At 38.4% G+C, this 281,917-nt stretch overlaps 19 protein-coding genes and 2 long non-coding RNA genes across 40 annotated transcripts; 8 read left to right on the top strand and 13 right to left on the bottom strand.

The window, feature by feature from the left end:
• Nucleotides 1-5,365: 5,365 nt before the first annotated feature.
• Nucleotides 5,366-20,902, bottom strand: LOC104595612 (NAD(P)-binding Rossmann-fold superfamily protein). 5 transcript variants are annotated; one of them, XM_010256407.3, is made up of 9 exons: nt 20,329-20,902; nt 16,160-16,252; nt 15,183-15,261; nt 14,986-15,067; nt 12,658-12,697; nt 10,673-10,807; nt 8,559-8,696; nt 6,278-6,406; nt 6,037-6,176 (listed from the first exon to the last, which is right to left on the bottom strand). In XM_010256407.3, the coding sequence occupies exons 1-8, from the start codon at nt 20,562-20,564 to the stop codon at nt 6,322-6,324; spliced, it is 888 nt and encodes a 295-aa protein (XP_010254709.1). In that variant the 5' UTR covers nt 20,565-20,902; the 3' UTR covers nt 6,037-6,176; nt 6,278-6,321. The 5 variants fall into 5 exon arrangements, with proteins under 5 accessions (XP_010254708.1, XP_010254711.1, XP_088743497.1 ...); XM_010256406.3 differs by lacking the exon at nt 6,278-6,406 and having other exon boundaries at nt 5,366-6,176; nt 20,329-20,897; XM_010256409.2 differs by lacking the exon at nt 6,278-6,406 and having other exon boundaries at nt 5,366-6,176; nt 16,160-16,341; nt 20,329-20,469.
• Nucleotides 10,868-12,651, top strand: LOC148791271 (protein RGF1 INDUCIBLE TRANSCRIPTION FACTOR 1-like). Its single transcript, XM_088887485.1, has 3 exons — nt 10,868-10,892; nt 11,740-11,942; nt 12,075-12,651. The coding sequence occupies exons 1-3, from the start codon at nt 10,868-10,870 to the stop codon at nt 12,183-12,185; spliced, it is 339 nt and encodes a 112-aa protein (XP_088743611.1). The 3' UTR covers nt 12,186-12,651.
• A 1,298-nt stretch (nt 20,903-22,200) lies between the features above and the next one.
• LOC104595611 (peroxidase 5-like) lies at nt 22,201-23,655 on the bottom strand. The gene is made up of 4 exons (XM_010256404.2): nt 23,370-23,655; nt 23,105-23,296; nt 22,812-22,977; nt 22,201-22,730 (listed from the first exon to the last, which is right to left on the bottom strand). The coding sequence occupies exons 1-4, from the start codon at nt 23,640-23,642 to the stop codon at nt 22,324-22,326; spliced, it is 1,038 nt and encodes a 345-aa protein (XP_010254706.1). The 5' UTR covers nt 23,643-23,655; the 3' UTR covers nt 22,201-22,323.
• Nucleotides 23,656-26,762: 3,107 nt separating this feature from the next.
• LOC104595610 (26S proteasome regulatory subunit 10B homolog A-like) lies at nt 26,763-36,281 on the bottom strand. The gene is made up of 10 exons (XM_010256403.3): nt 35,964-36,281; nt 34,775-34,894; nt 34,298-34,434; nt 33,949-34,110; nt 33,721-33,807; nt 33,544-33,630; nt 33,215-33,352; nt 29,591-29,782; nt 29,387-29,485; nt 26,763-27,449 (listed from the first exon to the last, which is right to left on the bottom strand). The coding sequence occupies exons 1-10, from the start codon at nt 36,055-36,057 to the stop codon at nt 27,375-27,377; spliced, it is 1,191 nt and encodes a 396-aa protein (XP_010254705.1). The 5' UTR covers nt 36,058-36,281; the 3' UTR covers nt 26,763-27,374.
• Nucleotides 36,282-40,090: 3,809 nt separating this feature from the next.
• LOC104595609 (uncharacterized) lies at nt 40,091-62,918 on the bottom strand. Its single transcript, XM_010256402.3, has 7 exons — nt 62,259-62,918; nt 58,830-58,972; nt 53,985-54,256; nt 48,121-48,275; nt 47,474-47,736; nt 45,781-45,843; nt 40,091-40,588 (listed from the first exon to the last, which is right to left on the bottom strand). The coding sequence occupies exons 1-7, from the start codon at nt 62,503-62,505 to the stop codon at nt 40,337-40,339; spliced, it is 1,395 nt and encodes a 464-aa protein (XP_010254704.1). The 5' UTR covers nt 62,506-62,918; the 3' UTR covers nt 40,091-40,336.
• A 25,857-nt stretch (nt 62,919-88,775) lies between these two features.
• Nucleotides 88,776-91,134, top strand: LOC104595607 (peroxidase 72-like). The gene is made up of 4 exons (XM_010256401.3): nt 88,776-89,069; nt 89,313-89,504; nt 89,626-89,791; nt 90,401-91,134. The coding sequence occupies exons 1-4, from the start codon at nt 88,851-88,853 to the stop codon at nt 90,808-90,810; spliced, it is 987 nt and encodes a 328-aa protein (XP_010254703.1). The 5' UTR covers nt 88,776-88,850; the 3' UTR covers nt 90,811-91,134.
• A 4,903-nt stretch (nt 91,135-96,037) lies between these two features.
• LOC104595606 (uncharacterized) lies at nt 96,038-98,358 on the top strand. 2 transcript variants are annotated; one of them, XR_734914.3, is made up of 2 exons: nt 96,038-97,854; nt 97,945-98,358. It is a non-coding gene; the product is annotated as an uncharacterized LOC104595606 (long non-coding RNA). The 2 variants fall into 2 exon arrangements; XR_734913.3 differs by having other exon boundaries at nt 97,942-98,358.
• Nucleotides 98,359-101,849: 3,491 nt separating this feature from the next.
• Nucleotides 101,850-103,551, top strand: LOC104595924 (heavy metal-associated isoprenylated plant protein 19-like). Its single transcript, XM_010256880.2, has 3 exons — nt 101,850-102,022; nt 102,104-102,182; nt 102,255-103,551. Exons 1-3 carry the CDS (start codon nt 101,993-101,995, stop codon nt 102,533-102,535), a joined length of 390 nt encoding a protein of 129 aa, XP_010255182.1. The 5' UTR covers nt 101,850-101,992; the 3' UTR covers nt 102,536-103,551.
• A 124-nt stretch (nt 103,552-103,675) lies between these two features.
• On the bottom strand, nt 103,676-135,784 carry LOC104595605 (GTP-binding protein, HflX). Of its 2 annotated transcripts, XM_010256399.3 has the most exons (12): nt 135,319-135,783; nt 134,814-134,956; nt 123,488-123,604; nt 112,695-112,809; nt 112,346-112,483; nt 112,000-112,095; nt 111,790-111,903; nt 111,401-111,469; nt 111,047-111,211; nt 106,928-107,056; nt 106,717-106,806; nt 103,676-104,004 (listed from the first exon to the last, which is right to left on the bottom strand). In XM_010256399.3, the coding sequence occupies exons 1-12, from the start codon at nt 135,691-135,693 to the stop codon at nt 103,912-103,914; spliced, it is 1,644 nt and encodes a 547-aa protein (XP_010254701.1). In that variant the 5' UTR covers nt 135,694-135,783; the 3' UTR covers nt 103,676-103,911. The 2 variants fall into 2 exon arrangements, with proteins under 2 accessions (XP_010254701.1, XP_010254702.1); XM_010256400.3 differs by lacking the exons at nt 103,676-104,004; nt 106,717-106,806 and having other exon boundaries at nt 106,940-107,073; nt 135,319-135,784.
• Nucleotides 135,785-136,095: 311 nt separating this feature from the next.
• On the top strand, nt 136,096-149,130 carry LOC104595604 (Ribosomal protein L12 family protein). 4 transcript variants are annotated; one of them, XR_016075912.1, is made up of 3 exons: nt 136,096-136,988; nt 148,150-148,202; nt 148,913-149,130. XR_016075912.1 is itself a non-coding variant. In XM_010256398.3 (2 exons), exon 1 carries the CDS (start codon nt 136,299-136,301, stop codon nt 136,983-136,985), a length of 687 nt encoding a protein of 228 aa, XP_010254700.1. In that variant the 5' UTR covers nt 136,096-136,298; the 3' UTR covers nt 136,986-136,988; nt 148,913-149,130. The 4 variants fall into 4 exon arrangements, 3 of the variants coding, with proteins under 3 accessions (XP_010254700.1, XP_088743172.1, XP_088743171.1); XM_010256398.3 differs by lacking the exon at nt 148,150-148,202; XM_088887046.1 differs by lacking the exon at nt 148,150-148,202 and having other exon boundaries at nt 148,899-149,130.
• LOC148791270 (uncharacterized) lies at nt 136,121-148,142 on the bottom strand. Its single transcript, XR_016075913.1, has 2 exons — nt 137,748-148,142; nt 136,121-137,700 (listed from the first exon to the last, which is right to left on the bottom strand). It is a non-coding gene; the product is annotated as an uncharacterized LOC148791270 (long non-coding RNA).
• A 408-nt stretch (nt 149,131-149,538) lies between the features above and the next one.
• On the bottom strand, nt 149,539-153,168 carry LOC104595603 (BEL1-like homeodomain protein 11). The gene is made up of 4 exons (XM_010256397.3): nt 151,015-153,168; nt 150,538-150,917; nt 150,375-150,435; nt 149,539-150,256 (listed from the first exon to the last, which is right to left on the bottom strand). Exons 1-4 carry the CDS (start codon nt 151,747-151,749, stop codon nt 150,104-150,106), a joined length of 1,329 nt encoding a protein of 442 aa, XP_010254699.1. The 5' UTR covers nt 151,750-153,168; the 3' UTR covers nt 149,539-150,103.
• Nucleotides 153,169-153,878: 710 nt separating this feature from the next.
• LOC104595602 (BEL1-like homeodomain protein 7) lies at nt 153,879-162,872 on the bottom strand. Its single transcript, XM_010256396.3, has 5 exons — nt 162,236-162,872; nt 160,092-161,307; nt 155,311-155,690; nt 155,164-155,224; nt 153,879-154,920 (listed from the first exon to the last, which is right to left on the bottom strand). Exons 2-5 carry the CDS (start codon nt 161,199-161,201, stop codon nt 154,216-154,218), a joined length of 2,256 nt encoding a protein of 751 aa, XP_010254698.1. The 5' UTR covers nt 161,202-161,307; nt 162,236-162,872; the 3' UTR covers nt 153,879-154,215.
• A 7,226-nt stretch (nt 162,873-170,098) lies between these two features.
• On the top strand, nt 170,099-184,088 carry FOLT1 (folate transporter 1). 6 transcript variants are annotated; one of them, XM_010256394.3, is made up of 11 exons: nt 170,113-170,572; nt 170,714-170,790; nt 176,099-176,175; nt 176,867-176,960; nt 177,208-177,301; nt 178,289-178,362; nt 179,841-179,951; nt 182,570-182,641; nt 182,727-182,747; nt 182,981-183,048; nt 183,841-184,088. In XM_010256394.3, exons 1-11 carry the CDS (start codon nt 170,452-170,454, stop codon nt 183,971-183,973), a joined length of 942 nt encoding a protein of 313 aa, XP_010254696.1. In that variant the 5' UTR covers nt 170,113-170,451; the 3' UTR covers nt 183,974-184,088. The 6 variants fall into 6 exon arrangements, 4 of the variants coding, with proteins under 4 accessions (XP_088744081.1, XP_088744080.1, XP_010254696.1 ...); XM_010256393.3 differs by having other exon boundaries at nt 179,838-179,951; XR_016076322.1 differs by lacking the exons at nt 182,981-183,048; nt 183,841-184,088 and adding an exon at nt 182,301-182,453 and having other exon boundaries at nt 170,099-170,572; nt 179,841-179,947; nt 182,727-182,745.
• Nucleotides 184,089-186,468: 2,380 nt separating this feature from the next.
• LOC104595599 (Tetrapyrrole (Corrin/Porphyrin) Methylase) lies at nt 186,469-195,546 on the bottom strand. Of its 4 annotated transcripts, none has more exons than XM_088886984.1 (10): nt 195,221-195,546; nt 194,083-194,150; nt 191,998-192,094; nt 191,781-191,909; nt 191,478-191,586; nt 191,227-191,371; nt 190,045-190,087; nt 189,056-189,220; nt 187,589-187,717; nt 186,469-186,750 (listed from the first exon to the last, which is right to left on the bottom strand). In XM_088886984.1, the coding sequence occupies exons 1-9, from the start codon at nt 195,452-195,454 to the stop codon at nt 187,601-187,603; spliced, it is 1,107 nt and encodes a 368-aa protein (XP_088743110.1). In that variant the 5' UTR covers nt 195,455-195,546; the 3' UTR covers nt 186,469-186,750; nt 187,589-187,600. The 4 variants fall into 4 exon arrangements, with proteins under 4 accessions (XP_088743110.1, XP_010254692.1, XP_010254691.1 ...); XM_010256390.3 differs by having other exon boundaries at nt 186,469-186,827; nt 189,056-189,229; nt 195,221-195,530; XM_010256389.3 differs by having other exon boundaries at nt 189,056-189,229; nt 195,221-195,528.
• A 2,597-nt stretch (nt 195,547-198,143) lies between these two features.
• Nucleotides 198,144-200,893, bottom strand: LOC104595598 (epoxide hydrolase 1-like). The gene is made up of 4 exons (XM_010256388.3): nt 200,402-200,893; nt 200,131-200,313; nt 198,766-199,007; nt 198,144-198,645 (listed from the first exon to the last, which is right to left on the bottom strand). The coding sequence occupies exons 1-4, from the start codon at nt 200,708-200,710 to the stop codon at nt 198,396-198,398; spliced, it is 984 nt and encodes a 327-aa protein (XP_010254690.1). The 5' UTR covers nt 200,711-200,893; the 3' UTR covers nt 198,144-198,395.
• A 7,819-nt stretch (nt 200,894-208,712) lies between these two features.
• Nucleotides 208,713-211,128, bottom strand: LOC104595597 (epoxide hydrolase 1-like). Of its 2 annotated transcripts, XM_010256386.3 has the most exons (4): nt 210,666-211,121; nt 210,376-210,555; nt 209,894-210,135; nt 208,713-209,208 (listed from the first exon to the last, which is right to left on the bottom strand). In XM_010256386.3, exons 1-4 carry the CDS (start codon nt 210,945-210,947, stop codon nt 208,959-208,961), a joined length of 954 nt encoding a protein of 317 aa, XP_010254688.1. In that variant the 5' UTR covers nt 210,948-211,121; the 3' UTR covers nt 208,713-208,958. The 2 variants fall into 2 exon arrangements, with proteins under 2 accessions (XP_010254688.1, XP_010254689.1); XM_010256387.3 differs by lacking the exon at nt 210,376-210,555 and having other exon boundaries at nt 210,666-211,128.
• A 2,928-nt stretch (nt 211,129-214,056) lies between these two features.
• LOC104595596 (putative ubiquitin-conjugating enzyme E2 16) lies at nt 214,057-219,516 on the bottom strand. Its single transcript, XM_010256385.3, has 6 exons — nt 219,360-219,516; nt 219,107-219,210; nt 218,848-218,950; nt 218,698-218,761; nt 214,601-214,689; nt 214,057-214,510 (listed from the first exon to the last, which is right to left on the bottom strand). Exons 1-6 carry the CDS (start codon nt 219,387-219,389, stop codon nt 214,415-214,417), a joined length of 486 nt encoding a protein of 161 aa, XP_010254687.1. The 5' UTR covers nt 219,390-219,516; the 3' UTR covers nt 214,057-214,414.
• An 18,695-nt stretch (nt 219,517-238,211) lies between these two features.
• On the top strand, nt 238,212-248,961 carry LOC104595595 (Methylthiotransferase). The gene is made up of 3 exons (XM_010256384.3): nt 238,212-238,602; nt 246,122-247,179; nt 248,267-248,961. Exons 1-3 carry the CDS (start codon nt 238,307-238,309, stop codon nt 248,773-248,775), a joined length of 1,863 nt encoding a protein of 620 aa, XP_010254686.1. The 5' UTR covers nt 238,212-238,306; the 3' UTR covers nt 248,776-248,961.
• A 6,445-nt stretch (nt 248,962-255,406) lies between these two features.
• LOC104595594 (3-epi-6-deoxocathasterone 23-monooxygenase CYP90C1) lies at nt 255,407-261,243 on the top strand. Its single transcript, XM_010256383.3, has 9 exons — nt 255,407-256,185; nt 256,848-257,172; nt 257,267-257,416; nt 257,518-257,793; nt 258,874-258,963; nt 259,055-259,133; nt 259,233-259,339; nt 260,644-260,774; nt 260,896-261,243. Exons 1-9 carry the CDS (start codon nt 255,983-255,985, stop codon nt 260,984-260,986), a joined length of 1,452 nt encoding a protein of 483 aa, XP_010254685.1. The 5' UTR covers nt 255,407-255,982; the 3' UTR covers nt 260,987-261,243.
• Nucleotides 261,244-265,119: 3,876 nt separating this feature from the next.
• LOC104595593 (protein translocase subunit) lies at nt 265,120-273,965 on the bottom strand. Of its 2 annotated transcripts, none has more exons than XM_010256381.2 (3): nt 273,598-273,963; nt 273,361-273,482; nt 265,120-265,595 (listed from the first exon to the last, which is right to left on the bottom strand). In XM_010256381.2, the coding sequence occupies exons 1-3, from the start codon at nt 273,854-273,856 to the stop codon at nt 265,431-265,433; spliced, it is 546 nt and encodes a 181-aa protein (XP_010254683.1). In that variant the 5' UTR covers nt 273,857-273,963; the 3' UTR covers nt 265,120-265,430. The 2 variants fall into 2 exon arrangements, with proteins under 2 accessions (XP_010254683.1, XP_088744079.1); XM_088887953.1 differs by lacking the exon at nt 265,120-265,595 and adding an exon at nt 270,315-270,482 and having other exon boundaries at nt 273,598-273,965.
• Between the last annotated feature and the right edge of the window lie 7,952 nt (nt 273,966-281,917).

Raw genomic sequence — 281,917 nt, 5'->3', positions numbered from 1 at the left:
GTTCTTGGATTCCCGCTGTGATGGGATTTGTTTTCGTGTTAGGTGGGGATAAATCCACCAATCGGTAAGGTTGCTCATTTCCGCCTAAATCGGGGAGTGTGTGAGCTAATATAGCCGTTACAAGTCATAATCTCGTAAAATGTGGGGTACGGTGGTGAGATCTTTGGAATTATCACGCGGCGGTCGGTCTGATTGGGAAGTGAGCTGCCTGTGAAGTGGTGAACTGCCTGTAAGTGGCGAGCTGCTTGGAAGTGCTAGGTGTCATAATGTCATTGGAGGGCTGAATTCGCTCTTATCATTTGCCCCCCACTCCCGAGCTGAAAGTAACTCAACGAAGGGAGTAGATTTCTCCTTCTGGCTCGAAATTTGATGAGCTTGTAAGCGTTGATTCAGTTCCTTAGGCTTTGGGAGCTGCTTGTAAGGTGCTGAGGTTTCTGCCAGTTCGGTACTTTAGCCCTTAGGCTCTAAGAGCGACTTATAGTCCACTCTTGTTGATTTTGTCCATGTCGAAGAGGCGATTGTGTCTTAAGTGCCCATGCCAAGGAAGCGAGTAGGACTAGTTTGCCCATGTCGAAGAGGCGCCTTGGTCTTAAGTGCCCATGCCAAGGAGGCGACTGGGACTAGGTCAACCCATGCCGAAGAGGCGACGGGGTCTTAAGTGCCCATGCTAAGGAGGCGACGGGGTCTTAAGTGCCCATGCTAAGGAGGCGACTGGGACTAGTTCGCCTATGCCGAAGAGGCGATTGGGTCTTAAGTGCCCATGTCGAGGAGGCGATTGGGACTAGTTCACCCATGCCGAAGAGGCGATTGGGTTTTAAGTGCTTATGCCGAGGAGGTGACTAGGACTAGCTCGCCCGTGCCGAAGAGGCGACTGGGTCTTAAGTGTCGAGGAGGCGACTGGGACTAGCTCGCCCATGCCGAAGAGGTGACTAGGTCTTAAGTGCCCCTGCCGAGGAGGAGACTGGGACTAATTCGCCCATGCCAAAGAGGCGACTAGGTCTTAAGTGTCCATGCCGAGGAGGCGACTAGGACTAGTTCGCCCATGTTGAAGAGGCGACGAGGTTTTATGTGATGAAGAAGTCTTTTATCAGTTCGTTAGTTCGCGCCTAGGCCAGGCTGCCAAGTCGGCGCCTGCGCCAGGTCGACGCATGTGCCAGGCTACCAGGCCATGCGTAGGTCGCCAGGCTGCTCTAGGCCGTCGGGTGGGCGCCTTAGAGCTATGATTGCATTGCATCAGCCTCGTAATGCCAGTCACCCACTCCTACAAGAAGCTACTAGGGGCTCGACCTTCGGGGGCAACACTACTAACTTTAGGTCGCCAACTCACACAGGAGCCTTGGAAGGCTCGACCAGCAAGGGCGCCCATGTAGTCTGTTGGCCGCTAACTCCCGCAGAAGTCACGAAGAGCTCATTTTTGTAGAGGGGACCTCGCGAAGAGGACTGATGTGGTTTTATCTGAATTGAAAGTAAAATTGGTAGAGCTGCTTAGTCTGTTAGTTCCTTGCATAGTCTTTGAGTTCATAAAAAATGGGAACTATAAAGCGAGAGCTTCAGTTTCTAAAAAGTGATGACTTAGCTTTCTGGGAGAAGAGAACTTAGCTTTTTATAGGATGAGAACTTAGCTTTTTGTAGCGTAATTCCCACAGACGGCGCCAAATGATGTAATGCAATCCGGCTGCTCCCAGCTGGAGGTGATCTAGCTACCAGCAACGACGGAACTGAGGAACCTGCAAGAGATGAATGAGTAAACCCGGGGGGTTTACCCAGCGAAGTCACTCCGATGGCTAAGTCAGCACTTAGTTGTGAGCTGAAGATGATATTAGAGAATGGGAGAGCTAGAGGGCTGATATTACCTTCACCTTGCCCCTAGGGTTTGAGGCCTTTATATACTGGAGTCCTCGTGGGTTTGGTGGAGCAGTTTCTAGATTCCCGTTGTGATGGGATCTGTTTTCATGTTAGGTGGGGATAAAGCCACCAACCGGTAAGGTTGCCCATTTCCGCCTAAATCGGGGAGTGGGTGAGCTAATATAGCCGTTACAAGTCATAATCCCGTAAAATGCGGGGTACGGTGGTGAGATCTTTGGAATTATCACGCGGCGGTCGGTCTGACTGGGAAGCGAGCTGCCTGTAAGTGCCAGGTGTCATAATGTCATTGGAGGGCAAAATCCGCCCTCATTATTGTTTGTGATGGTCAAGTATGGTTTGTAATTGTTGAGTAAGGGTCGGTACTAGGTAAGTATCAGTTTGTAATGGATGAGAAGGGAATTGTGACAATTGAGTATTGTTTATGATGGTTTAGTTTATTGGTTTGTAACCATTTATATCAATTTTGTTTTGGTTGTAATAGTTGAATATAGATTAGTATGGTTTGTATCAATTGAGTGTTGGCTTGTAATGGTTGAGACGTTGAGTAATGTTTTTTAACAGTTAAGTATTTGTTTGTAATAGTTCGTAGCAGTTGACTATTGATTTGTAACAGTTGTATTGATACAAACCGATAGTCCTACCCTTTTTTCTACTCTCAGCATTTTAACAACTGAGAGAGAGAGGGATCAGAGGCATCTTCCCAAACTTTGAAAACCCCCAAACTCATCTTGATCGGTATATCTATGCATCTTAATTGACCCTGGATATGGACATGATACCCCCTATACGCACCCATACCATACGTATTGATATTTTGATCCTCGGGTATAATCAAAGGTTTAAAGTATCAATATGCTTGAGCATGTAAAAACCTTGACTCTCCCATCCAAGGTTCAAAATTTTGTTATGTATCAGCCTATATCGGCTGATACGTTTTGTATCTTTGAGGTTCCGGCATGGGGAATGGTACCAAATCCTTAGTACTGTTCCTTTTCATCATGTCGGAAGCGTATCATGGCCGTATCGATAATGTTTCAGTGAGTATCAGATTGTTTCAATGTTGTATCGGCCAATACAATGCACTTTTATTGTTGTGAAAAAAAAAAAACATTGGAAAGCCCTATTTTTTCCCCAAATCCTCTAGAAACCTTTATACCATTCTTAGAGATTGAAATCTAGCCAAAGTTCACCAAAACATCCACAAATTTATAAGATCCAATTAGTTTTTCAAAATTGTTAAAAAATGAGTGGAAATATGGTTTTTTTTTCAATTTTTTTACAATCTCAGCCAATGTTTTTGTGTTTTTTTTAGTTTGGATGCTTAGAAACATCTTTTTATGTTGATATGCTATTCTTGTGCAAATATATCACTTATTTTGCTCCTATATGTAGATCTTTGTGAATATTTATTTGAAGAAATTCCAGAATAGTAAAAAATCTGAAAGAAATGAAAATTTTAGGTTTTTGTTGTGATCTACCTCTAAAAATTGATTATGTTGCAGATTTATAGATGATCTACTATGTCCATAGATCAATTGGAATTTCTTCTAAATAAATTATTATTTTTTATTTTTTGGAATAATATATAATATATAGATAATTTCTTTAATTTTATGTGATCTAACTAGGTTGAGTATGTTGTAGATCTAAGATTGACATCAATATATTAAAATATCATGTGAAAATTTTAACTTATTTTTTTAATTTTAATTTTTATATTATAAATATTTATTTGTTTCTCTAATTTTTTGTTATGAATTAAATTATAATAATAAATATTTACAATAAATATATGGATGGTCTATTATGTCCATAAACCCATTCAATTTTTCTGTTACATATTTACTTTTTAAATTTAGTTTAATTTTTAGAATAAAACATGCAAAATAATTATTTGGATAAAAATAAATATTTGTTTAGTTTTTGGAATGAAACACGTCAAAATAAGTATTTCATCTATTATGTCCATAAATTCATTCAATTTTTCTGTTACATATTTACTTTTTTAATTTTTAGAATAAAACATACAATAATTATTTGAATAAAAATAAATAATTATTTAGTTTTTAAAATGAAACATGCATAATAATTATTAATTTTAGAATAAAAATAATAGATGTCCATGAAGCCATTTAAAAAAATATTTGTTTAATTTTTAGAATAAAACATGCAAAATAATTATTTGAATAAACATAATAATTATTTAAAAAATACTGAAATTGTTTGATTCAATAATTACAAATTTTACATAATTATTGATTCAACAATTGTTGATTGTTTAATTGGATTAGATAACACTTGGCAAAATGTTTAAAACAATTAAAAAGAATTTTTAGTAATATTTAAAAAATACAGAATAAAAGGCATTGATATATGTCACATGATAATCCATAATTTGAATGTAAATATAATTGTGGCCTCAAAAATATGAAAACAATTATTATTTATTTTATTTGATACTTGTATTAGATGACAATTGAAAAAATATATTTAAAATTTTTCATAATACAATTGAAAATTCTTTTACTAACACATTAACACTTAAAATTGGATAATTTATATAATAATTGAATTTTATGGGATTCATGTAAAGTTGTAAAAATCATATTGGGATTCAAATGTTGAATTTGTAAATTATATTAGATTTAAATTTGAAGTTGGATCTTGAAAGATTGGAACTAAATTAAATACTTTATTAAATAGTATGTTTTTGTTCCCGTTTGTTGATTATAATGTCTTTTCATAAAATCCATTAAAACACGTGATTTTTATGGTAAAATAGCTAGTTAAGTCTTATATTTAGTGATATTGATGTTTATTTATGACTTATTAAAGTATTTATAGTATTTCCATGTGTTTATATGTGTATCTTAATTTTTCATCCATATCCATGCATGTCCCAATACGTCTCTTAAATTTGCCTTTCCGATACACAGCATTTCCGATATTTTAAACCCTGTTCACATCTTTTAAATTTTTATGTGGGGCTATTTCTATCATACATACTTTGAATCCCAACTTCAGCAATCGGCATGATACCTTTTTCGTATCAGTAGTAAAAAAAAAACTCTTTGCATGATGATGCATTTGTGTGATTGTTTATATATTTAAGAGATGGTTCAAGCATGTAATGCCCAAAATCAATAATGAATTCCATGTGAAAGGTACCGCATCATCATTTGGTGTTTCGGACCTTTTGGTGTTGTGGCGCACTCAGGTGTCGTTCAATCTGCGTCACCATTATAGAAAACTTGATAATTTGTAGTATTTATAGGCTTAAACTTAATGGTTTTGAATACTGCCACGCCCTTAATGTATGTGGCTAGTTTTGGCCCAAACTGAACAAAAATGGAAAACCTGGTGGCCCATGGTCAGCCAACTCAAATGGCTTAAATAACAAGTCAGATGATGTCAGATAGTGTTGCAATGGATCGGAAATATGTGGATTGAAATTCGATTTGTTTATATTTGGACCTGAATTGAATCCTATCCATCATACTTAAATTGAATTCAAATCAAATTCATATTGTAATCAAATATTGAATAACACTAAGGTTGTGTTCGGCGGCACCATTCTTGTTTTTACCTGAAACATTTTGGCATCAAATATTAAATAACACTTGTGTACCATTGCTGTTTTTACTTAAAATAGCTTAAGCGATCCATTATCAATTTGTAATCGTTTCAGCCTTTCAGGTAAAAACATCAATGGCACCAAATACAACCCAAGTTATTAATAAACTAAAATGATCAAAATATTATACATAATAAACAAAAAAAATATATCTTATATGAAAATAAACAAACATAAACGGTTTAGAGATAACTTCAGCTGCAACTGGTCTGAGTCGAGCCTCTGGCATCCAATATAAAACATCAGCACGAGTTAACATCTCCACCCCACAATGCCCCACAGCACATACCCCCACAATGCTCCCAATACATGGCGGGGATGTGCTGTGGGGCGGAGATATGAATTGATAGAATGCATGGTTGATGGACAAAACTATGTAAAATTTGGAAATGAGTTCTCCTCCATGTAGTCCATAATACTCGGCAGCCCTGACCTATAACTTGGATAGAGAAGCCTTACTCCTAATTCATCCTTCAAACGAGCGTTGGATACTCTTTTTTCTCCCCCGATGGTTTTCTTCTCAGTTGTAACTTTCTTCTTAGCGGGTACGTTCTTCACCTCATGAGCTGGGCCTTGTTTCATCCATGTCGGACATCTTTTTTCAATCAAGGCCTGTGCAAATGCAAATACTTCCAAGCGTGGGGCTGGATCGTCATCAACAATATTATATATTCTCCTGAAAATGGTTACAAAATGATATTTGAAAATGCGAGCAAACTACCAAGAGCTCACATGCAAATCAACTAAGGATTGCAAACAGCTACTAGTTCAAAATACCGTGGACCGAGGTCTTGTACAAGGTGTCTGGCCTACTAACCATGTCATTTCCAGTTTCTTACTTTATAATGTAACGAAAATTCAGCGGTCATAAGGGAGACTCGTGTTCTCTTTTTGGTGCATGATACTCTGAGGAAAATAATAAACTTACAAAAGGTAAAAAAGAGAAATATGTTTCAACTTTCAACTTAACAAAGACTACGTTGACATAGAAAAGTGGCAATATATGATAGTATGATACCGGAAAGGCATTGATACAACAAAAGAAATACATAACTTCATCTCGAAGGCCCAACTGCCCAAGAATCAATGACGTCTTGGGCGTGGGGTCATCATAACTCTATACTTCTACAACATGATTAGACGATCAAAGTACTGATGGATGGGTCCAAGAAAAAACTGCCCAGACAAGAAATGAATACCACCACTGACCACTCTCCATGTGACTTTTCTATGCTATCAAATGTGTACGTAAAAGCAAAAGGATGCAAGCATGTTTAAGACACATTTGGTCCAACTAATCTCCACTGTGGAGTCATCCAATGGTGAGTCCAGATCCTTGGGCACTGCAAACAATTATGCCGCGGTAGACTGATGAGAGTTCTAATTGGCGCCCCGCAGGCATATCTCAGCATGCAATAGGAACATCTTCCCTACTTGTCATTGGGAGATGTTCCCATTTCCCAATACACAGTTGACAGGTGGGGTTAGCTGTGGCGCCGATGCGAATTCAATTAATAGTGGCTCAATTGGGAAGTTTTGGGATCAAATCCCATTGCCACCGGGGTTTGGGGGAGGGGGGGGGGGGGGGGGGGGGCGGGGGCTATGACCGCAAGCCTAAAAAAGACTGTTTTATACGTCCTGTTGTCCCGTCCCAAGCTTTTGCCAATTATGTTTCTAAGGTTTACGTGACAACGTCACCAGTCCCCTGGCAGATAGAAGCAGTAATTTAGGTTCTCATTTGGTGTACAGAACATAATTCTATCATTGGCCCAGGGGGCTATGACCGCAAGCTTAAAAAAGACTGTTTTACACGTCCTGTTGTCCCGTCCCAAGCTTTTGCCAATTATGTTTCTAAGGTTTACGTGACAACGTCACCAGTCCCCTGGCAGATAGAAGCAGTAATTTAGGTTCTCATTTGGTGTACAGAACATAATTCTATCATTGGCCCAGGGGGCTATGACCGCAAGCCTAAAAAAGACTGTTTTATACGTCCTGTTGTCCCGTCCCAAGCTTTTGCCAATTATGTTTCTAAGGTTTACGTGACAACGTCACCAGTCCCCTGGCAGATAGAAGCAGTAATTTAGGTTCTCATTTGGTGTACAGAACATAATTCTATCATTGGCCCAAATTAGCTGGAAATCCGAACAAAGCTCTCATGATGACAGCATTTGTCCTTCAAAACTTAAAACCTTCTAAATAATGCGGTATTTTCAATTCTACTCAGCTTTTAATAAGAATCTAAGATTCCCAGATACAGATGCCAAACTGCAGAACATAATTCTATCATTGGCCCAAATTAGCTGGAAATCCGAACAAAGCTCTCATGATGACAGCATTTGTCCTTCAAAACTTAAAACCTTCTAAATAATGCGGTATTTTCAATTCTACTCAGCTTTTAATAAGAATCTAAGATTCCCAGATACAGATGCCAAACTGCAGAACATAATTCTATCATTGGCCCAAATTAGCTGGAAATCCGAACAAAGCTCTCATGATGACAGCATTTGTCCTTCAAAACTTAAAACCTTCTAAATAATGCGGTATTTTCAATTCTACTCAGCTTTTAATAAGAATCTAAGATTCCCAGATACAGATGCCAATTCAAACACTGGTATATAGCTCGTTTCCAAAACCCAACAGACAGCCACAAATACAGACTATACAGTATCCTATCAAAGATGTTGACATATTCTTTTACTTGTTGGCTTATATTGGCTACAAAATCAATTTCAACACAACTTCTATACGTCATTTCTTAAGGTAAATTTTGTTAAACTAAAATACCTAATTGTTAAGAGTAGGGAGAAAACATTTAAAGATCTACTATAAAAGCAATCATGTAGTTTTCGTGTTAGTATTGATACCATATCATGTTGGCCTGAGTACACTAACCATGCTCAATTGTTTGGATATCATTGACAAGAATATCCACATTTACCATATCATGCTAGTTTCAGTGGTGACAAGTGTTGTGAATTCTTGAGATGAATTTCTTAGCAGGCACAGGATGCAATTCTGCAGAAACCAATCTTAGTTTCATGGGGAAAGTGAAACATACCCAAATGTTGGCATGTTAATACTAGCCTTCAGTGCTTGACAAATATCAGCAATGTGGACTCTGGACGTATATCTTCTAGCCTCCCTCATCTTCTGACCTTTTGACAAAGATTCTTGCCTGAGTATGGTGTCCAAAGCACTACAGGGAAACCATAATTAATGAATAGGTGTGCCAAATTATCAGTAGATCATAATTAGTTAGTATGGCCACTAATCAGCCGAAAAACAATTGGTGTGACAGTCTATTGAAGCAACCCATGATCTCTGAGGTGGAATGGTCAATACAAGTGAACTAGAAGACACTGACCAAATTTATCCAGTTTATTTTTGTTTTATTTTACTTTATTGAGGCCAGTGATAAATTGACTTCTCTTTTTTATTAAAGAAAAGAAGATTGGAGAAAAGGGAAAGACTTGTGTATGAAGTTCAATTGTAAGTCCAGATATACAAAGGCAGCCAGAATGAAAAAAGTATGTAGGCAAATCCACATCTTCCTCAATCCCAGCTTTTGCCAAGTTTCTCTTCAGCTTGTTTTCAACCTTGATTTCATAGAGAATGAAATGTTCAGTTCAACCTAGATGCAAAGTACCAAACCAATTTAAGCATGGAGAGAAATCTCCAAGGTCTGCCTTACAGCCCAAGAATTTAAAAAAAAAAGGAACACTTGAAATCACTACCAAAGTCCAACCATCGAATTCTTTTTTTTTTTTTTTTTTGAATGATCCAACCACCAAATTCTCAACACCAAGGTTTCTAAAACTTCACAAAGATGTGGAAGACTAAACCCCAGCCTGTCCAAATGAAATTTTTCTACGACTTACATATGGAAGAGGAGTTGCCTCTTTAGTTGAAAGTTTTCTACTCTCCCTTTTACAAAATAAATTAATAAACTACTATATATTCCAACTTTTACTGTATTACTCGGTTATCCCTCAATTTACATGTGCAATGCACGTGCACTGTGGCCACTGGCTAATTTATTTAAGTGTCCTGAAACAAGTCTTGCTTTTCTCTAATTTTGGGCAGTGTGCCAGGCATCAGTATTTTTATAATCTTCTATTACAGTTTGGGATCCAGACATAGGGTTTTATTTTTGTCCATCTAAGCTTCAAAAGTCATTCTTCTAAGTTTATAGTCTGTTTTATATACACTCTTTGAAGCCTTCAGTGATCACAGGAAATGGTCTTTTAATTTAACTCATAATGCAGCTCCCACTGTTTTACCTCTTATTTTAGTCTGTAAATTAACTTTGGAACTTCCTATTACTGGCCATAGCTGGTTGCATGGATTGCCAACTTAGAGAAATGATTCCTTGAACCTTTAGGGTGATTTTATCTATTTGATTTCCTCTTACTATTTTCTTTTCTTTAGCATTCTTGGCTGCTGTGATTGATTTAATTGTTTATCTTAAGCTGTTTATTGATTAAAGCTCTGGATTTTGGACTGAAATTTCAGGAAACAAGTAGCCTGTGGTTTCATGAACACATATATCCATAGAACTGTTCCACCCACAGAAACCCATATATTGATATGCTAGTAACAATCCCCTTCAGAAGTTGCTTAAAACTTCTAGAGAAATCCAACCCCTATCAGCAGCTCCCTTTGTTATCTTATCTCAAGTCCTTTTGCCCTGTTTAAGAAGATTTAGCCCATTCTCTTAGCATGATCAAATTTTCATTCGCTTCTTAAACCTGAACCTGTACTCCCAAATTTAATCCAGTTTTTTTGTATCTTCTAATCATCCTTTTTCCCTTTCAACTTGAACCTTAAATCCTTAAATTAGCCAAACCCAAATTCCCTCCCAAATATCCAATATCCCATGATCTTTTAACTCCTAAATGCTTACCGGTCCTACCCTCTCCTCTCCCTCCCCCCCCCCCCCCCCCCACACACACATACACACACACACACGAAAGAAAGAGAAGGTAAATGTAAAGATAAAAGCCATAATTAATTTCAGCAGATAGAACTAAAATTAATACATAGTGAGTGGTTTCTATAAGAACCCAATATCCACTGAATTTCCTTGCAAATGAGCAAAATTAAGGTACAGACAACAATTTCTAGGCAATAATAAAATAACACACGCTTTTAAAATAAATTTATAATGTAGACCTTCTTCCAGGGCCATATATACCCCCAAGCCGAAATACTTGTGCAGAAATACCAAGATCATGGCCCAACTTCAACCACCCCCTCTCAGCATCCACTCTTGCTTTGGCGGACTCACTAGTAGGGTTTGTGGGATAACTACATAAAACCATACACTATACATGAGATCTATGCACAGCAGCTCCTGTTACAATTAGCATGCAAGAACTTGTTAAAATAAAGGGTAAAATACAAAAACCTCCCTTGAAATTTCTGACAATCATAAAAACCTCCCCTATAGTTTCATTTTAGCAAAAAACTCCCCTCTATTTTTGACAAAATTAACAAATACCTCCTTTCCGTCAATCACCAAGACGGAAAACATTAAAGAGATGATCATTTTTTTCAAAATACCTATTTTACCCTTTCTCGAACACTATTCCTCTTCTTCCTCGTTCGAACCCAGAAGCAGAGGCGGCGGCGGCACCCCCTCTAAATCCGATCTCTTCCTCTTCTCTCTTCTTCTTCGGCTTCTTGTTCTTCCCCTTTTTCCCTTTCTCTGTCCCATTTCCATCACTGCAATTGCAGCGGCGGATTCAAACTCAACGTCAATCCGCCTTCTCCCACCATCTATCTCCCCCCGTTTGCGCTCCCTCTCTTTCTTCTCCATCTCTTTTCTTTCTTCTTGTTCCTCCTTCCCCTCCTTTCTTTTCCTTCCCCTGTCGGCGTCCATTTTCGAATTGCTTTCCATAACTGTTCTCTGATAATCACCATAGCCGCATCCATCGCATTTCCGTTTAGATTTCCGGCTATCTCTCACCGTTTTCGATTGCCCTTCTCATCCCCCATCATACATACCTCATCTTTTATCATCTCGGCTCCCCAGATCTATAACGCAAACTCTGCTTTGAACGCCGTTCGAACAAAGCCGGTCACTGCAAGTTTCATTCGAAGTCGTTGCTCTCTCTCAGCTTCAAGTGACATTCACATTGGAAAGATCTCCTTCTCTCGCCAATCTCCCATTTGTATCCTTTAAGAACCATTGCTATCCGAGATGGAAGTTAGCTCAAGCTCCCTATTGCAGAGTTAAGTTCCAGGCCAAAATCCCAGTCAAGGATCAAGGTTGGTGCCACCATGGCTGGAACCGTTGCTGTCGACGGCATTCTTCTCCATTTTCCAAACACACAGCAATGCACCTCGGAGCGAATGCAACATGTATTGCCTTGATTGTAGCTGTGATGCATTCTGCTTCTATTGCCGGGGGTCAGGGCACAAGGATCATCAAGTAATTCAGGTGGGTAGTAAACTCTTTTCCTTGTCTGTTTTCCTTTTGTTTCAAATTACCAAGCTCATTTCTTTAAGGATGGAGTCCTGAGGAGATGATTGATTAGGGAGGGGAGGGACTGAATTGGGATTTGGTTGAAAGATAAGGCGATCATCTTATCATGATGTGGTGAGGGTGGCCGAAATTCAGAATGTTCTTGATATCAGTGGAATTCAGACGTATGTGATCAATAGTGCCATTGATGAAGATTGAAGAATGGGGAGGAACAAAGTATCTGGTGTGGAAACCTCAGACAGAGAAAAGAAGAAGAAAGGGAGAGCAAGAGGAGACACAGAGATGCCATTGATGAAGATTGAAGAATGAGAGAGATGGGAATGATGAATAGTGCTATTTCGTGTTGGTGGGGAGAGAGGGAGAGAGAGAGAATTAGAGGGAAATTAAAGAAGAGGGAAGGTTGGAGGGGGGAGTGCACCGCCATTCTGCCGTTTTGCGCCGTGAGGAAGAAGACGAACAATGTTCTAGAAAGGGTAAAATAGGTATTTTGAAAAAATGATATCTCTTTAACGTTTTCCGTCTTGGTCATTGACGGAAGGGAGGTATTTGTTAATTTTGTCAAAAATAAAGGGGAGGTTTTTGCTAAAATAAAACTATAGGAGAGGTTTTTATGATTGTTAGAAACTTCAGGGGAGGTTTTTGTATTTTACCCTAAAATTAAAAAGCTTACTCTTCATCAACCCATGCGCCACCAGAATCTCCATATACACCTGCAAAAGAATATATACATGCCAAACAGCTTACTCATAAGCTTAATGCTAACTATCCTTTTAATCTATTTTTTCTAAATGTAAACACACATAGAGGTGTAGTATGAAGGTAATGAGCATTAGGAATATGTAGCATTAATAACTCCCTCTCCTTATGGGTCCTTTTCCTGTGCTTCTTTCTTCAAAGACCTAACCCTGCCCTCCTTGAACTCTTTGCAATCTTTTCTTGCCACAGAGGTATGGTGCAAGCCTATCCCTCCCAATGTTTTTAAAAACTGACCCAGAGGCTGAACTGTCTTTGCCTTTGGTTCACAGTTCACCAGTTTAACCGCCTAGGCTGAACAGGCGAGATTGTGACACACCAGCATATGTATGGATGTATGTACAGGTATAAACATGTATTATATAATAAAATAATGTATAATTATATTCTACATATAATATGTGTATATATGTATTAATTTATGTTTAAATAATATTTTTATTTCAGTTTTAATTTATTATTTGTAAAAAACATGTAAGAAATTGGGACTTGAGGCTAAACAAGGAGTTTTTAGCAAAAAAAGCAGGGCAAGGCACCTCTGGCGCCTTATGATGCATAGGTCTCAAAAAGTAACCCAAAATCGGAAAAAAAGGATCACCCCAATCAAACATCTAAGTGCAAAGTTATGGCTTCCAGAAGTTTGCATATACATTTAGTGTGCAACTCGTTACCCGGTCACCAGGTTGAATTGATCAATGGTTTAACCACCAGGGTCAGACATCTTATGACCAGGTCAACAATTTTGACCAAAATTTGGGTTTTAGGGAAACCGGACCCGGAATCATGGCTGGGTGATGGTTTGAATGGTCAACGACGGGTTGAAAACATGATCCCTCCTAGAATTGAATAAATACATATAACTGGCTCCAAAGAAAGAAGCAGAAATGGTGCTTATCCGGTTATCCCCTCATTGGTGTATCTTGTGTAAAGCCAACAGTGAGGCTTTCTATCACTTACTGATTTCCTATCCCTTTGTTGTTGGTATATGGGAGTGGTTGTTCTCCTTATTTGGGTGCAGGTGGATTCCTCCAAATGATGTCCCAATTCCTTTTGCTCCAACAACATTTGCATAGCCAAAAAAAGGGGGAAAGTTATGTGGAGATGTAAAGGGCAGCAATAAGCTGGACAATATGGAAGAAAGAAATTCAAGGATCTTTTTGGAAAAAGAAAGTCCCAAGGAAGCCATAATTGATATTATTTTAATTAGAGTGGCTCATTGGCTCAAAATCTCTAGAACCCTTTTCACATGTTTCTTTGGGTGATATGCTTAGAAAGTGGAAGTGGCAGGTTCAGCTCTCAGTAGAACTATAATCACTCTTGTAAGGTCTCCACCAGAAAGAGGATGCATTAAACTAAACTTCCATGGAAGTAGCTTGGGGAACCTGGGAATATCTTGAGTAGGAGTTTTCAAGGATGAGGAGGGTAAAGTAATCACATTATATTCAGACCCAGTTAGTGAGGGAGACTCTCTAAAAGCTGAAATTATGGCACTGATGGAAGGGGTGCAAAGGACAAAAAAAATGAACATTAGGAAGCTAATTGTTGAAGGTGAGTCCAAATTGGTAGTGGCATGGCTACTAATTGAATAGGCAAGCTTGTGGAAATACACCAATGAGGAAGAAATTCAAATGGATACCATTGGGATGCGCATGTGAGTTATGAGGAACGAAAGAGTCCAACATTGGAAAACCACAAGAAGTGCAAGGGACTTATATACAAGAGTGGCACATAACCCAATAGCTTAGGCTTTTGGGCCATAAGTGGTATCCATCTCTTGTGTGTACGTCCCACGTGCACATACATGTACGAAAGCTCCCCAGATTTTGGAAACTCCTCATGGTTTGTGACTCTTCTTGAGGCACTACAATTACAAAGGACATGGAAGTAAGAATACAAGGGGTCAAAAGGAGCACAAATTCCATGGCAGATGCTCTAGAAAACAAGGTGTGGGGAGAAATCAACTATTTTGAGCATAGTTGTAAGAATTAATGGTTTTCAAGGAGAGATAAGAGGGTTTATCTCTCTTTATATTCTTTTATTTGTACTCTTATTCACTCTTTAATATTAATGAAAGTTGCAGTTATTGATCCCAAATCACTTAAAATTTCCAACAGGACCCACCAAAGAGGTTGTGAATGGTGCATCAAGTGTAGTCAACCACAATGGTCAATAAACCAATTAAGAGTTAGGTCAAAAGCTACACAATATAAATGATAACAGAAACTTTTTAGAATTTAGACCATACTTGTTGATGACAAGTAGCACAGCCACTGAAGATTTCCATGGCTTAATCTACTTTGTAAAAGGTCCTTATGCTGATGGAGCACCTAAGTAACATATCAAAATGTAAGAGATAGATGTGCCTAGACAGAACTAAAGACATATATTAAATCTAAAAATTGTTTCAAACATCAAAAGCTAGTGTACCTTCGGTTAACTTACCGGATCACCTAAACCAGCAACAGAAGGAATGGAGATAAGGAGATGACTAGCAGATTCCATTGTATGCAGGCTTCTCAGTCTAGAGAATGGCAGGAAAAATAAAAAAGAAAAGAAAAACAAAAAACATGATAAGTGTCATCCAAAACAGAGAAAGAAGAACCATTTAAAAGTAGTAAAATAAACAAAATTTAAAATCTCAACAACTGAGCTCAAATCAACCATCTCACAACATATTATGGCATCATCTTTGTCAAATGATGTGGGATCTGCAAATCACATGAATTACTTGAAACTTGTGAGACTCTGAAATATGTGTGTCTGTATTTACATATATATGTATATGAATGTGTGTATTGGCAAACTCCCCCAGCACAACAGAAGAACCTACCATGGGACAATACAAGCCATATTGGCTTATACTAACCGTAGCTAAGAAGCCAAAAAAAGTCCTTTATCCCAAGAAGCTCCTACACAAGCACTACTGTTCCCTGATAGTTCAGGAGTTGTATAAAATCCTGGATTTAACAAAAATAAAAACTGTATAATTATACTGTCATATAGCATAATGTACATACATATATAGATATACACACATATACACGTATATAAAGAATTATAGTTTTTGCATTTCTTATTATGATAGAATATGCATCCTGAACAGTTGCAAGCTTAGAAATAAATATTCACTTCGCATGTAAATACAGGAGTGCAGAGTGGGTACCTGGTTTGAAGAATTTCTGGAGTACTGGACTTGGGCCTTTGGGCTGGGTCCCTTCAAATTCTCACAATTGCTCAAACCAGGCCTGCCCAAGTTGCACCCCTAGTAATCATGTATGGTATCACAGAAGTTCTAACTCATCAATAAGTATGAGAAAATGACAACATTTTCAATCCCAGTCTGACCCAACTCATTACACCACCCAATCACATATGGGAAAAAAACCATTGCAGGCAGTCGCATCATCAAATTCACTTACTCTGGGTCATTTGAGTCAAAAAGATGGACATCAAATCCCATTCCCTCAAGTTTCTTCATCTTAGCATCACTTGTGCATGTCCCTATGACCTCCCTACAGCTCAAGGTCCAAGATGTCAACTTCTTGCATTATATCTGTTCAGCAATATTTCTAGGAAACCACCCCTAATGCAGCACATGTCACTGAAAGCAACAACCTATACAATTTAATTAGAAGACAACCAATTGAATAAAGAACAACTGAAGATTAATTGACTAGAGAGGACTAATAATTTGAACCATCAAGATGCAACAGTCAATAGCAATAAATGCATATTACGGTCAATAGGGATTTCTATTAATTCTACAAAGCAAAAACCAAAAATGTTAGACTTGCCACTCATGACTTAGGCTCAGAAACTTGAATGCAGAACATGCATAAAGTCCGCATATCTGCTTTGTGCACTCTGAGTGGCATCCTGATTCACTAATACCACAAGAACACGCCACTTGCAGTGAGTATACCGGATTAACCACAACCACAAAACCTAAGTAAAAACATGAAAGTACCAAATGGATAGAACAGACAAGTTCAGGTCAACTTCAGTCCAACACAATGTTTTAAAACCTCAACCCTAATCCTAACCCAACCCTGTGTTCAACCAGAGGTTCTCAACCCTGACCCAAACCTGCCATAAGAGATCAGGTTGGTCACTTGGTTGGTTTGTTTTGGAATCTTATCTACTAAGTTTAGAAATCCATACACAAAGACACATTATCATACTTATGCAAGCATACACATGCAACTGTTACATAGACAACATATTTTAGTAAAATATTTTACAATAAAATACCTTTCATGATCATCTTCTCTCCTCCCCATCTCACATAAAGTATAAAATACTTATATATATAGGAATCAATACATATAATGTATATAAAATTATAACTTACAAGTGTAGTACATAGGGTTTGGGTTTGGTTGAGCTGCCCAAAGCATAAACCCAACCCAACTTTATATCGTCTTGGCATTTTCTAACCCTAACCCTAACCCTAACGTTTTCATTTCATTATAACTGTCCCCAGAATAATTGTGTGTATCTATATAAACCCAACCCAACGGTAATTTTCATTTTCATTATAACTGTCCTTGTCCACTGCACTTTAGCCAACTTATTACCATCTTTGAATCCCCCTCCACCACTAAGTTTCGGTAATTTAACACTCTTTCAACCTTGTCTTTACCCTAAAATTCTAGAATCTCTCAACAAATTTTAGTCAAGTTCACTCAAAAAGCCTAACATAGATCTACAACAATTCAAAACAATCAAAACAATCTTAATTACACACTACTACCATTGCCAACTAATATGGTGACTCACCTTATTATGCATTGTTACCAGAACACCTTGAAACTAAAGGATCTAGCTATGCCAAAACTTAGCACTTGGCATGACATTTCCATAACATCTCTAAGAAGCTCCTAGCTAAAGTTAGCATAGAACCTTGGCATTCAGCACTCACAAACAGGTATCAGTTATCATAATGTACACTCCAATAGCGACTCCACAATTTGAGTTTCTAATTTTTACTATACTTTTCATATATTAGTTATTGCCATGTCCCTGTACCTCTGAACACCTGAATCTTGACATCTGTGCCACATAAAAAGGTAACATTACTACCATGTTGTTGTACATAATTCAATATAGATAGTGAACCAATTATTCCTCCCCATTAAATGCCTGATCCCATATTTCCTTGTAACATAGACAGGCCTAGGGACGTTCAACTGGGCAGAGAAGACATGACTGACCCAACCTGACATATTCTGTAACAATTTCCATACCAATAAAGTAGAATAGTCTGGTCCTGGGCCAGGATCAACCCAAACACAACTAACCCTTTACTTCTGCTGGGCTTGGGCTTGGATTGTGGCCACAACTGAGGACAACCTGAAACAACATATAGACACATGTGATATTATAGTTGTGTATACAGTTATAAACAATTATGATGCATAAACATATTAAAGGTGGGGCATTGTGTTGTCTTTTTTGCACATATGGGCATTAAAAAATTTTGTTTGATGATTGTTTTAGGGTCTTTACTGACATGGCAAGTTCATGCAGCACAACAGTCACAAAACACGGTCATGCCAAACATCCTGTAGAAGTGCACGTCAGATTACATAATCAATATGACTAAAGGTACATCTATGATAAGAAAATCAATTAACAAACCAAAGAGGAATGCCAAATCATGGCTTGAGCACTATGGATCTTGTACTTCATGGAGGGCCACTGTCACATTGTTCAAGGAAATCATACTCAAACATGGAGTACTACTAAGTGCTAACCAGAAGTTGGCACCAATTTGCAACCAAGGTCAGCCAAGGTGGACTCGGGTGATTAGGTCTAAGGCCTATCCACTAATAAATTTGTGGACTAATCTGTTCCAGAAAGCTAATCCTTCTTCAATGTTCCTACAAAAGAATTAGGACAATGCAAACTTGCAAAGCGCACAATCTTTCCTTTATTTTTTTTTTGGTACCACATGTATTTTCTTGGCTAAGAGTCTATAAAGGATATTTTGTTTTCGTTGAAGGATTTTTTTTTTTTGAAGGATCAAGAAAAAATTTCATTAAATTGAAAAAAAAAAGGAATTACATCTCAAAACCATTGGTTGTCAAGTTGACACACCAAATAACACTAGAAGTCCAATTGAAAAGGATTGTTAGTGGGAGTTGCAATGGCTAGGCTCATTTCCTCGCGCAAAAAGAATCTTCAGAATCTGATGTCTTTTGCTTTAATTGTCCTGATTGGATCCACTATTTGGGGGATCTAGATTTGGCTGCTAATTCTTAGTTCTTAGCTTTGGCGCTTGCTGTTTTCTTTTTTTTTTATATATTGTTTGCTGTTTTCTTGTTAGTCTGTGTAGTTTTTTTTTTATTTGGTTTTAATTTAGGTTAAATAGGTGCCCTGTACTTTGGGGTAGTGACACTTAAGGACTTGAACTTCAAATGTGGCACTTCAGTACCCCCAAACTTTCAAAATATACAATTAAGTCTAACTGTTAGCATTCTGTCAGTTATCTTGTACTAAACATTTTAAAATCCCAAAAATGCCCTTCCTTTGCCATTTTCATTTAGATCTAAATAAACTATGCATTTAAGCAACAGCGGTCAGTGCATCAACCTTCATTTTCTTTCTCAGTGCTGAATGAACTGGGAATAATGGTTATGCGGCTATGCCCCCTTTTTCTAGCAACAAACAATGAAGTCTTGTCTCTCTCTTTCTATGTGTCTCTACTTCTATAAATGGTAGTAGTGATAAATGGGAGACTTGTTTGAAACTAACTTAAATTAGAAAGAAGCAAACAAATAATGAATGAAACTTCCACTCTAAAGTTCATAGTATTTAGAGACTATTAAATTTTATAACTGCCCTTTCAGTCACAGTACAACCATTAGGCCTTCCTAAATTGTCTCTCTAATTTAATTTATTTTTTCCAAAGCTGTGGCAGATCTTAAATAAATTAGTGGATAGTGGGCATTTTGGCCATTTACTCATTTTACCACTCACATTAAAGTTTGTTAACGGTGTTGGATGGTGCTGGACTTGAGTGTATATTTCAGAAAGTTAAGTATTCTAAGTATTGGCCCTCGGCCCCTGGCCCCTTACATGTCACTACCCCCAAAGTACAGGGTACTATCTGTAATTTACGGGCCCGGCCCAGTAAATACGAACCCAAAAGTAATGCAGAACCTAGGCCTGGTTGGCTAGCCCAATGCCCATTCCCAAGCCCCAGCCCCCAGGGATAGACCCTGGGATATGGATCTTAAAGCCCACTGGGGCAGATCACCTCTCCCGCCCAAATGGCATATGCAATGCCAGAGAGAGAGAGAGCACTCTTCCAAAGTTGGAGCATTGCTTGTTTTGCTTTCCATTTGATAGCTGACAATAACTCCTAAGCTCACTAAAATAAAAAATTAACTTGAACCAAACCCTAGTTGTGACTAAGAACCGATTAAATCACAATTCAAAAATGTTTCGGGAGCTCGACAAATAAATCGAACTAGATATGTAGTCTGAAATTTCGTCGGGGAGAGAGAATGAATATTTTAATCAAATCATAACAAAAAAAAACAGGGCAAATAAGAGGTGCCACAGAGATTAGGGACAAAACTACCAGCCGTCCTTTTTCAACTGATCGGCGAAGAACTGCCCGACGAAACCCATACCGAGTATAAACATCCGATTCCTGGCTTCGGATCTCTCTTCCTGGCTCCTAGCTTGTAAATTGCAGGAAAAATCTTGCAAAACTAGAGGCAATACTTGAGGACTCCGAAGAAAGAGCTTTGGAGGAAGAAGCCGAAACCGAAGGATAGGTGAAGAAGAGCGGCCCGACATGAAATAGGTTTCCATTGTGTTAATGTTAAATCTGCAGCTGGGATTGTATGGGGATTCAATTCAGAGAGGTGAACCGCCCGAGTCCGACCTCATGGAAGTGATGAGATAGTCTCTTCAACCTCAGAATCAAGACCAGGGTTTGCAGTCAAGAAAGAAGGCACATGGACACGAATCCTGTGTTTGGGGATTGCGGGAAAAACTAAACTCAATTTCGAAAAGGGTTCAACTATTATATGGAAAAGATATGATATCTAAACAAATTTTGAGCAATCGACTGATATCATAAGTGTGGTAGCCAATCAACTGATATCTTTCCCGCATCAAAGATTTTTTCATAAGCTTTCGCTCCTCATATAAAAAAGGGTTGGAGGAAACCGTCTTAATTCGCTCACGGTTTTATTTACCGAACCGGTATTATCGGTTTTTGAAAATTTCGAACCTAATCAACCGGTTGATCAATTAACTAATTTCGGTTTTTGGTTGATTCGATTTTTTATTTCGCAAATTTTTATATTTATAATATATATATTTTATAATCAGTATATAAATATAAATAAATTATTACAAATATAATACATTTACATATAATGCATATATAAATATATAATACATAAATAATATATGACATATATTAAAAATATATAATATGTATATAGACATATACCAGTTGGTTTGATTAACTTCCGTTTTTTTAGGTTAATTGAAAATCAAACTGGTTCTTAATTTTTTAAAAATACCAAATTAATTAATTTGATTAATAGGATTTTTTTATTTTTCAGTATTTATGAGCATCCATAGAAAACAACTTGTCGGTTATCACTTACCAGCATATCCCAAAGTCACTACAGATGTCAGCACTACTCTTAAACGTTAAAAGTTAAAACCATTATTGCAAGGCTCTGATCGGATCGGACCAAACGGTCAGACCGTAAAATCGGGAATCCATAATCATAAAGTTGTATTAGAAATTTCGGGACAATCAGGGACCTGGCCGCTCTGACCATCTACCCCATGGTTCAGCTAGTCCGTTCTTGAGAAGGGACAATCATCACCGTATGAAAGCCAAACTAACCCTGTTTGGATAGTCTTAAAAGTATGAAAAACACGATATAACATTTGTATTATATACTTTATGTTTTTTGTTTTCATATTTTTTGAAGTTTGAAAAACCTCGAAAGTTCGAAATTGGCTTTTTTTTATACTTCACTATTTTGGTAAAATAGTGCTTTTATTTTCATGTAAACATGACCACCTTTTGATAAATTTCTTGGCCCTACCTCTACTCACCATTGGTAGAGTTGAACCGTTCGTCGCTGGTCTTAGACTACGAAACCACCGGAAACCATCATTAAAAGTATAAATGGGCGTGTTTTTACCAAACAGATAATGGTACTTTAATACTTTGGTATTTTTAAAAATACAAAAGTAAAAGACTACCCAAACAGCGCCTTTTAACTCCTTCGGGCTTCAGGCGAGAGAGAAAAACTATTGTCAACAAACTTCAACACTCATCCAACCATTTTGCAATTCGCCATGCATTTGTGCCACAAAACCAATAAATTTGAAATCAATGAAGTTTTTTTTTCAAAACTGTGAAATACAAACCAATAATCGCTTATTCACTTTGAGAAACAGACAGCCCAATTAACAAACTTATTATCAACAAAACAAACATATTCTTGATATCTTGATGACTCATCACAAAAAAAAAAAAATTATTTATTTATTTCCCATTATTTTGGAACTCTTCTTCAATCCGCAGGAAACAACTAAGCTAGTTGACACGGCTGCACACCTTTCTAACCTCTCCTTGATTCCCTGTTAGAACCTCAATCTCTCCCATCTTAATCATTGAAGCAATAAACTTCTGCTCCCAAACACCTGGCTTATATGCATTCTCCATTACTTCATTCCTTGTAACTTCAATGGTGAGCAACGTTTGGTCGGATGTAAACAACCCTTTGTTTTGCAGTAAACCAACATAATATTTATTGTCTAGAACCAGTGGTGTGAATCTGTCCATCACAACTATATTATCAGACCCATTGTTACTCTGGCATTCAACCCTTAGTACGGAGGCCAGATGGGGGTCAAGGGTGGGATCAGGCTTTCCAGTATTGCTGAAGTTAGCTTGTCTCCCAACGATCGAAGAACAATGCGAAACTCCTACAGTATGAGCTCCTGCAACCAAAAACAGTTCAGACATGAACGAGTCTGTTATAATTAATTTCAAGCTTATAGTTAAATTGTGTAAGATTTAACCTGAGAGGGTGACCATATCCTGAACCGAGAGGCCTTTTGCAGCATAACCCTGTATAAGCGTGCTAACTTGTGCAAAAGGAGGTAAGAGGTTGGCAAGAGCATCCGTGTCCTTTGAGACTCTGCCATCTTTTCGACCTCCCCGAATCCTGTAACGATCGACACCGGCCTAACCATCACCAGATCAGAACAACCACATGAGATGAGAATAGTGCAAATAAGTTCATGAATCCTGATCATGAGTGTTTAATTAATCATTCATGGAAGATGGAAATATATAAAGCAAGCCTTCTTACCAGATAAACACTTTCTCTAGCTGCATATGCCAGGATATCTGCGCATGACACAACTCCAGGGCAGTTATTTTCCAGAACTGCTTTAAGTTTATCAATCACTTCAAAGCCTTGAAGACTAGGATTGTTTGGGGGTGCATCTTTCTCAGCTTTATTTCCTGGAGTAGAGTCTAGCAGAATTGATCCATCACAGCCCTACAGAATTAAACACAGTAAGTAAATCACGGTGTAGTAAATCATGGTGTACTATCATTAGTTTAGTACTTACCCTCACAAAGCAGTCATGGAAATGCATCCTTATCATCCTAGCAGGAACTCTTATGTCCTTGCTTACTATATCCTTCAGCGTTTCAGCAATAAGAGTCTCAGCTTGGGGACACGTACTGCTGTAGTAATCGAAGCTTAGACCCTGGTACTGCTGATGATAATCACCCTGATCTCCATGAGGAGACTCAGTCTCTTCACCATCCATATGATCAGCCGTGGCACCTAAGGTCCAAAACCCAAAGGCCAGAAGATACAGAAATACCAAAGCCTTCATTTTGAGACTTGGGTCAATTATCAAGATTGGTTTACTACTCAATCAACCGATTGATCTGTCTCTATGGAACAAAAGGGGAGGATTTCTTCTCCTTATATACTGCATGATCTCATTGACTTTACAGAGGAATTGTTAGTGGCACATTCAAAAATGTTTTATAAATGAGACATCTGAACTAATCACAATACCATATATGGTGCAGTCAGCATTCTGGGGAAGCTGATAAGGATGAGAACAGTTTTAAAACCCAGGGCTAAGCCAGTGGAGCAGATTGATTCAATCCCGTTGAACCAGTAGGCAGTGTCCCATGATCAAATTAAAGCATTTGGGATTGGAGTTCTAGTTAATTAAGCCAGTCCTAACACAAATCCTGTCCTGATTACAGAATGTTGACCTTTGACCTACAAAGAATTAGGTGATACATCATCTATCTGAAATACCACTTCCCCAGATTATTTTGAAGTTGTAACTGATCTGATTAGGGTTGACAAGTTATAGATTATAGAGACATGGAAAGTTCCGTCATCTTTTTCTTGCATTAATAGTAATAGACTAAGAAGGTGGTTTGGAACTGTTTGCAATACCATCAATATTTCCTAATTAAGTACAAGAGGCGAGGGATCATTTTAATTTGATAGCCCAACAGATCATAATGAGGAGCTAATTAACCAATCATAAATGTTTATGAAATTTCTGGTCAAACCTGCAAGAATATAACCATGTCAAATAAGCAGGAAAGGAATTCGCATTAGCGCCCCACAGAATATCCCAACGGTGTACGAGGAACATCTCCCCAGGACAATTATGGGACATGTTTTTAATGTATGTTGAGATGTGCGTGGGACGTGTGTGGAATGCCAATCTGTTCTGAAAATGGAACCGTTTTGACCATCATTTTTTAGATCATCAGTTCAACCATCTGGGTCAAGCAATTCTATATCCATGACGTCATGAATAAAATAAAAGAAAAAATATTTATGAATTCTAAAAATAAACCAAAAAATATATAAATAATGAAAAATATCATCGAAATTAAATAAATACAAAGTAATGAGGCATATCAGATCAAATATGGATTTTGAAAATCAGTTTGATGCCCCATACACCATAAAATATGACCCACGATGGTTTAGTGGTTTGACCATTCCCAGGTCGAACCGTCCAACTGTGTCCAATCCAGTCTTGTTTTCAAAACAGTGGTGAGAACTAATCTTTGTAAACTTTAATAAACACTTGGATTGATGTTTGAGCTGTTTAATTACATTGGTCTTGCTTTCTAATCTTGCATGATATCCGATACGAAACGTCTATATATATTATCTAGACCCTAGAGAGAGGTGGGTACATAGATTTGAATAGACAACCGACGCCAACCACTAACCAATTATATAATCTAAAAATTGTTCACTTTCTTGTTATAATGTCTGAATCTTATACAACTACAAGGGGTTTTTGACTTTATTAATTTGGGCAAGTATACTTACCGAAGAAATTAGAGAAAATATAAAATTGGGGCGGCAGAATATTTAGAGTTACCAAATAGTGGAGCCAGTATACCAAGTAAAAAGTTGACCCAATCCAATCCAATCCGAATAATAGGGTTAGGGTCTCATAATTAGCTATCTGAATTCAGTTGGGTTATGAGATCAATCCGCTGACCCAATTGTTAGGTTTAATGGGGACTATTTATGTATTCTTAAAAGCTTACTTTCTTTCATCTTTACTATTTAGTCTTTACTTTTTATCATTTACTCTTTGAATTGTTGAATATTCAAGTGTTTTTTATTTTATGTTTGGAATAAAGGTTAATTCCTTTAATTATGACATTTTTTCATGTATTTTTTTATTTTATATTATTTTTAGGAATGACCCAAATTGACCCGTGAGTCAACCCTAACATGAACTTTTAGGGTTAGGGTCTAGCACTTGCTGACCCAACCCAAAATTCAACCCGCAGTATCTTGACCCAACCCGAACCTAACGCACCCAACCCAATTGCTAGGTCTAGGACTCTAGGACTAGGAGCCAGTCAAATTGTTTAGAGAAAAGCCATAAAAGACCTAGAGATACTTGGGCAAAGTTGTGAAGTTGTCTGATCCCAAAAGTGCCCAACATTGGATTCACGGATGAACTTCAGCTAGGAAACCATGGCAATGGCAACGTGTCCACAAAATATGCCCCTTAGGCTGTGTTTGGTTGCAATGCAAATAAATTTGCACTGATGCAAAACCATGGCAGTGCAAATGATTTGAATGTAAATTCTGACATATTTTTGTTTCAAATTTTAGCTTATTTTGTTTGATTGCAGTACAAATGAAGAAAATTAAGACATGAAACAGAATAAAGTAATATCCAAAACAAAATTAAACAAGAATTTACATTTGCACTCCCATCCATTTATACTAATGCAAATAAATTTGCACTACAACCAAACACAACCTTAGGCTCAGTTTGGAAGGAATACAAATACAAATATGTAGAGTGCAAAATTTTGTATTTGTTTGAACAAAGCACAAATACATACAAAATAATATAAAATGCAATGTTTTACACTCTAGATATTGCATTTGTACTCCTTCCAAACTGAGCCTTAATATCGATTGGAACACATAAGTATAATTTGTATGGAGATGTCAAATAGTTTTACTAGTTAGGCCATTTGGTGGAGACTAACTGGTCGAGGACTTTTTTTCATGGTATTGGAGACCCAAAAGGGCCCAGATGTTTCTCTAGTTATCTTAGTTATTGGCGTCACCAAAACCCTTGTATGGGGACACGACATTTATTGAATATTTATGTTTTTTTCTTTGATAGATGACATTTATTGAGTTTAGGGCCAAGTTTGTTTGCAGTTCAGTTTCATTTGCACTGGTGTAAAAATAATCGCAAGGTTTTTTTTTTTTTATTGATAGGAGTGCAAATGTGTCCAGTGCAAAATTTTGGTTTGCTTTTGTTCTGTTTATTTTGCAATGCTTAAGAAGTAAAACAAGACCTGGAGCAAATAAATTCAAATAGGACACAACACCCTGAGAAACCAATTAACCAAATAAAATCAAACACCTTATTGCGTCATATTTTCAACTTCAAAAAACCTACCAATAGGGCAATAGTTACGAGTCATGACCGATAAGATCCATATATAGGTCTCCTTGGAATTTCGATAAATAACTTATCTGAGTAAATACATTTATCCGGTATAAAAAAAAAATGACATTATTGAAGGGATAATATTATCCCATTACATATTAGTGATTTTCGGCACACAAATAATTTACCCAACTTCTAAGAGAATATTACTTCACGGTTCACCAAATAAATGAACCGCTTGGGAATTGTTCTTTTTCATGGAATCTATTAATACCAAAAAATGAATGCAAATTTATTTCTTTTCCGTAAGACCTACCAACTTACCCTCCCCCACTTCCTGGAAAACAAACCTCTTCTCCGGCCACAACCAGGCAATGTGTCGTGACTCGTGAGGGGTAGTAGACTGGTACTTGTCCCAACTCCATTATCCACATCGGATATTAATTGGTACAGATTATAGAGAATGGAGCACTTCGCCCTGCTTCATCTTTGGCAAAAGATAACTCTTTGTTGGAGCTGCCGCCAAAGAACATGGTTACAAGATCAATACAATAGATTTTGAAATTCTTGTCGGATGAAAGAAATACATAACAAACTATGAATGCACTGCCCGGTTTGACGCAGAGTGTATCTTCCGATTCATCATCAATCCTTTCCAAAATCAGCATTGTAATGAGCACTTGATTCAAGTTTCTTGGCATCGTTCAGTTTGCGGACAGCCTGACAGCAGTAAACGGCAGAGCACTTTAGTGGGGAATAACCAAATGTTTAAAAAAGTGATACAAAGTGTAACAAACCAATGGTTCTATGAAACTGACCAAAAGAAACAAGAAAAGCATCAACTTCCACACAAACAAATCAGCCATAGCCCATAGGATGTGAGCATTGGTTTCTCTCTCTCTTTTCTTTGGGTAAATACATTGGTTTCTCAATTGACAATATAAAAGTGACATAAAGAGTATTGTTAATGTTAAATAAAAGAGTACGTACCCAAAAAAGTATGGTACATAACAAAGTAGTAACCGATTAACTGGCATTCCATTCAAATTCACTTGCGATTCTGATGCGAGCATTCTTAATATTAAATAAAAGGGTACTGCTATTGCACCGAAAAAAGTATGGTACACATAACAAAGTAGTAACCAATTAACCGGTATTCTATTCAAATTCACCTGTGATTCTGATTGGTTAAACTCTTTTAAGTACCGTAGAAATTATCTAAAAAATATAAAATGACCGAGATCCCATACAAGAGTCTAACTATGATACCAGAAAAGCACGATATCTGAAAAGCCAATCAACTGGTAAGAAATTATTTGGTATTCATCACACTTCACCGGGGGGATTGGTCCATACCATACCTTTACAGCATCATAGATTTACCCCATAGAAAAACAAAAAAAAAAAAAAGAATTGGCACAAATGCTTTTCCTAAAATTCATAGTAAACACCTTTCTGTTCAACATGCATAAAAATATCCTTCAAGTTGCAACCAACTTTACTTGGTGAATTAGCAAATGTATTCTATTTGTTATTAAGAGTGCATTTTGTTTCAATTATAAAAAAAAAGAGTGTATTTTGTTTCACCAGAATACTTTCTTTACACTGAAAAAGGAGTTAGGAAGTAACCAGAATATTTCAGATAAAAAAGATGCAATCTTTCAGCTCTTTCTATGTTAGAAACTGGTGGAACCAAAAGGAAATGAGGAGCAACATAATAACTATAAAGAAAAACTAGAAAAAAAGGATGATTTTAACTAGTATATAGAAAAACCAGTTGTGGTTGAGTGCTGAAAGAAATGAACCTTAGAAGCTAAATCAAAGGAAAAACACTGAAACTAGTCATAATAGTAGTAACTTTACATGAAAAATCAACAGACTCTTAACCATGGACAATTACTACAGATGACGCCAAGATGTCTCACATGCATAACCAGAGAAAAGATGGATTTAGTTCACTTTGGCTACAAAAGGCCATGTCACCCATCTTTGAAAGAAGATTTCACATTATTAGAGCATTTAGACATGAGCAACATGGCCAATTTTGATTAGTCAACTATAACATAGGCTATGACATGCTGTAGTCAAAGTGCACTTAGATACACTCATCTCCTTTAAGTGTTCAATATATTGCGTCTTTGATGGAGCCTGGCCCAACCAAGGATCATCCTTGGTGGTCAAACCTTTTAGAACAAAAGCTTGTTAAGAGAGTATTTTAACCTTGTTGAGAGTTAACTCTTTCATAATATTTAGTTATAATCATAGCAAAGTTGCATTATACCAAGTAATCAATGCAATACCATTATCAACTGTAATTCATGTTAGAATGGCTCTATCCTGACACTTAGGTTGTTAATAATGCTTTAAGTTTATTTTCACGATATCTGTCCATTTTCATCAGATTGAATAGTGACATCATACATTCTTATTAAATGACTATCTAAGTAAAACTGAAAATGCCAAATACAGTAGTAACAACCATACAACCATGATAACTAGTAAATTTCCCCATCGGAAAGGTTACACTCAGTTGGAATGAGAGATGCATCAAAGGGACTACAACAAATTCAAGCATCAATCTTTTAAAGAATATTGACATGGTTCATGCTTCACATGCACATGCCCTCATTCTTGGCAAAAAGGAGAAAAAGATTTACCTTCATAAAATCTTCATGGATGACATAATCACGTTCAGCACGGATTGCAGACATCCCTGCTTCAGTGCAAACATTTCGAAGATCGGCTCCATTAAATCCCTGCAATGGATGAAAGTCATAAGATACCTGACAATGTGTAACGTTTAAATTTAAATTAAAAAAAAAAAACTGAATCTATGTGCTTCTCAAAGACAAAGAATTCACCTCTGCAAGTTTTACCACTGCCTCATAGTCAATTTCTCCATGCTTTGCAATTCCAGCGGCATGAATTTTTAGGATCTCCATTCTTGATTGCTCATTAGGCAATGGGATCTCAATTTTTCTGTCTAGGCGACCTGGACGAAGAAGTGCAGGATCCAGGACATCAGGTCGATTTGTTGCCATAATCATTTTGACCTATTCCATTGCAACAACCAGATCTTGCATTCAATGGGTCATTTGTAAAATCAATAAAAGTATTGGCAATACTAATTCAAATCAAGTGATCAACCATCTAATGCTAATAGAAACCCCTAACACTGAAACAGCAGTTTTGGAGATCCCAAATACAATCGCATCCTTACAGTTTCAATGCATAAATATCTTTCTACAATAATTTGTTTTTTTTCCCTCCAATTGAATCTATTTTCTCTTCTTTACTTTCCCCTTTTTTGTGAGGGGGAAGATGTAAGCTATCTTTTTATTTAGGAGATTAATAGAAAAGTTTAGGGAGTAGAGGAGAATCTCCACCAGGTATTTGATGATTAAGAAACATATGATAGGCTTCCTAGAGAAGGCATCTAGTAGGTTTTGAATTGAGACGAAGAGGAAGGGTGGACATTGTATATGTAGGCAAGGCCTGCAAAACTGACTTGACAAGAATTGTTCTGCCTGCTTGTGACAGAAATTTTGCTTTCTAAGTGGCTACTTTAGAGTTTATCTTCTCCATTATCTCCTGATGGGACAAAACAGGTTTTCCTTGTAAATAGAGCTTCTCTCCTAGGTACCTTTTTTGAGCTTTTAATGATTTCATTTGTAGCACATGAAGTAATATTTTCTTTTTTTTCCTATGTAAACAGTTGCTAAACATGGCCCCTGATTTTGCTAGATTTATTTTCTTCCCCTGAAATTTCCTCAAACTTTTTCAGGATTTCCTTCACCTGAGCTGGTTCTGCATTGCACATTATTAGATAGCCATCAGCAAACAGGACTAATTGCTATACCTCCTCTGTAGATTTTGATACCCTATAACTCCTTATTCTGCTCCGCTCTTTCAAGAAGGCTGGAGAGAGCTTGCATGCGTATTATGAACATGTAAGGTGATAATGGATCACCTTGCCTGATCCCATTATTGAGTTGGAAGTGTTCCTTTTGGGTGCCATTGAATTTTATGGAGATTGTGGGGGTATTTATACAAGATTTTATTAATTGACACCACTTTTCTGTAAATCCCATTTCTTTCAACATCTCAACAATAAAATCCCTCCTCATGCTATCATAAGCATTGGACTATTTCTTTTCTTTGTTTTCTTAGCTTGTGGACTATTTCTTTTGCCACCAGAATATTATCCACTCCTTGTCTTCCTTTTATAAAAGTTGATTGATTGGGGGCAATTAATTTATCAAGGAGGGGTTACATCTTGAGGACCAAGCGTTTGGCTACTATTTTATACAACACATTGCAGACACTTATGGGTCTGTATTGTTGAATTTTTTCTATGTTTTTGACTTTTAGGATATATACAAGGTTAGTGGAATTTAGGTTTTGGGGTATTCAGCATGAATCAAAGAATTCTCTAACAAGTTTGCAAGTGTATGCTTTATTGTTCCCCAATATTTCTGGTAGAAGAAGGGTGTGAAGCTATCTGGTCCTGGTGCAAAGTGAGCTCTCATGGACTTGACTACTCCTTTGATTTCCACTTCTGATGGCAGTTTGACTAATTCTGTAGCCTCAGTTTCTAAAATCTTGTTTGGTATCAGGTTTCGGATTTCAAATTCTTCTTCTAGTTGGGGACCACTTGTAAGGATTGCATGTTGCTTGAAAGCTAGGGCTATTTCTTCCAATGTTTGGACATTACCCTCATCATTTTTCAAAAATTCTAGTGAATTTCTTTTTCTTTTAAATTTTGCTAGTTGGTGGACATACCTTGTATTTCCGCCCCCTTCCCTTAGCCAGAGTTCCCTATATTTTAACCTCCACAGTTGTTCTTCCCTTCTCAACCAGGTTTCATATTCTCTCATCAGATCCATTCTTTTTTTACTACCACTGGATTCCCTGGTTGTCTCCATCTTCAATATTTCTTCCTCCACTTCTTTCAGTTCTTTTTTCAATATGTCCAAATTTTTCCCTATTCCACTTTTTGAGTTCCTCTTTGCAATTCCTCAATTTTTGGCACACATCTCCTTGCTTATGCTCCTGGTTCCGTTATTCTTCAATAATGTTTTTTACACTTCTCTTCGGTCCACATGGGTAGAAAATGAAATTGTTTTGGACCTGATATTGTGTGAGTGTCTACTAGAAGTGTTGCATGGTCTGAGAAAATATTTCTGTAGGCTCGGATTTTTGCTTCTTGGACCTGACAGGTGTTGCTAATCCCTGTTTAATTTCTCTTTAACACACAAATTCCCTTTTTTGCCATTGGACCAAGTATATCTAACCCCTTTGGACTCAATTTCGAGGAGGGCATAGTCCTGTATTATTTTATTTAGATGTTTTGAAATTTTGTTAGATTGGAAGTTAAAGCCTCCAACACTTTGGGTTCAAGAAGAAGTCTTGTGGTGGTGGATGTTGTTCATTAATGATATAGCATTGATTGACAAGACTAAACAAGGGCTGAAGCCGCTGAACACAGCTAATGGACAGATGCTTTAGAATCAAAGCATTTCAAGATGACTTGGCCTAGGACAAAATACATGTATTACAAATTTTAGTATAAAAAACAGTAGTAGCAATGGTGGTGAGATCAAAATTGATGATCAGAAGATACCAAACCACCCACTCCCGCTACCTTGGTTAAATAAGACACTTATAAGACCAGCATTTGGTTTTATGCCAAGGAGATCAACCATGGAAGCCATCTTCTTATTAAGAGTATTGATAGAAAAGTTGAGATTTATAGATGATACCTTAGAAATATGATGTTTAAATTTTTCAGTAGGGCCAAAGCAGAATTTATGCAATTTAAAATCTGATGATAACAAGGTAATCATGGACAATTAGTATTGGAGACCAAGAGATATCTCAATGTGACCTATTTCGTGAGCTAGATTGAGAAGGATATTGCCCATATAATTAGAGTCAGATGGGCAAAATGGAAGGGTGCATCTAGAGCCCTATGTGATGAAAGGAAAATTTTATAAAATTGTCAACAATGTTGTATGGAGCAGTATTGGGCAATCAAGAAACAAGACCTCCAAAAAATGTGTAGCTTGAATAAAGACCAACCTACAAATTGCTATAAACCAGACTCTTCAGGAAAGACCTTTGAACCAGGATGGTAAAACAATCAAAGCATCAAGCTAATCTAGTTTCCACATAGATTGACTGGGTGAATATTGAATTCTCCCTTTTTCTTTTTAATCTTTTTACTGTACAATATGAATTTGTGGAATATTGTTGGAAATGTTTTCTCTGTATATGTCACTTTGGTATTTTAAATAGTTTTAATTATGACATGGTTCAAAAGATTGATGAATATCCTCACTTTCAAAATTGGATATGAACTCCCCACCCTCCACAATAAGGAAAGAAAGAAAGAGAACACCAGCCAACATTGATAACACACTCTCTCCTACTTCGCCCAAAATTCTTAAAACAAGCATGTTAAACCAGGTTATGAGGATGCATACTTTCCCAAGCTGATCAAAACCATCAAGCTGATTCAGTAGCTCCATCAATGTTCTCTGTATCTCACGATCTGCACTTGTTCCCTCACTAAATCGCCGCCCGCCAATGGCATCAATTTCATCCATAAATATTATGCAAGGCTTGACAAGCAAAAGAAGAACAACAAAATCAAACTTTCAGTTAAAAAATCCCATGAAAAAAGTAATTAAAAATGAAACCTTTTTCAAATAACACATCAATTAACAGCAATGAAATACTATACGTTAAAAAACAAAAAAAAAAATAACACTCATCAATTAAAAGAGTAATTTGGGAGAGCTGGAAAAGTTACCTGGTGATCACGTGCATACCCAAACATCTCTCTTATCAATCTTGCACTTTCTCCAATATATTTATCAATTATAGCACTTGATACAACCTGAGGTCATTTCAAACGGTTCAGGCAATACCATAACACAAAATGAATAGATTATAGATGAAATCAAAAAATTCTTGTAAATTGACCCACCTTCAAGAAATTTGCATCTATGTTACTTGCAATCGCTCTGGCTAACAGCGTTTTGCCTGTTCCAGGAGGTCCATACAGAAGAACACCCTGAGACCATTGAAATCATGATCGTTAATAGTCAAAATATTTCTAATACACATACACAATTAAAAAAAAAAAAAGATTCTTGATAACCCAACAAACAAAGAATTCTAAGTTATTTAAACTTACACATAATAAAAATATTACCTTTGGGGGTTTGATCCCTACTCTAAGAAAGAGTTCAGGATTCAAAAGAGGCAACTCAATAGATTCCCTGAGTTCCCGAATTTGATCAGATAATCCACCTACAGCGGAGTAGCTAACATTACCAGGATCTTCATGAAGCATGTTGTAAACAACTGGATCAACCTGGAACCAATAATAACTGCCTCATTACCAAAATCTTCATGACTTAGGACTTCATTTTCCATTCCCATTTCATATATATGAAACTATGAAATAAGACTTTAACTAGCAGTATTCCAATTTCTAGAATTCTAGTGCCTTTCATTTCCAATTTCTGGTGCTTTTCAAACAAGTTAACATCATAACATACTTCACGTGGAAGGGCTCGCATTATTGTGAGGGTTGTCATATCGAGAACCACTCTAGTTCCTGCTGCCAGCTTTTCCTTATCTACTTTATTGCGACATCCAACAACGTACCTTGGACCACTACTTGCTTTAACTATCACTGAGAATAAAACAGAAATCCAATCAATCAAAATGCACTTTAATGAGTTGGCTGGTAGTCAGAGAATGTCAAAAAATGGACAGAAAAGCAACAGCTCGTAAAATGCCATCAGGGACAATCATCAAACTTCCTCAAAAGCCTTTGTCTTTTGTCATCTTTAAAAATCTGTTGTTTTTTAATAAAAAAAGTATATCTTATATTGGTAGTTCTTCAAAATACATCAATATCCTCTAGCATAATAAAAACATAAATTGAAACAAAAGGGAATTTTTTTGACATGAAGTTTTGCGAACAACTTTCAAACAATTATTAGTGGATTCCAAGGAGAATGAGAACCTACATCGCTCATTATCAAGGGGCCTCAGAACTTCACCAATGATCTGTCCAACGCTCTGGAGTGACTTCAAATCATCTTCAGTCTTAGCAAATTCCTTCTTTGCAGAACGTAAATTCTCCCTCACTGCACATTTTCAGTTTCAGTGCAATTATTTATGTCTATTGGCATAATCGGTGGGGTAAAGAGATTCTTTTTTTGAAGAAGAAGAAGAAGAAGTAAGGTTTGTATGGGTTATTGTTTCACAAAATAATGTCATGCTCAAGTTGATGAAATTATAACATTAAGAACAAGGTAAAGTAAGAGTCATCCATTTAGCATTCATATACATAAACCAATACATGGTTTATTGTGTAGTAATTACTGTGAACACAAATCAAAAGTTCAAAGTGAAAATAATTAAATATACAGATACCATGTCAGTTCAATGAATAGATGTTATCATCACATCATATGATCTCAGTTGATCAGATAAGTTTCATTTTCTTTATTGTCGTTGTTGTTGTTCACCAATAAAGGAAATGTAGTTCCTTAAGTATGGTACCATTTATTCCAAGAAAGTCTCTAAATTAAAATTTTGCTACCATGTGACCATATCCATGACATAGCATAAGCATGCAATGTTGCAGTTACTAACAGAAGGCATGCCATCCCCACTTATTGAGCATCACCTGTGTGTGCTTTTCCAAAATGACATTATAACTGATGCACAGAAACAAGGAGAGCAAATATCTATATACGGCACAATTTGTGCTGACTTCTGTATGGATACATCTTCCACAGGTACATTTGCAAGAACCCTCTTTTCTTTTCCTATAGCTAGTTACAGAACAACTCTCTTTGTTCCGTTTCCTTCTTTAGAGTCTAGGCGGAGGGCTTTCTTTTTGTTCCCTTCCCCAATTTGTAAATCCCCAGTCATATAAAATATCACGGTAATTAACCACCAAGTATTCAATACAAACCCAAAGAAAAACGCACAAAAGAACTAAATGCAGTTTGGACACGTTACCTATTTAATTTAAAATGCTTAACTAGTAATTTTGTCAATGAACTTTTTCCTACTAAATCTAAGCTTCGGAGAGGATCTCATCATCATCTAAGTCTTGCCCCATCTATATGGGTCTATAGAAAGGATTGCCCTTGGATGTGATAAATAGGAAAAAAAATAGGTTTTCTGATCCTGATTTGTACGAACCTGCTCTTACTCTGGCATCGAGCTCCTTGTGCTGTAGAAGCTTTTTCCGATACTCAGCAATGACGGTCCGGCGACGGGCAGCGTCTTCGTCCATAATTTTTAGATTCAGAGAGTATCCAAAGTCCAATTATCAAAGCGAGTTTCTGACCTTCTGCTCTTTTGAGTTTTCAGTTGCTAGCTAGCGAGTTGCCTTGCAGCGGAGGCAAAGAATTATAACATTTAATGGGTAAATTGCTGGAATCTCCACTGAAGTTTTTGAGTCGCTGAACCACACCCTGAAAATTACGAACTTTGAAGGTTTGTCATTTGTGACACCGTAAGATAACAGAAAAATGCCGATGTTATTCTATCAACATTAGTAAATGCCAAAATTACCCTTGCATGACAGGGTGTTGAGAAAGAGGAATTGGGATATGCTCCCCACCCCGACCAGCCACATCCAATCATGTATTGGGAATATCTTCCCATGATAGGAGAGGTCACCGATGAGATCGGCTTCCATCAGGGGCAAGCCCGTGCCCACAACGTATTGGGCTATGCCCTGATGAAATGAAATAAAGCATATAGGCAAGGAGATATTCTAAATGCTCGAATGGGCTATGCCCTGATGGAAGTCGAATTCATCACCAATGTGCGGCCAGGACATGCCAAGATCAGTGTGAGGAGTGTTTTGTGAGAGTAAGGTCATTTCGAAAGAGGAGGACAATTAGAAAGAGAATGCTGGACTAGAGTTCATATGTTCCAATGCCCTAGTAACATCTCACACTGCATATCTCATACATGGCTGGTTCCACTTTTATAGTGGGTCCCACTCTCATGGTAAGATGTACGGTGTTAGATGAAATCAGTAGAGGATTGGAATGTGTTTTGTTAGAAAAAGATCTCAGATCTTGCTAATGAAGTGGTTCAAGTGGGTGATAGAGCAATTCAAGCATCTGATAAAAACTGTGAATTCCGAGTAATGCAACTGGGTGAGGAGTAAAAGTTTGACGGTAGTGATACATCATTACGAGGAAGAGCTTCAACAGTGGAAACTCTCTCCACTCTCCGGAGATGATATCTGACTGAATGAGTTAGGATATGCTCCTTATAAAACGTGCCTCACAGCACGTTTAGTCATGCAACATGAACATTTTCGTGCTTGAAAATATTTATTTATGGAAAGATGTTTCTAATACACAACTGAAGCGTGTTGTAAGATCAGTGTGAGATGCGCTCTGTGAGGAGCAAATCCAAACTTTTGATTAAAAATGGCCAGCCAACACCAACTGAAAAAACTGAAATGAGAGATGGCGTGGTATATGGATGTTTTATTTTATCACATGCTGTATTCCTATGAAGAGCAGGATGCACATAACCACTATAATGGTTCTAATTTGGATGTGCCTAACTTTGGCTGCTTTGTAACGAGTTAATGACAGTGGGATTTGATCCCAAGTATAAAGGTGCTCATCCTTAGGTTGATCCAACTGTGGGTTATTTTTTGAAATTGAACCGGAATTATGGGTTTTTTTTTAATTTTCTGAACCAAAACCGAATTGGTACTATCAATCAATCAGTTGATCGGTTTCAGTTTCAGTTTTTTATATTTAAAATATATATTATAAATAAATATATAAATATATTATAAATAGATAATTATAAATATAATATATAGATAATATATGATATATATTAAAAATATAATGCATATATACATATAATATATACCGATTGGTTTGGTTAACTACCAAACCGATCCTTCAGTTTTTGAAAAATATTGAACCATTCGGTTTAATTAACTGTATTTTCGATTCATTTTTTTTAATTCAGTTCGTTTTCAGTTTTTTATGAACACCCCTACAAATTGACTGCTGAACCAGCTTGTCCCATGGAACAATCTATCCAAGTTCAGTTTGAGCCACTGTTCTACGACCAAAACCATTGAGGAGCCCATGACCTCTTCACTAAAAGACAAAGCAATAAAAAGCATTAAGTTTTTCAGTTTTTAATTCAACTAAGTCAGCTGTTAACAGGCCTTTATTTATTTGTTTGTTTATTTATTTATTTATTTGGATGAATAGTCATTTACTTTTTTATGGTCATTTCTTCATCCCTTACTCTGATCTAAGTTGCTATCTCCATAAATTGTTCACGGTCCTGCATATTAACAAGTTCTTAACTTGCTTGCAATACTTAGATGTGAGCTAGTTAAGCTTTAAACGCGCAAGACACACAGAGAACCTCTTAGTTATCTCCACAATGATACGATAAATAAAAGAGAAAAACTTCATAATTTGAAGACAAAAGAAGTGGATTTAAGGTTCAAAGTATCGATATATATATATATTGGCCCATATCGACTGGTACATATCATTATAGTGGGTGTATCGGGGGTTTGACCAGTTCAAGGGGTAGAGAAGCCCTAAATTGGCCTCCCTGAACCGGTTTTGAAAAAAAAAAGTAAAATAAAAGGGTATTGATTCATCCGATACGTCCCTACCAGCGTATCGGGCGTATCGATATTTTGAACATTGATTCTATTTACTTCAAAGTGAAAATTGCTGCAACACAATTTGTAAGAATTAAAACTCAGTTTGAAAAAAATGCAAATATAAATATTTTATATTTCAAAACCATATATTTTGTATTTCAAAACCTGTATTTGCAATTTCTCACATATTTGTATATGTATTCTTCCCAAACTGAGCCAAGAAGTAAATACAAAACCAACTAAGGGCATTCGCCTGATGTGGCAATTGATTTATGTCTTGAAAAAACAAAATCATACATATTGAAAAACACCCTTTAAATATAGACTATTTATTTAAAGGACAAAAATGTTCAGAAAAATAAGAAAATAATAATATTCAATTCGGTGGGCAAAACTGACATTGAGAAATTAGGAATTAGGATTACGCTACTTTTTGTATAAAGTATTTTGATTGCGAAAGTGAATAGGTTGTAAAAGAAAACGTAATGTATGAAAAACATTATGTATAACAGTAAGTTATATGTAATAAATCATGTTGTATCAGGATTATTAGTTATTAGAGGGCCTATAGCATTTGTCTTTTTATTTAAAAACCTCCTTGGCTAATGCCTTAATGGAGCTTACATCTGCCGCACCCGCAGTTGCTGCATAAACCAGCGACCTCCAATCTTAAAGGACCACGTCACTCTCTTACCAGGTTTGAAATTTTAACGATGTATGAGGCCTTAATGGTGCAGAGAGAGAGAGAGAGCAAATACCGTCTTCAACCCGCTCCCTCCCCTGACCCCCTCTCTATCTCTCTTTTCCCGTTCTCATCAGAAACTAAAGATGTCAAAATCGTTAAAACAAGATCACCCATAGACCTGGCAAAAAGTTGACCCAACCCACGAACCCGACCCAACCCAACCCGAAAAAACAAGGCAAGAGTCTCATATTTTGCTATCCGAATGTGAATATGACCTGACCCGATTCAAAAAAATGGGTTAAGTTATGGATCAACCCATTGACCCGATTGTCAAGTCTAATTGGGATTATTTATGGATTGTTAGAAGTCTCCATTCTTTAATTTTTTCTATTTAGTCTCTATTTTTTATTATTTATTCTTTAAATTGTTAAATGTTCAATTTTTTTTATTTTATATTTAGAATTTTAAGGTTAATTCTTTTAATTTTGACATTTTTCATGTAATTTTTCTTTATTTTTTTAATTTCAATTATTTTTTGGAATGACCCGAATTGACTCATAGGTCAACCCTAACCCTAAATATTCGAGTTAGGGTCTAGCACTTGACAACCTGACCCGAAATCAACCCAAAGTACCTTAACCCAACCCAAACCCGACCCACCCAACCCAATTGCCAGGTCTAATCACCCATGAAACTATGAAAGGCCATCGAGCTCTGGTTAATGGGGTAAAAATTGTATGAAGCATGGCATGACTAGCTAAGGTGCTTGAATCTTTGGAAATTGGAGTTTCTACATTTCCAAATCTCCCAGATTACATACAGAATGTTGAAAGTTTCTACTGTACTGATTGTTCCAGCGAGATCCCTCCATCCATTAGTGGAACCTGATTTCTGCCAAATCCAATCCACGGTTTTCCGTTAAAGTATCGAGCTTAATAGATTGTTTTTTAAGGTCTGAACAGTAGGAGATGATGTGGAAGTTGAGACTTGGAACAAATTGACTGCTGAAACATTTCTTTATGTACAGACATAATTTCAAACCATAAGAGAAGAAAATAAAGGAAATGATGAAGGGAAAAATGATACAAGTCATACAACCTAATTTGGGAAGTATCAGATACTAGCACTTAAAAGTGATTTACTCCCAACTTTCCGAACTAAAATCAAGAATGTTAAATTTTCCATTTGATGGTAGAGGGGCTCAGGCATTGCAACCTAAAAGTGGCCCTTGGCCTTGTGCAACACTTCCTTTAAAACCAACGCTATTCTCTGTGCCATGTGGTGTTCCAAAAACCTGTCTTTTACTCTTTCATATCCTTTTCTTCCCATTGTCAGCCTCCTTTCAACATGTGTGGCAAAATTAACCATGTTTTTTGCAAGAGGTGTGACACCCTCTTTTCCAGCAGGATGCAACAAACCTGTTGATCCATTAACTACAATCTCTGTGGTGCCTCCGGCAGCCGTTCCCTGACCATTTTTTTGCCAGCAATATACATAATAATGTTAGACATATATCAGATAAGCCAACAAAGATAAAGGAAATATGACCCCGTGATAATTGAATAATGGTTAATGAGATGCGCATGCACACACAAACTTTGGTGGTCGATCAGGATGTGGAGACAATGATTAATCATATCAGTGTATCTGAATGTCAGGCATCAATTGCCTTTCAGCCCCAGATGTAGTCGTCACATCCATCCAATCAAGAGCTTTGATTTATACAGAAACTAGAGGTAGATCCATCTGATGCCAGTTGGATAAAGAATCCAGTGTTTTGACATTGTGTGACTTATCCAGGATGTGGTTTATTATTTCGAAGTCCAGATGACGACCATATAACCCATGTTGACTAGAATCAACAATAGGACAATATCTAAGGTTTATCTTGACAGACGACATTTTTGCTACATCCGCAGATGTGCATATGCTTTAACATATAATAAAAGCTTAAAAAAAAAAACACATGACAAAAGCTGAAACTAGTAAGCAACATGTAAATAGAAGGATCTGAGAAAAAAAGGAAACAAAGGCAGAGATCATATTAAAAAAAAAAAAAAAAATTCAGCACCAATAAACCACTGCAGTAGCCAATGACCGGAAGTCGGGTTATATACTTGGAAATGCCATACATGCATCCTCGTTCTCTACACACACAAAAGGTGATGAGACATGCACGCAAACTATCAGAGGGAGGATTTAAGATAATAGAGCCCCACTACCCTTTAAAACTATTGAAATTGCAATTGCTGAACTCACTAAGGACTGACGACCACATTTGCCTCTTTATTTTTCCAACCTCCACAGACAGAAGGCAGCATTTGTTTTCTAAAATATAACTAGTATGCTACGGCCCCAAAATTCCACAAATGGAAGAATAGGAAGGTGAAGAAACCTCCTGAAGATAACAAGGTGGACCAGAGTGTTTAACTGGCTAATAATACTGTCATTATAAGAAAATATTCCTTTTTATCTTGTTTTTCTTTGCCTCTCATTCTCTCTTAATCATCTATGCAGTTTTCTAACCAAACTAGAATTGTTAATTCACCAAAAGAAATAGAGGGCCATACCTGAACAAAGACAAGCATTACCCTAGCTAGTGGACCTGCAAGAAATGTTATTTTCAATCTAATCCTTAAATTACTCAGGCCATTCCAAATTCCTAAGGTGATCTTCCCAGGCTTTTACCACAAAAAAAATATATATATATATATATGAGGGATGAATAGGGCACACCCAAATTTGATAAACGAGGAACACCCCTTGTGAAAAAGACAAAAGGTACCCTATAAAGTATAAAGGCACATGGGGGTACCTGTCTTTTCAAATATCACTTTTGGCCTATTCACTAGAGTGTTCCCCTTTATTAAAAATGGGATGTACCCTAATGCTATTGCTAGTGAGAACTTTATTAAGTTAAAGAAGAATGCAAGAAACTAAGTTCCCACTATGGGAAATATAGGTAGGTTTATTCTTTTTTTGATCAATAACAAAACTTTCATTAATCAAGCAGAATAATTAATTACAAAGAGGGGGAGATAAACTCTCTTAACTCCCCCAACAGAGGCTAGTGCCCCCAAAGTGAGAAAGACCAGAATTACAACTGAGCCCAAAATATAGATTCCCTGATCACCCCTAGCTTGGCTAACCCATCAGCAAATGAGTTAGCAAATCTCTTCACCCAACTGAACTTTATTTCCATGTCCTTAACCAACCATCTGAATTTTTTCTTTTAGCCACCCTACCACCACCTCTGAATCCCCCCTTCAATTACAAGCCTTCTAATGTTCATTTCCTTTGCCCTTTGAGCACCTTCCAAGACCACAGAAATCTCAGCCCTGAGAGAGTCACCTACCCCAATTGGGCCTAAGAACAAAGCTGAAACAGTTCCATTCTCGTCCCTAAATACACCCTCAATGCCTGAATGCCCAAGGTTCCCTCTACTACTACCATCAAAGTTCAGCTTTATAAAACCAGTGGGGGGAGGGGTCCAAGACAGGAGACCGGATCTGCTCCTCACACTGACCTCAAATGCACATCCTACCATGCATTGGGAACATCTCCTGTACTTATAAGTTATTATTCACAGGAGATGTTCCCAATGCGCGGTGAATGTGACTGTGAGGCACCCATTTGTGAGGACCAGATCCCGTTCCCCAAGACAGACTTAGACCCGTTTTGACTTGGGCACAGCTAGCAATCCCTCTCCATTTTGTCAACAAATCATCCACTGTAAAATCTGTGAATAAATCCGAGGATTTCAACCACTGTACCACCCTTATGTGAATCAAATTTTCAACGCTTCTCTCTCTTTCAGAGAAAAGTTTTGAGTTCCTTTCTTCCCACAGCAGCCCTTAGGCATCTCCATAGTCCTACCTCTCTTCAAATGCCACCTGAAGAATGAAGAAGAAAAAAGACTGCACATTCACAGGGGATCCACCCAATCCCAAAAAGGGAAAATGCCCATTCCCAAATAGTTTTGGCAAACTAGCAAGAAATCAGAAGGCTGTGTTTGGTTGCGATGCAAATCAATTTGTACTGATGCAAAACCATGGCGGTGCAAATGATTTGAGTGTAAATTCTGACCTGTTTTTGCTTCAAATTTTAGCTTAGTTTGTTTGATTGCAGTACAAATGAAATAAATTAAGACACGAAAGCAAAACAAAGTAAAGCCCGAAACAAAATTAAATAAGAATTTGCATTTTTTACATTTGCACTCCCATGCATTTGTATTAGTGCAAATAAATTTGCACTGCAACCAAACACAGCCGAAGGTGAATAGGTGATAACCAGTCTCCCCTTCAGCTTTACAGAGAATACACCTATGAGGGGATAAACAAATCTTGGGTCTTTTTTTTTTCTTTGAAGCAGATCACTAGTGTTGATTCTACATTGAAATGATTCCCAACAAAAACTCCCAACCCTAGGAGGAATTGGCTTGTACCAAATCTCTTTAACAAGGAAAGGTAAGCCTACGGGTCTGTCTGGCTGAGTCAAGACTTTAAAGAAAGAGGCACAAGAGAAAGATTCCGAGGGTGTGGGGGTCCAAATTCTGGTGTCTTCTTTGTGGGGTCCAAGAAAAAAATTTCAAGAACACCTAGGAGAGTCAAGGTGCAGTTCAGGTCTGTATCTCTAACAGCCCTTCTCAAACCCAAATTTCATCCAATCCTAGAGTTTGAAGATGAAGGGACAATGAAGGATGATATGGGCTCATTTCAGGCCAAAGAGAGCACACAATGATGGAAACTGATCCTTCAATGGGGAATTCCCCACCCAAGTCTGTTCCCAGAATTTTATGAGGTTGCTTGAGTTCAAATCATACCTGATCAAAGGGGAGAAGACTGGTAATAAGTCATGGATGGCTTTCCAGGGTGAAGCACTTGTAGTCCTTGCCAGAATTCCAGCATTCCATCCATTGTCCTCCAGCCCATGATTTCTCACCAATTTTTTTTTATCAATAAATGCTCACCAATTTTAGCCCACAATTTCTCCTTTTCTAAAGAGAACCTCTATAACCATTTCCCTAATAAAGCCACACTCCTTTTTCTAATGTTCCCAAGCCTTAACCCTCTTAACCTCTTGCTTCTAACCACCACCTCCCAACCCACTCTATGGTGCCTCTTCTCCTCTCCTAGCTCCCACAGAAAGTCTCTCATTATCTTTTCCAAACTATTAGACATCTCTGTTGGAATCTTGAACACTGACAAGAAGTAAATGGGTAAGTTGGCTAAGGTAGCCCTAATTAGTGTGATCCTCCCACCAAGAGAAAGATAGTTCTTTTTCCAGGAAGCAAGTCTCCTCTCAAATCTTTCCACCACCGGATTCCAAAAAATTACCTTTCTTAGGGTTGTCTCCCAAAGGTAAGCCTAGGTAATTCAAGGGCCAGATTGGACATCTGTTCAAAGAGTTGTATTACCATTTTCAAGTTTCTGATCCAGCTCAGATTTCCACCTTTATAGAAAAGTATAGGCAGGTTTATTCTATGGATTCATTGTCTCTTGATTGCCTAATACTCTTCCATAAAGCATGGTTTACACATAATCACATATAATCATTGACATCCATCTTACCCACATATGTGATTGGCAGCACGAATATTGATTCTTCATACACCTCTATCCAAGGCCAAATGAAGCACCTTGTAGAGCCTTCAACTCGAACATGCAACTCTCTCACTAGTGTATTAACTAGTCTTTGTTTCACATGCAAAACCATCTTTAGCCGGTGTCCTTAACCTTGTTGTCAACTGAAGCAAACCCTAATCTCTAAGAGCCCTTCGTGTATACTGATATTTAGTTTCATCCACTAAATATCACTTCTCATCCATCTATCTCAAAACATTTATCCTATGTTCCATTTCTTGATTGCTCAACATTTATAATTGTAGACTATGGTCACCCTAATAGTCATCCAGTATAATTATGTCCAAGTTCTATTGGCATGGAATGAGATGATTGCCAAAATTTGTCAAATGAAATACAGAAATTCCTAATGTATCACTTTTTCTCTTCAGCAGATCTCAAGTTTTGCATTTAAATACTTAATTCTAACATTCCTCTTTGAATGTTATGACGGCCTTTTTAACCACTTTGGGAAAATCTGTTTGGTAATAGGCTTCAATGTTCTCTATTTTTACTTTATCTTTCCAAGAATCCAAGTCCACTGTCTTAATTCAACCTTTTTTTTATGGGCAACTGAATCACTTTACTGCCTTAAATAAAGAATCATATGTACAAAAGTATGCACCCATTTTATAGGCTGGACTTACTCCACCTATCCCTTCTCTTAGTATAAGTACCATATTTCAGCCCAAAATAATTGGTGTCCATTAAGTATTAACCCCTAAACCAACTTGCAATGTGTACGGTTCCTCTGAAAAATGTTAACAGGTCCTAGAATGCAAATCCACAGAGTTCCTAAGCTAGAAAGAAGCACTCTGCACAAAGGACATGCATCAGGCAGTTTCACATAAAGCAGATAAAGAAATGAATCAGAAATCAGAATAATCAAATTTTACATATAAAAATTGTAAAACAGATAAAGAAATTATTGGAAACAAGAAAAGTATGCACATTCTACTATTTATACAAAGCTAACATTAACAAACGTGCATATACTGATATGAATTAATTTAATTTCGTAGCTAAAATGGAACTTACTAATACAGGTATCTGGAATGCCATAGCTTCAATGGTAATCCTACCAAAGCATTCTCCCCTAGCCTACACAGAAAAAAGTAAAAAAGGTTAAGCTTCACAAACAAAGATGCAACTTTCTAAGTCTTCCATGGTTTATGTATCCATGGCTTGAAATATAAGCAGCATCTCTTCATAGAACAACAGGAGAAGAGAGAAAGATGCTGTATTGAGTGATTACAGAATTCAACAAGTGAAGGGGACAAAGAATTCAACAAGTCAAGTACATCCTATAATAAAACCTAAGGAAGCCGAAGCACTGGTCATACTCTGGTTATACTTTTCCTTTTAATAAAATGTTTGATTTAATTATTGAAACTAAATACAAACTATGGAAGCATCAGAGAGCTTGCTTCTTTTAATGCTTATAACATTGTTTTAAGACCCGGACCAGACCTGACAGTCAGACCGTTGGACCCGGGAACCAGTCAACCAGAGACCATTCTGGATTTTTAGAAGTCCAGGCTTCAAATTTCTGGAAAACCTTTAGAACCAGTCAAAACCTGGCAGAACTGTTGAAAACCGGATGGGTTTTGATAATTTAACCGGTTTTAATGACCCACCCAGGTCAGTAAATGCTCAGAAACTTCAAATGTCTATCATAAGATTTGAACTTGTGACCTGTCAATTAGCTAAGTTACTTTATTACCACTAACCCATTTTGTTAATTGCGTTCAAAGGTATCAGAGTCCACAGATACTATAAATCATATAGAGCAGTGATTTTTTTGATAGGAAACGGTAACTTTCATTAGCTTAAAAACAGAAATACAACAATCACCTACAGGGACATAAGGTGACCACCCCTCATCATAAATCAAGTTACAAAACAGCCCAAAACAAAGACTCTGATTTACACCTTGCTTTGCTAGATATAGAGCAGTGATTATGTTTGTACAGATTTTATGATGAAGCTTGAAACCATGATTAGGAGTAAAAGAAAATAACCACAGAAATAGGTTTTCTGACCAGTCACTAATGGCATTAGTAGGCCTATCATTGCCCATGAATTGGACCAGTCAATGAACCTCCAACTGAGCGACATGTAGTAGAAATTTAATCCACCTGAAGAATGGTTAGGCTCAGTCACATGCCCCAGGGGAGCCAGCATGAAATCAGCTTAGTTGGAAGTTTGACAGCTTTTCAGATAATTCCAATTTGTTACTTGTTCTAGAAGTTCTTAGAATTGAACCTGAACTTAATTAGAATTAGTAGTACTCGATGCTGGAAACAGAGCCAGTGAGCCACAATTTTAAATCCTTTACACCTGAAGCAAAAAGGATATGGAGATGTTATATGTCTTCTGTTTTATCTATATACACCCTGGTTTTGTTCTTCATGAAAAACAATAATAAATACAGGTTTGTCTTCTTCTTTTCATAATTGCTGTGAATCCCATTGCACAAGCCAGTGAGACTTCATAAAAATTATGGGGTTAATGGAACTGCAGTCATCCAGACTGTACACTTTTATCAGTATAATGAACGCATACAATAACTCTTCTGAACCACAAGAGTACTTGTTTTTTTATTTGAAGATAAAAAGAAACATTAGTAGGAATATAAAAGACATACCTTATGGAAGGCTACAAAATCCTGGAAATAAATAGATTTTTTGTTTTAAACAGGAATTGAAATTTACAGGCATGCATTAAGTACCTGAGAGTTCTGTACAAGCACATCGATTGCAGCAAGATATGGAGCTACAGTAAGTGTTTTGTTAACGAAATGAACACGATCCTGAATTTTCTTCTCTATTACAAAGTTGCGAAGTTCTGTTTCAAATTTGGTCTGAGCATTCATGTCACTTCCCACTACAACAGCATGCATGGATGGCACCTTTAGCTTCTGCTGTTGGATCAGCTGCAAGCTTTCATGGAAGGAGCGGAGAAATAAATCTTGTCCTTTCCCACGTGAAACACCTGCAGTTATCCTGTGCTCAGTGCTCAAAAGAAATAAATGTCCCAAGCAGCTTTCAGTGGAAAAAAGCACAAGTACAATGGGAAAAAGGAAGAATATCCTTTCATATAATTTTGTAATATCCAAGATAACCAAGAATTAGGAAAAGGGAAAAATAAAATTAACCAATTGATATGTGTGTCCAACCTCAATTAGTTTTGGACAAGGTGAAAAAAATGACATCATTTTAAGCAAAGGAGTTTCCTGCACTAACAAATAACTGGGCCCACAATATTAGTATATTACTATCAAATCTATGGAAAAGTGACAAAATGCCAACCAATCATCACTTATTAGTAAAAGAAAACAGAGAGAGAAGAAAAATAGTCAAAGTATAGAAGGCTTACTATTAATGATGGCAAAAAGTAGATCTTCATTTCGAACTCCAAGGGATTCTCGGACATGCTCCCGGAGAACCCTTTTGGCCACGTTATCTTCTGCTACTTCCATCAATTCTTTGCTATTTCCAAGATGAACAACATAGGTCTCAGGCATCTTAATCCTGCAAAGCCAAAAATGAAAATAATGAGAGAAATCTGTATAAAAGAAATATTAAGAGAACAAGTGAAATTTTACACTATAGAATACACCAGACAAGTGGTAGCATAAAGAATCTCTTTTAAAAAGCAAAACTTGTTTAAAGAAGCTTTTACATTTTTTATATGTACAGATGAGACCAGTTATACACCCATAGATGAACGCCATAATACATACATCCCCAAGTCAAAAGCTTAAGGGAGGGGGAAAACATCCTATTAAGAGATTATCGCTCCTTTCCAATATAAAAAAAAAAACTCTTCTAGGAAGCAGCTGCAACTCCTGGCATATAATGTTTAAATCCAATTAAAAATAAAAAAAAAAAGAAGACAAGGTTTGGATGAAAATAAAAATAGAAAAGAAGAGAGTTAAAAAATATACCTAAGCAACTAGAAAAGCATACAGCTAGCTTTCTTTTTGACAGAAAATAGCAAATAACTGTTAAGGATAAACCAGTAAATAAAGCCAAAAAATTTATTGGCGTTTTACATATCAAGACAATATTACTAAAAATAAGTTGATATTTTGAAAAATTACTAAATGAAAACATATAGAATTTGGCTTCCTCAAATTCCCCCCAAAGTAGTTTTCTTATTTTGGATAGTAGTATTAGATACATGTTTGACAAGGGGCAGTCTAGAAAGAAGGGGAATTAGTCTACTGAGGAGAAGGAAGCAGCAACCCATTCATTTCTTAACTATCTCAGGACAAGAGAGGTGTACAATCATTTCTGCAAAGCTTTGAATCTTTTCTGATGTCACTCGAAATCATTGAAGGAAGGCTGGGGTGGAACTTAAAGGGATTAAGCAGGAGGAGCAGAAGGCTGTGGGTTACAATTCCAGTAACAGTATCTTGGTGTATTTGGAGTGAAATAAACTGTAGAATATTTGAGAACAAAAGCAGCTCCATGGATGAGCTGATCAGAAGAGTAAAGGATGCAACTTAGTAGTGGTTGTCAGTGCTGGAGATCTTCAAAGAAATTCATCAAACTTTTTTTGAGACAATACTTACCTGAGAAGAAAAGTAGTGAGCCTAATGTTTTTGTGTATTGGGCATACGTCGTAAGTGACTAACACAATCCTTTTTATACATTAATTATATAGATACAAAATACAATAATTACCTTTGGCTCAAAAGGTAAACCATAGACATATAAAGGGTGCTAGTAGAGGAGGGATTATAACTCTAATATTACTAAAAATGTCAAGACTTGATGGTATCCCAGTAGGGGTTTGGAAAAGGTATGGGAGAGGTAAGCCTATTATAGCCAGCTAAAATATTTAATAAGATAATGAAAATGACAAAGATGCCTGATGAATGCAGAAAGAGCATTATGGTGCCTAAATTTAAAAAGGAAGGTGATACCCAAAGTTGTAAAAATTATCATGGGATTAAACTCATAAGCCACACTATGAAACTATGGGAAAAAATAACTGAGCAATGGTTTTTTATCAGCAGAAAACATATTTCATTTTATTAGATTTGATTAAATAAGTGGGTAGTACAACTTGATGATAGAAATGTTGTTCCCTACTTTCAAACCCAAATTACATAGCAGTGTAGAATAATTGCTTCCTCATAACCCCTTGTTTAGCAAGGGAATCATCGAACCAATTTGCACTCCATCTGACCCACTTAAATTCAGCCTCTATATCCTTTGCAATCACTTTCACTTCCTTGTCACCTGTTTAAAAGTCCAAGGAGTATGCTACTGCAATTTGCCCATGATATGACTACTTTTGAATCCCCTTCCACCTCAATCATTCTAAAACCCAACTGTTTTGCTAACCGGAGACCTTGCAGCAGAGCCAACAGTTCATCCTTCAAAGAATTTCCCAAACCAATTGACCCTGAAAGCAGAGCCAAGATTCTCCTCTCAGAATTTCTGATTACCCCTCCTATTCCTACCATACCTCCAAGGGAGCTCCCTTCAAAGTTCAGCTTGACTTTGTTACCTTCTAGGGGTTTTCAATCCATTCTTATTCTGTCTTTTGCTCTCAAAGACTGCTACTTTGGTCTAAGCTCTTAAAATGTCAGTGACTGAAAAGATTTGGAAGCCATCCAACGTCTTAACCCATAGATCTACCTTTACTTTTATGTTGACCATCAGTTCCTCCAAAGTCCAGCTTCTTTCAAAGAAGACCCTACTATTTCTTTCTTCCCATACCACCTAGCAAAGTGTTGCATTAGTGGCTCTCCACAGTGCTTTTCCTCTTTTCTTTGATTGGCTCAAGATGTTAGGAATGAAAATGCCCACCACATCTTGAGGGGGGTCCCACCTGCACCAAGAAAGAGAACAAAAAAACTCCCAAATTCTATTAACAACTGAACAGGAGGTTAATAAATGAGATAGGGTCTCATCACTGTTCCTACACAAGAAGCACATGTGAGGAGAAAGGCAAACATAAGCCTTTCTTCTCTGCAGCATATCACAAGTATTTACCTTACCAAGAAAGATTTCCCAACGGAAATCTTGAATCTTAGGTGGGATAAGCTTACTCCAAATTTCTTTCACTGGGAAGTCCACCCCTTGAGGGTTAAGCAAGGCAAGGAGTTTGAAAAAAGTGGAGCAAGTGAAAAGGCCATCTAGTAAAACTAACCAAATTCTAGAGTCTTCAAGGGAAGGGTCCAGTGAGACTTGCCTTAAAATGTTTGAGTAGGTGGGCCAAGGAAGAACATTTCCTTAAACCTCTTCTAAAGCCCAAGTTCCAATTTAAACCAGTGAGAGAAGGTCTTCCCATTCTAGACAGTATCACCCTTAAGTAAAGAGTAGGAGAGCAAAGTGTTCAGGAAATTGGCCTTCAAGTGGATTTCCCTGTAGCCACAAACCTCCCCAGAATCATACTTTATCACCCCTTCCCACATCAAAACTTCATGAACTGCTTTCCAAGGGGAAGCTGAAGAAGAGTTGAGGGGGGGGGGCAACTTTATCATTCCAACCATTACCTTCTAACCCATGAATGCTTACTATTATCTGCCACAACCTATCACTCTCAAAGAAGAACCTCTAAAGGCTATGTTTCCTAGCCCTAAGCCCTAAGCCCCTTTTTCTTTAGGTTTGCTAACTTGTTCCCATTTAACTAGGTGGTCCTTTTTATCCTCTCCTGGTTCCTAAAGAAAGTCCCTCATGTATTTCTCTAGTTGTCTTGCTATCTTAATTAGGATGCAGAACGTGGAGAGGAAATAAATGGCAAAATTTGCCAATGTGGTAATTTCATTTCCAAAGCTCTAGTTTCCTTGCAAACCTCTCTACTATTGGCTTCCAAAATCCATCAGAACTAGGGTTCCCTCCCAAAGGAATATTACAGGCCAATTTACAACTTCACACCCAGTAACTCAACAAACCTCAGCAGTTCCCCTTATTCCAAATTGATCCCTACAATTCTACTCTAAATCCAATTAATCCTCAACCCAATCAATCCCACAAAGTTGTTAATCAAATCTTCAAGCTTCTCACCATTTCCACATTAACAACCTCATAGAACAGAATTGTATTGTTAGCATTGGCAAATTGGAGATGGGAAACAACCACTTGATTTCTACCAATTCCCCACCCCCTAATCAAACCCTATAAATCTGCTTTCACCATCATTTTGCTTAAAACCTCTACCAATAAAGTGAAAAGGAAAGGGAATAAGGGGTCTCTTTGCCTAATTCCTCGCTTGGCCGGGAAGAAATCCTTTGCCACACCATTGATGAGGATTGAATAATGAGTTGAGCTAACACAATCTTTAATCTACAATCTCCACTTTGCTCCAAAATCAAGCCTCTCTAGAATTTATAGAACTTTCCAATCCACTAGGCCATAGGTTTTCTCTAAATCCACTTTATATACCAAACTCTTCTCTCCACTTTTCCTTTTTTTTTCCTACGGCACACTCATTAGCCACTAGAGAAAGCCTATGACTAGGTTACAACATGAAACAAGGATTAGGATATTAGAAAACCAACTTGGGTTATGCCAGGGAGATCAACCATTTAAGTCATCTTTCTATTGAAACAATTTATAGGAAAGTTTAGACAGAAGAGAGATTTTCATATTGGTATTCATTGATCTAAAGAAAGCATATAATAAAGTCTCTGGAGAGATAACATGGTGAGTTTTGAAAAAGAAAGGAATGCTAAATAGGCATATGGATGTGATTAAGGATATATATGCGGGTGCAACAATTGATGTTAGAACACCTACGTGAGAAACATAAGATTTTATAGTTACAATGGGTCTTCACCAATACACAACACTTCCTTATAACATATTCAAGAAGAGGGCATGCGATGCTTGTTGTTTGCAGATTGACATAGTACTAATTGATAAAACTAACGAAAGATTAAATGCAAAATTAGGTTTATGGACAAACATCTTAGAACAAGAGATTTTAAAATAAATAGGCTAAAATAGAATATATGCAATGAAAACTTAATAATAATAGAAGTGCAATTAAGGTATACTTAAAATTTGAGAATAAGAGTTAACTCAGTGTGACCTCTTCCATTCCCTAGGTTCAATTATTGTCCATAACAAGGGAGAGATTAAGAGAGATGTTTCCCATAGAATTAGAGTAGAATGGGCAAAGTGAAGTGGTGCATCCAAAGTCTTATGTGATAAGAGAATACCACTTATGCTAAAAGGAAATTTTCATAAAATGGTTACAAGGCCAGCAAATGCTGGGCAGACAAGAAACATGTCCAAAAATCGAGTATAGAAAAAATGTGAATGTTAAGATGAATGAGTAGGAAAACTACAAAGCATATGATCAGAAATGAACTTATTCACAGGAACCTAGAAGTAGTTTCAATATGTGATAAAATGAGGGAAAGTAGAATAAGATGGCTTGGGCATATGTAGAGAAGACTATCTACAACATAAGTAACAAGAAGTGATCAAGTGATCTGTCACAAGCTGAAGGGGCAGAAAGAACAAGGGTTGAAGTAATGAGACATGATTTAAGGGCCCACAGTTTAACAATGGGTATGGCACTGAACAGAAATGGAATGACAGAACAGGATTCATGTATCTGGCCTCATATAGTTGGAACAAGGCTTAGATGATGATGATATATAAAGACAGTAACAGAAAAGCCCCAAAATCTGGTTAACTTGCAATAGAGAACAGCACACAGAGGTGTTAGGAACCAATGTTTTGAAAACCAACCCGGATGCCGAACCATTTTTGCCTCCGGGTCGTGGGTCACTGGTTCGATCGGCCAGGTCGAACGGTTCGGACCATGCCACATCAGCATATATATATGCACTAAGTATATATATACATATATTTGTATATATATGTATATATCTGTATAAATATATTTTAGCAATAAATAATGTATAAATATGTTTTAGATATGTTATATGTATTATTTTATATTTTATTTATGTTTTTTAATTTGTTTATTTATAAAAATATTAAAATTTACAATTTGAGGCCAAAACGGGGTTTTTCGCAAAAAAAAGCGGGGCAAGGAACCTATGGCTCCTTGGGACACATAGATCTCGAACCAGATGGGTTGAACGGTTCTTGACTAAGTCAATGGTTTTTTACCGTCTGACGGGTCTTGACTTAATCGGACCCGGAATCCTGGCCGGGTGACAATTCGAACAGTTCGACCAGCTGGTTGAAAACATTGTTAGGAACAATCCAATTAGAAAGTAAGACAATAGGTTCTTGTTGACATACCGTAAACGCTCTTCTGTCCTATTCTTCCAATATTCTGCTGTTGTATGTGAATCAATCATAGCACCTGCAACAAAAGGGAGGTGCTTAACGTACTCCAATTTGAAGTAATGCCCTCGCATTTCATGAATCCACCACAAAACCTTTGGAAGAACACGAGGAACATCGTCTTTGAGAACAGCATCAAGCCACTTCCCAGCAACAGCAGTGTTTAAAACAACCAAATCAGCTTTAAGAGCGGTTTCTATGGCTTCCTGACTCTTTGCAGAAAGGACCTAACAAAATCACCATAATCAGAATATACATAGAGCATTTCACACACAAAAACAATCTAGACAAATTTGAACCAGATCAGAGCCAAGTTTAGCATAAAATGTATGCAACAGATCAGAGTTAAATAATAAAGGTCTTTGTTCAACAGAAACATTCTCACACAAGCTTCAGGTTCCATGCATCACAGTATCCTTATTTCATACATGTAAAAGTTTCTTGTAACAAGATTTCACACATTAAACCGCAAAAGAAATGATAGAAGCATAATTAAAATGCAACATCTGTCCCTCCCCAGACCCCGCATTGGTGGGGGAGCCTCGTTCACTGAGCTGCCCAAAATTAAAATGCAACAATTGATACTATGAAGGACTCAATGACAATGATCATTAGAACTACTGTTATCAACCACAGTTATGATAAAATGGGAATAATGTCCTATCAACATGATTTTCTAAATTTGCAGTGGTTCACTCTCAGAAAAGAATAAATTCAGAACAGTACAGACAGTTAGAGTAGTGCAGTGAAATTCCTATGGTTTTTTTATAATAAAGCAAGAAATTTTATTAAAGAAAAAGAAGACACAGAGACAGGTGACAAGATGAAGACCTCACAAACAAAGAAAAGGAAATACAATAAAACCAACCGTCCCTTCTCATTAATAGCCCCTGAAAATCCAGCAAATAAAAAAATCCTATCTTAAACTGAAACCACCTATTAACCTCCTAATCATCCCTAAAACAGCCCAAAGGTAATCGGATTCCAAAAAATATGCCCTGCAAACAAATTCATATGCCCTCTAAAACATCTAAACTACTTGCACCCCACTAATACCAAATCCAAAAATCAGATCACAAGATCCATGGTTCCTAACGATCATACCCACTCCTCATCGCCGCCAAATAGCTCATCACTCTGAACCAAAATGCCAAATTATAACCCTTCATCTTGTCTCCACAAAACCTCATTACAGTGATATAATGTTACTTTTTGCAGTGATATAAGACGTTCTTGAAGTAGGGACAAAGAGTAAGGATCTTCCCTTTTCCATCAAATAGTTTCTTATCCTGTTTGAGATCATAGGATCAAGAAACAAATCCTAGTTCAGAGCTGAAACAACATAGAATTTTTAAGCACTGTAATGGAAACATCAAAATGAGAAACTAAACAATCCAAAAAATTCTAGGCAAAAGAAAGTAACCACACTTTATGCTACTCATAGGCAAGTAATAGAACTTTCAAGCACCATATAGGGCAGCCCGGTGCCCGAGGCTCCTACCAATGCGGGATCTAGTGATATAATGTTACTTTTTGCAGTGATATAAGATGTTCTTGAGGTAGGGACAAAGAGAAAGGATCTACACTTTTCCATCAATAGTTTCTTATCCTATTTGGGATCATAGAATCAAGAAACAAATCCTAGTTCAGAGCTGAAACAACATAGAATTTTTAAGCACTGTAATGGAAGTATCAAAATTAGAAACTAAACAATCCAAAAACACAAGCAAAAGAAAGTGACCACACTTTATGCTACTCATAGGCAAGTAATAGAACTTTCAAGCACCATATAGGGCAGCCCAGTGCCTGAGGCTCCTGCCAATGCGGGATCTAGGGAAGGACAGATGAGCACAGCCTTACCCCTGCAAATGCACATTGAGGCTGTTTCCGATTTTAAGCACCATATGATAACACCAAAAATAGCAACTAAGCAATCCAAAAGATGAGGCAAAAGAAAGTAACCAACACATTATATTACTCAAAGGCAAGTACAAAAATTCCAGTAATGCTGAAAATATCTGCACAAGGAGAAGCAAATACTTTTAAGGACATCAAAAATAGCTTGAAATATTGAATTATCAAAAAATATGGGGAAATTGAAGCAAGATCGGAAAAGTTGAAGTTTTCAACAAAATTTCAAAGAATACAATGAAATAAGCAAAGTTATGCACCAAAGTCACTGAAATTATAAGAAATTATATATAAAAAATATCCGAATACTTGGATAAGTGTTGTCATACTACTATTCATTACCATCCAAATTGGGTTTTCCTTTCCTTTTTCCAATATCAAAAAACCATTCAAAATAAGTAAACAAAACATGACAAACCAAGTATTAATCTTGCATCATAATCACTTTTTTTTAATCAGCAGTTGCACCATGATTCTTCAATACTAGAAAGAATTTCAGGTAGGTTCAAAACATCAGCAACATTCTGATATCCAGCATTTTGAAGAATGCTCACAAGTAGCTGCATCGTATTCATCAAAATTTGAAGAGGATAAATCTGATCTACAAAAATCAACAAACCACACTTAGGAACATATCATAAGGAAATCGTCCCCACCTTATGGATTCATAAAACTGAATATTGATGGCTGTAGTGTGAGGAATCCAGGGCCTTCTGGAACTGGGGGTGTGTTCAGGAATGAGGAGGGGATTATTTTAGCTTTGTTTTCAGGCCCTATTGGAGAAGGAGACTCACTTAAGGCTGAGACCTTTACAGCTCTGGAAGGAATCCAAAAAGCTAGGGACCTGAACATCAGGAGGTTGATCCTTGAAGGTGATTCAGAAGTGGTGATTAGATGGATATAGGAAGATAACAGAAGCATGTGGAGGTTTAGCAATGAAAGGAAGAAACTCAAATGGCTTACTAGGGGTATTGAGGTGAAGTACGGCTGGGTGAAAAGGAGTGCCAACTCACTTGCTGATGGTCTAGCCAAACAAGGGGCGAATAGGGATTCTTTAATTTGGGCTAATTTCTAAGTTTTTTTCTGTAACCTATTGGTGGGGAGCTAAGACATTTATCTCCCCCTTCTTGTACTTATATTTCTCTTATTTAATAAAAGTTTTCAGTTACTGATCAAAAAACATATCATAAAGAAATCTGTACTTTTCATAGCAGCTTTTGGGCACAGACGCACAGTCAATAAAAAGGAAAAAAAATAAAAACATGCACAACAAAGTTTACAAACATGCTAAAATAATGGTAATGACTAATGTAGAAACTTCATGCCTAAGAGTAGCAGAATGAAATTTTAAAAGATAATGCTCATTAGATTCATTACACTATGGAATTGGATCATTAATCTGACAGGAAAAAAAATCTAGAGTTTTTTACATTATTTCATCTTCAACAAGATGTTCTTTGTAATAGTATCACCTGTAGTTTCCAGAAAGAGAAAAGGTGTTGAAAACAACATAAGAAATGAAAGCAAAAAACATCCCTAAACAAGACAACTTAGTCCAATCAAGGAAAAATACCCCTTGCAGAAATGTTACACACACCAAGCATGTATTGGACAAACTTCTACTCATGTATGAAATGGGTTTCCCAGTAACTGTGGCATCATTGCTAATTCAAACAGTTTTCACATAAAAAATGTTAAGATTAATTATCCTTGAGAAGGTTGAACCCTTCAGGCCTTTTTGTGGCTCCTTCTTTGAATTAGGAGGCTCTTGTATTCTTTTCTTAATATTTCTTTCTCTTTTTCATTAACAATCAAAAAGGAAAATATACAAAATCAATTTTTGTACACAATGCTACTAAAAGACCATGTAAGTACATAGAATTAACCATCACAAATCTTGCGATATCATGGGCACAATAACACCCGAGCACAGGTAAAAGCCTAACTAATCACAACCCATCCATAATAACCTTACACTCAAGGAGACTTAGACAAATTCATCATCATCAAACATTCACAATGCAAGTACCCTAGGTCAACCAGCAATCAAAATCGCAAATGATTAGTACCATTTGTGATTAGCCATCACATCGACAGCAGTGCAATGGGACAACAATGCAGTAACATGAACACAATCCATCACAGTTCAGGATGCGAAGACAACCACTTGCCGCATCATTGCATTAACAAGGTAGCCTTTAGACAGAGCACTCTCCCATTGCACCTATCACATATACATAAATTGACGCTTAACCCCATCGCACCCAACTTCTCATTGCATTCTCCTTAAGGACTTAGAAAGGACATAAACCCAAGTACCAAGGTAAACACATGGACACATGGCAAGGCCCTAACTAGTCCAAGTGTCGCAAATTGGGCAATTCTATAACAAACTCAAAAAGGAACTTTCTAGAAAAGAAAACTTCCTAAGAAAAATCTTTACATAGGGGTCCCTTGAGAGGATCCACAAGGCATTCATAACCCTAGACCACGTGAGTTTCCTTTCTCACTTCAGAGCTTCCTTTCCTGCCTGAGAGAGAGTCTCTCTCTCTCAAATCACATATCTGGGATCTGAAACCCCTTCTATAACCTCTCTCAGTCTCCCTGACCTCCCTTCTACAGTGCCATCTCCCTCCCACCAGAATTCCAAAACCGACAAATTGCAGTGGCCTAATCCCTCACCAGAGGGTATCTAAGCAGCCCCTCCAGGGATCCAGCAGGCTCCTCTTTTCCCCTTTTCCTTCTCCCGGTTGGGATGGCCATTGTCCTTAGACTTTCAGAGTTACACCACAAGTGCCGTATCCACCAGCTTACAGACCAAAATTAAAAATAGAAAAGCTTCACATGCTAGTAATGTCAAAAACAGTACATATTTGAGTAATGCATTACCTGTACTCCTCTGTCCAGCATCTTATGCTCTAAACTATATATTACTTCATCTGTTTCCATTGGTTTTTGGTTAGTAATCCAAACAACTTGAGCACCGACACCTCTTAATAGGAATGCCAACTCCATCAGCAATAATGGTCCACCTGCATAAATATGTTGTCTTTTAAATGCCTTACAAATTAGAAAATAACCCAAGATGTCAACCTTTAACATTCAATAAACACAAAAATAAATAAATGAATAAATAGAAAGAGAGAGAAGAAAGAGCAAAGACGTTTAAAATGAAGGGCAATAGAATGTTATTTGCTAAAAACAGCCTGACTAAATATGTATAAACAAAAGGCATTGGAAATTGTGTGTATGCATCAAGAAATGGTAAAATCCAGTACCTCTAGTAGTGTCCTAGAATTAGTTTTCCATGAAAAGAAGGGAATTCTTAGGAACAACTCTCACACTTAACATGAGGGGGGAAACATTTCCAAATTGACACCTAAAAAGAGGCTATTCTCGTAATGATAATTCAGTGAATACATAAGGCCTGTGTACCCATATAAGGATATGGACATACACATGGATATGAAAAACGGGAATGTGATTCTCCATTTCCTAAAACCCTGAACACATATATGGATACAGGTATCCCATGTAATATGCTTAAATACATTTATATCTAGTTTTTGAAGCTAGACTTCATTTCTTAAGACTTATTCCTTTCCAAATTTAATTAAATTTTTAAGATGTGCAGATTTTTTTTTACAATATAATTTGTTTAAAAATACCATTTTAGGAGTGCAAATCAGGGTACACTTGAGATTGGAGACCAAGAGATAACTCAATGTGACCTTTTTTGGTACCTTAGTTCAATAATTCATAACAAGGGAGAGATTGAGGAGGACATCAACCATAGAAATTAGAGTAAGACAGGAAAAATGGAGGATAAGAGAATACCACTTACATTAAAAGGAAAATTCTATAAAATAGTTGTAAGGCTAACTATGTTGTATGGAGTAGAGTGTTGGGCAGTCAAGAAACAGCAGGTCCAAAAAAATAAGTGTAGCAGAAATGTGTAGAAAAAACCACAAAGGATAGGAACAAGAATGAAGTCGTGTCAAGGAACCTAGGAGTATCTTCAATAGGCAATAAAATAAAACAGTAGACTAAGGTGATGTTTGGCATCGATGATGATTTCTCCTTGCCGATTATCCAAAAATCAGTGATTTCTGGAATCAGTGATTTTTGTATAATCATCAAAAATTGTTGTTTGGTATCATTTATGCCATGTAAGCTGATTTTTGAGAAATCAGCTTTGAGTCTGTTTGGTACTGATTTTCAAGGACCGATTATTTTTGTCTTAGAGTTATTATTCAATGCCATGTCATCCTCAAAAAAAAATCGGAATCAGTTGAAAATCAGGAAATCACCAGAAAAGGTGATCCCTTGAAAAGGACTGATTTCAATAATCGATTTTTGGCTAATTTCCCAGAAATCAGCATAATCGGCCAACCAAACAGAAAAAAAAATCAATGATTCTTCAAATTCTGATGTGGATCCTACATGGCACCAATTTCTGGGAAATCACCATCAATGCCAAACATCACTTAAGATGGTTTGGTCACGTGCATAGAAGAATTTTGGCAGCACCCATAAGAAGAAGTGATCTATTGCAAGTTGAAGGGGCTAGAAGGGGTATGGGTAGACCAAAATGAATATGGGTTGAAGTAGTGAGAAATGATTTAAGCACTAATAATTTAGCAATGGATAATGGCATTAAGCAAAAAGGAATGGAGAAACAGGATCCTTGTAGCTGGCCCCATATAGTTGGGATAAAGGTTGGGTGATGATGATGCCATTTTAAATTTTTTTTTATCAATAACTGAAAACTTTTATTAAAGATGTCAAATTTTAAATACAAGAAAGGGAGAGATAAAATGTCTTAGCTCCCCACCATTAGAAAACAATACAATACTTAGAAATTAGCCCAAAATAAAGAATCCCTATTCACCCCTTGTTTGGCTAGTCCATCGGCAAGTGAGTTGGCATTTCTTTTCAACCAGCTGTACTTCACCTCAATATCCCTAGTAAGCCATTTTGATTTCTTCCTTTAATTGCTAAACATCCACATGCTATTGTTATCTTCCTTTAGCCATCTAATCACCACCTCTGAATCACCTTCGAGGACCAAACTTCTGATGTTCAGCTCCCTAGCTTTTTGGATTCCTTCCAAAGCCACAAAGACCTCAGCCTTGAATGAGTCTCCTTCTCCAATAGGGCCTGAAAACAAAGCTACAATAAACCCCTCCTCACTCCTGAGCACACCCCCAATTCTAGAAGGCCCTGGATTCCCCACGCTACAGCCATCAAAATTCAGTTTTAAGAATCCAAAAGGTGGGGAAGTCCATTTTAAATATTTCAAAAGTATTAACGCAATAGCATACATTATACATCTAGAAGTATCCACACAATATTAAGTGTGTCATATCCAACAAGTATCGTATATGACATTTGGTAAATTGGGCATATGAAGTATCCAAACATCATAGCATAAAGCTAAAGATTTAAAGGACCAATTTGATTAATCCTGTTTACAGTTTAGGAGATAAATTAAATTAAGCAGTCTTCCTATCAAAAGTGGGTTAGTGGTTAAAAAGGTTTCAATCTATCTGTATTATTAACATCATGTGCATTAATTTAGCACATTTTCTAAGGTTGTAACATGGGAAATGAGGAGTGAGATCATTGAGAATTCCCAGTCCCAGCACACCCAAAAAGCCATGCCTGTAACAGGGAAACATAAATTGCCTGATTGACACAATTAATCTAGTTTCCAACGAATGGTAACCAAAGGTAGCCACTCTCAAAAGCATCATTCAGAAAGTGCAATAAAAGATGTTCCAAGTATAATACAAACTACTGTTCTTTTGATGAGAACAGGTTTTGAATTGGACTTTTTTTCATAAAAGGTTTTGAATTGAACCTTCATGGTTCAAATTTCTATGGCAGAGAAGCAAAATTTATATAACTTCCAAATCTGATGGATGTACTTTCACCGCCCATCCCCATAATTGTCACGAATGCAACAAGTAACCATTCACATTATACTTGAACCAATAGCGGGCCACCTCAATGAACCGGGTATCTGGTAATGCTCTGGTGAGCTTCAAACAGAAAGGGGAAAAATCTAGATTCTAGACCAATCTGTCTTTTCCGGTCAGGTACTTCACTTAAATGAATAGTTGAGTATAGAAGCAACGAAATTGACACTAATGAACATAGAACATAGCCAACTATCTATTTCATTTAAATATACTGTGACAGCTATCCACTATTAAAGCACCGCTCAGAGCAAGAAAATGTAAATGTTTGCCCGAAACGAGGGGGAGAAATTTGCTTGGAATAGAGAAGGGACAAATAATGAGGTTGGAGGGGTACCAGAAAGAGAAAGTTCGTGTGAAACCAGAAGAACGAGCTTCGACTTCATGAAACCGAGCGGATTTGAAATGCTACTGATCTGCGTGGTTAAGTGAATCCGGCCGTCTGCATCTTCGAAATGCCGATCGCACGAGTCGAGTGCGGCTCTGATTACGAACACGATTGCTGTCGAGATCGAAAATACAACGAGAAGCATCAAAAGCCATCTTTTCTGAAACGTGATCCATCCCACCGACTGCTTAGCCATGTTTAGAGACTTCTCCCCTATTTCAATACAGATTCGGGCATTTTAGGGCTCCATTTTTTGCTTCCAGACGCTGCACTCCTCCATGGAAATGTTGAGCAATTCGGTTTACAGCTGCCAATTATTCTGTTCTATTGGCAAGCTAACTAATTTTGAAGGAGTCGAAAGATTCATAGACAGGAAAGTTGATGGAGAAGCTTAATTGCGGTGATTTTTAAGTTAGGCAATTCAATCTGTGATAACCCTGCGATAGCAATAGCAACCCACACAGAAATAATGATGCTCAAGCAAGCTAATAACGGAAAATACAAGTTCGTTGTCGGGTCATACAGCCAAGCACATCGCTGAATCTGTTTCTGGTAGAGATGAAAATTGAAGTAATATTAACCCGCGTAATGAACTTGCTTGGTGTTGTAACTTCAAGTCTGCCGGTCCGGATATATGACTATGCTGCTGGACGCTATTGCTGTACAGATGGGTAGGTGACAGCTCGGAATTGATATTAATTTACGGGGGCATTGATGTAACACTTTGAATTTTTTGTAGGTCTGAAGTGGAATTCAAAATTTTGTATTGAGCTGCAACTGCTTGTCCGTTTATTTTTTGGGATCAATAGACTGTACTCTGCTCAAAAATCTGAAATTACAGTAACCCCCTATAATACCATTCTAGAGCCGTCAGATTACATAGAGTTTTCAAATCAGTCCATCTTTACAAGCTTGATAGGCTAGAGTATGGGCAGCAGCGTTTGCATTTCTATTGATATGGGTTACATATATTTATATATATATTATCAAAAAAAATTAATTTTGATCCGACTTCTTGGATATGCATCACACTCTAGTCAACCGTACCATCTTCCTTCAAACTATTTACTACAGTAGTTGCATCACAAAAGGTTAAGATGGTCTTAGTTCCCAGGTTAATAGCCTTCTCCAGGCCCATGAGAAGGGCCCACCATTCTGCTTGGGCTACGGAAGAGCCCTGAACTCTGCTTCCTTCAGCATATATGACATTCAAATCTTTAGATAACACTATAAAACCAATACCTGCATCAACAAACATGATATGAGGTATCTGCTAATGACGATGACAAGATGGGATCTATGTATGCATAGCATTATTAAGACTTGAATGCAATAAGAGAGCCAGATCCACTAATTGGATTGGATCCAATATTTGTTTATTATGAGCTTTGTTATTCCTCGTATCTCATATAAGGTGAAAGATTATAAAGAACATTGCAACATAACCCATTTGAACTTCCTTAGCCAGAGAGTTAAGTGTTGTGCCAATCCATCTATAAAGTATAAACAAACGAAGACAATTGAACACCACGAACATCCGATGGGTTGACACCGATTTGTGTTGCGAACCAAACTGCAAAGAATAAGTGTTGCCAAGTTTCCTCTCCAGAATTACAGATTGTACAATATCTGTCTTGGATCTCAAGAAACCTCAGTTTATCTTTTGTATTCACATCGTGCCACCAAGCCTTCCACATGAAGACTTGGAACAATTAGCATAAGAGGGAATGGGCAGTTTATATCGCTAAAACAAGAGGATTCGGGTGTTTGGATCCAGATCTGGGACTCACGAAGTTGGGCCAACCAAGGAAATATATTTTCAACCTGAAATACAAATCTCTTGTTTGCATAGCAAACGTTGATAAGGTCATCCTCACACCTGACGGTATGGAGAATAGGGTTCCCATCCCACAAGGAAAAGATTTCGTTCTGGAGCCTTATAGCGGTTGGGGCTCCCTAAGCCTAGTAGCGCAAGATAAAATGCAGCAAATGGAAACTTCATGGTGGGAGGAGTGGCTTCTGTTTGTGGAGAATCTTCTCAATGGCCAGGGCAGCCTCTTGATAGACATCAAAAAGCTAGGAGAAGGTATCTACAATGGAGGTCTTGGAGATCTAACCCCAACCATTCCTAAAAACCACTCCTTTATACTCAACTACCTTGAACGAATGCAAGTAATGTCTACTCCCGTTTGTTATTATCTACGTTAAGTTTTCCTTATCATTCACCATTTAGCAAGTAAATCCCTGGGTTCAGAAATGAAAGTATTTTCTTGAAACATGAAAGGGTTGTTGTGATCCCAATACAACCCATTTTTTACACAACAAATAAAAATTCATAACCCAGATGTCGTTTTCCTTTATGAAACAAAGACTAATCTAGAGAAATTAGGAAAACCGAGTAAAAGGATAGGATATGATTTCTGGTGTGGGGTGCCAACAAAAGGTTTATCTAGAGGTTTCTACTATGGTTGGAAACGTGATCTGTCATTCCAATTAATTGATAAATCAGACAAATTTATTATTCTTAACATCAAATATGGACTAGCTAGTATGAATTTGTGGTTATGTCTTGTATATGGACATCCACTGAAGAGTAAAAGAGAGCAGTTCTTGAGCGAGTTAAATCATCTGTTGGGGAACCAACAAAACCTAAACCTTTAAACCAACTTATAAAAAATCATGGTTTAATGAAGATAGAACGGGGGGCTCTACTTTCACCTAGACAAATGGCAAAAAAAGGTTATCACAAAGTATTAGAGAAACTTGGTCTTAGAAACAAACCCCTCTATCCTCTATAGACCTAAACAATTCCATTTATTACCCATGTGGACTAAGGAACCTGAATATCGGGACATTATCAAAACAAACTAGCATGGGAATCCCCCACTTGACATTGTTTCTAAGTTAAGGAAATGTAAAATAAATTTAAAAAAATGGAATAAGGAAAATGTTCGGCAAAATCGAAGATAGATTGAAGCAGCTGGAGGAGAAAATTTTAGATTTTGAGGAGGAAACCTCTAGTTCCATCTCTGAAAGAATGAGACTTCAAAGGGATGAGCAAATGTAGAGATTAAAATCCAAGGAATTGTGGCTTAATGAGGGCGACAAAAATACAAAATATTTTCATCAGCTAGCAAATTTTAAAAGAAGAAGAAACTCCATGGATTCCATTAAAAATGATAAGGGAGTAATCGTGGAATTAGAGGAGGCGGTTGGTGCTTTTAAATCTCATGCCATCAAAACAAGTGGTGAGACTCATGATGATGAAGTGGAGATACATAAATCTTTAAGATAGTTCTATAAAACATGATGTCTGCTCTCTAGTTAGATAGTTCTTTGTCACTGCAGAATTCCCCTTAGGTTTGAACTCTATAAATTTAGTGTACATCTCAAAAATAAAAAATCATGAAAATGTTCAACAATTTAGGCCAATCTAATGTCCTCTACAAAATAATATTAAAGTGTTTAGTGGCAAGAGTGCAGCCGGTGCTGGACGAATTAATTGCCCCTAACCAATTTGCTTTTGTCAAAGCGAGGCAAGGAACTAACAATATTATTATGGCAAAAGAGATAGCTCATAATATAAGAAATCAGAGGAAGGGGATAGAATGGATGCTCCTAAAAATTGATATGTCAAGTGCTTATGATCGCATGAGAAGAGATTTTATCTTGAAAATGTTAGAAGGCATGGGCTTCTCAGAACAATGGTGTAAGCTAGTGGAGTTTTGCATTTCTTCCCAAAAATTGTCAATCAAAATTAATGGAACCCAAAAAGAATTTATTGAGTTGCCAAATGAACTAAGACAGGGGGACCCTCTATCCCCATATTTGTTCATTATAGAGATGCAAGCTCTATCTGGTCTTTTTGATCTAGCTTAGGGAAATAAGGAGCTGAAGGGTTTCAAGTTGTGTAGAAGGGAACCCCTATATCTCACCTCCTATTTACAGATGACTATCTAATCATGTGTAAAGTAGAACTAAGTCAAGCTAGAAAAGTTAAGGAAATATTAGCAAAAATTGAAGAGTTATCTGGGAAAAAAATAAACCTGTTAAAATCTGGAACCCGATTCAGTAGTTGTGTTCATAGGAAAAAAAAAGAAATTTATGCTCCAAATCTTGCAGATGAAACACATGAAAACACAGGAAAAATATATGGGAGCAAGAGTGTGTTTTCAAGGTGGATCTATTGATGCGCATCATGAAATCATCTAGATTAGCTCAGTGGAAAGCCAAACTATTATCACTGGTGGAGCGCACTACTTTAGTCAAATATGTCCTACATGCCATCCCCAACCATGTAATGGGCACAACAATCCTTGGAAAAGATACTATAAAAAAATTGAGAAAGTCCAAAGAAATTTTTGGTGGGAGGGATCCTCTAACAAAGCAGTAATCCATTCAATCTCCTAGGAGAAAATATGTAGAACTAAACACCAGGGTGGCTTGGGCTTTAGAAGAATCGGGGATTTTAACAAATCTCTATTTGCAAAATAAGTTTGGAGATTATTCTCCTCAGAAAAGGGCTTATAGATAAAGTTACTAAAAAAAAATTGCCAAAAAAGAATTCAATTTTCAATATGAAATCGTCACCAAATGATTCAGGTTGGTGGAAGAAGGTGGTTTCCACGTTGGACTCATAAAAAGAATTTTGTTTTGGAAATTTCAGAATGACAATTCTTGTCCCACCATAGACCCTTGGATCCCAACCTTAAAAGAGGGGGTTCCTGAGTTAAGGAACGGACACCAACAAACTCAAGGAAATAGTCCTATTAAGGAGCTATTGAATCTTGATGGAAGCTAGAATATCCAGTTACTATCTTCTTTATTCTCAGAAAACACAATTAATCATATTCTACAAATACAAAGACCACAAGAAGACTTACTTGGTCTGTTGAGGTGAAATAGCTATAAGAATTGTAATTACACTGTGATTTCTAGTTATAATTTTTTCACAGGCATTGTATTCGATTACAAACAGTAAAACTCCTTCCCCCTCAACCAACTTTGGGGAAAAAGGGGGTCAAGAAAAAAAATCCTCCCCCTCCATCGTGTGTCTTAGTCTGCCAGTCCAGATCTACTCTTAATAGAGTGCTCCTGACACCAACTTCACAACACGTCCCGATCGTACATCGGGAAAGTTGAAAATTACACATACGGTAATTCAGATAATGCAAGAAAATAAGAAAAGAGAAAGGGAAAGAAGATGAAAGAAGTTTCAGAAATAGGTTGTGGAAGAAGAAAAGAAGGGAAGAGAGAAAATTTCTCTCTTGCTTCTTTCATCACTTTTATTAATAATTCTAAGTTTGAGTACAATTACTTGGATGCCCTTAATTGGGCGGCCAACACTAAAGAAATAATTAAAGAAAATAAAAGAAGGCCCATAACAATGAAACATAACTTTTAAATACTACTTAAAATAAATAAAGAACACTAAGGCCCATTCGACCCATTCTCACTACACTCCCCCTTCAAGCTGAGCATAGATGTCAATCATGCCTAGTTTGCTTACATAATGTTGAAGCTTTGCCTTTGTGACTCCCTTAGTTAGAAAATATGTTAGTTGCTCTTCTGATGCAATGAAAGGTAGGCACACCTCTCTTGAAGCCACTCTCTCCCATATAAAGTGTTTGTCTTCCTTAGTGTGCTTAGTTTTATCATGTTGAACTGGGTTATGAGCAATGTTAATAGCAAATTGGTCATCACAATACAACATCAGTGGCTCGCCACATGAAACACCCATCTCATTAAGGAGAGACCTAAGCCATAACAGCTCAGAAACACCATGGACCATAGCTCTATACTCCGTCTCAGCTGAAGATCTAGCGACCATTAATTGCTTTTTGCTTCTCTAGGAAACAATGTTTCTGACTACCATAGCACAATATCCTGATATGGATCTCTTGTCATCCATATTTCCTATCCAACCAGCATCTATATATGTTTCTACCTTCATGTGTTAATGTTTAGCAAATAATATATCCTTCTTGAGGGTTCCCTTAATGTAGCATAGCACCCTTTATGTAGCAGCCATATGTGTGTCTCTAGGAGCATGCATGAACTGGCTAATGACACTCACAACATATGAAATGTCTGTACGAGTCATACATAGATAAAAAAGTTTCCTTAGAAATTTTTGAAACACTCCCCTATCATCTAAAAGTTCTCCATCATTAGTTGAGAGTTTATGATTCACATCAATAGGGGTAGAGGCAGGTTTAGCACCAAATTTTATAGTCTCAGTAAGAAGGTCTAGCACATATTTCCATTGAGAAATAAATATACCTTCCTTGGACCTAGCAACCTTAATGCCCAGAAAATACCGAAACTCCCCTAAATCTTTAATTTCAAATTTAGAACTCATAAGCTTCTTGAGAGCACTGACTTCTTCTGTATCACTTCTAGTAACCACAATATCATTTATATAAACTATAAGAAATGTCACTAAAGTACTTTTTCTCTTAACAAAGAGGGTATGATCTGATTGAGTCTGAGTATAGCCGAATTGAACAAGAGCAGCCCCAAACCTGTCAAACCAAGCATGTGGAGATTATTTCAGGCCATAAATTAATTTCTTCAATCTACACACCTTACCCTGCATTTCCTTGCCATATATACTAGGAGGAAGGGACATATATACCTCTTCATTTAGATCACCACTCAAGAATGCATTCTTAACATCAAATTGATACAGAGGCAAATCATAGCTCACTTCTAAGGATAAAAAAACTCTCACCAGTCATCTTAGCAACTAGAGAAAAGGTTTTAGTGTAATCTATCCCATATACCTAGGTATATCCCTTGGCAACAAGATGAGCCTTATACCTCTTAATTGACTCATCTGCACAATACTTGATAGTAAGAACTCACTTACACCCAACAAGTTCCTTCCCAGCTATCAAGTCAACAATATCCCAAGTACGGATTAAAGTATCGGTATTGGGTATCGTATCGAACAACTCAAATACGGATACGGATACAAATACACTTTGTGAATGCATGGATACGCTAGAGAAGTACATACAAATTTCATAAATATGTTAATAACACTAAATTTAAGATCAAAATGATCACAAAATAGTATATATAAATACATAGAAAATGTAAATATTAAAGATATATATGAAGAAATATATTACGGTTAATTAAACAAGATGCATAATTTTATTTATAACGCATCAATCAAGAGTCCAATACACTAAACATATGCACCAATTATATTTTAATTATTATATCAATTATTTTTTATTTTACTATTTTAATTTTTTAAGATTAAGAAAAAGTCAACTAAATATTAAATTTTCAAGTGCAAATTAAAATATCAATTAATAATTTATAAAAATATAATCTTAACTTAAAGTATATCAAATTTGTTAAAATTTGTAAGATACATATCATATACAAATTCTTAGTTATTAATTACTAAAATAATTATTCCATTATTAATATTTTTATTTGTATAAATTTTATGAAATAAAAATCATTTTGTGAAATAAATGAAGATTAGTGGATTTGATATATTGAATTTAATATTATATTCTTCAATTTTTTGTATATAATATTTTTATTTTTTGTAAATAATACATATGTTGTTATTACTTATTAATGTAAATTAAAATATTAGTTAATAACTAATAAAAGTATATAAAAATTTTAAGATTGATATCATGTGCAAATTTATAAATTTTAAGTATTAAAATAATTATTCTATTATTAATACTCTATTTGTATAAAATTTTGATATTACAAATCATCTTTTTTATATAAATGTGGATTTGATACTATTTATTCTATTAGTTTATAAAATACTATTTTTAATTATATATATTTTTTATTTTTATTTAGAGTTGTTAAATATAAATATGTGTTTTTTATTTAAATTGCATGTGAACACAAAAAGTTAATAAAATTTATTTTATTTCACTTTATATCAAGAATTGAAGTGTGGTTTGGAGAGTTTTAAGCGATCACCTCATTCGCATATAAAGTGACTAATGTGTTCACTTTATATAAAAAAAAACACATTTGTATTAATAATAAAGCGATCACCTCACTTTAAATTGTACATTAACACAAAAAGTTAATAAAATTTATTTTATTTCACTTTGTATCATGTGTATCAGCCCATATCAGTGCATATTGACTAATGTAATATGATACAGGCCAATACACATCTGTATCTGTTCAATACGAACAATTGACAGGATACACTTGTATTCGTAGCGTATCTCATATCGTTAGTAACCGATACCGATACGATATGCCCTATATCTGATGTATCGTATTGATATTTAAATCCTTGGCTTGAAGATCACGGCAATGCCTTCTGTTGAACTAGGAGTCTAAGTTTTCTGAGTGATGGGCAAAATAGTCTTTTTAATCTTTCTATTAACGAACACTGATGTTTAGGGTACAATTAGTCAACTGTCATAAACAATAGGGGTACTTTAACAATATTGAAGTAGTAGGGGTATCCTTAGTCAAACCTTAGGGGTAGTTAAAGAAATTTGCCCTATTCCTAATGCAAGGTTGCAAGAGGCTGTTGGGACGGTGTGAGCACAAGCTTGCCTTGATCGAAGCTGATTCTAGCCTGGACCAATTTAGTCTGAAATTTTAGACAAATTGGGTCTAAGCCTAGCCCTTAGCTAATCCAAATTCAGCCTAACTATACACATTCTTTTGGTAAAATACTGCAATGTTTTTATTTATTTTTGAAGGGCTACACAATGGGGGGGTAGCCCATCCCCCAACCTGGGTGTAGGCGGGATTCGATCCCAAATCTCCACTACGACCAAAAGGAGACCTTACCAACCAATACATATTCATGCATATATATACTACACATTTATATAAATGTACAGGTACATGTGTAATTTTAGAGTGGCTTCTTTGACTAATTTGAGCCCGATTGGGGCCCGAGCCTACCCCAACTACATAAAATATACTATGTAGGTTGGCTCATGCCTTTGGCCCAAATCTTAGGGTTAGGCCTGGATTGATCATAAACCTGACTTAATCTGCTCGACTTGCACCTCTAGTTGTCCCAAGCCCAAACAAATATTATATTGGATGCAAAATCTTGTATATGGTATTTCTAAACCTTGTATTTATATATGTATTTAAAGTGTCATTGCCCCAAGCCAAGACAAATATTATTATGCTTGGGGTGTGGGCCGAGCTAAGCTAGGCAACTTATAAAATTATTAATACACTATCAAAATTTGGCCCAAGATCTTTAATGTGTTTGATTCATTAGGCCACACATTAGCCCATCACCCCAATGTTCTTTCGGGTTCAATATTAATACTTTTTATCTAAAAATAGTTAAAAACCTAAGAATAATGGGTTGTACTTAGTTTGGTTCAATCTAATTAGGAATGTCACGTTACTCTTAAGGGTACAACTTAGGGGTTGGATCAAGTTAAGGATCAACCAAAGCCAAAATCGAAGTCTTAAACCTCAAGTTCAGGTTTAGATTAATTTAATTATGACTACAACCTAACTTTATATATTTATTAATATTTAAATAATATTTACAAAAATTATAACATTTAATCATTAATAAATAAAATAGAATACTAATGGATAATATGGACAAATAATTATTTTATTAAGTAGTTAGCAGTAATTTATTATGTTCATTAAAAATTATTAATATAATTAATCTAAATTACTAAATTATTTTTGTAACAAATTACCAAAATAAAGATTAATTGTTTTAGTTTTTAGTTTCCATTATTTCACTTTTCTTTAACAAATCCCGTACATCGCATGGGTCCTCGCTAGTATTCTATAAAATGTCATTCGGTATGGTAATATGATAACAGATCAAGCGTACTAGCCATCTCATTCTCATATGATCATATCATCCACCCTTGTGCTTGCTTTCGCAAGAAATGAACAGCTTCATAAGCAACTAAAATACTTCAGACTTTCAGTCTATTTACCAACACCCCAGTTTGTGTTTGGCTGCGTGCAAATCTTGACTCAATTTTGCTTTCATTTATTTGAAAATTATGATTTATATTCATACATGATACAAAATTTGTGTTTTTTTTTTTTAATCTCATTTGCATTCATTAGTAGTACAAATTATGGTTTTGAAAACTGGATCGGATTGGACGGTTAGACCGGTTGACCCGGACAATGGCATTTGGCTGTTTTTATTTTAATTATTTTTTATTTTATTTTTTAAATTAAAATGGACCATCCATTTGAATCAGATGGTCGGACCGTTTGACATGGGAATCAGTGGCCAAAACAGTTCCATGTTTTGTCTGGTTTTTGAAAACATTGGTACAAATTTCTTATCACAAAAACAAATGCAAAATTTGCACCACCTTCCTTCTACCTTAATCCTTTTTACATAAAAGTGGGGGACCATGTCATCTTTGCTTCCTGTGTTACTCCTAGACTAGATAGATAATTCTTCCCTTAGACTTGTTCACAGGCCAGGCTTTGTCTCTGTATCAACATATAATACATTTAGGCCCGAGCCCGAGCCCAATCAGAAATTTGAAAACAATTATTTTCTTTTTTATTCAATAAAAAGTGTTTTTTATATTAAAAACCAATAAAATGTCTCATTGTTACTTGAAAAAAGAGAAGAGAGAAAGAAAAAATTTTGTATATATATATTTATTAAATAAAGTATATTTTTATTATATAATATATATTATCAAGCCAGGCTTGAGATTAAACCGGGCTTTTTTTAAGAAAGCCCGAGCCTAATCTGAAAAGGCTGGGCTTGGTTTTTAGACCTGTGACTGAACCCGTAGGCCTAAAATAATGTTCAAACCCGACTTAAAATGGGTCAGGCTGGACCGGCCCATGAATGAGTTTATCTCCTCCTACCTCCGCTTTCTTTTTCATTTAAAGTGGAGGTCACTTCACTATACTTCCTATGCTACTTAACACAAACAAATAATAAAAGTCATATCTGAAAGTATAAAAGTCACTATACTTCCTATGCTACTTATCCACTGCACTCCACAAATTGCTTTTTCAACCCCTTTATAATTTTGTGTTTTCAATTTTGAATTTTAAAAAATAAAAAAATTAAATATGGTAAGCTCACCCACAACCAATTCAATTAAGAAATTGAATGTAATATAGCCATCTTTTTAGCACCAGTCCGTGTATTGCACGGGTCTCTTATGTAGAGCATTATCATCTTTATTCCAAGATCTTTTCCAGTCCCATCTTTAGTACAATGCAATTAAATATGTGGCCCCACCCCTCGAATAATTGCTCGACTCGATATGTCCTCTTTTAACCACTCCACATTCTAAATTGGCCCATGGTGCTGACTTATTTAGTACTACCTAAGTTTTTAAGTTAAATCAATTAGGGATCATTACTTGTGCAATAAATAACATCTTAGGCTAACAATTATGAGAAAATGGGATCAAATGTGAAAGCAATCACTTGATGTAAAAGATGTTATATATTGTTCCACCTAATGTTTTAAGACCTTTTCCTTTGTGTTCAGTTGGGAATCCAAGACCTTTGATTAGTGAGGTAGGCATTATCATAACATTAGTTTAGTTATTACATTTGAGTAATTAAATTAAAAAGTATGATTAAAATATTTTTATTCTAAACATTTTGAGTAATTAACATTAGTTTAGTTAATACATTCTCTTCAAATCAGCGTTTGATCAGCTACAACTGTGGAGGAGCGAACTGAAGCCCGTGAACACTCTCCTGGTGGGATTCAGCGGAGAGGAAGTCAGGCCCCTCGGAAAAATAACGGTACCTGTGGAAGTCGGCACGTGGCCTTGTGCGGTCAGACTCAGCCACGACTTCCTAATGGTCGCGATCCCCTCCCCATACAATGGCATAATAGGGCGGCCAATCACGCATATCCTACGAGCGGTGGTCTCCACCTACTATTTGGCCATGAAGTTCCCTACGGACTTCGGTGTGGGGGTAGCGCGGGGCGACCAGCTCGAGTTTCGCAAGTGTTACGTTGCCGCCCTAAAGGGAAAGACCAAGGCAGCCGGCGACCTCGATCTAGAGCGGCCCGCGGAACAAGGCGAGGAATGAACCTCGCCCATAGGAAACAGTCGCGATTCCAACCTCACCTACGGACCCAGCTCGCACACTCCAGATCGGTGCTTCCGTCAAAGAACCCCTACGGACCGAACTGGTGAGTTTTTTACTTCGAAATTTAGATATTTTTGCATGGTTCACGGCCGATATGCTCGGTATTGACCCTGCCCTTATAACTCACAAACTTAACACTGACCCTTTAGTCAGACCTGTTAGACAGAAGAAACGGAACTTAGCCCCAAAACGCTGGAAGGCGGTCGACGAGGAAGTCGAGAAGCTCCTCGCGGTAGACTTCATAAGGGAAGTCCATTACCCGAGCTGGGTGGCCAACCCTGTGCTGGTGAAAAAGGCGAACGGCAAGTGGCGCATGTGCGTCGACTACACCGACCTGAACCGAGCTTGCCCGAAAGACTGCTTCCCCCTCCCCATGATCGACCGCTTAGTGAGCGCGACCTCGGGACATGAATTGCTAAGCTTCCTGGATGCCTACTCAGGCTACAACCAAATCTGGATGGACCAGTCCGACGAGGAAAAAACCAGCTTCATAACCGAGTTCGGTCTGTACTGTTACAAGGTCATGCCCTTCGGATTAAAAAATGCTGGGGCGACCTTCCAAAGACTTGTAAATAGGCGGTTTCGGCCCCTGATTGGCACGAAGATAGAGTGTTATGTAGACGACATGGTCGTCAAGACACGGTTTTCACAAGAACTAATAAAAGACTTGGATTCTGTCTTCCAAATCCTGCGTCAGTTTAGCATGAAATTGAACCCCAACAAATGTGTCTTCGACGTCACCACGGGCAAATTCCTAGGCTACGTTGTAAATCGGCACGGTATCGAGGTCAACCCGGACAAGATAAAAGCCATCATAGATATGAGACCACCTCGGAGAGTAAAAGAAGTTGAGGCTAAACGGCCGCATTGCCACTCTAAGCCGCTTCATGTCCAAGTCAGCAGATCGCTGCCTACCCTTCTTCAAAGCAATCAAAGGCAAAGGGTTCGAGTGGACCCAAGACTGCCAGCTCGCGTTTGACGAGCTAAAAGGTTACCTCGCCAGTGTGCCAACCTTAGCTCGGCCCGAGGAAGGCGAAGTCTTAGAACTGTACCTCTCGGCTAGCGACGAGGTGGTCAGTTCGGTACTAGTAAAGGAAGCAGACCGGGTCCAACGGCCCATATATTATGTTAGTAAAATCTTGTAGGGAGTAGAGACAAGGTACCCACAGATAGAAAAGCTAGCGTATGCACTGGTGATAGCAGCACGGAAACTCCGCCCGTACTTCCAGGCTCACACTGTCATTGTCCTGACCGACAAACCTCTGAGACAAGTTTTACTCAAACCCGAGGTTTCCGGTCGACTGACGAAGTGGGCCATCGAACTCAGCGAGTACGATCTCCAGTACAAGCCAAGAACTGCCATTAAGGCCTAAGCCTTGGTAGATTTTATCGCAAAATGCACGTTTAGCCTCGAAGCCCCTAAGACGGTCAAGCCCGAGATCCCCAGTTCGGAGCTCCCAAGCCAAACAAGTCCGAACCCCGTGAAGTAGCAGACAGTGTAGCATCCCTCCTAGTTAGACCAAGCGCGAATTGGGATGAGGAGCCCTGGATCCTTCACGTAGATGGCTCCACGAACCAGCAAGGCAACGGGGCCGGAATAGTGCTACGCGGCCCGAGCGGAACAAAGTCGGAATACGCACTACGCTTTGAGTTTGCGGCATCCAACAACGAGCCGGAGTACGAGGCACTAATAGCCGGGCTAAACCAAGCACAAGGTTGGAGCAAAGCACGTAGTTATCTGCAGTGATTCCCAGCTCGTGGTCAACCAAGTTACAGGCGAATACGAAGCGCGCGAGCTCACAATGATTGCATACTTGGCAAAGGTAAAGGAGGCTCTGCTCAACTTCCAGTCACACTTCATCAAGCAAATCCCGAGGTCAGAGAACGCTGAGGCCGACGCCCTGTCCCGACTAGCTAGCACGAGCCACAACGCCATGAGAACCGTGTACGTAGAGGACTTACCTCGGCCCAGCATTCTCGGTGGGGCAGAAGGGGTCGCTCCCATCACTGAAGCAGAGGCGAGCTGGATCGACCCACTCGCGAGCTTCCTGCTAGACGGAACCCTCCCCGCGGACCGCAACGCAGCCAAGAGGGTGCAGCGCCAGGCAGCCAAATACGTCCTGATAGACGAACGGTTGTACCGACGATCCTACACGCTCCCCTACCTGCGATGCTTGCGCCCAGCCGAAGCCGGGCTGGTACTCCGCGACACTCATGAAGGCGTGTGCGGCGGAGACCTGGGGGGCAGAGCCCTCGCCCAAAAAGCACTTCGACAAGGATACTACTGGCCAATGATGAAGACAGAGGCAATCGAGCTCGTCAGAAAATGCGACAAGTGTCAGAAGCATGCCAATATCCACCATCAGCCCACTACCGACCTCAAATACCTCATCAGTCCATCGCCCTTCGCCCAATGGGGCATCGACCTCCTGGGGCCATTCCCACCAGCGACAGGCGGGAGAAAATTCCTAGTGGTGGCAGTAGATTACTTCACAAAGTGGATAAAAGCTGAACCCCTGACAATAGTTACAGCACAAAACATACAGAACTTCTTTTGGAAGAACATTGTATGTCGCTTCGGGCTACCTCGAGTACTGATCTCCGACAACGGCAAACAGTTCGAGGATATCAACTTCCAAGAATGGTGCCAAAGTATGGGAATTAGTCAAAATTTCACGTCAGTCGCACACCCGCAGGCAAATGGCCAAACAGAAGTAATGAACAGAGCCATCCTCCGCGGACTGAAAGCACGATTAGACCGAGCCAAAGGTTTGTGGGCAGACGAACTACTAAGTGTTCTATGGGCTCACCGAACCACGGAAAAAACCGCCACAGGAGAGACCCCCTTTAACCTCACCTACGGCACCGAGGCGGTGATCCCGGTGGAAATCGAAGTACCTACGCTGCGACTAGCAGCATACGACAAACAGACAAATGAGGGCGAGTTACGCACCAACCTCGACCTACTGGACGAAGTGAGAGACCTCGCGCACATCTAAACTGCGGCCTACCAGCAAAAGGTGGCTCGGTACTATAACGCCAGAGTAAAGAAGAGGAACTTCCGCGTCGGCGACCTGGTTCTCCGTAAGGTCATGGTGCCCGAACCCGGCGTAGGGAAAGTTGGACCAAATTGGGAAGGACCCTATAGAGTAAAGAAAGCACTCGGGGGGGGGCATACGAGTTCGAAACCCTAGAAGGAAAACAAGTACCCCGAGCATGGAACATCGTCAACTTAAGAAGATACTACCTATAAACCACCAAGGCAAGTACCCCGAAGCCGAGGTAAAAAATGAACTAAAGGACCGAAATGGTCAGTTCGGCAAAAAACGCAGCTCGAAGACAGGACAACCAGCACTTAAACAAAAAAGCCATTTCATTTCAGATAAAGAGGTGTACATTCAAAAAAAAAAGGGCCACTTAACTTCATCTTTTACAAGTCAGGGGCTACTTCATCATTATCAGAAGCCACTTCAACAACACCTGAAGGACTTGCCTCCCCCTCGGAGTCCGGTTCGGCATCCGCAGCATTGGCCATCTCTTGAGTAATGCGCGAAGTGGATACAGCGCTGGTATCGAGCTCGGGGTACGTATTCCGGATCATCCACCGGCTTAGCTTGAAACCCCTCCTGTAGGAGTCCACCATCAGATCATCGAAATCCGGCGAAGCAATATAATCACTGACAGCTTTTTTCTTCGCGTCTTCGATGCCTTGAGAGAATATCTGAGTCCTCTCCCTGATATCCTCCTGAAGATACTCGACCTGATGCTGCAGGTCCAGCTTCAATTCCGCCATATGCTTCACCACCACTCCCATGGCCTCAGCATCTCTCTGAGACCTCGCCTGCCTAGACCGCGCGAGGCGAGTAGCCTCCTCGGCAGCTCGCGCCTGCCTCGAGCACCTCTCCACCTGGTTTGCTAAGGCGTGAATAGAAGAGTTCACCTACCAAAGGGAAACAAGGGATCAAAGGAACGAATAGAAGAATAAAGGCCGAAGAACTCTAAAGAAGGGAGATCACTTACCACCATGGCATGGGTAACGGCACGGCAGGCCACTTGGTGCAGAGAGAGCTCAGTCCACGCCGCGACTTCCTCGGGAAACATGGCCTCCTTACTCCTTTGAAGAGCGTGAATAGGTGACAGCACACTCCTGAAGTCCCCCGGGGCCTCCGAGCCCGACGGCCCAGCTCGCGTATGGGCAGACTCGAAGTAAGCGGGAGCCCCTGTGTGAGTAGTTTCGACGTAAGGAGCCCCCGCCGGCTCCTACATAGGAGGAACCATCTCGGGCTCCATAAGCTGATCCTCCGCCGGGTAGTCCGGAACCTCGGGCTCCGCACCCTGGGGTGGCTCGGCGCGAGCTCGCTTAGCCACCCGTTTTCTCCTCTTCATGCCCTGGAACAAGTGCCCACCTCGGGTCCCTCGAGAGTCCCTCGTACCTGCGAAAAGGAGTTCGGCATCAGTAAAACAAGTAAAAGAAGAGCAAGACAGGATCGCTAGGGGAAGAACCTACCCGAACTCAGGCCAGCAGCAATAAGCTTGGCCTCCGTCAAACCGTTGACACTCCAGCCCAAGGCACGCCCATTGCCGGAGGCCCTTCGCCGTCTCTTTATCGAGTGTGACGCCGGAGTCGGGAGCGGCCATCCCCCAACCGGTCTGAAACGGCCACCCCAGCGCACTTCGCACCCCGAAATAGTCCCGCTTCCACGCCGGGACCTTATTAGGGAGTTCGTGTAAGAGCTTGAAGCCTGGGCGAGGAGACAGGTAGTATGCCCACCTACGCCCAGGAAGGGGACCCGCTTGCTTTTTCAGCATTAAAATAGAGGAAAAAATCTCCAAATCCAAAGGAAAGTTCTCGTCACAGAACAAGGAGATCGTCCCCACTAAATTCCTAATGGAGTTCGGATGAAGCTGGCCGACCGTCACACCGAAGTGGTTTAAAACCTCGACGAGAAGAGGATGGAAAGGCAGTCGCAGCCCCGCAGCGAGCTGCTCCCGAAAAATCACGATCTCATCAAGACCGTGTTCCCAAGGGAAGCTACCCATAGGGATGAAGTAGGCGTACTCCCCGGGCAAGTTGTAGTAGTCTATGAGGGATCGAAGTCCCTCAGGTGTCATAGTCGAAGGGCCGAACTGATCTAAAGCTCGGCCACGACGGGAGGTGGACGCCAACCTACCCGAGGCACCTCGGCCTATAGGTTCAACCTCTTCCTCAGGACCTACATCGGGCTCACTTGAACTACCGAGGGACGCAAATTGGTTCGTAGAACCTGCATCAGACCCGCTTGAACTATCTGAACCCTCCAAACTAGACATCAGGGAATGGAACAGGATTCCAAGAAGAGCACTCACCCGGGAAGAAGACTGAAGTAGACCACGAAAGCTCGAACAAGCAAAAGGAACCTGGGACGCGAGCTGAAGAGCTTGGACGCGGATTGAAACTTAGGCGCGAGCACAAGAGGTACAGTGGCAAGGACTGGGCCCCCCCCCACTATTTATATCCACAGCGGCTGGAAAGCGACGGTCCAGATCGAAGCCAATCCAACGGCCCACAGCCGCGTTGACCGCATGTCTTCCAAAGCCGACCAGCGCACATCTTTCTGAAACTGACGAGGCGTCGCACACGTCCTGTTAGAGATGACGGGGCATCAGCACGCATCTTCTCGAAACTGACAGGGTGTCAGCGCACGTCTCCTCACAATAAAAGCATTTGCAGCACGACTCCCGAACGGCTACCGTCATGTCTCCCAAACGCGCGCCTTTTTTGAAAATCAAATTAAAGCAAGCGCCCTCAGTACGGACCAAAATCCTCCTGCTACCTTACGAACTCCCCGCGCCAAGACAGGACCCTTGTCGCAGGGAGTGGGAGGCAATTGATGAAGGGAAATTTCACCCGACCTCGCAGTCACCCGACACGTGGCAAAAGCAAGCAGCTCGGGGCAGCAGAGCGCCCAAAACGAGCACCGAAAGTAACCAACAGTCCAAGCTCACTACTGAGCCCAAACTCTACCAGAACGGATTCCCTACTAGGAGCCCGAGCTCCCTGCTAAGAACCCAAGCTCCCTACTAGGAGTCCGAGCTCCCTACTAAGAACCCGAGCTCCCTACAAGGTGCCCAAACTCTCGGGTCCTAAGCCTCACAAGGCCGTGACCCGAGCTGGCCCATGGCAGCTCGGAACACTCCCCAAACCGAACTCAAGACTCATCTCGCTCGCCACTCCAGCACTTCGCTTCCGAAACACCAGACTGACCAAACGTACCTGACACCGGGGACGTCCGTATCCAAGGGCGGGCACCTGACTGATTTGGGATCTGACGCCTGACAACCGCACTTCAAACGGCCTCCTGCCACCGCCACCTGCCACCGTCGTCACCAGCCGCAGAGACGGCTCCGACAAAAGGAGCAGTGGCGGTTCTGTCCGGCCAGAGGGGATGACATCCGAACTGGCAGGAGCTCAGAGATAATCATGCCCGATCTGACAGAAGCCTGGAAGTGAGTGCGCGAGGTGGTTATAAAAGGCTCCCTACCCCCTAAGAACGAGGTATGCTAACTTTGCGCTATCTGGCTTATCTTGCCTTTGAAGGATTCTAACTTGAGCTTCGGAGCCCTTACGCCGGGTTCTCCCCGGAGCTTCTTCACCCCTCCGTTTCAGGTCCCCTGCCACTCAGTTCAGAGGCAAGATCGTTGACAGCTAAGACTGGCCGGATTGTGCATCATCAGTAAGTAAATTGGGTAGGTCCGAATTCGGGTCAGACTGTGTGAATATTGGTTGGACGAACAGTCCAGATCGTGCAAATCACACGTATGCCGAATCATCCCGCCTAAAACGTTCCAGACTGGATGGCCCAAATTGGACAGAGCAAACAATACCAAATCATCCTGCCTGGGGTCTATGTCGGATTTGGGTCAACCCAAATCAATATATGTTGGATCGATTAAACCGCATTGAACTGGTCCGGACTCGGGTCAAATTGATTTGGATTTATGTTGGGTGAAGTGTATTGACTCAAGATAAAACAAAACTAATTTTAGTCAATAATTAATAGAAAATTAATGCATTAATTATAAATTATTTAATTTAAATGAAGAAAATTAAAAAAAAAGGCTAAGAAAAATAATATACTTATATCTATAATGATTAATCCAATGGTTATCCACAATCCAACTCAATCCAACCCATTTAAATGGATGAATTAGATGATGGATTGATCACACAACCCGCCAAGTAAATGAGCGAATTGGGTGAATTCAACGGATTGGGTTAAAAATTGCCACCCCTAAATATAACAAGTCAAAGGTTGATCCAAACTAATTTGACTGACCAGATTAATGACATGTTGAAAACCTTGGTCCACCTTTGCAATACCCAGTAATGATATAAGTTAAACTAATTGATGATTAGTTATCTTCTATGTTGGTGATTAATTAAGTCACTAGATTAAGTAACACCAACTGTCGTTATAGTTAAAATGTAGCTTTCATGAGCCTCAAATTTGTTAAGGGTCAACATGGGAATCATTATGAGACCTTGTTGAGTTGATTGAAGTTTTCCAACCTTCGGCTAGAATTAATCAAGATGCATTTTTAATTAATCGGCATTGAACACCTAATTTCAAAAAGGTCGTTGGGTTCGTATTTATAGCGATTCAATCAGGATGAGCAGTAGGGCAGCAAAGTGCAAACGGATCAAATGGAATGATATTGGTGGATCCAAATTTGAATTTTTTATATTCATTTTTTATGAGATCATATATATATTGGATTGGAATCGAATTCAGATCACAATTGGATATTGAATGTTATAGATAAATTAAATTAAAAATGATAAAAATGCTATATATTATTAATACAATGAATAAAAAATAACTTATAATATAGTTTAAGAACAAAACCATCTCTTTTTTTTCTCTCTCCTTCAAGGGGTTAACACAATAAGGTTAGGGTAGTCCATCCTCCAAACCCGTAAACCCCTCAACCCAGTGCAAGCAGGATCCAATCCCAAATCTCTATTACAACCTGCAGAAGACCTTACAAAAGAGCTAATTGGCACCTTGTTCAAAATCAATTGAAATTTACTTGTATAAGACCTAAACCTATGACAATTTAGTAAAGACACAAAATTTATAAACCAACTTAGGTCCAATGTAAATTTTAAGTATATCTTATCAATATTAATAACACACTTGCTTTGATTTCAGTGCACGTCATAAAGTTAAATGAAAGTATCATACTATACAAGGTTAATACTTATATATTTACACTTTTATCTTTATTTTTAGATATACATAACATATGTCCCTACACTAATGTATCTAAATTAAATTGAATTGGATTGCATTAGATTGTATAGGGTTTGATCCATATTTGATCAAATAATAGATGAACCGACCCTAAATGGGATCAAATTTGTATTTGAATTTGGACACTTGTTTTCGGCCCTATGATACAAAATGTCCAAAATCGATAAATGTTAACTTGTGATTAATGTAGGTCCCTTGTTAATTAGACATGGTCCCTAGTAAGTGGCTTAAGCTGTTGGGCTGAATTAAACTAAACAATTTAATCTCTCAATTAAGGTTTTCATTAACATTATTGGTATTTTAACTTGTAACATACATCAAATACGAGTCACACACACTCTTTTTCTAGTTAGAGAAACTCTCATATCTAATGTGACAACACATATTTCTGATCACCATTTTGTATTGATCAACCCAAAAAGTTTTGGGTAGAAAAAACATTGATACCAAATACAATTCAAGCAATTATTCATTTATTCTGTTCCCGAATTCATTTAAGTTGTGCTTGGTATCATTGTAGCTCCTTCATGACATATTTGGGGCATTGGTGAGAAATATGAGTTGTGAGGTCGCTCCAAGGCAAAATGCATGTGTACTGATCAATTCGAAATGTTTCTTATTATGTGACATGGGTACATGACAATTTATATTTCATACCAATTTGTATTGATGAATCCCAAAACGTTTCACCAAAGAACACAATTGCACCACCAAACACAACCTTAGTCACATGGTCTGTTGGATTTTTAGAAACTTCAGTGTGCAACTGTGCAAGGCCCACCTTGCCTAAGCAAACATGAGATGCATGTGAATAAGAGGTATCCAAATCAGCATACTAATGAAGTGACTAAAAAATTAGCCTTTATTTTGTCATATTTTCAGTAGGTTTTTCGTGCCACGTGTACGTTCAATGAAGATCTCATCAAATTGATTTTTTCGGCTCAGATGACTCCTCGTGTCAAATTTAGAATCGAGAAGAATGCATAAAAGTCAAAAAAGCAACTTAACTAATTTGCATGACGCCTCTTTTTTAAGTTATTTTTGCAATTTAATGTTTGACAAAACGAAGGGAGTAGCTCACTAGCTCTCCAACCCTACCTATATTTTCTTAACAAACCATTTCACCAAACGATATCATATAATATCGCTTTATAATGTTCCTACATTATTAGAGATTGAAGTGGCATCTCGCCGACACACAAATTAGAGAAGCTTAGTCCTAATGATAAAGAACGTGGAGTACCAGATGATCGAACCAATAGGCCCAAGGTGAGGTTGGGGTTAGCTTGAAACCCGGATTAACCGGTGGCTCTTACATACATTATATTGGATGCACGCTGGATTGCTGCTGGTGGAACCAGGACCGGGCATGCTAAAAAAAGATATTTATGATCCAGGCAATAGGCATCCAGCGGTCCATCCCCGCCTTTCCGGTTCAATAATGTTCTCTGGCTTAAAGGTCTGATAGATGGATGGGAATGACTGTCTATTAAGCTTAACAACGACACATGACACAGATGAAAAGGATCTTTCAACGGTTCCCGAAAAAGATTTCTCCTTCAATAAAAGGTGTAGGATTATGCGTGGACTGTTGTCTAGTCTTGACCTTAATTTACCACATGAAATTTTAAGGTAGGACCCATTAGATCTATCAACCATATCAATATATCATAATATCATATTTGTTCCATGTTTTATAATATTTAAATAAATTTAGCCTCATTTATTTCAACAATGCTAACGATCAAGGACCCCACATGCACAGTTTTTGGTTTTCAAATCGCTGTTGACCGGGACGGTCAGATCATTTGGTTCGTGAATCGTTTAAGTAATTGGTTCCATTTTATTTTAAACCTGTTATTTGGTCAAAAACCGTTAAATTAATTAATGATTTATTGACTCATGTGGTTGAACCATCAACCTGTCGACCTGTTCAATGATTTTAGTTATTTTTTATTATTTCTAATTTTATTAGAACAGGCCAACCATTCGAATCGAACTGTCAACCTGAAAATCGGTGGCTAGAATAATTCCATTTTCAGGTCGTTTTTTAAAACCATGGTACACACTACAAAATACATCCATCAAAATTCCCCCTCCTCCCACCTCTAACTTGATGTAGCAAAATAATTTGCCGGCCCGACCCACCAACTTACTTGAGAGATCACGGTCTCATTGAGTTATTGTTTGTGTATGGGTGTTCTTCTATTCGATAAAAGCCGCTTTTTTGGCTAAACCATGAAACCACTTTGATGGTGTTTGGTATTATTGTTGTTTTTTTGGACAACGATCATATTTTGAAATTCAGGGGAGTAATTATATGTTTTTTTATATATTTTATATTGTTATGTATTTAGAGTCCATTTGATTTACAGTTGGAATTGGAATCAGAATCCTTCAGAATTATAATCATAATGGTCTATTCCCATAGTCTAGTTGGTTCAAACAGGAATGAGAATAAGAATGAGAATTGAAATCAGTTCATTCCCAAGGGAGGGGGAGGGAATGGCTATTCCACCAGGAATGAGAATGGGATTCTGATTATGCCCAACCAAACAGTTGGAATTGGATTCTAATTCCTATTCCAAATTCTTATTCCCATGAACCAAACAGGGCCTTAATGATAATTAAACATCAAATAGGTAAAAGAAAAGGGAGAAAATGCTGTTTTCGTTACAATATATTATCTAAATGATGTTTTTTTTTCAAAGGTGGCTCTCACAAAAGTGGGAGAATCTAGTGTTTGCTATGAATGACTTGAAAACACTCAACCAAACAATAAAATGCGAGAGAGAGAGAGAGAGAGCAAAATATCTATATGACACTGACATGGAAGAAATGACTTGGAGAAACAACTATGTACCAAACCATTGCCATTCATCAAAAAATTGCTGCCAAGTCAGCATCAAATAGGCCTTTTTACAGTGGAGATTTAGTATGTGTTTGATTTCGTGGGCATTTATAGATGGTGTTTATTGCTTTAAATGTTTATTTGAAAATTGCTACTTTGTTGCTTTTGTTATTTGGTTGGATAATTCATGAATGTTTCATGTAACACCCCATAAAGTTACTTTTCACCTCATATTAACACCTCATAAAATATGCCACAAAAGCTTTTCATTTCAACAAAAGTTGGGGTGTTGGGGAAATGAGAATTTGAAGTTCCCCCAATGCCTCATGCACACAAATCCAAGCATTTCTGTTTTCATTGTTTATTTAACGAGTGTTGAAACTAAATAGTGGTTTCATGCACAATAAACACTAAAAACCATGTGGTGTTGATGTGGCAAAAAAATACCCTTGAAACCAAATATAATCATAATTTTTTGCGGTGTTTGGCATCGATGCCATTTTTCGAGAAAACGACGCCATGTAGGTGCCACATCAAAGAAAGTTGTGCTTCAAATAGTGCCCCTTGTTTGGTACAATTTTTTTAGAAAAATGTTGCTCCAGACCACGACTTGGAAATTGGGAAAGTGTGATTTGGAGCAACGCCAAATTCAGTGATGGGTTATGCTCCTCGCAAATGGGCACCTCACAAGCACATCCACTGTGCATTGGGAACATCTCCCGTGAATTATAACTAATAAGTATGGGAGATGTTCCCAATGCATGATAGGATGTGCGTGTGAGGTGCCAGGTGTGAAAAACAGATCCGGTCTTCCAAATTCAATGTTTTCTGAGAAAACAATGCATTGTTGCCAACGGTACAATGGTGTGGCATCATCTTGGTTGGACGTAGGATAATATAAACAATGTTAAAAACATTGTTGCCAACACTGATACCAAACAAAACTAATACTATTTTTTTTTCAAAAAACAATTTATGCTGCAACATCGGTTCCAAACAAAAAATAAGAGAAAATGGTGCTAAAAACTCTACATGTCTAACACTGTTTTTACGAAAAAAAATGTATGATGTTCCCAGCACCGATGCTAAACACCAACTTTGTCTGCTTTAACTATTTATAAGGAAAGCATTTGTTTAGGTTATATGAAAAGCATTTATCAAAATGGCATTGTTGAAATGACAAAACATTTTCTCAGGTTTTTTTTTTAAGCTTATCAAACGTTTTCTTCTTTTCAATTTTTAAGACAAATTTAGTTCAAAACGGCAAAGAAACCAAACACGGCCTTTGTCCTCACGGGTTTATGATAATAGGGTCTCGACCCGATATAAATTCGGGTAGGTCTTGATTACTTTTCACTTTTCAGTATTCAAAACACAAACCATCCCATTTGACACCGTTCGCTGCGTCGTTTATTGTGGCTTCTGGAGGTGACAACCGACAATAAGGAGCTATCACCTACAGAAACCCTAACCTCTGTGTTATAATGCTGTACTATCAAATCGAAAGAGAAGATGGAGTCCAACCGAAGGAAAGTTCTTTTTTTTCTTTAAAATAAAACTTTGTGTTTCTGACCCAACTTTTGTCGAAGGACATTTGTCATTTTCCGTTCCTACTCCGCGACTACTTTCATGCATTTACTCACTGCGTGATGCAACAATTTAAAGCAAATCCTGTTGACTAACTCCCGGTTTGTCACTTTGTCTAGGCAGGAATTTATCAAAATACCCTTTTATTTGAATTACCCATTTGATCTTTTTGATGGGTACAATTTACCCATTTGGTCTTGAACCGCACAATTTGGCCTTGCATTAGATCGAATCATTGTGAGTAGAGATGGCAGTTTCACGGGAATTTTCGGGTATTCGACCCGTTTTGACCCTAATAAGATTCGTTTGTGAAAACCTTACAGGGTTTGGTATTTTAAATTAAAAATCCTGTAAGGTTTGGGTTTTTACTTTAAGGGATCTGATATCCAGGATGCATGAATATGAATCTATTATATTACATATTATGTACAAATTTATAAATTTTAAGTATTGAGATAATTATTCTATTATTAATATTTTATTTGTATACATTTTTTAGGATTAAAATCATCATTTGATGTAAATTTAGATTTGATAGATTGTTTATTCCATTTTGTTATAAAATGCTAATTTTAAATATTATTTCTTTTAATTTTTAGTTAAAATTGTTAATCATATATATGGGTTGATTGGTTTGATGAACACAAAAGTTAATAAAATTTATTTTATTTCATTAAATAACACAAAAGGTGAGATGGCTTAGTGGTTTAAAGTAGTGTTAAGAGGTTTGACGCTATCATTAATTGATCTAGGTTCAAAGTCACACTATAAGCATTAAGAAGTGGATTTTAGTAGAAAATATTTGGTGCAGGGGTTTAACGAGTGGGACAGGGGTATGGGTATAGGACAAGATATATTTGGGAAATTGAGAGGAAAAGTTAGATGGATTTATGATGGATTTAGAATCAGGGATACAAAAGCGAATTTGAGAATGGATATGGCAATTTGCATGGATACCCTACCCGTTGCCATTCCTAATTGTGGGTATTACTTGCAATGCTCGTATTAACCCTAATTTTAGAGTCCGTTTGGTTCATGGGACTAGGGGTCTTCATTCTCTAACTGTTTGGTTGGGTAGAGAATTCTATCTCTATTCGTAGAGGTTTGAGTGAATAGTCAGTCATGCCCTCCCCTTCCCCTAGGAATGATATTTCATATTAGATGGTTCCAATTTCGATTCTGATTTCCATCTGAACCAAACATATTATAGAATTTTAATTCCCATTTCAATTTCAATTTTGGGCTGCCAACCAAATGGACCCTTGGATCTGAAGGGATTTTACAAGCGCGCGGCACAATGCTTTGATTCCAATTTTGCTCCCATGCAATTACTTTGTCAGTTTGGTGGATAAGTATTAAGGACTATGAAGTCATTTCCTAGTAGGGAACCCAAATTTCTATAGTCCACGTTGTTGAAATCAATCAAGCTGTCTAGATAATCTGTACGAGTCTCCCTAAAGCTACCGAATCCTTCCATACTTTCTTCATTTGATGATTAGTTTTTACATTTTCTTTTTATATTCTATGTTTTTTCTTCTTTCCATCATTTATTATTTATTTTTTTTCCCATTTTCTTCACAAAGTTTTAGCTCTTGGCTCACACATGAGTCTCTATAAATACCCAAACCCATCTGAAATCTTCATCACAAACAGCCTTGAGAAATCCTAGCTATCTATATCTCGTTTGGTTTGAAAAAAGAAATAATGGCTCTCTCCAAGAGCATTCTCCTTCTTTCACTTCTTGCCCTGTCTCCGCTGTGCTTCTGTCAGCAAAGCAATGGCGGCCTCTCCCCGCAATTCTACGATCACTCCTGCCCGAAAGTTCAAGAGATCGTCAAGTCGGTTGTCGCAAAAGCAGTCGCCAAAGAAGCTCGAATGGCTGCTTCATTGCTGAGGCTCCATTTCCATGATTGCTTTGTCAAGGTTCGTTAATGCTCGCTTATGGCCTATGTAAGATATATACTAGGGCGTATTTTGGTCATATAAGAACTTTTTCTATGGTTATGGTGCCACAAAACCTGAGAATCATCCCAGCAATATGGGATTTTCATGATTTCATCTTTTGAGCTTGACTCAAGTACCCTTTTATTTTTTTTTATAATTAAAACAAAATTAATTCACTGGATTTCAGAATTTTCAGTACTTAAAAGACTTGCTCCATTACAGGGCTGTGATGCATCAATACTGTTAGACAGCAGCGGAGGCATAATCAGCGAGAAGCGAGCGAACCCAAACCGCAACTCAGCACGAGGATTCGAAGTCATTGACGAGATAAAATCTGCAGTGGAGAAGGAATGCCCACAAACCGTTTCTTGCGCTGATATCCTGACTCTTGCTGCTAGAGACTCTACCGTTCTGGTAAGTGGTAACTACCCTTGTTCGGTCGAGCTAATTAACTTCAAAAAATGAGTTGAATGCTAGCTAGCTTCTAGGCGAGACTCAATTCTTAACAGGTTTGATCCTCATAATGTGCGAGTAGGCTGGGGGTCCTAGCTGGGAGGTTCCCTTGGGAAGAAGAGATGCCAAAAGTGCTAGCTTAAGTGGCTCTAACAACAACATTCCCGCACCAAACAATACATTCCAGACTATTCTCACTAAGTTCAAGTTGAAGGGGCTGGACGTCGTCGATCTCGTTGCCCTCTCTGGTAAATTTACTCACCTTTTCTTCGTCTTTGCCTTTTCGTTTCAGTCCTCTGTTTTCGTTAGTTACACTGCAGAGTGAAGTGTCTTAATGAAATCTTCAATTAGGAATGTTGATTGACCGTCTGGGCCTGAATGCCGTGTGAACTGTGAAACACAAGCATCCATGGAATAGTAGTGATCAGGTTGGGGTAACTTGACAGGTGAGGTGAGGGGGGGACTTTGAATAAAAGCCACCGAACTCCGTTGAGCTCCATTGGAGAATTGGGTTATGGCTCCGGGGCCCAGGTGTGGTGAAAGTTCAAGTCAAGTTGAAACAGGGAATAAATTAATGGTGGATCAGTCTTAGATTCATCAGGTCTCGTGATGAGAAATTAAGAATTCGCCAGGTTGATTGGAGAGTGACAAACGTGAACCAGGAATTAAACTGGGTTGAGATAGTCAACCCAAACCCCGGAAAGGGTGGGATGGGATTCAAGTGGATCGGGTTGGGCCTCTAGAATATGGACTTATTATTTATGACCCTGAAACAAGTTAAAATTTCGTTTGGTTCCACTTCTACACTGCCATGGTTTTAACGACGTACTGTATTATTATTCATTAATGGGTTGCAGGGAGTCACACCATTGGAAATGCTAGATGCACCAGCTTCAGGCAAAGGCTGTACAACCAGACAGGCAATGGACAGCCCGATTACTCGCTGGACCAGTCATATGCGGCCCAACTGAAGACCCGTTGCCCGAGATCCGGTGGTGACCAGAACCTCTTCTTCTTGGACTTTGTTAGCCCGACCAAATTTGACAACAATTACTACAAGAACATTTTAGTTTCGAAGGGGCTGCTAAATTCGGATCAGGTCCTCTTAACAAAGAACGAAGCCTCCATGGATTTGGTGAAGAAATACGCAGAGAATAGCCAAATTTTCTTCGAGCAATTCGCTAAATCCATGGTTAAGATGGGTAACATCTCCCCCTTGACGGGATCCCAAGGGGAGATCAGGAAGAACTGCAGGAAGGTGAATTAACAGTCTGATTAATTAGCTTAGCTTAGCTTAGCTAGGCTCAACTTAGGTCAACAACTTTCGCCTTTGGGATTGATTGTGGCTCATAGACCTTAGACAGTAATAATATATTCACGTACTCCATGTACGTGCGCCATTTTGTTTTCACTCTTCAAATTTCAAGTCTGTGATTCCTATTTCGTAGATGATGGTCTGCTAGCTGTGTTGTTATTTGTTGAGTGTTAATCCATCGAAAAAAGGATGGCCTTTTTGTCATTGTAAGTTTGCGGATTTTACTTCGGTCAATGGAAGTAAAAGTAGTGCGTTTCAGCCGTTGTAATTTGTAAATTTCATTCCTTCTACTGACCACTGACCACTGATCACTAACCACTAACCACTACTAACCACTTATAAATTACTGCTGGACTACTGGAGAGAGCGTGATAGGTGGTGGTAGTACTAAATTACTAATAACATTCTTTTTCCCTTGTCATTGCAATTGTAAGTAAGTCAATATTGTGATCCTAATTTTTAACCTTCGTTAAATACTTTATTTAAACTCGAAACTTTTTTACAAGTGAGGGGCCGCCATCTTCAAAGATTAAAGATGTCCACTTGCCCCAAGCCCAAAACAAAAAAGTTCTCACCTTAACCCTCTTTAAGCCCATCCAAAGCAAGCAAGCAAATCACATTATAAAATGAAAGAGATCTTGTCAATATAACCCTCTTGCATGAGCTTTCTAAGGCCAGTCAGAAGATTTGAATTAGCTTCAAAGACTGCATAACTTCTAGCAAGTCGGCACATCTACTTCCAACCACAAATCTCATATTGCTAAGGATAAGATTGGTTTTATGTTAAATACTGGTCCTCGATTAGATCAGATCGATTATATATTTGAACATAATAAAGCAATGTTTGGAGTTACTATTTTGATTTATTCGGTCACCTGTTTTACCTCTTTCACTTAATAGTGTTTGGTTTGAAGGAAAGGGTAGAGAAACCTTATACAACCCTTGTATTATAGCTTTTCCTACCTTTTACTTCAAACAAAACACAACTTACAGTAAAAAAGGGGTTTTAATAGTTCAGTCCACTTCTAAGGTGGAGTTAAAATTTCTAGGCGTGGACTGAATCCTGTCAGTGAATTAATGCTAAATTCATGGACAGGATGCGGTTTATAAGGGGGCTACTAGTAAACTAAGAGGGGGCTGCAATTTCAGATTTCTTAGGTGGATTGCAACTTATCCCCCCCCAACCCCACCAGAAAAAAAAAAAAGATGACATTGCGCCTTCCACCTTTTTTCATGGACCATTAAAAACGAAGCCGTGGTTCTGTCATTATCTCAATAGACTGAAGCATGATAAAGAGCATCAAGGGGTTAATGGCAATTTTAGTTGCTGTCATTTAAAGCTTTGAAATGGTCGGAGGACTCGGATCTCGGAAGGGAGGCACCTAATCATGGGCCATGGCCTAGTCTTATCTGACATGCCCAGCCAGCCTAACTAAACAAATGCACTAATTCTCTTGACAAGTTGCAATTAGGGGTGTCAATTGGACTGGAATTGGTCTAATCTGATCCAGTCCAATGTGTCCATTATAAATGGACCAGGTCCAATCCAGTTAATGAATATTTTGGATATTTTGGACCGGTTCAATTCAATGTCTAGACTATCCAATCTGTTCAAATTCGTTTTGATTTAAGTTGGTTTCAACCCAAACCTGGTCCATTAATATCTATATTCTTATCTTATATCAATGAATTAGATATTAGCTTAATCCAACCCAATCCAATATAAATTTATTATGAACATACCAAGTCCAATCCAATTCGTCCAAATTGATTTTGGACTGGACAAGATTCAATCCAAAACCAGTCCATTGACACCTTTAGTTGCAATATTGCTTCTCGTTTCGGATTGGACTCATTTCATGGGTTTGGGTAATGTTTAATTGCATGATATTTGCATTGAACCCATTAGTACCTACCTTCTAAATCAAGGCACTGTCATTTATTACCAAGGAAACCAAGGTTTCAGTGGAAGCCAATTACGGGACAATGGGCTTGTCAATGAACCAGAGCCCAAATTTCCTTATTTCAATTCCTTATCCTCGGTCCAGCGGACGCCCCTGCGGTAACGATCAAGCTCAGTCAAGTCTCCAGATGAGCTCGATCTTCGGTAGGCAGAGGCATTCAGGTCCGGATGCCCAAAATATTGAAGGGTCTTGTGCAGTTGTGCTTATCTCGATTTTTTTTTTTCACTTTTAAATCCATAAATTAGTGGGCTTTTGAAAATATATTGATCAAATTCAAGCCCCGAGTTAAGAATCCATAGAGCCCATAGATGAATATGCAGGGCCACAATTTAATGCCGACCCCATGTGGTTGGGGTAATGCTTTGTTGAGTTGACTTTTTTTTTTTTTTAAATTGTTGAGTGCTCTCAAAGTTGGGTATTAAATGGGAAAATATCAAATTGAAATGGCTACTGTTACCGGTGTTTTGTTGCATAAATTTGGACAGTTGAGAGTGTCATTCGTTGCATTTGTTTTGATAAAAGGGGTGAAAATATAGTTAAAATATTTGAGAGTAGAGTTGTTTTTTTTTAACCTAGAAAAAAATGGGTTCGACTATAATATTGGAAAGACATGATATCTAAAAAACTTAGTGACTAATCAATCTATCATAAACGTGTAATCATTCAGATGTATTTATCAAATTTATGGGTGAGTTTTGATTAATTAAAACTCTTTCGATTTCATATCTTTCTGGTATCATAGATTTAAATATAAAAAAAAACTATTATAATCGTTCAAATTCTCTCAGAAATAATTGGTATCTCTCTAATCATACTGAATTGCTGATGCTCAGATATGCCACTGTTAGATCTTAGATGTGACCTTTGAAAAAGTGGGCAAGGATTGGATTTAGGGATGTCAATGGGTTGGGTTTGGGTCAAGTATATTTGATTTAGGGTTGAATTAGGGTTTTGATTATTTAACCCAATTGGGTTTGGGTTTTGGTTGACCTAACGGAACGGGTCATGATACCTTGTATATGTAACAAGTGTTCTTTTAATTTTTTGACTTCTAACCTATATGCTAAAAGTTTATAATTTATTTATATGTTAATTTTGATTTTCTTATTTTTTAAATGGAAAAAATAACATTTTAAAATCTATAAAACAATTTCTTTATTTAAATTAATATTATTTTAAATCTTCAAAGTATATTAAAAATACATTTAAAATTATACGCGTTAAATCAGATTGGAATCGAGTTAAACCCTATAAGATCAGATTGGGTTTGGGTATCATGTATTTTTTAACCAGATCGAATTCAGGTTGGAGTTCTGGAGGGTCGGGTTAGGATTATGGCAAACCTGTACCTGACCCATTGACATCCCTAATTGCATTGGCCATATCCAGCTTTTACATTGGGCCTGGGCCGGGCTCTAACTGGGATAAACAAGTTGGCTAAGGTTCGACTTAATTAAACATGACCGAGCCTGCCCAAATTGCATGCATACGGTCTAGTGGACTTAAACCCAATACAATTCGGCTGTCTGTATTTATTATATTTATATGTGCTCAATTTTCTAACGTTATACAGCTTTTTAAATAATAATATAAACGGGCAAACTTCATCATCTCACATGTAGGGGTGTCAATTCGACCGGATTTAGTTCAATCCGATCCAGTCCAAATTACAAATGGATCATCTTCAATCCAATCTATTTGGATTATTTTGAATCAGCACAATTTAATGTTTGGACCATCCAATTTGTTTAAATTTATTTTAATTTACATTGGTTTCAACCCAAACCTGGTTCATTGACACCTATATTCTTATCTTATATTAATGGATCAGATATTGGCTCAACCCAACCCAATCCAATATAAATTCATTATGAACAGATTAGGTCCAATCCAATTCAATAAACACTTTGGACCATTCTGAGTTTGTCCAATTTAATATGTCCTGTTGGTCTGTTCAATCCATTCAAATTGATTTTTATTTGGACGAGGTCCAATTCAAAACCGATCCATTGACACCCTTACTCTTAGTCACATGACCTTTGCCTCCTCACTTTACATTATTATTTACATTTGTATCCAATGGATGAGCATTTGATGTTATTAAGACAAATTCCATTTCCTCCGCCATAATTCATCCACAATAACAATTCTTTCATATACTTTGGCTATTTGCATGTAACTAAAATCTGAGTCGTATTTTATTCAGAATTTTCCCATGTAATATTTGATTAACAACAATATAGGGGATGTTTGGAACCGTGGTTGTTTTTCAAAAAAATGGTGTCACGTCAGATCCACATAGGCGTTTTAACAAACGTCCATGTTTATCGTCTCGTTTAGTCGATTATTAAAAAATTGGGACCCCACCGGTTGACTGATGTATATCCTATGTGATGCTTATCTGTCAGTACATACATGAAACGGTGATGAAAATCACCTTACCAAACAGCATAGTGTTTCTCACTGCCTATGTGGAAGAAGCATATTTTTGTGAAAAACAGGTCTTGAAAGCATAGGCATTTTTTCTTGAAGATCAGTCCCCAAAATTGCCCACGCTTCTAAACACCATGATAGAAGTTCAAACTTCTCTATGATAATTAATAACAATATAATAACAACATTTTTTTTTTTGTATTTATCCTTTTGGAGGGATTTGATTGGTTAGACTAGTGTTGGAGGTTAGTTTTTAGACTTCACGGCTATGGAAGTTTCATTGGCTGAGATATGGTTTTGGAGGCATTATCCTTCACTGTTGGTGTTTCCAAACAATTTTAGAAATCTAGATGTTTAGATTTTTTTTTTTCTGTTCAAATAATTAGTTTATTTTTTTTCTGATATTTTTTGAAGAGCTAACAACGGAAGTAGCCTATTTCCAACCCAGGTGCAAACTGGATTCAATCCTAAATCTCTACCACCAGGAAACCTTACCAACCAACCAGCTGATTGGCATCTTGTCTGTCAACTAAATAGTTTTCTGTTTAATCAAGTAGATAACTTCTTTCGTTTTTGTTTCTATTAATATTGTTTAGTTTTCTGTTTGTTTATTCTTGTTGTTGGTATTTTGAGCAATATTTATTAAAGTTTTACTACTTGTTTGTTTGTTAATACGGACTCTTGCAATTTTTTTTTTCTTTTTCATGTAATTGCATTCAGTTTTGACATACAGTGAATAGAGAAGTGTAGGAAAAAGTTGAGATGGGGTTGCAAATGAAAAGCCCTAACTTGCTTTGCACGGCACATGGGGAATTGATGGAGGAACGTCGTGACAACTATGCCACGACATGTGTAAGGAACTCGGTCGCACTTGGTGAAATTTCTACTCTAGTCTAATAGGTAATAATTTTATAATTTTATAAAATATCAAAAAAGGGCATTCGAACTGTTCATTGTCTTCCTCTTTCTCTGCCTGTATTCATGCCAGCCATTTCAACGGGGTAAACGGCAGCCCGCGTTGGCTTCATTCCCTGCAAATCCAGCACTTAGGCTGTCGTCTCCAGACGCTATCCCGCGTTGGCTTCATCGTCTTTCTGCCTTATTCATGCCAGTCATGAGGGATACCGTCTCGAACATTGCCGATTCAGCCATGGCCGGGGTGGACAAGACCAAAGAGCAGGAAAGTAAGATGATCGGTATCGGCGATAATCAGCAGCAGCTGGATGATAGTAACAGAGGAGGCAGTGGTAGAAACGCAGGCAACACCGGTCTGGCGTCTGGAGACGACAACAGAGGAGGTAGTGGTAGAAATGCAGGAAAGACCAGTCTGGCGTCTGGGGACGACGGCCTAGGTGCTGGGTTTGCAGGGAATGAAGCCAACGCGGGCTGTCGTTTACCCGTTGAAATGGCTGGCATGAATACAGGTAGAGGAAGAGGAGGACGATGAACAGTGCGAATGCCCTTTTTGATATTTATCTCCAAAAGTTATCTTATTTTAGTTATTTTACAAAATTATTATTTTTTATTGATATTCAGGGTAAAAAATTGCCCTTATGAAACCCCAAAAAAAACAAAATTTAGTACAACTCAGCCCAGCGGAAGATCTGACAGCTCCGCCAGCATCTGCACGTAAAGAACGCAAAATTTCAGTGTAAATAACCAAAGAATGAAAATATCTTGACCACAAATTGATAGATGTGTTAAAGTAGCAAACCACGTGTAAAAGCTAAAAAGTGAGATAAAAAGTGCACAGCTGGAAACCTAAAAGTTCCGAATGCGGACCCATTTCACAGCTCTTACAACCGCACAACCAGAACATCTCCGTATTTATATATATTATATTTATGGGAAGATGATCCCAAATGAACGGTACTGTGGGGCGCGCTCCGTACAATCTAATGCGAATTGTCAGTTGCCACAAAGACTGGGCCCCAGAATTCGAAAAGTGCGAGTTTCTTTTTCTGATTGGGCCGTGAAAAAGTGCACTTGTTGATGAAGAAGAGAGAGGATGTAGATAATAAGGATGGGGACGAGTGAGTAGTGTGTCTGCAGTACATCTCCGCCCCACAGCACATCCCCGTCGTGTATTAATAATATCTCCCGAGTATCAGAATCGATGATTTTATCTTCGGGAAATGTTTCCAATACACGGCGGAGATGTACTGTGGAGCGGAAATGTGAACTCGTGTATCTGTATTTGTATCCGTAAAAAAGCCACATAAACTCGAATCAATCCAGATCCAGCCCACCCTTATCGAACGATAAATACGCACTTCATCGTCCATCCCAATCCATTCATTCCTTTGGCGTATTAACACTTATCCCTCCAACCCCAATATCCCTATATATATATTATCTCATCTGGCCGGTACTCTGTCCTCAAACACAAACCGTTTTTCTCAAATTCAGGCCTTTGTATAAATAAGCCATTCTCGATCCTTCCCCTTTCACTCTCTCCATCTCCTCCTCTCTAGTCTCTTCAAACCAACATCAACATGGCCGACTTCGTATCGGATACCACCTGGCACAGTCCAAACAAGGAAATGGAGGACTCAACAACCTTCGATATGAGTTCGCTCAGAACCAATCTTCCTCAAAAGTAAGTGTCTGAGATAATCCATTGTTGTTTACAGACCTTTCTGCTTAATTTTCCATTAACGTTGTATTTAATTGTTTGCGTTTCCAGCAGAAAAGGGCTGTCGAGGTACTACTCGGGGAAATCCCGATCGTTCTCGTGTATGGCTGGCGTTGAGTGTGTTGAAGATCTGAAGAAGCAACAACTCATCCCTGATGCCAAGAGGAAGAAATATTCTGAGAGACAGAGACAGGGATTGATCTTTCCTCCGTTTTCATGCCGAAGAATATCAAGTAGCAACCAATGTGCTACGCCTTGTATCGGTGCTTGAGAACCACGCCCAAGCAGGAAAATAAACAAGCAACCTTTTTCATCTTTTGTTCTTCTTCTTCTTCCTTTTTTTTTTTTTCTTCCTCCACATTTTAGTCTTGATGGGGGGGTTTTCTATGTTGAATCTTCTGTAAATTATTTATGCCGGTTTCCAGATATACAGGTTAGAACAGCCAATTAATTTAGTGTTTTGTCTCACAGGAATGTAGTTATGAAAGGGTAAAATTTAACCTGGTTTACAAATTAGATTAGAACCAACAGATTTCTAACTTTAGCAACTACATTGTGGCAGTTATTTCAATGCATTCTGCTTCACAATTGGCAACTGCGATTCATTTAGATCCATTTTATTCATTGACGAGACTTCAGATAATATCTGGTTTATAAAGAATAATTAAGGTTGCAAAAAGATGCAGTTAAAATGGAGATGTATTCTGCCCCACCCAAAATGGAGATCCATTTTAACCTGGTTTTCAATGCATTCTGCCCCACCCAAAAGTTCAAAACATATTCTGTACCAAAAAATCAACATGGTTGGATTGTTTGATATGTATTTGATCCCTGACACCAATCGAATTGCTGGGGGGTTTTTCAGTTTTAGAGAGTCAAGATAGAAAGGCAGTGGGGTTCTTTTCAGAGCGGATTTCCACTTAATTTACATAAAGAGAAGAACTTTTTGATATAAAGAAGAGAAAAAAGTAGTGTAAATTAATAAATTTATCGATTAAAATATGCAAAAGAACTCTTGAAATCATCCTTAATGATTAGAAACAGCTCAAATATATACTTACAGGCATTTGAATCACAGTCAACATTCAAAATCTGGTTTGCTTCTTTATTTAATTTGATGACTTCATATGATATTTTGGATCAATAGCTAGCTGCCTGGATGGTAAATAATTTTCTTTTCTACATAATTTCCGTCTAATTGGTACTGTAAAAAAGAAAGGAAATATCCATTTATCTTTCCTTCTTATGTCTCTCTTCAAGCATTTTTTTTTCTTGCCTTATTGTCACTCTAACAAATTAAAAAGAAGATGTAAAAAAATCTCTTTATTATTTTTATTTTCTTTTCATCCATCGGTTCAATAGCTAGATGATATACATTGCAAACTAAATGAGCATAAGCACTAAATCCAAGAGGTTTCCAATCAATCCAGTCGGCAGCTGAAATGGGGTATAGATTGAATTTTCACTCAGATGAAGTGGGGTTAGAAGGGTTAGGGGTAGAGAAAAAGAAAATGGGTAAAAATCGTAAGAAATGATTTAAAAGTCAATAATTGTTGATATAATAAGGCTTGAATGATGATCATAAAGGTGCATTAATAATGGAATGAAGGAGGAATCGGACCAAAAGTGGTCCATTTTAGCACCAGTTAATATGCAAATGCGACCACATTACTCCTCTGCGATACCGGGGGCCTAGTATCTGTGTGCGATTTGACCTTGTGTGCTCCTGTCCTCCTGTCTACACTGTAGACTGTACAGTGGTTTTGGAGTCTTGGACTCTTGTTAAAAAGTTGCCAAATATAATAATACCATTCTGCTCTGCTGCGTCCGTCGTCCATTAATTAAATAATTAAAAAGCAAGTTCAGGACTTCAGGGATTGCTGGGAACTGGGAAGTAGAAACCAGTGGCGCCCAATTCTTTGTAATGTATTCTGATGTAAACGGTTTCTACAAAAGGTGTGGGAATCTCGTCCTCAAAAAAAGAAAAAAAAAAAAATACCGAGCATACGTGGAATGGTTGAAGACCACTTGGTCGCCCAGTAACAACCAAAAATAATATGGAAGAGGTAAAAAAAAAAGAAAAAGGAAACAATGGGCTGGGAAAGAGAAAATGGTTCGCAGTTGTAAACTCATTTTGCTCACTTATTTAATTATTTGTTTTAAATCCACCGATTAGAAAATTCAATATTCGATTTTAATTTGATATTTGATAGATATTTGAAATTAACATTTAAATTTGAATTCGATTAAATATTTGAATATTTGATTTAAATTTGATCAATTAATTATTATATATTTTATTTATATGAATATATAAAATAAATATTTTATATATTATACATAAGAATTAAGTAATCGGTCGAATTTGGATATTTATCGAATCGAATCTGGTCATATCCAAATTCAAATCTGATTAATTATTCAATATGAATAGGATATCTGAATTCGGTCGATTAGATATTCTAATTATCCAAATTTGATTCGAGTATGTCAAATATCGAATTCGAAATTGGATTTCCAAATATTATTGACACCCCTAGTTGTACGTGGTCTCTCTCACTCGATTATACACATTGAGAATCAAAATTACAGTTTTGTATCCATCAAATAGATAAGTACTGCATTCTCCTTATGATACGAAACTGTTAGAAAAAAACAAATAGCCCTCCTTAATCGTTGCAGCATGGCAAATAAACATTCATAAATCTGAACTGGAGTATATAAATACCCTGGTTCAATGTTTGTACGCAAATAAATGCAGCCTTTGTTACAAAAGAAGGATACTGGTAAATAATAATTGATTTGTTACGCTATAATTTGGAACTCAGGCTGTGTTTGGGAACTGAAAATCCCGATTCAGTGCAAATATGAGTTCTGGTTCAATTTTACTAGTATTTGGCAAAACTATATTTGTGTATTGATAGAAAATACAATTTGCAAGGTATGTTTAGAATCAAAAGGATAAATAATTTTACATCTGTAAACATTTGCACTCAAATTGATCAATGTTGTTATATTTCAACATAGGGATTCGTATTTGCATCCATTACAATGAGAAGTGTATAAAATTATTAGCATTATTCCAGGGCGAAAGGTTTTATAATCAGGGTTTAGTTTCAGTCCAACTGCACCAAGTTCATGGGCTGCAGCATTCACAAATCTTGGTAGCTAGTCGAAAGTTGAAACACAGTTGGTGTAGTTAGTTGACAGGCTCCTTGCATCTGCTACTGCTTCTCATAAATTCCAGTGTTTATGGATGACAAGTAGTCACTTTTCTCAGTAGTACGTTCATAGTTCATACCGTTTATTGCAACCCAAGATCTGAACTGAATTCAAGCGCAGGGCCGGATACAGAAGTGACTACGGCTCCTCATTTCCTACACTTTGTATTAATTACACTTCACTCTGTGATATATGTCCTCTTAGACGTGTAAATACCCGTAACACATGTGATGAGACACTTATCAATCTTCACCGAATGGAAGTGAAGGGGAAAAAGTGTATGAGATAACGATGTCAAATAAGTACTTATAAAACCCAATTGGGTAAAGCAGTTTTTAACAAAAAATATTCTTTGTTGCCAGACCAGATCCGATCAAATCAAATCATTGGGATTTTGATGTACAGATTGGATTAATGTTTGGGTTTTAACTTGGGCAAATGGGCCTTGAAACATACGTCATTGAAGCGGGCCGTGATGGACAATTTGTCACGGCCCACGGTAGGCTTCTCATGTAATTACGTACGCTACCGTGGGTGTGGGATGAGCTTAACCTAAATTAAGCCTCTTCACTTAAAGGGAATCGATTTTCCTGGTTGGAGGGAGTCCGTTACAACGAAAATCTCTCCTCTCCGGCTGATGTTTTATATTCCCTTGGATCAAAATAGAAATTAATGTATGCACCACCAGTATTAGCTATAACTCACTGTGTGGCCCAGATTTTTTTTTTTAACACAGAAAGGTTTTCTACCACCATCGAAATGTGAGTGCGTGAGAGAAAGAAACAGTAGCTAATTCGTAATTGATCTTCCTCGTATTGTTTGTCAAATTACCAAATTATCTCGGCGGTGCAAACTTTGGGTTTTCCCTTTTGTATTTTTAATGGCAGATGAGAAAAAAAGCTTAGACAGAGTAAAGTTATTAAATCTACATTTTCCTTGATCTCCATTCTCACATGTACATTGCTCCTTGTTGATTTTTCTTTTTCAACAGGTTACTGTAGAACTCAAAGTTTCTATGCACTGCAATGCGTGTGAGAGAACAGTTGCTAAAACCCTTTCGAAATTTAAAGGTATTAATCTCCATTTCTATCATTTTAACTGTTGTACTTAAGGCCATTAATTGAATCTTAAAATTCAACTAGGGGTGGAAAAGTTCTCGACAGACATGATAAACCAGAAGGTTATTGTCATAGGACGAATCAACCCTCAAAAGGTTTTAAAAAAACTTAGAAAGAAGACAGGGAAGAGAGTAGAGATTGAGATGGACAATGACGCTTCAAAAGACACATCTGATGAAAAGGATTTAGCATTGGTAAATTGTTCAAGTGAAGGGCAAAATTTATTGACATTTGAGGATTGGGAAGATAGTGTGATCTTTACCATGTTTAGCGATGAGAATGCGAATGCGTGTACAATACTGTAGAGTATGTGGAAGCAAGTGTTGAAATGTAGTTATGGCTACTGGACTCTCTACATATTCCACCTGAAGGGAAATCTTCTTCAGCAACTGCAACCTTCCCTAATTCATAAGGCTCCGTTTGTTTGCAGTTTGCACCATTTGCACTGGTGTAAATGTATAAAAGTGCAGATGGGCTGTGTAAATTCTGGTTCATTTTGTTTGTTTGTGACTTGTGAGTAGTAAAATGGGAAGTAGAATGATGTGGTTCCCATTTTATATGAAAGAGAACGGAGGTAGGAAGAAGGCTTTTGGTCTGAGAAGAATATAATAGAAAGTAAAACAATGTGTTCCCTAATTTAGATGAGAGAATTAATATAGGAAGAAAGTGGTGCAAATTTTGCATCAGGAAGAGGTGCAAATCATGGTCACAGACAAATGTGTGCAAATCCAAACCATGTACAAAAATTTGCATCCGCTTCAGATTTGCACTCCAAACCAACAGAGCCTATTATATATACAGTTATTGGGCATTCTGAATGTATATTTCACAACAACGGATTGGTCCAAATGTTAAGAATTGTGTTTCAACTTTCAAGTTAATAACATATACCAATAAATTTAGGTTAAAAATGGTAATTAAACAATCCAATGGAATAAGCAGTTAAGGCAAACAACCAGGTTAGCTAATATGGACTCACCATTCGCCAACTTCCATGTACTGATTTGCCATGCAGTAAGCCATCAAGCTTATCTGACGACTACCCTGGCCACTGCCATAGTTAAATGTATTGATGAAATAGAAAAACAATAAAGTAAAATAAGAGGGAAGTAGTTTCTCGGATAATTTGACCATATGCATGTAGGCCCTATACATTATTCTCAATACAGCTTGCCAATGGAGAAGCTGGTTATGCTCTGTAAATCAGACCATATGCATGTTGGAATCCCTTACCACTAAAGTAACAGTAGTGGGCGGTCTGTCAAATTCTTTTATTGATTAAGAAAAGCTGGTTATGCTCATCTGGAAGACTTGATCAATCAGTCTAGACTACATTTCTCTTGATTGCACAACTGATCTAAATTCAATGAACTGACTGCAAGTAATGGTTGTCCACTTAAAGTCAAATTTCTTACACATAATACAAGAGATGTTTCATAAAAAGATTTTGGAGAAAAAAATGCAAGTTGCTATTTCATTAAAGTTGATAAAATGTTACAAGAAGATAGCACATGCACCAACAGTTATGTACAATAAGCTACACAGGTGTTACAACACAAGGAATGAGAGGCAGGGAACCAAAGTTCATTTGGTTATGTGACATGCAATGTTAATAGAAGCTGCAAAAGGCTGGTATCATTACACTAGAAATATTGGATTAATCATCTGGGCACACTGGTTATTATGATTTACAGAGTTGCCTCATTGGTGTGAGTTGCCTTGCAAGCAGCAGGGGCACATGTGCCCTGATTAAAGTCCCATTTGCTGTGTATTCCTATAAGAAAGTGAAAAGTGATCAACAAAAAAGTTGGTGCAACAAATTTGAACAGTAAAATGGCCATATCAAAACTAGAAACAATGAAATAATTTACAGTTCTGTGGAACTTATCGAAAACATTTACATTTCTGTGGCTTACTAGGCAATGACTATTTAATCAGGCTTTCTTGATGAATCTTCATTTTCTTTTTTTTTTTCAATCAGTTTAAACCTTTAGTAAGTTATGAAAAAGAATAGCATATACATAGAAGGTGCCTACCGCCCTTTGTCTTGGCCTAGCCCCTGCTAATCACCCTACAAATCTTGATAAATCTTCATTCATTTACACAAGGACCTTGTGAAATGAGTCAAGGGATATGTAGAAATAAATCAGATCATGAGAACCATAAAAAATGGTGAGTTTCAAAAGTGAAGTTCAGTAATTTAGTTTGACCATTACCGAACATTCTGTTTCATCTGAAGGGCGGCTATCTTTGAATGCCTAGAAAGCCTTGGATGTGATTCTTATCATCTTAACTAGGATCAAGTTGCAGAAAGAAAACAAAAATGAGGGACCAAATTTCAAATATCAGAAAATTTGAAGCATAGACAGTCAGCTGAATGACCAAGAGATAACTCAATGTGACCTTTTCCAGTACTTGTGCTTGATTATTCATAACAATGGAGAGATTGAGGAGGATGACACCCATAGAATTAGAGCAGGATGGGCAAAATGGAAGGATGAATCCAGAGTCTTATGTGATAGGGGAATACCACTTAGATTAAAAGGAAAGTTTTATGAAGTAGTTGTAAGGCCAGCTATCCATATGGAGCAAAGTGTTGGGCAGTCAAGAAACAATGTGTGAAAAAAAAAAAGCATGGCAGAAATGCATATGCTAAGATGGATGAATGGAAAAACTAGAAAGGATAAGGTCAGAAATGAAATCATCCAAAGGAACCTAGGAGTAGCTCCAATAGGCGATAAAGTGAGAGAAAGTAAACTAAGATGGTTTGATCATGTGCATAGAAGACCATTGACAACACCCATAAGAATCGATTTGTTGCAAGTTGAAGGGGCTAGAAGGGATAGGGGTAGACCAAAAAGGGCGAGTTGAAGTAGTAAGAAATGATTTAAGCTCCCATTATATAATGGATGGCTTTTAACAGAATGGAATGGAAGAATAGGATTTATGTAGGCAACCCCATATACTTGGGATAAGGCTTGGATGAGGATGAATGGAAACCATGAATCAAACAAGTTGCAATGGAAGGATTCCTCATCTAGCTGAAATGTGATTCACTATAAGTTTTATCTTTAGCTCAAACGATACAAGACTGGCAATCATCAAATGGACATAAAGGCAATTCAGAGAAAGTACAAAAGCACAAACCTACTATTTCGTTGTGAAGGTAAAGCAAGGCCCATATACCATCAAGGACATTCTTAATGGAACGGAACAATCAGTGGAACTCTTCTAGTTATAAAGTGAGCTTCATCATGAGATTTATCTTGGTTCAGATGATCCAAGACAAATCCTAAATGATGTGAAAACAATTCAGGTATTTGAAGGAAGTGAATAAACAAGAAGCTGCTAATGCATCATAAACTAAACAACATAGCCAATTCCAGTGCCTATCAATGATCTCTCTCTCTCTCCCCCTAAAAACAACACTTTGCTGTTATTATACTTCACCCATTGACAATTTCTTTTCTTCACAAACAACACCAGCAGTACTCTTGTCACAATGTTTTGAGTTCAACTTGATATATCCTGTTCCACCAATCAATTCTAATAGAATCATATTTTCCATTAGAGCATCTCCTTTTAAATATTTTCTTATACATAGATGCTTTTCTGTGATCTTCCCATCCTTGTAGAGTTACACCAAAGTAGTCCTTTCCATTAGCTCCTGTAGTCTTCATTGTACAATAACAAAATTAATTAAGTTGCTTCATGTTTTAAATTTCTATATAAACATGATATAGTACATTTATAATTTCTTTTTAATTTTTTTTTGATAAATGAGAGTAATTTTATTGAAAGAGTATCAGAAATACATGCAGCCTAGGAAGAGGCACAAGATGTTACCGCCCCCAAGAACTCAATCATAAGCACTAAAACATGCCCAAACCTGAGAAACAAATTACAAATTAGCCCAAAACAGATCACCCCTTGACACCCCTTGCTTGGCCAGAGAATCAGCCATTACATTTGCTGATCACCCCTTGACACCCCTTGATTGGTATTCACAGAATAGTAACTCTTCCAACATTATGAATCAAAAGGTTTTCCCATTGGCATATTAAGGATTCCAGGTTTACTTGTCAACATTATGTACACCCATGTTATTTAAAGTTTTACACTAGATAAATCTTGAGTGAATTACTTCTCTAAAAGAGTATGATTAACATACCTTAATTTCCTCACATCACTACAATGAAAGTTACTTATCAATGGTTGTTTAGTCATTTTTTATCTATCTATATATCAACTTAGAATCCAGAATATTCTTTCTGAGGTGCCAATGTATAGAGATATGCAGGCATATTTGGACAGCTCTTAAGAATACCAATTCATATTAGAGAGATTGAAATTCCCAGTTCTCTTCTTTTTGGGCTTGGGAAATGTGGCATGTGGTGCAAAAAGTTCCCAGTTCAATTCCCCACAACAGGTACACAAAAGCACATGCACTAATATAAATTGAGGTCAAGGGAATAATGATACTCACAGTTCCTTCTACCATTCCAACATGATGTATGGTACTGAGGAGTTCCCCTCTGTCGAAAGGGACAAGAGCTTCTACCCATACCATAGAATCCTGTCACATAAAGAAAATATGTTGTAATTTACTAGCAACCATCCACACTTGATATAAGATTCAAAAATCAACAAGCAGTAACCTTTTTTTGACAAATTTAAGAAATCAGTCAACTCCATACCTTCAGCTTTTCATGAACTGCATTGCAAAACTCCTCTAATCCAACACCATTCAAAGCAGATATACAAATAACGTCTTCTCCTTTCTCTGCTTCCATCTTGACTTTATGAGGATCACTTGTCCTGTCAACCTGCATCACCAAGCATCCTTGGATTCATATTACCAGGTATCAATTTCCCAAGCTTTTCCAATCAAATTGGGAAAGGGTTAACATTACTTGCTCTCATGTAACCAAGTTCTGAAAAATTACTTTGGGCTTTCATTGTATGAGCAACCAAAAGAGACCATTGCATAAGCACCAAATAGCAAGTATCAACAATCATGTAGATCTCAGCCAAAAAAAAGTTCAACAATGACCAGTGCTATATCAGGCTGGTTTAAATATTCTAGAGTGATTCCAGGCTGATCCCGAAGACAATTTTGGGTGGTCCATAACATCTAAACCGTTCAACAACCGAATCTTTCAAGGGAAAGAAAAGTCAAAGGAGGAATTGATTGACAGCATTACCATTAAGGTAGTGCATTGGGTTAAAGTAAATGATTTATTTAAGGAGTTCTCAATCATAGTTTTCAAGGCGCCAAGGCGAGGCTAGGCGACAGGGGGCGCCTAGTCCGCCTAGGCGATGAATTTTTTTAAGTAAAACCATATATCCGAGTGTAGTTCCCTAGGTTCCATAACCATCTTTCCTTAATAATTATTCAAAATTTTCATAAGAAAAGTATACGTTTCATGTTTAAGTCTAGAAAATCAACATTTTATGAGAAGAAAAAGAACAAAGTAAAGAAAATTCAAAAAATATAGGGGCTGAACCTCTACTTCTGTTATAGGAAAGAAGAAAAGAAAAGGTGGAGGAAGAAGAAGAAGAAGACATGGAAGAAGAAAATGTGTTGATTAGACAAAATGTGGAATCTGGGCTTGAGAAGGGCTGTGAGAGATACAGACTTGAATAGTATCTCGAACCTCCTTGGTCTCCTTGATAATGTTTTCTTGGACCCTACTAGGCTGGATTCTAGAATATGGACCCCCACCCCCTCTGGCTCCTTTTCTTGTGCCTCTTTTTTCAAAGTTCTAAGTCAGCCCCCTAGCCCTATTCCCCCTCCCCCTTCCTAGTCACTGAGGTTTGGTGCAGACCAATCCCCCCTAGAGTTGGTGGTTTTTGCTGGGAAGTTTTTCTGGAAAGAACCAATACTGGTGACTTGCTCCAAAAGAAGAGGCCCAAGACTTGTTTGTCTCCTAACTGGTGTGTTCTATGTAAAGCGAATGGTGAAACTGGTTTTCATCTATTGGTAAATTGCCAGTTTGCTAAGTCCATTTGGGTGTGGGCATTATCCCTCTTTGGGGGTAGTTGGAATCCTCCAACAAATTTGCAAAGCCTTTTTTCCCCTTCTTCAGGTGCCGATTGAAAAGGGGAAGAACCATGTGGAGATGTTTGAGGGCTGCTGTATGTTGGGCTTTGTGGGAGGAAAGAAATTCCAGGATCTTCTCTGAATAAGAGAAGGACAGTGAAGAATTGAGAGGTTTGATCCATATAAGGACAGTACAATGGCTGAAATCTTCAGAGCTGTTTACAGACTTCACAGTGGATGATTTATTTGAGGAAATGGAGTGAGATTGCTAACTGCACCCAGCCCAAAACAATAATGAGTGTGTATTGGACCCCCCCCCCCCACCGGCCGGTTTTTTGAAACTTAACTTTGATGGGAGTAGTCGGGGGAATCCAGGACAATCGGGGATTGGAGGTGTGTTTAGGGATGAGAATGGGCTGGTTTTAACCTTGTTTTCAAGCCCAATTGGAGTGGGTGATTCTCTTAGGGCTGAGATTTTTGCAGTTCTGGAAGGAGTCCAAAGAGCTAAGGAGATGAATATTAGAAAACTCATCATTGAAGGGGACTCGGAGGTGGTGGTAGGGTGGCTGAACAAAGAAAATAGCAGTTTATGGATGTACAGTAATGAGAGGAGGAAATTTAGATGGCTTGTTCAAGAGATGGAAATTAAGATCTGCTGGGTGAAAAGGTCAGCTAACTCCTTTGCTGATGGGTTAGCTAAGCAAGGAGTTGACAGGGAGTTAATGTTTTGGGCACAAGTGTAATTTTTTCCGTTTTTGTTCTTGGGAGCTCAAACTCCAGCTAGAAGATAAGAAAGTTTATCTTCATCCTTGTAATATTTTTGTGATTAATTAATGAAATGTGGTTATTGATAAAAAAAAATTAAGTTCTTCCTTTGCTTATAGGTTCAGGTTTTGAAATTTTTGAGGGTTCAATCAAGGATCAAAATTTCAATACGATACACCCCATATCAGGTGTATTGCATTGTATCTTTGGGGTCCCGATACCTATTTACAGGTGTTTTTGGGGACCCATTTTTTTAAATAATATATATTTAAAAATGAAATTGAAAACCAAAGAGATAAAAAAAATTAACGGGAGTATCGTTATAAGTACCGATACACCTCTACCTATACACAGAGGTGTATCAATACTGTGAACCATGGGTTCAATACAGCAGTTAGCAATGTTGCATTGATTAAACCTTAAGAAAATAATAAAATAATAAAATAATAAAAAGAAATTAGTATATAAACACATAAAATGAATATTCTAATTTAATAATGTCTATTTTATAATTATAATGTCAAAAAATTAAAAATATAAAAGTATTTTATAACCCAGTGCGCAAAACTGCTAGGAGACTGGGCGAAGCGAGCCTCCAAGGGCGCCTTGTCGCCTAGGCGTCGCCTTGACAACTATGTTCTCAATTGATGATATAATCGAGAGCTGGAATGTAATAGATAATTCTTCAAGGTACAAGCCTATAGTGCAACAAAGTTGGGCACCTTCTACAAAGCAAAGAGTTAAGCTGAACCTTAATGGAACCTCATTTGGTAATCTGGGACCATCATGGGTAGGAAGATCCCTAGCCCTAAGAGATGGAGAAGAAAGACTCTTAGCCCTATTTTTGAGGCCAATAGCAGTGGGAGATTCATTAAAAGCGGAGGTGAAGGCCCTCCTCCAAGGGTTGTCATTAGCTAAACAATTGGGTTTCTATCAAATTGAAGCAGAAGGGGATTTAAAATTGGTGATAGAATGGATGCAGGAAGTTAGTTTAAGGGCTTTGGCTAATGGTTTAGCTAAACAAGGGTCAACCGGGGCTGAATTTTTGGGCTGCATTGCAATAGTGGACTAAGTTGTAGGGTTCAACATTCCTTATTGGGGTGCTTGTTACTATATTTATTAATTAATGAATGAAAGTTACCATTTCTGATAAAAAAGTCCAAAAAACCCAAAAGAACACAATCATATCAGCAGAGAGACCAGCCTATGTAAATCATATATCTGATACACATTCCTTTACAGTTTACACCAGACAGTACACCATGACAATCAAGTCAGCCATAGTGACAACAGCCAGTGACCGTATCTTTTTTACAATAAAAATGCCCTTAAAGATGGTTTCTTTGAAACTGACCAAAAAGGCAAAAGTAAAGTGACAAACATGTGAATCCTCTTGGCATTCACCTAAGCTCTGTGTACAAGTGGAATCCTCCTGGCAACATTCACCTAAGCTCCGTGTATAAGTGGAATCCTCCTGGCATTCACCTAAGCTCTGTGTATAAGATTCATGGCCCAAACATTGGTCATCTCTTTCCAGCTGCTACACCTTAGCTGCTATTGTTAAACAATTCAACTTAAGGTCCCAAAGAAGCCCTATAGACACCGCCATCATTAACCCTCCAAATAGAAAAGGAAAAAAAAAAGAACCAGTGGATATTTGCCCTTTCATCCCATGTAACAAAGATAATAGCACATTATCAATCCCCCAACAGATAAGAGAACCAATGAAAACCATAGATAACACAAGATGTCAGGTAAATTGGCATGCATAAGCAGAAAAACAAATGCTTTATAAAGGTAAAAATGAATGTAAAGGTATCAATTTTTTGAATGCTTGGACATACTACAGAATCAAATTACAGAAAAGGGAGTGCCCTAGTTGCATAGGTTCCCCTCATTAGATTCATAACACTGCATATATCATCCATGAACTATAATTCTCGAAGTGGAGAAACTTGACCCACTAAAACAGCACTGGAATTGCGTGTCTAAAGAAATATATCTATACCTTGTTCCAAACTGTCAATTTTGGAATTGTTTCAACATCCAATTCAGATAAGACTTTATTGACAGCATCTATCTGTTGCTGCGCCAGTGGATGGCTGATATCCACCACATGCACCAAAAGTGATGACTCTGCTATTTCCTCTAGTGTTGCTCTGAAAGCAGCAACCTGTAGCAAGAAATTACCATGTGGAAGTGAAAATTTTCCCCTGATAATGAATAAGCATTCAACAAACTTCTGATTCTACAACCAGGTTAGAAAAAAAAATGATAGTGATGTGTTTAGCTGCTCTGACATAGATTATGAGAAGATAATACCATCATTACAAAATCTAATATGAATGCTGAAAGTACCAACCAGCATAGTTGGTAGCTTTTGGATGAAACCAACAGTGTCTGTCAGAAGGAACTCCTTCCCATTCTTCACCTGTACCACAATTCAGTTATATAAGCATATCCCACTATTGGTTATTGAATGAAAGTTACAGTTCTAAATCATTCTATGAACTTCCACAAAAAAAAAAAAAATCATTCTATGAACAAAGTATCTGGGGCATCTTCTAGTCCCAAATATGTCCAGAAGAAGTTAATCACTTTATCATGTTCATTTGGAAGATCCAAATTGATTACATACTATGAAATATATTACATCTTGAATATAAATTCAAATAAATTAGCATTTAGCATTTAGTTTGGAATGGTAAACTTTGTACAATTTGAGAGGTTTATCTAGATATATTGACTGACCTGTACCCTTCTTGTGGTTGGATCAAGAGTTGCAAATAGTCGATCCTCAGCAAGAACATTTGCACCAGTCAATCGATTTAAGAGTGTGCTCTTTCCAGCATTTGTATACCCAACCTAAAATACAACACATTTTACTCTATGTTTGGGGAATCTGTTGAGCAGTATGTGCATGCAACTATATAGAACTTCAGCATCCATGCATTTACTCACCAAAGACACTACAGGGACAGGTACAGAAAAACGTCGATTGCGGTACTGTTTTCTATGTTGTCGAACAGATTCTAGCTCCTTTTTAAGAGTACCAATCTATTCAGAAGAATTGGTGAGTCAAATGACAGAAAAGAACTAGAATGCAAGTCTTCTCAATGCAATTTGAGGCAGCAAAAAGAAAGGATGGCAAAGAAAATAGATTATGATAAAGAAATAAATTGCATAATATGTGTATATTTATCATCCAAGTTCCAAACAAGTTTCTGTCAAGTAGAATGACCTAAAAGACTTTAGATTGAACAAAGTGTACAGATAAGGTCTTTGAACCTTAAAAAATACACCTTACTTGAGTTCTTAATATACGTTTGTCCACTTCAATTTGTTTCTCACCCATTCCTTTCACTTTGCCTCCTGCTTGACGCTCAAGGTGAGTCCACATTTTTGTCAAACGTGGTAGTTGGTACTCCATTTGTGCCAATGCAACCTGAGAGGACTATTCTTGTTAATAAAGGTAATACTGATAGGATGCCCAAATATATATATATATATATTCTGATAGATAAAAGAAAGATTTCGTTGAAGAGAGAGGAGTAGCAAGGTGCAAACTCCCCCAAGAGACAGCAAAAAAAACTGTTTATAACTAAGCCCAGAACAGAATGCCCAAATAATATTTCAAAGTGGGATGAAGGGTTTGCCTGTAGAGCTGCTTCATGTGTTGCAGCTCGCTGGTTGAAGATATCCAGGATGAGGGCAGTGCGGTCACAAACCCGAACATCTCCACCAAAAGCCTTTTCCAAATTACGCAATTGCCTATAACACACACACACACAAAATACAACCAAAGCAATTCATAAGCTCTTAAATTTCATGTTATATTCCCTCACACACCATGATGTAAGAAAAGGCATGGCTTTAAATTAAATGAAATTGTAAAACATGATCTATTTAACAAATCCATTTAAATTAAAAAAATAATGAGTTCTCAACATATTGTGCAAGCAAATTGTAGTAAGGGTAATGGCATGTATTTTCCCCTTTTGTTTTTTTTTTTTTTTCATAAGCAACAGAAAAAAAAAATATTAGATAAAACTCCTAGCTGCCCTGAAAATAAGACAGAACACCCAGATATTTACAAAGCCAGCTTCTGATGGAAAATTAAATCATTATCTTAGAATTACAGATTGATTCCCAATCCCGGAAGCCCCATTTCATATGATCCCTAACAACACCTGTCTTTGCAGACGCATCAGCCACCATATTTGCACTTCAAGGTATCCATTTGAATGTGAGTTTAAACTGGGTCCTATGTTTTATGCAAGTCTGACCAGATGCCTAAATCTCCATGGAACTTCTTCCTGTTTCTTAATCCAAGAAATAATGGGGGCTGGCAGTTCTCCTTCATCTCCACCTTCCTTAGACGGTTCATCTTCATTAGTTTTAAGCCCTGAAGATGGGCCAATGATTTTGGCCTCGTCCCCTTTCATTGGTAATAAATGGGGGGCAGCACCTAAACCAGGCCCAGAAGGAGAAAAAGGACCAAAAAAAAGTAGAACAAGATGGCAACAGAATAGCAAGATGGAGTTCAAGCCGGTGATGAGGTGGAAGAAGGGATGGGAATGTGAGGCAAAGAGATTTGAATTTGAAGAATGCAGGAGCAACAGTAAGACCTGCTTGAAAATCAGGGGAGAAAAGAAGTCCTCAATCTTTCTAGTTAGAGATGCGGTAGCTTGGGTTAAAGGCTTTGTCGATGGAGCAATGTACACAAAAAAAAAGAAAATGGTTGGAAGGGTCAAATTGAATACGGAGAGGAAGAGTTTCATGGCGAAGCTGAGGAACAACAGGAAATGAAGAACTACAGGATGGAAAGGTTTTGCGGATAAATTACAGGATTACCTGGTGGCAACAGAGAAGACTGAGGCGGCGCCACTTAAGTCCAATCCGGAAATAGAAGAAGGGAAGGTGCAGAGTAACATTGCCATGGATAATACAAACCAAAAAACTGAAGAAGCAGTTGTGGAACAGGATTCAAAATGTGAACTGGCATGCTCTGTTAAAACGCATAAACTGGAGTTGGAAGTGGATAAAAGGAGATGGACGAGTAGGTTTGTGCTAACAGCAGCCAAAAAGATTAATGATTGGCAGCCGGTTGTGGATGAGATAGTAAAGAAATTTAGCTTCACACGCCTGTGGTGGTGGTGCCTTTCAGCAATTGCAAAGCTATCCTTGATGTGTGGGGTGAAATGATGGAGTTCTCTTCTGTTGTCACCCAGAAAGGGTTGATTGTCATCAAGGAATGGTGTATGTCTTGCAATGAGGAAGACATTGAAGTGGATAAGTTCTCTATTAAACTCGTCAGGGTGCCATTCAACTACTGGAGGAGGTCGGTGGTGGAGAAGATGGTCCATATAATGGGGGGTAAATTGGAGGAATGCAACTTCTGTAACCTGCAAGCGGTTAAGGTGAAAGTCTGGGGAATCAGGCCGGAGGAGATACCTCGAGTGGTAAGCGTTTTTTTCATACGAGTTATGGAGGAAAGTTTGGGTTCTGACGGAAGTGAAAGTGTTGATGTGGAACAGTGGAAGAGTCTCTATGGTGGAAGATAATTATGAGGTGGAGGCTCTGGAGGTGGAGTATTACGTGGAAAATCTACAGTGGTGGGTGGGAGAGAGGGCAAAGGAACTTTATTTTGGGAAGGGGAACAGTCGGGTAAGGGAGGTGGATTAGGCGGGCATCTTGAAAAAGAAACATGTTCGAAGGAGGTTAATTAAAAAATTAAAGGTGTGGGGCCCTCTTTCGCAGATGTGGTAAGGGGACCGATGCAAGCCAACTTTAAGACTCAACCCACTGAATTGAATCGGGCTTGGGTTAGCCAGACCAAAGAGTTGACCAAGCCCCTGAACTCATGTGACTCTCTTAACAGTCATGTGGGTGGGAGTCAGGTTTGGAATTTGATAGACAAAGACTGTGGTCTATCATCGTCCCCAACTGAAGTTGTTTTGAAAAAAAGCCACTGGGGGGAAAAAGGAATGTTGCAGTGGAGACTGAGAGTCACCCAGGAAGAATGGGAAGGAGGTAGGATTAGTACGGAACACCCGAATCCAAGATACACTAGAATGAACAGAGAAGACTTGGAAGTGGAAGACAAGGGGTGGATTGACTGTGAAACTTCAGATGATGAGGACACAATATTGCTTAAGTCTTTGGAGGCGAAAAGTTTGGAAGATCTCACAGAAGTGGTTGTTCTTGAAGAAGTGTTTGACACCTCGATACTGTTTGGTGAAGAACAATTTGCGGCAATTGCTTCCCCTGTTCTAAAGCTGGCTAAGATTATGGACGGAGTAGACACAATTTTGGATTTGGTTGGAAGGGGCAATACCATGGAATTGAAAAAGCAAGAACTTAACCAAGCGATGAACAGAGAGCAGGTTATTGATGAGCAGATAGGGGTGACTCACCGCCAGCCAGTCATAGATGCTCCACACAGTGGTGAGCCACAGAGCCTTGGGAGTATGTCGAAAGAAAATTCTTTTGCAGGAAGCATTTCCTAAACATTAGCTCCATCTGAGGAAATTGGTTTAACCCAGGGTCCTGTGGCCTTAGCCACAGAAGGGTTTATTCAATCATCTACCAAACCTGTCCTGGACTTACGACTGTGAATTTTGTTTTTGGTACTAACTCATCATCTTTTGCCTTTGTCCCAGATTCCTAGCCAGCCTCTTTGATGCAGACCCTTCAGACTGTTGGGGTGGATAGCAAAGGAAAAAGGGGTTTGAGTGAAGAAGAGGTGGAGGTGGGTGAGAGAATATGGAAGATGATTGATTTTTTTTTTGGAAAAAGCGAAAAAGAAAGAAGCTGAAACAAATGTTTTGGGTGGGATTCTAGGGGATGGGAGTACATATGGGAACTGGCAGACAAGGGAGGTAAGGGAAGAGGAGAACAAAGAGAGAAGGCAGGAAGGTGCTTCCAAGGAAGCTAATAAAAAGGATTTGGCAGCAGACTTTGTTGAGCAAATGGGGTGTAAAGTGAAGAAGCCAAATGACTTGAAGGTTTTTCTGAGGAAAGAAAAGTAGAGGGCAAACCGAGAAAGAGGAAGCTAAGTGAGTTAAAGAGGCTGAGGAGAGATGTAGAAGAAGATAAGGAATTTAGTGATAGAACGGGGAGAAGAAGAGGGATTAACTGAAAAAGGGACAGGGAAGGGGTCCTTAGGAAGTGAAGATAAAGATTCTCAGCTGGAATGTTAGGGAACAGGGGGGGGGGGTTAGGAAAAGGCCAGTAATAAAAAGAAGAGAAGATTTGGATGTAGTGCTGATTCAGGAGTCTAAGTTGATGGAGTTTGAGAGTAGACATGCTAGACCTCTGTGGAAGGCAAGGGGAATCAAATGGGCTGTGTGCCCTTCTTGGGGGAGGTCAGGTGGAATTGTCACACTGTGGAAAGAAGAGGCTATGGAGGGAGCGGAGGAGCTGATGGAAAGTTTACTGTCTCCATTAAATTCAGGCATAGGGTAGACAATTTTGAATGGGTACTAACCAATGTATATGGCCTAACTGGTTACAAAGAAAGATGTGAATTTTGGGAGGAATTGGGAGACATTAGAGGACTTTGGGAAGGCCCATGGTGTTTAGGAGGAGATTTCAATGTCATCAGATTCTTGGAGGAGACCAATAGTGTGAGGAGAGGTATTACTACCAGCATGAGAAGCTTTAACAACCTTATCAACAGTTCTGAGTTGTAAGAGATTCCTTTGTTGCATGGTTTGTTCACTTGGTCTAACCTTCAGGAGAACCCTATATGCTCTAAACTGGATAGGTTTTTGTTCACAGCAGATTGGGAGGACCACTGGGGAGTTGTTATTTCTAGAACTTTGCCTAAGGTAACTTCAGATCATTGGCTTACTACATTAGTGAGGGAGGATCTTGGAAATAGAGGGCCCACCCCACACCTTTCAAATTGGAGGTTGATGGGATGTCTATTACTCAGCAGGATGAGATTGCTAGGGCCTTTGTGGAGCATTTTAAGTCGATTTATAGAAGGCCCTTAAATCAGAAATTCTAGTTACAAGGTTTGGACTGGCCAAAACTGTTTGAGGAGAAAAAGAGGTGGCTGGAAAGAAAGATTGAGGAGGAAATTAGGGAAGCAATCTTTTTAATGGATAGATCTAAAGCACCTAGGCCTTATGGATTCACCATGGCTTTTTACTAGACTATTGGAGATTCTAAAATAGGATATCATTAAAGTCTTCAATGAGTTCTTCCAAAGGGGGGTGATAAATCCGGGACTGAACTCAACCTTTATAGCTTTGGTCCCAAAGAAAGTGGGAGAAAGTCATCCAAGAGACTTTAGACCCATCAGTTTGGTTAATAACTTGTGTAAGATAATTGCCAAGGTCCTGTCTAGAAGAATTAGAGAGGTGCTTCCAAATCTAATTTCACAGAATCAAGGAGCCTTTGTGGGAGATAGACAGATTGTGGATCAAAGTTTAATTGCCAATGAGTGTGTGGGGGATCTGAAGACAATAAGGAAGAAAGGGATTATGTGTAAGTTGGACTTAGAAAAGGCTTATGATATGGTTGATTGATCTTTTTTTATGCAAGTGTCGGATTGCTTTGGCTTCGGGAAGAAATGGTGCAAATTGTGTAGTGGATCACTTTCCATCTTTAAGGGAAATTAGACAAGAGGACCCCCTCTCTCCTTTCCTTTTCACCGTGATTGCAGAAGTGTTGGGGAGGTTAATTGAGAAGCATATTCAAGAGGTCTAGTGAGGGGATGGAGGGTTGGAAAAGATAGTATACCTATACCCCACTTACAATTTGCTGATGATACTATCTTGTTTTGTGAGGGGGAGGATGTGAGATGGGCCAGAAATTTGAAGTTGGCGGTTCACGTATTTGAGCAGATGTCTAATATGAAGGTGAATTTTGATAAGAATTGTGTAGTGGGGATTAATATGGAAGAGAGAGCTATAAGGGAAAGGGATGAAGCCTTGGGGTGTGTGGTAGCTCAATGGCCTATGAACTATTTGGGGATGCCCCTAGGTGATAACCCGAAGAAAGAAAGTTTTTGGAGCCTTGTAATTGATAGGTTTCAGAAGAAGCTAGCCGCTTGGAAGAACTATTTATCTCTTTGGGTGGCAGAATCACATTGATTAAGTCTACATTGGCAAGTTTGCCTTGTATTACTTATTAGTTTTTAGAATATTGGAAAAGTTGATGAGGGACTTCTTGTGGGAACCAGGGGAGGAAAAGAAGGATCATAGGGTAAATTGGGATTTGGTCTTTAAAAGTAAGGCTGATGGAGGTTAGGACTAGGCAATGTTCGAAAGAAGAATGAGACTTTGTTAGGGAAATGGCTAGGATACAGGGTCTTTGGAAAGGTAAACTGGAGCCTCCCCTTAGAAATCCATTCATGCCATTCTACCTTCCTTTCTACAACACATCAAGTATGACCTTTGTTCTGGGAATCAGGTAAAATTTTGGGAGAACATTTGGGTGGGTGATTTACCTTTGAAAGACCAATTTCCTTCCCTTTTCTCACTTTCTCGGTACAAGGGCAAGCTTGTGTCTAGTTTTATGGTTCCTTCTCAGTCCAACTTTGGGTTTGATTGGGAGCTATGATTTAGGAGAGGCCTAAGGGATTCAAAAGCTAAAAATGTAATGAGTTTGATTCAAATCCTAAATGGGGTGGTATTGGATCCCTCTGAGAGGGATAAGAGACCATGGACTCTAACTCCCTCCGGGGCATTCTCTTGTGTTTCCTTCTTTAATTCCCTTTTGCATTCTACCAGTAATTTGGCACAAAATTTCCCAATTAAGGAAGTTTGGGGTGAGCCAATTCCTCTGAGGGTTGGAGCTTTTTGTTGGGAAGCCTTCTTGGAAAGATGTAATACTCATGATTTACTCCAAAGGAAAAGGCCTTATTGGTGCTTATCTCCTAGTTGGTGCATTCTTTGTAAGGCTAATGGTGAAAGCTCCTACCACTTATATCAGTTCTAGATGATATAAGCCTCATGGTATAGGATAGTTAGGAAACATGTGGTATTATTGCATCATCAAGTCAATTTTTACTAGTGTTTTCAAAATCGGACCGGACTGAAACGGTTGGGCTAGAAAAACTGGGATTTGGCCGGTTCCGCTTCAGCCCAGAATCGCTTTTTGGCCAAAAAACTGTTGATTTGGTTAGTGAACCGCTGACCTGGGTGGTCGAACCGTCGACTTGTCGACTCGGACAACAGTTTTTGGCTGTTTTTTTTTTTTTACTTTTTTTTGTTAGAACGGGGCATCCATTCAGTTCAAATGGTCGGACCGCTTGACCCAAGAACCGGACCCAAAACGGTTCCCTACCCGGTTCGGTTTTAAAAACCTTGATTTTTACATGACTCAAATATCAAATATATAATAGGTGCAGCATGCAATCAAACGGATCCAAGACCCAAGTATTTGTAGTATTTGACACATTACTGGAAAACATCAAGGCATAAAGTTGTTTCAATGCCCTTAGTCCTAATTCCTAAAACCAAATATACCAAGAACAAGAAATATCTTCCAATCCATGACCATAGTTTTCAAGGCGCCAAGGCGAGGCTAGGCGATTGGGGGGCGCCTAGTCGCCTAGGCGATGGATTTTTTATGTTAAAAACATAGATCCTAGGGTAGTTCCCTAGGTACCATAACCATATTTCTTTAATAATTATTCATTATTTTCATAAGAAAAGTATAAATTTCATATTAAAGTATAGAGAATCAATATATTCATGAGAAGAAAAGGAAGAAGGAAAATAAAATTCAAAACATATAGGGGCTGAACCCTTATTTTTGTTATAGGAAAAGAAGAAAATAAAAAGTATTGGTAGTAGTAGTAGTAGTAGAAGAAGAAGTAGTAGTAAAAGAATATATGGAAGAGGAAAATGTGCTGATTAGATAAAATTTTTAGTTCTTCCTTACTTATTATTGGTTCAGGTTTTTAAGTCTTTGAGGGTTCAATACAGCATTTAGCAATGTTTGTGTTGATTAAGCCCTAATAAATAAGAAAATAATAAAAGGAAATTAGTAATAAATACACAAAATGATTATTTTAGTTAATAATGTCTATTTTATAATTATAATCTCAAAAAAGAATGAATAAAGAAGTATCTTATAGTAGGAAGTAGAAAACTGTTAGGCGATTAGGCGCGGCGAGCCTCAAAGGGCGCCTTGTTGCCTAGGCGTCGCCTTGACAACTATGTCCATGACTCTAGTTTGATGGCTTAAGTTTCTTTCTCTTCTATACAGGACCCAACAATCTGAACCATCTGAAAGTTAGACTAGTACAACAGTTGAGTATGACACTAATTAAAAAATTGTGATCATATGATTGTTTTATGGTGTTGGCTTCTGAACTACAAAAGTCGTGTGTAGATACTGAATTGCACTATATGTCAGAACAGTAATAACATGTTTTCAACCATTCTTTTGCAGCACTAAAAGGTTTCGGCAATTAAGGTTTAATGCAAACAGGTAAAAATGGAACCAATTTAAGCAACTGGACTCAATGTGACACCTTTTACAGCACTAAAAGGTTTGATTAATTAAGGTTTAATGCAAGAAGTTGCAAATGGAACCAATTTAAGCAACTGGACTTGATGTGACATCTCAGCATAATACAGATAATATTTTTTTTTATCAGTGAATTATCAGATTTATTAAATCAAAGCCAAAGATAGTACAATTTAGGGAGAGGCACGAGATGCTACCTCCCCTTTAAGGAGGGGAGATGGAAGAGACCATCAACCCTTTAGTTAAAGAACAAAACTATGGAAAAAGAAAATTACAGAGAAGCCCAATACAATGAAACCCGATTAGCCCCTTGTTTAGCAAGATGATCGGCCAAGGCATTGGCCGATCTACCCAACCACTGAACTCTAACTGCCATGCCCCTCAATAGCCATTTGACCTTTTTTAAGATATCCTTAAAGTTCCAAGTGACAGTACCCGGATCAGCCAACCATCCTACTACCACCTTGGAGTCTCCTTCAATTATTAAGTTTTGCACTCCAAGTTGATAAGCAATCTATACCCCCCGTGCTGCAGCTAGGAGTTCAGCCCTCACAGAGTCTCCTATTCCCACCGGTCCCGAAGAAAAGGCAATGATGTTGCTGTTCTCATCTCTCAGTACACCACCAATCCCAGACGGTCCTTGGTTACCCTGACTACTCCCGTCAAAGTTCAGCTTAACAAAACCCTCCATCGGCGGAGTCCAAGTTACTTGAACTCTAGGCTTCCTAGAGGATGTGAGGGCAACTGCAGACCAATTCCTCATTAAATCTTCAAAGAGTTTTAAGGATTTCAGCCACAACATAGTTCTTGTAATAATACACTCTTTGACCTCAAGAATGCTTCTTCCCTTCTCCTGAAAAATTCTGGAATTTCTCTCTTCCCAAATAGTCCAAAGGAGAGCTACTCTTATACACTTCAACATGATTCTCCCTCTTCTTGTGGTCAACACAAAGGTAGAAGGGGAAAACAACAAATTTACCTCAGCTGGCAAGTTCCACCTGCACTCAAACAAATCAAATACCCAGTTCCAAATGGCTGCAGCAAAAGGACAAGAAATCAATAAGTGGTAACAGTCCTCATTCTGCGCTTTACACAAAATACACCAGTTAGGGGATAAACACAAGAAGGGTCTTTTCTTCTGCAGGTTATTCATTGTATTGATTTTACCATAGTAAACTTCCCAACAAAACACAACTATTTTGGGGGGAACAGGCCTAGACCATACTTCCTTAACAGGGAAAACCCGAGGAGAGGAACTGGAGCAAAGGGAATTAAAGAAAGAAGCACAAGCAAACGACCCTTTCGGAGTCAAAGTCCAAATCCTCCTATCAGAAATGAGTGGGTCTAGGCAATCAGAATCAAGTAGCAATAAGAGCTCAGAGACTGATAGGGATTCCTCATCCCTCAACCCTCTACGGAAGCCAATGTCCCAATTTGTTGACAAGGGGGTATACGGGGACAAAAGAAAGGAAGACACATGTTCTTTTTTATAAAGGGAAATAGAGAAGAGAGAAGGGATCAGATCCTTAAGGGGAAAATTTCCCACCCAAGTGTCTTCCCAGAAGAGAACCCGAGTCCCAGAGCAAGCATCATACCTTACAAAGTATATAAACTGTGGGAGGATGCCATGAATTGCCTTCCAAGGTGTTGCAAGAGTTGCCCGTCTGGATACCCCTGCATCCCAACTGTTTCCAGAACAGCCATGGATACTTGCCACCACTTCATGCCATAACCTCTCCCTCTCTAAAGGCCATCTCCACAACCACTTACCTAGAAGAGCTACATTCTTAAAAGTAATATTCCCTAATCCTAATCCTCCTTCCTCCTTACTTCGACTAACTCACTCCCATCTAATACAGATAATATTGTACCCATTAGTTATATTAAATACAAAGAAAATAGGCAACAGCACTACTTGTGAGATAAAATCACTGGTTCTAAAAGAATGACCTCATTATGGCTAAAATCCCACATTCCACTTTCCTCTTTGCATCATCATCATCATCATCATCATCATCCAAGCCTTATCCCCACACTATATGGGGTCAGCTACATGAAACCTGTTTTTCCATTCCATTCTGTTTAATGCAATATCCAATGTTAAATTATGGATACTTAAATCATTTCTTATTACTTCGATCCATGTCCTTTTTTGGTCTACACTTAGCTGTTCTAGTCACTTAAACTTGCAATAGATCACTTCTTCTTACGGATACTGTTGATGGTCTTCTATGCACGTGATCAAACCATCCTAGTCTAGCAACCCAACCGTTGCACCAAGGGCCCACCCTCACCAAACCATCTTAGTCTACTTTCTTTTATTTTATCACTTTTTAGAGTTATCTTTAGGTTCCTTCAAATGACTTCATATCTGATCCTATCCTTTCTAGTTTTTCCACTCATCCACTTCAGCATACACATTTCTGCCAACTCATTTTTTGGATTTGTTATTTCTTGATTTCCCAGCACTTTGCTCCACACAACATAGCTGGACTTGCCTTTTTGTATAAACAGGCTATTACCGTTTGCAGCATTAGTTGGCCTATGGCAAAAATGAACCTCAAGCAGTGCTTTTGTCATTGTTAACATTTGGCAATGAGAAGGTAATTTCTGTCAATGCTTTAGACAGACTAAACATCTCTTGTAAACAGGGCACTTTAGAACAAGACGGTGGGTTGTAACTTCAAAAATCAAAATAAGTATGCTGCTCCCAATTTACACTTGGGACAGATACATATCACTTTTATGGTGGTGATTTAAGCCCGCATTCTGCAGGTGAAAAGAGTTTCATGCATTCAGCCTGCATTCTGGTGTGTTTTAAATCAAGCTGATAGCTATACAAAGGTATCAGGATGTAATGCTTTATAAAAAAGGAGTGAAAAGTTTTTTTCTTCTATACCAACTGAATATAATGGAAAATATATTCATGAATAAACAAGTGCACAATTTGGCATCTTACCCCGGTGAGAGCTCATCATCAAATATCACAGTCTCAACGTCCAGGGCACGAATTGCAGTCTTTATTTCTGCAACCTTGCCAGATCCAATATATGTCCTTGGGTTTGGTGTAGCAAGTCTGCACCATAAGGATAGCTAGCTATCAACCTAAGACATCGTACAGAATAAATGCATTTAATACCATGTAGAGCCATCCACATATTGAAACTAGATGGTGAATATGATAGAACTTAGAAATTCATTAAAAGCATTATAAATTATGTATCTTTTTAAGCACATGTAAACATCAATAAGTACATGGATTAGAATATTAATGAAACAAAGATGAAGATTGGTTCATGAGCAAAAAATGTCAATACATATAGAAGGAAATCAATGTTTAAAAGCACTTGGGTGTGAAGTGAGGTGCCAGGACATTAAGGTGCATGAAGCATAAGCCTTGAGGCTTGAGTCTTGAGCCTTATAAATTGTCCATATTTGTTAAGAAAAGCATGAAACTAAAATTAGAAAAGTGTTGAAAGGTATACAAGAAAAGCAAATTTTATATAGCAAGGTATTCCTAAAAGCTAAAATACTTTCAGTTCTTACTCAAAACATAGCTTGGGTAATGGGAATCATATTAAGCTCTGGTCAGACATGGTGAGGAAACCAATCTCTTAGTAACAGCTGACCCAGAATCCACCTGTCTAAATTTCCTGATCCAAGGAGGTCACTGTTTCTGGCACACTCTCACATGCAAAGCATATCCTTTCTTTGAACCTTCACTTCTCCATAGCTCTTGGGAAACCCATAGGTGGAGTGAATCACGTTGATCTTTGAAGCGCTTAAAGAGGTCTACCTCCCGCTGCAGAACCTGATGGATGTATGTGAATCCCAAAATCTTTTGTTGTCTATAGACAATTTTTTTTTCCATCTCTATTGTCCCTAACCCGGCATCCAATGTTTTTTTTTTTTAATTTTTCGATCAGCAACACAGAAAAGATTTCATTAATTAGAAAAAATCACGTTACAACAAGAAGTTGTGAAAATAAAAACCAGCTTTAGAAGATGACCCAAACCAAGATTACATTTGAGCCCAAAACATGTGTTCTATGAACCAAGATCAGCATCCAATGTTTTTCTAGAAAGAAAGCTTTGGTACTCCATTTTTTCTACCTCGAGTATCATTCTTCATGTTAGTTTATCATATATGATGTCCTTCAGAAAAAGCACTTGAGCATTATACATCTCACCCATGCATGTAATGTGTGCCTCTAGGATGGTGAATCTATCATGCACTCCTCATCCCTACAAATAGACCAAGGAATTATGGAATTCTTCTTAGGTAATAGCACTAGATTGGGCATATCCCCAGGGAACATTTCAATGTGCTTTGCCAATGGAAAAAATATGATCTTGGTGCTAGGGGAAAAAAATAATTGGGTAGCCATTTTTCTCGATAGGTAAAAGAAAAATTTTTATTAAAAGGAAAAAAGGAGATACAAGGGAACAATCAAGGCATAGCTCGGGATACTGAGCAAAGGAAAAACCAACAAAAGACTTGAAGCGGGAAAGAGATATTCCCGCCTACGATCAAACACACTGAAAACTTTAACACATCAAGCCAAACCTATTCCCTTTACAAACAACAAGAACCAACACAGAAAAACCCCCTACCAATCCCAGCCTTCCACATACTGATACTCCTCCCTTCTACACACCCAAAATGACCTAAATCGACCGGCTACCTCTACCACCCCTACCCCTGCCCCTGATTGACTTTTCCCTCCTCAAATCTGCTTTAACTGAGGCATCAATATAAAAATCTACCAACCTCCTCAGCTTTCTACTCCTGGAAGGTCTCTAAACCTAAAAGCTTCATCAACCTCATCAACAGAAACATTGCTCTCCCACCCATCCTCTTCCTCACTTCCTTGCTGCTCCTTTTCCTTTTCTTTCTGCAACTCCAACTCAAAGCTTCTCTTACCCGACTCTCCCCTCCCAGAAAAAAAAAGACATACATTACAGTACTACCCCTAGTAGAGGAAGTTGAACCAACAAACAACATACATTAAAGCACTGCCCAGTACAAACTCTCCCTTACAGTCCCTTGTTTTGTTAAGGTATCAGCTAATCCATTAGCTGATCTTCTTGCCCACTTAAAGCAAGCACCCACCTCCCTCATTACACTAAAAACTTCCCTCATCAACTGTCTATTTTGCAATTTCCCAGACAACCTGATTGCATCCACCCAATTACCAATTTAGAATCCCCCTCTATCTCAATCTGCTGTAGCCCCAACTGTTTGGCCAATCTTACTCCTTGATTCAAGGACATGATCTCCACTCTCAAAGAATCTCCCACTCCTATTAGTCCGGAATATAGAGCAATTATTTTTCCTTCACCATCTCTGGAAACACCTCCTATTCCATGGGCCCGGATTACCTATAGGCAGCCATTACTTACACTGGTGAATTTGGTAAGAAATAAATAAACACAGGCTGATAAATCTGCCTCTAAATCCATCAGATGCCCTTTCCTATCATTTCTTAGTTCATGAAACATATCCTCCAAGGAATTTTGTGGTATACTGGAGATCATAAAATAATCTCCTACAGCTCCTATTACTAGGCTGCCTTCCCCCTTCCCCAGCCTTTGTGATGGAGAGAAAAAGCTAATAAAAAGGCCCTTCAACACCAGTATGTGCAGGAGCCATGCTCCCCTTTCTATGTAGTTGTTCCATCTTGTGAGATTTTCTTAAAAGTCCGAGTTGTCCTGATTGTCTACCATTGCAACTGAAACAGTGAAATCAGATAAGTTCCAAAAGAATTACTTCTATGCCAAACTATTTAGCTAGAGCTAGGATTGAAAGGGCCTCCTCTATAGTGAAATTATTTATAGCTCTTTACCTGTCTAATTCTGCATTCTTGGTGGTTGTATGGCATATACATCCTCACATGTATATACTTTCTTGACATACCTAAATTTGGATTACAAAAGGAGAACTAACAACTGCTATAACAAGGAACCAAGGTGTGGGAATGGACTGTAGAACCTCATACAATATCATAACAAAACTGGAGAAACTTTTTTTTTTTTTGATGAATAATAATAAGTTTATTGATTCAGAAGCAAATTAGAGTGAGTTCATACATCATCCCAACGAGAGGCGCGAGCTGCAGCCCCTCCTTGAAACTTACAAGTAAACTAGGAAAGAAAAACAAGAATCACAACTGAGCCCAAAATAATTCTTCCCTATTTACCCCTTGTTTAGCTAACACATCTAACAAGGTATTTGCTGATCTCCCCACCCACTGTACAGTGACCAACATATTCCTTGTCAACCAACTAAATTTCTTCATTTCATTCTTGTATCGCCACATAGCCTCTTCAGAATTTTTCAACCAACCCACCACCACTTTGGAATCCCCCTCGATTATTAGGTGTTGTACCACCAGCTGGTTTGCAAATTGGACCCCTTGTACAACAGCTAAAAGTTCTGCCCTGATGGAATTCCCAATTCCCAAAGGACCTGAGTAGAGCAACAAAATCTCTCCCTTCTCATTTCTCAAAGCACCCCCCACTCCGGATAATCCTGGATTACCCATGCTGCTTCCATCAAAGTTCAACTTAATTGAGCCTCCGGGTGGAGGAGACCGGCTTGTAATTGATTTGGCCTTTAAAGATGAACACCTTGCTACTGCTGACCAATTTCTCCAAATGTCATTAAAGAAGAATTGATGAAAGATTTCCAAGGTCTTCAGCCAATGTATTGCCCTGTTTAACACACAGTCTTTCAAATCTTGGCTGTTCCTTTCCTTATCTTGAAAAATTCTGAGATTCCTTTCTTCCCAAAGAGTCCAAGTCAAGGCAGCACGAGCACACCTCCACATAATTCTCCCTATTTTTGTAGGCCAATAAAAGGTAGAATGGTTGAAGAGCATGTGAGCTTCTGCTGGTAGACTCCAACTACCCCCAAACAACGAAAGTAGTCAAGCCCAAAGGTCTGCAGAAAAGGGACAAGATACTAATAGATGGTAACAATCCTCACCGTGAGCTCTACAGAGGATAAACCAATTAGGAGAAATACAGAGAAAAGGTCTTCTCTTTTGTAGGTTGTCTAAAGTGTTTACTTTCCCATGGAAAACTTCCCAACAAAAAGCCATAATTTTTGGGGGAACTGGCCTACACCAAATTTCTTTTGACAGAAAGGGTTGGTGAGTAGGAAGTTGAGAGATGGACTTGAAAAAAGAAGCACAAGTGAAGGTTCCATTGGGTCTAGGAGTCCAAACCCTCTTATCTGGCTTGGAGGGATCCAAACAAACCTGATTAAGACACCCAAGCAACAAAGAAAGAGACTCAATTTCAGCACCCCTAAGTCCTCTACGAAACCCAAAATCCCAAGTAGGATCTAAGGGTGTTCCCAAAGGTGAGACAAATTTTGAGACCACCTCTTTTTTGTACAAAGAAATAGAAAAAAGCGAAGGGAACAAATCCTTTAACGGTGAGTCTCCTACCCAAATATCCTCCCAAAAAAGGATAGAGTTGCCAGAACAAACTTCATACCTGATAAAATTGAGGAATTGAGGAAGGGTGTTGTGAATAGCCTTCCAAGGTGCTGCTAGGTTAGCTTGCCTCGATACACTAGCATCCCATCCATTCTTTGACCTCCCATGAATGCTTCCCACCACCTCATGCCACAATCTCTCTCTTTCCAAAGGCCATCTCCACAACCATTTCCCTAACAGAGCTTGATTCTTTCTAGTTACCCTCCCAATTCCCAAACCCCCCTCTTCTTTACTTCTGCAGACAATTTCCCAATTAACCAAGTGATCCTTTCTCTCTTGTCCCGGCTCCCATAAGAAGTCTCTCATCAACTTTTCCAGCTTCCTAGCTTCCCTAACTGGTATCCTAAAAACAGACAAATAATAGTTAGGTAAGTTAGCCAAGGTAGCTCTTATTAGGGTAATTCTTCCTCCTAAAGAGATATAGTTCCTCTTCCATGAGACTAATCTCTTCTCAAACTTTTCTAACACTGGGGTCCAAAATCTACTCTCCCTAGGATTTGCCCCTAAAGGAAGCCCTAAATATGACATAGGCCAAGCAGAGGTGGAACACTCAAGACACTCCGCAATAGCCTCGACCTCCCCTACCTCCAAATTTATACCTGCTACGCAACTCTTTTCCAGATTTATACTCAAATTAGAGACACTTTCAAATCCTTTTATTAGGTCCTTTAGGTTTGCTACCTTTTCACTAAGACCTCCTTCACAAAAAATCATTAGGTCGTCTGCAAACTGAAGGTGGGTGACGGGGACTTGGTGTCTCCCTATTCTCCAACCCCTAATGGCATCTTCGCTGTCAGCCTTAGTAATGATCCTACTAATCACATCAACTACTAAGGTAAAAAGAAAGGGTGAAAGTGGATCCCCTTGCCTGACACCCCTGCAAGCTGGAAAAAAATCCCTCACCGTACCATTTACCAGAATAGAGTAGTGACAAGTACTGATACACCCAAAGATCCAACTACACCACTTGTCCCCAAATCCACCATTTCGCATAACCTCTAATAGAAACTCCCAGTCCACCAAATCATAGGCATTTTCAAGATCCAATTTACAAATGAATCCTTTCCTACTAGACCTTTTCATTTCCTCCACACACTCATTCACAATTAAGATTTGATCTGTTACTTGTCGCCCTTGAATGAAAGCCCCCTGAGTTTCACTAATGATGGTAGGGAGGACTGTTTTGATCCTCAATGAGAGCACTTTAGCCAGAATTTTATAGATGCTTGTCACCAGACTAATAGGCCTATAATCTTTTGGGTGGTTGGCATCATTCTTCTTAGGTATCAAGGCCAAAAAGGTGGCATTAATTCCAGGGCTTATAGTGTGATTGTCTGCAAATTCCTTAAAGACTTCAGCTAGATCCTCTTTCAACACCTCCCAACAGTCTTGATAAAAACCCATTGTAAAGCCATCTGGACCCGGAGCCTTGGATCTATCCATTAGAAAGACAGCTTTCTTAATCTCTTCTTCCTCGAAATCCCTTTCCAGCCACCTTGCCACTCCTTCATCAATTCTTGGCCAATCCACCCTTTCCATGACTGTTCTCTCACTCAAAGGCCTTCTATAAATCGATTTGAAGTGGAGTGGTCCACAAATTTTCTGGCTATGTCATCCTGGTTGGTAATCACCTCCTCTCCTATCTCTAGCTTGGTCACAAAATTCTTTCTTCGTCTCCCATTTGCCAAATCATGGAAGAATCTAGTGTTCCCATCTCCTTCCTTAATCCACTTGTGTCTAGATTTTTGTCTCCATCTGATTTCTTCCCTCAATAACACTTCTTCCAACTCCTTTTTTAATTGTCTCCTTAACACTCTGTCCTCCTCGGTCAGCCCATTGTGAGATTCCTTTACATCCAAATTCTCTATTTGAGAGATTAGGCCCAATTTTTGCTCCTCAATTCTACCAAACTGATCTCTATTCCACTCTTTTATTTTGGCTCTCAACCTTTTTAATTTCTTATGGAACTTGATCCCCTTCCATCTTACCCCCCTCTCCTCCTCACCCCACCACTCCTTCACTTTTTTCACAAAATCTGGATGGGTAAGCCACATATTTTTGAATCTAAAAGGTTTGGGTCCTATAGGAAACAATTCCTATTTGGATAGGACAGTGATCGGAGGTGACCTTGGGTAATGCCCTAGCAACCAAGTTTTCCAAACTATTCTCCCAGGCAAGGTTAAAAAGGAATCTATCCAACTTCGAGCACAAAGGGGTTTCCTGAAGGTTGGACCAAGTGTAACTGGCTTGCAACAGAGGTATTTCCTTCAGTTCACAATCTTCAATAAAACCATTAAATTTCCTCATGCTTGTTGAGATTACCTGTTGGGGATTACCGGTTTCATCAGAGAATCTAATGACGTTAAAATCCCCACCCAGGCACCAAGGACCATCCCATAACCCCTTGATTGCATATAGTTCCTCCCACATCTCATCCCTCTCTCTATAAGAATTAGGGCCATAAACATTGGTTAAGACCCATACACACCCATTTTCTACATTCTTGCACTTAATAGAAACTGAGAATATGCCTATCAATTCTTCCACTACTTCCACCACATCCTCCCTCCACAGTGTTACAATCCCCCCTGAGGCTCCCCAAGAAGGAGACGAGCTCCAATCTAAACCTCTAGACCTCCAAAAACTCCTAACCCATCTCCCATCTAATTCCATCAGTTTGGATTCTTGTAACAGCACAATATCAGGTTTTTCCCTTCGGAGTAGGTCTTTGATCGCCCTTCTCTTCCTTGCACTCCCTAACCCTCTTACATTCCAGCTAATAATTTTCATCAATACAAAATTGCAAAGGAACCCAATAAGAGGCCATATTCTCCTCATTTTAGGCCCTTCCTCCTATCCCCTCTACCACTGAATTCTAAATCCCCCTCAATGTCTAAAATTAGCCTTTCCACTTCAAATCTTTTTTTCTTATTTGTTCCTCTTTCCCCCCCCCTTCCCAATTTCTCCATCCTTTCCAGCCAATGTTTGAGAAAGAATTTTACCCTTCTCACACTTATTTTGGCTACAGCATCTTTCTACGAGTCCTTCCTTTTTATTTTGTTCCTCCATCATTGTACAGATTAACTCCCAAATTCTATCCGCCTCCCCCTTACTACTTCCTTCCAACACCCTCTCTCCTCCTTCCACTATCACCCTCTCTCTTGCATCAGAAACTCCTGGATGGGAAGCTGGGATATCTGTTACAGGCATAGCAAACAAGTCAGTACCTACAACAGAATTGACACCCATACCTGAAAGAACGGGGGTAGGACTAGAATCACTGGAAATGACTTGCTGACAGTCGGCAAATGGTTTTAAAGCCTTTCCCCTTTTTGGACAAGGTTGTGAAGTAAACATGGTGAAAGAATCACTTCCTGACGACCTACCCACTTGGAAAACCTTTCTCTGTGTTTCCGACACTGGAATACCCGCATCCATCCTCACGGCCGATTCTTGTCCCTCTCCACCAACATCCTGTAATTCATTAGACTCCGGGTCAGCTCCCTCGACGAAGGGAGGAGGAGTTTTCACAGCTTTAGAACCAATTTCTTCACCATTCCTAGTCTTCCTGTCATCTGCCTCTTTAGTCTCTTCCTCTTAAAACAACAACTCTGTATACAAACTTTCTGTTTCAAGAAGATCATTGTTGCTTTTCGGAGACAAACTTCCCAGACTTAGCGTTTCGTCTCTATTAGAATCGTCATTGCTGTTTTGTTCACTCAACCAATCTTCAAGCCCTGTTCTGTTCTCATCACTAGGCTTCAGGTATCTCGGGTTGCGCCTATCTGGTGAGAGACGGTTCGCCAGGTTGGAAGGGACCCACTGTAGAGAGCCTCGAGACTGCGATTCTTGAGACTTTTTTGCGCCTGATCTGTTCGGTCGAGAGGAAGGGTTCGGGGTTGAAGAAGATAGACGCTTTATCTCGTCTATCAGCTCATCCCTCCTCCCAGTCACGTGCTTACTTAACGTGTCCCTCGGCCCATCTGTCTTATAATGGGCCTTGGGCTCAAGACTATAGGAGCCCAACTCCTTTACTTGAGAAGCCTTCTCCGGCCCACCATAAAAGGGATCCACTTGATTGGGCCCTTCTTTTCGTCCCACGTGACCGCTTAAAAAGTCACGCCCCCCTGTTTTAATGGTCGAACCAGCAACCTTCCCTGTCTGAAATTGCTGGTTCAGCCTTCTCCCTTTCAACACTAGAAGCTTTTTGTCTTTTTCCCTTGACACCACTTGCGCAAAGGATCTGCCATTTGTCATAACCTCTTCTTGCTTTCTCCAGGTTTGACCTTCCAACTGCCCCAAACCTTTTTGGCTTCCCAAAATTTGTTGGCCCTTTTTAGTGAAACATCCCTTCCCATTTGAATTACCCAATCTCACAAGTCCACGTAGTGCTTCTTCTTCCTCCTTCTCCCCTCCTACCAAACAAGCCTCCTTCCACAGCCCTGCTTCAATGGAGGAAGCTAACCACACAGAGACAAAGCTCCCCTCTGTTCGTACCTCTACCTTTCCTGGAATTTCTTCTGGCTTCACACCACTTAGCAGGATTGCTACTGAATAGAGATCGCCCTAGAAAGCACCTTTCAAGATTCCTCCACACAACACAGCTATAGACTCTGCTATTTCTTGTTTCCATAGATGGAATGGCAAGCCTATTACATGCACCACCACACCATCTTCAACAAAAAAATCCTTGGAGTTGGATGTTGGATTCCATTTGAAGACTGTGTATGATCCGAACTCAGCCTGAACATTGATAGCTAATATTTCCAAAACATTCTCTAATGGATCTAGGATGGCTTTACAGTTATCGAAGGGGGTTACTATGAAAACACTCTTCAACTTCAACCTGGTTGCCAATAAGTCAGCTACCCTCCTCCAATCATTAACCTTTTCCTTGGCTTGTATCACAAACTTACTATCCCACTCCTCTCTCTCTAGACCTCCCACCATTCTGCAATGGCCTTTTGTTTTTGCCATGACCACTGGCCCTTGTTGTACCCTGCTGTTACTGAGATAAGCCTTCTCCTCCCTTATGGAGGGTTTTTTTCTCATTTGCTACTCTTTGAGCAACCAGTCAACTTCCCCCCAGCCTTGGTTCTGTTTTCCTGCTAGTAGACACACCAGTTGCCTTTGTCCCTTACCAAAAAATTCAGCCAAAGCTATGAAGAACCCCTTTCTATTCCTCTTACATTCAACAATATATCTTCTCCCTTCTAGTGTACTAAAATCCTGCCAGTTTATCTGCTTACCTTTTGAACAGGCTCCAGCTATGAACTTTCTTAGCCACTCGATCACTTCTAATCCTTCCAGCAATATTGTACCCTTTTTCGCTTCCCTTACCTTTAGGCTTACCTTCCCCTTGATTCTCATCTCTTCGAACAGGAGATTTTTTGCTTCCATCTTCAAAGATCTCCTCCACTGACCTGCCTGCACGAACTCCATGTGCTTTGCTTCAATCTTCAGACCCAAGCCCCTTTACAAACCCCCAGAGTTGGAGTGGAGTCGAGAATCTGAATCATCTCCATGCAGATTTAGATCCAGGAGATTGTGAGACACTGAGATGTTTCAAGGAGAAAAATGGGAAGAGAAGAGAAGAAAGAATGAAGACTTTTTTTGTTTATTACATACATAAAAAAAAACTGGAGAAACTTTTGCTAGCATTGCATGTGGAACCAGATGGGTATCAAGAAAATTTAAGATTATTTAGCTAGAGATAAGACAGAAAGTGTCTTTTTGTATGGTGACAACTATTTACTTACGAAATTTTCATTGGAAAAATTGCACATGTCCATACAATGGTGTACATCCTCTTATATACACATTTATTTTTACATATATTAATACATATAGCAATTAATGTTACTTAAAAAAAAAGGATTTGTGGATTGGAACAAGGATTAGAAGAGGATGGGTACTCATAAAATAAAAAGAGGATGGGTAATAGGTCATGGTAACAGTATATAACCAACCAAGCATTATAAAGTGAAATGGCATAAAATGCTCATAAACTCAATGTTCATATTTTGCAAAGTAAGCAGGAATGACACACTGACATAGAGAGAGAATGATAATATACTGATACAGTAATTATGAACAATGTTAGGACAACATACATGCATGTCATGCAGGGTAAGGCAAATCCTAACCCTTTGAGAAGTTGCGTGGCATGTTTGAAAGGACTATTCTGAATTGGGCTTCCATCTTAAGGTTGTTTCGGGATTTGAAGTATAATCAATTTACTGATCATTGGGATCACATCTTATAGGATGATAGTTTTGTATTATAATGCTCGCTGGAACTATTTAGTTGCATGCTTTACGTATCCTTGTATTGGGTTGTAGAGGAAATCTCTCCCTCTACAGCCTCCGATATCTAATAAATTTACTGCCTTTCAAAAAACAAGGAGATGAGGAAAACAAAGAAGTCCCACTTAGCGTAGGAGCAAGACAGAACCATCTTCACATCTTAACTGCACTTTTACAGAAGAAAATAATATAGATGACCAAAGATTGCAAATCCTTAAAACAGGAAGAGGCCCACAAACGACTTAAAACCATTAAGAAACTTACATGATCTTGTGCAAGTTTCTTGCAATGCAATTCAAATTGAAACCTAGAATCAAAGCAGGAAGTTATAAAGGGCCAAATAGAAAGTCCAGAGTTCTTTCATGCATTCATTCTACTTATGTGCACTTGCGTAACTCTGATAGCTCTGAGATCATATTGAACATAATCGGCTCTTCATTTCATGGAATCAAATTAATGTACTGAAATTACTCACTTCTGATAAGTAGAATCAACAACCATAAGTCCTGCAGTATCAGCTAACTGGGCTAGCTCCTTGAGTGATTCCTCTATGCCAAAAGTATCATCTTGATCACCTTTGCATTCAACGCCAACAAGATAAGCTTTTTCTTCAAATACCTAAAAAGTAAAGATCGAAAAAATTAATTCTTTGCCAATTAAGGGTTCAAAAAAAATTGGGTTGGTTCTGAACTTTTGATCTACCCAGATTCACCAAAAGTAAATATATTTCTATCTTTTCAAAGCACAGTAGGGAGTTATATAAAACATTAGCGAAGTGATAAAATTGTTCTTGAATTTAGGATATTCGGCTCAATTACAACATTCTTATAGGTTGAGTTGATATTTCGATTAAGAATTAAGACAGAAATGCACAGAGCGAGTAGAACAAGTTCTTCTGATTCCGAATTCTAAAGAAATCATTGATAATTGAAATCTTAAATAAGAACTACTGCGAGAGAAAGAGAGAGATGAGGATTGACCTCTCGCCCGTTGCGCAACTTGAACCTACTTCTGAAGTTGTCATCATCTTCGCTCTTCTTAGAGTCCCTTTTAGGAGGTGGCCTATATGAGGTTAGGTTATTCTCTGACTCTGTGAACTCTGCAACTCCATTACTGTTAATAGCTCCATCGACCTCCTCTTCTTTAGCATCAGCGACTGTTGGGTTCTTTTGCAAGAAACCACTCTCAGCAGATTCGACATCGAGGACTTCGATTTCTTCTCTGAGAGCTCTGAGTATTGGAATGGATATTTTCCGAATAGAAAACCTAGTTTTAACTAAATTTGGAGTCCATGGAAGAGCGGTATTGGGGATTACAGTTGGAGGAAGGATAATGGAACGCCAGCATGTGCTCATGATAGTGTTTTCAACTTTTCCGGTTTTCTCTTCTCAAGTTTCGTTCCGCCGTTCCGGTTCTGAACTTAGATATCTCTCTACCTGTGTGAGCATGCATCCCATTTTGTTTCTTGATGGAACCGTAGAAACGGTCCGTGCTTAACTCGCCACGTGTCTCAACTTTCGTTGTGTATAAAAGCCCCGATCTCAAACGGTTAAACCTAAACGGGTAATCGGATTTGCTGACAGTGATATATAACCAGATCTGCTATAAGCAGGACGTGTAGAACGAGCTACGATACCCAATCAGAAAAAAACACGTCGTACCCCGTAATACAATTCAAGGTTTAAACCCGAAATGTCGAAATGATCCGTTTTCCATATTCTGATTTTTCGATATAGAGAAATACAATATAGCGATGCTGTTTTTTTTTTTTTTTCGGTAGTGTAGGGTTTTAGGTTTATGCTTGCTGGTTTTAGTGAAAGTTGAATCTAAAAGAAGTTCGATCTTCACTCTTCAGAGCTGCAAGTCTCTGCAATGTTATGGTGTTTGTGGCTTTAGGATTACGAGTCCACTTCTATAGAAGGAAAGTATCACACGGTCTGTAAAGCTTCTGCGTAATCAAATGATGAGGCATCTTCAATCCATTTGGGCGTCATTGGCGGGTCGTAGTCGCTCCAGAATCGCTTCTCGAAACCCTAGTTTTGATTACCAGACATTGGAAAACCTCAATAATTCTGGGTTTAATCGATCGAAAACTTTGAACTTCTCATCTTATTCGTTTTCAGATCTCTTTCGTAGGCGAGAAATCGTTACTCCGAACGATCAGTCATGGAACCTTTCGAGTTTTGTGCGTGAATATAGTTCGACCGGACAAGAATCAAAGGTGGCTCCGACTGAGAGGGTTTCTGCTATTGTCGATGAGATCTCTGGTCTTACTTTGCTCGAAGTTGCTGATCTTACGGAGGCTTTGAGACAGAAACTCGGTGTGAGTGAAATGCCCATCATGACTATGATGATGCCGGGAATGGCATTTGGAGTTAAAGGTTCGGCGAAGGGAGGTGGAGCCTCAAAAGGTGAGGAGAAGAAGGCGGAGAAGACTGCTTTTGATTTGAAGCTCGAGGGTTATGATGCTGCTGCTAAGATTAAAATCATCAAGGAAGTTAGAACTTTTACTGATTTGGGTCTCAAGGAAGCTAAGGATTTGGTGGAGAAGGCTCCCACCTTATTGAAGAAAGGTGTGCCGAAAGAAGAGGCGGAGAAGATCATTGAGAAGATGAAGGAGGTCGGCGCGAAAGTTGTCATGGAATAAAAGGTAGCTTTGTTTGTTGTATTTTTTGGTTCCTCCGATGAGCTGAACCTGAATTGGGGTACGAGGTGAAGGAAATGATTCTAGGGTAGTCTGGATACATTTTACTTCAATTTTGTCCTCAAACAAATAGTTCAAAATTATACAGGAGCATTTCCAAATAATCCTTCTAAACTCATTGACTTGGAGTTTTCCAAGAGCGCTTACATAAAAGATGAAGGATTTTGGTTGATTTTCTTCTCATTATGATTGTTTTTTGAACACATTGCATAACTAGGATTTTTTACATTTATACGTACTTCTGTACTTCGAGCTGTCTAGCCAAACCATGTGTTTCAACACTGAACTGTTGCCCACTCTGAAAGAATATTTGGGTTTTTAAAAACTGAAAGAAGATATTCATTTTTTCTTCTTTTTGATGGATGGTATAGGGTAGTATTGTATTGATGAATATCAAAAGGGCAAAATTTAAAGCTACAAAATCTCTACATGGTCAAAGATCCCGGTAACCTCTATACATCAAAAGAAAACCTGAAAATAATTTCCACCTGTTTGTCCCTTGAAATGGTTGAATGGAAAACCTTCAAACTCCTTGATAATCAACACCCACCGGCCCAGCCAACCAAAATTCTTTTGGTCTTGCCTATAAGATATAGGTTGTAAGGCCGTAATCTATTTAAGATTTGTGAAGCCCTTTCTTTCCAATTGAACCAGCAAACTGTGAAGGGAAGGACATTCTATAAAATAGATCCTCTGTGACAAAACCCCATGACTGATCATGCAGCAATCAGCATAGATAGATTTCTCATCAGTACCCAAGATCCCATAAATAGTTGTAAAAACCAACCCAAGATCCCATAAACAGTTGTAAAAACCAAAAAAAAAAAAAAGAATCCACATATAAAGAGAAAAAACTACGGTGTCTAAGCAAGTTGGGTATTGTTTCATCATCATCTTTTGCATAAGTAGCATGTTTTCTCAAGAGAAAAAACTACTGTTTTAAAACCAACCCAAGATCCCATAAACGGTTGTAAAAACCAAAAAAAAAAAAACGAATCCACATATAAAGAGAAAAAACTACAGTGTCTAAGCAAGTTGGGTATTGTTTCATCATCATCTTTTGCATAAGCAGCATGTTTTCCTCTGGATATCAGGTGATTAATGATAAGGATCTTATTAAGGGTTGTAACTGTCTTTAGTAGTGAACAAGTGGTGCTTTATGTTGGTTCCTGTATAGGAGAGACAATTACTATGCAATTTCTTGCTGTTGTATATGGCATTTTAAATGCATTTCTATTGCTGAAGATTTCAGTTAGTTCTAGAAGTAGCTTCTTCACATTTATTATTGATCTATGCTTACATTTATCCCAACTAGCTAAACATTTTTCTTGTTCAGTTTCTTACCATTAATTCACTTCTTTATTTGTATTAATTAATGACTCTATTATTACACACATATTTAAAAAAGTGTAATCCCTCTCTCTCTATCTACCTATCTATCTATGCTTGTAAACAAAAGAATACATACTAAAGTTGCCCCGTAAGCCTTAAGATTCAGAACTTCATGATAAAATGAGTTAAAGCAAAATTTAAACTCATAAAAAATGTAAATGGTTGTAATAGATCAACCAAATAATCTATTACACAATTAGCACAAACAAAAACTAATATTTAACTTCATGTTTGAAATGAATATTGAGCTGTCTCAATGTAGTAATCATGTAAGTTAGGTGTGCAATAACATAGTGCTGGTATTTTTCATCAGGGAATATGTCAATTCCAATAAAATTTCATGTTGCTACCCATAAGTGGAAATGGAAATATGTCATGAAAAGGGTCGTTTGACTCCAAAAGGGTTGTTAACTTGTGCTTCTTTCTTTAAATCCCTTTGCGCTAGTTCTTCTCCTTGGGCATTCCTAGTTAAAGAAGTTTGGTCTAGGCATATTCCCCCAAAAATAGCTATCTTTTATTAGGAAGTTTACTATGGTAAAATCAATACGATGGATAACCTTGGCTGATTATCTTGCTAAACAAGGGGCTACTCGGGTCTCTTTGTATTGGGCTTCTCTGTAATTTCTTTGTCCTTTGTTCAGTTTATTAACTAAAGGGTGGATGGTATCCTCCATCTCCCCTCCTTAACGGGGAGGTAGCATCTCATGCCTCTTCCTAAAATGTACCCTCTTTGGCTATGAATTAATAAATTTTACAATTCACTGATAAAAAAATATATGTCGTGAAAACTATCTCATGTACTCCACATAGTGCTGGTAGTGTTCATTGGGGAATACATTGGTTCCAATAAAATTATGTGTTTCTACCCATGGAAATATAACTATGTCGTGGAAATATTAGGGAAATTAGGGACATTTTAAACCATAATAAGACTTGCTGATGGGTCGGTCACTAAACCTACTAAAGGTACATGGTTGTTCATTTTATGGGACACAAACATGATTCAAGTTTTAGATCATTTTATAGGATAATACTTTATGCCCTATGAAAAAATGTTACTGGTGGTGTGAATTGGCAATTGTCCAGACTTATAAAAAATGGCAATTGTCTAGTGTCTATGGTCCTACAGATGGAAAATCATATGCAGAGTTTGTGGGGGGAGTTGGAAATCTCTTTCAGTTGGAGTGCTCCATGGTGTGTCAATGTCAATGGAGATTGCAACATTATTGGATTTGCTTTGAGAAAAGAGGAGGTACAAGGATAACCAACATTGAATAATGGCCTTTATGGCCCCTCATTACTGAAGTTGGATTGATTATTGATAAACAATAGTTGGGAGGATGCACTTCCGAATATAACTCAAAATGCCCTTGTGAGATTGACATTTGGATCATGTACCAATTCTTCAAATGGGTACTACTCAAAGGAAGCCAGATCCATTCAGTATGAAGAAGATGCTCATTGAGGTCCCATGTTTCTTGGAAATAATTGAGGAATAGTGGTTAGGTCATCAAAATTGTTGAGCCTCAGGGGGTCCAAAATTATAGGTCAATCCAATAATTGAGAGATTTAGGTGCAAGTAGACAGGGTTGAAGAGAGGAATACTTGTCAAAAGAAGGTAAATAAACACTAATCTATGATGCCAAGAAGGTATGATACAGGGAGAGCTTTGACCAATCAAAACAGCCAATGAACTTTGATGATGCCACCTGATTGATTACGCCTTTTATGATATTGGTTGATTGGTTATAAGTTCTTCCTATATCATAGTCGAACCCTAAACATTATTATGAATGGTTGTATAGGATTCACATGGTTGATCCCATATAGATGGGACAAGGCTTAGATGATTATGATGAGCTTGGTAGCAAAAAAAAAAAAAGGAAAAGCTTGAGGTTCTTTGTGGAAAAGTGGCATGGAAGCGGTTCGAAAGAGAACAAGCGGGGTAGGTTCATCCTTCAACTAAAACCAAAATGAAAAGGGCGGAGTTTTCATCCTTCAACTGAAAGAGAACAAGTGGGGTAGGTTCATCCACTTGAGTAGTTGGGAAAAAAAATTATAAGTGGATAAACATATGCTTACTTGAAGAGCCATCTAGTGGAGGCTGGAAGCGGCTCGAAAGACTGCCAGAGAGTGACCATTTTGAGAAGCCTAAGTTCCTTCCCAAACGAACTAGATCTTGGCCTCCTAAAATGAGAAGCCAAAAAGGCAAGGTGGGCCAAGCCTCTCTCGACAGCCCCGCTCAAAATTCAAATCGTCTCCAGAAAGTGGGTCGTTCTAACAAGACTCACTAGTTAGGGGCTCCAAACCCGCTTCAAGTTTTGGGCCAGAATCTTTCTAGAGCCCATTCGCTAGGAATGAGAGAAGGGCCACATGGCTCAAGTCCACCTGAGACCCCAACTTTCTTAACTGAGCCTATCCCTGAAACTCCTCCTAGCTCGGGAAGACACAACAGAAAGATTTACAGACCTCCTTCATCACCAAATAGTACAAACTCCTCCTCAATCTTTGAATCAGAGGGCACCGATGGAGTTGAAGATTCGAGCTCTTATGCGACGAAGGCCAAACCAGATCCTAGGGAGGTGGCGTTCTCAAGGGCCAAAGACCTGTTCACTGGTAAGAAAGTTTGGGGAAGTGTAGAACTGTTCAAACAGACTCGTATGGTCAACCCTGATCGATTGTGAGCCAGCAAGCCTAGAGAGAGATCGAGGACGAGACTCACATTCCTTTTCCAGAGTTTCCCCTTCTCCTTCCTCTTCATTGCCTTTCAATATTCTTGTTTCTTCTTCTAACCTTGGATCTCACTTTTTTCCCCTTCTTGTACTCCAGGTTCGAACGGAGAGCTTTCCCGATCGAGCATTAACCCAAACTACCAAGAAAAGTCAGAAAATGGGCATCACAGTAAGGACAAACATGTAAGGAATGTTATCTTGGAAGAAGGCATAACCAATATGGCTAGGAATTTGGGATAAGCAAAGAAATGGGAATTCCTCACAATCGGACTCCAAAAAATGGGAGCCGTGGAAATCAGAAGGTTAAGTTTGTGAACAGAAGAAAGAAGAACTGTAAAAGGGAATTAAAGAGACTTCAATGGGGATTGACAGATCAAAAGACAACAGGGCCTAGGGCAGATAAGGGAAAATCAACGATCGGAGTTCAATGAAGTTGTTAACCTGGAACATCAGAGGGTTGGAGGTCAGCTAAAATGAAGTTTGGTAAAAGACACCCTGAGAAGAGAAACACCAAATATAGTCATCCTACAAGAAACAAAAAAAAAAAGAAGTGGACAGAACTTCTGAGAGCAATTTGGGGAATTCGTGGAAAGAAATGGGTTGTTCTTCCTGCTCTAGGCACCTCAGGGGGAATCTTCCTAGCTTGGAACGAAGAGGAGGTGTCGGGCATTGAGATAGATAAAGGAGAGTTCTCAATCTCCATACTCTTTACTAATAAAAGTGATGGTTTCAGCTGGATTATGACTGGAGTATATGGACCAAATGTTCCTGCAGATAGACCAAATGTTCCTGCAGCTGGATTATGACTGGACTCTCTGCACGAGTTTAATGAGCTCCCTTAGGTCCTAGGAGGTTGTTCTCCCAAGAAAATTCAAACAGAAGATTAGTAACTAGAAGCATGAGGGATTTCTCCAGTTTTATCTTGAGGCATAACCTTTGCGACCTCCCTCTCCACAACGGCCAATTCACTTGGTCAAAACTACAAGAGAACTTAATAAGCTGCAGACTGGATAGGTTTCTAGTAACTTCAGATTGGGCAGAACACTTTCCTAATCTTCTCCAAGAAATCAGACCTCACTGCACCTCAGATCACTGGCCATTAGTCCTGAGAACAGACCTGGTTCTGAAAGGTAAATCCCCATTCAGACTGGAAAAAGTGTGCACTTTGCATAAGGATTTTCACAAAAATGTGGCTTGGTGGGAGGAATGTAGTAGAGTCAAAGGCTGGGCTGGTTACAGATTAATGCAAAAATTGGAATTCCTAAAAAGAAAATTGAAATCCTGGGGGAGAAAAGAATTCAAATCTTTTACAGAGGAAAAAAGTGCTATCCTTTTGGAGTTGGAAGAACTAGACAAAAAAGGAGCAATTAGGAACTCTGGACAGAGAAGGAAGAAGTAGGAGAGAAGGTCTAAGGAGTTCTTGGGAAAAGGTGATCAGAAAAGAAGAAATCTATTGGAGGCAAAGGTCAAAGGCCAGATGGTTAAAGGAAGGAGGCAATAACTCAAAATTTTTCCACAGTTACGGGTTGGGAAGGCATAGGAAAAACTTCGTTTCAAAAATCAAGGTGGATCAAAGGGAGGTGGAAGATGCAGATGAAATTGCAGAGGCCGGCCTTAACCACTTCAAAAAGTTGTGCTCTAAGGAGAGAGTCAGAAAGTTTACTTTAAGAAGTTGGAGCGGGCCAACTCTAGCAGAAGATAAGAGATCTTGGCTTGAAAGAGATTTTGAGGAGCAAGGAATAAGGGAAGCATTTTTTGATATGGATGGAGATAGAGCCCCTGGGCCCGATGGTTTCCCCATTTTCTTCTTTCAGATTTGTTGGGATGTTGTAAGAGATGATCTTCTGGAGGTTTTCAAGGATTTCCACTCCTCAGCTGTTGTAAACAAAGGAAACAACTCTACCTTTATCTGCCTCATCCCAAAGAAAGATGGTGTCTTGGAAGTGAAAGACTTCAGACCAATAAGTTTAGTAGGAAGTGTGTACAAAATTCTGGCAAAAGTTTTAGCAAAAAGACTTGGGAGAAATCCTAAGAGAGCTTGTTTCTCCAAATCAGTTTGCCTTTGTAAAAGGAAGACAAATCGTGGGCAGCATCTTAATAGTAAATGAAATCATTGAAGATAGAAGGAAGAGTGGAAGGTCGGGCCTCCTTGTGAAACTAGATCATGAGAAAGCTTACATAAAGTAGACTAGGACTGCCTTCTCCAAGTTCTGAAATTGAGGGGCTTTGGCATGAAATGGATGTAGTGGATGAAGGGTTGTATAAGTTCAACGTGGTTCTCAGTCATGGTAAATGGAGAGGCCAAAGGCAAGTAGAGGCTCTGACAGGGCTGTCCTCTATCCCCTTTCCTTTGCACTCTGGTAATGGATGTTTTTAGCCAGCTAGTGGAAAAAGCCAAAAGCCTGAATTTAATTAAAGGTTTTCAGGTAGGAAGAGATACTCTTAATTTCTCCCATTTCCAGTTTGCAGATGATGTCATCCTCTTTTTTGGAAGCTAAGGAGAATATTAATAATGTGAAAAGAGTGCTGCATTGTTTTGAATTAGTCACTGGCTTGAGGGTAAATTACTCAAAAAAGCAGCCTAGCGACTATAAGCCAAATTGAAGAAACCCTCTTGGATAGCTTCAAGGAAACTCTGAATTGCTGAGTGGAAAACTTCCCGTCTTATTTGGGCCTGCCTCTTGGTGGGAATCCAAAAAGTCCAAGCTTCTGGGAGCCAGTGGTGGAAAAATGTGAAAAGAAGTTAGCCACTTGGAAATGTTATTACCTATCAAAAGGGGGCAGACTTACCCTCATCAAGGCTTCCCTTGCAAATCTGCAATGTTTCATATCCCTATCAAGGTCAGGTCACATATTGAGAAACTTCAAAGAGATTTTCTTTGGGAAGGTGGAGGTGAAAAAAAAAAAAGACATCTAGTAAAGTGGAGTCAAGTCTGCAAGCCTAAAGAGGCTGGAGGGTTGGGGATTGGATGCCTAAAAGAGAAGAACAATGCTCTACTCAGGAAATGGTTGCGGAGATTCCCCATTGAAATGAATTCTCTTTGGGTAGCTGTCATCACCAGCAAGTATGGGACTATGGGTTAAACGCAAACGGTTGGGACTGCAATCTCCGCTCAAACCAATTAGCTTCCTCAAATCCTTGGAAAGGCATCACATCTATTCACAACATCTTTTTTTCTTTCATAAGATTTAGAGTGGGTAATGGTACCAGAATAAAGTTTTGGACAGACCTGTGGTGGGGCAATTCCACTCTAGCGGAATCTTATCCTAGAATTTTCAACCTCACCCTAAACAAAGAAGCAACCATCTCTCAGTGTCTCCCCACTTCTCCCGATGAAAACAACATAAATTTGAGCCTTAGAAGACCCTTAAGGGACTCGGAGATTAGTGAGATAACTGATCTCCTCCACTCTCTCAGAGAAGCCTACATTTCCCCAAACTCCCAAGATTCCCGTGTCTGGAAACCTCACCCTGTTGGTGAGTTCTCTTCCAAGTCTTTCCTTGAGGCTCTGGTTGCAGGAGACTGGGACTGTTTCTTCCCTTTCAAGAAGATCTGGTGTAAGTTTGTTCCCTCAAGAGTGTGTTTTTTTCTGTTTGGGAGGCCTGTCTGAATCAAGTAAACACCTGTGAATTACTGCAGAAGAAAAATCTTGGAAGGCTTTATATCTCTCCTCACGTCTGCATCCTCTGTTTTCTTGAGGGGGAGACAGCTGATCACCTTTTCATACACTGCCAGGTAACCAGCAACATCTGGAACTACTTACAGCTAGTTGGGTACAGCTGGGTGGCTCCTAATCATCTTCAGGACCTGATTTCCCAGTGGCAAGGCAAAGGTCTAAGCAAGAGAGGTAAGGTATACTGGCAAATAGTGTTACATGCTGTGCTATGGGGAATTTGGGAAGAAAGGAACAATCGGTTGTTTGAAAACAAGGTAAAATCCAAGAGTGAGCTGATCCATCATATCAATTATCACTGCAATTTGTGGGCTTCTGGCTCAGAAGTGTTCACAGGAATCAATGTTAATGACCTTAACAGGAATGTTGTCAACTTTCTGTTCTCCTCCCCTTCTACCCCACATACCCCAAGGTTCCATCAATAAGAAGGGAAGGTGCTTGGACTCTAAGCTTTGACATTAGTGCATTGAGTAGCCCTGGAGTTGCTGGCATAGGGGGAACTTTAAGGCTGTGTTTGGTTTGAAGGAAAAAGTAGGGAAAGAAAGGGAAAGGTAAGAAAACCTTTACAAATCTTGTATAGGTTCCCTTGCCTTTCCCTTCCTTTCCCTACCTTTTCCTTCAAACCAAACATAGCCTAAGAGACGAAAATGGGTTCATCTGCTGGGTGTACAGTGGACCAATTGGTATAGCTGATTCTACAAAAGCAGAAGTGTTAGCAGCTCTCACAGGGATTCGCCTAGTCAACAGACTGGGCATTCAGAACTTCTCCATCGAAGGCGACTCAGCAAACACCATAAAATGGTTAGGAAAACAGGAGGCTGGACCATGGAGACTTGGTCACTTCCTAGCAGAGGCAAGGGACCTATTGGCTTCTAAGAACGCATCTCTGTACTGGATTCCAAGGGATTTAAATGCCATTGCGGATGGATTAGCAAAACTAGGTGCCGTTCTGGAGACATTGTATTGTGACAAGTTCCCTCCTGTGTAATTTTTAGGGGCCTGACCCTTGTTTTGTACTCGTACACATTCTTGTGTACCCCCTTTTCTTTTAATGAAATTTGTTAACTTCCTTAAAAAAAAGACCGATTTTTATTAATTTTTTTAGGGTAAAACAGTTTTAAAAGCACAAGGCACAAGGGCCAATTTGCACCTGAGGTGCAAGGCGCAAGGTGAGGAGCACGCCTTTTTTAAGAAATGCGCAAAATTACAAAAAAAAAGCTAAAAATAAAAAAAAAGTTTGAAAATTCAAAAAATATGCAAAAAAATTGTAAAAAAATATTAAACATAATGTTAATAAAAATTATAAACTTAAATTTTAAAATAAATGTTTTAAAAAACCTATTATCTAAAATTAAAATACATAAACATAGCATGTAAAGCGTATTCAAATGAAAATTTAAAAATAAAAGCAAACATATAAAGCATTTTCAAGCATGTAAAACCCACAATCTCTTTTTCTCCTTAATTGCATTGCTTCAACTAGCTAATGTGATGTAAAACATATTGCATTCTTGATTCTATGACTCGCCTTTGTACCATGCCCCTCGAGGCAAGTCCAAACAAGTCTATGTTAGGGTCTGAAATTCTTATTTCTCACATAAAAAATAATGATTTTATAACTTTCATTGCCTTTTAAGAAGATATTTTATTGCAACGAATGAATGAAACCTCCCCTAAGACCTCCCCTGTTGGTGATGTCATCAGACAAAGACCTCCCGTCTTACCAATCTGTCAATATCCGTTTACATGTGACATCACATGCAAGTAAGTTTTTTATAAAAATCCAAATTTGACCTTCTATGTCTCTTTGCCTTCAACTCGTTGTGTCTAACTTATTTTATTTGGAGATGTTTGTTCTCGGTAAATCTGATCTTAACCCAAAGTAACGACTCTGCTCCCCCCAAATACCCGGAGGTTCTAAGCATGCCTTAAATAAATTATGGAGGTTCAAAAGAAAGTTAGAATTTTCTGATGTGCAATCAAAGAAAGTGCAACCCCAAGAGAGGCAATGGGATGGCATTCCTGAATCTTGGAGGAACTTAGTGATGCTGAAAATCCTTTGATTTTGGATTTATGTGGAACTCTTTACTCACTCCAAAGATTCCAGAGCCGCATGGAGTTGCCCCATTCTTTCCTTCTTTTTTTGGAACCAGGAGTTGCCTCAGTAACTGTTTATCTGCTACAATTAAGTGAATAGTGGATATAATATCCATGAATCTGTTGCAGTGTTTATGAAGTAGTTCCAGCAAACCCCAACAACCATTAGTTCTCATTTCTTTTTGAAACATCGGCATACATTGTAAATTATACAAGTTACTCTTAGAGACAGAAAACCATTTAAGTCAATACAGAAGGTATCTTTTTAAAAGTCAGAACAAGTAGGCGTTCTGGAGTAGTGGGATTAGTTATAAAATGGAAGAAAAGCAGATCCAGACTAACAAACTGGATGGATCATGTCTGGTCCAATATTGAATTCAGATTGCATTGGCCTTCTTTTTTCAAAGCCAAAATCGCCTGAGTTCTTTTAGGGAAACTTGGATTGAAATAAATACAATTCTAAGTCCTAACAGCATAGTCATAATGCAAATGACAATATTCTGATCTAGCTAGTGTACAAATTTGGAGACTATGAATTGACGGCATCAGGGAATACCATCTACACTTTAGTCCTTTGAGGCCTTGTGGCATACTTAAGCTTTGAGCAAGGTTACTCGTCTTCTCCTTCATTTCCCGAACACTTGTCTGGTGGGCATCTTTGTATGCCTCTTATCCAAAAGAGACAGCTTTTCTGCTCCTGATTCCATTGCAGCTTCAGTGATCTCGGTACATATACAAGTTGCTAGTTTCCTGATAGTGTTGCCTTTATTAGCTCGCCTTCACAACATCAAACTCTGCTGCAGAAAGGTCTTTCTATACACGAAATCACGAACTGACACTGTTTCCACTTGGACAATTCGCATAGATTTTGCATGTTTCCTAAAATTCCTGCTGTTGGCGAGTATCTACACTCTTCTCATTATTTTCTATTTTTCTGCCAAATAAACTATAAACATGTAAGGATTTCTGATTATGCCCAGATCACTTTCTAGGCCAAGATTTGTCTGAATTTAGTTTGTTGACAAAACAAAAAGAAGATTGGGGCCTTTAATTCCATGTCTATAGGACACCAACCAAAGAATATGAAGCATATTTAGTGACTATTGCGTCAGAACTTTTCAAAATCCCAATATCCATCTCTTCCCACATGTTTCATGGTCAATGCCACCACAGCCAATGCTTCTTTAAATAAAACTTTATCTTTCTCTGCAGAAATCAGATGGGGATTGAGGAACAAGCAGTGCTTCTATGGTTGTTTACATTATGTAAGTTTGTAATCTGAGCTGTTAGAGCACTTGTAGAAGCCATTACAGAGAACAGAAAGCAGAGTTAGAGCTTGGTCTAAAAAAAAAAGTGTAAGGCTCAATCAAACAACCAGCAACATCAGGGTTATGTAACACAGAGATATTCGATGAGCACTAATAATCAGAATGCCTGTAAATTCTCGGCAATAACTGCAATTGTCGGTGCTGGTGGTGATATTGGTGCTACAGTAGTAGACGTCTCACCCGCACGGCAAAGTGATTTCAGTCACTCGAAAGTAATGGTGTGCTATCACTGCTCTAGATCGCAAGGCATTTTAGACCTTTTAAATTTTCTGTTAGACATAACGGTTAATGCATCCAAGAGGGGAGATCTAAGGGAGGTTTTAGTATTTAGAATAAATCTCAAAAAGGGGAGGTTTGAGTCTTTTACCCAATTTTTTATATTATGGCGAAGTCATTTACAACCTTTGATGGAACTTTTCGCATTTTGGTTTACCAAAAATACCAATCCCTTTTTTATTAGTAATAAAGTTTATCAAACAAAGTGGGCTTTTTTAGATTCTCGTATTCTTGGGGCAAAAGCTCTGTTCACATAACATTCAGTCACACATTAGAAATATTTCAAATGCATGTATGTTCAATTCATAGGGAGATGTTTTAGTGTACATTGAATTTTCATGCTTTTAGAGTGTGCAGAGCTTTGCTTGCAGGGAATCCCGTCATACCTCAGTATGCATGACTTGAGCAACTCCGTGCCACTTTCCCTTTTGACTATGGGGCTTTTCTGCTGTTTTGAGTGTTTGAGACCATTGGCGTTTCTAGTATGAATCCTTTCCCATCAGCATTACATAGGCATTTTGAGTTCAACAGTAATTTTCTATTTGGTTGTATATGTTTTTGAGTGAATAAAAAAATGGAAAAGTATGGACAGGCAGGCCTATTGCAGATTTTTGAATTTCTGAATTTCACTGTAGACATATAAATATTCAAAATGTCAAATACCTCCACTCTATATATCAATGCCCACCCGTGAATTGGCATCAATTCCGAGCTGACACCTATCCCAACTACACTTTAGGTCTAAAAATTCTGACCTTGGACTGAACCTCATTCTCCCAAAAAAACAATCAAATCAACTCTTTACACAGGAATCCACGCTCAGGGTGATTTGAGAAACTCCATGATGATGTTTCGTGTTCTAAGAAGTTTCAACACGGTGAATAATGTGATGAAAAACACAGAACAATCAACTGAAGTCCATGATTGATTAATGATGTAAGATGATTAGACACTCTTGTGCATGAGAATGATGAAGGGTGCTGGACTGCCGGTAAACTAAGGGGTTTGCAACATGGTTGATTTTGTTTTTGAAAACAAATACTAACTGCCTACATCACAAAGTCGAGCACCCCCTAAATGGTAATATGAACTAATGATCTTAAAAAAGGGTGCAGATAATCATCTAAAGCTATTTTTAGCTAGTTTCTATTATAAAAATAAAAAATAAAATAAAAGAAAGAAAAAAGAAAGCTATTTCTAATTTCTTACAAGAAGAATAAATTGATATGGCCTGGCCTGGGTACATGGATGCTTTTCCCAGACATGCCCATCTACAAACTGCAATTTGGATATTCGTGCTAACACGCTTAGCACTTGATTCTTGCGACATGATTTTGAAACATTATCGACACCATGCCATCAACTCCATCTGGCATCTGGGATTGGATGAACATGAAGGGGTGGTTTGATATAACTGGAATTTGGCCGAATCATCATGTTCATCGGTGCTAATGCTTTCCAATGAGTATAGATAACTGCACCATTCCATTTACCCAGTAGTGAAGCAGCTCTGTTATCAAGTCTCAAACAACATTGGTCACTTTCTCAATTTCTCCATACATTCATGAATGATCTGGGGCATCATTCCTTGCTGTAGAAACGTTTCCTGATGACGAATTTGGATCCTCTGAAGACTCTGCAAACTCCTCTTTGTACATCTCTTCAATCATAGGCTTCCACAACCGAACTCGGGCATTTATGAACCAATTTGAAACCTGAAATAACCATGAAGAATCCCACATTTTTACCAGAATCAACAAATCCTAGAAAACATGTATGCCATCTCTAGAGCTTCACTTCAGTAAGCAGGCAAACAGGGTGTCTGAAAATTACTTGGTTTTTTGTTAATCCTGTTTGTGATGCCAAAATTAGCTTCTCGGAGTCATTTGGATAACTGTGTGAGAAGTGACAACCAACAATAAGTAGCTGAAAAAAAAAAAAAAAAACTGTGAAGGCTGAAAACAAGAAAATACCCTTACTGGGTTCAAGCACTTACGGGTGGAGGAAATGTTCGAAAAGCCAAGAGCGAAGGATTGCCACAGAGTTTTCCGGCAACCCTCTTATTGGTCTCCATGCCTGCCGTTGGCTCTGTATCATCCCAAGATGTTGAAGAGACCCTCGATTATGTCTTCCTTCTTGATCAAACAAACTAAGCTGCGAAAGACCGCTATGAATTCTTGGTATATCTTGAGAGGCTTGGGTTTTTGCCACATTTATTTGAGCAACTATGGCATCTCTTAAGCTGCGAAAGTGTCTATACATGGCTTGGAGCGCTAGAGCAGTGTAAGACTTCGCTGCCCCTACGCCAGCTATCACCTCGAACGATGATACCACTTCCTCCATTTGATGGTAGTACTGCTCGTATCTGCTGTCAACCTGGGAATGGGCAGACAATTCATCAAATGCTAATTAGACTCTAGTGACCGGGATAGAGAGCAGAAGAAAAGTTCGAACAGCCTTACTGATAAATTACCTCATCCAACAAAGCATTGAGTTTGGCAATTTTAGTTTGAAGATCAGACGAAAACCCATTACTGCAGAACCCCGCTTGCAATTCTGGGGAAACAACTCCGAGTGGTCCTCTTCTGCTATTGTGGGCTAACCGTCTAAGAGATTTCTCTGAACTGAAACCAATAGCCTTGCCTCCCACACTAACAACCTCCTCAAGCAGGGACTGAGCTGGCTTCAGATATCTAGAATTCCCAACCATGGTAGCAAACGATTCTATTTCGTAAGAAGTGGAACAACCTTGGTTCTGCAAGGTCGAAGATGTGGTATAGGTATTACCAATAAAGGGATAATCATCTCTGGATTCTTCTTCAGCAACTAAATAGCTAGAGCCGCCTCTGAGATCTGAATTCAAGGGTCTTGAAGGAACTAGAACGTGGGGTGGAAAATGAGAACCAAGACTGAGGGACAATCTTTGGCTCTGGGGATCAGTCTCCTTTGCTATCATCAAATGTCTCCTACTACAAGTCTCAGAATCCTCTGATATGACGGGAGCTTGAAACTTCTCTATTGATCTAGAGAAGTGAATGCTAGGCAGTAGACCGAGGGATTGAGGGAACAAATTCCCGTTTCTTCCATCAGATTGGTAAGTAGCAAAGTCATTGTCTTCGAAATGGGTTCGGCTTGAAAGTGTGTCCGAAATAATGAATTGGTGTAGAACACTTGAAGTTGGGTCAGTGGATGAGTCTTGTGAAACCATTGTAACAGGTTTAGAAGCAAGAGTAGTGAGATTTCAGCGCAGAGAACCGATTGTTAATTACCAGAGCTTTGTAATGAATGGGGATTTACTTGTTTGTGCATTGTGATTGACAAGGAGCACTCAGAGTTTGAAGAAATAACATTCCTATTGCTAGTGTTAGATTACCGAAGCAATCATGGAATTAACAAGCGATCGTGGAGTATTAAAAGCAAGAAATGCAAGGATTCAGAGATGGGACATTGAGAAATCAAGCAGGGAGCTCTAGAGAGTCACTCCCAGGTGAGAAAGCGATGTTTGTCTGCTGAAAAACCTCAGAAATCGAGAACCAAAAGAGCTCTGGAGTCGCTTAACTGAGGAAACAAACATACCCATTAAAGATTAAAAGGTTTTAGTTTTGAAAAGCCAAGTGAGACAAGAAGGCAAACTCATCTCCATCTACTGAATGGCTATAACAGTCAACTAAAGAAAAACGAAAACAGTCTAGTATAGGTGAAACAGAGAACACGAATTCACCCACTCAACGAACCCGACTAGAAGAAGTGTTTTAAAAAAAGGAACCTGTTAGGTGTTAGCTGCTAAGGACAAACAAATGAAGTTGAAAACTGAAACAAAAAGTCCTCGCTTTCAAGAAATCCACGAAAAATCTAAATACAAACGAGTTTTCTCTACTAACCAGAGAGAGAGAGAGGAGCAAGCAAACAATTAGTGTACAAGTACAGAAATACCGTAGCTGCTAATCATTCCAAGGCAATGCACGTACACAAACACACATGAAGCATCATCTCTCTCTCTCTCGCTCGCTCGCTCGCTCGCGCTTGCTCGCTGATGCTCCAGAGACACAGATACCTGCAAATCCGTCAAACAAGCAAAGCCGGGTAAGAAGCAAAGAAAATGGCAGAAAAAATGGTCCCCATCTTCCCACGCAACAGAGGTCTCAGACATAAACCAACAAGCGAAAGAGATCAATCTTTCAGCTTTAACATCTGCGGAAACATTTCTTTGGGAGACGTGAAGCATTTCCCAAGCGGACCCAATGGGTTGTTCCAATATTTATTTCCCCCTGGATGTTTGTTTGTCACATATAAGAGAAGCTCAATGTGTTACACATCATTCGAAATTTCAAATTGTTTGTTTCCTTATAAAAGAAGGCTAGAGAAAAAGTGGGTTATCCTATTCACTATCCTAGTTCTAAGATTGTTTTCTTGTGGGTCTGTAGGGCATCACTGTATCAGCAACCCCAGATGGGAATATGTAGCTTTTTCCACTTTGGCTAACTTGTGATGATATATTGATATTTACACAGAGAGAGAGAGAGAGATTCTATTTTGTTGTTGGTGATGGACTGATCGGTGGATTTCTTTTCTGGTTAGGGAATTGATTCCAGTCTGATTGAGAGTAGTAATGATTGCTATCTTGTTGTTCACCAATTATCTCGCCTTAATTCCGTATTCTTGTTGTTCATATATATGGGATCTTGTGGGTCCCGTTTTAATTATAATAATGATCTGGTAACAAAATCATGGAGATTGGAGAAGGGTGATTATCCTGCGACCTGCGGCTGCGGGAGCGGTCACGCTGTGAGCCCTACCGTGCACATCAGACATCACTGGTTAGCTCGAAAACGATGCATTGGAAAACTTTTAGCTTTCCAAATTTTGAGGCCAACGATCATTTCCCAAATTCCCATTAAATAAAGGATAAAAAATGCTCAAACACAAAGGCCAGAAGTGAGTGAGACATGATAAAATAATTTCGCATGGGTTGGTAACTCATCAATGTTTGATGGCAGCAGCTTGGATCTGGAGCTACAACTACCTATAACTAGAATCTGAATTTTCAGTCGAGGGTGCCATCTTGCCACGTGTCATACATTTTTAGGAAATGGGTTTGATTGGATTTAGATGATCCCACCCACCTAGGGTTGCCTTTCTTTAAAAATCAACGACATTACAAGGAGTTCTCAAGATAACATATATAAGTAAATCCTGAACCCATGAAGCTCTCCCTGGATGGCTGGATCCTTTAATCCTGTAGCAACATCCGTGCTACAGGCATCAGGATAATTATCAGAACCAAAACCGCAATCAACAATTGCCAACCCACCCTTCTTACATTTGCAACCTCAACACTGGATGAGATGATCTCTTCTCTAGAATACCAGTTGAAAATAATTGTACAAGTCCTTCAAACATATTACACAAAAATTATGTCATGCACCTTGTCTTTACAAATATGCTACTTCCACATCAATCTCTTGTTATATTACAACTATGTTTTCCATATCAATATTCATATAGTAACCACTGTTTTTTTGGTTCTTCAGAAAGATTGCAAGCATGTTGGATGATACCAGAAGGAATAGCTTAGTACCAGCTATTATTATTCTCCTCTTTCTTTTCTTGTTCTTTCTCCTTCTTCCTAAAGAAATTACAATTTTCACCTGCATATAACTGTGCCAGGTGAACTTCAAGCAACAAAATCATGCAATAGATGGGAAGAGCCAAACTGTTGCCGTCGATTCCCAGGATCCATGCAATCGTAATCTGCCACATCGTGCCCCACAGAAGAAGCCGCTGCATTGTACATCTCATTTGTTCCCATGGTAATAAAATCGTGATGGGATCCACTAGACATGGGTGGGCCACCATCACAGTGCTGCAATCCTAAAGTGAGTGATACCCCACTACCACTCCCAAATCTTCCCAACTCTGTCATCTGATAAGCAGCAGCAGCAGCTTCCATAAATCTCCCACCACCACTCCTATCAGATTGAACAAGTGTTCCCTGGAAAAGGCTATTACAATCATCCACACTGGGTCTTAGGTTCCCCCCTAATTTCATTTTTCCATAGTCAGTGCCATCACCCTTGCAAGCACTATCCTGGAGGGCAGCACCTGCTGTGGGCCAAGACATTTCTACATCTGGGGAAGTATCAGATTTTGAATCATGGATTTGTTCAAGACGACCTTTCTCATTGGCTGTGTTGGACTTCACACTTGGCTGCAACTCTTCCTCCCTATCTTCAGGGGCCTTATTATCATCCTTCACTGCCTTGGATGCTTCAGATGAAGAATTTGAATCCATCTCAGTGTCACCAATCTCTTCTTTGTACATCTCCTCAACCATGGGCTTCCAGAGTCGTACTCGGGCATTAATAAACCAGTTTGAGACCTAACCCAAACAAGAGAGAAAATGTTAGATAGCATGAGTAGAAAATGAAGCAACAGATGACATAATGATTGTGGCCCTCATTCAATAGGTCTATCTAAGAAATTTCTGAAATAGGATGTCAATTTCTAAACTACTGAATGGTGGATCCAGCTTTGTCCTTTATACTTCAATACATCATTATTTTAAGACATTCCTCACGATGCAACTAACAGATGGCCTTTATTTTTCCATGTCATCTTTTACCTGACTTCTGGTCAAGCCTGTTTGCCTAGCTAGCATGATTTTATCTGAATCCTTTGGGTACCTGGAGAACATTAAAATTAGAAAGTTAGAAGACCTCAACTGATCCGCAGTACTTCGATGTCTGGTGGAGGTTTTACAGGGACTTACGGGTGAAGGAAATGCTCAAACAGCCATGCCCGAAGGATAGAAACAGAACTCTCGGGCAGGCCCCTCTGTGGCCTCCAAGCGTGTTGTTGCATCATACCAAGCTGCTGAAGAGCCCTCTGTTGTCTGATATGTTGGTCTATGTAGCGGAGGCGAGTTATTCCAACCCCCTTGCTGTTTGCTGAGGTATCTTGTTCCCCAAGGCTTTTACGGGTTGCACGAATCTGATCATTGATTGCATCATGCAAGCAGCGGAAATGGCAAGAAATTGTTTGGAGGGCAAGAGCTGTGTATGGTTTAGCAGCCCCAGACCCTGCAATCACATCAAAAGATGATACAACGATTTGCATCTGATGATAATACTGTCTGTATCTTCTGTCAACCTGCAATCAGAGCAATCAACATCATAAGTTCATAGCCATGCTATACTGCCAAAAATAGCAAGGTATTTTATTTCCAAAGAGGAGAATGTATACATTCTATTAATTTTTTTCATCACTAAGAAAATAATATCCATATAACTAAATATCACTTAATTGTGCTTAATTAATTGATACCATTACCTCACAAGTTCTATCAATATAAAGTTCATCAAAGCCCACTAACAAATAAGTTCTCATTGGTCATAAATATGCTATGGTCAAGTTTTTTATATACACTATGTCAAAGAAATTAAATATTCCAAGAATATTACATGGCAAGTTTCAAATCACACCTCCCCCCTCCCCGCCCCCCCCCCCCAAGGAAAAATATTAATCAATATAGAGATAATGTTTATCTCAGATATTAAGCAAATGGGAATTTCCAAAGTTTTGGTCAATGGAAAAGGAACTTAAAACATTAGCTTAAATTCAATATAGATAAAAAGGCTTTGTATCTTAGGCATGGGCGCATGGCCAAGTTAATCTTAGCAAATTCTGATGAAACGAAAGGAACCCTAAACATTGGTGTAGAAACATAATATTACTGAAAGATGCACTTATATAAGGTTTGTTAATTGGGTCAAATAGAAAATCCTCCCACGACAACTTCAACATTTTATGCCATGCAAAATCCTGTGGTCAATCAGATCTTTTGATAAGATAGGGGACACCAATAGGCCATGCACATCAACCCTAAACTCAACCTTGTATTGAAGTTTTGCCCATTTGATAAGTAATAATAGCCAGTCAAACTTTCAAAATTTTAAATTAAAAGATGACCCTAAAAAAGGATTATCTTGAACATGTGACAATATGTTTTGGGCCAAAATTTGTTCTATGAATGACAGATAAAAAAATGTTCCAAGAATAAAGGGTGGAGGCATGAATTATATAGGGTCCTTTTTGAACCCAAAGTAAGTTACCATGGAAGATTCCTTCACCAAAGAATACAACAACCATAACCATCCCCATCATAAAAATATTAATTTAAAAAATATATGAAATGCACCAAATCTACAAAATGTTTAACATGATGAATGCAACACATGTGACTTAACCTTTTTAAGTTCCTCTCGGCAGAACTCAGGGCTTTTATGAGTTGTCTTTTAAATTGGATTTGGCAGAACGTTTAGGTTTAGAGTGGATTTGGAATTGGAAGCAGAACAAGATTTGTCAAATTCCACATATTTCCAGTTTCCATCATTTGGATGCACTTTCACACAATGGAATTTGGAAAAACGTGGAAAAGGGCAGTGAATTCAACACTCTAGTAGACCTTCAAGAAAAAAATTCGGCGGATATTCATTTCATTTCTTCACAATCAAGGCAGGAACAGATTTAAATTTTATTCCTGCAATCCAAATGCAGCCTTAATAACAATTCCACCAACAACATGAAAAGTTCTTCTTTCTATGAATAGGATGATCGTTAATTATCAAAAAGAGAAATCAGAGGCCACATGGTGGTAGAGTCCTCCAATCAAACCACTCTACAATATTATTGCTAGATCAGTAATCACTAACAATTTATCTAGGCAGCTATGAAATCCTGATTTTTTTGTAATTGGCAGAAAGAAACCATGAGTTATTTTCTCCATCTGAGGGTAATCTAGCATAACAGCTGCCAAGGAATGAGTAGAAGAATCATCATAATATGCTTTTTTCTAGGAAAATTATCTTTTAATATGTTTTGAATTAGTTAGTCAGAGAAATGTCAATGTAATTTTTACAAGCACAAACAGAAGGATATTTTTCTTCATTTTCCTTTTTCTTTTCACCCCCTACTTACCTTCCAGGAAGGGGGGAGGGATTATTGAATCCTATGACTTATCTGTTGTAAAGAATACAAGGAATGCACATTTTATTTTTCGTGGTCTTAGCCTCCAAAGGATTCTGACAAAAAATGAAACACTTGAATAATTCTAAAAGAAAAGGTTTAAATTGATTTAAAGTCTAAACAACCATTCACATTTACTACAATCAGTTTTTAATAGTGTAACTAGCTAAATGATATAGTTGGGACAAGGCAGGGCTTAGTTAAGTTGAGTTGAAATGTCAATAGTGTACTTAAACTAGAAAATTGAAACATCATTGAACAGTTATTTATCCAAACTGTTGGTGATACCAGATATATGGAGGAGAAACTCAATATTCACCTAAGGATGAATTTGTAGTGAAAAAGTGAATATTTCAGGGTGAATAAGGATTTTCGATATGTCTAGGATGGTATGTGAAGATAAATGTGAGAGAAGTAGTAACCAGATAGGGATACAAGGATGAAATACAACTGCAAAGGTTTATGGATGATCAAGTAATATGTCAGATAATATGGAAATTTAGAGCATAGAAACAATATTTATCTGATCAGATGACAGAATAGAAACAGGAAAGAAAAAGAAAAAGAAAATAGAAGACAATCAAGAAAAAAGAGGACATAAAGATCTTTAGAGAAATTTCTGACAAGAGAATTCACCAACACTAATCATTATTCAGCAGATCAACATGAAAACGCAATTATAATGCATTTTCCTTCAACTCTAAAGGCTTTAATTTCCAACAACTAAGAAGAACTATAATTATAAAGAAAAAATGCATATGGAAAATCCAATTTAAAATAAAATTTTATTACTTGATATTCTCAAAATTGATATTCTGTTTGTAAATAGCCATTTTTTCTAAATCACATCAGACATGCAATATCGTGTCCTTATTGTATAAGTAACTAAAAAACCTTGCCATTAGAATAAAAACAAGCAAACTTGACCTTCAAAAATCAGGTCAGAAGTTTTTTTTTTTTTTATCAGCAAATCAGGTCAGAATTATTGAGCTTATAATTTCAATTTTCAACTTCTCTAAGAACAAATATTTACTATAATGAAATTCTCTTTTTTGGTAATATACTATAATAAAATTCTTAAAACCAAATATGACTCTTTAAACCAATTAAACCCATTCCTACAGTAATAATGAAATAAAGATCAACCCAAATGCATCAAAGAATAGAAAGTGGATAAATCAGTCTTTTTTTTTGATAAGTTGGATTTAAATCAATATTGATTTGATCTAGTTTGAGTTATGTTAAAACATCAGAAACCAGGAAATTCATCAGAATGTAACCACTATTTATCTTTCTATCTAGTGGACTTCAAGGCTTATAATGATATTAAGCATCAGTAATCATAGCAACTGAAGATGGATTCCAAGGAATTTAAATCTCAAACAGCTGATTTTTTGGCTACATCTGGTATAGACAGGGATTGTTTGTACGGTGCAAATAGTCTTCCATCCTTTTGGTAGGGCTGTTGTTTATGTACTTTTTTTTGCTCTACCGACTTGTATGGGGGCTCCTCATGTACATCCCCTCCCCTTTTTGTTTTAGGACATATGTGGAATAACTTCAGCCAATAACAGCAGTGCAACAGTTGGTTTCCATTACCTAAAATAAAATGTTTGACTGTTTGTTCCTTTGGTAAACTTGAAAAGCACAAGATCTAGTACTAAAGGCAACGAACTTGTGCTTTCAGATTGAAAATGGTAAATTAATGCCTTACAAAGTCATCCCAAAGTGAATAATTGAGTGGGAATTAGATTCATAAACAAATGTTTACCTAAACTATGAGTCTATGACTACCTGAACATCTGAACTCCGGTTGAAATCTCAAATTCAGACACCAGAGATCAAAAAATAGAGATCATACCATTGAGTAATCACTTCCACTTTGGGTTTTCAGGGACACCAGTGTAACCTAAAATAAATTTAGCTGGCACTCTGATAATAAAACCATTGTTACTGTTGAAACGTTCAGATCTTTTCTTGTCAGTAACTTTAACAACCTAATTTCATCATATTGTACTCAATTGGAGCAAATCATCCGCAAATTCTTTCTTATCAGTAACTAGTTCCATTTGGACCTCTAAACTTCTTTCCCCTGAAATAGAGCAGAAAATTTCTTGCATGTTGTGTGCCTAATTTCTCGCAAAAGAAAATCAGAAACCACAGTTTTTATTTACTACCTCGATATAGAGCTTCTTATACATATTTATTCTTTCCTAGAAAGCTCAAAAAAAAAAAAAAGAAATTTTATTCTCACTTAAGAGTCTGCAAATGTGCAGGAAATTTACTGCTCTAAAAACAGATTTATTTTAGACAAGTGATAAGATGATACTGCTAATAAACATCTCCTCTTGTTAAATAAACATGAAAAACTGTTTTCTATTAAATTTGCATCCTCAGTATTTATACAGTAGAATGTGTTGACATACATGAAAAGGAAATAAATAATAATATGAACTCAAGTGTCAAGCGAATGGAAATACTAAATAGGGAAGCCAGTAAATAGTAGAACAAAGGTGCTGGACTGACCTCATCCAACATTGCCAAAAGCTTTGTCATTTTGTTCTGCAAATCCTGCCTTTCAGCAGGTGAAAGGTCTGCAGAGGAGCTAGTAGATGACTCTTGAGGGTTTGAAGGAACCCCAGTTGTGGAAGGTAATGAAGCGCCACCCTTTGACTCACCTTCAGTCTCTTTGGATCCTTTTAAACCAAATTGATTTAAGCTTTGCTGTTTGTCAACCTCCGCCTGTTTCAAGGCCTTACGGACATTAACAACTTCATCAAGAAGTTGTTGCGCTGCTTTGAGGTATTTTGAGTTGGGAATGACACTTGCAAAGCCTGACATTCCATAAGGAGATGGATCGGAATTGATCAGTTTGGGGCCCATTAAGCATTGAAAGTTATTCAATCCTTCACCCTTGATAACATTGCTACTGCCTCCAGGAATACCGGGTTGCAAGTATTCAGCATTTCTTGATTGTTTGCTTTGAGAGTTCTCGTCATCTCTACACGAGCTGGTCCTGCTGCCGCCATCTCCTGATATTGACTGATGGGAACTCAACAGTGAAGACAAGGCAGGGTTATGATTCCGGTATTGGAATGAAGGCATTGGAATGGCAGATGGGATCTGCGTGCTGAGACTGAGGGACAATCCCTGTCCCTGTAAGTTCTGTCCACCAGGTATCATGCCTACCTGCGTACGCATACCCATGTGAGGATCTTCAGTAACAGAGCTACGAACCAGATCATCTGCCCCACTGTTTAATTGCGCACCAAGAGATTGCATGTTTGTTGGACCACCCGCCGACTGCATGAATGACATCTCATTCTTCCCATCCCTCCATACACTATACGTTTGCTCCCCAAATTGAGAACCAACAAAGTCCGACAGAGTTCCTTGCTGTGATGGGGTTGACTCAGAAGCTCCCACAGATGGGAGCTCAACACAATTTTGCTGTGGCTGAGAATTTCCAGCCAAGGCATCCGTATAGGACCCAGCAGAAGAAGGATAATTCAGATACATCATCATGTTACCAGGAAGAACAGGCGCATCAGGAAACGAAGCAGGCACAGGGTCCCTTAAATAAAGGCTCGGCATGACTTCTCTTTGATTGCTCGAACTGGGGAAATAAGTAGCCATCGTTCTACTTCCTCAACGTCGGAAACTTCCGAGTCGGGGAGCCAAAGATGAAGGATAGATCATTTACCAGCGTGCTGTGATAAGGACTTTGTTGTTGCTCCACGTCCTGATGATGATGATGTCCAAGAAAAATATTATCAGCTAAGAACAACTTCCAGAAAGATCTTCAGAAAATCAAACCATTTAAATCTTAAAAATTTGATTGAAAATGCTTAAGACTTGTTTTTGTCTTCGCTTTTTGAGTAAAACCACCTAGAGTTTTATGAAAAAGAAAACATGATAAAAACATAAGAAAGAGACAATGATTGAACACATGAGCAGCTACAGGGACCTTCCGGAGCTCTCACAAATATAGTTGGGGAGGATTTTTATATCGATATAAACAAAGGAGATCACTCAAATATCAAAAGATAGGCCTCCAGCAAACCTTTTTTTATGGTATTTTCTTTTTTTTATCTGCTTTTTTAAGGAATATATATCCGGGTCTCTGTCAGAAGAAGTTGTAAGATAAAAAGTATCCAGAGGGAGGGAAAACCCAGCAGCTATAACCCAGGAAACCCCTATTATGAACAAATGAAAGAAAAGAAAGAGAGAAAGGAGCAGATAAACCCATTTCTCGAATCTCCATCAAAGCAAAGAAAACTGAAATTTTAAACAAATATATAAAAGCAACAATCCATAATCCCCGCTATCCTGAACTTTAAAGGGTAATGAAGAAACCCAGAAACATTCAATCCAAATGCCAGATTCTAAATAGTCCCAAAACAGAAAAATCACAGACAATCAAACTGAGCAGGATACCTAGCGTTTCCCCAAACCCAATATAGAGACGCGCAAACACAAAAATTTTTTAAAAGAATGCTAGAAACACACTAAAAGAACAATATTTTTTTCTGCCTTCCGATGATCATCAACATCATCATGTCGTTAACCAGTAACCCACATCATAAACTCAGAAAAGAAAAGACATTTTCACGTAAACTATGAAACACAAAACGAAAATAACGAACAAAAAAATTAAGGAAAAAAATTACCTGAAAACCCGAAAGCGTTGTATCTCTCGTGGGGAGCAGGAAAACTCAAAATAACAACCGGTGCGCTGAAACAATCCTCCCAAACCGGAGACAACCCAATCCCGAGATTCAAAACAATAACCCCTTTTCATCGAACAGATACAACAATCAAAAGAAAAATATTTGAAACACAAAGAATTTTAAAAGAACAGACACACCAATTATGTTGATGTTCTCTTGCTTTAATTTCTCTTTTTTTTATTCATATATTCTCTGTCCATCATTCCATCTTTTCCACGTGAGCCAGTCAAGCCCCTCTCCCCACGAAAACAGAACCCCCCCCTAAAAATGCTCCCACATATCATAGACTCATAGAGCAGTAGAGCACCCGTAAATCAAAAACTTTCTTTTTGTTCTCTTTCCCTCTTATCTTTCTCTTCTCCGGTTGTTGTTGTTCTTGCCGTTGTTGGTGTTGGACTGTTGGTGTTGTTGCAGTTAATGTGTTCAATCTCTAACTACCAGTAGGTAGACCTAAACCTCTCTTAAACCTCCTTCCTCTCTCTCTCTCTCTCTCTCCCTCTCCCCATTGCTTCTCTCTTCTTCAACCTCCCTCCTTTCTATCTCTCTCATCCTTAAAAGCATCGGAAGATCTGGAAGACCACAGTGTGCACCATATAATATATTTTTTTCCCTTTAATCTAAGCTTTAATATAAAGCATAGTTAATAATTGAGGTTAGCACAATAATTAGTAATTAACCACTTGAGTTAACTGTTGCCACTTGAGTCAGCCATCCCGTTTTGGCTTATTTGGATTGTGACGTCCTCACATACACACAATTAGTAAAATAGAGGCTGGAAGCAAACTCCTCCTGAGTCTCAACTCAAAAAGAAATAATGGGCAAGATGGTAATTATACACTGGCCCGTAATAAAAGGAGAAGGGGAAAAAAAGGGTAGCCGTAGGAAATCATCTGATATACTGATATACCGTTGTTTTTTTAATGATAAGTTGCATCATCTGATACGCTTATATCCTAGGAAAATGACCTAATCAACATCACCATCACCTTGTTACTGGGGGGTGTGATTAGACAGTGGGACCAGCAAACAAGGCACCAAGTACACATTTTGTGCCACCGCCGTTGCTTCTGTTGACCCAACTTTGTCAAACGATGACCGGCATCCGTGTCTTGTAATTGTATAATAATGTTTTGCTTGCAAGCTAAAACAATGGGGGTTAATTATTTATTTATTTCATTATCTGTAGGCTGTGTAGGTGTAGCTTGAAAACAAAAGAACCCAAGCGAGTGGCATTTTCGTAATAATGAACAGGAGGAGCAAATGCAAAAGTGGCTACAGAGGTAGCCTGACGAGGGGGGCTTTATCCAACACGCTAGGCAGAAGAGTTTCAGAGGTGGAGATGCGAGAAGAACAGGAGAGGCCTCGAGATAGGTAAGCCCCTAGCTTAATCAACGGCGGGATTTGATTGGATGGAGTACGAAACTTGGGCGAGAAAACCCAAGAAAAATCGACACGTGGATCTCGAAAGAGGTTTGGCTTTCTGACAACCATCCCCAGACGGCTGACTTACTCTGATTCCGATCGTTGTTCCATCTACAATCATTACCCTTCAATTAAAGTAATCCATGTTTTCCTCATTTATTTATTTATTTTACCAATTACCGCTGTTTCAGCCTTCGCTCAGGGCCTCCGGTCTCCAGACCTATTATTTATTTATTTATACATTTAGATTTTATATTAAAATCCATATCAAATGATTATTTAATTAAGTCTGTTTAGACTATAGATTAATTTGCGAAATATGATAATGATTTGAATGATTAACACGTAGTCGGAGTCGGATATAGCTGGCACTATTGAAATAATGGCTGAAGTGACTGAATCGAATAGCTTATTTCGCTAAAATATCTTCGATATATGATTAATCAATTTGTCCACTAAAAGACAAAGAACAAAAAGGTCGTTTAATTCAGCCACTGAAGTTGCTACGAGTCTATGACTTATGAGAGAGGTCTCTAGTAAGAGTGTAAGACGACTCCCCCTGGCCCTGCACTATGGGTCCATGCTTCTTACATCATTTTCATAGCCGGGTTGAGTTTGAGTACACCAATAATTTGATTCTCGCCAAAGCCTTCGGTTTGCCACGTGTACATGGGACCCTGTTCTGAGTTCTCTCATTGGACTGAAAGGGAGATTGCTACTTGCTAGTATTGAAATGTGAAACTGACCATGATGACTGATGAGCGTTTTAATCCAGTATTGGCTGTTGCACAAACCGGACTGGACGTCGAACTGGAAAGCTGTAACAATCACTGGTTTGAGGTTTGAATGCCCAGTCAAACCATGCAAGAACAGTAGCCAGAAAGCTGTCTGGTTCATAGGTTTGACCGCCCGGCCTGATCTGGCTTTTCCAACACCGATTGATTTTTAATCGCAAAGGACAAAGCTCCAGCAGTCTCTAAAATGCCTCTCTTCTGTTTAGCTTTTGTCTTTAGCTCTCAGCCTTACTTCAAATGGAAATAGTTACGACCTTCGGGAGAATTGATCAGAGTAATTATTTCGGTCCAATCCAATAAAGAGGACTATAAATTTATATATACTATATTAAAAAGTAGTACTACGATATTTTGGCTGGGATTTGATTTTAGTACATGAGCAAACCCATCAATGCTGCTACCTCAAGCTTCTTGATTGATGGGGAGTGGGGACCAAGCCCAACTTAAGATAAACTGAGCTTTATCCCAAGATTTAGGTCTGGCATATAAATGAACTAGGCTTTGGCTTGAGGATGTTGGTCCTAGTGGTCCTATATCCTATGGCTCTCATTCTGATTTTAGCATTCCAGCCTATAAGCTAATGAGATTAAGGGCCAGAACTGTCAACTGCTAAGTCTGGGAGGGCTGAACTAAAGATTCAGTAAGCTGCTTTTAATTAAGCATCCTGGATTGGATTCAAAGAACCAGTCTGCCCCAATTTGGGCTGTCTGGATTTATCACCAAACATGATTTATAGGCAAGCTAGAAGTCCACCTTGGGAAGTTAGAAGCTGATACGCTTCAGCCCTCTTAAGCAGGCACTAAACCAGTTCACAATGTATATTTAATGTTTTTGAACTGTCGTTGATCCAGGCAACCGGATTACTCAACCTGGAAACCATTCAGACAACGGATTCTATTTCACTTTTAACCTGTTTCTTGACTAAAAACTGTTGATTTGATTAATAATTCGTTAATTCAGGCGGTCGAATCATTAACGCATTTGACCCGAACAACAGTTTTAACCTTTTTTATTTTAATTGCTTTTTAATTTTTTAAATTAAAACGGACTATTCATTTAAACTAAATGGTCAAAAGCCAATGAGTAAAAGATTCCAATTCCGGATGAATTTTTGAAACATTCTGTTATAGGTGATGGGCTGTCGCCTGTCATGAATTCAACTCAGACAGGGACAAGGTGCAACCGCTAGCAGCTGGCGCTGGTGATTTCATACATCCAACGCAGGTTACCAGGAACGCAAGTGTATTACAGCTTGAGGGTTGGATTGTAGGCCCCAAGTCACCGACCCTAATAAAAGGATCTAACAACTGAAAAATGAAGGATCAAAGAATGAAAATTAATGGACTGAAGCCGCTGGTGACACAACTAAATAACGTAGAACTTAGTTGGTTACTACTTACTACATAGAATCACATCAACTTATCAAATAATCTATTGTTTCCCATGATAGGTCTTAGAAGCTAAGGCAACAACCATATCTCCGTGTTTTGTTGCTTCGTCGCTTACCCAAAAAACACGTTTGTTTATAGTATAAAGTTTGGTGTGGCCTTTTGTACCATCTCGATTAAATAAATTGCGTGGCCCATATCCACGGCCGGCTCATAAATATGGAAACAAACCAACCAAAGAAAAAAAGAGATCTTATTATTATATTATATATAACAAGATTATATGCGACAATTTATTAAATAATTATTTCACAATATACTGGTTAATTTAGAGTTTCTTGTAGTTTAAGCGAATCTTTAAAATATACCTGTTTCTTAATTCATATATTTTCGACTATTGTTTTAATATTAATTAATTAATATTTTAATCATATAGGTCAGGATTAAGAGTTAAGCATCTAGAATAACCGGGAACCGGAATCAGAATTTGTCTAGTGGATGCAAAACAGGAATTTGAAAGGATATAATCCTAAAGTAATAATAATTAATAAAAATGTTAGGTGCATTATTTGGACAGTTGATCGAATTCCCATCCAGTTGGCTAATGAGATAATAGCACTTAGGTTTTACGGAATATGCCTATTAAAATTATTTATTTATTTCTTAATTTTTGGACGGTGACGATGATTCTAAGCTGTTGCATGCATATGTATTGATTTCGTTTTAATTCAACTGCCGTGTAGTTACATCCAACCTCGTGGAAAGTCTTCATTTTCCATCGTTGCACCTTTACTTAACTATATTAAAGTTTTTATTTTTAGGCTTTTTTTTTGTGTGGGAATTGGATTATTTTGATATGAAGTTGTTTTAAATGGAAAACTTTGAAGTTGCAGTTGCAACTGCAGAAATATATAAATGTCATTGGTTTACATGTGAATGTCCAGTGTCCACCTCATCAAATATAGTCTAGGGAATAGAGACCCGATTTGCTCCTTCACACCAATCTTACAGCACATTCGATATTAATTCTTACATTGGGACTATCTCCCTACATGTATTTTGTTTTTGTTATCGATGGGAAACTGTGATGTGCTGTGAAAATGACTCGAGGAATGCTCTATGGGAACTCCTCTTAGGTGTCTACACCCTGTTTTTGTACCCAAAGGCTACGTTTGGGTTGATACAAAAATAATAGCAAAACACAAAGTTAGGGAAAGTTTTTTAAGAAATTTCAGTGTTTAGGCTGTATTTGGATGCTATGTAAAATTTATATCGATTTGGTTTTGTAGGCATTTGAAAAAAAAGTATAATTATTATCAATATAAAATTCCACTCTGTTTCAGTTTTGCATTCGTTTGGATTGAGTGGACCATCAGTTCTAAAGTTTTATATTGATTTTATCAATGTAAAACTTTACATCGCCATTTTCAAAAAGTAACGGTCACTTTCATGGTTCAGTGTAAAACGTCATTAATATATTTTTATACCGATGACGTTTTACACTGATTTCAAACGCAGCCTTAAGGACCAAGTCTCGATCTCTTGCAAATAACAATTCTACTTCCATAGAATCTATTCATACATTGGGAATATTTCCCATACATTTATCTTAAATTCATAGGAAGATATTCCCAATGTGTGATGGGATTCCCCTGTTTTCATGGCATGCATAGGGTTTTTGCCCGCAGAGAATCCCATTGCTTAAGGACCTTCATAAGCCACCAAATAGCAAAGAAAATTCTGTCATCTTTTGCACAGAGCTTTCTCTTAATCCAGTAAGTTAGAAACCATTTAAATCCCTTGTGATACCATCACAAGTCCATGAAGAAAGGTATCAATGGTTAAAAAGATGTCTCGGCATTAAAGTTGTGCAATTTAATTTTTCAAAAAGGTATTAATCGATATGGAGGACATTGGATTGGACCAACCTAAACCTAACTCCATGCAACCCCAAAAATTAGGTTAGGTTGAGTTAGGATCAGGGTTGAAAAATGCCAACCCAATGTATAGTAGGGTTTGATTAAAAAGAATGTATAGTAGGTTAAATTAGGGTTAATGTCTTGGGGAATCCCCCCCTGAGCCTCATTGTTGCACTTATACATAAAGGTGGTTTATTGTAAAATATTATTATAATATGATGTTTTATGTATTATTTTCACATGCAATATGTATTGTATGAATAACATAATGCAAATTCATGCATGTATATATAAATTTGGTTGACAAAGTTTCAACTCAAATTTAAATATGAATCTGATCCAAAATATGATATATATCTTTTTATTGTCAAAAAAAATTAAAAGTTGTAAACAAATTAATTACTTTTTAACTTAGGAAAAATCTATGACACCAGAAAGAAACGGTATCGAGAAAATATTTGACCAATCAAAGCACTCCCATGAATTTGATGAATACCACATAATTGGTCATCTCTTTTATGACACCCATTGATTGGTTGCAAGTTTTTCTAATATTATGTCTTTCCAGTATGATAATCAAACCATTTAACTTATACGTATGTGATAAAATTTATTATTTATGAACTTTATATAAATATATTCATGTATAATAAATTTTAACTGGGCTTAAATCTTAATCAGATTGGACGGGGTCAGATCTACATCTGATCTAGTCATTAAGTAAATGCATGTCTTAAGATGTGAATCTGGCATGATTGGATCGACTTTTGAGCTTTTAGAGTCCATTGATAGTCCCTGGTTAGTATCAACACATTGAGTTGGTCTATGGTTGACCTTAGTGTGAAAATAATCCTGCATGTACAGTGCAACTGTGCAAATACAAGGGTTATGAATACAAAATACATGGTATTACATTATACATACTGAACCCAAGGCTGTGTTTGGTTGCAATGCAATTTTATTTGTATTAGTACAAATGCATGGGAGTACAAATGAAGAAAATGCAAATTCTCATTTAATTTTGTTACCTTATTCTATTTCATGTCTTAATTTACTTTATTTTTACTGCAATCAAACAAAATAAACTAAAATTTAAAACAAAAATAGGTCAGAATTTACAATCAAACCATTTGCATTGCCATAGTTTTGCATCAATACAAATTTATTTGCACTGCAGCCAAACACAGCCCAAGTGTTTTTTCATTGATACACATATCATAATTGTTTCTGAGCTATTTGTGATTGTTTTTATGATTTTCAATTCTTAAAACAGTATTTATGGAATTTTATATGGTTAATTATTACATAAAATTTTAGAAGATAATTTGTCATTTCCATAAATACTTGTTAAAAGTTTTCTAATGATTTGAATAAGATTGTTTTCTGAGATGCTCTAGACTGCCTTGGAAGAGCAGGCAAATTGGTTTCAAGAACCACTGTGAGTTCATGTCCAACATGCACAATTTTTGCTACTTTTTGGCATAAAACAAAACAGGAAAAAAAAAAAACATAATGCATGTCATTGATGGTAGGGTACACATCAATCTTTTTCTAGTACAAATTTGAATCTATCAAAATGTTCTTGAACTTGTGGTTTCAAAAACATGCTTTTTACTTGTGTTTCCATACTATATTTTACAAATACAAGATAGAGATTCTAATTGAATGGATATTAGCTGTTTTTTTTTTTATTTATACCTTAATTATCCATAATTTAATAATTGATATAGCATTGAATATAACAGAATGATGAAACAAGATTCCTGTAACCGACCCATATGATTGAGATGAGACTTAGATGGATTCATATAGCAATTGTACCTTCGTCCCAAATTCATTTAGGCTGTGTTTAGTTTGAAGGAAAAAGTAAGGAAAGGTAGAGATTTGTAAAGGTTTTCCTTTCTTTTCTTTTCTCTACTTTTTCCTTCAAACCAAACATAGCATTAAAATTTTAAACATGAGACTTAGATGATCATGATGATGAATTGTACCTTCGTCCCAAATTCATTTAAAGTTTTAAACATGAGTTGGCGGGACCCGTATAAGCTTTAATGTAGCAATCGTAAGAGATTGATAGGAGATTTTGGTTTATTATGTCTACCATACGCGAAATATTAATTGTTCATAATTTCATATTAGATTATCAGGTTACAGGCTTACTGCTCAAAGCTGGGCTTGCGCTGGAGTCAGGTTTTTGGGTTGGGCCTCTGTTGTCTCTAACCCGCTTTAGTCCAAGTTGCACCGCCCCTGAAGAGTAGGATTAAGAGTATAATCGTAAGTGGGAACGTCCTGTAACTTTGCCCTCCCAAACGGAAATCGGATTCAGTCCTCCCAAACGTGGGGCTTGACGCTTGAGACTTGAGAGAGAACGTTGGTTGTGCCACACAAATCTCAATCATCTGTCCGTTCATTGAGCATCCATAATAGAAAAGCTCGTATCTACGACAGAAGATCTTACATCCATTGATACCACCTATTTTAAGACGGTGTCCCACGAGATACCAAAATCTTCAGTCTTCACTGCATGTTTCCTTCCTCAAATTTCGCGGGGAAACATCAGCTCCCTCCCTCTACTGTGTCTCTGTTCTGTACACGCACACGCACACGCGCCCGCGTCAGTGTGCGGGAGGCAAATGTCCGGTGCGTTAGATAGAGGACAGTGGCAATGGGAGAACGCGACGGCAGGTGCTGTTGCTGGATTCGCCACTGTAGCTGCTCTGTATCCCCTCGACGTCGTCCGTACAAGGTTTCAAGGTTTATTACCTCTTGCTTACCTTTATGTTTTAATTTGTAGTTTGAATTTACTCATGAGGATTCGTGTTCCAATTCTGTGAGTTCGTGATCGATGTTCTCACTTCCTTTTTTCCCCCTGTTGATTGTTTAATTAATTATTAGTTAACGATGGCCAAGTCACCGGACTGCCACTATACAAGAATACTGGACATGCAATCTTCACGATAGCTCGAACGGAGGTTAGTTCTTTTCCCTGTTTTGCATTTTTCCGTTATCTCCCTTCTTGATTTTAGGGTTTATGTAAGCCTTCCGTATTCAGGTTTGGTTATTTATACTGAATTCAGTTAGATAAACATATAAATCCTAGATATTTCAGCTTGTTGTCAATGAATTGTAAGATCGCATCCTTAATCAAATTTGAGTTCACGTTTGCCAAGTACAAGGGCATCAAATAATCTTGCTGTACCTCAAATTATTTTTAGTGTTCTTAGTCACCCAAGTGATAAATACCTAAGTGGCTCTACTTTGGAAATCTATGTTAAGCATTATATAACCGAATTCTCTTTTTTCTGAACATGATGTCTTATAAATTGTTGGAAAGTGGAAATACTCAGGTAAACATTACTACTTTGGTCCATAGGGAGTCGAATGCTAGGGCTGCTTACATCTAAAATTATTGCATGCAAGACCTTTTGATGTTTATAGTTTAAAGTCAAGCTATATCTTGCATTTTCAAGCAATTGCAATTTTACCTGGTCAATATTTAAAGACAAACAGCGTAGAGGTTTTTGCATTAGATAATTTAGATGCATTAAGTGCTAACTTATTCACGTGAAAATTGAAAAGTAGAATGAAACGTGATAAAGATTTAACAGTTGAGTTAGACTGAACCTTAGCCATCAATGTTAAGATTAACACAACTATTGATTTTAGAGAAAAAGATTAGGCAATAAATGGCTAAAAGGGCAGCCCAGTGCATGAGGTTGTCATTCTTTAATAAAGATTAATAAATAATCAAAGGCTGGGCTAGCCAAGATAAAATCTGAGCCATTAAAGCTGGGTTTATTATAGAGATTGAGTTGCCAAAGGAGTTCTCTCAATGTCATCTATAGTAAAAATAGAATTTCCCGCTGCAAGGTACCCCTGAATCTAACTTCTCAACAAGATCCTTTTTTTTTTTTGTTTCCTAGATTTCTAGCCTTATTGCTTTCTACTTCTTGGATTTTTAGAATTTTTTCCTCCATAGTAGCAGTTAAGAGCTATTAGTGTTCATTTTCAATCAATGGAGTTCAATGCTTTCTTTGTAATTAACAAGTATTCTGTTGTGACCAGTGGTACATTGTGATTTAGTTAATTATAGCATTGAATCTATTTGGTTAACATTACTTTCTATCACTAATGCTATTTGGAATTAGTTTGGTTATTGAACCTATCCTGAGAAGAACCCCAACTTCTCAACGTTAACTGCTTGATACTCAAATGACAGTGATTGAAAGCTTTCTTGGCTACATGTTTGAAGATTAGAATTGGAACTATTACTGATTAAAGGCTTATGGGTTCCCAGGTTGACCACATTAAGGATTAGTTGCACCCACATGACTTGACACTGACCTGAAATGAATCCTGATCAAAGGCTCATGGGGGTCTAGGTCAACCAGACCAAGGATTAGTTATGTCCACATTACTTGGCATATGACCCCACCTAATTTTTTTGGTTAATATCAAGGTTCAAAGTATTGACACGTATCAGCCCATATTGGCCGATACGTATCGTTCTGGGACCTCTCCGATACGCCCCTACAGTGGGTGTGTCGGGGTCTGACCGGTTCAGGGGGTGGAGGAGCTCTAAACCGGCCCCCTTGAACCGGTTTTGAAAAAGATAAAAAAAGTAAAAAAAAAAGGTATCGATTTGCTCGATACGCCCCTACCGGCGTATCGGGCGTATCGATATTTTGAACAATGGTTAACATTATATTTTTTTATCAAAAATAGTTGTTGATTGGATTTTGTGATAGTGTCACGTGATCACCACCTCTGCAGGCATTGGTAAGGCTATTGATCAAGGATAGAAGGATGAAAACTCCTTATCTAAGTCAATCATCACTTAATAAGGAGTTTGGGTAAATTATTTCAAGTTGGGTCTAGACAAAATAATTGGGGATGGACAATGCAGGTGAAGATGTTTAAATGCTTCAGGAACAGCAGGGGGAACTCTAGTAGTATGGAATTCCAATACTGTCACGATCAGTGACTCCATGGTTGGAAATTACTCGGTCTCCATTGAAGTTGTAGGGACAGGAGATTTCAAGGGGACAATTACTGGGGTGTATGGCCCAAATGATGATGCTGAAAGGCAGAACTTCTGGGAGGAGCTGGGCAGAATAAGGAGTAGGGGTAATATTCCCTGGTGTATAGGCGGAGATTTTAACATTATAAGATTCCCACAGGAGAAAAGTAGAGGTGTGAGAAGGACTACGGGGATGCGGTCTTTTGGTGAGTTTGTTTACAGACATGGTCTGGTGGACTTGCTGTTGTCTGGTGCTAAGTTCACTTGGACTAATAACCAAGGCGATCCTACTTTAGTTCAGCTTGACAGATTTTTGGTGTCAACGGAGTGGGAGGAAAGTTTCCCTAACTTGTTTCAGGAAGCCCTACCAAGACCTGTGTCTGATCATAGGCCTATTCTTCTTAGGGGGAGGGCCTGAGGAGGAAGCCAGGTCCTTTTTGGTTTGAACACTTGTGGTTTCAGGAGGCTGGGTTTGAAGAGAAGTTGAAGGAGTGGTGGTTATCTTTTGAGGTAGAAGGCTCAGGATCTCATATTCTTGCAAAGAAGCTACAGATGTTGAAAGAGAAAATTCTAGACTGGAAGAAAAACAATTTTAAGGCAGTAGAACTGGATAGGAAAGAAGAGCCGGTGAACCTATCTGAAGAAGAGAAGGCAGCTAGGACTGAGTTAAAATTGTGTTTTGACAAAGTAGCATATCAGGAAGAGATTAAATGGAGACAACGGGCTAAAATCTCTTGGCTGAAGGTGGGAGACAAAAATACAAAGTATTTCCATGCAGTGGCTAATTGTCGAAGAAGGGAGAATACTTTGAAGAAGCTGCAGGTGGGAGACAGGATTATTGAGGAGGAATCTTCTATTAAAAGGGAGGTGGTGAAATTCTTCAAGAACCTGTATAAGGAGGTGTGGCCGGTACGTCCAGGTCTGAATGGGAGCTTGTTTGAAGCTCTCTCCAACAATCAAAGAGAAGACTTAGAGAAACCTTTCTCAGAAGAGGAAGTTTGGGGGGTTATTAAAAGTCTAGAGGGAGAGAAGACCCCTGGACACAATGGGTTCACAATGCTATTCTTCAAGAAATGTTGGAGTTTCTGGTTGTATCTTACGTATCTATTTTAATAAAAGTGTTGTTATTGATCAAAAAAACAAAAAAGAAAAAAGAAATGTTGAAGTTTCATAAAGCCAGAGGTGATGAAGGCTATGTCGGATTTCCACGAAAGAGCATCCTTAGAGCATAGCTTAAATGCTACGTTTATAACTTTGATTCCAAAGGTTCAGAATCCGATGCGTATTTCTGATTATAGATCCATAAGTTTGGTAGGAGGTTTCTACAAAATTCTGGCGAAACCCCTTGCTAATAGAATGAGGAAGGTACTTCCTGAGATCATTTCAGAGGTGCAGGGGGCTTTCTTGCCCAGTCAACTATTACTGGAGGGTGTTCTTATTGCTAATGAGCTGGTAGACTCGAAGTTAAGGAGTGGCAGCAATGGGGTGGTATGCAAAATTGACTTAGAGAAGGCTTACGATCATGTAAACTGGAGGTTTCTTGACTTGGTGTTGCAGAAAATGAACTTTGGCCAGAAATGGAGAAGTTATGTCAGAGTGTGTATATCCACTGCTAAGTTTTCTGTACTTGTGAATGGGTCATCTTCTGGTTTCTTTAGAAGTTCGAGGGGTCTTCAACAGGAAGACCCCCTCTCTCCCTTGCTGTTTATCTGTGTGGTGGAGGCTTTAGCTAGATTAGCTAAAAGAGCTGCGGCTGAAGGTTGTGTGGAAGGTTTTAGAGTGGCAGAGGAAGGAACCGTGGTCCCTTTACTACAGTATGCAGATGATACTTTGTTCTTTGTTCAGGCAGAAAAGGAGCAGTTAAGTAATCTTCGGATGATTCTGGTTTGGTTCAAGGTGATCTCTGGATTACGGGTGAATTTTCAGAAAAGTGAAATTATCCCAGTTGGGGAGGTCAATAACATCCAGGATCTTGCTGTGGAGCTTGGGTGTAAAGTGGGAAAACTCCCTTTCAGGTTCCTGGGTCTTCCAGTTGGAGCAAAATGTCACTTCAAATCCATTTGGGACCCAGTGATTGAAAGGATAGAGAATAAGTTGGGGGGTTGGAAGTCCAGGTATTTGTCCAAGGGAGTTAAGATTACTCTGTTGAAAAGTGTCCTAGCAAATCTACCTATCCACTTTTTATCTCTGTTTCCTTTCCCAACACAGGTGGCTGAAAGGATGGAAAAGCTAGAAAGGAAGTACCTTTGGTGTGGGAAGGATGGTGAACAAAAGATCTATCAGGTTAAGTGGGATTCCATATGCAAACCTGTCTCAGCAGGGGGGTTTAGGAGTGAGAAATTTTAGGCAGGTAAATACTGCTCTCCTAGGTAGATGGTTGTGGCTCTTTAATTCTAGCCCCCAAGCTCTCTGGAGGCGGATAATTGCGGAAAAGTTTGAAACTAGAAACTATGGATGGGACCCTGGACCTGCACCCTCGCCTGCTGGCTGCTCAGTTTGGAAAGGAATTGAGAAGGTTTATCCTCATTTTATCCAAGGGATTAGGCTAAATTTAGGGGATGGCAAGAGGATTAGTTTCTGGCGAGACACCTGGTGCAATGGTGCCTCCCTAATGGAGACTGTCCCGTCGCTATTTCTTAGTTTCTGGCAAGAGTATTAGTTTCTTATGGGTGCTGTTGATGGTCTTCTGTGCACATGGCCAAACCAACTTAGTCTACTTTCTTTCATTTTATTACCTATTGGAGTTACTCTAGGTTCCTTCAAATGACTTCATTTCTGATCCTATCCTTTCTAGTTTTTCCATTCATCCATCTTAGCATATGCATTTCTACCACATTCATATTTTGGACATGTTTCTTGACTTCCCAACACCCTGCTCCGTATAGCATGGCTGGCCTTACAACTGTTTTATAGTATTTTCCTTTTAATCTAAGTGATGTTTGCCTATCACATAGAACTCTGGATGCACCCCTCCATTTTGGCCATCCTTCTCTAATTCTATGTGCAACATTCTCCTCAATCTCTCCACTGTTTGTTATATTTATCCAAAAAAAAAACTCTCCTTTGTTATGGATTATTGAACCAAGGTACTAGAGAAGGTCACATTTCCAATCCTAAGTGTACCTGGTTTGCACTCCCATCATCATTAAATTTTCATATCATCTTTTGAAGTTTTCAAACTACAATTTACCAATTATTGCCTAGTTAACGTGTTGGACTGTTGGATTCTGTGGCTCATAATATGCCAATGCATGTTTCAGGGGTTGAAGGGGCTCTATGCAGGTTTCTACCCAGCGGTTCTTGGCTCAACCGTTTCTTGGGGTTTATATTTCCTCTTGTAAGTGCTTTTTGGTGCTTTTGAGTTTCTAGAGTGATCTAGGATTATATACCTTATACAATTATTACGATCTCATTAGTTTAGCCATCAAGAGAAAGTGGGATATTCAATTGAATTTCTATGCAACCTATTGCTAATCATTATTTATTGTTTGCTGGGTGCCTTTTTTTCAATGGGTGACTCCCTTTTCCACATTACTTGTATATTCCTTTACCTATTTGTCTGTGCATTGAGTTTAAAACAAGTTGGTGCGTGGATCGCAAGCAACTTATTGTGATAATCATGGAACAAATTTGAGTCAGCAGGCTTTTGAATGTTTATGATCAAATCATTGAAGAAATTTATATGAGAATTCCATGGAAAGGAGATATTCTTGTGGTTAGAATACTTAACATGTGATTCTTGCTTGAATCTTGTGCATAGCTGCACCTGATGTTCATCCTATAATTTACATGATAAGTCCCAAACCATTTTAAAGAACAGTTAATCGATTGTTCCAAATTATTCTATTTTGTAGGTTCATTTTAGTCCATTAGGAATTTTTCTCTGGTTTATGGTTAAAACTAAATAAATTGAATGGTAAGCTATTTTGCACTTTGATTTTCTAATTTGATTTCTCTGAGGATGTAAAAGACCTGGGTGCTATTATTTCATTATTTCTAGTTCATAACTTAGGCTTTTTCCTCTGTAGTTATAATAATGCTAAACAGAGGTACTCTAAAGGCAGTGGGGAGAAGCTTAGTGCTGGTCTTCATCTTGTTTCAGCTGCAGAAGCAGGTGCTTTGGTTAGTACTTCAACTGCTTGTGGAATGAATTGGCAGGATTCCCTTGGATTCCCCTATTCAAACAAGGGATGTTTTCAGTTTTTCTCGTGTGGTATCAAAATTCTTGTCTACTTTAGCTAAGCAGCTGAAATCTGCTATTGAATGCCTGATGGGCTGCTTTTTTTTCTACCCTATGTACTATATCTTTGGAGTTGACTAATGTTGTAAGTAGCATATTTTGAGTCCCATATTTGTATGGCTTTGTCAGGTCTGTTTATGCACAAATCCAATTTGGCTTGTTAAAACAAGGTTGCAACTTCAGAATCCTCTTCACCAAACTCGACCATATTCTGGGTTTCATGGTATGCCCCACACTTTATGTTTAGCACTTTAGCTTGATAAAGCTACATATTTCCACATACATATGTGATATATGCGTATTTGTTTGTTTACATGCACAATTCTTAGAAATTTATTAAAGAGGAGAACTGGGTCATTGAGACATCAGAAACATCAAACTGTTTTTCTTGGTAATTACATGGTTTCTGCTGTAAAGAGAACTGGGTCATTCCCATCACCAAGTTGTATAAACTGTTTCCTATCTGAAATTTAAATAAAATACATGCTTACTGATATATATATATATATATATATAAAACATGGCTTCTGCTAAAAAAAATTGGAGGTTGAGTAGCATTGATTATTTGTGGATAGCATAATTTTGATTGATAAAATGAGGGCCAGTGAAGCTTAAATGGTATGCCCATTTAAAATGAAAAAGAAAAACTACTAGGTTTATGTAGCACAAAAGAAGGCTCTTTCTTTAACAGAAGATGTGGGTTTAGTTCGTTCATAATAGTAGAATAGGATGGCTTATTTTAGGGATGATGAAGGAAGTAGGTGGTTGCTTTTTTTTTTTCTTTTGTTTTTATTTCGAAGATTGATTGTACTTTGAGTGTGGTGAAAGCCCTTCACCGATCTTGTAATCATTTTAATTTAATGGAACTTTACTATTATTTACTATACAAAATGGGGTACTAGAAATAATTCTTAAAAAACACAAATGGATCAATTATCAAGTCGCCGCCAAAGATTGCAACATTGCCGTTGTTGTACCAGAAAAACTTTTTTTCTTCTTTCATGGTTTATTTCTCTTTTCTCCACTATTTGCATCAATTGTTTTGGGTATTGAGACATGGAAGAACCAAACCTCATTAGTCTAAAACCATCACAAAGTAAAGGTAAAAAAGAAGAACAAAAAAACAAAAAGTTCTAATGCCCAACAGTATTATGGGCTATCGTCAATTGGTTAATGTCTAATTCTTGTGGCACATGCCCTCTCATGTCAGATGCTTTAAGAACCATACTGAAAGAAGAAGGATGGCGTGCACTTTACAAGGGACTTGGGCCTGGCCTTTTGCTTGTAAGCTCTCTCTCTCTCTCTCTCTAATGATAAGTACTAGCATGAATCATGTTACATGACATTTGGCATATACATTCTGCTTCAGTTCAAGTATATAAGCCTTTATATATTGACAACTATGATGCTCCTTGAGTGGTGTATCCCTTTGCTGCATTGCAACCATATTTTCCTGTAATTGATGCTAAAGTTGGAGATACTTTATGGATACTCATGTCAAGAAAACACAGATGGGAATGCTATGGAGTCTAGATATAAAAGATGCATGGATTCAGGAATAATAGAAGCATGCTAAGTGATTCATGTCCAAGAAAGATGGGGGAATCATACCCCTAGTAAATTGAAGTTTAGGAAGTTTTGAAGTTGGAACTTGGACAAAGTGCACCTGGAAAAATGGGCCTTAAGTGTAATAACTTGCTAGTTGTTACATTGTTTCTACCTTTCTTGTTGTTAGTTTCCTCTTTGGATACTATTTCCATTCTAGTACAAGGGTGCATTGTGGCCACATGACCCTAAAATATGTCATGTAATAAATATGGCTTCTTCATTTTTCCTATGTTAGAGAAATCTATTATTGCTTTAAATGCCCCTTGGGTTTTCCTTTGACTTTCCTTTTCCTTGTCGTTCTCACTAATTGATGTAAAACAATAAACATGGATTTACTTCAGATGGCTATAATTAAATCTTGAGGAATAGATCTAGGCCTGGAAAAAATCAAGAAAACAAATAGCAAATTGATTATGGAACCTTGGGGTAGGGGGGTGTCCTTCGTTGCCAGGATGTGCAGTGTGCTCAAATGGATTTCCAGATAGATCAGTTTCCTTTCTGGCAGTTTATCCAGAAGGGAGTCAAGTGTCAGAAGACTCAGAACATGCTTTGTACTAGGGGACCACCGTACTGAGGTAATTCATTTATTGCTTTAAATGATATTTCTTGATACGAATTTTCAGATTTGGAGGCTGTTCTCTACTACCAAACCCTTTAGGAGCAGGCTTGTGATTTGTTTTTTACATCAATAAATAAATCCTACTTGACTTTGCTACTGATCCATAAAACAAAAAATGCAAAAGAAACTGGGAAACCAATTTGACCAAGCAGATGTTGAAACAATTTTATATTTAGTATTTGCAGTGGACCTGACCTCATTGATCAAGGTTCATATGGGTTTTTGAAAGAAAATGAATGCTTTCTAGTGGAAAAAAGACAATCGTAACCTGAAGGTGTCAGCAAGCTTGCTGGTAAAGTCTTTAGCTGGTTGTAGTGGAGACCTGGGATTGATTCCTGTCTTCACCTGGGTTGGGGAGCTAGGGGTTTGGGGGAGGGCTACCCCCTGTTGTGTAGCCCATTTACCTACCCCTCCCCTAAAAATAATAATAATAATAATAAATCCATGAAAAATCTTTTCTCTTAGTTTACAAGAATCTTGTATTCCTTATTGCCTCTAGTGGTGCAACTGACTGTCATTTTTATTGTTTCAGCAGGTTTCTCATGGTGCCATTCAGTTTACTGCTTATGAGGAGCTTCGTAAAGCTGTTATTAATTTTAAGAGTAAAGGAGGAACAAAGAAACATGCCACTGGTGATAAATTGTTGGTAAATCTTCTTTTTGATCAATGATTTATTGGTGGATATTCACAAGTTTAGTTTAGACTACACCATAATTTGAATTTCATACCAATGAATGAAGACCTGGTGCAAATTTGAGCTTCTAGGAGGCCAAGAAAATCAAGAACCTAGGTTCAGATAGTAGGGAAAAAGTTATTTTTTTGGTTTCTTTCCTGATCATTCTATAAGAAAAGATTGATCTTAGATAGAATGGAAGAGGAGGAACTAAACTGCTGAATCCACTTAAGAGTGGAACGAAAGTTGTTCTTCAAGTATTTATGGTTTGGTGCTGATTTCAAGCTTGAAGGTGTTGAACCTGTCTCTAGGTACCAACTTGATTAGATTTTATGCTTCTATCTTTATTCTAGGTGGTTGGGTAATGGCTGTTCTTTAATATTATGTACATCAATTTAGTCTTCTCGTCGCTCACTCTTATCTTCTCTTCATCACAAACAAAAAGGGCAGCCCAGTGCATGAGAGGCTCCTGCCAATGTGGAGTCTGGGGAGGGACAGATTTATGCAGCCTTACCCCTGCACATACGGAGAGGTTGTTTCCAAGATTTGAACCCTGGTCATCCAGGTCACAATGGAGCAACCCAGCCATTGCACCAAGGCCCACCATCTTCTCTTCATTACAAACTGTTTCCCTTAGGCTATGTTTAGTTTGAAGGAAAATGTAGGGAAAGGAAAGGAAAGGTAGGGAGACCTTTACAAATCTTTTATGATTTCCCTGTTTTTCCCTTCCTTTCCCTACCTTTTCCTTCAAACCAAACATAGCCTTAATTTCTTTATACTGCTTGACCCCTATTGGCTGTTAAATTTAAGCAGTGTTAAATTAACAAGATAAGCACTTTGTGAGCCTAATTCCAGCTGGATCAAACTCCTTAGAACTGCCCCAATTAGCTGCTGTTTTAGGTGGGTCTGGAATAACTTGTGATAGAAGTTCATTATCCCTTTCCAATAAGATTATTCTAGGTGCTTGGGTAATGGCCGTTTTTTAATATTATGTACATCAATTTAGTCTTTTCATCTCTCACTCTTATCTTTATTCTGTTTGACACCTATTGGCTGTTAAGCTTAAGCAGTGTTAAACTAACAAGGTAAGTGCTTTGGGTGGGTCTGGCATTACTTGTGATAGAAGTTCATTATCCCTCTCCAATAACATTATCCATGCATCACAGAAATATCCCTAAAATCTCAGTCAAAAGACAGCTTCCCAAGAGCCCTCTGCTTGAACTAACTACCCTGCAAATAAGAGAATTGATTCCTAGCACCCTATACCTTCATCTTTTTCATGATAATAGATTATAAACAAGGTTCAAAGTATCGATATGCCCCTGTGTATCGACAGGGGTGTATCAGTACTAAAAACCAAGCGCTCAATGTTTTTTTTAGTTTTTTTTTTCAAAATTTGATTTTTAGAGATGTTTGTAAGTGTTTTTTATTGAAATAAATGGGGGTCCCGAAACACCTGTAAATAGGTGTATCGAGACCAAAAGATACGATACGATACGCCCCGTCTCGGGCGTATCGTATCAATACTTTGAACCTTGATTATAAATTTCTGGCACAATTTCCTGCTCCTTATGTTTAGCAAACAACTCTTCTGATTGAAAGTTGTCTGAAAAATGTTTTAAAAACCAACTTGGAAATGGAATTGTTTTCCCCTTTGGTTTCCGGGTCAGCGGTTCAACTGTTCAGATCGAATGGGTTGACCCGCAATTCCATAAATAAGTTAATAAATATATATATACATAAATAATATTTAAAAATAGAGTTAAATGTTTTACAGTTTTAGTGCCGGGGTGACAGGAGAGAGAGAGAGAGAGACCGAAGAGAAGCATCTCAAATTCTGAAACAGAAAAGTATTGAAAAATAATAGCAGGGTTTGTTGAGATGACAATATTGTCATCTTTTTTGTAAATTTTGAAAAAAAAAATGAAGTTGATTTGATGAGATATGACAATGGTGATAGTTTTTCAAATAAAAAATTATATTTGATTTAATTTAAGTGAGCTCATGAACTGCAGCCCAGGTCAAATGTTTCAATGGTTTGACCATCTGGGTCAGTGATTCTTTGACCAAATCAACAGGTTTTTGTTTTTTGTTTTTTGTTTTTTTGTGAAAAAGTGATCTGTGTGATGAGAGAAACCAGTAATGTGACTGGTTCTCAGGTCAAACAGTCTGACTGCCTGGGTCAATGGCATTTTTAGGACCATGGCCTGAACTTCATTGGGGTAAGCTTCACTTGTAACCACATTAGTAAGCAAAAATAATTACCTTGTAACCTGTGGATGTGGGTTTAGTATTATCCTCTGATGAACATATTAGATATAGATTTCAGATTTCACAAGAAATTAAGCCTGGCTTATATTTGCTGCTGCTGCTGCTGCTGATGTGGACCCTGAAATCCAGTGCCATGTTTGAAAACTGTTTCCTTGGTTGCATGTTAAGCTGAAATATCGTACACCTACAACTGAATGACTAAAGTTATGGATGAGTAATTGAATATGATGGCTTTCCAAACTTCTAGACTTCTAGTTAAGCATTTACTGTTCGATCTATTCTATGTGTTGAATAAGTCAAATATTTATTTGTTTTCACAGAACTCAGTTGATTATGCTGTTCTGGGGGCATCATCTAAACTTGCTGCCATTCTTCTGACATACCCATATCTGGTCAGCAATCTGTTTGTGTACAACTATACAATGGTCATGTTCAGTGTAACAAATGAGTAACTCACCTTTTCTTCATTTATGTCAGGTCATTCGAGCACGACTACAGGTAATCAAATGTCCTTCCTTTCTATATCAGTTAATTTATTTATGGTAAGTAGGAGAGCATGTTGTGAACTGGTAGGTTCAAGATGACAACCCAATACCATTATTTGACCTTAAAAGTTCTCTTGTCACTGCATGTCTTGTTTTTTGTTTTTCAAAAGTAACTGCATATATTGTTTGCTTCTCTCTCTATTCTCGAGGTGTGCATTTGATAAGCATATCACTTGTTTTCTGCAGCAACGCCCTAGCAATGCTGGAATTCCTAGATATCTTGATAGCTGGCATGTTGTAAAGGAAACTGTACGGTTAGTTCTTTTCTTCCTCGAGTTAACATCTTATTAATCTATCTTGTTGCTCTTTGATAGATAAAAGAAGATATTTTTACCACAAGTGGGATGGAGTTTCATCTAATCCATGGTTGGATTGACAACACCTGGAGATAGAAATTGGACGACCTAAATGGTGTGACAGAAGTTAATTATCTGGGCTAAGATCTCCTTTCTCACACACAGACCCAGAGATGAATGTGCACGTGTTATACATGCCTGCACGCATACTATTTTCCACTCCAATTTATCTGTTTGTTTTCCATGTCATGTTTATACTTAGGAATTAAGTTTCCGCCCCGACTGTCGTGACCCAAAAGGAGTTTCCTTTGTTTAAGAGAGTGAAACCTTAGTGGCGTCATGCAACTCCTGTTCCATTTTTAGTGACAAAGTGATTTGATTGTTCATTATTTTTAAAGGCTTGCAATTTTTATGTCATTTGGTGTGTCTGAACCAGAACCAAGCAGGTCACAAACCCCGCTACAGTGCAGTTTTGACCTGTCTGTGGCTTGCGAAGCAATCAAGCAAATATAAAAAATTTTTGGAAAACCCAAACTGGACCATTAAGTCATCCATGGATGCGAAGACAGACCTTTTCAGGAGGAAATGGAGTTTTATTTGTGTGTTTATTTTGTTGTTGTTCTAGTACTCTAAATTCAACAATTTTACGTTGCATCAATAAAGAATATTAAATGTTACATTAGCCAGTCGTCACCATTATATTCTCTTTACCTCACTTTTTCTAATACTATTTTTCCCTTGACCATGCAGGTTTGAGGGGCTACGTGGGTTTTACAAGGGTATCACATCGCATCTACTTAAAAACGTCCCTGCTTCCTCTATAACATTTGTTGTTTACGAGAATGTCCTTAACCTACTAAGACCGTCAAGAGAGAACAAGTGAAAAGCTCTTTTTCTGTATTCCTCACTAAAAAATTTTGGTAGTAGTTGCAGATTATAATATCTAATTATTTATCAAGAAAAATTAATTGATATCTTAATATATTACTTTTCAGTCAGCAGTCATCTTAAGGGCGAAGGGTAATTTGTAAAAAGTCGGGGAATCCCTAAACCTTTAAAGCTATGTTTGGTTGGAAGGAAAAGGTAGGGAAAGGAAGGGAAAGACAGGGAAACTTATACAAGGTTTGTAAAGGTTTCTCTACCTTTCCTTTCCTTTCTCTGCATTTTTCTTCAAACCAAACATAGCCTAAATGTTCCACCACATTAAATATTATAACAGACAATATCGGAAGAGATTTGACCAATCAAAAATTTAGTTGCCAGGGAAAATGGCATTGCAGGAATTACGAAATAGAATTTCTTAAGAACATTTCCCCAAATTCCCCCTCCTGAAAAATGACCTTAAGGCTCAAACTGTAAGGCCCCCAAGTCGATCATTTTGATGTTTTTAGCTGGTTTCCAGATATTCACAGGCAATCAATGACTCAATATCCTAGGAAATAGCTGCGTTTGATTTCTGAGAAAAGGAGTGAAAAAATAAAGTAGTGGGTATTGGGTAATGCCTTTGGTCCGACTTTCATGGCAATCAAAAATTTAGTTGTCAAGGAAAATGGCATTGCAGGAACCACGAAATAGAATTTCTTAAGAACATTTCCCCAAATTCCCTCCTGAAAAATGACCCTAAGGCTCAAACTGTAAGGCCTCCAAGTCGATCATTTTGATGTTTTTAGCTGGTTTCCAGATATTCAAACAGGCAATCAATGATTCAATATCCTAGGAAATAGCTGCGTTTGATTTCTGAGAAAAGGAGTGAAAAAATAAAGTAGTGGGTATTGGGTAATGCCTTTGGTCCGACTTTCATGGCAATCAAAAATTTAGTTGTCATGGAAAATGGCATTGCAGGAATCACGAAATAGAATTTCTTAAGAACATTTCCCCAAATTCCCCCTCCTGAAAAATGACCCCAAGGCTCAAACAGTAAGGCCTCCAAGTCGATCATTTTGATGTTTTTAGCTGGTTTCCAGATATTCATACAGGCAATCAATGATTCAATATCCTAGGAAATAGCTGCGTTTGATTTCTGAGAAAAGGAGTGAAAAAATAAAGTAGTGGGTATTGGGTAATGCCTTTGGTCCGACCTTCATGGCAATCAAAAATTTAGTTGCCATGGAAAATGGCATTGCAGGAACCACGAAATAGAATTTCTTAAGAACATTTCCCCAAATTCCCCCTCCTGAAAAATGACCCCAAGGCTCAAACTGTAAGGCCTCCAAGTCGATCATTTTGATGTTTTTAGCTGGTTTCCAGATATTCAAACAGGCAATCAATGATTCAGTATCCTAGGAAATAGCTGCGTTTGATTTCTGAGAAAAGGAGTGAAAAAATAAAGTAGTGGGTATTGGGTAATGCCTTTGGTCCGACTTTCATGGCAATCAAAAATTTAGTTGTCATGGAAAATGGCATTGCAGGAATCACGAAATAGAATTTCTTAAGAACATTTCCCCAAATTCCCCCTCCTGAAAAATGACCCTAAGGCTCAAACTGTAAGGCCTCCAAGTCGATCATTTTGATGTTTTTAGCTGGTTTCCAGATATTCATACAGGCAATCAATGATTCAATATCCTAGGAAATAGCTGCGTTTGATTTCTGAGAAAAGGAGTGAAAAAATAAAGTAGTGGGTATTGGGTAATGCCTTTGGTCCGACCTTCATGGCAATCAAAAATTTAGTTGCCATGGAAAATGGCATTGCAGGAACCACGAAATAGAATTTCTTAAGAACATTTCCCCAAATTCCCCCTCCTGAAAAATGACCCCAAGGCTCAAACTGTAAGGCCTCCAAGTCGATCATTTTGATGTTTTTAGCTGGTTTCCAGATATTCAAACAGGCAATCAATGATTCAGTATCCTAGGAAATAGCTGCGTTTGATTTCTGAGAAAAGGAGTGAAAAAATATAGTGGGTATTGGGTAATGCCTTTTGTCCAACTATGGTACTGAAAAGGCTTGATGATACCTGAGAGTTACAAACAATCAACCACGGGTATTGTAGAGGTGGTAATCGATCAACTGGTACTCATCAAATTTGGTCAAAGTTCTTCCAGTATCATATCCCTCAGGCATCTTGGATATATCTGTGAGCCCGTGCCCTTAAAATTAAGGCATTTTCAGAAATCAAATACAGCCTTATGCCCTTTGTATTTTCGTCCAATCAAACAGAAAAACATAAGGAACGCAATCTGATATTGAGATAAGTGGTTGTAGTTTAGTTAACCTTTCTAACCTATGGTAAGTACTCTGATTCTCAAGCCCAAACATTCATACAAACGTTGTTAAAGAATCATTAGTTGATACATCCGAGAGGTGTTTTTTCGGTAAGGATACATCCAAGAGTGTTTAACACGTCAAAAACGAAGGCATCATTTCTACTGACAAGACACTCATTTGGCAGGACATGCAGCTGCAAGCTTTTCTATAGGAATCATACAATGGTAAGGAAGCTGGATCATGTACAAGAAGGAAAAAAAATCCATGTAATAATACAAACATGCATTTTCCAGATTAATGCAGTTTGGAATTCTGGAATAAAAAATTAGTAGACTTCATGACCTCCCTAAATCCGCATACTGGTCTCCATGGTTTGGATCATATTGGCAATTCTTGCGTGGCCAAGAAACCTTCTGGCAAATGATTTAAAATAGACCAGTAATCTGGTCTCACGTACTCTGTTAAAGCAGCATCAGCAGTCAACTGTCAGTTCACCATAGCCAGTCCTTTAGTGTATTGGGGTAATTTGAAAGTCCTGACAGATTAAGTTGTATATTACTATTTTAAGCACAAATAGGTTAGATTCGTTAGAATGACTTCAGGAATTTATTCTGAAAGTAAAATCACCAGAGTGCCGGTGCCTATGTTCAAGGTTCTTGATATCTTGCTAATTCAGCACTAGTGTTATTGTTCATTAAAACATTGCTACATCTGTCTCCTCATGTAAAAAGTGCCTACATAGTGGCTATTTCGGGAGATCGGATTCAGTGCTCACAAGACCGCACTCAAACTGTTCTCACAGCCTTTTACAGCCGTGCATTGGGAATATTTCCGTACTTATATGCTTTTTTTTCATGGGGAGATATTCCCAATGCATGGCTGCAAGGGACTGTGCGAACAGTGTGAGCATGGTCTTGTGAGGACCAAATCAAGTTTCCTATTTCGGCTTATTACCGCAAAAGGTAAAAAGCAGAAACCAAAGCAGCTATAAGTAATTCCTAGTTAATTGTGGGATGATAACCCCTTTGGCACATGGCTGCTTGTGGCAACTTTCCAAAGAGTATAGATCTCCTCCCAACAAAAAACATTCCAACATGATCTGTGTCAGCATATCTCATACATGGTGGGTCCCAGTCTTATGGCAAGATGTGCAGACACAGATCATGCTGGAAGCATGTTGAGACAGTTTTTGTTCGGAGGACTGAGGAGATTCCAACTCTTTTCCAAAGCCAATCAACTAGCCTATAGAATAGAACAAAGCAATTCAAGCATAGTTCTTAGTAGAAGGATACTCACCACGCAAACAAGTCAATTATCTTGATTTGAGTCATCCTCTGCCTCAACTGGCTTTCCAAATTTCCTCAGTGCAAGAGAATATATTGTTTTTCTTTTGACTGATGTTCCCTCAGATACCAATTTCACTGCCTAAACAACCAAATTATAAGAGAGGAAAAGAAAAGTCGCCCCCTAACAAGCATGCTAGTATTACATTAGAAAAAAAGATGGCTAAATCAGATGAAACTGTATGACTCAGATAAAGATCACCAAATGAAAAACAAAACTATATTTAATAAAGAACATTTTACGTGGAGTGTTTGGTTATATTATTGAAAAAATATTTCAAGAGTAACTAGCTTCATTAAAAAGAACCATGCTTTACCATCAAAAGCTATGCTCATTCAGCTAGAACAATAATACAAACAGGAGGTTTGTAGGGCTGCCAATGGCCCAGATCCAGTTCGTATAACCTGGATATGAGCTTGATCCTAATAATAATTTGGGTATGAATTGAATCCTATCCTATCTATTAAATTTGGTTGGAATAGGAGCAAATTCATATATCATATCATTAATCAAATAAGCAAAATTGATCTGGATAAAACATTATTAATAAAATTGAACTGGAAATGGCTCTACATTTATTATTAAATGAGTTACAAATAAGCTGGTCCCCATTGCCGCTTGTTAGACATTGTGGAAAGGGCGCAACAGGATAATCTTTGAGGGTGCAGTGATGCCAAGGGAAGCTATAGTGGACAAGATTGAGAGGTGTCAATGTCATTGCTTGGGCTGGCTGCCATGAGTTTCAGAATTTGAAATATATAGTCACTTTAAATACAATTGAACCAAGTCATCTTTATGATCTTTTTGTGCCTTGATTAGATTTTTTGAAGCCAGGGCTGTTTTTTGTCCATATTTCTTTTCTCTTCATGAACAGCCTCATCTACTCTTGTACATGCTCTGAGGGAAGCTCACCCTCCTTTTGAATACAATCTTACACCTTTCTTAAAAAGTGAATAATTTCCAAGAGGCTTGTAGTTAAACACATTAGTAAAAAATAAGATGGTAAAATCAACTTTATACAAGTTACTTGTGTGCAAATAACATAGATATGGTAATGTTAGGTTGTAATGGGGAGGATCCATATTTGGTCCAATTATATTTGAGATTTGCAATTGGCATCAAATTGGATTAGGGATTTAGATTTAGGCAGTCAAATACTGATGGCATCCCCAAGTCCGATCAACTTCAAAATGATTTATGCTATTTCAACATCATTTCTGAAAGAGATGCTTAAATGTAAAATCCAGAACCTAAATGGCACATTTGATTATAACGCCTCCAGTTTATAAAGACCTATATGGTTTTAAGTAATGTAATTATCAGGAACTACCCCAATTTATGCCCATGATTTGTAACCAAAAAAAAATACACACAAAGTAAAAAAATAAATAAATTTAATAAGCCAAAAGACTTGATTACCGTGGAAAGGCTATGGCCATGGGAGATCAGATCTCTCAGTTCACACTCCAGTTGAGCTTCTGATGGAGCTTCAACAATTGATTTAGCCTTTCCTTCAATCAAGAGTGTGATTTCTCCCTTTGGTTGGTGAGTTGAGAATGCCGCTTTTGCTTCCCCTAAAGTGCCCTGCCAAAACTGGGGCATTATCTCTATTAGTTCAAGAACCACATAAAAGGAATATTTGTCATTGCAATATATGTGATGTGAACCAATCCATAGGAGATGGACCTCTAACTCATTGAAGCATTTGAAATAGCATGTCAAGCTTGCTAGACTAAGGACCCAAGGATCTTCAAATAGTGCAGGAAAATTCATTGATTTGACCAATAATGTTGATAAAGAACTTCAACTAATACTACAAAACATGTTTCCTCACACTTTTCAGATGAAGTTTCTTCAAACTACTTTAGGCTTATGATTAATGACTGAAATCTCCACTAAGCTCAACTCAGCCTTAATTTTATTTAGGTTGGCTATATATTGTCTTGGTTGAAAGCTTTTATATGGCTTCCAACCTGACACAACTATTTAGGGTTGGCTATATAGATGCTAAAACATTTTTTTCTTGCTCATGCATGGATACTGCTCCATGCATCATCTAGCTGTACAGCCTGTTCAAGGTTAGTTCTAGAACTAGCGAAGTGCACCTAATTTGCAATAAAAGATATCTGGCTCTCTTAAACTTGTATCATCCTAGGATCTTACAATATAGAGAATGTTAGATACATGTCAAATTATCTCAACAAACCACCAAACCCAAAAGAATGACTGAGGATGGTTAAAATAAAATAAATAAGCTCCATAATAAATCCGTCTATCATGGAGGTATCATATGAGATATAGGAAGAACTGCACTTCACGATAGAACATCAGTAAAAATATTTAATAGATGATGGCATTCAAATCTGTAATAAACAGACAAAACACAAGAAATGGGGGACCACATTTACCTCTTCATGAAGTTTTGTGATCTCTCGAGCTATGACACATTGTCTGCAGTGCAAAAATCCAAAAGAGGCCATCATCATAAATTCTTAGTTGTGCATCTCTTACTGATATTGATTGCAAGAATATGTCATAGTTGCACATGTAGTAACAAGTTCAGGGAAAAAGAAACAAAAATTTTTGTGCTGTTTATCCCCTTATCGCTCTTTCATTCTTTTCATTGAAACCTGTTTTGGAACAGCCTGAAATTATAGAATCTAAATATTACAAGACAATATCAAACGCATGGAGATCTGTCAGGGTAACTCAAAAATAACCATATCTCCAACCCTTAGGCTGTGTTTGGTTTGAAGGAAAAAGTAGGGAAAGGTAGGGAAACTTTTACAAACCTTGTATAGGTTTCCCTGCCTTTCCCTACCTTTTCCTTCAAACCAAACATAGCCTTAGTTACAATTCATCAAAAAAACATAGCCTTAGTTAAAGTAAAGGAGTGTAATTCCATTTTGTGCTTTCGCATGCTGAGGAAATGCCTTTATGGTTGTCTTGTTTTTGTATTGTTTCTGCAATCCAGTTAGACCAGTGACCAGTCTAACAAGTTAAGCCACCTAAAAGATTTTTAGATGGTTATGGTTTTCCAGACCAATTACCAAGTCTCTAAAATACTATATAGCCAGATCCTGTCACTAGACAAAAGGTTGCTCATAATTGCAAGTTTGCAAATGGATACTTATGAACTTGGTGATATCTATATTAAAAAATACCAAATTTAATATCCAATATGGCAAATATGAACCATGGACAAATATAGCTGGTTCATGATACATCCAGAGAAATTTTAGGTTAATTATGCATGAATTTTATGTGAGGGTGGGCCTTGGTCCTGGGTGACCAGGGTGCAAATCTTGGAAACAGCCTCCCTGTGTATCTGCAGGAGTAAGGCTGCATACATCTGTCCCTCCCCAGACCCTGCATTGGCGGGAGCCTTGTGCACTGGGCTTCCCTATGCATGAATCTTTTGCATAAAAATGTGATTATGTGTATTTGATCAGGAAAAATTCAATTTGAAGTATTGATAAAAAAATTCAATTTGAAGTATATAAAAAGATAATTCAAAACTTTTGGAGGTTTTGATAAAAAAAAAAAAAAAACCAATTTGAAGTATTGATCAGCAAGGCCTCACATTTTACCTTGAGTCACTGAAGAATGAAGAGGTTTCTTCAAGAAATTGATGAAGCTTGTGTGGAGGAACAAAGAATATCTGTGTTGCAGTTTCATCAGCACAAACCTGCAGTTTCTCTCTTCTTGATCTAGCTTGCTTAGGAAGAAATCCAACTGCAGCAGTAAATGTGAAAAAGGTCATCAAAAAGAGTTTTATTAATAGTGCCTCTGGGAAATTTGACAGTGCCCAATATAAGAGTCAAGTTCCTGAACATATCACCAAATTTAAATCCATCAGTGTCCAAACCCGAGGCAGACAGAGCTGCTATACAAGCAGAAGGCCCAGGGATAGGAATAACAGGAATTTTCTCATTTATACATAACTTTACCTGCACCAAGTGGAAGAATTTATTTTCAGAAAAGTAGTCACAATAAATGAACTTTCCAAGTTCCAATTTCACTCATTAACTAACATGTAAGGCACTGCAAGATCCAACAAAAAATAGAAGAGTGCAGTGCAAGCAATTTCAAGTTTGTACTACAATATTACCTTGAGGAAATTTAGAACCTAACAGATACTCACCAGTTCTGTACCAGGGTCACTGATACCTGGTGACCCGGCATCACTGATCAGTGCCACGACATCACCCTGTTGCAACCTCCTCAATATTGTTTTTTCTCGTTGAGATTCATTGAATTTATGATAACTCAGCTGAAAACCTAAAAACTGCTATTAGAAGAAATTCAAAGCTATATAAACGACCATTCAATTACATAAAATAAGTCACATGAGTACTTACAAGGGGGGTCTTAATATTGTAGTGCTGAAGCAACTTTCCTGAATGTCTTGTGTCCTCTGAAAGTATAACATCCGCTGATCTTAAGATGCGCAGAGCACTGCATCAGTGGTTTAGCATGGGTAAGGAAATGACAGTCAGAAAAACAAGACAATTTATTAAGTTATTATGTTTAAACTTCTTCGATCATATCTTTTTCCCCTGATAAAGAGATGTTATTGATGAAAAATCAAGAGAATAGATACAAGAAATCATTCATATAGGCTAGAGACCAGCTTGATACTCCAAATATCAACAAACCAATGTTTTAAAACACAGAGGCATGACACGAGGCATTCCACTACCTAGAGGCATGAGGCGTAGTTCAGAATGTAAGAGGTGTAAGCCTCCCGAACACAAGGAGGCACAAGCCTCCTTAAGAGGAGGGGGGTCAAAAGGAAGAAGGAAGAGGAAGAGGAGGAGGAGGAAGAAGAAGAAGAAGGGGGGATCTCATTTTTTTCTTTACTTTTAATAAAAACCTTTTATATTAAGAAGAATAAAGATGCACAACACTAGTTGAAGGGGCCGGGGGCAGACCAATTTCTTTCCCCTTATCTTTTCTTCCCTTCCCTTTCCTTTTCTCTCTTTTTTTTCTTCTCTTTCTTTTTCTTTCCCTTCCCTTTCTTTTCCTTTCCTTTCCTTTCCTTTTTTCTTTTTTCTTTTTTTTTCAGTCTTTTTATATGAGGTGTGCATGAGGCATACACCTCTAGCACGCCTCATGAAAAAAGCACATGAGGCATACGCCTCAGAGGTGTCAGCACCTCTGGCATACGCCTCAGTGCGTTTTGGGAGCACCTCGCCTGGAGGCACGCCTCCCACGCCTTTTAAAACACTGCAACAAATAGAAGACTCCATGAATATGCAGCAAAGCCATTAGTCCACCCTCTGGAGATAAGACCTAAATGTGTTTCATCCCTACTAGTTCCCTGTTCCCTATCTAACTAATAAATCTGCCAGGGACTTAGCAGACCTTCTAAAGGAGGCCTTCAAGCTGTGGATGCTAAAGACTGCACCTCCCTCATAGTGTGGGGATATAAACAAGGGATTACATTACTCCCCCTCGTCCACTTCATTACAACTTGAGAATCCACTTCAATTTTCAATCTGTTATAACCCATTAATACCACTATTTGCAGTCCTTGAAGCAAAAATATTAGTGTAACCTTACTTGAATTTCCATTGCCATTATGAGTTGAATATACAATCAACATCTAACCATCATGATCCCTTAGTGCCCTTTCTTATACCCGAATTTTGAGGATTACCAAAGATATGTCAATCAAAATTAAGTTTCACGGAATTAAATGGAGTGGTGACTAAGATGGAATACTTTGCACTCATCTAGTACTAGTAGATGAAGCAACAACATGCTGCCAACCCCTTACATCATCATCCATGCTGATGCCCCCAAATACTTCCCTTGACTGGATCTAGTGAACCATTCTGCTATAATGATTTAAGTAATGGCTACTTTAGTGATCATTTTGTTATCAAATATTTCAGTCTCTTTCTTCCCATATTGACCATAAAACTACAGCTCTAAGGCATCTCTAATATAATCTTTTTCCTCCAAGAAAATGAACAAAGGCCTGAGGAAGTTGTAAATAGTAACTGGACGCACCGACCAGACACCAAATAAAGAAAATAAATGCTCTTGAATTAGCTAAAAAAGAGCATGAGGTTAGCAAATGGAAAGTGAATTTACAACCATCCTTTAGAGAATGTCTTTTCTTTTCTTTGGAACATCTTTTCTTATGTTTGTTAGGAAAATAGTATCTTAGATCCCTATCAGATAATGAGATGGGAATAGTAATATCCTTCATCCATAAATCTGTCCAACAAATTGACATATACCTGTAAGGAAAGAATTTCAGATGTAAGACTAATGATTTTTTTTTAAGTTTGTCTTTATGCATACATGCATGTTGAAAGTACATACATATTATTTATGCAAATATTATTGTGGCCAATAAGATAACTAACAAGTAAATAATAAACATATCTGACACTTGGTAAAAATTTCCCACATTCCATAAATACAAAATATACCGTAAGGTAATGTCTTCAAGGTTGCCAATTGGTGTTGCTACAAGGTATAAACCAGACTTCAGAGGGCTCTGCAAGAACATTATTCCATACCAGCATCACTTAAATTGAAAACTACAATAAAATAAAATGTACAAAAAATAGTAACTCATGCATCAAATATGCTCAGCAAGAGATGGATGCCAAGTACTACAAACCTATTAGGCCACATAAGTATCAAGTAAAGATCAATTTCAAGAAAAGAAAACCTCCTTTTGAACTTTGCAAATGCAAATATAAATGTCAGAAAGGACTACATTGAAGCTCCATCAATATGGAGAACATTGATAGTTTGAGACTCATGGTAGGTCCATCTATCAAATTATCTTCTTTGTATCATTGTGCTTAAATTCATAAAAACGACCAATAAATAGTGTTTCATTTGAAGGGATGTAACCAATAGCTTCCATTTTTTTATAGGTTGTCAAGTTATCTGTATGAATGAAACTTTACTTGACTAAATTTAGAACTGAATGGCATTTGGTTGCATTTTATCAAGCTCTTACATCATATCCCTGATCTATTCCTGGCCTACCAAGTGTTTCAAAGAGAAGGTAAATCTTCTGGAACTGGGTAGGCTTTACTATTTATTGGTGTATTGTGTATATGGAAGAAATGAAATAAAAGAATCTTTAAAGAGAGAACCGCTGTTATGGGCAGAATTGAATGCCTCGTCTACTTTTGGGAATCCATATAGAGGAGTTATAGGATTGAACTTCAACTTTTGTAATGACTGGAGAAGTATTATTTTTGAGCATCCAAGGCATGAAAAATTGTATGTAATGTATATGTGGCATTGCTAGTAGGCCATGTAGATTTTGTATAGGAGTCTTTGGTACTCTCTTATCCTTTCTCGTTAATGAAATCACACTATATATTAAAAAAAAACAGAGCTAAGTGACTTCCAATTTAATTTTCTAACAAAATATGTAAATAGTTTTCTAGGATCACATGAGTATTGAGAAGAAAACAAAATTCCAACTAAGGACTCAATGTGTTCCAAGTGCAGCGCATGTATTGAATCAGAAACATTGCTTGGAGTTCATGAAATAATTCAGATACCCGCAAAGATGGAGAATATGAATAAAGATAAGTATCTCACCCCTTTTGAGGTTTCATCTGAGCTAAGTACGGTGGTTTCCGTGGGGTTTTGCGAACTCGAACAGAAGGATAAGACGCCATTTCTACGGTACAGAATAGAAAAGTAAAGGAGAGGGAGAGGCATGGAAGTTGCTACTGTTACATCATAAACGAGGTTGGGAAATCTCGAACGCCATAAGAGAACAGTTGGAGCCAAAGGAAACACCCGTGGAACTCGGAGGATGAGCATCGCCATTTCCTTCTCTCTTTCTCTCTCTCTCTCTCTCACATGCACACAGTATTTGTTCAATGTGCGCTGAAGTGGCGCGGGCACGGATTAAGGGGTGAACTTGGATCGGGCGAACCTAACCCAACCAGGCCCAGCCCAAAGTAGGTCCCTGGCCGAGATTTGATTTGTCAGTTGTCACCCCTAGGCCGATGCCCGGCCAGGAGGCCCAGGACTCACTTTCAGGGTTCAGCATTGAGATGTGGTTTGGTTGAGATCCACCAAGGCACCGACACCATAATACCATGTCGCGACCCAAATTAGTATAATAATCGCATTAAGCATGTAATAGGCACCCTCTGATTTGCCACGTTTTCACTCTCCTTGTCCATATTAGCCTATTCCTTGTCCATATTGGAAGGAGACTGGTTTAATATCACCAAATCATGGTTTTAAAAAACAACAACCCAGAAATGGAATCGTTTTGGCCACCGATTTTTGGGTCGATGGTTCAACCGTTCGATTTAAATGGATGGTTTGTTCTGACAATAAAAATTTAAAAATAAAAAACAGCCAAAACCATTGAGCGAATTGATAGTTCGACCACCCATGTCAACAGGTCATTGACCGATTCAATGGTTTTTGGCTAGGGACTGATTCCCAAGCCAAACGGTCCGACCATCTGGATCAAGTGCGATTCGAAAATCATGCACCAAATTTAAGAGGTCTATTGTCTATACCTGCTCAATTATCCACCAAATTTGAAAATACTGAACGCATATGAACATTGAGACTATGTTTGCTTTGCAATTTCATTTGCACTAATAGCTCGATTTGGAAGAAATAAAATGCAAAACCTTATATTTTGTATTATTTTATATATATTTGTATTTATATTCTTTTCAAATTGAGCCAATACAAAAGTATGGGAGTGTAAATGAAGAATTTGTGAATTTTAAAATATTTTTGCTTTAATTTGCTTCAAATTTCTCTCTTATCACCCTATGTATACATATTTGATTAATCGATTTTTATTGATGTATTGATTTTTTGGCTAAGTACCTCGTCATTTGGTCTGCTTCCAAGTGGTCGATGACTCAGGCCGAAGTGGAGAACTTTGACTGTCGAGCTGAATCGAGCTAGGCAGGCTAGGTGGCGAGCTGACTATAGTGCCGAGTTGCCTATGAGGTGCCGAGCTAACTAGGTGGTGAGTTGCCTGTGAGGTGCCGAGTTGACCAGGTGCCAAGATGCCTGTGAGGTGTCGAGCTGGATTGATGAGCTTCGTTGCTCTTTAGAGACCTGCAAGGAACCAAATGTCAGAAGACCCGAGGTGGCTAACCCGGCGAGGTCGCTCCGATGCTTAAGTCAGTACTCTCATGGTAGACTGCAAACTAAAAATCACAAAGTATGAGAACTAGAATTTGCTTACTTGCCCCCATGTCATTGGGGTTGGTGCCCTTATATAGGCATTGTTTGGCGTGGGCTTCACGCATCATATCTGAGATTTTTGAGAAGTCGTCTAAGTGGTCCGAGATTCCTTGAGGTAACCGCCATGCACATTGACCACCCTCCGGATCATTCGGCACGTGGGCCAACTTCCAAGGATCGTAGGAGTGTTTGGATATGCATGTTGAATTCGTCAGCGAACACGTCTTGCAAGTCACCAGGTCGGCGCATGTGCCAAGTCGCCAAGTCGGCGCCTGTGTCAGGCTGCCAGGTCGCGCCTGGGCCAGGCCGCCAGGTCAGTGCTTGTGCCAGGCCGCCAGGTCGCGCCTGTGCCAGGCTGCCAACTCGCGCCAGGGCCAAGCCGCCAGGTCACGCCAGGGCCAAGCCGCTAGGTCGCGCTAGTGCCAGGCTTCCAGCTTGCGCCAGTGCCAGGCCACCAAGTGGGACATCATCAACTTGGCTAAGGCAAGTTATTGTCAAAATGGCTCCGAGTGTCACCTAATTGTTCTGAAGTACCATGTGTCACAATATCATTGGAGGGCCAAATCCGCCCTCATCAATATTCAAGAGCATAGCGCCATATTTATCTCCATCCTAGTTTATCTATATGATACGTGATACCAATATTTTGACTCTTTGTTTTATTTGGACAGAGTGGACTTGGCTAAATTCAAGCATAAGGCCGGCTAATTAAAAGAAAGAAAAAGAAATAGGAGTTGGCCTTACCGGCATACCAGCTCGAATTGCACCGAAAGTCTGAATTAATCAGTTGAATCTAGAGTCCAATGTGTTTTTATCAACATTGCATTCTATGATTCCAAATGCTACAACGAGCAGTCGGCCCCATATAGTATATAATAAATTAATAATCGAGTGAAATGGCGAAGGGAAAATTCTAATTTAGTAACTTGAATTTTGGGGTAGTATGTTACTATCCAAACTTTTAAAATTACCCTTCAATGCAGTATCTAAATTTTCAAAAAGTGTTAAATTGGTCATTGTTATTAATGGATCGTTAGTTATTTGTTAAAAATGTTAAAATTACCCTTCAAGAAAAGACATTGTTCATTGTACTCTACTTTAAGACTGAATGTTTGAGATTCTAGGCTAATGAAGTCATTGTCTTGTACCATTAGATCTGAAATGCATTATTGTTTAGTTATTTTTTTGCTTTCGGTTATTGTTTCCCTCTATCATATTTCATGTTTTTTCTCTTTTTTTTCTTTGAAGATAACGGTTCAGTCTCAAGTGGAAGACAATAAACAGTGTCTTCTTTTGAAGAATAGTTTTGACATTTTCAACAGATTAGTGATGGTCGATTAACCGTAATGACCAACTTAACACTTTTTGAACGTTTAGGTACTGTAGTGACCCGTTTAAAAGTTATCGGGTACTAACTTGACACATTTGAACAGTGTCTTCTACATCTATGTTACAGAATTTTAAGAGTTATGCTTTAACAAGGAGCAAGAGCAAAGCAATATATTCTAACAAACAACGCCAAGATATCCAAGAAAGAAATCAGTTACATGGGAGAGAAAGAACTGAAAAAGGAGAGAATTTCACGAGTGACTTCTTCAGCCTTCTCCTGTTGAATATAATGGTGACCGTCGATGATAACAACTTCAAGGTTTGGTACCAATGCTTTGAATTCTCCTCCCTCTATGTACTCCTTCATGCCGAATGCTTGAAACCCAACATCCTTATTGCCAACTATAAACTTTGTCGGAACTGTAATTTTTGATCCTTGCCATGGTTTAAGAAGCTCCCAATTCCTACGGAGACAGAGAGGTGAACTGAGTTCTTTTCCACACTGAAATCTTTCAGTTCATGTGGCGACTATTACTTACTAATGGGTTGAAAAAATAGAGATACAAAGTGATCGGTTGTCTTACTTGTCCATTGCTCGATAATAGTTCAAAGGGCCAGTGAAGCCGGAGCTTTGGAACTTGCTGGCAGAACGTCGGAGTTCTTCCTCTGTAATCCATGGTGGGAGTGATGCTGGGGTGTCGAGAAAATCAATGATCTCAACACCAGAAGGAGCAGTGAGAAGATCAGGTGCACCCAGTAGTAGAAGCTTTTTCAGAACAGTCAAACAATCATAACGAGCAAAGGCTAGTTCTGCCCTCCCTGGCTCCTATAATGGCGATCATACTACAGATCAGTCTATCAAATAGTCTCCCCAAAGCCCTGTTGAGGAAATGCACTTGTCCATTATAGAAAAATTGTTAAAATGGACAATTTTGTCTCACCCAATATTATCAATTTCTATTAATTGGGAAAATTATTAGGCTTTTAGTCGATAAGGGCAACTTTTTGCCCTTAATATCAATAAAAATAATAATAATTAAAATAAGATAACTTTTTAAGAAAAATATCAATTAAGAGCATTATACATTACTCTTGTTGGTCTTCCTCCACTAATAAAGAAAGAGTTCCCTGTGGCAAAGAAGAGTTTCAATGTTTTAAGAGATGAATCGATATAGCTGCACGATTCCTCACCATGAGAAAGAAAAGTGAAAAATCTGAAATAAAACCGGTAAAAATCATGTAAAAAGGCTGAAGCCACAGTTGAAACAGGCTGAAGCCACTCCTGTTATAAGGAAAATAACATAAAAAGGATCTGGACATTGACCTCCTCTCCAAAGTGCTGTTCCAACACCGGAAAATCAGGAATTTCTGGTGATAAACCGCCTAAAATGAACTTCCCTGAAACCACTCCTGTTTTCTTCTCTTCTCTCCTCTCTCAAAGCAGTAAATGGGATGGAAAACAAAAACCGCACTCCTTGCAGTTCATCGGTTTAACTCCTGGCTTCACTTCGCCCAGTCTCTCTCTCTCATGGAAACCTCCAAACCCCCACCGCCATTGCGACTTCAAGTAACGAAACCACTTTCGTCTCACGATTCTCTTTTCTCTCATGATTCTCAATGTCTGTGTTTTCGAATCCAGATCATGAGATTTTCAGTTTGGCACAGGGAATTCTTTCTTTGTTAGCTTAGGAAGACGAGCAACAGTACTGTCTACCCTTAATTGATATTATATGAAAATTATTACTTTTATTGATATTAAGAGCAAAAAATTGCTCTTCCAAAATTATTGATTCGCCTCGAAAATGGGTATTAGAAAAAATAAAATTTTCATGGACTCTACATAATCTCATTAGAAAAAGAAGATGGGTATCTTGATCAATAAAAAGTTTAACTAGACAAGCTGTGATCACTCGACAATGCTTATCAAATGGTTTCGTGGCTGTTCTTACTTGGTATTGACAGAGGTAGAATCCTTCTCCAAACATGTGGCTCATCAACTCAACGGGCTTGGCTGTAGGGGAGCGTGGGCGAAAAGGGACGCCCAAGTTTACGAGGGCTCTGACTCTGTCCGGCCTGAAGAGACATAGATGCCATGCGACCTCAGCTCCCCAGTCATGCCCAACCACAAAAGCCTGTTACAGAATTCATCAACAACGTGAACAGAGAGTAGATCAGTCAGTAATTGGCAAAAACCAAAAACTGCTAAGCAGAGTTAGTTACCTGTTCTTGGCCAAGTTCATCGAGAAGGCCAATAAGATCCCCTACGAGATGGAAGAGTGTGTAGGAGGCAGGATTGGGGGGAGAATCTGTACCACCGTAGCCTCGCATATCAGGTGCAACCACATGAAAACCGTGTTTGGCCAGTTCAGTTATCTGGTAATTCCATGAGATGCAAAGCTGTGGAAAGCCATGGAGAAGAAGAACAAGAGGCCCACTTCCTTGCTCTGCTATGTTCATCCATATTCCGTTTGTTTGGACCTTTCGCTGCTCTGGGTCACTCATGATTTTCCTTTTCTTCTTCCTCCTCATTCTCTGTTGCTCTTCTTTTTTTCTTCTTTCTTTCTTTCCTTGTATCTTCACTTAAGTATACGCGAAAGACTCTTTAGTGTTCAAAGTTGGCGCCTTTGTCTACTTTAATTTGGAAAAGTATCTGGTCATACTTGGGATTTATAGTCGTGGCAATACATTGAAACTTTTGCTCCAATAGGCAAAAGAAAAACAAAGAAGAAATAAAATGGATCACATTCTCACATTAGATATGGATTATTGAAGAAAGAGAGAATTTCTTTGGATATAATTGTAGCGATCAATGAAAACATCTTCATTGTTTGGTACCAAAGTTTTTAAAGCTCCTACTTGTACTTAGTCTGCCTAACTTGTGAAATCCCACATCCCTGTCACCGATTGTCAACTTCGCCCCAACTGTGATTTTTCAAGACTTAGATCCATAAAGATGGGCATAAGAGATTAGTCTTGACATATTCCCAATTCTATTGATATATATATATCTAAACTTTACAAAAAAAAAGGGATTTTTGGCTCTAAGTGACCCTTCAACTTTGGGAAAAAGACGAATTTTGATCCTAGGTTTTAGAAAAGATCTTTTTTGACCTTTAACTATTGAGAAAATGCCACCATAAGGCCAAAAATGGACGACATCGAATCCTTGATGGTTCCGTGAGAGAGAGAGAGACGTGAACAAGTGGGAATTTTAAGAGAAACCCACCTGTAATTAATATTTTTATATATTAATTATTAAATAAAAATAACTATTTTAGAGAGAGAGAGAAGTGAATAAGTGGGCTCCACCTGTGAACAAGTGAGACCCACTAATATAAAAATAATGAAATCAGGCCAAAGCCTCCGCCAAGTCACACCTGTACATAAAGTATTAAGTTATGAGAGAGTTTATTCAGTTTCCCACCTAGAGGTGTGACCACCTGTTTTTTTTTTTTTTTTTTCTTACTGCTTTCACATACGTTTGATATTGCAATTTTTTAGACGTTAAAAGTGGGACTATCCAATCCTAAAACAAGCAGAAAATGCAAATCAGTTCATCACTAATTCTAATGAATCACAACATCTAACCTGTAATTACAACTGCCCAAGACTGCAACTGAGAGACTGAGCAAACCAAAGCCTCCACAAGAACCAGACCTCTGCAATGAGAAACATCCTCTGGAAGAAGTAGAGACTACCTCCACAATGAGAAAAGTACAACCTGTACAAGAACCAGATCCATCCTTGATCATGTTAGTTGATTTCCTAATACATTTTATAATTTACTATTTGAGTTTGTAATACATGCTTTCATTTTACAGTTTATAGTTTATTGTTCGTAATACATGCTTTGATTCATTCATGTTCAATCAGTTTTCCGTTTCACTTCTCTATACTTCATGTATTCTGTTGCATTAGAAGTTCAACGTAGATTAATGTGTATGTGTTTAGAATGCAAAACCATTTTTGGGTTACAGACAGTGGTCAGGAATGTTATACAGTCGCTGTTGATGAAGGCATTGGTGATCGAATTTCAGATGATCGGCTATTTTTTGAGCTTTGATGAGATCGCCGACCACTGACGATCATTTATGTGTAGCTGACAATGGCCGGGACCATCATACCATCCATGTGGATGAAGCCGCTGGTGGTCGAGTTTTAGCTAGACAATGGATGTTTTTTTTTTTAAATACAGGCGACCACCGGGTCTTAATTAGTATCTAATGAGATCACCGACCACCGGCGATCAATTATGTTTGGAAGCCGGTGACAGGGAGGCTCATACGATGATGTTTATTAAGTTGCTGGTGGTCGAGTTTCAGCCAGACAAGGGGTGTTTGTTTTTAATACAGGCGACCACCGGCGATCATTTACATTTGGCCGCTAGTGACCGGGAGGCTCATATGATGGTGTTTAGGAAGTCGCCGATGGTCGAGTTTTGGCTGTGATTAGCCAACATTCGCATATTGGAGTCGGGTTAAGAAGGTGATAGTATATGGGTCGGGTCTAACCCACTTTTGAAGTCCTTTTTGAGCGTGCTACTTATTAGCGACTCGGTTCGGTTTAACCGGTCTAATGTATTTAAGTCGGTCCAATTTCCAATAGACCGTGACTTTATTGTTTTTCTGATAATTTATTATTGGTTCAATTTTAAACCAAACCCGGTGTAATTAAGTACTTATATTTAATTACTGATAATTAACAAGGATGTTAATAATAATTAACATTAATTAATTCGGTTTGCTTTTAAATCAAACCCGGTTTAATTAAATACTATTAATTAATAACAAGTACTTATATTTAATTATTGATAATTAATAACGATGTTAATAATAATTTACATTAATTAATTCCGTTTGTTTTAAACCAAACCTGGTTTAATTAAATACTGATAATTAATAACAATTTTAATAATAATTATTTAATATTCATATTAATTAATAATAGTTATTTATTATTCATAGGAATTAATAATAATTAAATGATAGTTACATCAATAATGTTAATTATTAATGTTATTATTCTCAGTTAATAATTATTAATATATTATTAACCTTTTTATTTTATAATCATTAATATTAATATTAAAATTTCTCAGTTAAATGACATTTTTTTTTCTTTCTTAATTGTTCATACAGCTTTCATTACACTTTTGTCTTTATTATAAGTTCATTATTATTTATAAAATTATTACTTCTCTATTGTGGACTATGAATACATATAATTGCAATTATCAAATAATTTTAAGTTTGAAAACTTAGTATATTCAAAATCTAATGATCAATATATAAATAATGGTCAATTATTACTGAAAAATTAATAATTAATTACAATATTAATAAATATAAATTTCATAATTAAAATTTATTGATAAAATTTCATTGGAAAATTCATTTCAGTAAAATTAAATTTATATCTTTAACATTGACATTAGTTTTCATATTATCAGTAATTTTTTAGTAATACGTAGTTATTGATATTTACAGTAATTTTGGTCAATTTATTAATAAAAGAACCACTTTAATTCAGTCATTTATTGTTTTCAATATTATTATTACCATTACTGCTATTAAAATCTGTAATTTTAATATTATAATTATTTCTTTTATTAATATTCATATTCATTAATAATATTAATTACCGATTTATAATTACTAACATTATCGATATATAATGAAGATTATTAATATCAGTAATTATAATTAATAATATTTTTTTAAAGTTAATATATTATTAACATTATTGGTTTTCAAATCATTAATATTAATATCTATCTTATAATATTAGTAATATAAGTAATTATTCCAATAATAACATAAGATAGTAAATAGGAAAATTTAATTACTAAATATGACTTGCTGAAAATTACTGAGTTCAGTAATTTATTCATTTAACGCAATCCAATTTTCAACAAACCCTGGTTTATATGTTATACTGATCATTAATTAATATATTATTAATATTAGTGATTTTATAATCACTAATTATATAACTTTGTAAATAAAAATTTTAATTTATAAAAATTATTTGCTGAAAATTACTGATTCAGGTACTTTAATTTCATGAAGTGTGTCTAAATTAATTATTGAAATAAATGATTACTAACAAATTAATATAAACTTTCATTAGAAAACTTAATTCAAAATATAAACTTATTTCATTTTTAGATGTACATTATTTTTATATTATCACTATTTTTTAGCAAAAAGTAGTTATTGATATAATCAGTAATGTTGTTCAAACTATTAATAAAAAATACCGCTTCTATTAATTTAATTTAGTGAAAGTTCTATTATAAAACTTTGAATTTTTCAAATAAATAATCGGAAGTTTTAATAATTCCAATAAGTATTGGATAGTAAATTTATAATTACCATACTTATTGGAACTAATAAGTATATTATATTAATTAATATTATTATATTATTATTATTATTATCAATAGTTATAATTAATTATTACTAATAATAATGATTTCTGATAAAAATTACTTACTGATAATTAATTCCTTATTTATAATAATGTTAATTATTAATTGGGATATAACTATTTTATATTTATATTAATTATTTTATAAATATATAATTAGTGCTAATTATTTACATTATTATTATAATTAACTCTATTATTATAATTAATAATATTATTATAAAAGAAATTATTATTTCATTAATTGACAAAAAAAATAATTATTACAAATCATTTACTTAATATACACAAATTAAGTACATACATAATAAGAATATATTATTACTTAATTTAGTTTGAAGTTTACAGTCATTGTCAATACTCATTAATAGTTAGAATTACAATTGTTATTAATAAAGAAAATACTTTATTAATTACAAACTTGATTTAACTTTTAGGAAGCAACCTAATTTAACTTTTAAAAAGAAATAACTCAAAATATAATTATTAGATAAATAGTAAATACCAAATAAAGTGGGTTATTGTTTACCAATAAGATCTCATTTAAATCTTAAATCAAATTAAAAAAAAAAACATAAATTAATAGTGGGTTTCAAATAATAGGTCAGAATAGATTGCCAATTATAAAAATACAAGACCCATATTAGTTTTTTTTTATTTAATTTTTGACAACTGAATAGTAAACTTCAAACTAAATTATGAACACATTTAGTTACCCATAGTTAGTACGGGGTCATTCACTAGTTATTAATTAAACAAAAATAATTATTCTTGCCCATATATGAATAAGTGGGAATGTTAAGTGGGACTCACTTGCAATTTCCTAGATTTATTTTAATGTGATCAATATCACATCAATAAGGCTTATTATTTTATTATTTTTATAATGGAACCGTCGATGACATCTCTAACGTCATCCATTTTGGCCTTGTGGTGGCCTTTACTCAATGGTTCAATATCGAAAATGGCCTATTTTTAAGTTTAGGATCAAAATTGACTTTTCTCCATAGTTCAAGGGTCATTAGAACCAAAATCCCCCCCCCCCCAAAAAAAAAAAGTATTTAAGAAACATGTTTTGGATTATATTGCATTTTTTTTTAATTTTCAATGAGCGTGTTATTTTTCTTTAATTATACTAAACTAAAGGTTTTATATCCAATATTAAATTATGGGCACTTAAACCGTTAAGTTATAGGCATTTAAATCAATTCTTATTACTTCCTCCCAAGTACTTTTCAGTTTGTCCCTAGTTCTTCTAACCCCTTCAAGTTATAACATATCATTTTTCCTAATAGGTATTGCAGATGGTTTTCTATACATGTGACCAAATCATCTCAATTTACATTTTCTCATTTCATCACTTATTTAAGCGAGTCACAAATCCCTTAATATGATTTCCAGCCCTGTCCATTCTAGTTTTACCACCTATCTATTTAAGCACTCACATTTCTACTACATTCATATTTGGAAACATTGTTTCTTAATTGTATGGCACTCTATTCCATACAACATAGCTGGTCTTGCAACCTTCCTATAAAAATTTCCTTTTAGCCAAAGTGGTGTTTGCCTATTACATAAACTCTAAGGGGTCGTTCTTTTTCTGGATTTAGAGAGGGGGGAAAGCTGGTCAATGGGATTTTGATTCCCATTGACCAAGAATCCCATGTTCTTTTTTCATATTTATGTGGGGACTAGGTAAAGTCTATTTTCCCTAGGTATCCTAGGTGGTAAATAACTTTTCCACCTTGAGGGAAAGTTGCCAATACTTGAATTGGACAAAAATGCCCCTTGTAATAATAAATTTTTATGACTAAAATAGTCTTTGCCTTATTTATATGGAAAATAAAAGAACACGGGTAAATGCACTTACCTGGGTAAGTCTTTCCTGGGAAACACTTACTTGGGTAAGTGTATTTACCCAGGTAAGTAACTTACCAAAAAGCGAACGGGGCCTAAATGCATCCCTCCATTTTGCCCATCTTGCTCTAATTTTGTGAGCGACATGCTCCTTAGGTGTCATTCTTTTGGTCTGAAGCATCAATCCATTTTACCCATCTTGCTCTAATTTTACGAGCCACATGCTCCTTAGGTGTAAAAAGGATATGAAGAAAGTACTTTGAAAATTGGTATTTTTCACTTTATGAATACAAAGAATGTTGGATGCTTAATAGTTACTTTACAATTTTCCCCCATGATTGACTATGAGAATGAATTAATATTAAGCAACCCTACTTGTTTTTAACACCTTTGTTTTTAATGCAGTTGTCCATAAACCTAATTTTGCAATTAACTCCTCGCTAGTTTCATCAATTGATATTATGTCATTGGCAAACATCATGCATCATAGAGACTGCTCTTAAATATGTTTAGCCAATTTATCTAAGACTAGTGCAAAATAAACTAGAGGTTTTACATATGAATGTAAAATCATAAACTCATGCTCCCTATAAAGTCAGCCTAGTATTCATGATAATTGAGACGACTTTTCTATTTGACATTGGAAAGAAAAAGAATGATAATCTATTTTAGTTTATATAGTAAGTTTCATAGTCAAACTAATAATACCATCCATTTTTTACTACCAAAATAAGTAACCAAGTTAGTTTTTTTTTTTTTTTTCAGAACTAGAACATATTATTATTCATTAAGTAGATCCAACAACCAATCCTGCCATCCCTGTCAAGAGGAAAGCGAAATATTCATTAAGACTGTTTTTTGTCTTGATAGAAAATAAGACGGACAGAAAGCTGAGGGAAAGTTCTTCTGAATTTCACAGAATTCATTAAGAACTTTCCCTCAACTTTCTATTTCTCTCTTATTTTCCATCAAACCAAAGATAGCCTAATCATGCCTCAATTTTCTTTTTCTCTATCTCTATCTGGCCCAAACAGACGGAAAAACTTTGGTTGTTGGGGACCAACAGCATAGGCTGTTGACCGTGTTTTTGGAAATGCCACATTACCATGAGAGTGGGTAAATTAGTGAATAGGTGAGCGTGCCCAGCCTAAAAACACTCTCAACAGCCTATGCTGTTGGCCCCAACAGCCAAAGCTATCCCCAAACAGACTACTTGAGAACCCCAATCATGTCTAACCACAAAGGCCTGTTACAAAGTTCACAAGAGCAGGTTAGTACAGGCTCTGGGGTTCAGAGCAGAGTGAAAAAGGAAACAAGATGTTGCCTGGTCTTTGCCAAGTTCGTCAAGAAGGCCAATGAGGTCAGCATTGTATAAGAAGCTGCAGGATCAGGTGGAGAATCCATATTGCCATGGCCTCATGTCTGATGCAACAACATGACACCCATGGTTAGCCAATCTGTTATGTTGATAGTTCCAAGAGAACCAAAGCTGAGGAAAGCCATGAATAAGTGTAAGTGCTCCCCTTTCTTCCTCTGCTATGTTCATCCAAATTCATTGGTTCAGATCCTGAGGTCACTCGTGTTACTTCTTCCTTTTTGTTGTTGTTATTGGTGGTTGCTTCCGAATTTGCATTTAAAATAAAGTGGTTGTAAAAGAGACTTGATTTTTCAAAGGTGGCGGCTTAATTAGCTCATTTTCAGAAACAGTTTGGAATGCTTAGTCCATCATTGGAAAAGATATAGACTTTGAAAATTGTAACATGTTTGATATGTGCGGCGAGGCTTCATTTCCTTTAATTCTCATCCGAAAATGAAACCCACCAACGGGATTAGGAATGGTTATCTGCAATTATAAATTCCTATTTGAAAATTTTCATTGTTTGATCTTATATTATAATTATTTGATTGGCTTTGAGTTGATTTGAGGGCACAACTTTTCAACAAATTAGGGTTCAGACATTACCAGTTCTTTCCAAACCCCTGCCTTTTTCCACCATATGATAATTTTAGATCCAGACATCTCAGAAAACCTTTCTACCATTTGGGGCCCACTAATTTTATGATGTTTTGGCCGGCCATTCATGACAGATGGGAACTGGATTGAGATTGGAAATACAGGACAAAAGCTCCATGCTGGGGAAATTTGGATGATATTGATATCTTAGTTCCCATTTCCTATTCCAGAAGTTGAACATAAAGTCGTGATACTGTCAACCAATTGCTTGGGCATATAAAACAACATATGCACAATCACCATTTTCTCTTCATTATAACTACTATATATGTATGACATTGTACAACCCTTTGCAACTCTAGACATTAGACTTTTCTGGCCAGAACAACTCGCAATATTCTTTACAGTGGAACTAACAGCACCTCTGCATTAGCTCCCAGAACAAAACTACATCTCAGCAATGGCTTCTTCAACAGATATGTTTTAGCAGAGGAGATTATACTATACTAGAAAATAGAAAGGAACAATGGAAGTTGATTACATGAGAGATGGATCATTAAAAAAGGAGAGAATCTCATGAGTGACTTCTTCAGCTTTTTCTTGTTGGATATGCCGGTGGCCGTCGATGAAAACAACTTCAAGATTTGGTACAAAATTTTTGTAGGCTCCTTTTTCCATATACTCCTTTGTGCCAAATGTGTGAAACCAGACATCCTTGTCACCAATTATCAATTTTGCTGGAACAGTGATTTTTGCCCCTTGCCATGGTTTAAGAAACTCCCAATTCCTATATGGGAAAACCAAATTTAAACCCAAGACATATAGATTGGTTGAAAGACATTCAGAAAGGGACCTACATTTTGTTCTTGTTCACCTATTATTACAATTTTGGGAATTATTCTTATACCGACATCTTGGAAACTAAACCAGAGGCTGCCCTGTAAAGGAGATCGGTCAGTCCAACCTATTCTGCCTCTGCCCTGTAAAGGACACAGACTGGCCAGTAGGCTGAAAGGTGGACTGTCACCAACTCTATAAAGCCAAAAATGTCTTCTTAGCTTCATTCTCTATTAAGTCTATTTCATGGGGCTTCTTTTACCCAGCTGGTTTGATTTTTAAAACATTGCACTGAAAAATAAGAGTGCAAAAGTATTTTAAGTTTGAAAAGAAATTTGCTGTTGCTTACTAGAAATGAGAGCAAAGAGAAAGCTTCATTCATCAATGTCAAGTTGAAATAACTCACCAGGTCATTAGCATTCTATTATCCAGAATTCAATATTGCAGAGAGGAAAAAAGAAAATTTGATGGTTGCCTTATATTATATGCCACAAAAAAAATATGGCTTTGTTGAGGCCAGAAGAAATCATTCAGGGCAATGCGAAAATGAACCAAATCATCACCATAGGCAATATCCCACGCTAAAAATGGAACCTACTGTAACAGATATTTTAATATCAAGTAAGTTGTCTTACAGGTCCATTGCTCGAAAGTAGTTCAAAGGGCCAGTGAAGCCGGATTTTCTGAACTTGCTGGCAGAAAATATGAGCTCTTCCTCTGTAATCCATGGTGGGAGTGATATTGGGGTATCAAGAAAATCAATGAACTCAACACCGGGAGGAGCAGTTTCATGATCAGGTGCATCAATCAGTAGGAACTTTTTCATAACTGTCAAACAATCATAGCGAGAAAAGGCCTTCTCCGCTCTTCCCGGTTCCTACAATGAGAACGTCAATCATACATCTGTTATTCTATCAGAGAAAACCAGTCTTACATGTAAGAATTGAAATTGGACTCAGATCATAGAATTGAGAAACATGGATGGAAGTGGTCAAGTGGAACTGAAAATTCTCATTATTTAAACAAGGAACAAGTGCCAAGCTTTGTAGGCCACAGAGCCCCAGACCCAAGATTTGATGCTTTAAATCAGACTGATTTATCAGGAGATGTTTCTTACTTGGAATTGAGAAAGGAAGAAACCTGCCCCATACATTTTAGTGATCATCTCCATGGGCTTGACCGCCACGTATGGCCGGAAAGGGACGCCCAGGCTGACGACGGCCCTAACTCTATCTGGCCTGAAGAGCGACAAGTACCATGCAACCTCGGCACCCCAGTCATGGCCAACCACAAAGGCCTGTACGAAGTTGAAGAGATGAGCTCAGGGTAGGCATTGAAAAGTACTGAAGATGTGAACAGCAGAGAGAGAGAGACAGAGATAGTGAGATGGGGAGGAGACAAAGTTACCCGTTCTTCGCCGAGCTCATCGAGCAGGCCAATGATGTCCCCTACAAGATGGATTACTGTGTATGAAGCAGGATCGGGTGGTGCATCTGTATCGCCATAGCCTCGCATATCAGGAGCAACAACACGATAGCCGTGTTTAGCCAATTGAGTTATCTGGTAGTTCCATGAGAACCAGAGCTGAGGAAAGCCATGGAGGAGAAGCACAAGAGGTCCCCTTCCTTTTTCTGCTATATTCATCCATATTCCGTTGGTTCGGACCCTTCGCTGCCTTAAGTCGCTCATGTCTTCTTCTTCTCCTTCTTCTTCTTCTTCTTCTTCTTAAGTTGCGTATATAGATAGGTGTATGTACGTATAAGTCTTCGAAGGTGAACGGAAAGTTTTGGGCAATTGCATATGTGTGTGAAGGAAGCTTCATTTTCTGTGTCAACTGCAAATTGAAAAGAGAAAAAAAGGACCCATTTTGTGACCTGATTGAGATATCTTCTTGTTTCAATACAGATTTCCCATTCAAAGAATTCATTAATTTGACTTGAGGTTGGCACCGTTTGATTGGATTTCCCCAGGATCAACAAATTGTTGTAGTGCTTTAATCTAACCAATTGGGTATTGACATTTCAAGCAGCCACTCCTTTCTCACGATATGGTGGACTGGTGGTGGTAGTGGCCCAACTCAGCTCAGGAAACCTTATCCCATCTAGTAATTTGAGTTTTCAATGGTGATAAGGTTTCATGACAGCTGCCTACTTTTGTCCTGGCTTGAGTTCGTGATGCAAATATGCTATCGTATTACATTTCTTTCCGACGTATATAACTCCTTTCACACACACAGTCATGCTCTAGAGTCTAAAAGTAGAACGAATTCAGACAAGGTAAGGTCTTAACTGGCTGGGCTTTATGCTGGGAAAAGTTAGCTCCAATTTAGCAATCCAGATCTCTGCCCACAATAACCCTATCCACATCTCTCTGTGAATGGGTGTCTAGTGGAGTTGATGTCAATTTGATCGTAAACTAAGGTCAAATTTGGATACAATCCAGTTACTCTTTGCCCATTCTGACCTAAATCAGTGAAAAAAAACAAACAAACAAATTGGCATCAATGTTCCAATAGGTGTGGAGAACCCCGGACCTTTTAGAATTGGGGGAATTTTTAGAGATGTGGGAGAAAATATTAGCTATGTACTCCGGTCCAATAAGTGTGGGGGATTCACTTAGAGCAAAAGAAGGGTTCAAATTGGCAAAGCGTTTGGGTATGCAACAGCTAGAAGTGGAGGAAGACTCCAAATTAATAGTAGAGTGGGTGCAAACAAATAGTCTTTGAATTTGGTCCTTGTAAGAGAATTATTGAGCCTTACTTGCAAAGCAAGGGGTGAATAAAGAGACTTTGTTTTGGATTGTGTTGTAACTTGCTCTTTGTAGGTGACAGTTTGTAAGTTCTGATGTTTTTTTAATAAAAGTTACCGTTTTCTATTAAAAAACATAAATTCCAAACCGTTTAGACCTATAAAAACTACTTCAACGATTTCATTCTAAAAATATTGCATAATGCATGACATCAGTGCTAAAGTTTTTAGACCATGTGGGAAAACCCTTTTGATGTGACCCCAGGCATGTTTGTTTAGTTTTTTTTTGGCTTGCATTGGGTTCCCTCTTTATGAGGTAGCGCCCACACACAAATAAAATCAACTTAAAACGGAGAAAGTATGGGATTAAAAATCAATGTAGTGTATTTATTCTTTTCCCTTCTTCGTCTGATGTTATGTGGCTTCTTATTGCTGTTATTCCATATTGCATTGAGGAAGGTTTGAGCCGTTTCGTTTTACAGCAAGTTAAATCAGAAAGGGTCTGGTTTTCAGATTAAACGGTTTGACCGTTTAAACCGAATGGATGGCTCATTTTGATAAAAATATATAAAAAAAAAACAGTCAAACCGTTAGATAGTTCAACCGTCTGGATCAACAGTTTGTTGACCAAATCAATGGTTTTTGGCGAAATAACAATTCTAAAGTAAACAGAACCGATCATCTAACCAATTCCAGGGTTTTCCAGTCCGACCGACCAATCCGATCCAGTTTTAAAAGCCATGCTCTATTTTTTACAAATAACAGCTTGTTCGTAACCCCCAGATATTCTGTTTTTGACAAATACAATGTATTCCAAAGACAAAATAGTGTATTTCACAAGTGACATCCATCCAAAACTATTTTTTGTTTGCTTTAATCACATTTTATTATGTATTCGAGACCTACGCCTGAAATCATATTTTATTAACCAACTGACCTGTACATATTACAGTTTTTTATATAAAATTATCTTATTATGTTTATATAGTATGAATGTATGATGTAATCTGTTAATCCAAAGTCGAGAGTTGAATTAACTTGAAACTCGTCAATAAAATAAGAATGAATATAACATAAACTTTCCCCAAAATTTTTGACAATTTTAAAAGCTTATCATAAAAGTTATTGAAATATCATTGTTCTCATATAATGAGAATTTTGATTTACTTGAGTTTCAAATTTTGTTTGTTTGTATTATAATTGAAATAAAATAAAGGGAAAATTACTGATACGGACAATTTTAAATTTTCACTTAATGTGAAATAGAACCATTACAAAAAATTTCCCTTCAACTGAAATTTGTGCCAACTCGGTCCTCGTTCTGTTTAACTTTTGCCCAAATGCTCCTAAAATGGTTTTTCACTAGCATTCAATTTATAATCTTTGTCGTTTAGGAAAAATAAGAAATTTACCAAAAACTAAGTCGCTTTTGTCTTATTTTTGCAATTTTATAAAGCTAAACTTAAAATTTCTTTTTGTTATATTTTATTGGGTAAATTACAAAGACCAGGATCAGTGACAAAGACCCTACACTATTTTTTGCGATAAATACCCCCTTGAACTTTGGTTGTTAGACAAAGGCCCCCTCCATTAACATTCTGTCAATTAATTTCCAAATGCCCAAACTATCCTTCTTTAATTTAGTTGACCTTTTTCGTATGGGAGGATCCCTATTTTCTCATGCCCAAACCCATGTTTTTTTTTAATTGACCCAAAAATAAAACCTCTGAACTATCTGGTTCAAATGGGTCAACCCATGGTATCATAATTAAATAATAATTGTTTTAAAATAAATATAAATAAAAATAAAAAAATTGAAAACGTCTCTAATATTATATATTCACATATTAAACAAAAAATAAATATAATAAATAACAAACGATTTTATATACATAAAAATATAAAAATTGTAGAAAAAATTATACACATTATCATCATCATTATCAACTAAAATCACCGTGCATAAAGCATGTATATATTTACTAGTCCCTAGAAACACATGCAACATTCCCATTTTTTTAAAGCACAAGTATCAACCAGAGAAGGAATACTGAATCGACTATCATGATGGAGAAAATAAATAAGGAAAAGGAAGTAGAACATTAAAAGTGAAACAAAGATGGGCAAAGTACCACAAACAACTAGCTTGTTTCGGTCATACATTTTGCTGAACAATAGACTACTCATCCTTTACAAATACCAGGCACTGCAACTTTACAGAAGCTCTTCGCTCTTAGCCCCTACTTCTCAAGAGTCAGGAGGCCATCGCAGATGCTTTTTCTTTTCCTTTTCCTTTTTCCCTAATTTCTACATTTCCTTTCAGAAGAAAATGAGATATGTCACCATCAGCTTTCTTTGGTTCAACTATAAACCAGCAGAAAGGTGTCGTGGCAGTCGATCATTTTGTCATCACACTTTATCATCGTGGAACCACCATCTGGTCTCCTTGGGAGATCTACCATTCCTACAGTTTTTCACGTAGCGGTCATTATCCGCAGGGCGTTGCTGCAATCGAAACCAAATTCTGTCAGAGAAGTCTGTTATCTCGATTGGAGACAGGATGCAATTAAAACACCTAATGTATTGAATCCAAACCTTCACAGTCGAACTTGATAGCATGGAGAGAATGCTAATACAGATTGAACCAACAGTCATCGCCGGAGACCAAGAATCATACAAAATATCTGCTTCACAGAAAAGACCGGAGTGGAATTAGAGATCAATTTGTAGAAAGGGTAGGGTGTCATAAATTGGAACCTCAAGTGCATGTTTAAATACTACCGATGGATACCTATAATACTCTGCATGGATGCTTTTAAACACCTCCTGCAAACATATGCATCACAGCATGGAAACTATAGGTACTTGGGCACTGAACTAATTGGTAAATGAATTATGCTAAAAGCATGAAGTTAACATAAATTTAATTGGCATGGTCCCCCTCTTCTATGAGCATCCATTCTAACTCTTAAAAAACAAATAACCATCTTGGGAATGAATGAAGTTATTTGCATTCATCATCCTTTTTATATAAATTATATTTATATTCATAACATTTTTTAATGTAAAAAAAAAAACATTAACAGGGAAAAATATACAAGATAAATATAGACTTTATATTAAGTAAAAAATTAACCAAGTTTATAGACATCACTTGAATGCTCTTTCCACAATAATTCAAGAAACTGAAATCATCGCAAAATTTATATTACCATGCCAGCCAAATAGTACTGCAATATGTCTTAAGTTGTGACCACTACAATCAGCTTTATAAGGTCTATGCCATGAAAGTATCCTTTTCTTGTTTTCTTGTTTCCTTTTTCTGTTTCTTCCATCAGTAGAGCATTCTTATGTTTCATCCATTGATATGAAGTTCTTTGTATTCATTGTTTCCGTGTGGACTAAGCAATCGGCCATTTCTGAACATTGGTTCTAGTGCGGCAAACCATATAATCCAATCAACCAAACAAAACACAAAATTTATGTCCAACTTAATCTAGCCATCAATTATCACTTCTATTAGAGGCAGTGTTTTAAAAGGCATGAGAGGTGTATCATGTATACCTGGAGGTGTGCCTCCAAGTGAGGTGCCCCCAAAATGCCCTGAGGCATATGCCAGAGTTGTTGCCTCAGAGGCATATGCCCCATACGCCTGTTGCTTGAGGCATGCTAAAGGCATATGCCTCATGCGGCTCATGCAGACCTCGTACAAAAAGACAGAGAAAGGAAAGGAAAAGAAAGGGAAGGGGAAAAAAGAACGTAGTTTGCAATCTAAAGTATGCCTCACGCCTCCAGGTAATGGAACTCCTCACATCACGCCTCTGCGTTCTAAAACATTGATTAGAGGCACCATGCTATAATTGGAGTCATCTCCAAATACTCCATATGAAAAAAGGTCACTGATGAATAATAATTCTACGACTTTCTCATTTTCAAGGTGGCACTTGCAAGTTGGGAATAGCATTTCCAGTTTTCTATACCTCTTTTTTATATGCTAGTATATTTTATAATAATTCTAATTTGCATTTAAACTTCTGGACAAACTCATATAACATATAATCTTCCCTCAATGCTACCCTAAGTTTGTCGCTTATGTACAAGAAAAATTTTAAGAGACAAAGGAAAGAGGCAAGAAAATGCAAGCATAGGGATAACATTTAAATTTGAATTATTACTGATAAAAAACCATCTTAACCAGAATTAACCTAGAACTTGTTAGAATGAATCACCACTAGAGAGAGAACAACCATAAAAATATGAAGAAAAAAATCCAACTCAAAGAGCAATCATACAAAATTAAGCGAAAGAGAGTTGAGGAAGTACCAAGATTTTCTTTGCCATCAGTCTGCAGGAAGAAAAAAGGTAAAGAAAAGTGGGATGATATTGTGGACTGATCCAGGCCTAAGGTATTGGGCCAAGGCCTGGGCTAGGCCTCAACACAAAACCTAGGCCCAAGCTAGGCTTCCAGGCTGGGCTACAAATGATCACCCCTAAAGAAAAGCAATGATGTGGCTTTCCATCTATTTAAAACCTGATGATATTTACCATATTTTACACAAAAAGGACTTTGAAATTATTATTGTCCTCTTTAAGTTATTTTGCAATACTATTTTCTAGAAGTACCCGCCTATCAAATAAGATTAATCTTTTAGAACATCCATGGGATTTCCTAAGGTCAAAGAAGCTAAAATTCTCCTTGTTGAACCAGCTGAGCTTTTTCTGGTAATAATTGAACCATCTAAGCTGACCAAGTGGAATTATTCAGTTTACTTCATTCATCAAACTGTTTCAAGCATAAGGGAAAGTTTCCCATGTGAGCCCACTTACAAGCATGGTCCATTCTCCTCTCCCAATAGGACTGTACGTCAGAGAGCCAATCCAAGGTATTTACACTGCATTCAGGACTGGGCCCTTGGGCTGCATCCCTTCAAATTCTAATAATTGCTTAACATGAGCCTGCCCAAGTTGTGACCCTACTTCCAATGCTTTGGATGCATGAGCGCCATTGAACTCTACTTTGAAGAATATTAAAAATCCTATGAAATAGCACACTGAACGGAGAATTATAGTGGGTCCTCTCCATGTTGGACAGTTCAAACCTGCCCCAAGTTGTGACCCTACTTCCAATGCTTTGGATGCATATGCGGCACCGAACTCTACTTTGAACAATATTAAAAATCCTATGAAACAGTACACTGAATGGAATTCAATGTGGGTTCTCTCTCCATGTTGGACAGTTCAAACCTCTGACCAACATCTGTAAACACCACATTGCCCATTCTATGTCCTTGCCTTATTTAGGGTAACATAGCTGGTCCACATCAAAAGAAGAATTTCTCGTACAAGCTGCAATATGAATTCTCATTGACTTAGTAGCTGAGAGGGAATTGCTACATTTTTCTTACACTACATTTAGTATAACAAAATTTTTCTACATAATCAGAATCATATGAATGTGATCTATCCAAAATATCTCAAATCTGAGGCTACATATTTCCATGTCAATTTTGGGTCTGTCTGTCTTAACTCCATCTACCTCACTAATACACCTTGGTGCTTTAATTAACCTCAAAAGCACTATATGCTAAAGAAAAAAAAAATCCATTTGTGACATTCCTTACTGATCAGTTGTGTGTGTGTGTGTTTTGTATTGCTTCTTCTTCTTATTACATGTTCTAAGAACAAATCATTTTATTTTTTTGAGCTTAGTCCTATTTTCTAAGTAATGCATCATCAAAATGCTCCTAAATCTTCCATACAACATATTCTACTCCTGGGTTCTTTGCAGTTCCTCTTTGATCTATTGTGTCCTTACTGCAAGAAAGATAGTCTTTTTTTCTATCAATCAAGAAAGACAGTCCCTCAAAATGCAGATGTGGAACAGATTGCCTAGCAGTAACTCTATTGGATGAATTGCTCTGCACCATGCAGCAAACTGACATTAGGTACATAAACAATATTAGATTTCCATTCATCCTGGTTAGATTAAGTTCTTCCCAGTGCGTCTCCAACTTTTCCATGAAATTGTTTCCCGCTCCCTCCCACAAATGTCGACATACAGAATAAAACATAAAATGACAACTCCTGTGTCTATTGTCAAAAAAAATGCCCGTCTGTTGCAGATATCCCTTTCAAAACCATAAAAAACAGCATTTTACCAAGAAAAAGGATTATGAACACAATGTCAACACGGCACAGATAAAGGAGATAAACTCCAAATAGTTTTCTATTTCAACAACTAAATTGTTGTACCAACAACTGTTATTACATGACAGTTTAGGTTTATCTTCCAGTCTGAGCCATATTACATTTGTAAAACCGAGCATCATAATGGGGATATAAAAAAACAAAAACTTAATAAGCACTATGAATTAGAGCAACTAAAAACAAGAGAATCTAACCCACCACAGTTAGCTTGCATAGAATGGAGGCAAAGAAGTGCATCATCAGAGAACACAAATAGATTGTTCCATTCAAAGCAAAATTTCCCGTCATCATATACAGCATAACCAGAATAATTTTCCAAGAAGTCCAATATAATGGATAAAGGCGTCACGGGCATTATTAAGAATGAGGCAAACAATTCTTCCAAGCATCTAGATTCTAGTGAAGACAAGACTCACTAAACAACCCACGTCAGCATAAATATGATTATATTAGATGTGGAAGCAAACAAAATCCCCCAAAATTACCTAGACATATATGTCCGTTGCTATAAATGTGAGGATGCAGAGGAGCAGGAGGGAGAAAAATAACCTGTCCAACCAAAAGAAGTTTATCAAAAAGAGAAATTTCATGAAATTTACCCCAAAAGATACAAAAAAAAAGTTGATCTTATGAACCTGCGGTGCTTCCATAGGGTAATGCTCGGGGAAATCAACTTGGAGTTGGTATGTCTCGTTAGCATAAAGAGTTCCCGCGGCTCCATTTACTTCAATTACCCACCTATGAATCAACAAAAATGAAATACCACAAGGTCCACAACTCAAACTCAAGCAAGGAAATAAAAATAAAAACAAAAATTGATCTAGAAAAGAAAAATCTTAGCGAACGAAGAGAAATGAAGTAAGAAAGGAAGAACTAAATAACCCTAACCCTAACCTTTGGAGGTTATCAGTGACTTTGTGTTTGAACCCAGCGGGAGGATTAACCTGCCACTCGACGAGTTCCTTCTGGAGCCGATTGCATGCGATCTTGCTCAGAGTCTAAACAACGAATTCAATATAAAAAGTAAAAAATAAAATAAAATAAAATAAAGAAATATCAAATGAGAAAAATAGATAGGTCAATTGATTCAGAAAATGAAAATCTGGACGAAATCAGAGAACATCGGAAAAGGCGAGAATGTAAGAACCTTGCGAGCAGTGGCGGAGGAGCTGGTCATGCTTCTTGGACGAGGCGGAGATGGGTGCGGTGGGTTAAGGAGAGAGAAGGGAAAGCGCGAACCGGAGTGCGAGCGCAGCGAGTAAACTAGGAGGGACCGTCCTCGTTGTAAGGCTCTTGTCCTCTTCATTTATTTTATTTCTGATAAGGTATAATTACAAAATTACCCCTACATATTTTTTTCTTCCTATTAAATGGCGATATTGTCCTCCTCCTTTTCTGTGTACCTGTCTACCTGACTACGCGATCTCACTTTCCCAGCATTGCAGTTACGGGAATGCCCTTTTGTTCATTCGAGAAAGCGGAGTGAACTTTTGACCACTGGATTGGTGTCAGAAGTCAGATGGGACTTACAAGTTACAACGACCAAGCGAGATGGGGCCAGCGGGAGTGGGGCCCTTTGATTAGAGGTCCCATGATCCCAATCCGATCCCCCACGCACATACATGGTTAGGAATTAGGATGGGGCGCGTGTTCCATATGAAACCAGAGATTTATACAGTGTTGGTGGCCTGATGAGTTTGATTTTTGCTGGTCCAGTTGGTCTAGTCTCCGGTGATATTTTCTTCTTTTTTGCTAGTCCAGGCCTCCAAGTACCAAAGCTTAGGGATTTAAGGCTATGTTTGATTTGAAGGAAAAAAATAAGAAAAGGAAAGGAAGTGAAAAAAAACTTTACAAATCTTATATAAATTTTTCTGCATTTCTCTTCCTTTTCCTATTCTTTCTTCAAACCAAACATAGCGCAAGAGACTGAAATTTATAAATGTGGCAAAAGTTCTTTCAAATAGGGTCTAGGCTTTCTTATTCCAACCCCTAAATGAATACGATGGATTCTTTCCAGAAAAATTTGATGCCTGAAAGACATGATACCCAAAAAGGCCTTGACCAATTAAAACCTCTCATGAATTTTGAAGATATTGATTACCATAATGATCCTGGTTGGTTTGTTATAAGTCTTTCAAGGAGAAAACAGTAAATCGAAGGAAAGTTCTTCAACTTTTTATTTTTTCTCTTATTTTCTATTAAAGCAAACATAACCTAAAGGACCCTTTTTCTTAATTAGCCACGTCTTAATTATTTTGATCATCACCATGTAATTTATCAAATGAGAAGAGGGTGATGTGGTGGCCAATAGATCATGGTCAGCTTTTGATCAGCGAATAGAGATGCAAATGGATCATATCAGATTCGAACCAGGGTATACCAAATCTGATCTAATAGCACATATTCGAGATCCGATTCGTTTAGATCTCACAAATGGTGATTTGAATATGAATTCATTAAGGATGTCATAAATTATTAAAAGAAAACCAAAACATACAAGTTTATATAAATAAATGCAAAAAATATATGTATTTTTTTCAATTATTTTCATCATATGTATTAATATATACATGTTTTTTTACAACAAATTTACAGAAACGCAATATAAATATATTTATAAACAAATATATTAATATGTCTTTTTATAAGGTCAGATCATAAAGGAGTGGTCAGAATCCAATTCAACTTTCAATGGATCTAATTATCCAATTGAGGGATTATCAGAATCCAACAAAATAGGATCGGATCGAATCATTGATCCAATCCATTTACTCCCCTACCAGCCAACTAGCTAGCCACCCGCCGGAAGATTTCTAATTCATCCAGATCTAGCTAGTTGCCAAGTGACTCCAGCAGGTGCTGAGATACCGCCGGTGAAATGGAAGAATAAATAAAGAAGTGAATGAGAATATCAAAAGAAAGCGAGGGAAGAAAGAACAAAGCAAAATGGGAATGGAAGACATTCTTCTTCCCGTTGTGGCTCTTGGTGCAAAAAGAAAAGAACAACCTTTCAATACCATTTCTTATAAATTCTCTCTAAAGTCTAAACATTGGATTACTTTTTAACTGTATAGACGAACAATCAGCTATAGACATTATCAACAAGTTAGCTGGCAGCCTGGTGACACCTTCAACTGGACAATAACGAATCCCTCCATGAGGAGACCGGATCTGTTTCTCACACCTGGCGCCTCACATACACGTTCTATCATACATTGGGAACATCTTTTGTACTTATTTGTTATTATTTATGGGAGATGTTCGCAATGCATGGTGGATGTGCCTATGAGGCGCCCATTTGTGAGGAACCCGTCACCTCCCGAGACCGGATCTGCTCCTCACACACACATCCTATCATACATTGGGAACATCTTCCGTACTTGTTTGTTATTATTCATGGGAGATGTTCCCAATGCACGGCGGTTGTGCCTGTGATAAGAGTATATGCTGACTCCAGCACCAATGCTTAAAAAACAGCGGTTCTCCTCTCTAATTGTACTTCCAGAAAAATAGTATCCTTACTGTTTTCATCATCATCTAACCCTTGTCCCAACTATATGGGTTTAGCTACATGAATCCTATCAGGCTTCTATTCTATTATACTACATGAATCCCATTACACTCACCCAAGTCCCTTTTCAGTTTCCCCCAACTCTTAAAGCCCCTTCAACTTGTATCATATCACTTTTTCTAACAAGTGCTTTAGATGATCTTCTATTCATGTGACCAAATTATCTCAATTTATTTTCTCTCATTTTATTAATTATTGGGGTTATTCATAGGTTTCTTTTATAACTTCATTTTTCTGCCCTTTCTTTTAATTTTACCACTCATCCATCTAAACACTTTAATATTTTCTGGACATGTTGCTTCTTAAATGTTCAACGCTATACTCAATACAACATAGATGGCTTAGCAATTGTTTGGTGAAATTTTCCTTTAGCCAAAGAAGCATCCACCTATCACATAATACTCTAAATGCACTCCCTTGGTTTTGTCTATCATAACTTAACTCTATGGGCAACATCGTCCTCAATCCTTCCGTTGTTATAGAGGATGTTTGCTATGGCTTTTGTTTATTAAATAAACATTTGTACTTGTTTTGTCTTCAAAATTGAGAAATGTGGTTGATAAATGTTTTTCTAGTATTTATTGACAGTTAGATGCCACTAGGTGCCACATAAGCAGAACAGTAAATAAACACATTTATGTTGGGGGAAATGTTAAAATAAAGCTTTCCCTAATGGTTAATTTACACATAAACTAAGACAAATGCTTATAAGATAAATGGGTGTACAAAATAGCATATTGGGACAAATGCCCACATGGTGATGAACTAGCACCGTTTATCAAATAAACGAAAAGCCATACCAAACACCATCATATTTTTTTTTCAGCTTCCTTTGTTATAAATCATTGAACCAAAGTAATGAAATAAGTCACATTAAGTCGGCTCTTGGTTTCCAATCATAAATACAACATGGTTTGCATTCCTATTATTATTAAAATTACATTGCGTATATTTTGTATTAATTCTACTCATTTTATAACCTCTTTTTTACCTATTGCAATTGTTCATAAACCTAACTTTTATGTTTTTTTCAGGCACAAAATGTTGTAAGATTGCACATTAAGTTTCCTTATAAAGGGGGTGGGTAGAAGAAGAAAAGGAGGGGGAAGTTAGGGAAACCTAACAGAGATGAAAGGAATAAAGGGTGTCTAAAAGATTTCCCCACAACTTTTCTTTTGTTCACTTTTTAGGGAAGCCCACTTTTACTGACTTTTAATTTCAAGTAACCTAACCAAAGGTCCGAAGCGCACTCAAGAACAAAAAGTTTCCACGCTTATCTGAGAGATGGTAGTAATTAATTGCATTACATGCACATGTGGTGGCAAGAAAATGGTCAAATGGGGGCCGGAGAACCTTCCCGGGACCCTCTTGACTTTAAGGCCCTGTTCACTTTTCTATAAGTTACTTACCCAGTAAATGCACTTATTTAAAGAAACACTTACCAAGGTAAGTGAGTTTATCCATGTTCTTTTATTTTCCATATAAATAAGGCAATGACTATTTTAATTATAAAAATCCATTATTAAAAGAGAAATTTTTGTCTCATTCAAGTGTTGGCAACTTTCACTCTATGGGGCTTTCTTTTTTTTTGGATTTTGAGAGTAGGGAAAGTTGGTCAATGGGATTTGGTTCCCATTGACTAAGAATCTCATATTCTTTTTTCAAATTAATGCAATTACCTGGGTAAGTTCTTCCTGTGAAACACTTACTCATGTAAGTGTATTTACCCATGTTCTTTTTATTTTCCAAGTAAAAAAGAAAATCACCATTTTAACCATAAAAAATTATTATTAAAAGGGGCATTTTTGTCTCATTCAGGTGTTGGAAACTTTCCCCCATGTGGGAAAGTTATTTACCCACTTAGGAGATGGGCATCACTTACTCAGGAAAATAAAATTTCACTAGCCCCCACATAAATCTTTAAAAAAAAACATGGATTTCTTGATTAATGGGAATTTACCAACTTCCCCCTCTCAAAATCTAAAAAAAGAACACCCCCTAAGTGGGCTTGTTCATATTCCATCTTATCCCTTTTGATTCATTGAAATTAAAAAAACAAGGAGCAACATCTTCCACTTGACTATATGACCGTTTAACCTCCCCATTCTCATTTATTCCTTTTTTACTCAGAGAACCATTATCATGTTTGTACTCATGTTTGATCCAAGGTTCAAAATATCAGGTGAATCAATACCTTTTTTTACTTTTATTTTTATTTTTTTTCAAAACTGGTTTAAGGGGGCCGGTTTAGACCTCCTCCACCCCTTGAACCGATCAGACCCCCAATACATCCACTATAGGGGCATATCGGAGAGGTCCCAGAATGATACGTATCGATACTTTAAACCTTAGTTTGATCTGATCCTTTTGCATTTGCAGCCCTATGCTTGATATGGCATGACACCAACACACATAAATGTTCCTTTACCAAAATAAAAAAGAATTGAATACATTTAAAAACTTATAATAAAAGCAAAAATCAAAATCACTCAAAATCTTGAGACTGCATTTGCTATACAATTTTATTTGCACTAATACAAATATGCATGCGAGTGCAATTTTTTGTTTTTTTATTTTACTTTATTCTGCTTCAAAATTTATCTTACTTCAATATTTATACCGCAATCAATGGATTGCTTAAATTCGTCACAGATGCGATGCTCAGATTAGACCCATTTCATCTCCTACAGGTACGGCTTGCATGAGAGGAATGCAACTTCAAATCATGGTTTTTAAAATCGGACCAAACCGGACAGTCGGACCGCAAAAATTGGGAATCGATCATCTAATTGGTTCCGTTTTTCAAAAACCATTTTTTTTTCAAAACCGTAGATTTTGGTCAATAAACCGCTGAATTGGCCGGTTAACCGTTCGTTCAAACGGTTTTAACCATTTTTCAATTTTTTTTATTTTTTACTTTTTTTGTCAGAATAGACCGATCATTTGAGTCAGACGGTCAAATTGTTCAAACCGGTAACCAAACCCCTGACCAATTCGGTCACCAGTTCAGTTTTAAAAACCATGCTTCAAATATTCAAACTCCCCTCCCCAAACATTTGAGCCTGATGGAGATGGATTTGAGTAATAAGCTGAACATCACACCAGAAATATGCTTGTGGATCAATCTGATTTTCTGAACTGGTTGGTCTGTAAATAGGCTTATTAGGATGAAAGTGATCCATCTTTTATGCTCGATCTGCTCGATCAGTTGAGTCAGCCCCATCTCAATTATTCACGCCATGACCTTATGGATACCCTCGACCCAATTCACCTAACCCTTTTCATTTGACCACGATTGGGTTTGGATGGGTTACGAGGGTTGGGTTGAGTGGGTCAAATGGGATAGGTTGGAGATTGCTAGTCCTATAAGGCTATAATTGTTCCGTCTAAAAACAAAACTTGTCTACTTCAGATGGTTCAGTATGGTTTAGGGGTCAGGTTCAGGTTAGACCAAGGGTCTGTTCGTTTGCTCTGAAGTTTGACATTTAAAAGTGCAATAATACATTAAGAAGTATATTGATATTGGTGAATTTTTATTTCATCTGAACTTTGAATGTAGATAATGTTGCTCTGAACTCTGAATTTTGAATTCTGAAAATTATCAAATATCCATTTTGACTCCATATATAAGAATTTTTGTTTGTCTTTATGGGAGGGGTATCATTGAAAAACAAAAAATTGTATGATTATACTTTAAAAGATAAGAGGAAACGAACAACTATTTTTCTTTTATATTCCTATTAAAAGATAAGAATTAAGAAGAAACGAACAAACCCTAAGTTTAATTAAAATTAAAATAGACTAGGTCTGTAAGTCCAAGCCAATGAATATATATTATTGAAATGGTTATTTTTTTTTTTAATTAATTGACTAACTCCACTTGATGAAGGGAAATTTGGCCCGACCTCGCAATCGCCCGACACGTGGCAAAGGCAAGCAACTCGGGACAGTAGAGCGCCCGAAGCGAACATCAGAAGCAAGTCCAAGCTCACTACCGAGCCCGAACTCCAGACCGCTCTACTGAGTCCGAGCTCCCTACCAAGAGTCCGAGCTCCCTACCAAGAGTCCGAGCTCCCTACTAGGAGCCCGAGCTCCCTGTTAAGTGTCCGAGCTCCCTAAATAAGAACCCGAGCTCCCTACTGGGAGCCCGAGCTCCCTATTAAGAGCAAGCTCCCTACTGGGAGTCCGAGCTCCCTATTAAGAGCGAGCTCCCTACTGAGAACCCGAGCTCCCTGCAAGGAGCACGAACTTTACTGAGCCCTAAGCCTCACAAAGCTGACCCGAGCTGGCCCATGGCAGCTCGGAACACTCCAAACCGAACTCAAGACACCTCGCTCGCCACTCCAACCCTTCGCTTCCGAAACACTAGGCTGCCAAACGTACCCGACACCAAGGACATCCGTATCCAAGGGCGACGCACCTGACTGATTTGAGATCTGACGCCTGACAGCCGCACTTCAAACGGCTTCCTGCTACCGCCACCTGCAACCGTCGTCACTAGCCGCAGAGACGGCTCCGACAAAAGGAGCAGTGGCGGTTCTGTCCGGCCAGAGGAAATGACATCCGAACTGGCAGGAGTTTAGAAGTAATCATGCCCGATCTGACGGAAGCCTGGAAGTGAGTGCGCGAGGTGGTTATAAAAGGCTCCTACCCCCAGGAACGAGGTATGCTAACTTTTGCGCTATCTAGTCTATCTTGCCTTTGAAAGACTCTAACTTGAGCTTCGGAGCCCTTACGTCAGGTTCTCCCCGGAGCTTCTCTTCTCCTTCCGTTTCAGGTCCCTACCACTCAGTTCAGAGGCAAAATCGTTGACAGCTAAGATCAGCCGGATTGTGCATCATCAATTGGCGCCGTTTGTGGGAACGCTTCAAAAGGCCTCCCTCCAAAACTTTCACACCCCTTTCTTCTTCTTTGAAAAACTCAATACACATGGCCTCCTCCAGCAACGCCGGACGCGGCACAGAGACAAACACCACCGGGGAACAGCCTCAAGTTCCCGTGGTGTGTGTTGGACAGTTCACCATCCCCCTCTCGGTGGACAGAATTCCCAATCTGAATACGCCACAAGCAGTGGCACTTGCAAACCTACCTGCCACAAACATCCCCTTTCCTCTCCCCATCGAAACTACCCTCACTGAACCAACCACCATCCCCCTGGCAGCTAGCCAAAATCGGTTGGACGACCTAACGCAGTGCAGGTGGGCAATGCAAGCCCAGATGCAACAATTCCAGCAACACCAGCTTCACCAGCACCAAGTGTTGCACAACCTCTCCCAATATCACTATCAACAGCAGTTCCCCCAACTGCCACTGAACCAACCATTACTTCCACCTCGCCACCCTGCACCGAAGCCAGTCAAGGCCTCTCCGCAGGATGGACGCTTCCACCAAGGAAAGGCCTCCAGGCCCCAGATCCCCCCAAACAGTCAGGCCTCGTCCCCAGGCCGGAGAGAGAGAAAAGTCATCCCCTCCTCGTAGCTCGCAGGCGGGTCAGGAACCTCGCCCGCGAGATCGGCACCTTGGGGCTCCAAACCGGAGTTCCCACTCGTGGAAAACCGATTCGGCGCACCGGCAGCAGTGGACTACCAGCACTTCGGGCCCATCGAGCTCGGCAACACGGAGGCCAACAGCGCCAGTACAAGGCCCACTCAGCAACGAAGGCGCCGTCGAGGTCGACGAACCACCACACGCATCCTATCAGAGCTCAGAGGCAAAGGCGAGACGAGCTCGGACGAGGTAGGAGTTGCCCCGATTCTCTCAATTCCTTCCCCCTCGTGTCAAAACTCCTAGCAGTCCCCCTGCCTAGAGCTTTCAAGCTCCCGCCTCCAGACAAGTATGGCGGGTCCTTCGACCCCAACGACCACGTTGACGCTTTCCAGTCCCAAATGCACCTCGCCAGAGCCAGCGAATCGTGCATGTGCGTGGCTTTTCACCACCACCCTCAAGGGGGTAGCCCGCACTTGGTACAGGAACCTGGCCCTCGGGTCGATAAAGTGTTGGGCTCAGTTCATGCAGGTCTTCACTGCACACTTTGTCACCAGCAAACGGTGCCCGAGAGCAGAGGAAAGCATCTTCGGGGTAGTCCAAAGGGAAGGAGAACCCATACGGGGCTACATCAAACGATTCAATGAAGCATGCTTACAGATACCGCGGTTAGACCCCGCGGTGCAGCTCGCCGCAGCAAAAAGAGAGGTGACGCACAAGGAGTTCAAATGGCACATGGTAGCCAACCAGCCCGCGACCGTGGCCGAGTTCCTCAAGCTCGCGGACAAGTTCATGAGGACGGAGGAGGAAATCAACCAGCGAACCGAGGGCGGGAATGAGAAAAGAAAAGAGGGATGGCGAGCCCTCTAACTCAGCCGACCGAAAAAACCCGGCCCGGGACCCAAAACCGAACCAGTCGTTCCGAGCTCCCCTGCCAGTTCGGATGGATTACACGCCATTGAACACGAGGCGTACCGAGATCTTAATGACGATTAAGGACGCCCCGTACGTGAAATGGCCACCTCGCCTAAAGGGAAATCCGAACGAAAGAAACAAGAATTTGTATTGTAGTTTCTATAGGGACCATGGTCACAGTACCGAGCAGTGCAATAACCTCCGAGACGAAATAGAGGGGCTCATCCGTCGCGGATACTTAAGGAACTTTGTACAACACAACAATAATATTAATAAAGCGGATCGGCCAAGCGAGCACGAAAAGGACGCCCCCGAGACTATATTATGTTAGTAAAATCTTGCAGGGAGCAGAGACAAGGTACCCGCAGATAGAAAAGCTAGCGTATGCACTAGTGGTAGCAGCACGGAAACTCCGCCCGTACTTCCAGGCTCACACCGTCATCGTCCTGACCGACAAACCTCTGAGACAAGTTTTACTCAAACCCGAGGTTTCCGGCCGGCTGACGAAGTGGGCCATCGAACTCAGCGAGTACGATCTCCAGTACAAGCCAAGAATCGCCATTAAGGCCCAAGCCTTGGCAGATTTTATCGCAGAATGCACATTTAGCCTCGAAGCCCCTGAGCCGGTCGAGCCCGAGATCCCCAGTTCGGGCGAACTCGGAGCTCCCAAGCCAAATGAGTCCGAACCCCGTGAAGTAGCAGCCAGTGTGGCATCCCTCCTGCTTAGACCAAGCGCGAACTGGGATGAGGAGCCCTGGATCCTTCACGTAGATGGCTCCTCGAACCAACAAGGCAGCGGGGCTGGAATAGTGCTACGCGGCCCGAGCGGAACAAAACTGGAATACGCACTACGCTTTGAGTTCGCGGCATCCAACAACGAGGCGGAGTACGAGGCACAGATAGCCGGGCTAAACCTAGCGCACAAGGTCGGAGCAAAGCACATGGTTATCTGCAGTGATTCACAACTCGTGGTCAACCAAGTTACAGGCAAATACGAAGCGCGCGAGCTCACAATGATTGCACATTTGGCAAAAGTAAAGGAGGCCCTGCTCAACTTCCAGTCACACTTCATCAAGCAAATCCCGAGGTCAGAGAACATTGAGGCCGACCCCCTGTCCCGACTGGCTAGCACGAGCCACAACGCCAGGAGAACCGTGTACGTAGAGGACTTACCTCGGCCCAGCATTCTCGGTGGGGCAGAAGAGGTCGCTCCCGTCATCGAAGCAGAGCCGAGCTGGATCGACCCACTCGCGAGATTCCCGTTAGACGGAACCCTCCCTACGGACCACAACGCAACCAAGAGGGTGCAGCACCAGGCAGCCAAATACGTCATGATAGACGAACGGTTGTACCGACGATCCTACACACTCCCCTATCTGCGATGCTTGCGCCCAACCGAAGCCGAGCTGGTACTCCGCGACATCCATGATGGCTTGTGCGGCGGACACCTGGGGGGCAGAGCCCTCGCCCAAAAGGCACTTCGACAAGGATACTACTGGCCGACAATGAAGACAGAGGCAATCGAGCTCGTCAGAAAATGCGACAAGTGTCAGAAGCATGCCAGCATCCACCATCAGCCCGCTGCCGACCTCAAATACCTCACCAGCCCATGGCCCTTCTCCCAATGGGGCATCGACCTCCTGGGGCCATTCCCACCAGCGATAGGCGGGAGAAAATTCCTAGTGGTGGCAGTAGATTACTTCACAAAGTGGATAGAAGCTGAACCCCTGGCAATAGTTACAGCCCGAAACATACAGAACTTCTTTTGGAAGAACATTGTATGTCGCTTCAGGCTACCTCGGGTACTGATCTCTGACAATGGCAAACAGTTCGAAGATATCAAGTTCCAAGAATGGTGCCAAAGTATGGGAATTAGTCAGAACTTCACGTCGGTCGCACACCCGCAGGCAAATGGCCAAACAGAAGTAATGAACAGAGCCATCCTCTGCGGACTGAAAGCACGATTAGACCGAGCCAAAGGTTTGTGGGCAGATGAACTACCAAGTGTTCTATGAGCTCACCGAACCACGGAAAAAACCGCCACAGGAGAGACCCCCTTTAACCTCACCTACGGCACCGAGGCGGTGATCCCGGCGGAAATCAAAGTGCCTACGTTGCAACTAAAAGCGTACGACGAACAAACAAACGAGGGCGAGTTACGCACCAACCTCGACCTTCTGGACGAAGTGAGAGACCTCGCGCACATTCGAACTGCGGCCTACCAACAAAAGGTAGCTCGGTATTACAACGCGCGAGTAAAGAAGATGAACTTCCGCGTCGGCGACCTGGTTCTCCGTAAGAAGGGAGCACTTACCACCATGGCATGAGTAACAGCACGGCAGGCCACTTGGTGCAGAGGGAGCTCGGTCCACGCCGCAACTTCCTCGGGAAACATCGCCTCCTTACTCCGTTGAAGAGCATGAACAGGCGACAGCACGCTCCTGAAGCCCCCCAGGGCCTCCGAGCCCGACGGCCCAGCTCGCGTATGGGCAGACTCGGAGTAGGCGGGAGCCCCCGTGTGTGTGGTTTCGGCATAAGGAGCCCCCGCCGGCTCCTGCATAGGAGGAACCATCTCGGGCTCCTCTGCCGGATAATCCGGCACCTCGAGCTCCGCACCCTGGGATGGCTCGGCGCGAGCTCGCTTAGCCACCCGTTTTCTCCTCTTCATGCCCTGGAACAAGTGCCCACCTCGGGTCCCTCGAGAGTCCATCGTACCTGCGAAAAGGAGTTCAGCATCAGTAAGACGTAAAAGAAGAGCAAGATAGGATCGCTAGGGAAAGAACCTACCCGAACTCAGGCCCGCAGCAATAAGCTTGGCCTCCATCAGATACCGTTGACAATCCAGCCCAAGCCGCGCCCATTGCCAGAGGCCCTTCGCCGTCTCCTTATCAAGTGTGATACCGGAATCGGGAGCAGCCATCCCCCAGCCGGTCTGGAACGGCCACCCCAACGCACTTCGCACCCCGAAATAGTCCCGCTTCCACGCCGGGACCTTATTAGGGAGTCCGTGTAAGAGCTTGATGCCCGGGCGAGGAGACAGGTAGTATGCCCGCCTATGCCCAGGAAGGGGACCCGCTTGTTTTTTCAGCATTAAAATAGAGGAGAAAATCTCCAGATCCAAAGGAAAGTTCTCGTCACAAAATAAGGAGATCGTCCCCACTAAATTTCTAATAGAGTTCGGGTGAACCTGGCCGACCGTCACACCGAAGTGGTTTAGAACCTCAACGAGAAGAGGATGAAAGGGCAGTCGCAGCCCCGCAGCAAGCTGTTCCCGGAAAATCACGATCTCATTAGGACCGTGTTCCCAAGGGAAGCTGCCCGTAGGGATGAAGTAACCGTGCTCCCCGGGCAAGTCGTAGTAGTCTATGAGGGATTGAAGTCCCTCAGGCGTCATAGTCGAAGGGTCGAACTGATCTACAACCCGGCCACGACGCGAGGTGGACGCCGACCTACCCAAAGCACCTCGGGCTGTAGGCCCAACCCATTCCTCAGGACCTACATCGGGCTCACTTGAACTACCGGGGGACGCAAACTGGTTCGTAGAACCTACATCAAACCCGCTTGAACAGTCTGAACCCTCCGAACTAGACATCGGGAAACGGAACGGGATTCCAAAATCACTCACCCGGGAGGAAGACTGAAGCAGACCACGAAAGCTCGAACAAGCAAGGAACCTAGGACGCGAGCTGAAAAGCCTGGACGCGAACTGAAACTTTGGCGCGAGCTCAAGATGTACAACAGTAGCATGGACAGGGGCCCCCCCGCGCGCTATTTATCTCCACAGCAGCCGGAAAGCGACGGCCCAGATCGAAGCCAATCCAACGGCCCACAGCCGTGCTAAACTGCACGTCTTTCGAGACCAATCAGCGCACGTCTTTCCGAAACTGACGGAGCGTCGCGCACGTCCTGTCAGCGGACGGGTGTCAGCATGCACCTTCTCGAAACTGACGGGGTGTCGGCGCACGTCTCCTCGCAATAAGAGCGTCTGCAGCCCAACTCTCGAACGACTGCCGTCATGTCTCTCAAACGCGTGCCCTTTTTTGAAAGTCAAATTAAATCGAGCGCCCTCAGCACGGACCAAAACCCTCCTGCTACCTTACAAACTCCCCACGCCAAGACAGGACCCTTGTCGCAGGGAGTGGGGGGCAATTGATGAAAGGAAATTTGGCCCGACCTCGCAATCGCCCGACACGTGGCAAAGGCAAGCAACTCGGGACAGTAGAGCGCCCGAAGCGAACATCGGAAGCAAGTCCAAGCTCACTACCGAGCCCGAACTCCAGACCGCTCTACTGAGTCCGAGCTCCCTAGCAAGAGCCCGAGCTCCCTACTAGGAGCCCGAGCTCCCTGTTAAGAGCGAGCTCCCTGTTAAGTGTCCGAGCTCCCTAAATAAGAACCCGAGCTCCCTACTGGGAGCCCGAGCTCCCTACTGGGAGCCCGAGCTCCCTATTGAGTCCGAGCTGCCTATTAAGAGCAAGCTCCCTACTGGGAGTCCGAGCTCCCTATTAAGAGCGAGCTCCCTACTGAGAACCCGAGCTCCCTGCAAGGAGCACGAACTTTACTGAGCCCTAAGCCTCACAAAGTTGACCCGAGCTGGCCCATGGCAGCTCGGAACACTCCAAACCGAACTCAAGACACCTCGCTCGCCACTCCAACCCTTCGCTTCCGAAACACCAGGCTAACCAAACGTACCCGACACCAAGGACGTCCGTATCCAAGGGCGACGCACCTGACTGATTTGGGATCTGACGCTTGACAGCCACACTTCAAACGGCTTCCTGCTACCGCCACCTGCAACCGTCGTCACTAGCCGCAGAGACGGTTCCGACAAAAGGAGCAGTGGCGGTTCTGTCCGGCCAGAGGAAATGACATCCGAACTGGCAGGAGTTCAGAAGTAATCATGCCCGATCTGACGGAAGCCTGGAAGTGAGTGCGCGAGGTGGTTATAAAAGGCTCCTACCCCCCAGGAACGAGGTATGCTAACTTTTGCGCTATCTGGTCTATCTTGCCTTTGAAAGACTCTAACTTGAGCTTCGGAGTCCTTACACCGGGTTCTCCCCGGAGCTTCTCTTCTCCTTCCGTTTCAGGTCCCTACCACTCAGTTCAGAGGCAAGATCGTTGACAGCTAAGATCGGCCGGATTGTGCATCATCACCACCTTTATTATTTAAATATTATAAAGTAACTAACTCTACCCTACGATTAAATTCGTTAATATTCCGTTAAAATCTGAATACACGTAACATGATATGATGTACAAATAACTTTAGAACTCAATAATACCCTTTTCTCTAAATCTCCCTCTCCCTCTCTCACTTTCCTTGACTTTCTCGCAAAGAGATGGAACCATCGGCTTGAGCTCTGTTTTCTGAGAATGGCATCTGAACACCCACACCATCCCCCTAACAGCCTCGAAAGCCCAAAATCCGGCCCCTCTCTCACTCCCTACTTCAGCACGAATTCCGCCTTCTTTCACAAACTAAAGCGGGAAGACCACCGCTCACGGTTGTGGTGAGTCCCAGAGCGAACCTCGTACCACCGCTCAAGATGTGAATTTCCGGTCGAATGCTTACCCACGAAATCATAATGAGCATAAAACCATGGCCAGCGCTTACAGCAACGAAATCCTAGAGTTGGGATTGTTTCCATTTGAGCATAAAACCATGGCCACCGCTTACGGTAAGGCCTCCCCAAGCTTTTCATTTGCCTCATCTCTTGGCTTCTTTCAATTCCTCAAGAGCATAATCTTTCTATTTCTCAATAGTAGCTAATCTCTCTTTTGCCTTGTTCAAATCTTCCTGAGCAAGATTCAATTGAACTTGTAGTTTCGATCCCTTCAGCACTCGTGGTTGTTTCTAAAATCCAAACCAAATGACAATGCCAATGAGAAGCCAAAGAAATTCCAAAAAAAAAAAAACACAAAATTGAGGATATCCAACTTTTACATTCTAGAGCTTTTTTGTTCAACTTACATGCTTTTAGATTCTAGAGTTTTTTGTTCAACTTACATCAGGAGTAACTGTAATTCTTGGGGATCACTGATCTACTGCAGGCTTTGAGTCAACTAATCTGGGCGATCGGTTAATTGAAACTGAAAGTCGTGGATTTTGCAGATGAGAAGGTGAGTTGGCATTTGATTTAGTTACTCCCCTGCCCAATTTGCTGACCCTTGGAGTTGCTGGTGAGGTCTTGTTGTGTGAACCTTCTTTATTGTGAGAAGCTTCAAATAAATCAGATCTATTTAAGAGGCAATACTCATATTACGTAACAAGATCAAAACCCACCGATGGGAGCAAACGGAAGAAACAAAGACGGTAGCACCTCTTTCTTCTTCAGCTGTAAATCGACGGACGGGAGGAGTTGAAAGTCTGGTTTTAGCAGGTTGATTCCGAACCCTATAAAGATTTGCAGGGTTCTTCCCCTTCCTCTCACCCGGTGTTACTTGTCTGTGATGTAAGGAACGTAGTAGTGACGACGATGTTGCGGATGATGGATGTAAGAATGGGCGTAGCGGTAAAATTTGAGAAAAAAGTGGAGAACAAATTTGACATTTTATTTTATTTTTTTCATTAGGCTGTATTTGATTGCAATACAAATAAATTTGTAATGATGTAAAACTATAGCAGTACAAATGATTTGAATGAATTTTGACCTATTTTTGTTTCAAATTTTAATTTATTTTGTTTGATTGCAATATATGAATGAAGTAAATTAAGACAAGAAGTAGAATAAAGTAAAACCCAAAATAAAATTAAGGGAGAATGATGGTTTAGCCAAGGGTCATAATTTTGAGGCCTAAAGTACAATTGGGGTAGGTGCCAGTTCGGAATTGATGCTAATTCACGGGCATTGGTACATATAGTGGGGGTGTTTGACAATTTCAATGTTTATAGGTTTGTAGTGGAATTTAGAAAGTTGCATTAGGTCTGTCTGTACTTTTTCATAAAATTAAATGAGAATTTGCATTTTTTTCATTTGCACTCCCATACCTTTGTATTAGTGCAAATAAAATTGCACCGCAACCAAACACATCCTTATGATTTAACGGTGGTGGCAATTGTCAGGAATAGTGGGGATACTTTAAGACAATAATGAAACAATAAGGGTATACTTAGTCAATCTCCTAAACCTTAAGGTAGTTTAAGAAATTTGCCCTTTGAAATTGGGTACTTAACTTTGCCCCTAATACATTCTCATTTGTCCTGATGTTATTTTTTGTAGGACTGTTCATCAATCTGATGAAGCCGACCAACTAGAATCAATTTGGCACGAGTTGGTTGCGTTTTTTAGTATTTTCATCAGCTTTGGTTTATAATTTCCCACTTGACCAGGCAAGTCAATTTTGGTTTGGCTAGTTGTAAATCAACCAAAACCGACCTGAATCGACCATAGATATATATATATATATATATTAGTATTCTACATTTTTAAATTTAATTTTTTTAATATGGGAGAGTGGAAATTTTCTCATATTTTATGGTCTAAAATATTCTATATTATAAATTTATTTATTTTTATTTTAATTTATAAGAATGATGGAATGGAGGTTTAAGTCTTTTACCAAAAAAATTAAAATAAAGGGTTGTATTAGAGGCAAGGTTTTTAAAACCGAATGGGACAATGAGATCAGGGGTTTGAGTCCCGGGTCGAACAATTCAACCATTCGAACTGAACGAACAACCCGTTCTGACAAAAAATAAATAAAAACCGACCAAACTATTGAATGGTTCGGCTGCCTGGGTCAGCAATTTACTAACCAAATCAACGATTTTGGGGGGGGGGGGTTCGGTATGACCGTCCAATCCGGTCTGGTTTTGAAAACCATGATTAGAGGTGGAACTCTATGAGTTGGGCTGGATTGAAGGTCATTTAGACCCACCCCTAAAGGTGTAAACCTCAGCAAGGCTAAGCCTAAGCTTATCAACCTAAGCCCAACCTGAGTTTATACTCAATACAACTCAGGTTGGGTTCATGCTTAAGCCAAGTTAGACCATGTTGGGTTAGTTTGACTTGGATGGGTTAAAGAATTTATGTATATATTTGTATGTATTTATCTTTTTGTTAGATTTTATGATCCAATTTAAAAGTATAATTAATTGAAAATATGTACAAATTTTATTTACAAATGTACATGTATACACATACATACATATTTTTTTGGGCATGCTCAGGTTTAGTCGAACTTGAATTGGGTTGGGATAGGCTTGGGTCAAGCTTAGGCTACCTGAGGCCTTAACCCAAGCCCATCCCAAATTCAGGTTGGGCTCGAGTTTTCTAGCCTGAGCCTACCCCACAACATAAAAATTTAAGTCTAACCTGTGCAAAAAAACTTGAGTTGAATCTGATCGGGCTCATGTTGGATCGAACAAGTTGCAGACCTAAGTTAGTCTAGATATGCTGAGTTGCTAACCACAACACATTGATTGCCATACTATCAGTGATTCAAAGTACAAAGATGTTCCCAATGTATGACAGGGTGAATGTGGCCACCGGATCCAAACTCGTGTACAAGTTTTTTACCTTTATTTTTCTAATTAATTAATTAAACCATAATGGTAATTTAAGAAATTGAAATTCTAGCACAAAGAGAGCAACTTTTGCTCTCTATTAGCAACAAAAGGTAGCTCGAGGTGCATCCGCCGTATGGGAAATGGTTTTGATGCATTTTTTATGACAAAACTGCCCCTCTTCCTCTTTTTTTGCAAAATGTATCGAAAACCCAAAGAAATCTCTCCGCCTTTCTCTTCCTGTTAATCGACTGAAGCTTTTGAAACCCCATTGTTCTTCTTCCTAAAAAATGAAAAACTATAAAAAATCTTACTCCTCTCTCCAAAATTGAAAATAAACCCTATTATAGCCTTCATTCTTCATATGAAACCCTATTCACCCTTTTGTTGCTAATAAACTCCGGCAGCTGCAATCCAAGAGCTCCTGACGGTGAATTTTTGGGCGTTAGCCTTGCTCATGACGTAAAAACCTGCCCAGTTTTTGTTGCTCGTGACATCAGCCTTGGCCACGCGAAGGCCGGTGATGCTGCCGTAACAGCCAAGAAAGTATAGCATTACGTGACCGACGTCATTGCGCAGGGCGAGCTCTCTCGCCAGGTAGAGGTCTCCTCCTGGTAATCTGATTTCGCTGGAGGAGACATAGACGATGTGGGTGATGTATCCTACTGGTCTCCCCCATTCCTTGATGCAGGCAAGGCTTGCTTCCAGCGCCATCTCCAGTACTGCTGGGTTTGCTATTTCGAGCCCTTGCTTGATCGTTTGTGAGCCCTCTGTTGTCAGTTCTGGACAAGTCTCCTTGGAGCAGCAGCCACCGCCTGAGAGATGGTCTTGTTATGACCAGACCCATCTGCGGCCACCACAACACCAGCTCGTAAAGCTGCACTGGGTGATTGAAGAAGCTTCCGATTTGCAGCAGAGACCCATGTCGGGAAGCCATCAGAAAGCAACCGGCGATTACCACCTTCATCAATGAACAGAGCAAAGTATATTTCCTAATTTCTAATTTCTAAGAACAGTCCAGAGTAGGAGGTTTTTAACGGTGAGGGTAATTTTGTCTTGTATGATATAAATTCAATGTATATATCATTACCGTACGGTGAATAGTAATACACGTCATATATCAGTGCCCCTATCTGATATTTTTTTAAAAAAGATGCCTTAAAGCTGATATTTTCAAAGGATCATACCTTTGAATGACATTAGGAGTGAAAAGTTACCTCTATCAGTTATAACCACTAAGAAATTTACCCTAAAAAAATTTATTAATTAAAAAAATAAAATGGTTTTCTAGCTATTTTCGTAAAAATTCACATCATTTAGGTCATGTATTACTCTTACTCATGTCCCGTCGCATAATATTTTTGGAAAATTACAAGTTTGATCATTGATACGTTATCTCCAACACAAGTTGAAAAAAAGTGGCAATCCGAAGTTTAACTGATCCGAGTTGCATTTGGTCCGACCGGATCCAGATCCCATCCGGTTTGTCCGGTCTAAGGTTCTATCCACATTCAGTTCAAGTTCAACAACACTTCACTCTCCAAACAAGAAGACCACAAGGGCCGAATCCATCTCACCTTCTACCATTGAGAAAACGAGAGGGAGAACACCTCCGTCTCCCATGGCCTCTTCCCTGTCTTCGTTTTCTTCCCTCCTCAATCAACCTCATTATGTCTTCCGCACCAAAATCCAAAGCTGCCACTGTTTTAAGTTGAACTTCTCCCTTTTCACCCGCAAATCTCATTTCTCTTCCCTTTTACATCCTCTCACTTCACGGCCACTCAAACGCAGTGTTTCTCTCAATCTATCCAGAACCCTATCCCAGTCACAGTTTGCACTCTCCAGCAAGACCGAGGGTCCGGGCCTCCACCACTTCATCAGTCGGGCGGCAGTTGCGGCTTCGGAAACCCAGTCAGAGTGAGCTCTCATTGGCATATCTCAGTAGACCATGTAATTGTTGTTTGTGTTATTTTCTGCCCGTTAATGGAATTTACCTTTTCTGATATCGAAACATTTTGTATTATGCTTCGCGCTTCGTGAATGTTGGATGCCTACAGCTTCTAGGGTTCCTTACTTCTTTAACGCCATTTGCTCCTCCCATTAAAGAAATTTCGTCATTCATCAAAAGAAAGATAAGCTGCAAATTATTCCTTATAAGAAAACACTTTGTACAGACTCTTGGTCTAAAAAATTATACGCTTTTGCGATTTTTGTGTGTTCCAAATACAACTCAAAACTATCTGGTTTAAAAACAGATTGGTTCTTAAAACAAAAACACAGAAAGCATATTCCTGATTGTATACGCTTTTTTTTGTTTGTTTCCAAGACTGGAAAAAAAAAACGTGCTTTTGAATATCTGGTTTAAAGAACATGTCTTCATCTGGTGATTCGATATCATGTTTCATAAATCGTATATTATCTCTACTCCAAAATTTGTTTTTGTTTTAATAAGCATTATTTTTATGTTTTCAAAAAACATGAATTGTATTTTTGAGACAAAGCCAACTTGTTTTTGCTTCTCAGAACAAAAACACAGTTCAAGACGTGTTTCAATTTTTTGCTGACATGGAAATTTAGTAAAATAAAAGTATTCATGGTGTAGAACACCCTCTTAGATGATTGACTGTAGCTAAAGACTTGAGTGTTCCAAATAACATAACAGAATGCAATATTAAGTATTAACTCAGAGAAGCATAATATTAACAAAAAGAGAATGCAAGTATTATTAGATCTAACCCAACTCAACTCAACAAAGCATTGCTTAGTTACCTCACCACTTGGAGTCACTACAAAAATGTATAAATGGTGAGCGTGTATCACTATACATTAAAGGGAAAATTTAAAAAAAATGCCAACTTTACAGAAAGATGTTCATGGTTAATGAGTTGGAGCCATGATTTTCATATACAAGTATGCATGTTAACGTCAAATATGAATTAAACAGAATGTTCTCCAATTGAGTCCTCAAATAGTTGTGGGATAGAACCTCAAACTTCTTAGGTATCAAGACTCAATGCACCAGCGGCCTTCCAATCTTTCCTTCGATAAGATCAACCCTAAATCTCTTCCCTTCAAAAATGCAGGTTTCCCCCTCCTTGCATATACTCTAGCACAATGCAAATAGTAACAGATTCTATAATCAATCCCTGGCCCCTGGATATTGAAACCTTTAGTCAACCAAGGGGAAATCTGCGTCTAGATGTCCCTAGGCATTTTTTTGATAGGAAAAGATAACTTTCATTGATAACAGTACAACTGTCACCACCCAAAGAATGAATGGAGAACCCATAGACAATTAGACAGCCAGTCTTACAAACAAGCCCAAAACAAAGCCTCCCTATTGATGCATTGTTTTTTTTTTTTTTTTTTTTTTTATTTCGTTTGAAGGGCTACACAACAGGGGGTAGCCCATCCCCCAACCCAGGTGCAGGCAGGATTCGATCCCAAGCCTCCTCTACGACCAGCAGGAGACCTTACCAACCAGCTGGTTGGCGCCTTGCCCCTATTGATACATTGCTTAGCTAAAGCGTTAGCCATTCCACTTGCTGATCTTGTTACCCATCTAAACTGCACCTAAGCTCCCTTGGTAAGTTCATAATTTCTCTTAGCAATTGTTTGGAGGACCATGCTCCCAAGCTTCTTGCTTGCATCCAACCGGTTACCAGCTTGGGATCTCCTTCCTCTTCTAACTATTGCATTCCCCATTGTTTTGCCGGTCTAAGACCTTGGAGTAAGGCCTTTACTTCTGCCCTTAATGAATGTCCCACCCTGATTGGGCCTGAGTAAAGGGTCAATATTCTTCCTTCCTCATCTTTGAAGACACCCCCCCCCACCCCAATTCTTGAGGGACTTGGGTTACCTAGAGAGCTTCCATCAAAGTTCAATTTCACCCTAAAAAGTAAAGGTGGGGACCAACTCTCCTAAACTATAAGAGATGAGGAAGAGGAGATAACTATAGCACTCCAACCTCTAATTAAGCCAACAAAAGAAAAGTTGTAAAGCTTTCAGCCAATGTATAAACTTGATGGTAATGCCCTCGACAAGTGCTTCCCTGTATCTTTCTTGCCCTTGGAAAATCCTGTTATTTCTCTACTTCCAAACCGACCATAGGGCAGCTGCTCTTGCTGTTCTCTATATCACTCTACCCCTCTTCTTTGGTTGTTAGAAGAAATTAGAGTCAAAAGGTTCAACACACACGAGGGAGGATTCCACCTGCAACCAAAGGGAGAGGAAAACCATTCCCAAATATAAGAAACATAAGGATAAGGGATTAGTAGATGAGTCACTGTCTCACCACTCCTCAAGCAAAGGCTATAGACATGTGGGGAAAGGCATCAATTTGGCCTTTTTCTTTGATGCACATCCATAGCATCCATCTTTTGGAGAACCACTTCCCAACAAAAAGCCCTAACCTTTGGTGGAACAGTGGTATACCACACTTCTTTAGCAAGAAAAGCAACAAGCACAACAACAAATTGAAGTGAAGCATTGAAAAACGAATAGCAAGAGAAGAAACCTGAGGACTTTGACCAGATTCTATTATCCAAGCAAGAATGATCTAGGAAAATTGAACTTAAAAGAGAGAACAACTCATATGCAAAAGCCACTTCGGAGTCCCTCAACCCTCTCCTCAGGCCCAAATTCCATGAACCCTTAGACACACAAAAGGAGGAAATAACCTTGAATTTATTTAAAGAAAGAGAATACATTATTGGGAACCTATCCTTGGGGAGTGTTCCCAATCCAAATTTCCTCCCAAAACAAAATTTTGTTGCCTGAGCACGCATCATACCTGATGAAAGGTCGAAAGGTAGGTAGGACTCCAATAATGGCTTTCCAAGGGGAGAAGTGAGAAGCCCTAGAGTCAATATCAGCATCCCATCCATTTGCTGCCATAATGTGAATACTTACTACCACCAAGTGCCACAAACTGTCCTGCTGTAGGGGAAATATCCATAACCACTTCCCTAACAAGGCAAAGTTTCTTAACCTAATATTACCAATGCCTAAGCCCCCATGCTCCCGTTTCCTAAAAATCTCTCATAAACTTTTCAATCTGATTTGCAACCTCGACAAGTAGTTTGAAGGTGGACAAGCATTACCCAACATTGTCTAAAGAGTATCAAAAAATGGGACCATGAATTTAAAGTGTAGGAGTGGTGAAAGAGCAAGTGTGGAACTAATTCCTCTTCTTATTCACAGTGGTTGCGTCTGTTTTTAATACCTCTTCCCTTCATAATCTCATATCAAATGATTAATCATTAGGATTTTATCCAAGACAGCTATTGTATTGACATGAAAAAGGGACTTTTGAAGGCACGTGTGCTTGCCATACCCACTTTCAAGGAAAAGATTCCCTTGAAGAACCTAGCAGGGAGTCATAGAAAGACTTCACTGTAAATGCTTCATTTTGTTCTGCCTTTCTAGATTCTTGAATCAGTTCACCCCAAATAGAAGTCCAGTTGAGTGTTTCTAGAAGGTGTGCCAGAGAATCAGTTTCCCATTTGTTGATGTGATGAAACAATCTGATCACTTATCAGCTCATAAATCCTAAATTGTATCATTTCTTGCTGCTACCAGGCTGAAAAAATCTAGAAAACATTGCCCAATGGTCTGTCACCAACTCATCAGTCTGTCCAAAAACAGAATTGGAATTTTTTTTTGATGAATGAAGATAATTTATTAATCCAGAAAAGTAAGGCAAAAAAACAAAATTGGAATTCCTCACTGGTAATAAGAAAAATAAACAATATTTTTTATAATAAAAACATCCCTGACTTGCGTGATGCCTTTCCAGTTTCCATATGCTGGATCCATTTGAAGTGCAAGCCTGAAGTAGCCCCAAATTGTGGATTTCTTGTCCATATTTGCAGCTAATAATCTTTATCCAGAAGCTCTTTTGGAAACCTCTATTTGTGTCGGATCAATAAATCTTTCGGGTCAATAATGGCTTCTATGCAAATGAAGAAACCATCTGAGTTGATTTCCCATTGGTAACACATTGGGACCATGCCTAGGTTCTCATGAATGAACGGGCTTCTTTCTAGTTTTATTGTTTATTGTATTTTTCATTCATCCATCTTGACACCCTCATCTCTTATATGTTCATTTATGGATGCTATGATTCTTCATTTAAAATTTGCCCATACAATATTAGGGGTCTTATCAGCTAACAGCCTTGGGGATACCTTATAAACCTTTTATAGATGTTCAGGCATTCATCTATAACTTCTCTTATTTACAAATATATCAATCTAACAAACCTTAACAATTTTTTTCCCCTTAGAAGCCTGTCTACTAGACACCCATGCTTTCATGAAGAAGTGAGCTCATGGTTTCTAAATGCTAATGCCTGGCCAGAAAGAAAGTCGGTACTAAAAATCCATAGGTGTAGGCCTTATTTATTTATTTTGAGGCTTATGCTTTTACAGCTCAACTCTAGTTATTTTGAAGACATTAGGCATTGAGTCATTGACCCTCCATGTGAAGTCATGACTCATGAGTAGGCTCTCTGACTTCTTTTTCTCCATTTTTTCATAAATAAAGCATCAGAAGTTGGTAGCACCCCTGGTTTTTACATTACATACAGCACTGAAGTGGTTTTGGGAGGAATTATTTCAAGATACAGAACCTTTTTTTTATCAGTAAAAAAGACTTCATTAATAAATTCAGAAAGATTACAGAAATGAGTAGCCTCAGCTACCCCACTAGAATTTAGAGTTTGCCAACTATCGACTTTTAACTATCCAGCCTTACAACTGAGCCCAGAAACAATGTTCCCTGTTAACCCCCTGTTTTGCTAGCTGATCTGCAAAGCCATTTGCTGCTCTTGGAGTCCACTGTATTAACAACTGCATGTCCTTGGAAAAGCATTTAAACTTCTTAATTTCATTTCGATAGAGCCAGGGAGTCTTTTCATTTTGCTTTAACCAGCTTATGACCACTTTGGAATCGCCTTCCACAACCAGCTTTCTCACTCAACTCCATAGCCTTTTGTATCCCAAAAACCATTGCCTTTAGTTCAGCTGTAGTGGAGTCTCCCCTTCCAATAGGGCCTGAGAACAACCCCACCACAGTCCCTTTGTCATTTCTTATCACCCCTCCAATTCCAGACATTTATGGGTTGCCAAAACTACTTCCATCAAAGTTTAATTTGAGGAAGCCAGAATCAGGGGGATCCCACTCTCTTAAGACCTTCTTTTTAGTTGATGAAGAGGATGCTACTGTCCTCCAATTTCTGAAGATATCATAAAATCTGAGTAACAATCCCACAGATTTTACCTACGAAGTCACCTTTATCATGCTCCCTTCTATCAGCACTTCCTTGCGTCTTTTGTTTTCTTAAAAAATTCTCAGATTTCTCTCCTCCCATATCACCCAAAGCACTGCTGCCTGAGTGCATCTCCATACACTCTACCTCTTCGTTTTGGCCATTGCGTGTACAGTTGCACTTCATTCAGCTTAAAAAAAGTTGTACCTCATTCTTCTTAGAGTTGTATATGTGATTGGCCTCTTTTGAGACTTCTTCTAGTCTTGCCCATCTGTTTAGTGGCTTGACTGCTGTATCTTCTCATCTATCGTTTTTTTTTTTTTTTTTTTAAATTTAATCTATGAGTCATTGATCCAAAAATAAATAAATAAATACAACAGGGAGGGAGAGGGATGGATTTGCTAATTGGGTCAACTAAGTTCCCTAGACACCCTGTGGCCAATCCAAACCATTCATCAAGTAGAGAATCCTCTGAAAATTTGGTCAATGTCACTCCCTTAGTTAACACCAACCCTATACACCACCTTGTATAGGAGTTTTCCCAACAAAAAACAGCCATCCAAATTCTATATTTTTCTTGAAAGGATTCCTAGAAAGGTCAAAGGTTTTATTATTAAACATGTGCCAGAACATTCTTTTATGAATCTTTTTCCATGGATTGAGAGGATGGGGAAAGGAACACTTGGACTCCTTTTGAGCCCCAAACTAAGTTTCTTGGGTCATTTAGACTTCATCGTACAATCTAAACTAGCAAACTCTCCCATAAAACATGAACTAAAATATGGGATGGGCAATCTGTTGGAATTACACTACGGGCTTGGTCACTAATGGGTTGTACCAACTTTATTGGTTTTATTGCCCATAGCTATCTAGTTGTATTAATGTTATCTCCCACTTTTTCCCCACGCATAGTTGGAAAGCCTTATTAATTGTTGAAAGTTTTAGTAATAAAATAATGTTCTAGGAGGTTCCTCCAGAACAAGTTCAGAGTCTTAGGAAGAGGGACACTCCTTTTGAACTAAAACCTAACTCTGGCAGTGCATTATAGGATAAGCATCCTAATAATTGTTAGGTCCATGAGATGTTCTCAATGCTCCATTTGCTAGAAGGAACTTGCCTTCCCAATTTCACAGAAAAGCTGAGTGACAACTTTCCCACTCCATTTAATTGATTTACACACCTTTAGGGACCATAAATATGATATTTTATGCGTATTTAGTTCCAACAAGATGGGGAGACTCCTTCAGAGCTAAGCTTTTGTCTTTGTTGTAAGGACGCAAATTAGTAGGCTGGATGATTGGAGAAAATTTAGGTTATGGAAATATTTTTCAAACCTTAAGAGAAGCTAGATAGTTAGTAACCACAGGGAGTTTGACATTCTGATGGATTAGAAGATCAGTGAATGTTCTATCTGGCAGGGTCTGGGGTCTAAAGGGAAGTATTGTATTTGGGTTATACTTTCCCAGAATAGAAGGGTATAGGGGGTTTATAATATGAGTCCTAGGATTTTAAGCTTGCGCTTGAAAAATGAGAATCAAACAGTATGTACATTGGATTACTTGTGTTCAGTTCAAGTTTCCTGATCAGCGTACTCAAGAAAATGGTTGGAGTTTGGAGTAGCACAATCTGATTAGACATTTAGAGATTCCACATCAGTCACTTTATTCAGTCATATGTTCCATTCCAGGACAAGCTGATGGTTCTTCTTTATTCTTTTTAGTTCAATTGGGGACTTACTTTTAGAAAGGCCAGTTTATTGTGCTGTCTACTTACCTAATGTACATGTTTCATTATGTTTACTTGTTTTATTTATGAACTTATGAAAATTTTGCTTTCTGGTAATTAAAATGTTTAAGATTCTCTTAATTTTAATGATCTATAAGTTTTCATTTTGTTGTTTGTCTTATTAGTGGCGCTTCTGCCACTTCATAATTTCTGCATGGAACGAACTATGTATTTGTGAATATTCCTTCATGGCAGGATAGTGCTATTGCCACTCCATATTGCATATTTAGAAGTTGACTTATTTGACTTACTAAAGATATTCAAGAGGGAGTGACAATAGTAAAAAGTGGATTGGAATAGCTTATCCTTATTATTTTATTAACTTGCTCAAATAGATGTTCCTAACTGCAACTTTCTTTTTCCTCCTTTTTATCTGTGTAGTTCCTTACCAGCTTCGGAAGTGCATCCAAGAGGTCGTATTTACCATGAAACTTATGGATGTCAAATGAATATAAATGACATGGAGATTGTCTTATCTGTCATGAAAAATGCTGGCTACGGTGAAGTTGTGGATGTTCCTGAGAGTGCAGAGATCATTTTTATTAATACCTGTGCTATCAGGGACAATGCAGAACAAAAGGTGTGGCAGAGACTTAACTATTTCTGGTTTCTTAAGAGGCACTGGAAGAGTAATGTGTCCATTGGAAGGTCGCAATCTTGGCACCCTCCAAAAGTAGTTGTACTGGGATGCATGGCTGAGAGGTTAAAGGATAAGATTCTTGATGCAGATAAGATGGTTGATGTAGTCTGTGGACCCGATGCATATAGGGACTTGCCACGTTTGTTAGAAGAAGTTGACGATGGTCAAAAGGGGATAAACACACTTCTTTCTCTTGAAGAAACTTATGCCGATATCAGTCCAGTCAGGATCTCAAAGAACTCAGTTACTGCATTTGTCTCTGTGATGAGAGGTTGCAATAATATGTGTTCATTTTGTATTGTTCCTTTCACTAGAGGTAGAGAACGATCACGTCCTGTTGAATCAATTGTAAGAGAAGTAGGTGAACTTTGGAAAGAGGGTGTGAAAGAGGTAATGCTTCTTGGTCAGAATGTGAATAGCTACAATGATGCTTCTGGAGTTGACAAAGATGTTGAACCAGGAATCAATTGGAAGTATAGTGAAGGCTTTTCCAGCATGTGCAAGGTAAAGAACATGGGTCTGCGCTTTGCTGATCTTCTGGATAGACTCTCCACAGAATTTCCTGAGATGCGATTCAGATATACATCCCCACATCCTAAAGATTTCCCAGATGAATTACTATATCTAATGCGAGATAGATACAATATCTGCAAAAGTATCCATTTGCCTGCACAAACAGGAAGCACAACAGTACTTGAACGAATGCGTCGGGGGTATTCTCGAGAGGCATACTTGGATCTTGTGCAGAAGATTAGAAGCACCATTCCTGATGTTGGGATAAGCAGTGATTTTATATGTGGTAAGGATTTATTATTCCATACTAGAGACAAAATCACTTCATGAATGGTCTGATACAACAACAATTATGAACTTAGTTATTTATAGTCTAGATATCATATGCTAAGGGAGCTGAAAACCATAGCCACCCATTGATCCAAATAGACCATTTGTTATTTTATTCAAGATTTTTTTTGGGTCCTTGGAGGAGTATGATGGTATTCTTCTCTTTCTATTTTAGTGGTTTATGAATACGTTTTCAGTAGTCTGCCATCTGGCTACTTTTCTGTGTCCATTCATGGTTGAAATGTATATAGAATGCTCTTGATTGAGTGGTATATTGGGAATATAAAACTGCAATATCTTTTGCATCATTACCTGTATCCATTTACGGATATTGTGATGGGTGCTCTCCTGATTGGGTACCTGACGGTCCTGACCTCTAGCATTTTAGCACAAAATAGCCATTATGAGACTTAGAGCTGTTCACGGGTCAGGTTGGGTCGGTTTACGGGCGTTTTTCCAACCGACCCGACCTGGTCAGTTTACCTAGAAATGAAACCAAAACCGACTCAGTACTAAGTAAAACCAACCTGGTCGGTTTGAATCGGTTTGGGTCGGTTTTGTGAATGATTCTCTCGGTGTGAACAGTAAAGGATTCAAGTCTAAGAAAGCAAAGGCTGGATGCCTGGAAATTAAAAATGATTTGGTGGATTAAAACTGATTTTTTATATATAATATGTATATTTCTGAAATAAAGCTGAAATATATATATAATATCTGAAATATATTATATATATAATATATCTAAGTTTGTTCGGGTCGGTTCGGTTTCGGACCGGGTTGGTCGGTTTGGGTATTGTTATGAACAGCCCTAATGAGACTCAAGTCTGTTTATCTAATGGATGTGAATCGCAAATTGCAAACCAGAATTTGAACAAATGAACATACAGATCAGGTGGTTAGGTCGTACTTGTTGTATGGCCATTACATAGCACAGGTCATGAGCAACTTGGTGATATTACTTTTCTTGGTCTGATTTGTGGCAAAGGTGCATGTTGCTAAAGCTATGCTTGCTCTCCTGACATTTTTCTTGGATTAATTTGCAGGTTTTTGTGGAGAAACAGAGGAGGAACATGCAGACACATTAAGCCTTATAAGGGCTGTTGGATATGACATGGCATACATGTTTGCATATAGCATGAGAGAGAGAACCCATGCCCATAGAAATTATGTTGATGATGTCCCTGAGGATGTGAAGCAGAGGAGGTTGACTGAGCTCATCGAGGCTTTCCGTGATACAACAGGTAAGTGCTATGACTCCCAGATTGGAACCATCCAACTTGTGTTAGTAGAAGGACCCAACAAGAGAGCTCCTGAGAGGGAACTCATTGGAAAGAGTGATAGGGGCCACAGAGTCTCATTTGTGAATGTTGCAGTCCCACATCGGGACGAGACTGACGAAAAACGGAATCCAAGAGTTGGTGATTATGTAGAAGTTCACATATTGAAATCAACGAAAGCGTCATTGTTCGGGGAAGCACTTGCTATAACAGATCTGAGCTCATTTTACACCAAAATGGATGATGCGGCTGTTGCTTGTGCAAACAGAACTTGAAAATTTCTTCCTTACCCTCTTGTCCTTGCTTCCTGTGGGTTTTGGATGTGATTGTAATCTGTTATAAAAATAATTCAATGACACTTTTTCCTTATCATCCCAAGATTGGGGGGATGGGGTGGAGTAGTCTGTAGGGAATTTCTGAAAAGCCCAAAATTATATGAATATAAAAATTGATTTTCTGAAGGGAGGCTCTTAATCCAATTTTGGCTTCGAAGTCTACAAACAGAACTTGGACCATTTGGGAATCGAAGCTGCATGAGTAATGAACATTGAGGACCGAAATTAGCCGAAACAAGGGGTGGTGCCTGGTGGCTATTCCCTTGTTATTCTCACAATCTTAGAAACTTTTTTGAGATTTAATTTTAAGATTCTCTTTGTTTTCTAGCAAGAGAGCTTTATCTCTTAAGTTGCCCAAGCCTCAGCAATAGCCACAAATAGAATTGTCCCGGGTCCTCACACCGTCCTCATATCCCTTGCAGCGCTGTGCATTGAGAATATACAGATACGAAGATGCTTACAATGCATGGCTGCAAAACACTAGGACAGTGTGAGGACAATTTTTGTGAGGACCAAATTCGAGTTCATCACACAGTATTTAAATATTGTGTGATGAGCTGGTTTATTAGCATTCTTTCAAGTCCACAGTATTTAAATATTTATTTGAGTAGTGTTCCTAATAGAGTTGGATAAGCTGGTTTATTAGCATTCCTCTTAGGGTCTGTTTGGTTTGGAATCAGAATCGAAATCCTCCGGAATCAAAATGGGAATGATTTATTCTCATAATCTGTTTGGTTCAGATAGAAATAAGAATGATTATTAGAATCAGCAAGAATGGGATAGAGAGAGGCAGGGAATGGTGATTCCCTCAAATGGGGGAATGTCATTCCACAGAAATGGGATTCTGATGCTGTCCAACCAAACAGTTGGAATCGGAATAGCCCCAGTTTGGGGCTTAGAGCTGTGACTAAGATAACCAATTAACCACGCCATGATACAACTGCGGTTGCCTTGAAATACCAGTGTCAAGGATTTAAAATAAGTAACCTCTGATCCAAGATTTCCATCTGGATGTATAAGAAAAGAATTCGAATTAGCTGCACTTATGACTGTGCTAAGGGCTGAGTAACCACTCTTTCATTGTCATGCTTGATTAACGTGCAGCTAAACCTTTTTTTTTTCTGGTAAAAGTAGAACAGCTAATCCGGGCCCACAAGGAAAATTTCCTCCCATCAGATTTTGGTCTGGGATATGCTTCAACACGGTGTGCCTCTTACTGAAAGAAAGTTTATAGTCATAAGTCATGATCGTCGTTGAACACTTTCGAGTTTGAGGTTCGGCTCACGGAGCTACTATTCTGATGATCCGTAGAGAAGAAAAGACTAGAGCTGCAAATGCAATGAGCTCGACATCAGAGCCATGGCCCATGAAATACTAGCTCACCCCAATCCATGGCTTAGGTGGGCAGCAATAGCATCTGCTATCTGATGCTCTAATATACGGCACCGAATGCTCGCTGCTGCCTGCAGCAACAGACAACGGCGAGATGGGATGTTTCACTTTCACATTCCAACAACATGGACATGTCCTCTCCGGCGCCGGCGGTCCGACGACCATAACCTCCACTAGTTGACACGTTCATCTGAGTAAACCGCAAAAACCAACTACACCACGACACCTCATTTGCATAAATGTACAATTTTTATAAAACCAACACTTATCCAACTACCTACCCGCCTCTAGCCTGTTCATTCAAATCTGATACTACCGTGCTGTCTGAGAATACCTACCCTCACCTCAAGCTTTCTGATTCACTGCTCTACCCCTTTCGTTATGATGACACAGTACAAATAGATTCCATAAACCAATAGTGGATAATGTAAGGGGTTGGTTCAACGGTTCTGGTACAGGGGGCACAGCTGCATTGGACCTATTGTGGGCTTAGGCCCATCTAACTTACCACGTGGCAAAGTTTCAGGAAATGGATCCCCACCTCAAAATATTTGCTTTAAAAACCACATATATTGAATGAGAATTTAAACTGATTTTGTGTCCCCATTAATATTCAAGGTGGGTCTGTGATCGTCCTAGTCTAGATTCTGTCTCTAGATCCAAGCTTTTTCCATAATGTAATTTTTTTTTTGAAGCCATATGCCATAATGTAAAATGATTCTTAGTCCTATCAGCAAATGATTCTATATATTTATTTTTCCATATTGCCTCTATTTCATCAAAATCTGGTACTTGGAATGTATTTGGATGGCATAGCAACAACCATACCATGTCAGCAGCTTTGTTCCATAAGGATCTGAAGGTCAATTATTGAATTAGTATACATTGCACCTTAAGATATAGATGTTCCACACTTCTACTTGTTGGGAGATATTTCTACTTGAAAAGTATTTTGATTTTTCAGAAAAAAGAAAAAACCAAGGAAACAACAGTTTGAAACCAAGATCTTCCTCCCTTTAGCTATTGTGATTTTCTTTATATTTTTTAGTTATATTTATTTGCTATATACTTGCTTAATATAAGTTAATAGTATATATAATGAAATAATTAACAAAAGTTTTTCCCTAGCTAATTTTCTATATACATGAAAATGTAAGATACAGGGATAATATGTTTATAGAAATTATTATTTCTTTGTTTTAGCTTTAATGAGTTTTAATGAGTTAAAGCTAGACTGTTCTACACCACAGAACTTTCTTTCCATTTGTTGGATAATGATTTCAAGGACATAACCATGGAATTGGTGCATTAACTGCATTTCAGGCTTGGGAATATTCAATAAACTAGTAAAATTAGCCAAGCCAGACCCCCGATCCCATCTGTTTACAGATATCTAGTAGGGGACAAGAGAGAGAAAGTTAGATCTAAGAATTAATTTGATATTCCAGCAGTTTTCATGCATGCCACATATTAATTCTAATTACCAGATATCTGTCCTACAATGGGATCCTTTCAAATTCTTTTGTCTGATTCAAGTTGGCTTTATAGGATTCAGTTCTTGTGGTGGTTCCAGAGCTGGCCCTTACTCTTCACATGCCCTAATGTTTGGCGCCTAAAAGATAAAAGCAAAAGCTAGTAAACTTACTAAAACATTAAGAGCATATATAGTTCTTGTCAAGGTTCAAAATATCAATACAAGTCGATGTATCGGTTGAGGCATATCGGCCTATATCTTGGCTCGTTTTTTGTAATTTTTTTTCTTTAACTGGTTCAGAGGGGTCAGTTTAAGATCCATCTACCCCTAAACCAGGTCACACCCCGAAACACCCTCGGTAGAGATTACCCATCTACCCCCTAAACCAGGTCACACCCCAAAACACCCTCTGTAGAGATATATCGAAAGGCCACTAATATGATGTGTATTGATCCTGATACGTATCTAAATTTTGAACCTTGACTCTTATTGGGGCAGTGCTCCAGCACAGCACATGTTGGTTGGCCCAAGCATTCCTATGCATGTGGCATGTAGAGCAGGCAGATAGCATGAGCGCATGGAGCAGCGCCATGGCTGGCCACACCCCCAGGAGCTCTTTAGTCTTGACTAGACCAGAAATGAGAAAACTCTGGTCATTGTGTGGTCGTTGTATCAAGCGTCACTTTCACTTCATGGCCGAAGGAAGGGACTACGCCTAGAACTTGTAATATCGATGATGCATGCATGGATGCCATGTCAAAAGAACAACATGTGGGGCAAATTGGAACACCCAATTACGCCCTTTGTACTAGAAATGGCCATCCATTACTCATCTGTTTGTTTGGATAGACAAGAAATTAATGTTCATCCTTTCATTAATTGACGAGGATATGAACAGAAACTGCTGGATGTTTTGTGTGTCCATTTCTTGTACTGAGGGTCGGTGCATGCTCTTCTGTTCTGTGGCATTGATTTCCTTTGGTAAAGCTAGCCTGGCTGTAAGTCAGTTCATTCAAGATTACACTCTCTGCCTAGAATCAGATTCTAGTACCTTTGATTATTTTGTGTGTAGATTGTGAGTTCAAATCAACCCCCACAAAACTGCCCCTCATAACGTCCACACGGCGGGGATGTACTGTGGGGGGCTGATTCGGTCTCGTAGATTGTTTATATATATATTGCCCTATAACCCATCCAAAGATTTATATTTTCTAATCCTGCTTCTAACATCTAAGGGCCCATTTAGTTTGTGAGAATAGGGGTTTGGAATATCTGAGATCCAATTTCTCTTCTTCCTTAAGAATGAACATGTTTGAATCAAATAGATTATGAGAATAGATCATTTTAAGGAATTTTAATTATAAACCAAATGCACCCTAAATTTTGAAATGGATAGCACTAATCGAAGAATGAATGAAACAGTATCTTTCTAATCAAAAGAAAAAAAAAAATCAAAATGGGTAGCCATTAGCCAAATCCAGGGTATCTCCTACATTCTACGGGTTCAGTCCAAATCAATCCACACTTCTAATCGTGGGCCAATCATGAAACAGCACATCAGCCTCTGTACATGTGGGCCCCATTTGTCAGGCTGATGTGCCTTATCGTGGTTATTGGTCCGTAGTGGTTTAGACTTTAGATTGAGCATATCATTTCTCTATACGTGTATATGACATTGATGTAACTTATAAGGGAACGAGACGATGACGCACGTAGGATCTGTGCTTTGCCTCATGATTTAGGTGGAACCGTACCATACGGGATCTTTTCTCACCATACAAGAAAAATGAATTATTAAAGAAAGAATGTTGGGAACTTGTTAGTTGTTTCTCACCGTATCTTTTTTTTAATCTCTTTTCTTTTATGGCTTTTAATTTTACAGTCTATCGCCATTAGTAACTGTTATTATAACGGTCGATCCTGAAAACCATGGGTGGCAAGGATGGGCCTCCCTCCTCAACAGATTGATGAGGAGAAGATGGAGGGAAGGATTTCCACGAGAAGGAGGAGGAGTAGACCCACCAAAATTAATGAAAACTGAAAAGTGCACGTTGGACCCAACAAAAGGATAGGTAATGGGCCTGTGAGGGGCTAGTGGGCCCAAATCCACCATTGGATGCTTCTGAGTTCTGACACCCGGTGATCATCTTCTGGTGACCATTCACTGCAAGCCTCAGCTTCGTTTTACACTAGGTAGTTACAACTTACATACACGTGTAAGCCAAATGTGGGGGGAGACTGGGGAGTGGGATGGGTCATGCGTCATGTTGGGGCCAAGATTAAGGCTAATAACTACCCTGCGTGCCACGTGTCCGGAGCCAAGCCTTTACGAGTACACGTGTGGCAATTATTGACCCGACCCACCACCACCCACCGGAGCTTCTACTTGAACCCAGGCCTCATGGCGTCCGTCCCCAGTTCAGGTTCGTTGTTTTTATTGCCCAAGAAGGCTACAAGGTCTGGCCCAGTCTCGATTCAACTCGTCTTTTTACATGTAAAGATAAGGGCGGCTACTCCAGTACTCCCTACTTCGCTGACTCTCTCATGTAGTCATGTCTCGATTCTCAACCCAGATTGCAAATGGATTCGGGTTTTGAACTGAGCTGGGAATGTTTGGCTCAGTCTGTTGACTCATCCTTATCTCAGGGTCTTAATCGTATTAATGGAGGGAGGGACCCTCGATTCAACAACGTTGAACTCACACATCACTCCGTTTGGCTTCAATTATTTTTCTTGTTTCTTTTCTGTTTCCGTTTAACAATGGTGTTAAGATAGCAATAATGAATAGTGAATACCAGATTTTGATCAGGTTTTGGAGCCAATGGCTGATAGACACGAAATGGAATGGATATCAGATATCAATTATCAAACTAGGCCAACAGGAAGAAAAGATATTTTAGAGAAGATGAAAACCCAGAAAGCAAAGATGTGCCAAACTCGTACCAGGTCGGCTACGGCTAGTCCAACCTGTTGGCTGGGTGGGAAAATCAGCTTGTCGCCTAGCCTGGAATGATGGTTTCTTGGGTAGGCTCAGAGGCGTTGTTGCACTGAACAATTTATTAGAGGGCAGAGTTGCTTTTGTGAAACTGGCCGGCTTATATCGCCGCGCGCTTGTCCCCTGGACAATAGAACCAAACCTGACGATAAAACTATTAAGAATTGAACCAACAGTAATGGCTAGCAAGCTTCAATCTCTAAGACAATATATCAAACAGATGAGATGGAAGTAATTTAAAAAGGCTTCTGGGCGACAAGTATGAAGCATCCAACACAACAGTGACTAACCCATTACCCCTAACTGACACACTCAAATGACCAAGACGAAGTAGGTTGGTTAATACTAAAAGTAGAAAAAAAGGCTGAGAAAAAGGTCGGACCGGAACCGAGCCAGAGTTAGAATGAAAATGAATGACATGAAAGAAGAGAGAAGGAGAGGGGTCTGTGGCCAAGAGTGATGATGACAGGACGATGGAATGGGTTTGAGAGAGACTGACGATTTCGGCTCACTGCTGTTGCTTCTGTACACGAAACCAACCAATCTCACGTGTCTGCTTGCAGTCCGATACTCTTCTTACTGTCTTACCTCTCTTCGTTAAATTTCCAGATTCAATTCCAAACCTCCATCTCCGCTCCTCTTACATGTGTCACAGGATTCATGCCAACACACGATCAGATATACGTTTCTGCGTTCCAATCCGACGAACTGAAACACTGTAGGGACGTCCCATACGCGACGAGCTTCTCTCGATTGGGATTGAATTAAATTAAAGATCGTTTTTTTTTTCGCAAGTGTATCAGATAAAAATCTTGAGGGAGACACAGTTTTAATGTTCTTTCTTTTACCGCATAGAGTGAAGACAAAATGAATAAGCGTGGCGCATTTGCTGCTTCCATCATAGCTTTCTCATTTATTAAAAGTTATATACTCTAGATCTCCCGAATCTCTCATTCACTGTCATTCACTCTCCGCCTCCTCTCCCTTCCCTCTCTATAATTCGAACCTGCATCTTTCAGAGACAAAGGAGCGAGAAGCTAGTTTCTTATGCAAAAGCTTTAGGATCCCATTGTCTCTCTGCAATCAAACTTCAAATCTAATACAAGGTAATGGGAGTTTGGGCTGGTGTCCATTCATACAATTGTATGAAGTAAGAAATTGGATTAGTGGGTTTCTGTGAAAAGAGTGTTTAATTTGCTAGCTAGCTAGTTCTTTCAATTCTCATCAAAGAGTGTCGAGGGTTGACGTAATAAGTTAAAGAGGATTAGAGGCTGCAGCTTCCGAGAATGAAACTGGTCTTAGGATTTTGGGTTTTGGTGGGTTTTGTGGGATGGTGTTGGTGGAAGAGGAAGAGCAAGAAACGATTAGAGAACAAGGCTGCGATTCCTAGAGGGAGTTCAGGGTGGCCTCTAATAGGAGAGACTCTGGATTTCATCGCCTCCGGCTACACCTCTCGACCTGTTAGCTTCATGGAAAAGCGCAAAGCTCTGTAAGCGTTTCTTCTTTTGTGTGTGTGAGTGTGTTTTCCTCCTGCAAAACTGTGGTGGAAAAACATTCTTCTTTTAGCTGGTTTTTCTCTCTGGATAGTTTTTCTTATTTTATTTTCTTTCTATAGTATCTACCTCCTCCATATTTCATATGTTTTTGTACAATTTGTTTGAATACTGAAGGAATGACAAATAGAATAAAGAAGAAATACTGGCCATAGATATATTTCTAGTTCTACAGGCGAAAATTTGTCTCCCAAAAAGAATAATTTCCCACTGAAAATGGCGTTCTTTTCTTCTCCTCTTCTCTTTGCTCCAAGCCTCCAATCAATTTAAGAAAGAAAAATGTCACGTGAAGTAACCTAAATAAAAAGATCTCCGACTCCGACCCACGTCTCTCCTTTCAGTCTTTTACCTTTTCTGTTCTCCAAAGTTTATTTACGTATTCTTTCGGTTTACATTCAAATGCGCAGCTTTTAGCTCCGATTTTCTCCACTTCAGATATGGAATCTTTTTTCTGATTTCTGACACGGGAATTTAGATATTCAAGTTTCTTCATTTTTAGTTTTGTTGGGTTTTGACGTTTTGTAATTATATCGGCTCTTGCTATTTGCTTCTCACCATCAATACCAAACGATTTATCTTAATTCTTCTCCATTTTCAGATATGGGAAGGTGTTCAGATCTCACATATTAGGAGTACCCATCATAATTTCCACTGATCCGGACGTGAACAAGGTGGTTTTGCAGAACAATGGAAGCATCTTCATCCCTTTCTACCCCAAATCGATCACCGAATTACTGGGAAAATCTTCTATACTTCAAATGAACGGTAATCTACAGAAGAGAGTGCATGGTTTAATAGGAAGCTTCCTTAAGTCTCCTCAACTCAAAGCTCGAATCACACGAGAGATAGAGAAGGCTGTCGATCAAACCATGGGAACTTGGAAGGAGGGAAACCTCGTTTACATGCAAGAAGAAACCAGAAACGTGGGTCTCTCTTTATTCTTTTTTTTTTCTCGTTTTCACTGTTTTCTTTCGAATTCGTAATGGTTTGATCAACAATCTTTTCCGGCTACCTCAGATTACTTTCCAAGTGTTGGTTAAAGCATTGATGAGCGTTGGCCCAGGCGAAGATTTACAGTTCTTGAGAAGAGAGTTTGGAGAATTCATTAAAGGTTTGGTCTGTTTACCGATTAAGCTACCGGGAACCAGACTGTATAAATCATTGAAGGTAACAATTAAGATCTTCAGTGGGTTGGTCTGTTAACAGTTTTCTTTGTTCACTGACGTTAACTTGTCCTCTCTCTCTCTCTCTGGCTTTATTAATTATAGGCTAAGGAAAGGCTGTTGAAGATGGTGAGGAGAATTGTGGAGGAGAAGAAAATGAAAATGGAGAACACAGACGAGAGAGGTCCTCCCATGGACGCAGTAGATGTGTTGTTGTGTGACTCTGGTGAAGCAGCTGATGAGAAGCAACGGTTACCGTTGGATTTCATCAGTGGGAATATTATTGGGATGATGATACCGGGAGAGGACTCGGTGCCCATGCTGATGACACTCGCAATCAAATACCTTAGTGATTCTCCTCTCGCTCTAAGGCAATTACAGGTAAACCGGTCAACATTTCATTTGCTTTGCCAGATCCAACGGCTAGGAAATAGATGTCCTGGGGTCCAAAATAAGGCATGTGCGCCACGTATACGATTGGTGCCACGTCAGGCATTGAGAAAATTTTGACTTTTGAAGGCACAATTCTTCAATTAAACACGAGAACATACGCACGAGTGAGATGGAAAAGGATGTGAGGAGTCCTCGTTGAGGTATGATCTGGTTAGTACTTCCCCCATCGCCGTGCGATCTTGATTGGACGGCTGTCAGATGCGAGGACTACCTCTTTATAGTACCCCTCTGGACCACTAGCTGACTAGCTGTCAATTTTTTCATTTATTAACAAAAAGAAAAAGTAGAATCTCTATTTTACTGTATCCACATCCCACGATCACGTGGGCCACCAATAAATTGATAGGTGAGACTTTCACCATATGACGCAGTGCCACCTGTTTTGTTGTGATTCCCAAGAAGATGAAGATAAATTTCTGAGTCAATCACAGCCGTCCAACCTAGATGATAAACAGTCGGCCCACGGGTTTCAGGGTTCTGATTACGATTAAATGTCAGTATGCAACGAGGTAATGCAACTCTTGTCTATATGGCGAGGTGTCCAAGAGTTGCACCAATTCGATGTATCTATGCATTTCGTTGGTCTTGTTTGTAGATAATTACAGCTGTGTCGATGCATTGCGTACGAAAGTACCATACCTTCTTTGCGTAAGGAAGTATTAATGAACAGTAATTAACATCGAATCCGAATGTACTTTTTAAGGATGGTTGATTGTCGTTAAAGGTTGCCCTACATTCTGAGACCGGCCATAAACTTTACACGTGGCTAATCTGAGCTTATGAATCTAGGTATCTACGTTACATTTTCCGACTCCTAGGTGGATCGTTGCCCGAGGAACATAACTAAATATTTCCTGGAGAGGTTGACAAATGTCATTGACCCGACCCAGGAACCGGCGGGTCGCGGCAATCCTATAAAACCCGTTTCTCTTTATTCCCTCATTTGAGTCTCTTATTGTGATTTGGCCTCTGTTTAGTGATTATTTCTATTTTTGTGGGAATGATTAGGAGGAGAACATGGAGTTGAAAAGACGGAAGGCCCATTTGGGTGAAGATTATGCTTGGACTGATTACATGTCATTGCCGTTTACCCAAAATGTGAGACAAAAGTAGATGCAATTGATATTAATGTTCTTGTATTCGTTAGTGTAAATTGAATTAGGTCTTTGAATTGTCTTATCATCTATAGGTGATTAATGAGACTCTCAGAATGGCGAACATCATCAATGCTGTTTGGAGAAAAACTCTGAAGGACATAGAAATCAAGGGTTTGTTCTTTGTAATCCATTAATAAACATTCTTTCCTTTTTTTTGTTTTGGGTTTATCCTTTTTATATGGGTTTGTTTTTTTTTTTTTTTTTTTGCAGGTTATTTTATTCCCAAAGGATGGTGCGTATTGGCGTCGTTTGTGTCTGTTCACATGAATGAAGAGAACTATGAGGACCCTTACAGATTTGATCCTTGGAGATGGGAGGTGAGCCTTAGTCAGGGAGAACATAGGAATTGTATAGAGCCCCTCAAGTGAGGTCCTTGAATGGGTTTTTTTCTCTAACACGCCTCCTTCATGCAAAGACAATTGGGTTTGATGTATGTATAAACACAAATCCATCCTGCAGGTTGAAAGTATTGGGAGTATTCCGATATGCCCTTATAGAAGGTGTATCGGGGTTCTGACCGGTTCAGAGGGTGGAGGAGCCTTAAATCGGTCCCCCTAAACCAATTTTGAAAAGAAATATATAAAAAGAAAGTAAAAGAAAGAACCAGACATATCGGATGTATCGATATTTTTAACCTTGGATAAAACAATAGGGAGGATAAAAAACTAGACCACTTGATTAAACAAGCTCTAAAACGATGTTAGGTGAGGTCCCCAAATAGATTTTTTATTGTTTAACATCCAAGTTGTGATTTGATTTAACAAACAACAAGAATAATACAAGAAATTAAAGAAACCATGTTGATCAAATCATTATGTTTTTTATCAAAAGTAACTTCGACAATGGTTGGGCGTTTACCTTGATTTGATAGTGCCATGGATCAGATTATGGAAACAATGATGACAACAATGTCAATTCATTGTGCATGCGTGTGTTGGTTGAGTAGCTTCTAAGGTGAAGAGGCTTTAGAGAGGAAATCGAATATTAATAATAAAGGAGCCCCCCCACAACTTGACACACAAAAGAACACTACCGAAGAAAAGCAGCACAGAAACATGGATGGATTTCACCTTTGTAAATCATGTCATTTGATTTGCTTTTTGGCACGCTTTTAGTTTTAATACAGGCTTTGAATTAATGCATGCATGTTGGATGGAGTACATAGATTGTCTGTCAGTCAAAACCACCTAGATGAAAAGGCAGAATCTTCAGAAGAAATTATCATGTTTCTGTAATTAGAATGAAACCCATGATTTCAAAGTTTCCCAATCCTTGAAAATGTATACTTGGGGAAGAAAAGAAGCTGCGGATCTGGTTTTGTTTAACTTTATTTTCACCATGAAAATGCAGAAGCTAAGAAAAGTAATTGAGTGGCATGCATGTGAGGTGAAGTTGAGGTCTTTGTTTTAAATATTGCTTACTTTGTACTATTTAGCTAGATATATTATCCACATTGAGAAGGCATGTGTGAGGCTCTGTTTTGGCATTAAACAGTGGGGACTTACAATTAAGAAGGCGCACCAATTGTAGTTCTGTGATCTCTGCTTTAGTTAGTAAGCCTTTCTTGTTTTTATTTCTTTGTTTTCAGTAACAAGCTGTGATCTCTGCTTTATTCTAACAGAGAAAAGGAGGGAACTTTAACTATAACAACTGCTTTACACCATTTGGTGGAGGGCAGAGGTTGTGTCCTGGTTTTGAACTCTCGAGGCTGGAAGTCTCCATTTTCCTCCATCACCTTGTCACCCGCTACAGGTAAATCTTTGTATTGTACATAAATAAACTTGGTTATAGAATTCGCTGGTACCCCATAAAGAAGCTCTCTGATCTCTGATCTCTGATCGCTGATCGCTGCTTGTTGCTTGCTCGATCGCAGATGGGTGGCTGAGGAAGATTGCATCGTCAACTTTCCGACAGTGAAGATGAAGAGGAAACTGCCCGTCGTCGTCACATCCATCTCATCTTAGGATTTGTTCGATAGCAGCTTGAGCTTATCGGCTTATCAGGAAGAGAAACCTCCTTGGCTCCATAAATCCGTACCAGCTGTATGCAAATATATATTATCTGTAATTAAATAAATTGGACTGATGATAGGTGAAGATGTAATGGTATTATCTCTTTTGTCGCTGTCTTCTGGATTGTCTGTCTCCATTTTCTCCCTCCAGAATCCAAATAGAATGCAAGATGATTGTTGGATTTAATGAACAGATCGAAATCGAAAACTCCAGGCCAGCTCGTCCTTATCCCTTGTCTTGATTATAATATATGTTGTTTGATGGGACAATACGTGGAGATATCAGATAACCAGAACCACCCACGTCCATGTTGGTGTCCATTATAAGCGCCCAAATCCAGATTTCATCGGCATTGTCTAGCGATGGAGGAGTTCAAAAGACTCTACAATAGATGGACGTGTAGAGCTGTCATTTGTGCGTGCAGTGCTCAGCTACTGGAATATAATGGAGAAGAAAATATCGAAACTTTGCAAGTTTGCATTATTACAACTCTCTGTAATCTAAACTGGCGGAAAGCTTTCTAATAGGACACTGCTTTAAGAGAGATGGCCGAACCATAAGGCTCAGTTTTGGAAGATTACAAATACAAATATGCACCAGTCTACATATTTGTATTTGCACTCTTCGGGTCCTGGTTTTTTTGACAAGTATATATAACTAGCAAAACTGTGTAACCCAGTAGCTTTCCAGCCTTGTGAACCTAATTGCACTTGCATTTGTACTCCTTTTGTACAAGTGGCTCAGTTTGGAAGGAGTACAAATATAAATTTATAAACTACAAAACCTTACATTTTGTATTATTTTGTATGTATTTGAATTTGTACTCCTTCCAGAGCCAGTGGTTCAAACCGTGTCCCACTACAAGTGGTTTGACATACCCACTACAAGTGGTTTGTGTCCTGCATTAACTTCAGCTTGTTTTTGGAACCATTGCTGTTTTTGTCCTAAATATTTTGGGAGAATGACGGTTCAGCCTAGGGTCAGAATTTTTAGGCCCAAAGTACAGTTAGGATGGGTGCGGAATTGATGCCAATTCATGGGCGGGCATTGATGCATAGAATGGGGTTTTTTGATATTTTAAATGTTTATAGCTCCACAGTGAAAATTAGAAATTTGCATTAGGCCTGTCCTCCAAAATATTTTTTAGGTTGATGACTTAAAGAAGAATACATAGTCACATCACATATGAGTCACTTCATGTCAAATTTTGTTTCACTTAAAAACAGCTAATTTGTATTGATATCTCCTTCACAAATTTGTATTGATCAAATCCATAATAACTCACTCACAAATTTATATTAACCAACTCAAAATATTTCATGTAGAAACAGCAACGATACCAAGCACAACTTAAAATGATTCTAACTATTGAACCTAACCTTTCACCCCATGTTTCCTCCCTTCTCTATCTCAATAATTGTTTTTCCATTTGTTTCTTTTTGTTTCTTAAGGCTAATATTAACATAATTTTTTCTCCTTTTATTTTTCTATTTTTGTGAATCATGACAAAATTGCCCAATTGAACTTGCTTCTATTCTCTCACTTTCAATTGATAAGAGCCAAACGTTAGTCAGGCTGTATTTGATTTGAAGGAAAAGGTAGGAAAACCTATACAATAATGCAACCTTAGGAATTACAGTCCTGTATTTTGAGCATTTATTTGCTATTCTTTTCTTAAAAAAAAAAAAAAACACGAAATACTGCATGGAAATTAAATAGACCCACGCATAGCATGTACCCTCTGCTAGTTCATTATGGAGTATGGAATTAATTGGTATATGGAATTTTGTGCCCTTGAATGTAGATGAGTTATTGTTCCCCATTCCATGAGGCAATTCGGATTATACAAATGGAAACAGACTGCCATCTATTATATATGTCTCCCAACCAAAGGACTTGTCAGATTTGACGAAAGAAACTATTTTTGTAAGCTTCTTACCACGCCAATGGAATTTAATGGTCCAGCCCATTGAACTGATGTCCTAAAACTTGATTTGACGTAGAAATCAAACTTCCTTAACCTATTAAGAAATTCCCCCATTCTCTTAGATGAGGAAAACCCATTGATACTTTGGTAAAAAGGTGGTAAAGCAACCAAAGTGATCGACCAAATATAAAAATTATATGTTTCTTTTGTTGTTTTGTTGCTAACAAAAAAAGCAAATTGCATGGATAAAAGCAATGACGAGCATACAGATCAGAACCCCTCCAACTGGGCATATTCAGAATGACTACCTTTGGATACCTGAGCTGAGAGTAGTTGGAACCACTAGACAAGTCATGAGGCCCACAAGTATTCCTCGGTAATTTCAGTGATACGTATAATAGAAATTTAAATTAGGCCCCGTTTGGTTTGTGGGAATAGAAGTCTGGAATCGAAATTGAAATGGACTATTTCAATTCCAACTGTTTGGTTGAACGGAATCGGAATCTCATTCCCATTCCTTGTCTCTTTCTTAGGAATAAAATCTCATTCCTGCTGATTCTAATTTCTATTCCCATTCCTATCTGAACCAAACAGACTATGGGAATAGGTCATTCCAATTGTAATTCTGAAGAATTTTGATTCTGATTCCGATTACAAACCAAACGGACCCTAAATAGATATGCAACACCATGCTTCCAAATACCCCTATGATCCTACTTAAACATGACAGAGTGATAAGTACAAAAATATTCCCAATGCACAATTGCAAAAGGTTGTGAAGACAGTTTTGCGAGGACTAAATCCAAAGTCCACTCTTCTCCCAGTCCTCTTTGATCAAGTTTGTAAGGCCAAACCGAAAAGATCGCAAATCAAGAACTTCCTCTCGAGTTCTGCAAAACAAACCCTCCAAGTTTGAATTAATTTACTTATATTTTGAAACTGTTCTTTAAATTGCATGAATAAACAAGAGTTTAGCACATAGTGATGAACTGATGGAAAACATAGTTGGGACAAGGCTTAGATGGATGTGGCACTGAACAGGACATAATGGCGACTCGGAATTCACGTAGACTGAACCCATATGGCTGGGACAAGGCTTAGATGATGGTGGTGTTATAGGACATCATAGAACTTTTGTAAGTCCCAAGAACCCTTGCTAAATCTGGAAGCCGGATATCTACAGAGTGAAATTACTGAATTCACTAGGAAATGGTTCAAGGAACCAAATTAAACCTATTTTATGACAAGGAATACACCAAAACAAAACTGTTGCCCATAGGAATGTCTCAAAGATCATTATGGGAACCATTTACTGAAATAATGAGTTGTGATTTATCAAAGGGAAGATGGCAAGATGGTGGCAGAGCATATTGATATATTATTAATTAATGTCCATTTACACTGCACAAGTAGCACATTTCCAGCATTACATAGATGCTTACATAGACCCACTATATTAGCAAAAAGGTATAGTACCTAACAAATAAATAAGCAATCAACTGGTCAGTTAACGTTTCTGATTGCCTGATTGGTTAGGCTCTTCTAGGTACTGATTAAAAAAAAAAAAAACTCTTCTAAGTACTGATTGGTAAGATTAGAGGTGTAAATCTGGCCGTGCCAATAATTTTATTTTTAATTTTATTATATCATTTCATTTTATTATTGCATATATAAACAATCGTATACATCAAAATTCATATAAAATAAAATTTTAAGATCTTTTTTAATTTTTTATATATATTAATTTATGTTAACTTTTCATTATTTTTCAAAAATTAAAAAAAAAAGGCTTGGCCCAAGGCTCAGCTCGTCATGCCATGGGCCATGCCAAGCCGACCCCCCAAAATATCTTAGGGGAGGGAAGCACAGTCCAACTCAGCCTGCTGGCCGTGCTGTGCCGGCCCAGCACAGCCCGATTTACACCTCTACTATAGACATTGCTTTACCAAAAAATAAAATAAAAAAAAACTGTCTTTTCTAGATGGCAACAATTTCACCAGCTAGTATCAATTGTACAGCACTAAGAATTGCAGTCAAAACCAGACCAAGACGGACAAAGGATAAACAAGTGGAATGTATCGAATTCAAATATTGATGCAATTTCTTTTTCCATTATAGAAAACCATTTCAATATACTACTTGATGTGGACCAGTCATATACTAACAGAGATAACATAATTTTTTTAATTACCAATAGAAATAACCAAAGCTGTAACAAGTTCTTGGAAGAAATGAAATACTACCCAAATTGATAAAAAAAAAATGAAATACTACCCAACATGGCAACTTTCTCAGAAAAAAGATGAACTGGAATACCAAAAAATAAAACAAAATCATATGGACCTTATGACAAATTTAAGTCTACTAACCAAGCAAAGTTAGATTTGACATTCAATTAAAACCAATAAAAGTCAGGCCATAGGATTGCAGCATCACCATTCACTAATGGGCCTCTTCTGACCTAGTAAATCAAGCCATGGAGTTTTTCTTCTCTTCCTCAAGTTGCTGCAGCTCTGCTAATCTCTGAGCCCATGCTCTTTCTCTTGCAACTGCTGCCATCTTACGCTCTATCTTCTTGATATTTTTCTTCCTTTTGGCTTCTTGCAACTGGGCTTTTCTTTTCTTTGCCTCCGACTATCATACAGGAAAATGTAAGTTCCAAAAAAAAAACCATGTAAAGAAAAGCTCTAACTTGGAAAGAATTTGTAGGAAAACAATACAACTACAAACAAACAAGGATAATGCATCATGTTCAATAAAAAAAGAAAAGAAAGAAAAAGAAAGCAAATACATAGCAAATAGATAGCAGGATGCATACAGGGAAATCCATGGAATATGATGAAGTGGAAGTGGAGTTACCAAAATATTGCTGGCAGTATTGATATAAATTTATAGTGAATGGACAATAAGTGAAGCATCCTGATGTAAGCATTTCCTAAACCAATCACAAATGATGATGGCCAGTGTTTTACTAGGTGGATTGAAGTGAAACAATGGGGCATCTAAAGTATACCATGCACAAGAAACGCAAGCCTGAAGGTATAACACTAAACCAAAGTGGAGTTACCAAAATATTACTGGCAGTATTGATATAAGTTTATAGTGAATAGAGGCACGGTAAGTGAAGCATACTGATGTAAGCAATTCCTAAATCAATCACCAAGTGATCATGGCCAGTGTTTTACTAGGTGGATTGAAATGAAACACCGGGGCATCTATAGTATTCCATACACACAGAGGCACAAGCCTTAAGGTATGACACTAAACCTCACTCTCCCTTGCTATAGGAAGTTCGTAGAAACTATTTTAGGCTTTGGGAAAGTGGGGAAGAATAAATAAAGATGATGCTACAGAAACAGCTGAAAATGTGCTCCTTTTGCTGTATCAGATCCCAGGAGTAAGCAGCAAAGAGAGTAATGGAAATAAAGAGAAGAAAAAGATCTAGCATCATTCTAAGGTTCCTACAAATCAATCGGGCTTGGAAATCCTTTAAGCAATAGGCAACAGCCAAAAGGCATCGTCATCATCCAAGACTTATTCCAACCATATGGGGAAACAACCAAAAGGCATAATCTTCCAATATCATGAAAACTCCAACCTATATTATATATCATATGATGCTGCCGACACCATTTAGATAAAGAAACCAAACTACCATGTTTGTTTTTTGGATTGATAACAGTTATTTTTTTCTAGAAAATGTAAGGTAAAATTTTATTAACCTTGAAATAAGATACAAAGGGATCCCCCAAGGAAAACCTTGACAGGGTCCAACCACTACAACCCCCGGATTACAAATCCCAAAAGTTGCTAGAATTCAGTCTAGCCCCCAACTGTGAGGCCTGAATCCCTTTAGTTGCCGAAAACAGTGAAAATTTTATTAATCAGAAAAGATTTGACTACGTATAAGTGAATGGATGGTCAGCCTCAGCCAACCCATCATTGTACCAATCGGTATCACATGCAATTTCCCCTTAGTGTACTATTCCCCAATACATTGAACTCCTTGTCACTCCCTGTTTTGCCATCCCATCTACAAGACTATTAGCAGACCTCGGTGTTCATTGAATGAAAGCTCCCAATTCATTTTAGTATCTCTTTTGCTTCTCTGATTTCATATCTGTGCTTCTATGGCCCCTCCTCATTACTTCCTAACCAGCCTGTTATGACTTTGGAGTCCCCTTCTAAAATTAGCTTGTTAAACCCCATTTCTTTGGACTTTTTTAAACCTTTTAAGACAACTTACCTCTCCTATCCCAGATGGCCCTGGATTGCCTAAGCTGCACCCACCAAAATTCAGACTGACAAATGGAAAGTGTGGTGGTTGCCAGTCCGCTTGTATTCTTGACCTATTGGAGCAGAATTGGCCACATCCATTTTCTTATAATGTCCTCAGTCTTGAATACAGCAAACAGATCCTCAGTCCTAACCCAATAAGCCACTTTAATGGCAATGTTATCAATGGTTACCCTTAGACCAATTTCTTTATCATTTAAAAATGTGATTGTCCTCTTTTTCCCAAACACATCATAATATAGCTTCCCTTGCACACCTCCACAGCATCCTTCCTCTCTTTGTTAATGGAGTAAAGGAAGCATCAAACAGTTGTCTCAGATGAACTAGTGGCCTCCACCTATACACAAAAAACAAGAGGAAATGCTCCCAAATTGCAGTCACAAACCTGCAGGAGATTAGCAGATGCAAAGAATTTTCACAAATCAAACTACCATGCCTGGCTGGTAACTTCAGTTCTTAGATGAAGCACATAAAACCCTCTAAGGACCCACGACACAATAACTATGAACTTAAATAAACGGAAAGGACTTCATAACCTAAACCTGAGTTCGGATCTTCTCCTCACAGAGCGTGCCTCACACCGGCCTCACATCATGTTTTGGCCGTGCATTTGGAACATCTCCGTGCTTGTAAATTTTTATACATAAGGAGATGTTCCAGGTGCATGGCTGAAACATGCTGTGAAGAGCAGATCCGAACTCCCTAAACCCATGGTTTGACCCCATGGATACAAAAAATAACAACAAAAGAAGCCCTTGTCCATTAAGGAAACAAAATTAATTGAAGAACCAATCCATGCCAACTAAGGCTGTCAGATAAGATTTCCTCCTTCCATGGGTCTAGGGTTGTTTTTTTACGGTATTTACGGTTGTTGTGGTATCTATCATCTCTCCCAACTTGAAATAAATAGACACTGTGGAGTTAAAGGGATGGTACTGCTCATATGTGTCCAGATTGAGTTGTCTTCTGTAGCAAACCAAAAATAGTTGGCACCAAAGATGAGCTAGGTTCAGTTAAGTTGAATTCTCCAACCCTGGAACTATGGTGCTTGATTCTCTGCTCGTTAATCTTTAACAACATATCTGTAGTTGACCATCAAAAAAATCCACAGCCAGGAGAGAGAACTTAATGACCCAACCCCATAATTGGACCTTATAGAGATTTAAAAAATAATAATAAAAAACAAAGCCAAAACCTTAAACTTGTTGCCAATAAACAAAACAACACAAAATTAATTCAAGAACCAATCCAATGCTATATATTAAGATTTGGTTGATTCCAATTGCTTTAAATGATAGTACATGATGTGAGGGTTGTTGGGGCTCTTATCACCCCCCCCCCCCCATTTGAAAGAATTATACCATGTAATAATAAAAAACAAAGCCAAAATCTTAAACTTGCTGCCAATAAACAAAACAACACAAAATTAATTCAAGAACCAATCCAATGCTATATATTAAGATTTGATTGATTCCAATTGCTTTAAATGATAGTACATGATGTGAGGGTTGTTGGGGCTCTTATCACCCCCCCCCACTATTTGAAAGAATTATACCATGTAGAGTTAAAAGAACAGTAGTGCCCTTACATGTTTAGATTGAGTCATCTTCTGTAGCCAACCCCAATTGGGACCAAGGTTCAAAATATTGAAATGTATCAGTGCATATCATATGATACATATCATTTTTCAGGGTCATTGATAAGTTATATATTAAGCTTTGATCGATTTCAATTGTTTTAAATGATAGTATATGGCATAACATTTCCACTACAAGAGATCAAAACAAAGCTTAAAAAATAAAAGTTTTGGTTGAATGAAATTCTTGATATGCAAATTTTGTGTATTGAGAGTATTGATGCTTTGAACCTTAATTGGGACTAAATCTGAGTTGAGTTCTCTATCCTTGGAACTATGGTGTTCAGTATTTTTATCCTTGATCTTTAACGACGCATCCATTATAAAAATTCACAACCATGACTAAAGTGTGCTCTGACAATAGATGGCTGATGTAGGACTGACCAGCTCAATTGTAGTCCTTAGAGAATGTTGAATGGTTCTTTGATCAGAATTTTATGGCTGTTGATGGCTGTAATGGCTTCTTGAAAGAACAAGAAAGAAAATGGGGAGAGAAAGAAGAGAGAAAATACCCGGAATCACTCACAGGGTGCCTAGAATCACTCTAAGATATGGGAATCACTCACCATAATTAGCTTAAGCTGAAGAAAACTCAATAAACTTCATTGCCTTTTGTGTAAAACATCCATACATATTTTAGACTCTAAACTCATAACAATCCTAGGAGTCAAATTGTTAGACTCATAATAGTCTAAGAGTCAAACTATTAGACTCAATAATCCTAGTAGAACTCAAACTAAGTCGTCATATCCTAATTCAAAAAAGACTCAATAACTCTAATCCTACTTATGCAATGACTGAAATTTTAAACATAAACAGACTAAATAGACAGTCAAACCCTATTATTGGATCCTACAGAAAAATTGCAAAATGAGAAAAATACCCTTGGTGTTCAATTCAGTCCAAATCCCATGTACCATCACTTTGCCAATATCAGGACCTGTTGTAAGGCCTTCTTCTTTCTAGAATAAGTCTTCAAGGGTGCGGATCAATTCCTATCAATGGCCCTTCCACTTCAATAGGAATTTCTAGCAACCACCATCAGTAGTATAAATTAGTTTTTCATCAACAACAAAAGATAACAGGCATGACGAGTAATTTGGAAGTTGGTGTCAAAGCAGAAGTACTCTCCCGATAACCATGAAGCATGGTTTTCAAGGCGCCAAGGTGAGGCTAAGCGACAGGGGGGTGCTTTGTCACCTAGTCGCCTAGGTGAGCGCCTATGAATGCCTAGGCGATGGATTTTTTTTAAGTAAAAACATATATCCTAGGGTAGTTCCCTAGGTTCCACAACCATATTTGCTTAATAATTATCCATAATTTTCATAAGAAAAATATAAACTCCATGTCAAAGTCTAGAAAATCAACATATTCATGAGAAGAAAAAGAAAAGAAAAGAAAATTCAAAAAATATAGGAGCTGAACCCCTATTTTTGTTATAGGAAATGGAGAAAAGAAAAGGTGGAAGAAGAAGAAGAAGAAGTCGAAGAAGAAAATGTGTTGATAAGTTCTTCCTTACTTATTGGTTCAGGTTTTGAAGCCTTTGAGGGTTCAATAGAGCAGTTAGCAATGTTTGTGTTGATTAAACCCTAACAAATAAGAAAATGATAAAAAGAAATTAGTATATAAATATATAAAATGATTATTTTATAATTACAATCTCAAAAAAATTAAGAATATAATAGTATTTTATAACAAAGTATACAAAATTGCTTGGCGATTAGGCAAGGCAAACCTCCAAGGGCACCTTGTCGCCTAGGCGCCAGCCTTGACAACTATGCCATGAAGGAATGAAATCCTCCACAGTGAAGATTGAATAGATACCCATATCGTCTGGTGCTTCTTGAATATTGGAATTAAAACTAAAACTGCTTGATATAAATCAGAGAAGCACGAATCTGCTTGACAATCCTTGATGGACATCTTATAAGAGCCCCTAGGAAACTGTTCTAGCCTGATACACCAAAAAATAACACCCTCCCAAATATCAACTAGTGAATTACAGTAACAGCTCTAGACTTATAGGCATCTATATCTATATACTAATACAATGATGGGTATTCTTTTTTCTCCTTTTTTGAGCCTTTTAAGTCCATGTGAAAATAACCAATCACAAGAAAGAGATGCTTGGTCTTCCAAAATGCATCCCACTTATCCTTTGGCATTCCAAACGTCTGCTCTTGCAAATCGTTAAACTCTCTCAGTTTTCCAGAGTTCTGAATAAGCTTTTTTTGCAAAGCCCCGTCCTCTTGTACATCCTCTCTCTTTTTGATTGAATGAAAAAGGACCTGATTCCTCAGCCTTCATCCATCCAGTTACAAATCAGGATCTCCTTCAATTTCCAACATCAGAACTAAAGAGATGGTCAACCCCCAGCCATTAAATTAGGGATGATAGCTCAGCAGAAATGGAGCTCCCATTACCAAAAGAGTCTGAATTGACTACCAAAACCTTTTTTGCTTCCTAAAGACCCTCCAATATGAAACCTTCCTGGATTCCCAAAGCTGCACCCATCAAAATCTTATACCGGCTTGTCCCGACTATATGAGTCGGCTACATGATTCATATTCCATCATTCCATTCTGTTCAGTGCATATCTACCATTAAACTATGGGTGCTTAAATCATTTCTTAGTACTTCCACCCAAGTCCTTTTTTGTCTGCCTCTAGCTCTTCTAGCCTCTTCAACTTGTAACAGATCACTTTTTTTCTAACAGGTGCTGCAAAAAGTCTTCTATACATGTGACCAAACTATCTCAATCTATTTTCTCTCGTTTAATTACCTATTAGAGCTACTCCTAGGTTCCTTAATATGACTTCATTCCTAACCCTGTCCTTTCCAATTTTACCACCCATCCATCTAAGCATTTGCATTTCTACCACACTCATTTTTTGGACATATTGTTTCTTAATTGCCCAACACTCTGCTCCATACAACATAGCTGACCTTACAACTGTTTTATAGTAGAATTTTTCTTTCAGCCGAAGTGGTATTCATATATAAGACCTCCATTTTTCCCATCCTATGGATGCACATTGGGGTGTTCATTATATGGTCTAGATTGCCAAACCACACCAAACCAAACCGAAGTTGGCAGTTTGGCCTGATCTGGCCTTACAAAAGTTTGGTTTCGTCTGAGAAATTCTCAAACCATAATTTTCTGGTTTGGTTTGAATTTCTAAATTTTAGAAAGCAGACCAAACTGTAAACCAAATTAAACCGAATTATTAATAGTATATTTATTAATGCATATGTTTAAACATTGTTGTTGCTTGTTTCAATTTTTAACTTGTAATTTGATGCCCAATGAGTTGCTTATGTTTGAGAAAGTGTGGATGTAATTTATATAATAGTAATAGGTGGCACTTGTTAACATTTAAATTTGATATTTGAATTACATTTGTTATTTATGTAGGTATGCATGTTATTTGGGCTTTCTAATTGAGCTAAGTCGAATTGCCCGAATCATATTAGAAACTAGACCAAACTGCAATATAATGGTTTGATATGGTTTGAGAATTTCTCAAACAGTAATTTACTGGTTTGATCTGAGATCTTCTCCAAACCGAACTGTGAACACCCCTAGATGCAAACCTCCATTTTACAAATCCTGCTTTAATTCTATGGATGGCATCCTCTTCTATCTCTCCTTCGTTATGAATTATTGAACCAAAGTACTGTAAGAGGTCACATTGAATTATCTCTTGGTCTTCAATCCTTTGCTGGCAATGTGATAAGATTAATATTTAATAAGTTTTCCTAAGCAGCATGGTTTAAACAAATATCTATAAACTAAATAGTGAAGTTTGCACAAGTCTTTTTATTGGTATTTGTATAAGACAATTTCGTGTGTATCTAACAATTTTAATTACAAAATTCCTTTTTCTATGAATAATGGGAAGCAAAACATTTGTTGTCAGAAAAGAAGAGACATGCAAAAATTCCACAAGGCATTACTATAACACATTATGTACGAAATAGTATCCTTCCAAATATACAAAATACAAGTGCTTAACTGTCTAATACAAGACAATCGACAAGCCCAAATGCGATTACAAAAAACGCTCTCCAAAATGCATTTCTCCGCATGCCCCTGAACTTGGGAAGGACCAAAATCCAATGAATCTCACATCCAAAAATAGTCATTAAAAGTGCGAATTTTCTGCACTTGTAAGCATAAAAACTCCACAAGTATTGTGCTTCTTATGCGATCCATGATGAATGAGTAAGCACAAATAACCCCCAACCCCTTTTTATATCCTATATCAACACATTATTGTCGTCGAATGCATTCCAGATTCCACACCAGCAAATGACTCAAAGTCAATTGGGGCTTGCTTACAACAAGGGGTACAGACAGAGTATGCTTGTGTGAATGAAAGCGATAATAGATAATGGCAATTAAATGAATTGAACTCAGTTCCTGGGCGTCAGAATATAAACTGCAAGGCGTTTGAGAAGCAATACCAATATAAACGCTCTCCTCAGCCTCATGCGTTTTTTCTGATTCCTTCCCTTGACACTTCCTTCATTAGGCCTGCTTACAGGTATTGGCACACCAGGAGTGTACTGAACCCAGGCATATGGACCTGCAGTATTTAAAATAAATAAAGACCAACAAAATTGAGAGATTCATACGCCATGGTCCAATAAGAAAAGGGCAGCTTCTAACCACTTTCTAAGTGTATGTGTTCGGATACAAACCTGGAGGTCTTAAGCTGGCTCTTTTCCTTCGAGGTTTATCACTAGGTCTTCTCTTCGGGAATCGAGTGTCTGTTAAGCTATGGAGATCATTCGACCTCGAAATCCATGTCGTGTGCTGCTGAATCGATCCGAAAATCCACCGGGGCTTGATCGCCGGAGTAGCGGGGGTACCAGAAATAACCGGAAATTGCAACAGTCTGCGAGATAGGACCGTTCTCGCCAGAGGACGAAAAACGTTCCTCAATGCTCCCAAACCCATCGCCTCACTAGCTCGATCGCTCACTTACCCACGTAGTGTAGAACCCAAGTCGCATTGGGGTGATAGGTCTGCGACTCTGCGGCTAGTCGTATTGAGTATTCGACCGAACAGCATAAAACAAGAAAAGAAAAGGGTAAATTTCTTAAATTACCCTAATGTTTTAGCTAATTGACCAAATGTACCCTAAAAATTAACTAACGCTACCCTGCTAATTGCTATCCATGTTTTTGACAATTGAATAATATTAATATTTCGTCATAAACCATTCAAATGCTGTTATAACTTTCAAAAATATCCAATTTATCCTTATTCGCAGAAGGGTTTTTAACCTTCGTTTCTTCGATTTTGTTTCCCTAGAGAGCTCCTTCCATCGAACCCTACCCATATATTAAACCCTTCCTCCATCGAGGGAGACAAAGCTCCGGCGGTTTATCGACGGCGATAAAGAGACCTCCGGCGGCAACGAGGAAAACCCGTGGTACTCTTCTCTTCTTCTTCTTCTCCTCTCCATTCTTCTTCTTCGACAAGGAAAGAATGAACTGGTTTGGCTCCTGGCCTCTCTCTCTCTCTCCACCACCACCACTACCAAAATTAAGCAAGATCATAGAAAGAAGGAATTTTGTCTCTTACGCTCTTCTACCAGACTACTACACACAACAACTCCCTATTGAATTCTGAAGGTGCTCTCTGGCATGTTCTAGAGCAGCAAGAACATCGCCAACACTGACGTTAATGATATGTGAATCAGAGATGACGACGTACTCACTGGAACTAACGCTAGTGTATTATCGATGGAAACATTGTCTTTTGAAACATCATCACTTCTGAGACCTTCTTGAGTTGATGGATATTTGGCATTCCTTTCTTCTTCTTCTATGCAGCCACATTTTATGGGGTCAGGATCCTTGCGTCCAGATGAGGTTGTGGGATGAACTACGCGAATATTCACTCTTTTCTGATGAACTTGACCAGTCTAGAACATGCGGATGTTTCAGAGATTCAAGCTTTTTGGTAAGTAGTTTCAGTTTTCTTTCAGCTCAGTTCCTAGATATGATCTCTGCTCTTATTCGCCTCTCTAGTTCTATCAGCTGACGCATCCAAGACCAAGAGTTTGAAAATGATGTGGAAATTAAAAAACATAGAGAGATGAACAAAATCTAGCAATCACAAGAATCTACAGCCACACCCATTACAGAATAAAGTTATCAACATCCAAATGACTGAAAGAGTAACAAACCTTGATCCCCATTAGCTCTGCTTCTTCTCTTGCCACCCTTGAGGTTACCCTCTCGGCAAGCAATCTTCCCCTTAAGCACTCTATGGTCTTTAATTAAACCATTGTCATCCCCTTTCATCATTTTTTCTCTGAAAAAAGAACCCACAAAAGCTGGTGTGAAGACATCAAAAACTGTCACCGCTGATAGCCGCTGGTTCGGTGGCCTGTTGAACCCATGTTAAGGCGACGTGGTTGAACGTGATTGGTGAGTTTACGCATTCAATACACCATGGCTGCACAGAACGCGGACTCCATGAGCTTTTGTTCCCGGTGCTCATGATAATTTGGCAAGTTTAATATGTTTTTAATGTTTTATTTTCATTTTTCTTGCTGACTGTATTACTTGGTTATGAAACAAGGGCATTAATGAATGAGTTCTGCCTTCATGTCTTCAAAAAATGAACTGATCATAAGGCTCTGCTACAACTAGTCAAAGAAAAAAAAGAAGATACCAACTGAGCCACCATTGATTCGAATGATCCCCCTCCCATCAGGGGTATGGGTATGGGTGAGTGTGATGGGCTACCTCCTTTTGTTTAGCTCCATCAAGTAAAAAATAAATAAATAACTTACATACCTTTAAATATTTTGAAATAATACTTTATATTATTTTCTTGTGTTTTCTAACACATACTTTTAAAGACCTACATTATTTGCATATTGCTTGTTTATTTATGAAAAAACGATGGCTTTCTTATCTAATTCATCTATATTCAAGTGTAACACGTACATTGTGGCATTTGATAAAACTTAAGGGTATTTTTTGGCAAATAAGTACTTCTTGGAATAACCACTTATTAGTGTTTGGGAGGACCTTTCTCAAACCACTTATTCTTATTTTAAATTCTTATTCGTGTTTGGCTGTTTGCTGTGTTTGGTGAGTCACTTATCCCATAATTACTTGTATTTATGAAAATAACAATTGTATCTATAGCTTAACATAGTCATATAATATATAATTATAATCTACATGTAATATATGCATTATCTTATGTTTAATTTATATTTTTAACTTGGTTTTTTTAATTTATTTGTAAGAATTATTAAAAATTGCAATTTGAGTTTAAAAAGGGGTTTTGTTTGAAAAAAAAAGGCAAGGCAAGAAACTCAGGACTCTTTGGAATGCATATATCCCGAAAAGTTATCCAAAAAAAACACCTCGATTGAACATCGAAGCACAAAGTTATGGCCTTTGGAAATTTACATACATGTTTAATGTACAATCATCACCCATCACCAGGTAGAATGGGTCAACGGTTTGACTCAAAATCATGGTCGGGTGATGGTTCAAATAGTTCAACCATATCAACAACGTTGAGAACATTGTACTAGATACGCACATTAACAAATAAAAAATAAATAAATACTTATCTCATAATTGAACTTGTTTCCATGTTCACTACAGTAGCGGTGTGGGGAAGAGAGGAGGGAAAGCAGGAAGTGAAAGAAATAAAGAGGAATAAGAATAGGAAAAGAATGAGAAAAACAAATAAGTGAGAGAGAGAGAGAGGCGATGGTGGTGGTGGTGGTTCAAGAAATATTTAGGCGGTGTTTGGAACTGTGGACGTCTATTGAATAAATGTTGTCACATATGCGCCACTTCAGCATTTCCCCATTATGCAAATCCATAAACATAGAGAATCGCAAAAGCAGGCCTTGATTTATATGCACACGTATTGTTGGGGTTATTCACTGTTTTGCTGATGTGGTGTCTAATGGCACCTAAGGTGGTGTTTAATAAATATGAAATCTGAAAAGTTAAAAAGATATTAAAAGTGTCTGAAATCTGAACAGAGCTATGGTGATTTTATACTTTTTAGATGCCCTGAATAGATAAGGTTGTTTGTGTTGGATTAACCATTCAGAATCTGAAATTTGATGATTTTACTATTTTACCCCCAAAACAGACTATCTGGTAATTTTGAGTTCAATTTGTACTATTTCATATTAAACAATTTATGAAATTCAAAAGAATACAAATAATAAAAAACACGTTTAAAATTATTAAAAATAATTGATGACTAATAAAATATATTAAGGTAATCAATACGTAATCAAAAATAATTAATAATTAATAATTAAAAAATAACACAATTAAAATTAAAAAAAATAATGACTATAAAAATAATTAATGACTACAAAATAATTATTAAGTAATAAAAATAATTAATAGTTAGTAATTTACACAAATAAAATTTAAATTAATTACTAATTAATGGTTAATAATTATAAAATAACACAATTAAAGTTAATAAAGATAACGAATGAATAATAAAAAATAATTAATCAGTTTTGGCCTTTTGGGCACTGTTCATCATCGTTCTTGTTGCAATGGACGAACAGGGGTTGTCGTATTCCTATTCCCCCTCCTCTCTTTGGTTATTTTCCCTCTAAACTCTCTCTCTCTCTCTCCTTCTTCTTCTTCTTCTTCTTCTTCTTCTTCTTCTTCTTCCAATTGCCCATATCTGTTGTTTGTCTTCTTCCTCTTATCACCAAACAAAGAGCGGCGGTAGTTCCAATCAATTTACTTCTATCGACTAATCCCAGCAACACCAATTTGCTCTTCCCGGAATCGCACCTACAAGAGGGAGGATGTTCAAAGCCGAGGCATATCAGTTTTGGGCACTATTAATCATCGTTCTCATTGCGAAGGCCGAATAGGGGTGGCGGTATTCCCCCTGTCCTCTCTCTGATTATTCTCCCTCCAAACTCTCTTTATTTCCCCTCTCTCCCCTTCTTCTTCTTCTTCTTCTTCCAAATTCCCGGATTTGTTGTTCGTCTTCTTCCTCTTATCACCGAACAGATGGTTGCGGGGAATTGCAGCGGTAGCTCTAGTCAGTTTGCTTCTATCGACCGATCCTAGCTCTTCCCGGAATCGCACCTACAAGGGAGGACGTTTGAAGTTGAGACCTATTTTTGTCTTTTAACGCGGTCTAAAATGCATCTGACCACGTTAAGAGGCTGGCCAACCTCTTTCAGTTTTAGATCTGAAATGGAGTTTCAGACCCATATTCAGACTGGATTCCAAATGTCCACAATATCTGAAAAGCAGTATGAAAAGTGTTATCAAACACCACCTAAGTGTCAATAAATGGGTTCATTATTGCTTTTCTCGGATTTGCATACAAATAAAGTACAAACGTTTAGCAAATAAACACTCATGGTTCCAAGCACATACTTAGTTATGACAATGAAGAAGAAGAATAATGAGAGATAGGGGAGGTGGTGGCCAATGTTTTTTAACTGTCGTTGATCTAGACGGTCGGACTGTTCGGCCTGGAAATCGTCAAATCAACCGCTTCCATTTCACCCCTAACCCATTTTTGGGTAAAAAACCATTGACTTTGTCAGAAAACCACTTACCTAAGCAGTTGAAGTGTCGACTCGTTTGACTCGAATAGTGGTTCATAGTATAAAGATGCAGAGAGAAACACACGAACTCAAATTTGAGTTTGTGTCTCAAATCTGAGTTCATGTCTGAGATATGTGGACGAAGAAGAAGAAGATGTTGCAGAGAATCTCGGATCTAAGATTTGAGAATTCAAATCTGTATTTGTTGTCGTCGCTTCGCCATTGCCGTCGCCATTATCATTGCCGGTGACGTCGAACCATCCTCCCCCTTTTTGTTCTTCTTCCCCCCTTCCTTTCTTTCTTTCTTTTTTTTTTTTTTCTTTCTAAGCTGCATCTCTTCTCCACTTTAATTTTCCTTTCTCAATTCTCATATAAAATATTTGCCCTAACCCTAATATACAAACCGTTCGACTCAAACAGTTGAACCGTTGACCCAGAGATTGATACCTAGAACGATTTCGTTTCCGAGTTGGTTTTTAAAATCTTGGTGGTGGCAATTATTCTGTGGAAGGGCGTTTTATCACCATTGGTTCAAGCCTCTACTATAGGAGGAGGAAGTGAACAATGATCTTCTTTTGAAGATGGGGTAGTCCCCATAAAACAAACAAAACATTGAAGACAACCTTGTCCCTAAAAAAGAAATAAAAAATTTATTGAATAAGCATTAAAAAGTCACACAATTTGGCATATTTTTAAGTGTTTATTTTCATAATAAGCATGGTTTTTTTTGCCAAACACGAATAAGTGCTTATTTTCCACACATTGTATGGTCTCACCACTTAAAATAAGTAAATGCTCTCGGAGAAGTTATTTTTTATAGATTTTTATATATGAAGACATTAAACTTTTTCTTTGTAGTTTTTTTTTTGGGGGGGCGGGGGGTAATGTAATGCTTAAAAAACTTAGCTTTTTTAGTTGTTTATGAGTGAATATTACATCTTTGTGCATGGTTATATCTTACCAACCAACTATTACCACAATTCAAAGGTATGATTCAAAAGTTAACACAAACCAGAGCTAATGTCTGAAAAACAATACCCCATTTTCTGGTTACTAAACACCAATATGTTCAAACCATTTTTTTTGGGTAAACTACCAAAATGTTCAAACCTTTTTTTTTTTTTAATTATGTTCAAACCTTGAATACTAGAAAAACAGAAAACCACGTCACACAAACCTGATGTTAAGTCATTAAGTTATCTTGGATTCGGAGTCAAATTCCGTTGCCACTTGCCACCCTCTTTGGTTTATACGGATTAAAAAAGGGTAAATTGCTGCAACCTCCTTCCGATCATTGTTGAAAATTCTCCTCAAAGTGCAATTACTTCCTATGAACTTTTGACAATTGCAAATAGACCTCTAATAAGAGGTCTGAAAATGCCCATAATACCCACACAATTACTATTGCGGCTGGATTTAAAAAAAAAACCTTTGTAAGTGTAAAAAAAAGTTCAAAGTTATAACTTTACCTTTGAGTGATTGATATGAAGGACAAATTAAAAAATAAAAAAATAAATCAATTTCAGACAAAAAGATCGAAAGGGTTTGGGCCAATGATTGATATGAAGAAAAAAAAAACATTTTGGTAAAAAATAACTGCACGAGTATTTTAGACATTTTGTGCCTCTTTGTTAGAGAATTCTTATAGAAGGGTCTACCTACAACCATGTCAAAAAATTTAGAGGATGTGAATGTAATTGCAATTATCAAATATAAGGGGGGTCAGCAATTTACCAAAAAACAAGTAAGTGGATATTGAATAGCATGAGATCGGATTAACCAATGGAAGCTAAGCTTTTTGAGGGTAAAAGGACTTAAACCTCCCTTGAAGCTTCCATAAGTACTCAATACCTTCTTTTATGTTTTTAAGAAGACTAAACCTCCCTTGTCAGAATAATACCCTGATATGTGTGACAAATTAGTAAAAGACTTTTTAGCCCTTCTATACTCTTTAAATTTTCAAAGTTAAACACCAATATTATCAAATTCATCAACCGTGTGTAGTTACTCTTACTTGGGAAAGCCAGACCTTTTTGCCTTTCACTAAGCCTATTAGTAGTAGCATAAGAACGAATGGCAAAATCAAGGTCAGTTTGAGATTAAGCATTCAAACTCCGATCCAAAAAGAACAAAAAGCAATCCGACAATGTAAAGACTTCGTTCTAAACTACCACAACTTTGAAGGGGTGTTGTGGTTCTTTTAAGAAAACTCCTGCACAGCTACCGAGCAGGAAATCATAACAAAAAATCCTCTTATGTAAAAAAAAACAAAAAACAAATACCACATGCTCTTGAACCATCAAAATCCCAACAAATGAGTATCAAGTAAATATAGCTTTGGTTCTTAAGCTGATCCCACTCCAATTACCGTATTTTCCGTGGAAATTCCTAAAACCCCAGTTCAAATTGTCCAAGTCCATAGCAAGTACGCTAGGTAACCCCAAATTAAGAAAATGCGAATGAAAATTTCTGTCAAATTATATTATTAATAGAAGAAGGTGATGAAGGTAGATTTGGCCCTTCACTGACATCGTGATGTGGCATCTCATAATAGTTTGATGACATTCTAACACCACGTAGGCAATGATTTGCCTTATCTAAAATCTGAAATGGCAACCTATTTTCGTTGACCTAGCGACATACCTCTACCAACCTTGCAACCTACCTCCACCCACTAATTGGCAACCGCATTTATAACTTGGGCGCCTCGATAAGGTGGCTAGGAACACCATGTCCAGGGCCAATCTGTGGTATCTCATCGTTACTGGTCCAAGTGACTTCGGTGCGAGGAGTGATCTCCCTTGAGGAGTTGTCAACTCGATTGAGGTCCAAGTGGCGACCTGCAATACGTACTCGCCGACCCCATCCGTGTGTGGATCTTGTCACTCTTGGGTCTTCCAAAAGTCAACTCCTGCACTAAATATTTTGGAGGCACAAAGCCTAGTCTACATGCGCCACTACCTCTGAAAACTTCATCCTAATCAACTACGATCTCTCGAAGATTTCATATACTGTGCATGAAGCCCATGCCAAATAACACCTATATATAGGGCAATTTAGCTCTCACATCTCTATTACATTTAGCTACCTCAAAAATCTCAAATTTACTGACTTAAGTATCTGAGTGCCCACCCCAGGCAAAGCAACTCGGGCACTCTAATATTGTTCCCCTGCAGGTTTCTCTAGAGAACTACACAGCTTGCCGATATACTTATTTCGACATCTGAGTCACTTGCCAGCAGGGAGCTGCCAGATCGCACATCATCAAAAGGCAATGAGAAAAAAATTTGATATTGCATAGAGGCAATATTGAGTTTTAAAAAATCTTATCCACCCATGATGTTATAAGCAAACTAATCTTCACAATTTGTTAACAAAGGGGAGGTGTTGTGATACACACTAGTAACCCCTCCTCGATATTCGTGGTTGCATTA

The sequence above is a fragment of the Nelumbo nucifera genome, chromosome 5, assembly GCF_055504915.1.
Source record: "Nelumbo nucifera cultivar China Antique chromosome 5, China Antique-T2T, whole genome shotgun sequence".
NCBI classification, from domain to species: Eukaryota; Viridiplantae; Streptophyta; class Magnoliopsida; order Proteales; family Nelumbonaceae; genus Nelumbo; species Nelumbo nucifera.
Note: the sequence above shows the minus strand (reverse complement) of the source record. Positions and strands in the feature narration are given on the sequence as shown.

Excerpts from the sequence above, each read along its gene's own strand:
- LOC148791271 (XM_088887485.1), top strand. The coding sequence starts at position 10,868 with ATGCAAGAACTTGTTAAAATAAAGG. Across the intron at positions 10,893-11,739 it reads AGAACTTGTTAAAATAAAGG|TTCCAGGCCAAAATCCCAGT; the intron begins GTAAAATACAAA and ends TGCAGAGTTAAG. Across the intron at positions 11,943-12,074 it reads AGGATCATCAAGTAATTCAG|ATAAGGCGATCATCTTATCA; the intron begins GTGGGTAGTAAA and ends TTTGGTTGAAAG.
- LOC104595612 (XM_010256406.3), bottom strand. The coding sequence starts at position 20,564 with ATGGAAACCTATTTCATGTCGGGCCGCTCTTCTTCACCTATCCTTCGG. Across the intron at positions 16,253-20,328 it reads CAGTTGAAAAAGGACGGCTG|GGAGGTCATAGGGACATGCA; the intron begins GTAGTTTTGTCC and ends CTTGAGCTGTAG. Across the intron at positions 15,068-15,182 it reads TTGCTGGTTTAGGTGATCCG|GTGCTCCATCAGCATAAGGA; the intron begins GTAAGTTAACCG and ends TATGTTACTTAG.
- LOC104595611 (XM_010256404.2), bottom strand. The coding sequence starts at position 23,642 with ATGAAGGCTTTGGTATTTCTGTATCTTCTGGCCTTTGGGTTTTGGACC. Across the intron at positions 23,297-23,369 it reads TCCATGACTGCTTTGTGAGG|GGCTGTGATGGATCAATTCT; the intron begins GTAAGTACTAAA and ends TTAATTCTGTAG. Across the intron at positions 22,731-22,811 it reads GGATATGGTCACCCTCTCAG|GAGCTCATACTGTAGGAGTT; the intron begins GTTAAATCTTAC and ends TTTTGGTTGCAG.
- LOC104595610 (XM_010256403.3), bottom strand. The coding sequence starts at position 36,057 with ATGGACGAAGACGCTGCCCGTCGCCGGACCGTCATTGCTGAGTATCGG. Across the intron at positions 34,895-35,963 it reads CGATGCCAGAGTAAGAGCAG|TGAGGGAGAATTTACGTTCT; the intron begins GTTCGTACAAAT and ends GAAAATGTGCAG. Across the intron at positions 29,783-33,214 it reads GTTTTGATCAGCTTGGGAAA|GTCAAAATGATTATGGCAAC; the intron begins GTATGCATCCTC and ends GCAATGGAATAG.
- LOC104595609 (XM_010256402.3), bottom strand. The coding sequence starts at position 62,505 with ATGGCTAAGCAGTCGGTGGGATGGATCACGTTTCAGAAAAGATGGCTT. Across the intron at positions 45,844-47,473 it reads TGCTTGTACAGAACTCTCAG|GCTAGGGGAGAATGCTTTGG; the intron begins GTACTTAATGCA and ends TTTTCTGTGTAG. Across the intron at positions 40,589-45,780 it reads CATTCCAGATACCTGTATTA|GGAACGGCTGCCGGAGGCAC; the intron begins GTAAGTTCCATT and ends AAAAATGGTCAG.
- LOC104595607 (XM_010256401.3), top strand. The coding sequence starts at position 88,851 with ATGGCTCTCTCCAAGAGCATTCTCCTTCTTTCACTTCTTGCCCTGTCT. Across the intron at positions 89,505-89,625 it reads CTAGAGACTCTACCGTTCTG|GCTGGGGGTCCTAGCTGGGA; the intron begins GTAAGTGGTAAC and ends ATGTGCGAGTAG. Across the intron at positions 89,792-90,400 it reads CGATCTCGTTGCCCTCTCTG|GGAGTCACACCATTGGAAAT; the intron begins GTAAATTTACTC and ends AATGGGTTGCAG.
- LOC104595924 (XM_010256880.2), top strand. The coding sequence starts at position 101,993 with ATGGCAGATGAGAAAAAAAGCTTAGACAGA. Across the intron at positions 102,023-102,103 it reads AGAAAAAAAGCTTAGACAGA|GTTACTGTAGAACTCAAAGT; the intron begins GTAAAGTTATTA and ends CTTTTTCAACAG. Across the intron at positions 102,183-102,254 it reads AACCCTTTCGAAATTTAAAG|GGGTGGAAAAGTTCTCGACA; the intron begins GTATTAATCTCC and ends AAATTCAACTAG.
- LOC104595605 (XM_010256399.3), bottom strand. The coding sequence starts at position 135,693 with ATGAGCACATGCTGGCGTTCCATTATCCTTCCTCCAACTGTAATCCCC. Across the intron at positions 112,810-123,487 it reads GATGATGAGCTCTCACCGGG|GCAATTGCGTAATTTGGAAA; the intron begins GTAAGATGCCAA and ends TGTGTGTTATAG. Across the intron at positions 111,212-111,400 it reads AAAAGCTACCAACTATGCTG|GTTGCTGCTTTCAGAGCAAC; the intron begins GTTGGTACTTTC and ends TTCTTGCTACAG.
- LOC104595604 (XM_010256398.3), top strand. The coding sequence starts at position 136,299 with ATGATGAGGCATCTTCAATCCATTTGGGCGTCATTGGCGGGTCGTAGT.
- LOC104595603 (XM_010256397.3), bottom strand. The coding sequence starts at position 151,749 with ATGGTTTCACAAGACTCATCCACTGACCCAACTTCAAGTGTTCTACAC. Across the intron at positions 150,918-151,014 it reads TCAATGCTTTGTTGGATGAG|GTTGACAGCAGATACGAGCA; the intron begins GTAATTTATCAG and ends GCCCATTCCCAG. Across the intron at positions 150,257-150,374 it reads CAGGATTAACAAAAAACCAA|GTTTCAAATTGGTTCATAAA; the intron begins GTAATTTTCAGA and ends TGGTTATTTCAG.
- LOC104595602 (XM_010256396.3), bottom strand. The coding sequence starts at position 161,201 with ATGGCTACTTATTTCCCCAGTTCGAGCAATCAAAGAGAAGTCATGCCG. Across the intron at positions 155,691-160,091 it reads TTTTGGCAATGTTGGATGAG|GTTGACAGAAGATACAGACA; the intron begins GTCAGTCCAGCA and ends CTCTGATTGCAG. Across the intron at positions 155,225-155,310 it reads TTTGAGCATTTCCTTCACCC|GTACCCAAAGGATTCAGATA; the intron begins GTAAGTCCCTGT and ends AATGTTCTCCAG.
- FOLT1 (XM_010256393.3), top strand. The coding sequence starts at position 170,452 with ATGTCCGGTGCGTTAGATAGAGGACAGTGGCAATGGGAGAACGCGACG. Across the intron at positions 170,573-170,713 it reads CGTCCGTACAAGGTTTCAAG|TTAACGATGGCCAAGTCACC; the intron begins GTTTATTACCTC and ends ATTAATTATTAG. Across the intron at positions 177,302-178,288 it reads ACCATATTCTGGGTTTCATG|ATGCTTTAAGAACCATACTG; the intron begins GTATGCCCCACA and ends CTCTCATGTCAG.
- LOC104595599 (XM_010256390.3), bottom strand. The coding sequence starts at position 195,454 with ATGGCGATGCTCATCCTCCGAGTTCCACGGGTGTTTCCTTTGGCTCCA. Across the intron at positions 194,151-195,220 it reads CAGATGAAACCTCAAAAGGG|AGCCCTCTGAAGTCTGGTTT; the intron begins GTGAGATACTTA and ends ATGTTCTTGCAG. Across the intron at positions 191,372-191,477 it reads CACTGATGGATTTAAATTTG|TTGGATTTCTTCCTAAGCAA; the intron begins GTGATATGTTCA and ends TTACTGCTGCAG.
- LOC104595598 (XM_010256388.3), bottom strand. The coding sequence starts at position 200,710 with ATGAGGAGGAAGAAGAAAAGGAAAATCATGAGTGACCCAGAGCAGCGA. Across the intron at positions 200,314-200,401 it reads ATGAACTTGGCCAAGAACAG|GCTTTTGTGGTTGGGCATGA; the intron begins GTAACTAACTCT and ends ATTCTGTAACAG. Across the intron at positions 198,646-198,765 it reads TATTATCGAGCAATGGACAA|GAATTGGGAGCTTCTTAAAC; the intron begins GTAAGACAACCG and ends CTGTCTCCGTAG.
- LOC104595597 (XM_010256386.3), bottom strand. The coding sequence starts at position 210,947 with ATGAGCGACTTAAGGCAGCGAAGGGTCCGAACCAACGGAATATGGATG. Across the intron at positions 210,136-210,375 it reads TCTTCCTTTCTCAATTCCAA|GAACCGGGAAGAGCGGAGAA; the intron begins GTAAGAAACATC and ends TTCTCATTGTAG. Across the intron at positions 209,209-209,893 it reads TACTTTCGAGCAATGGACCT|GAATTGGGAGTTTCTTAAAC; the intron begins GTAAGACAACTT and ends TTTCCCATATAG.
- LOC104595596 (XM_010256385.3), bottom strand. The coding sequence starts at position 219,389 with ATGACCAGCTCCTCCGCCACTGCTCGCAAG. Across the intron at positions 218,762-218,847 it reads ACCCTATGGAAGCACCGCAG|GTTATTTTTCTCCCTCCTGC; the intron begins GTTCATAAGATC and ends TTGGTTGGACAG. Across the intron at positions 214,511-214,600 it reads TATCAAGTTCGACTGTGAAG|CAACGCCCTGCGGATAATGA; the intron begins GTTTGGATTCAA and ends TTTCGATTGCAG.
- LOC104595595 (XM_010256384.3), top strand. The coding sequence starts at position 238,307 with ATGGCCTCTTCCCTGTCTTCGTTTTCTTCCCTCCTCAATCAACCTCAT. Across the intron at positions 238,603-246,121 it reads GCTTCGGAAACCCAGTCAGA|TTCCTTACCAGCTTCGGAAG; the intron begins GTGAGCTCTCAT and ends TTATCTGTGTAG. Across the intron at positions 247,180-248,266 it reads AAGCAGTGATTTTATATGTG|GTTTTTGTGGAGAAACAGAG; the intron begins GTAAGGATTTAT and ends ATTAATTTGCAG.
- LOC104595594 (XM_010256383.3), top strand. The coding sequence starts at position 255,983 with ATGAAACTGGTCTTAGGATTTTGGGTTTTGGTGGGTTTTGTGGGATGG. Across the intron at positions 257,173-257,266 it reads TGCAAGAAGAAACCAGAAAC|ATTACTTTCCAAGTGTTGGT; the intron begins GTGGGTCTCTCT and ends CGGCTACCTCAG. Across the intron at positions 259,340-260,643 it reads TTGATCCTTGGAGATGGGAG|AGAAAAGGAGGGAACTTTAA; the intron begins GTGAGCCTTAGT and ends TTATTCTAACAG.
- LOC104595593 (XM_010256381.2), bottom strand. The coding sequence starts at position 273,856 with ATGGGTTTGGGAGCATTGAGGAACGTTTTTCGTCCTCTGGCGAGAACG. Across the intron at positions 273,483-273,597 it reads AGCCAGCTTAAGACCTCCAG|GTCCATATGCCTGGGTTCAG; the intron begins GTTTGTATCCGA and ends TAAATACTGCAG. Across the intron at positions 265,596-273,360 it reads TGAGGAGAGCGTTTATATTG|TCGGAGGCAAAGAAAAGAAA; the intron begins GTATTGCTTCTC and ends CCTGTATGATAG.